The sequence below is a fragment of the Sabethes cyaneus genome, chromosome 1 (assembly GCF_943734655.1).
Source record: "Sabethes cyaneus chromosome 1, idSabCyanKW18_F2, whole genome shotgun sequence".
Taxonomy (NCBI): domain Eukaryota; kingdom Metazoa; phylum Arthropoda; class Insecta; order Diptera; family Culicidae; genus Sabethes; species Sabethes cyaneus.
Genome location: NC_071353.1, coordinates 46,781,641 through 47,025,433, shown reverse-complemented (window position 1 = coordinate 47,025,433; position 243,793 = coordinate 46,781,641). Strand labels below are relative to the sequence as shown.

The following is a 243,793-nucleotide window of genomic DNA, read 5'->3' as shown; positions in this document are numbered from 1 at the left end:
GCGGATTCGTTACTGCTAGAAGTCTTCCCCTTTACCCAATGTTAGCTACTAGAAGCGTGAATCAGCGGTTTAATTTGATGTGACTAGGACGTTAAATCTGTTGTAGCTTGCGTAAGTGGTATCAAACAACACTTTCCAGCCAGTGCTTCAGTTGTGTAATTTTTTCGCATTTTTACTTACCCTAGTGATTATATTTAAAACCTTTGCACTTGTAGTACGCATTCAATATGGATCATATAGATCTTTCCAATCCTCGTAATGACATTCAGTTTACTTTGGCTTTCGTTAAAACTCCGAGGCAAAAAACCACGGCAGAAGAGCTTTGAGCTAAGCTCTATCCACCCAGAGGGAAGGACTAAACCATGGGTTGTATTTTCTGGCTCAAAATGAAACCTTTGCTAAGCATTATACAGCCGTAACCGAAAGTCTGAAAGTCCGGTCTAACAAACTGATTGTTTCGATCTTGAACCTCGAACAAGCAAACGGGATTGCAGCTAGTAAGCTCTTAGCGAATGAGTAGCGCTAGTAGGGGAGTGTCGTCGTGGTTGGGCCACGTTTTGGAATTCGCCCATAACTTTCGTTTCAAAAGGAATTTTGGAACTCTAAATACTTCGTTGCAAAGGTCTAAAAATAAGGTATATTTCCGGAAAGTTTTGAGCTGCTTGCTTGAAAAACAAAAAAGATATAGGCATTTACGTGAAGACAAAAAATGTTGTTATAGTCGGGCCATGTTGTACAGCTTGGGCCACCGCAGAAAATCTAAGACATACGTATTGAAATTCTATATAGAGTCATGAAAAGAATGAATTCCGTGAACAACGGCTCATATATGCACAAATACCCTATTTTTAATTGAATTTTTGCGAAATTTTGGCGATCTTGTAAAATCAGTATTGCTACAATTGCCTTTTCCGAATTGTACAACTACAATGAAATAACAACCAAAATCTAAGTATTTATCGTATTAATTTTGCTTCATTTCATCACATTTTACGTGACTGACATTCTCTAGCGATTATTGCGCTTCTGTGCTTAAAATTATGGTGGCCCAACCATGACTACTCAAGTGACCCGACCTGTACAAATAGCGCTTTTCTAGTATTTCTCCTTAGCCTTCCCAAACACCTTACTGGAGGGGATTTTTCTATAGTCTACGTGTGCAGCACAATACACTTCATACATTTTCAAAATTTTTCTCGATAATTGCATTTTATGAGTCATTTCCTGAAGAAAAGTTCATTGCGCGTGGAAAACTTTTTTTTGGAAGATTTAGTCACTGAATTCAGTACGGGTGTTTTGAATACACGATTCAAACTCACAATATTGGGAAAAGTTAGCTATCACAGTAAGAAGTTTTACAATGATTGTATCATAGATATCATGAGTTACTAAAACTGTAAAATCGTGATGGCCCAACCATAACAGTGGCCCGACGATAACGACAATACCCTACATTTCTGCTCGCGCACAGAAGATTGAGATTATAGTCAACAGTCCCAGTCCAACCGTCAAGGATCTGCTGAACTTTGGAATTGTTCAATTCACAAAATGGCTAGAATGATATTTCTCCAGAGTATGATTACTTTTTTTTGTTTATTTTCTGTGGAGTAGGGAAAAGCCCTCGGGAGTGATACTCTATATCGTTGTATCTTCTCCCGTGGGCACAAAGCCTTTCATCTTTTAATTGTACAACAGATAACATGACATCCTACAGTACAACATTACTTATATAGTAGCCTATGCGCTAATTCACAAATAATACACCTAATTTATACACACTGTTTAAATACTTATGAGGCAGATATAACAAGACGAAATTTCTTCTTTAACGTAGCACGAGAGACATTTAAATCGAATTCTTCATTACAAAGGTTAAACACGCGACATACACTTACTAACGGTTGTGACCGCAGTTTGTGCGAGAGCCAGGAATGAACAGGAGATTATTACGACGTAAATTTCGAGGCCTCACATTGAAATTGAAACGGTTAAGCAAATCGGGGCAGTCAATATCCGAGCGAATTAGATCGGCAACAAAGGTAGCCTTAGCAACATCGCGACGAACGCTTAGTAGGTCAAATCCAGCTAGCTGACATCTACTTTCATAAGAAGGTAAATTATTAGGATCATTCCATCGAAGGAAGCGAAGGGCAACCGCAAGAACTTGTGTTGAATTGCTTCAATTTTCTGAATGCCATTTTGGTAATATGGTGCCCAGATAATAGATCCACTGTTGGATATCAACAGAACCCACCCCACGCTTCATCCCTGGCTACTATCCGAAAGTAAGCAGTCCACTAAATTTCTACTATCCGAAAGCAAGCAGTACACGGTTCCGGCAGCTGCAGCAGATAAACATATCCGATTAATATCATCGTCATCATCGTATTGGCATCGACCGAAGCCACTGTGGATAAGTGGTGGTGAGCCGTTATCAGCGCAGGTCTATCGGTGGCGTATCGATCAATCGATAACTACTGATCGCAGCCAAGAGAGCCGTGGAGATCCTCTCAGGATAAAAAATCATCGCATTCGTCATTTACCCGCCAGTGACCTACATTGGGATCAGTACCACTGGCAGTTTCATTTCGATTACCGATCAAAGCGGTCGCCAGGAGTCCGCAGGAAAATTTATACTTACAAGCTAATTTATACCTAAGGCTAATTAAAATCCTACAAGCTAATTAAAATACCTACGTTAATAAATAATAGTTAAAATTCCTTAATAATTAAAATACAATTCAAGTTCTTAAATAAACGGCGTTTTTACGTTAAAGGTGTTATTAGCTACAAGTGGCGTACATAATTTATTATTCACCGCGGCACAGCGGCCATCGATCCGAACAGAATTGGATCAGACACTACCGTCGGTCGTGGCGTCAACCATCCATTGGCAGGAACCGCCAATTTATCGATACAGTCCACTTTCCATCTTTCGGTCTCACTGCGTGTTGGTCAGGACCAGGGACCAACATAGTGGTCCTTCGAACCGGATCAAAAGGATTGATCCGGCCCATCAAAGGTGACGCCACCAACCGCCATTGCACGGGGTGCAATTCTATAGACGCATTATTTACGGGACGCCATTCTGTGGACTAATTATTCTATTGGGGAACAAAGGTTGTTCCGCCATCACTAAAGTTACCCACGCTTACCATCCACCATCGCAATCGAGCTGGACATTGGCGCCGAGGGATTTTTCTCAAGTAAGTTGATCCACTACTATATGTCCAGCCGAAGCGGGCAATTTATGCAATACTGACACGCCTTTTCGAACATCATTGCATCGACATCGTGTGACATCGAGCGACACTATTGGAACCAAACACCTAGGACATCGGTGAATGCTAAAGGGACCCTTGCCGTTGATCGGAACGAAACTCAGGATTACCAATTAAGGATTGCCGTTTACTACTGTGAACATATTTCTTCGATCCGTTCCTAATCAGGAACTACTATCTCAGATCACGTTACGAGAGGAGGAAGCGCCGTTAAAGGTTTTCCAGGTTAGTGACCAGTGACTGGTATATGTTAGCCGAAGCTAGGCTCAGATTCTTCACTATTTTAATAAATTATCCTCCTCGAACGTGCACCTGTATTTCATCATCAACGTCAATCACCCACTGAGGCTACTAGTGGGGTACAAATTTCTACGAGCGATATTTTCGCTGATTTTCAAATAATTTCTGTGGCATTAGTGCATCTGGTTGTTTCTCAAGGTGAGATTCAACAGTATACGGCCAGAAGTGGCCCGGATTACAAGTTAAACTACAGTCTTGCCTCCCGTACCTCGATTTCCCGCTTTCGTTCAAATACTGAGAGTACTTCGTGTCAGCATTATTATATGCTGTGGATTGCGAACAACCCGGCCAAATTTTCTATTGTTTGAAGTGCAGCTAATTTTTCTGTCAGGTAAAATACACATTAGTATATGCCTGGCGAAGCTAGGATTGGTCCGCGGAATACTACACAAATTACTCTCTTCGTCTATAATAAACGTTTACCATGGCGCCTGCTGCCGCATCATCTACTAAGAAGACACCGTCACTGAAGGTGTTGACAACACGCTTGAAGGGCATTCAAACATCCTTTGGTGATATCGTGGAATTTGTAGACCATTTCCCAGAGCGAAGTACAACGTCGGAAGTTGAAATACGTCTACAAAAACTCGACGAACTGTGGGAAAGGTTCGGAGAAACCCTCGTCGACGTCAAGGCACACGATGATTTACCAGCCGATAGCGAAGCTGCCTATGATAAGGAGAGACGAGAGTTTAGTAATTCCTACTATCGTGCCAAGGCGTTTCTTCTGGAATGGGTAAAGCAACAACAACCCTCTCCGACGTTGGAACAATCCATCCGCGGTGGTGATATTTCGATGCAAGGTTCGCTCGATCATGTTCGCCTTCCGCAAATAAAGCTGCAATCGTTTGACGGGAACATCGATGAGTGGCTAAGTTTTCGTGATCTTTTCACATCTCTCATCCATTTCAAGGCAGAACTCCCGGATGTTGAAAAGTTTCACTACCTCAAGGGCTGCCTTCAGGGTGAGCCAAAGAGTTTAATCGACCCGCTGCAAATAACGCGAGCAAACTACACAATCGCATGGAATACGTTGCTCAAAAGGTATGACAACAGCAAGCAATTGAAAAAGCGACAGGTTCAGTCGTTGTTCCAGTTGCCAACCGTTTTAAAGGAATCCACCAATGAACTTCATTCTCTACTGGAGAGCTTCGAGAGAGTCGTGCAGACTCTGGATCAGATAGTGCAGCCGGGTGATTATAAGGATCTTCTACTTACGAATTTCCTCACAATGCGATTGGATCCGTCAACTCGCAGAAGTTGGGAAGAGTTTTCGTCTACACAAGAAACTGATACGGTTAAGGAGTTATTGGAATTTCTCCATCGGCGAATTCAAGTTCTGGAATGCTTACCATCAAGGGCGATGGAAGCAAGGGTGCAATACCAACCACTACCGCAAAAGCAGAGGGCGGTAAAAACTAGCTATAACACGGTGCAATCGTCTGGGGGACGCTGCATGGCGTGTTCGGCAAATCATTTTCTATTTCAATGCGGAAAATTCCAACGGATGTCCTTAACGGAGCGTGATGCTTTCGTTCGTACTCACACTCTCTGTCGTAATTGCTTTAGACTGGGTCACCAGGCAAAGGATTGCCAGGCTAAATATTCTTGTCGAATATGCAAGGCACGTCACCACACGATGGTATGCTTTAAGCAGGAAAGGGATAGTAGACCTAGGCCGCCACCTGCTAGCGGTGAAACCTCTGGTGCGACCACAACTTATCATTTACCAACGTCATCAAATTCATCACAGGTGGACAACCTGGCGGCTACCAACATATCGGTCTCGAATTCCGCTATGCAGCTCACATCGCAAGTGTTATTGGCCACTGCTGTGGTTCTCGTCGAGGATGATGAGGGAAATCAAATACCAGCTCGCGCGCTTCTCGACTCGGGCTCTGAAAGCAATTTCATTTCGGAGCATTTGAGCCAACGATTAAAGGTGGATCGGCAAAAGGTACACATTTCAGTCCTTGGTATAGGACAGGCATCTGCAAAGGTTAAACAACGGATTCAAGCTACAATACGCTCTAGAGTATCAAGGTTTTCACGGGAATTGAACTTTCTGGTTTTACCCAAGGTAACAGTTCATTTACCAACAACCTCAATTAATACGAAAGGATGGACCATTCCAAACGACATCCAGTTGGCTGACCCTTCATTCTCGGTGTCTATGGGAGTAGACATAGTGCTTGGTATCGAAGCATTTTTTGATTTCTTCGTGTCTGGTCGAAAGCTCATTTTGGGAGAGCAGATGCCATCGCTTAACGAGTCGGTATTCGGATGGGTAGTCTGCGGCGGATTATCATCTCATAAGCAATCACCTCATATCAGCTGTCATATGACCGAGGACAGGTTGGATGAATTGGTTGCTAGATTTTGGGTATGCGAAGAGGTCGATATCAAAAAATCTTATTCACCGGAGGAAGAGCGGTGTGAGAAATTGTTTATGCAAACCGTACAACGGGGACCTGATGGACGATACACTGTTGCATTACCTATGGCCGAGGGGGCCATATCGCGGTTGGGCGAGTCGAAAAACATTGCACTACGACGTCTCCACGCAACGGAAAGAAGGTTGGCAAGGAACTCAGGCTTGCTTGACCAGTATAAGGCGTTCATGAGCGAATATCTAGATTTGGGGCATATGCGCTTGGTTGAGGAAGACCAACGAGCAGTAGTAGGCCGATGCTACTTACCGCATCATCCGGTTGTTAAGGAGGCCAGTACGACCACAAAGGTGCGCGTTGTCTTCGACGCGTCTTGTAAGACATCAACGGGAATTTCGCTGAACGACGTGTTGTTGACGGGACCGGTGATCCAGGAGGAGTTACGGTCAATTATATTACGCTGTAGGACCAAGCAAATTATGCTGGTAGCCGACGTTGAAAAAATGTTTCGGCAGATTGTGATCGATCCAAACGATAGGCCGCTACAGTGTATTCTTTGGCGCTCGTCGCCTACTGAGGAGGTGGCGACCTACGAACTAAATACAGTGACGTACGGTACTAAACCCGCTCCGTTTCTTGCGACACGCGTCTTGCAGCAGCTAGCATTAGATGAAGGGGAACATTTTGCTTTGGCAGCAAGGGCCATCACCGAAGACACATATATGGATGATGTCATCACAGGATCTAACGACAGTGCAGAAGCTCTACAACTGAGATTGCAACTGGATGAAATTATGAATAGTGGTGGATTTCGATTGCGCAAGTGGGCATCGAACTGCGCAGAGGTGTTACGAGGTATTCCGAGCGAGAATCTGGCGATTGATGTCGGTGGAATTAATTTAGATCCAGATCCAGCCATAAAAACGCTGGGATTAACCTGGATGCCAAACACAGACGTTTTTAAGTTTCAGTTCAACATTCCACCACTGGAAACGTACGAAACGCTTAGTAAACGTCGCATACTTTCTATCATAGCTACGCTCTTTGATCCATTGGGCCTCATCGGAGCTGTTATTACGACGGCTAAAATTTTTATGCAACTACTGTGGACACTGCAAACCGAGGATGGAAGCAGATTAGACTGGGACAAACCATTACCTCAAACGGTGGGTGAGAATTGGCGGAACTTTTACTCTCAATTACCTTTGCTGAATGGGATTCGCATCAAACGTTGCATTATTCTTCCGGAAGCTGTGACGGTGGAAATTCACTGCTTCTGCGATGCCTCGGAGAAGGCATATGGGGGCCTTGTATATATTCGGAGTCTGGACTTTAATGGCAACGTGTCTGTTCAATTACTAACATCAAGGTCTAAGGTTGCACCGTTAAAATGTCAAACAATACCGAGGTTAGAGCTCTGTGGGGCAGAGCTGGTCGCTAAGCTGTACACTAAAGTTAAGCAGTCAGTGAAAATGGAGGTACCAACATTCTTTTGGACCGATTCGACATGTGTGCTGCGCTGGATCCAAGCAATTCCCTCAACATGGAGTACGTTTATTGCAAACAGGGTGGCTAAAATTCAAACACTTACGACGGTCAACACATGGAGGCACGTTCCCGGATCTCAAAATCCAGCAGATTTGATCTCGAGAGGTGTAAACTCACAGGACTTTATTCATAATGATTTTTGGTGGCATGGACCATCATGGCTAACTGAAACCCGTGATCGTTGGCCAAAAACCGCGACCAATGGAGTTGGTTGCGAAGGGGAGGAGGAAAGACGACACAGAACAGCTGCCGCTACATCTTCTCAGGCGGCAGAATTTACTGATTGGTATCTCGGCAAATTTTCTTCATTTCCAAAACTAATAAGATCTACGGCAATCTTACTGCGAGTTATAAAATTGCTTCGCAAAAATGGAGAAAAACGATTATCTGATTTTCTTACTACAAAAGAACTGCAGGAGTCAGAGCAATTACTTATTAGGCGAGTTCAAAGGGAATCTTTTCCTAAGGAATGGGACGCGCTTTCGAAAAACGAAACAGTCTCAAGGCAGTCTCCACTGCGTTGGTTTAATCCCAAAATTTCTCAAGACGATCTCATGAGAGTTGGTGGTCGACTCCAGAATGCTCAGGAATCTTTGGATAGAAAACATCCTATGGTGTTACCAGCACGCCATCATCTAACGAAATTAATTTTTCTGCACTACCATGAACGAATGCTGCACGCAGGACCTCAATTGCTTCTAAGTGTAGTGAGACTACGCTTTTGGCCATTACGAGGCAGGGATGCAGCTAGGCGAACTGTTCATAAGTGTCAGCGGTGTTTTCGAGCAAGGCCAACCACAGTACAACAATTCATGGGCGATCTTCCAGCAGCACGAGTAAATGTGGCCCGCCCGTTTTCACAAACTGGTGTAGATTATTTTGGCCCAGTGTACTTACGTTTAATCCCGAGACGCCCAGCAGTGAAGGCTTACGTTTCTATTTTTGTGTGCTTCTGCACGAAGGCAGTTCACATGGAGCTGGTGTCGGATTTATCGACGGAGAGGTTTTTGCAAGCCCTACGCCGGTTTGTATCACGAAGGGGATTATGCTCGGATTTGTATTCCGATAACGGCACAAATTTTGTCGGGGCGAAAAATAAACTCCAAGAGCTGATGCAACTGTTGAGGAGCAGAGATCATCACGACAAGGTATCACACTATTGTGCGGAAGAGGGAATTCAATGGCATTTCAGCCCCCCAAGTGGGCCGCACTTCGGTGGGCTATGGGAGGCTGCGGTTCGTTCAGCCAAGCATCACATCCTGAGAGTCCTTGGTGAGAATCCAGCCACACTGGAGGATATGAGCACGTTGCTCGTTCAAGTTGAGGGATGTCTAAACTCCCGACCAATCACGTCTATCTCTGAAGATCCAGGTGATTTACAGCCGCTAACACCAGGACACTTTCTGGTTGGCTCCTCACTTCGAGCACTTCCGGATTACAATTACCAGGATATCCCGACAAACCGTCTGAAACAGTGGCAACTAGTACAGAAAAATCTCCAATGCTTTTGGACAAGATGGAGAACGGAATATTTATCCCAACTGCAGGCGAGAGTTAAACGTTGGCGTCCACCCGTTACTGTTGAAGTTGGTAGACTAGTAGTCGTCAAGGACGACAATTCACCCCCTCTACGTTGGAAGATGGGCAGGATTCAAGAGGTTCATCCAGGACAAGATGGGACTGTACGCGTAGTTACGTTGAGAACCGCAGCAGGCACTCTAACACGGCCTGTGGAAAAAATATGCATCTTGCCAACAGCAGAGTTCGCCGAAAACGACGAAGGGACTGATCGAGCGAACCGAGTCTCTTAACCATCCATCCCTTCCCAGTCGAGGAGGAGCTTTTCTTATTTATTTTCAGAAATCCAGTTATTTCTGGGTGGGTGAGGATGTTGGATATCAACAGAACCCACCCCACGCTTCATCCCTGGCTACTATCCGAAAGTAAGCAGTCCACTAAATTTCTACTATCCGAAAGCAAGCAGTACACGGTTCCGGCAGCTGCAGCAGATAAACATATCCGATTAATATCATCGTCATCATCGTATTGGCATCGACCGAAGCCACTGTGGATAAGTGGTGGTGAGCCGTTATCAGCGCAGGTCTATCGGTGGCGTATCGATCAATCGATAACTACTGATCGCAGCCAAGAGAGCCGTGGAGATCCTCTCAGGATAAAAAATCATCGCATTCGTCATTTACCCGCCAGTGACCTACATTGGGATCAGTACCACTGGCAGTTTCATTTCGATTACCGATCAAAGCGGTCGCCAGGAGTCCGCAGGAAAATTTATACTTACAAGCTAATTTATACCTAAGGCTAATTAAAATCCTACAAGCTAATTAAAATACCTACGTTAATAAATAATAGTTAAAATTCCTTAATAATTAAAATACAATTCAAGTTCTTAAATAAACGGCGTTTTTACGTTAAAGGTGTTATTAGCTACAAGTGGCGTACATAATTTATTATTCACCGCGGCACAGCGGCCATCGATCCGAACAGAATTGGATCAGACACTACCGTCGGTCGTGGCGTCAACCATCCATTGGCAGGAACCGCCAATTTATCGATACAGTCCACTTTCCATCTTTCGGTCTCACTGCGTGTTGGTCAGGACCAGGGACCAACATCCACATTCCAAAACTGAGCGAACCAAAGAACAGTAGACTGATTTCAGACAATGGACGTTTTTGAATAATTTAGTTATACGAAACATGAAATCAAGAGCGCGCCCAGCACCATGAGTAAAAGCTATCCAGTTGGTAGGTGGATGGTGGTAGGTGGATATCATTCAGGTATAGTAGGAATATTAAGGGACCTAAATGACTTCCTTGCGGAACTCCAGATGCTGCGGCAAAAAAATATCGATTGAGAGTCGCCGATTTTTATTACCATCTTGCGGTCATCCAAGTACGAACGTATCCAATTCAGTACGGAGCCGGAAAATCCAAAACGTTCACGCTTAGCAATTGCAATTTGGTGGTTTAGTTTATCAAATTCAGCAGAAAAATCTGTATATATAGCGTCAACTTGGAGACGTTGTTGCAGCGCACGGATGATTGCAGATGAATACACCATAAGATTAGTGTTTGTAGAGCGCTTAGAAATAAACCCATGTTGTTCCTCCGCTATAAAATTACGGCAATATTGAGTGAAAAAGTCTAGTGTAATCTTTTCGAACAATTGGGAAACGGAGCTCAGAGATGCAATTCCACGGTAGTTGCAACAGCTTGCCTTATTTCCTTTTTCGTGTACTGGAAAAACGAAGAATTGCTTCCAGCATTTAGGGAAGGTACCTGAGCCGAGTGATAAATTGAACTATTTGAGCATTTTTTGAGTACGATTGCAGGGATTCTATCTGGGCCAAAATTGGAGGAGCATTTCAGTTTGGTACAGGTACTACTGGTTGTTTTGTTTGAGATGTTGGGATACATGGTTACTGATATGTGACATGGGACATTTGCGGAAGCCAGTTCTACTTGATCACTAGTTAAAGTTTCGGAAACAAAAACACTACTAAACTGTTCGCGAAATAAGTCACAGATACCTTGAGTGGTGTCAGCTGTATTATCACCGAAAGACATGGAGGTGGGCAAACCGGATTGTTTTTTCTGCTCATTCACGAACTTCCAAAACATTTTTGAGTTGCTTTTCAGACTTAGTTGCACTCGGCACTTGATAAGCTCGAAAAAGTTTTAAGTTGAGGTTTTTATAGCGTTTGTTGGCAGAAATGTACTGTGATCTACTGTGAGCTGTACGATGCTTATAGAACTTTTTGAAGGCAGATCTTTTTAGTGATTTGAGATGCCTAAGTCGATCATTCATCCAAGGAAGCTGAGGTACGGGTCGAAGTGTTCTTTTGGGGACAAATTGATCAATGGCGTACAGGACGATATGCATGAAAACCTCAGCGGCTCTGTCAATATCTTTATCGTGAAAAATGTCATTCCAGTCTGTTTGTGCAATGAACTGATTAAAGGCACGGAAATCTGCAGCTGAGTAGTCGTGAATTAGAGGCTCAGATATATCTTGGTACACTAGTTGTGTGCATTTCGTAATTGTTATTTGCAAAGGAGGGTGGTGTTTGCAAATCTTGATAAGCGGAGCTGGCGCTGTCGTAATCGAGCAAGAATTTATGAAATCCGAGCTAACGAAGCATAAATCGAGCATTCGATTATTCGAGTTAAACACTTCATTAATTTGGCAAACTCCGGCTGTGTTATAGACATCAATCATATCCGATATACTGGGACGAAGTTTTCATGGATATATTTTTTAATAGTGCTTTCTGGCAACATTGCAGCACTGCAATGCTGCAACAATAAATACATCTTGCTAAGCAATGTTATAAAACCTAATAAAAACTATTGACGCTGTAAAACGTCGTCTTTAAACGTCCGTCAAATATCCCTTAAATCGACTTATAGGATGTAAGGGTTCAGTTTTATAGGTCATTAGCTGACCCGACAAGCTTCGTATTGCCACAAATTAAACTGTGTTGTACATAAATCGTGAATCTCCGATAGCCTGTGTCACAATCTCGAGTTTTGCAACTTTCTGGGGAGTTCATGGGTGTTTTAATATACAAATTTTCCTCACAGTAAAGTAGTAAACAACTCCCCCCATTGCTTAGCCTGATAAAATAAAGCGGATAGAACTTAAATATTCGCCATCATTACAAACCATTTCGCCGAAAACCATTTTGGATTTTGCGGAACACCAATTCTCGGCTGACCATAACGCGGAATATAGAATTTCGCAGAATACCATTTCGCGAAAAACCTACGCGGGATGTACCATTTCATGGAAAATCTTTTCGTAGAAAGTACCATTTCGCAGGGGTGAGCCAACTGAAGGAAAGTAAAAGAGACCAGTAGAACTAGGAAAATAAATAAACCTAGATAGAGGTGATCTCTACGGGGGGCTGTCCCCCGCAACGCAGTGGCAGGCGCTTCCGACGATAGATCGCCGGCAACACTCGCGGGCTGTGTCCGTCTCGCGCTGAATCATCTAATGTTACTATTGATAGTTTTTGGTGGTCTTGTTATTGACTAATGTTTTATGAAAGAGTCTAAAATTTCTCGAGTTCGATTGGTTTTTGAGTTACGCAAAAATTACTGTTTTATTTGTATGAAAGTCCTTATCCCCTTACCACAGGGATGAGGGGTCTCAAACCATCATAAAAATTCCTGCCTCCAAAACCCCCCACATGCAAAATTTAGTTCCATTTGCTTGATTAGTTCTCGAGTTATGACGATATTTGTATTTCATTTGAATAGGAGCCCCCCTTACCTTTGAAGGGGGATGGGTCATAATTCCCCTCCTAAAGAGGGGAGGGGTCTCAATTCACCATAGAAAAAAAATTGCCTATAAAAACACCCACATGCTAAATTTGGTTCCATTTACTTGATTAGTTCTGGAGTTATGACGAAATTTGTATTGCATTTGTATGGGAGCCCCCCTCCTAAAAAGGTAAGGGGTCCTTATTCATCATAGAAAAAATTCTTGCCTAGAAAAACACCCACACGCCAAATTTGGTTCCATTTGATTAATTAGTTCTCGAGTTATGAGGAAATTTGAATTTCATTTGTGTAGGACCCCTCCCTTCTAAAGTGGGGAGGGGTCCTAATTCACCATAGAAAAAATTCTTGCCTCCAAAAACCTTCACATGCCAAATTTGGTTCCATTTGCTTGATTAGTTCTCGAGTTATGAGGCAATTTGTATTTCATTTGTATGGAAGCCTCCCCCCTCTTAAAAGGGAGAGGGGTCATAATTCCCCTCCTTAAGAGGGGAGGGTTCTCAATTCACCATACAAAAAGAATTTGCCTACAAAAACAACCACATGCTAAATTTGGTTCTATTTGCTTGATTAGTTCTGGAGTTATGAGGAAACTTGTATTTCATTTGTATGGGAGCTCCCCCCTTCTCCTAAAAAGGCAAGGGGTCCTAATTTATCATAGAAAAAAGTCATGCCTCCAAATACACCCACATGCCAAATTTGGTTCCATTTGATTAATTAGTTCCCGAGTTATGCAGAAATTTGTGTTTTATTTGTATAGGAGCCATCAGAAGGTTCTGGTGGAGTTTATAATTATATCAGCGGTTTTATAAAATTGGCCATGAAAACCACTAGCAGAAAGTAATAAAACTTAAATTGCTGGTCGAGTGCAGCTCTATTAGGGCCGTAAATGCAACCAGGTTGAAACTGACTTGTGTATGTCTAGACGCTCAATGGATTGGCGATGAGTAGCTGAGAACCGAATATCCCGAGTCTATACTGTTAGTGGAGAAGAGGAGGAACCAATGAACTTGTTGAGCCATTTGTCTTCGTTGTAAGCATTCTGAATCGATCCGAATCGAAGATGGGTATTTTCTACGTACTAAAAGCTGCCATGCAGCCGTGAGTGAAGTAGTGATCGTCGTGACGTTGGGAACTATTGTGGAGGATAACCAGCTTTTCCGTCGCTTCGAGATTACCGATAATGACCGAATTCTACAAGTCGGGAAGTCTCATATTGGAGGTAATGGTACCAACATGGTTTGGAAACCAGTAGGTCCGTAACAAACAATAAATTTGTAAGACCATTCATTTGACGGTTATGAAAGGTAAGTTGGTTGATGTCATCCATACATATTTGATAGGAGCTTCGACAAAGTTGACAACAAAATACAATTCGGTAAACCGTCGCGAATGGTGTATCGGGCAGATTTTTTTCAGTAAGTTTCATACTATCCAACTGCATGTCAAACACAGTCAATGCGTTGCTTCTTCATTTTTGAACATATCTGACATTCTAGGCAGCATTTAGAGACCACTTTTGCTCATTATATTCTTTAACAATTGCTTATAGATTGCGATTGTTAATGTTTGCTTATAGATACAAGCTTATTTACAACGATAATATTAAAATGGCCTGTGACCGGCGCATCACCAGCAACGGAGCAACACTTACGGCCTGTAGCCTAACCCTGAATCTAAGAGTCATACTTACGTGATATCTAAACATTTGAATTAATTTTTTTTTTGTAAGTAAAGGAATTTTTGGTGCCAAGAATGATAAACTGGATGAAACTGGAAAAATTTCAATATGAAGCTAAACATTGGGTCATTCAACGGCAGGTGTAACTTCAACCCTCACTCTCTCAGTTGGTACCCAAATGTTTTTGCAATTAAACTACCGCCGCACCCTTACATTAGATAGCCTCATATCTTCTTTTGTACCTCCAGTTTTAACCATTCCATGCACGCAGACCTACGCTCGTCCGCCGACGGTAATTAATTTTGCATGATTACCTTTTGCTTCTATCACCGAGAAGATAGACGGTTATCAACTGTAGTGTGGCAGAAGCGTGCAATCGGTTGCCGACCATCGAAGTGGCACGTTCACAGTATACCATACCGGATGTGTTTTTTTCTGTTTTAGAGTCAGAGGCAAGGACTCTGAAAGTGGTCCAACATAAATCTTTTTGAAAAGTGAAAAAGTTTTTGTTGCGAAGAATGATAAACTGTATGAAACTGGGGAAATTTCGATATGAGGCCAACAATATATTGGGTAGTTCAATGGCAGGTGGGACTCCAAGCCACAATATCTCGGCTGGTACCCAAGTGTCAGACATCAGACATGAAATTGGACTTCAATTTGGACTTTGAAAATGGAAAATGAAAAGGGAATTACAAATGACTTGACATAGAAAATTGAAATTGAAACTGGATTTGAGATTGAACTTTAATTGCACTTGAAATTGAGCTTGAAATCTGAAGCAAAATTGAACTTGAAATTGGACTTAAAATGGGACATCAAATTGAACTTGAAATCAGACTTAAAATTGATTTTCAAATCAGAGTTGAAACTAAAACTAAATTTGAATTCAATTATATTTGTAAGCGGACTTAGGGCCTCCATTGGACTTGAAATTGCATTTGAAATTAAACCTGAGATCGGAAGTGAACCTAGAATCAGATGAGACTCGAAATTGGACTAAAAACGAAAAATTAATTTGGACATGAATTTGGACTTAACATTGAATTTAATTCGGATTTGAAATGGGACTTAAAATTGGAGTTGAATTTAGAATTAAACTAGATATGAAATTGAACTTAAAATGAGACACTAAATCAAGCTTTAAATTTAACACTAAATTGGACTGAAAATTAAAATTGTATTTGTGGTTTAATGAAATTGGAATGAATGGGTAAATGAAAGAAATGAGGGACTTGAAGCTGGATCAATTTTCGCGTAATAAATTTATTTATCGCAAAAATACCGTGCTATTCAAATGACAACTCCGGACTTCCTGATTACACCTTGAAGAATTACACCTAAGTCTCATTTTATGTCCACTCTTGGGGGGTGGAAAAGAATCGGTCATAAAAGATAGAATGGTAATTCAAATATTGGACGTAAAAAGAGTAGACGTTAATTCAAATTTCGTACGTAACACAGCGACATAAATGCATTCCAATGCAATTTCTCTCAATCGATTACTACTTAATAACGCCGGCAATCGTTTTATGCTAAATTAATCTCTTCAAGTGCATTTGCATTGCCGTGAGAACCAGCAGCATTAACAAGATCAAGACTACAACTTAAAATCTTTTATAAGTTCGATTGTGAACCCTAATAATAACAAAATAAACAGGTGTTCTCCACTGCTCTTAAATATCAAAATAGGTAATAATCAAATAGGTGAGGCAAATACGTTTTGAAGTTTAATTTAATTTTCAGTTGGGTCTGAATAGATTGCAAATTTTCCTGTACAGTGCACCAAGCATATCATCCTGCTGCTGTTGCTGCTGGTAAACGATATTGCAAAGACGAAATTATATTATTCGATTTCCTGTAAGATCCCGTCAAGTACATTCACAGCGAATTGGAATAGCACTTATTCAATCGCATTGATCCAACTGCTGCCATGACCACTGATTCTGGCCATTGGCTGCACACAAGTAGATCCTTCTCTCGTAAGCAGAAGGTTTTTGCCATTAGTAATTTTCCAATGATTGAATATTGAATATTTTCCCACCGCAAAATTCTTAAAAAAAAACTCTTTTATCCGCTTTAACATCTAGAGTGGATGAAGCAATATAGTTTTCTTTTGCTCTTATATATACAACTGGTAGCATAGGGTAAAACGAACCGTCTATCTTTGAAGAGCATCAATTCTGTATTCACTAGAGAATTGCCAATTAGAAGCATGCCGTGAAAATTGCGGTCGAAAACTATGGTTTTTCCCCATTCTGCCTTCGGTTCTGACGACTGGTTTTCCTTGGTATGCTTATATAGGTACTGCTGCACTGGACGAAGCAGAGACAGTCGTCCGCGTAATAAACGTTCGGTACCCGATGGTACAACAAATCGATATTAAATTTTTCGGTCTCTTTTTACCCGCAAACTGTCCGAAACCTGCTGCAGTGCTGTGGTTTGTACGATGAAGCAAGCAGAGCTAAGTTGAAGATGAAAGTAAACCGTTTCGAGCGGAAAATTCTGATCAACGTGGAGGGGAATGCCAAAGCGCACATTTTCCAAATTGCTTCGTTCAACTAGTGAACTATAAACTGTTAGCAATAAACTTTAATTAAGATATTGTTGCAGTAATCTCAAGTCAGGCAGGGCATAATGAAGCCAAAAACCTTTGAAGAACTTTGAACTACGCTCATACATAAATAGAGTGCACGTGTTTGATAATTTTAATCTAAATATTAACAGCCAGACCTTCCTGCTATCGGGTGTCGGACGTATTCGTTCGTCGGTATCTATCAATTAATCTGACAACAATCATGGCGGCTAATTAGTGCCATTTATTTATAATTCATTTCTCATTAGGCCGTTAACTTCTCTTTTCCATTACTCGACTGCGGGAAATGAATTTTTAAATGCTTCCGCTCATCCGATGGGATTTGTTGCTACGCTACTGCGATGACAGTTAGTTGTTTATGGCATGTGTGCCTATGGTTTGACGAGTACGAACATGGTACGTTGACATTTTTTTTTGCGCATGTGGCATTCCATTAATCTACCAACCGAGAACGCAAAATTGACTCATTGACGTGAATTGTTGACGTTGTTTTGAACAGAAATTAAATTTACCTTTTTACCCGTTGTAAATCTGATTAGTTTCACTCAAGTCGATTTTTACTTGAAAAATGCGTTCCGCGTCCGCATAAAAAAATTCTCGTGAAAAACTCCGCGTTAACTCCGAAATTCGCGTAAAAAACAAACCGCGTAACAAGCGACTTCAGTGTGTATTACATTACAGCAATTCCGTTAAAAAGTACTACCTATTTCATATATAAAAATATGCACTTATGATGTCTCTGCTACAAAAATTATTATTTTTGCACATTTGTAACTTAAGAACTTTGTCTAAAAAGTAGAAACTTTAGAACCACTGCGCTGAGCAATTATTTTAAATGAAAATGAAAAAAGTTATAACAAAAAATATTGGCTTGAAGCTTAATTTATTTTAAAATGACAATAACATGAAACATATTCATTTTTACTGTTGTTTCATAGTTTGTGAACCAAATACCCGTGCTTTTATAGCTTTTCAATGAAGATAAAAGTCAAATACCTAATATGTTTCTGAAACGTCATCCTAATTTTAACTGCAGCTAATAATTTTAACTCACCCAACATTTTAATTTTAATGCTTTTCAAGATTTGTAGGGCCATCGAACTTGCGGCTCTTGCTGGGACGGTAAATGACGTTGAAATGTACAGATATATCATGTTCACTCTTCAGTCTATTTTTTCAGTGCAGAAAATGGGTTAAATGGCACATTTTTCCATTAATTTTAAAGATTTAAACATTTTATTTCAAATCATTATATCCTTTACTCAAAAATTGCTACTTCTGTATAGCGGGATTTGACGACTAAAACGCTTCTGTCAAGTCCGTAATCGCATGTTATACGTTGCTCAGCGACGATCGGTCCAAAACCCTATTGTCTGCTTGGCACATTCCAGCGTTACGGGACACATTTAGCAACCATTTACCTATATGAATTAGCTCCTGATTTATCCAATTTTTGGCAAATAACGTTCAAAATAGGTGACAAAAGGGGACTAGTTTTATGCCAGGGATTTAGTGAATTGGGAATTTACTTTCGTAGTGGGAATCGGGTCTCGTAGCGCTGGAATGTGTCTCTTGTGAAATGGAGTGCCATAAAGTAGTAATTTAGGACCATTGCTTTTCGTGCTATACTCATTAATGTTGTATAATGTTGGTTTATAGTACCCATATAAATACTGACTGTAGCAGAGATGACAGTCGCAACGTCCTTCGTGGAACACGATCCAAGTTAGGTTGAGCAAATAACTGGAGGCCTTCCACTTCACCGTGCATGAGCTTCGAGACGATTGCGAGCCGCAGTATTTTTCTGCTGCTTTCCAGCGTGGCCAAGGCCAATAGCATGCATTCGCAAATGCAACAACGCACGATACAACAGGTTACGCAAAGCTCATCACACAAATCTTTCCTGGACACTCAATCCGATCATATGGATCATATGGAGATCAGCTATAGGAGAATTTTCGAGGCTATACCGGACTGACGAGCAATTCAACACTTTCAGATAGCACGGGTCTTTGAATTCCCGTGCTATTTCCCAGTTGACGATTTGCACTGGAAATGATCGAAGAGGAGCGAAGGTGACTTCGTGTGAGTTGAACACCAAGGTCTGTCGTAAGATCTAGTCTGCAAAACGTAACATTATGCAGCAGTGGAAAGTTATCTCTGCGCACTCTGGAATTCTGACAATGAGTTTATTACGATGACACTAGTCTACGCAAGTATTCAGCATATCGTGAAGACGATAGTTTGTTGTTCTCGAACTACGGTATACAGTTTAAGCTCATCTGCATTGACGAGCTTACAACTCCTAACAAAACAACCACCACATCATCGGAGAGCAACGTAAACAAAAGTGGGCTCAGGTTGCATCCTTGCGGTACTTCGGAAGTGTTTTTGGAGGTAAAAGAGACACACAAATCGAGTCGCAATGGAAAAATTCTATCAATTGAGTACGATGGTCAAATTTTTTCAAATCTTCAACCTTTCAATGGGATGAAAAATCGCTCTAAATGAAAAACGTCAGTCATGTTTCCTGTCTTCAAATGAAGCACAGAATGAGTTGGTTTAAAACTACCTTAGAATTGCGACGGCATAATTATCAACTGCTGTGGTTACATCTCTTTGCAGCAACATGCCTGATTGTTCAATGAATATTAATTTGATGGAGTTTACTACTCACTGCTGCCTAGCGATCGGTAAGGGTCATCAGATATATGCGTTTAAATCACTGCTGGGAGAGGCTGCTAGAGCCAATAAGATTAACTCTAGTAATTGTCCTGTACTCTAACAGCTGACTACGGATTCTGTCGTATAACAACAGAAGTGCAAGATACGAAGTCATTAATTCCACATCTGAAAACATCTTTTCCAAACTTTTTTTCCCTGAAGGATAGGCCCCCAGAATCAAAATCATTTTTATTAAATTCAAGATCATGTGTCGTATTTAACCTACCTTAACCGTGGAGAATTTTCCCCATCTACTCTAGGTCCCTAGCCAACTTCTACTAGTGGAGCTAGTTTTGTCCTGTTTTACCGAAAGGCATACTTTAACGCGTGCGCTGAGCCTCCTGCTCATGAGTTCATCGGGAGGTGAGAAAAATTCTGTCCACAAAGTTCCTTCAGTACTTTCTGTGCTCACTTAATACGTTCCGAGACCTCCGGCCTCACTGAGTGAGTGCAAACCCTTTCATGTTCATGCGATGATGCATCCCTACTAACACACACACACACTTAAAAAAAGTATCGAGTTCGGTAAATTGTACCGAACTCTGAGCAGCAGAACGTTTGGTAAATTTTTTTTATGATGCCAAACATTACCAATGATTCGTAAACGTCGATTGGCACCACCGACATTTTTACCGAACGTTCGGCTACTCAAAGCTCGGTAAAATTTTTCCGAACAACTTAAGTGTGCAGTTGTTACAAACCGGTTGCTCCTGCCGATTAATGACTAATTTCAGTGGTAAATAAGTTGCTGGTTGCTGCAACCAGAAGTGTGCAAAGTGTGGATCATGTTTTGTCAACTGGAGCAATCGACTGAATATGTTTAAATATTTTCTCAGCGCTGTTACAATTTCCGCAGAAGCGCGTGTTTATCCGGGTTAAATTCGTTCGTTCGTCAAACCATATCATGCGAACGAGGAGTTTTAAGGGGAAATCGAAAATGGCTAACGTTTTTGTGTTACTGTGTCAAACACTAAACAAGGTGTTCAATAAGCTCGAATACAACTTTTCATCGTTGTGTAAGTGCGCATCATGTGCATTATGTGTATTGGCATTGGTATCAGCTTTAGCCTTATATCTAACCGACGCGCAAGGTGTCGACTTAATGTCATTTGTTATTTGTTTACCGCGCGCGATTAAGGAGTACCGCTACGTCGTCGTAAAGTAGTTTGCGCGAGGTGAGCGCCCCGGCGACATATTTCGGCGGTTGAAATCCCACGGGGTGAAGCAGAATTTCATCTATAACACCATCCGTCTGTACCGGGAGACGGGCTCAGCCAAAGACTGTGCTAAATCCGGACGGCCGCGTTCGGCGAGGACGCCAGCAGCCATCAAGGTGGCGAGGGAGCGGGTTCGTCGAAAAATGAACCGCTCAATCCGGAAGACCACTGTTGACCTGAATGTGTCGATTGGGATTGCCCACACCATCATGGCGAAGAACCTGGGATGCAAGCCGTACAAGAAACGTAAGGTTTACGGGGTAACGGAGGCTACAACGAAGAAGAGGCTGGATAGAGCAAAACTGATGCTTTCGCAGCACGTTGGCCAGCATCCCCCCGTTCCACATAAACATCCCGCGGTTCCAGAGCGCCTCGTCAGTGATGGTCTGGGGGGCTGTATCCAAGTGTGGGAAGCTTCCACTGGTGTTTATCGAGAAAAGCGTGAAAATCAACGCCGCGTACTATAAGACCGAGGTTCTGGAGAAGGTTGTGGCCCCGGCACTTCGTGACTTCTACGGGAAAAATCATTACGTCTTTCAACAGGACGGCGCACCGGCCCACACGGCGAATATCGTCCAAGCGTGTGAGATCTACCTTGTGATCACAATACGTTTTGGTCACTGGGCCAGCTTGAATTAGGCCCTGTGAAACATTATCATTTTTTTGTTAATATTATTAGTAAATGTCTGAAGGCAGAATAAACGTCAGTCCTCCATGTTTAAGGGACGTTTATTCTGTGTTCAGTAGCCTGAAGTTGGTGTCCACGAATATTAGTGTTATTTATTTGAATTATTTAGTTTTTGTTGAATTATTTGTTTGTAACATGCAATAGTTTTTGAGTTGAGTTTTAGTTCAAATTGGGTTTTAGTATCAAGAAAATTAAATAAAAATATCAAAAAAATCTGCATGCAACATTTACTATAAAACTACCATTAAATTAGTTTTGCTAGGGACACCAACTTAATATTGTTGGCCCGCCGCAAGAACTGTCATCGAGTTGCTGAGTCATCGAGAGGAGGGATCACGAACACCAACGACCGCAACAGGGTATAAAAGGCGCACGATGGTGCAAACGAGGCCTTTTCTTAAAAAAAAAAAAAAACGGTCCGTGGAGTGAAGACAAGCGGCAGCGCCGTTCCGTCATTTTGAACCGCGTTTCAGCAATCGAACAGTTTAGTGGGATTTGCAGATCCGTAACACGATCCACCGCCGACTTGCTAGTGCCGTCAGTGCCCGTGCCTGCTCAATGCCAGTGCCAGTGCCCGTCGTTAGACCCGTTCCCATTGTTCCTTCCGTCGTGATTGCCAGTTCCCGTTCCAGTCGTCAGCTCCGGTCCCGTTCCTGGTTCCTACCTGCAAGTCGACCACCGTTCGTCCCGGCCGCAACGAAATCGAAGTGATGTTTAAATAAAAAAGTGCTACAAGTAAGCGTCTTTAATGCATGCAAAGTAATCCCCCCTCCCTCCAAAAGAAATAAAAAAATGTATGATCTGCCTAACCAAGCTGTTTTGTGTCATCAAAAATGGTTATAAAAGTCCGTTAGGTTCAGTTGTTCTCTACGCAATATTTAAAAGTTCGCTTGGCACACGCCCAGTGACCAGATGTACAAAAGGGTTGAAGGTTTGCTCAAGAAATATCTCCCGGAGACCCCGTGAAACGACCCTGTAAAAGCTGGTAAGTATAGTGTAGTCCCACCACCACTAAGTCCGTACGTAACACGTGGTGTCGGGTGAATTTGACTGATTTTCTCGATAAGATTTTGTGGCCTCTCAGCTCCCCGGATCGTAATCCCCTGGACTTTTATGTATGGTCGTACATGCTGGTCAAGCAGAGCGAACATAAAGTCAGCACTATGGACCAATTTAAGAAGCTCATTTCCAAGATCTGGGACGAGATGCCCATGGTGCGTGCCGCGTGTGATTCTTTTGAGAAACGTCTCAAACTCGTCATAAAGCACAAACCAAGGAGGGAAGGGGGTGTCGTAAAGGTTCTCAATAAACACTGCTTCAATAAAAAATGACTCAGAAAAGAATATCTTGTATTTTCATTTTTTAAACACATTTTTAAAGTGTATTCGAACTTATTGAACACCCTGTATTGTACATCTCATCTCATATGTTTGTTAAATAGCTAAACGTTTATTTAAATATTGCATTAACATTCCCAGCTAGCATTTTCATATGTATGAAAAAGGTAAAAATCAGCATTACGTATAGATATACATGCTAAATAAATCGTATTTCATGCGCAAAATTGGCATATCCGTACTATTTTGGAGGCGATATACGTGATTACGAATAATTTTGAGCGTTACGACTATATAAGTATTTATATACGATAATATCCGATTAAGCGCGAGTCGCTCCGCACTACTCTACGATTTTGTGCTGAAAATCGTATGTATGTCAGTCATTATCATTATGTACCATAAAAAATCAACTTGATCCCACTTTATCCATCTTTAGTTACGATTTCGAGTTTGTTAGGAGATATTTACGATAGTTTTCGTACATTGATATACGAGTTGGTGCTAGCTGGGTTGGTAACATATGTCAAATAGCGGAGCTTCTAAAGTTTTAGGAAATTATAACAGTACTGGAAGCACTGATTAGGTGGCGAAGGCGAGGCCAATACAGATGCGTATTTAAGGCGCAAAACAATACATCCATCAAACGGTAACGATTTATCCAGCCATTTTCGAGCCACTTTCGGTTTCCCCTTAATGTTTTATTTTAAACACCGCGATATGGGGCGCACATTCCCGAGTCCTCCGGGTTCTAGCTCAAATCGCATGATCATGTTCGCAAGGGATTGGGTCGCTATCAAAAGGTCAAGTTTCGAAAAGGGAGTGTAGCACCTAGGCTTTTCTTTGAACGCACTGACGATGAAATTGTCATTGAAAAGCTTCGACATTTTGGTTTCTCCTGGAAGATTTGTGCATGGTTGGAATCCTATCTTAAAAACAGAACCCTACAAGTCCCACATTCCAGGAATTTTCCAACTGCTACGGAGCTCCACAGGGCAACAATCTTGGACCTACCTTGTTTTCCTAGTTTTTCCACGATTCAGTTTATTTATACAGTGGTAACTGGAAAACTGGCTTACATCGATGATTTCAAAATTTACAACATCGTCGAAAATTCCACTTACGGCTACGTTCTTCAAGTTTGTCTTCATCGTTTTACTGAATGGTGTTACTGAAAGTTAACAGGATGATCTGTTGGCGTTGTTATATCTTTTCATTGCAAAATAAGACGGAAGGTCCTCAGCTTTAGCTATTCAATTCGAAATCAAATCTTAGAGCGGACAGAAGTTGTAAAAGTCTTTGAACTGTACCTTAGACACAAAGGTTACGTTCAAACAGTAACAGATATCAGTGGTCGACAAAACCTAATCGGCAACTCTGGTTAACGTTTATGTCGATAGCTCCCTCTGCCTTCGATCGCTGTACTATGCTTTAGATAATTTCCGCTTTGAATTTTTCGCTATTATTTGGTTTCCGTATCACAAGAATTGGATCCGTCGCATCGAAAATATTCAGCAGAGGTTTGTATGGTACGCCTCAAACAACCTACACTGACTGGTTCAACCCTGACCACTAGCCGCCTTATGAATCCAGCTGCCGATTGCTTGGTGTTACTTCACTCTAGAATAGGAGGAAAATCGTTAAAGTTGGTTTTGTTACTAAAATTATTTTATTTGAGATTGATTGTGCCAAGCTATTGGGACCACTGGGTGCGGAAGTCTAACCCAAGCATTTAGGAGTCCGTGATAGCTGCTTCAACCTTCCTTTCGCTACATCCGAGTTTTTACACAATTCTCCGTTTTATTCGATATGCTTAGTATTTGATGAATATGTTAACCGTTTTGAATTCGGAGTTAGTACACTAGAACTTAGTTACAGACTATTAGATGTATTTTCCTGACTCTTGCAAATTTTAAATTGTGTACTTTTAAGCTGTCTAACAACTATTTAAACTATTTTAAAAAATCAGTTGAAAGTTTTCATAGTTAAGTTCAATGCTACCGATAAAGAGCTCTTTATGCCTTCCCGTCCTTTTTCCTAAATTCATAAAGACACTAGTCATTTGAATATAATAAATAAACAAATTGCAGTATGTGTTTATTCGGGTCATCATAAACCATAATATTGATCATAGCGCCAGCTTCCAGTTTAATCATTTTACCAGACTATAAATAATGTATGAATAAAGTGGAATGGCTTATTTAATTATTAGTTACCATTTATCATGACTGTACACGTTAAAAATCTTTAATAGCTCGGTGCCCAGCACCGTAGATCAGCACTCTTAAGATTTTCAATACTAAACAAGGGCCCGCCATTCATTGCAACTAAAAAGAGGACGCGTGGTAGTTTTTAACTTATAGAGATTTACTTTTTTATCTTCAATTTTTGCATACTCGGTTTAAAAAAAGGCATGATTCAAGAGTTTGAAAACATATTTGGCAACAGGGAACAATAGAATTTATCAGTTTTTAGCCAAATCGAAGAAAGCCGATACGAAAATTTAGTCAAGTTATCCATTAGCTACAGTAGAACACAACTTTTGACAGGTGAAACTGATTCGGCCCTATATTAAATGGCATAACATTTTCCAGTCAGTCATTTCAACATAAAACGTTACTTAATTAAACTTACTTGGCCTATCGAGCTCGTTGATAAGATCCTCGGCATCAGCGTAGCTTCCATCGCAGGCTGGAAATGTCATCACCGTGGAAACTAAAACTAGCAACAATGCTGTTCGCAGGGCCGTTCCTATTCTTGCGGCGCAGGTATGCTTTGGTTTATTTAGAGCCTTATCACTATCACTATCTTTTCTATTTGCACTGCCCGTATCGGCCTGTAAGGGAAGTGTACCCTGTCGTCGTAAATCGGCCATCTTCAGTGGTATACTTTCCACAATCGATTTACCTGTCGATATCGCGGCCACCTGCAGTGGCCGCCCTTCGGTCGGTAGTTCCTGGCGAAGGCAGCGACGACGACGCCGACGACAATCTTCATGTCGGCAAAATGCCATCACGTGTCAAATTCTTCCAACTAAAAACTAAGGAAAAATTAGATCAATCACGATCCTAAACACATTGTTATACATTCTTCCGTTTTCTTTTTGCTTCTTTGAATTTTTTTCGCTCTAGCAATATTAAAATATCAAATTTATGGCTTCATTTTCCTTTATCCACTTCACCACGTCTGAGAAGAAGACAAATTACCATTGAATTCTTGCCTTCTCCTGTCTACTGCATCAAATTTCTGAAGCTCCGACAAACACTTTTCACTGAAGCTCGCAGGACGTAAACATTCGTCACATTGTTTATTACATCAGCCGAAGTGTCAACAGCAGACACATAATTTCCTCGCTGATGGTTGACGTTCAGAATTCTCTTTTGTTATTCCTGTAAAAATAGAAGAATGCAAAAAAATGATATCAGAATTTCCACTTCATAACAAACTTTAAAACGGAAATATAGGTACAATCATAGGGCACACTGTCTACGCTGTCTTGAAAACTACCCCGGAGATGATGGTGTAACAAGGTACGAGATATGTGCACTTGTTCCCGTTGAATGACGCTTCGCGTCTGAGATACTTAGACGTGATGCAGGAACAGACAGGGAAAATCATGTCACGTTTCCCACCCGCATCATTCACCATGGCAATCCACGAATGGGGTGGTTGATGGCGTCTACCGTTACGTGAAGGGTTGCTCAATAATGCAAGCAATTGTTGTTGGTCTGTACACTTCCCACTTGACGTTCGATATGAGCACGTACCGGGCGTACTTGCAGGTTGAGCCAACGAGCAGCCCGATCGCGCGTGTTTGCATCTAGGTAATTTACGTTTTATGTCGTTCAGATTAAAAAATAACTCAGCAACAAAATTCTTGGCGCGAGAAGTGGAGTCTTTTATTATGCGACTGCAGCTGCATTTGAGTTCGTTTTACTATTTAAAACATGTACGTTCAGAATCTGTTCCGTGAAATTTTGAAGTACCTAGCTTCATTTTGCCTTCAAAAATTGTTCTTTAAATGTAACGATTATTTGGTTTTCAAATACTGCTTAATCCAGTGCATTAAGACATTAGGACACTCCTCTCATTGCATCCCCTACAATAAAAATATTCGTTCATATCTGTATCCTTGCTGCTTTATCTTAACGGAAGCGTAACTAACAATCAACCAACACAAACATAAGAAAATTGCCAAATATCTTAATGGCAGTTTTTGTTTTTATACGGTATCTTGCTTTCAGCAGCGTTGAAAAATCTTCCTTCACCAAATTACATTTTCCTCTCCTAATGGATTTCACAAGTGAGGAAGACGTTGGTATCGTAGTAAAAAATGCTCCAGAAAAAAATAACGATTTAACATTGTCCAGTCGAGCCAACCATGGAGACACCATCGCATCGCAGAGACATTTCCATTCGTATCTGGTTGCCAAAATGAGAACAAAAATGTAATGGCAGCTCTACCGTCCGAGACTGTTTCGTATCGTTTTATTTCTTCACTGGATGCTGCCACTGCTATTCCATGGACAACTTGACCGAAAAAGGTCCCCACACAAACGAAACAGTAGAATTAAACACGATCCTTTCCAGACCATCTGTTCCCCGCCGTACCTTCGTAATCTAGCAGCTGCCTAGATGGGACCGCTCAGGAATTATATAACGAGATTTGGGGGGGGGGGGATGTTTAGTACCGCGACAAACTGCGTAGAGCGGAAGAACTGAAAATGGCTTAGTTCCGCGTTACGTAATATACGGATGATCCCTATCATCCGTTGCTACGATGCCATGAATAATCCATTACAGAAATTGTTTTACGGCGCTTGTCGCGCTACCATGGCAAACCTAATTACGAAGCAATCCTTGACGTTCGCGACAAGTAACAATAACCATGGCGACAAGCCATATCCAATGATGTAATCACCTCCGGGGGAGGTTGAGATACACCTGGTGGAAACTCCACCTGCTTCAGACTGCTTGTGAAACAGGCTCAGTCATCACATCGCGTCCCCACCGATCGGAGAATAAAGTTCAATTCACCACAAATCGAACTTTTCAGAAATAATTTTTCGAGTTTTCCCCTTATTGTCGCAGAGCGCCAGCCGCTTCTGTAGATTGGAATTCACGCTTGTTGAGCTTCTCTATAGAGTATGTTAGCTGCTATAAAAGAACCTGTCGTCAGCAACGAAACGCTGCTCCCCCTGTATTGTTGCGTGAGGAGCACACAGATAGGCAGCGCCAGCTAAGGACGAGTGCTTTTTTATGATTGTGATTTTTATTGAAACGTGTTCATTGAAAAGTTCCTGACTGCTACGCTGTCGCTGCACGTTATCCATTATTAATTTTAAATTCGATTTTCCCCATATTAACATTTTATACCCATCAATAAGTTCATTTCAATTGTTAGCATGTAGAGCCAGTGAAAAAGGATGCTCTCCTAAGAGGGCGCACATAATTAAACATTCGTAAGTCCTAGTCAACAAATGAAATTTTTCAACCCAGAACACAGAAATTTCTCAAAGCTCACTTTAATCAAAAGTCCGGGAAGCCCCACCTCCCCCTCTCCCCCACCCACAATGTACGGTACAAAGAATAATTACTACTCCGAACTCGGCAACCGAAACGTGAGGAGAGCAGGCCCGCCGCCCGTCCTACATCACACACCAGACGCGCCCACCCGGTTTCAATAATTCCGGGGAGGGAAAATTTTCGAACCGAATCAACGAGTGACAAGCTCGAAAATAAACCCGTGAACATGTGCGCCATAATTATCCATACCCGCGGAACATCATTCGTGTCGTTAATTTTTTCCAGCCGCTTCAAGAATGGTAAATCTCGTGTTTTTATTTTTCGTCCTGCCGCGGCCGCCGGCGCGCCGGGCCGGGCTGCCCGTGCCAGTGCGATGGCATGTGATTTTTTATTTTCTGAATTCCCTCAGGGTAACTCGGGGTCGTCAAATTCGGAAGTCCTGCAATGCAAAAGAGGAAAAGGAAGGCGAATCGGTACGAAGAAACAAAACTGGTAGATGTATTTTTTTTTGGTTCGATTTGGAAAATAATTTGCAGCTGCTTGTTCTGCGATGGGAAAACGTTGCTTTTTCGGCGGTAAACTCTGTACGTGATGTTCGGCAAAAAGTTCTTTCATTTTGTTTTATTTCAGTTTCTGATTTCGAGCAGAAAAAACAGCTGACAAGGATTTTTCGGCTCTGTGTTATGGATGCAGCGGACAGGGCAAATATTTAACAACGTAATTAAATTTCGCAGGGGCCGTGGGAAATTCAATTGATAGTGGATGATTCGGGTAAAATTTTTGAAGAATGGCCGATAACAGTACCGCAACGATAATCTGATGGAAAAAACATGCTGTTGTTACGGCGGGTTCTAACGTTCGATTGGCAACTGAAAAACGCTCTTGTGAAATGCAACGGCAGTGCTCTTATATGTATAGTGTAAAATATTTGAAATATGGACAGCTTTCTCCTATTTTATTATCATTTCCAACTTCTATTGGCTTTCATATTCAATTGAAGATGAGTTCAAAGCACATCTTATTGTGCACAGAATTTATATTAAATAGTACATTTTTCCCGAAAATCCTCACTTTATGAAAATTAAATTTATTTACATGTGCGAAAATATTGTGGATCATATTACGATTTCACCTTCCTACAGCTTACAGTCTACGTGTTGTGTAATTTTTTAATCACGCTTGAAGGAAAATTAAAATTTAAACATCGTTTTCGTATTACTCCACGTACAGCAAACAGAGATAAATAGCTGAAAACAAATTACAATAAATATTACAAAAAAAAGAACTGCTGCTGACTTTGCATTCGAGACTCTCGTAGTTTCCACTGTATCACTGTATTCAACGACCATGCATAATCGCCGAATTTCCTATACTAGGATTTCTCTTCACGTTCATTCATTTTACGTGATTTCTTTTGACGTCCATCTTTTTACGTGCAAAATTGGAATTAAGGTCTTCTCGATTTACGTCCAAAATTTGAATTAACGTTCTCACAATAGTGGACGTAAAACGAGACTTGAGTGTATTACACCGAAATACATCGCTGGAATGATTTTTTCGCATTTGCTGGTTCTCTAGAGTGCATCGAAGATGGCTCGATCGAAACTCCGAACATAAGCGTTGAACATACTATCAAAATGTACGAGGATTGCGAGCCAATGTAAGTTTATTCTTCTTGGACTATGACGTACGAGAAAGTAGCAATCTAGCTAAAATCTCAAAGATTTTGAATGTTTATTGCTCTTTTATTTTTTAACGGATCAACAAAAGTTTTACATCAATGCAACGAGTTGATTTGCATGACAAAAGGCCAAATTTTGAGCATTAAGGCGGAACCGAAAGTGGCTAACGTTATTGTGTTAGTGCGACAAACACTGTACTGTACATCTCATGTGTTCGTTAAAAACCTAAACGTTTATTTGAATATTGCATTAGTATTCGTAATATATGTCAAATAGCGGAGCTTGCAAACATAAACAGCTGATCCGCAGCCAACCGCACTGACTACAAACATCCCGAAAAAGGGTTTGTTTTCTTTATCAAGGCATTCCGATTCAATCAAAATTAACAGCAGCAACTGAATAATGCGTAGGATCACTAGGATGTTTAATTAATCCGCTTGAATCGGATTGCGTTTTTAATTCCTGCGTTTGCGTTTTGTTTGTTTATTTCCCTCTAAGCTCATCGATGAGGCGAAAGTTGAAAGCTCTTTAAAAGCTCATTGATGTGACGAAAGTTTAATACTGTGTTGCTGCTTTTTCCGAAATCGCTAGTTCAACGAAATATGTGGGTAACCAAATATCTATTAACTAATTCCAAATTATACATTAGTCGCTTTTATGAACACGTACTGATCGATATGTTCAGTTAAATTTATTTTCCATTTGCAATTATGTTTTGCTGAGCGTTTATTGATACACAGCAGATCGATAAATTGAATTACAAGTTTTAGGACATTATAACAGCGCTGGAAGCACTGATTACGTGGCGAAAGCGTGCTCTGCCAATACAGATGCATTTTTAAGGCGCAAAACAATACATGCTTCGAATGGTAGCCATTTATCCAGCCATCTTTGAGCCACTTTCGGTTTCCCCTTAAACAGTGCAAATTAATGGTAAGTAAGTAGGTGTAAATTCTGCATACATTTTCCGCACGATATCCCAACTTCAAGGCAAGTCTTCAATCATGATTGCATCAAATGTTGAGATGCGTAACAAAACATATAAACTTGAAATTTCGGTAAGAATGGAACATTCAGGATTGGGTAATCGCTGGGGGATCTATTTTATCGTCTCATCTCGTCGTTAGCTGTTTCTCTTCGACCTAAGTCAGACCCCACCAGTGGTAATCCAGCTTAGATATCATTGCTAGGTAGACTCTGGTACAGGCGATACAGGGTTAGTACCGAATGACCGAAACACAAATGGACGAATCACGAATGGCCGAAATCCAAATGGCCGAATTCCAACAACAAAATTTTTATTGCTCATTTTGTGAGACTTCACACATTTTGAATGAATTTTTTCATCTATTTCTCTCCGCGAATTTGAAACATCCCCCTGAAAAACCTTTAAAATTTTCTCCTCTATTGCCTTTTATTCCACTCGCAGCTCTGTGATGATCCGCGTCATTGACAGGTGAAGGAAAAAAGCTTTTCGTAATATTCTGTACCTTAGTTTCAGAAAAACAAGACATACACTGCGTCTTATTTTTTATTTTGGTACAGTACAGATGATTGATAGTTGTTTCTTCCCCTAAGCGCGAATGATTTACGTTTATTATAGGGTGCGAGGCCTAGTGATCGTGTCAGTAGTAGATATTTCCTAGATAATTCGCGAGACGGCCGCAGGCCGCGAGTGTGCGCCGGTGACCCGCCGTTGGAAGCGCTGGCCACTGCAAGTCCAAGTCCAAGTCCAAGTCCAAGTCCAAGTCCAAGTCAAATATTTCGCGTCATTGTAATGGTGGTTTTAATACTTTTAGATTATGAGAGGTATTCATATGTATTCATATGTATTCATATTTTGACTTATTTACTACACAGAAATGGTTAGAAAATTGCTAAGCTGGTGTTTCTGAAGCGGCGTTCACCAGAATTTCCGATAATTTACCACCATGAGTTTGGTGGTACGCAGCATTGAGTCGTTTCTATTGACGTAGGACTACGTCTTACGAGAACGTATCATTTCTAAAAATCGATAAATGAAAAGTGGTCCCGTTTTGATCGCAAATAGTTCAGCGATATCCTGGTTCATTTTTAATATATTTGTAGGGGAATGTTCCCGATTGTGAAACAGGTCATAGCTTTTGATCAGATTATTCAATTTGGAATCTTTTTAAAGCATTTGAAGGATTGAAGACTTACGTATCTTTTATAAAAACAGTAAATAATTTTCGTTTGAAACAAACAAGTTATAGTGAAATTGGAAGACAGAGTATTTTTTGACCAAAAAAAGTGTCCCCTGTTGTAAAACACTTCGGAAATTCCATAAAAGAAAATAAAAATAAAAAGAAAGAAAATAAAGAAATATAAAAAAAATTATAATGCATTCAATTATTAACGGAAATTTCCTTAAATGCAAAGTAATTAAGGCCATTGCAAATAATTTCAAAAGTTTTTGTCACCCCCCCCCTCCCCCCCTTCTACTTTGGAAATTGGCTTGAAAAATCGAGGGGCAAAAAAATATTTTGGAGGACACGAGTTAATTTTTTTTCATAAAATCAATTTTCTGTGGGTTCTACAGCCTAAAAAACTCGAAAAATGAGTAATAACACTTCCAACACGGAAGAGAAAATGAACAACAATTCGAACAACGGAATTTTCGAAAATCGGCAAAAAAATTTCATTCGATTTTGTTTTTCTTTTCGTACTTTTTTGGATGGAAAAAATAACGTATACATATATAAAATGCAAGAATAGATTCAGTTTTCACGTTTAAACTTTAAGTAAAATTGCTTAAAACTCAGTTTTTTTTGCTCGATTAAATTTTTTTTTTTGTTTTTTTTTTCGCCCTCCTCTTCAGTTGGCCAACACCGGAAGGACAAAAACTTTTTTAAATATTTGTAATGGGCTAATATATTTTGAGAAAATTATTTCGCTTAAAATTTATTTGTGTGATGAAATAGAGGTCCAAAACTAAGATTATATGCATTTTACTGCCTTTTTCTATTCTATTTGATACACAAAAAATTAATCCCAAAACATTCTAAAAACTTTTTTAGGCATTTTTTTGAACACATTTTCTACAAAACATTCTAAGGTACGGGATGGTATTTTCAGCCCATTAAGCGGTAGCTTAAACAATACCCAGATAACACAAAATCGTAATAGAAAGTTCACAATAAATCGTTTTGATGCCAATTTCAGATTGGAATTGTATAATAATTAGAGTATGTCAAACCGAAGTGAACAATAAGTTATTTTGCAGTCGTTCGTGTCTTCATATACAATTCATGACTGTGAATTATAAAGGAGTATAGACGATTGCAGTATTTGATTATATCTTAATCATATATTCAGGAGTAATTAATTGCGTGTTACAAAAACTACGCAAAATAGAATTTCAAATAGGGTAAAAGCACCAGTTTTGGCCATAGTTTGTCCAACATTCCCCGTTATCGATCATGTTCCATCAAAACCGACTAAAGTAAATATGTTTAATATCATCAATAGGTAATTTCCGCTATAATCTTCATACTGTATTAGTTGATGTGAGGAAAATATACTTTTTTGCTTTAATTTTTATCGAATGAAAAATCTCTGGTGGGTTCCTATTTTGGCCATATTGTTCTAGCATTCGCCACTCTGTGTTCCTATTTTGGCCACCCTACAGAAAAAGTGTCGCAAAACATGATAAATGTACCGGGTAATCTATTTTACTGAATTAGTTATCTTTTTAATACAAAATTGCATCGTACCAGTATTGCAACCGGATATTTAACCCTTTCTTTAACGCCCTCATTACTTTCGCAAGACTTACAAATTGGTTTTCTAGATAAAAGATCAAAACAACAGTTATTTTTCTCTTTTCAGTGAAGCTTAGTCGAAATTATATTTAGTTGTTTAACCCACAATTCTGTAAAACGTATGTAAAAATTTAACTTCCAGCCGCGTTCGCTTTGACCAAGTCCCCATGTAGAGGGAAAGGCTTGAGCAACTTCTTTCCTAATACGCTGTCCTGGGAGTATAATCAACGGGTCTACGACTTGGCCGGAAGCACTAAATAAAAACATAACGGTTATGTTCTGTTTACCACTCGCTTGCTCTACCTCGTAAACGTTACGGAAACCTTTTTACGCAATGACTTCGTGACTCTTTGGGTGAAGATAAAACGACGTTTCGTCGCCGTTAAATACACGCGTCTGACATTATATTTGTGGTACCTTCTAAATCCATCCACCTGGAAACTTCCTCGAACCATTTTCTTATGTCAGCTTCGCTAACTCGGGCACTAGCTGATGTCACAGCTTCAGGAGTCCGAATTGACAGTTGTGAATGACGGTTCATGAAACATGAGAACCATTTCCTGCCTAACGTATACGAATGTTAACAAAAAATGTGAATATTTTACACAATGTGGAATTTACCAGGACAATTGTTTTTGAATGAAGTATCACGGGGGTTTTCATTTAGAAAATCCTTCACTTTGTACAACAAAGTACGGCGCTGTACTGGAAAACCGCGTCGTTTCATTTCAATGAGCCAGCCATCAATATTTTCCTCTTCCGTTTGGGAAAGTACCGTTCCGGGACCCTGGGTTGTGTATTTCTGCCATTTTCCACTCATGCGGTATCGAATTGTAGACCTCGGAATACCGTATTTTTTGCATGCCGCGTATACAGAAGTTGTTGATGTATCCTGTATACAGGACTGAAGTGTACTTTCATTATATGCCTGACAGGCAATGTTTTTGGGTGACGCTATCGAATCGTATGATATCTTCAACAAAAATATCCAATGATCAGTCACCTTATTCATTAATCAATCAATATAGTACTTACTATCTTCCAGTGGTAAAAACGGAAAAATTGTTGATGAACCACAATCAAAATTTCAGAACTAAATAACGTATGGCGAAAACGAGCACGTGAAACTTGAAATCGGTTTGACATATGGCCAAAAGCGGAACAGTGGATGCTTTTGGCCTCCTATATGATTAAACATCTTTTTTTTAAGAAAAAAGACTATTTTACGTTTATTAAATGATCGATATGATTTGAGAAATAACCCATTATACCAGATGTGAAAACCAATGAAAAATAAATAATTTTGGATAAAAGTTATTATGTATCGAAAATTGCCTTTATACTATGCTGACAATAGCTTATGTGGGAATTTAGTAGAGGTCAATTTTTTCTGCTTTCCTAATAGGATATTAATTCTCATGCATTAGTTTTTAGGCAAATTATGTGGAGAAATATCAAAAATTTGATTTAGTTTAGTTTAAAATTGTGCTATTGACCATATAATTTCACAATTAACAGTTAAACTCAAGTATGGCCAAAACGGGTACTATGGCTAAAACCGGTGTTTCTGCCCTAGTTGTCAAAATTCTCGCGCGTATATCGCCTCCTGTTTGGTACATATATGTTCTTATATGGCGTGGAATATAACTTTTTCGTTCAGATATGATTTCGTATATCTCAGTTGCAATTGAGATATACAAACCAAATGGTTTACTGGGTATTCAGGAATTACGTTGAAACTATATTCATTCGAGACAACATTTTTATACCAGTTGATAGAATATTATTTACTGAATATCGGCGTGTATTTTGGTCTTAATGAAACGCTATTGAATTTGAGTTATAGTCGCGAGAAATGATGAAGTCGCTGCAGCTAAATTGAGCCCATTTTCTATAGAGGTGTCTGTGTTTTTTAAATCCAACCGGCCGAAATAGCCTGCTAGCTTTCAACATGCTAGAAGAGTTCCAGGCGTATCGCCCTCGCATATTAGTAGTAGTGTAAATGAATCATTTTTTTTATGGTGAAATTAAACACAAAATGCTGCAGATTTCTAGTGAATGGCAATTGTGTTATACTGTCATATCCGAAAGGAATTTTTGTGTTTCTCCGTGATGAAAAGAAGTAGAATTGTTCTGTGATACCGTATTAACAGCTGTTTAATTTCAACGTGAACGTAAAAGTGAATATATTTCTAGAGAAACATGTGAGAATTGTGTGTTTTCCAAACCATCATCGAGAGCGGATACAACGAAAGTGATTGCTTCTATTCTTTCGGCCTACTTACGTGCTAGTGGAGAAACAGTGGTTTTGATGTATTGATGCAAATTACTTACATAAAAATGGACATAGCTTTAACACATAGGTATAATATAGGTTTTAACTATGAGTGGTACATTCATTTCGGTATTGTTATAGAACGGCAAAGTTTTTAAAGCGCAGCGAAAGAAAGGAAATGTAGGCTGAATTTAGTAGCATGCTGAAAATACCCTCGGATACACTACAAGCAAGAAACAGTACTAGTCGAAGAAGATAATTTTTTCTTGTTTTTGGTTTATTCAACAGAGCCGCGTAAATTTAGCTAATAATATTTGTGAAATTTCCTTGTGATATTGGGCTTGTAGCATTGTACTTGTAGATTTGTCATACAACAGCAATATACAAATTACAAATAACAAGGCTAATATTGTTAGTAAAATAATCATTATGCAACAGGGCCCTGTTCTTCCAATAACTGTTCCCAAAAGCTTGTATTTAAATGTGATCAGTTCATTCTTTTTTGAAAAAGTGAAGCACGAACGTAACCAGCTGGTAGCTCTACCGTAAAAACCTAACTTTTCCAATATGGCCAAGACGATTTTGTGGTTGGTGCTATCGAAGGCTGCTCATCATCATCAGTTTGCTTAGCGTTATTACTAGGTACCATCCGTTATGTGATAAGTTACTTTCAGTTTAGAAAACAAATGACGGAGTCTAATTGCCCAATATTTTGAAGATAATAACTAATTCTGCAAATGTCTCATGGATAACTTCTTCAAATTTTACTCGGCTGAGACACTACTGCCGAATGAATTAAAAATTGAGTCGAAGCGTTCGAACCATCTCTGCCCCTAGCGTCATAAATACGAAAGGTAAAACTATACTTTCTTCGGCAATGATGCTGATGGTAATAAGCTCTACAGTTTCTCTATACATCACCTTTTAAAATTCGGTTTTTAAATTCGGTCTGGCTGAGGTACTGTAGTCACAAAAGCGAAGCAAAAAGCGCAAATCAAGCCTGCTTGGTAGTTAGCCGTATTGATATAAATATGTACCTAATAATGCCTTTCGAAAAATATCCAAAAAATCGGATGGCATCAGAATTTATTTGAAACTGTGTGAAAATGTACCTACGTGAACCAAACATTTAGTTGACCTTAATTAGAATATCACCGTAGTGCTGTATTATCTCACTATGGCGATACTATGGGATAACTCCATCCTACCTAAAGTGATAAACATTCGATTGGCTTCATTGCCCCCGCTAGTTTCTGGGAAATCAGATATTTACCGTAACATTTCCGTTCGCCAGCATATTATTTTTGAAGAGCCCCGTAAAATTTCTAAGAAATACACGAAGCTGTATCGCTTTAGGAAGCGTATTAATGGAAAAGCGGAGTTTTGTTTGGAAGAAAGGCAGAAATAGACCAACAGAGCAACTAAATCAAAAGCTAATTTTTGCAATATAAATACTACAAGCATTTTTAACTAATTTTGCAAAGTAGTTCGCTTTGATGTTAGTATGTATTGGGACAACTTTCCCAATTGGTAAGTTAAAAATCATGACTTCACCAAAGTTTTGAGTAGCACAGTTTGTAACAACTTGATTGGCAACACTAATGATAGTTCGTACAAGTGGCACTCACACCCCACAGATATGTAGCTATCAAGATTGACGTTGCTAGTCTCCATGTCAGCACATATCAACCGAACTTCGTAAGCCATTTCGATTCCAAGAATACACGAAACATATTGAACAAACTTCCAAAACTTCTCACTAATTGGCATTCCCGAAAAGCAAGGCAAAAATCGCGTCTAGCAGTAAGCATTCCGTCTGGGGTAGTTAACGTTCGTTTTGTCTTACATGCTTTTTTCGACGATCGACGGATAACGATCGGAAAGTTCACGGCAAATGTGAATTCTTGTGCACAAAAAAAGTATGCTTCATCCATTTGCGATGTTTATTAGTCCCATGCCGTATTCTCTTCCCACTGTACCGGAGACTCTGCGACAAGCAGCTTACGGGAAGGTAGAAAACTTTCCTTTCGGTAATCTCGTTTTCAATTTGGCGTAACATTGAGGGGAAGACGAGTCACTGGTAGTCATCATCATCATCATCTTCGTTGTAGTCGTTTTCGCTGCCTTCCATGAAAGATTGGAAAAACGTTTTCCTATTCCCTGACAGTTACGTTAGGTTGCTTTTCACGAACAGGAAATAAGAAGAAAGGGTTCTGAAATTAAAGCTACGTGCCATCGTCGTAACGGTAGTCGCGCTTTAAAATAGATCCGGACAGACGTTCCTGTTCGAATGCCACACCATCCATCCGTCGATATAGATAGGTACTTACGCTAGAGTAGATTTTTGTCTCCGCCTATGCCGACTTTGGGAAACATACCAGAACACACCAGCTTCAGCCATCCTACGTCAGGGGCCGTTAAATTGCGCACATAACATGGATTACCGGCCGTGAAAGCAATAAGCTTGACGGAGATATTTGCTGCTTGATTTATGAAACTTTCCCTGCTTTTATCTTGCTGACGTAAGGCAATTTAAGCTAGCGAAGGTTTGTAAAATGTGTCCCACTCTGAAGTTGTTAAAATGCTTTCTGGTAGCTTCGGATCGAACGAGTGGGGCGTTCGAAGACAAAATCTGTTATAAAAATTATACAAAAAGGATAAATTGTTCAAAAATATTGGCGTAAATTAATGTGTTAAACTCAATTATACTTATAATTATATTCAGTTATCCTAATCATAGTATTTTTACAAAGCACAGTTTTGTGCGAATTTGCAAACTACGGGACTTCAGCTGGTTACGTAATCCGTAGAAAGCCCGATTCGCGGCTGCAACTCGTCGTTTCACTTCGCGGTTTACTTCGTTGTCACATGTCACGAGTGTACCAAGGTATATAAATTCCTCCACTACTTCATATCGTTCCCCATCTAGCTCCACCTCGGCACCAACACCACTTGGGCTCCCACGTTCCCTACCAGCAACCATTTACTTCGTTTTGGTGGTGTTAATGGTTAGTCCCAATCTCGCCGCTTCCCTTTTAAAGAGCCTGAAGGCCTCTTCTACTGCTCTACGATTGATTCCGATGATATCGACGTCATCCGCAAAACCAAGAAGCATGTGAGATTTCGTTATGATATTTTCATTCTTTTCCACGTTTTTCCAAGGCAATGTTGAATAGCAGGTTAGAGAGTGCATCCCCATGCTTCAGTCCATCCAGCGTCACAAAAGCAGCTGAGGTCTCATCTACAATTCTAACGCATGATTTGGATCCGTCCAGCGTCGCACGAATCAGCGTAACTAGTTTCGTCGTAAAACCATGTTCTAGCATTATCTGCCACAGCTCATTTCGTTTAAGTGGATCGTACGCCACTTTAAAGTCCGCAAACAGATGGTGTGTCTGCAAGTTGTACTCCCGGAACTTGTCTAGCAACTGACGCAGGGTAAAAATCTGATCCGTCGTGGAGCGACCCTCACGAAAATCAGATTGGTACTCGCCGACGAAGGACTCCGCTAACGGTCTCAGTCTGCAGAACAGGATACGGGAAAGCACCTCGTAGGCAGAATTGAGCAAAGTAATTTCTCGATAGTTGTTACACTCCAGTCGATGACCCTTTTTGAAAATTGGGCAAATGAGGCCATCCAACCACTCCTCCGGCATTTGTTCTTCCTCCCAGATCCTGACAATGATCCGGTGGATTGCTTCGTACAGCCGCTCGCTCCCCGCTTTTAGAAGTTCAGGCGGGATACCGTCCTTCCCAGCAGCCTTACCGTTTTTCAGCTCACTGATTGCCTTTTTAACATCCTCTTGTGTTGGTGGCTCCACAGCTTGACCATCGCTTACAATTCCTATCCTGTCCCTGCTGATCTCCGCATTTACCTCTCCATTCAACTGTGTCTGAAAGTGCTCCTTCCACCTGGCTGCTACCGCCGTTTTATCGGTAAGCAGGTTGCCAGCACTATCATTGCACACCACAGGCATGGCAAAATTCCTGCATCTCATCGTTTTATAGAAACTCCGTGTGTCGTTGCTGGCTTTGCACTCCTCTGCACCGGCGAGCACGTGCTCCATGTACTCGCGTTTCTTTAGATGATGGATTCTTTTTTCCGCAGCTTTAGTCTCTCTGTACCGTTCTCTGTTTTGACGCGTTGCCGCAGTGAGCATGCGACTCCTGGCCTGTTTCTTTTCATCTGTCACTCTCTGGCATTCGGTATCAAATCAGTTGTTACGCTGTGTTCCACGCGTCGTGCCTACCACCTCTCTCGCAGCTGTTTCGATGGCACCGTGGATGTTCCTCCACAGCCCATTTATATCTTCTCCTTTTACCTGCTGTTCTGCGATTCGTTGGTCAAGCTTCCTGGCGTACTCCACTGCTACGCCGTCTGCCGTTAACCGCTGGATGTTGAAACGCAGCGTCCTCTCAGTGCGAACACGGCAAAAGTTCGACAGCCTTGCGTGAATCTTACTCACTACGAGATAGTGGTCAGAGTCGATATTTGGTCCGCGAAAAGACCGTACATCGATAACATCCGAAAAGTGTCGACTGTCAATCAAGACATGATCGATCTGAGACCTAGAGTTCCCATTTGGATGCCTCCAGGTGTGTTTCCGAATATTCAAACGTGGAAAGTAGGTGCTACAGATGGCCATTCCTCTGGCCGCGGAAAAATTTATGAGCCTCAGACCGTTATCATTGGTCGACAGATGCAGGCTATGTCTTCCAATAACTGGACGGAACAATTCCTCCCTCCCGATCTGCGCGTTTGCATCTCCGATGATGATTTTCACGTCGTGTTTGGGCCCCCTCTATAGGTCCTCTCAAGCCTGTCGTAAAACTCGTCCTTAGCATCATCGGATTTATCATTTGTCGGTGCGTATAAATTGATTAGGCTCTAGTTGAAGAATTTGCCCTTAATCCTCAACACGCATATACGGTCATCTACGGGCCTCCACCGGATAACTCGTTGCTTTTGTTTTCCCAACACTACGAAACCGACTTCATGTTCTGCTTTTTTACCGCCACTGTAGTAGATGTGGTACTTGAAAGAAGTGCCTGCAATAGGGTCTACTGCACGGAACTCCCTTTCTCCGGAACTTGGCCACCGAACTTCCTGAATAGCAGCGATCTCCAATTCGAGTTGGTGCAGCTCTCGAGCAAGCAAGCCAGCCCGTGCCGGTTCATGGAGAGTTCGGATATTCCAGGTACCAAATTTCCAATCGTTATCCCTTAATCGTTTCCTTGTCCCTTGCCGTATCCTATACCGATTGTTCCGTCCTGAACATCCCGTACATCCCATTGATGGGTCTGCCATCTTAGGTATAGCTTGCGGGATACAGCGTTTCATATTCAGCCGCCCGTTTCGAGACAGACGCTGTGTGAGCTGCTCCTCACCTGGAGAATAGGCACTCTAGTTCGTATCTCCTAGCTTAGCTGCTTCAGTAAGTACATGAAGCATTTCCGGGTAAGGCCATCGACCGTCATCATTTGACTTAGATCTACGTGGAGGTGCCAGGTGGGAGCTTGAGAGAGCCAGAGCTATGTATGACGCTCCTTTCAGGTAACTCTCTCCATTTCATACCAAACATCATTGCATTACGTCAAAAAACACAATCTAAAAAGCACTACCCGACAAATCTGCCTCAACATCGCGCAATCGAAGATTTCTTCGGGATTTTGAACTCCTTGGTAGGGTTCTGGATGGATTCGTCTACCGCGGGTCTTCGTCTACTTTCCAGACAAGAAACCGGCATTATAACCAATTTTGATGCGAATTACATTCAAACTAAACCTGATATTCATATTTATGGATTTTCTCTTCGCTATTGAGGAAAAGAATATGTTAGAAAATTATTCTTTTTCACTATCTGTTCGAAAAATAGAATTATTATTATCAATGAACTGCTTTTGAGATTTCCAAAAAAATATTGTACTCTTATGGCGATTTTCATGATCAATTTTGGTCTAAAAATGCCATCAAAAGAGTGTGATAAAACCCTAATTATTACTTGGGTAAGTTGTTGGCTTGGTTGCTCACTTCCGCTACCGTGTGAATGCGGTTTATTAAAAGCCAAACACTTGTAGTGCCATCTCATAATGTGATGGTTTCAGGAAACATGGCGGATTCTCGGGAGTTGGATACAATGAACAGACCTCATAGTCCCTAGACAAGTAGTGGCGCTGGTGAGCCCATTGTATTCAAGGTGAATCAACTTGCACAAAAGATACTGCGCAACTAGCTGTGAATTGTAGATACTTCTGATTAAATATCTATGCAGCTACCACGCTGATCATCATCTAGTGCTGTTATATCTTTTATCGAAACAGTGAAAATCTCGGAAGCGAACCAAAACCAGTTTGACGTGAGTAGTTCAACAAATGCAACCTATAAAAATCCAGTGATGCCAGCGCCAATACTAGTCTAGTAGTTATGAGGTCGATCGTGCAACTAGCGGACGTGCAATTAAAAGACGGTGCATCTAGAGGACGTGCATTTTGCGCACGAGTGCTGTATTGATAAAATGCGTATAACTATTCCTCATCACGTATATCGCCTCCAAAATTGTACGGATATACCAGTTTTGTAATGCTGATTTTTACTTTTAAATGCTAGCTGGGTTATCATAAACCAAAATTTTCCTATTTCGCAAATCTGTGGAGGTGAATAGTTTGAAGAATAGAATCGAATGGTGAATAAATTTTACCAAGGAAAAAGCTGCCCAAAGAGTAAGGAGGGATAAAAGTGTGATGGGGGTAAAAGTGCGATTCAATGATTTATTGGTCCAGATTCCGAGTAAATTGACTATATTGGCATGGATGGGTGCCCAGCCAGCACCAACTCGTATATCAAAGTACAAAAATTATCGTAAATATCTCTTAATAAACTCGGAATCGTAAGTAATGCTTAATAAAGTGCGCCCAAGCTGATTTTCTGTCGTAAATAATGACAGTAACTGACACACGTACGATATTCAGCACAAAGCAGCACGGACCGAGCCGGGCTTAATCGGATATTATCGTATATAGTTACTTATATAGCTGAAACGCGTATATTTGTTCCTCATCACGTATATCGCCTCCAAAATAGTACGAATATGCCAGTTTGCCGCATCAAATACGATTTATTTGCATGTACAGATATCGTTTTGCTGATTTTTATCTTTTTTATACATATAAAAATGCTTCTTCTTCTTCTTCAGCAGCATAGAGCCGGGGTGGCTCGTGCTGTTTCAAGCACTCGTCTCCATTCAACTCGGTCTTGGGCCACTCGTCGCCAATTTCCTAGTCGTCTCAGAAGTCGCAAATCGCTTTCGACCTGGTCGAGCCATCGTGCACGTTGGGCCCCCCTGTTCCTGGTGCCGGTGGGGTTGTTGAAGAGGACCGTTTTCGTCGCACTGTCGTCCGGCATCCTTACGACGTGTCCGGCCCACCGTAGCCTGCTAACTTTCGCTAGATGTACGATGGGAGTCTCCCCAAGCAGTGCCTGTAGCTCGTGATTCATACGCCTCCGCCACTCTCCGCTTTCAGTTTGTACTCCGCCAAATATCGTCCGCAGCACTTTCCGCTCAAACACGGCAAGGGCGCGTATGTCCTCCGTAAGCAGCGTCACGGCTTCAAGTCCATAAATAACTACCGGTCTAATAATGGTTTTGTACATTGTTAGCTTCGTGCGGCGGCGTATGCTTCCTGCTATAAAAATGCTAGCTGGGTGAATACTTTGACAGCTTAAATCTAACGTAAACTTTGGTTGCTTACGAAGCACTGAAGTTGCTGAGTTATGTGCAAATGTTATTTTAGGGCGGTTTTGATGTAATTTTTCGTAATACGACGAATACAATATCAACAGGAGGATATTACTTGATGAAAATTTGTAGCAGAGTTTTAAATTACTCACATATCTATTTTGAAAATACGGTGAAAAGAATTTACAAAATATATTTCGCTTTTCCATAATTTAATCAAACCCCCATCAAGCGCCTAGTGGGGTAAAAGTGCGATTCACGAACGGGCCAAAAGTGCGATTCATGGACGAGCCAAACATGTATAAATAATTATATACAGCTTTGGGCACTATATTACAGATACTAGAAATGGAAGATCTGCAGAAAACTGTGTGCTCTACAGATGTTGGCCTGATGGAAAACAATGTTTTTTCGGTGATGAAACAAAAAAACAAACGTTTGGAAAAGTTTCGATCTGACGGAGGTTGCAATACACTAGCGCAAAATAGGAAAGGTGCAAATTGAGAATATTTTTTTTACCGAAACATACCGCAGATTGAACATAATATGGGTTTGTAAGCTACTGCTGTGTTAATTTCATGGATTCGAGCTTCGTCCTTTTGCCCCGTGGTATTCGCACTTTTGCCCCGCTAGTGGGGTAAAAGTGCGAACCGACACTTGATCAGAAGAATGAAGAATTTATTTTGCATAACACTATTATTGCAGGTGATTTATAGTTGAATGTCAAGACATTGAGTTACTGCATCACTATAAAATATATTTTGTATCTCACGAAAATTGTTGACAACTTCAAACATCGCACTTATGCCCCGCTCTACTCTATTACTAACGTATTTAAGGATGTTATTCGGTCATCATGGCAAGCACTCCACATAATAAAAACATAAAAGTTATGTTACTCTCAAGGAGCTATAAACTTCAGATTTGTTTACTGTTGCACAGGAGTCCTATTTCCACTCAATCCGCAAAGTGACGTAGAATTTCAATTACAACAAAGTTTTAAGTAGAGATGCGGGAAATGATAGATAGTTTTGACCCTGCTGTATCATATAACCAAGTTTATTTTAACTATAAAAGTCGACACAGCAAAAATTTGTTGCTGGCATATGTAGTTTAAAATACTTTCCACATGTCATTGCCATCGTGTGACATTTTATTCAGTCTTAAGTTCGTTGATTATCGTGCCACACAGTAAGCTCACACACTTTGGTTAGTATACCGAAATATGACGAACAATTTAGCTAAATTTTACAGCAGTGTATATGATATTCCCCGCAAGAAAGAGGTACTCAGGAAAAAGGAAACGCTTTCAACTTTGCGCAGTTATAGTTTCACTTCCACTTCATATTCAATTTTAATTACAGTTGCAATCTCAACAAATTTCCTTATTTCTGCTAGAACAATTTCATAACTGAGGCAACCTCGCCGCTCTCGCAGTGCACATAACTGCCGGCACCGGTGACGATGCGATGTAAAGAGCAACGAGCGAGGCCAGGGAAACGTTCGCATTTCCCATCAGTTTCCGGAAGCAGGACGCTTCGCTCGGGAAACGAGAAATGGGAAAGTAAAGTTTCCGCTAGCTAGCTAGCTAGCTAGCTTTCTTATCAAAAATGAAAACCCTTGACGCAAATCTTCCTGATGTAGGGATTTAGTTTCTTATTGCTGTGTGTGACTTTCCACTTTACATTAGGGATTCTATTCCAGCCGGGGGAAAGTTTCAGCAATGATCTTAGTCGTGTCAGTCAATGTAACGTACTATCGGATACCATTAAAGCTAATGGATCTTTTCTTTTCATTCAACCGTCAGAAATTTGTTAACATGCATCAACGGTTCGTTCAGAGGTTCGGGAGTTATTAATTTCCGGTTTGCTATTGGATTCAAATTGTTATGCTATTTAGACGAGAAATTATTGCAGTGATTAACAGTGGCAATTAGCAACGCCCATTTTCAGTATGGTTAAGCAGAAGGTTTAGGCGATGGAAGCATGTACAGCAAGTGCGACCCAGCTTCTGTAAGTAGTTTCCCAAACAGCAATTCATTAGAATAATCAAGTCACTATGCAAATGGAACTCGTGAAGAGGCAACAATTACTGGCCGCATTCCGCACATAACGGGACTTTCGTTGCTTCCAAGCAGTTACAACTTCCATCTTTTCGCCGTCGGTTGGCTAGGATGACCGCGGCTAATCCTTGTTTAGTATTCCCCAATCTGGCGAACGAAAAATAAAGTTATTTCCGTAGTTTCCGGTTTGCTTTAATATTCAACGTGCATATCATTACATGCAAATGAGAAACGATTACTGCAATAAAAATACGCTGCAATCAGCTTACAAGCAGTGAATTGTTGCGGCAGTGTAGTGGCTCCTTGCAAGGGACTCCTAGTACGATGGTCTAGTTTCTAAATTTAGAACCAACATTGTCATGTTCGTTAGGTGAAAGAAACAAACCGCCGCAAAAGTGCTATAAAAAATGAGTCAGAGGCCAGTTGATGACAATTTATTTGCAGTGGTTAAGAAAAAAATGACTCTTGCAGCTGATCACACGGAGAGTTTTGTACCTACATTTTAAATTATGCTGCTAATAGTTAAGACCTAGTATAAATAACTATAAACACTACCTGCTTTCTTTGATTACTTTTTATAAACAAAGTTTCTTTATACTAAAATATTCCTCAATGACTTGGCATTGAGACATTTTTGGATACCTACTGTCCTTCGATTACATAAACTTTGCCAGTTAACTAATAAATATGTATTCTCTTCCCATTTAGCAAGGATATAATCTAATTAAATTAGCGCTTTCAGTACTAATAAATTTATTTATAGCTGAATTCGATGAATTCCAATTAGATCAAATTTTACCAATTGACTGGCCTTCGTTTGATTTCAAAGCAAGTTCGAATCAGAAAATGTCAATTACAGTTCTGGCACGTACACTTGAGGATGACATAGAATAGCCCACATACGCCTGACTAACAACTAAGCATATCCCAAAATATGTGTTCAAGTACTCAACATTTAACTGCCACTGTTATTCCTTACAATACAGCACAAATTTGATTGAATTCGATGCGATTTATTGCTGTTTGAGCATCCGATTTTACTATCTGTCCAAATGAATCAGGCGAATTGGAACACGTGCAACACACGAGAAAAAAATGTCTGCAGTTTCCTGCTGCAGCTGAGTTTGAAATTTCAGTGCGAAATTCGGCTGAACACACACACAAAAAAAACAACTCCTGCGATCAAAACATCAATTTTAAATGGGGCTGGGATTTGCAGAATTTAATTTCCTAGCCAACGAGTCGAAACACAACGAAAACGAATGAATAGCGGCGAAATCCTTTTCACTTCGCAGTCCACCCTCAAGCCTCAATCTATTTGCGACGCGATAGCGCGGTCACGTTAGGTTGGGCTCGAATCGTTTGTCTGTGCTTTTTGGCACGGCATAACAAAGCTTACCCGAACAAAGCTTTTTTTGTTCCTGTTGTTTTTGTTGTTGTTGTTGTTGTTGTTGTTGTTTTGCCTGTATGTTCGGTGGCACCGAACATGGTATGCAATACCATAAATTTAAATACACGCAGAATCTATTATGCCGGCGAGTTATGCTGCATGACGCTGCACTAAGTTAACTGTTGTGACCGAAAGTGCTCAGTGAAATAATGAGGTTAGACAGAGTAAAGTTGAAGCTAGTGGTTTAAGGTTGTAAAATGAATATATTTATAATAGGTCTATGATGGAAAGAACATCAATGTTAAAAATTCCAATCACCAACATTTTACAATCGATTCCTGTTGAATCTAATCTAAGACGTTCGAAAATTAAGTCGAAGAAATTCTGAAAAATGAATCGAAATATTATGAGAGCTTTAACATGCAAATTAGGGTACCGGTGGGTATTTTTGGCCCATTAGGCGGTAGCCTGAACAATATTCAGGAAATACGGTGAAACTATATTTATTCGAGATAAGACTTTTATACCAATTGGTAGAATAACATTTACTGAATATCTAAGTGCATTTTGGTCTTAATAAAACGCTTTTAAATTTGAGTTACAGTCGCCAGAAATGAAGCAGTTGCTGCGACTATTTTCGGCTTATTCTTTATTGTGGTGTCTGTGTTGTTTAAATATCCGGCAGGACGAGAATGCCTGCATGGTACAAACCATAATAGCTGTGTTGGGCACAATTTCGCTAATTCGCTAGTTAGCAACGCTAAATTCTGGTTAGCGAGTTAGCGTTTTCGCTAAATTTGGAGTACGTTAGCGAAATCATTAGCTTCGCTAAAAATAAACCCTTTAAATCGCTAACTGCTAAATCGCTAAAGCTGCATGACAATTGTAAAATCAATCAAACTTTACCTTGCCGTTTTATATTCCATTGGGCAGAAATAATTTCATTAATAAACAAGTTTGTATGCGGTTGAATCACCAAAATAATAGTATTATAGTCTGGTGAATGACAGAGGGAGTATCTTGATATACCGAGAGTGGATGAGAAGATGAGTGGAAATCTTTTCCGGACAAGTCGAATTCAAACGAGTTCTACTTGAATCGAAATTTTATTTTCGGCAATAACATAAGAAACAGACACTAATAAAGCATGCAATATGGTAATGAATCATGAATATTTCTGGATAATAAATAGGCAGCCACGTAGCCAGAAGGGGGGGCCCGGGGGCCCAATTTTGATTTTAACTGTTTTATATGCATATTTTTGCGTTTAGAACTACAATACATTAAATGTATTGTGATGTATTATATTTATAAGCAGTAAGATATGCATATAATGTATTAGGAGCCATGATAGGGCTCCTGGCCCCCACCTCTGGCTACGTGGCTGTAAATAGGTACTATGTTTCTAAGTTTCTTTTTTTAAGAAGAGCAATACAAGATGTGGTGATAACGTATGCATCACAAAAATAAACAAAATACGGACGGCGATGAAAAGAACTTTTGTAGTTTCCTATTAAGCCTTCTAAAACAAATACTTCGACGCCCTGCCGGTCGGTCTTACGGCAGTTCGCCGGAACCTTAGTCATGCCCAATGAAACGATGAAAAAGGTTCTATTGTTTGCAGCTGGGGGACGCTGGAAGGGTTGGTGGTATTCAGTACAATGATTATCTTTAGCCGGTACATCTCCTCCATTGTTTTTTTTTTTTTGGTGTATTGGGCCGAGGCCAGGGCGGTCAAAAGACCACGTTCTCCAGGCGATAACCTCCAGAAAGCCCTTCATACTGCATATATTCCCGTTCACCACAAGCCCCGAAGGAAAGAACAGCAGCTTGGACATTCACTTCTCGCTGATCGATAGTTACAGAAGGACCTTCTTTGGGAACTTTGTGTGGGAGATATATTTGACTCAATCACTTACATTCTTGGTGGGGCGTAATGTACACAGGACTTTGCCAGTCGTTGCCGTCTAACATAAAGTAGGTCTCGTCATCCTTCGCGGGAAAGATGTTTGCCACTAGCACCTTCAGTTTTCAGCCAGTCTTGACTGCACATAAAAATGTCCATTTTGGCTAGGTACTTCATTACTGTTTAGTTCCGACCTCCCCAAGGCGCGGAAGGCTGAGGGCATCTTGCTCTTGGTGTCCCTTTTCAGCTTCTACTGCACTTAAGCATTATCTAGAAGGGAGAGGATGTTGTATGTGCCGGATCGACTATATCTGGCGGACACGAAGTGCCTCACAGTCACGATGTCCAACTTCTTCACTACGGGCTGCATCTGGCAGTACGAACAAACCGTCGAATGTAGTTGCTTGTCAGTTTTCGTCACAACTGCTAAAAACCAATTGATAAGGCTGCCAAATTATTTACATACACAATCAATTCCTGCGATTGACGGTACATAAGCGGGTTCGTCAACAGTTGGTTGGGTAATCGCATAAAAAAAAAGATTTGCTTAGGAAATAAAAAAGTAAACAGTATTAAAAATGAACTATTGCAAGCGTACCGGTGCTCGTGGATAATGTGCTTCAGTATTTCGTATGCTCTCCATGATTCACCATAACTGCCATGGGCTGTTTAGGTATATTTGCGACGGATTTTTGCAGCACTTGTTGAGGAATCGCATCCCGCATTTTTTCTTATGTGAAATTCAACAAACCGAAAGACATTGTGCTAAATCTTGTTTTCAACTTGAATTATTCAGTAATTAATAAAAAAATTAAGAAAAAAGCTTACGTAAAAGGACGTTGTAATAGGCATGTTATCCAGTCTAATTTTTCTGTCCATAGTGGTCTTGTTCGGCTGGTAAACGGCTGAATAATGCATACCGTCGGTGCCTTGTGCACGTGTAGGCATAAAATAGACCCTACAGTGGTCCATAGCCTCTTATTCAGCAACTCCTATTCCTACCGCCTCGTGGTACCAGCCGGGATACGAGCAACTTTGGTGGAGAGGTATTGAAGAGCCGCAAGTTCGACGTCGTAGCGCTGCAGGAGGTGTGCTGGAAGAGCTCAACGGTACGTACGTTCAGAGATGGACATACCATCTACCAGAGCTGCGGCAACACACACGAGCTGGGTACAGCTTTCATAGTGATGGACGAGATGCGGAAACGGGTGATTGGGTGGTGGCCAATCAATCCTCGAATGTGTAGGTTGAGAATCAAGGGCCGATTCTTCAACATAAGCATTATCAACGTGCACAGCCCTCACCTCAGAAGTACCGATGACGACAAGGATGAATTCTACGCGCAGTTGGAGAGTAAATACGACCGCTGCCCAAAACATGATATCAAGATCGTCATCGGGGATTTCAATGCTCAGGTCGGCCAGGAGGAGGAATACAAACCGGTGATTGGAAGGTTCAGTGCACACCAGCGAACCAATGAAATGGGCCTAAGACTTATCGACTTTGCCGCCTCCAAGAATATGGCCGTACGTAGTACCTTTTTCCAGCACAGAATCCACCATAAGTACACCTGGAGGTCACCAAATCGGACAGAATCACAGATCGACCACGTTTTGATCGACAGTCGGCACTTCTCAGACATTATCGACGTCAGATCCTATCGAAGCGCTAACGTTGACTCGGACCACTACCTAGTTATGGTTAAGATGCGCCCAAGACTCTCCGTTGTGAACAACATTCGGTACCGACGCCAGCCTCGGTTAGATCTCGCGCGGCTGAAGCAGCCGGACGTCGCCGCAAACTACGCGCATTCACTCGAAGCTGCGCTGCCGGAAGAGGACGAGCTGGACGAAGCCCCTCTCGAGGACTGTTGGAACACTATCAAAACAGCCATCAGCAGTGTAGCGGAGAGCTCCATCGGGCATGTGGCCCGGAATCAGCGGAACGATTGGTTTGACGATGAATGTAGGAGGGTGATGGATGAGGAGAACGCTGCGCGGGCGGCCAAAATGCGCAGTGCCACACGGCAGAACGTGGAAAGACACAAACAGAAGAAGATGCAGCGAAACCAAATCTTTCGAGAGAAAAAGCGCACCCTGGAAGAGCAGGAATATGCAGAGTTGGAGCGGCTGCATCGTTCTCAGGAAACGCGGAAGTTCTACCAGAAACTGAACGGATCCCGCAAAGGCTTTGTGCCGCGAGCCGAAATGTGTCGGGATAAGACTGGCAGTATTCTGACGGACGATCGTGAGGTGACGGATAGGTGGAAGCAGCACTTCGACGAACACCTGAATGGCGCCCAGGCGGAAAACCATGGCGGCGGGGAAAGCGATTTCGACGGTGCAGCAAACGGGGAAGAGGTGCCAGCCCCAACGATAGGCGAAGTTAAGGAGGCCATCATGCAGCTAAAGAACAACAACTCAGCTGGAAAAGATGGCATCGGAGCGGAGCTTATTAAAATGGGACCAGAAAAGCTGGCCGTTTGTCTGCACCGACTAATTGTTAGAATTTGGGATACGGAACAGCTACCGGAGGAGTGGAAAGATGGGGTTATCTGCCCGATCTATAAAAAGGGCGACAAGTTGGACTGTGAGAACTATCGAGCGATCACCGTTCTCAATGCCGCTTATAAAGTGCTGTCCCAAATCATTTTCCGCCGTCTATCACCAATTGCGAATAGATTTGTGGGAACTTATCAAGCCGGCTTCGTCGAAGGTCGGTCTACAACGGATCAAATATTTACACTGCGGCAAATCCTCCAAAAGGGCCGTGAATACAGAGTTCCCACGCATCATTTATTCGTTGACTTCAAAGCCGCATATGATACCATCGACCGGAAAGAGCTATGGAAAACCATGGACGAAAACAGCCTCCCCAGGAAGCTCATCAAACTGATTAAATCTACGTTGGATGGTACGCAGTGCTGTGTTCGGATTTCGGGTGGATTGTCAAGTTCATTCGAATCACACAGAGGGCTTCGTTAAGGTGATGGTCTTTCATGCCTGCTGTTCAACATAGCGCTACAAGGTGTTATGAACCGAGCGGATATCAACACGCGGGGCACGATATTCAACAAATCTAGTCAATTCGTCTGCTTTGCCGATGACATGGATATTATCGGCAGAACATCTGTGGCGGTGGCTGAACAGTACACCAGACTAAAGCGCGAAGCAGAAAAGATTGGGTTCAAGGTAAATACGTCTAAAACAAAGTACATGCTGGCCAGCGGAACCGAGGCCGAACGACACCGCTTGGGCAGTAGTATATTGATCGACGGCGATGAGTTTGAGGTAGTCGATGAATTTGTCTACCTTGGCTCACTGGTAACGGCGGACAATGATACCAGCCGTGAGATTCGGAGGCGTATTATCAGCGGAAGTCGTGCTTACTATGGGCTCCACAAGCAATTGCGGTCGAGCAGACTAAGTCCCCGTACAAAGTGCACCCTGTACAAGACGCTTATTAGACCGGTTGTTCTCTACGGGCATGAAACATGGACAATGCTCGAGGAGGACCTGCGAGTGCTCGGAGCTTTCGAACGACGAGTGCTAAGAACGATCTTCGGCGGCGTACAGGAAAACGGAGTATAGAGGCGGAGGATGAACCATGAACTTGCACAGCTCTATGGCGAACGCAGTATCCAGAAGGTGGCTAAAGCTGGACGGATACGATGGGCAGGGCATGTTGCAAGAATGCCGGACAACTACCCTGCAAAGATGGTGTTCGCCTCAAATCCGGTAGGAACAAGACGACCAGGAGCGCAGCGAGCAAGATGGTTAGACCAGGTGGAGCGAGATCTGGCGGAGAGTACTCGGTGTCCGAGGAATTGGAGAGCGGTAGCCCTTAACCGAGTTACATGGAGAAATTTTGTTCAACAGGCTTTGTCTTAGGACGGCAAGCCACCTAAGTAAGTAAGTAAGTAAGTAAGTGGTCTTGTTTACTGCGAAATATTATCGACTACAAGAGCTCATTTCAACACGATTTTCGCTTGACGATTCATCTCCGTCGACAGTATCCCTGTCCAACCGGAGTGCCTCAGCTTGAATGTTGATTTTAACATAACACAAGATCTTTCCGACGTGGTTCGTAAAATTTTCTGGGGGCGAATTCTTTTGGGCCAAACATGTAGCACGTGGACAGCTCAGAGGGGGATGCGGGGTATGGAAATGTCCACACTTGTCCACTGAAGGTAGGGGGGGGGGGTATGGAAAATATCCACGTGTACAATTTTTTTTCATACAAAAAAATAGAAATTAGAAAGACAAATATTGACATATTAGCAACAACCATGATCAAGTTTTGTTTTTAAAATCAAAGACATCGTTATCTTCTGAGGGATATGTTCACGTAAGCACATGCACCGAGCATTACGAGAGCGCATATCTGGCGTAATTCTTGTTGGAAAGATATATCTTCCGTTACTCGCGCTGTTGTATTTTGTACAACACTTGTATATTTTTGGATGCCATTTTGTTTTAAAGTAACAGATCGATGTCAAACCAAAATGTATTCTTCAATAAACTTATTATGAACAAAATGACATAATTATTCAACACATTAATGCTTTAAACTGTTCAGCAAAATAGATGAGCATTAACCGAAATCGCAGAAACGATGCAAGCGACGTGTGAGGGGTACCGAATTTGGCCCCTACTGGAATTTTCTCTTATTTCTTCATCAGGGAAAATGGTTTCTGTATACAGCAAAGTTATTTAGCAGTTGATGGTCATTTCGCAGGTGTGCAAAAGTTCATAATTTCGTGATTTCACGGTGCTGGTGTATGGGCTAGTTTTCTGAAAGTGTTCTATCTACGGAAGCTGTTTATTGGTAAAATCCTGTTTACAGAAAATATTTTAGTGGACCAAAAATGCTAGGCTGATGAACGGAAGTATCCAATTTTCACACTATGTGTCATCACTGTTCAAAAAACTTTCTAAACATCCTACCCAAGTAAATCAAAACACAACATCACCCCTACTTTTTAACCACAGAATGCCATAGATGCCTACAGCAGAAATATTGTAATACTTTATGTGATGAGATGTTTTATGTGAAAAATATCTAAGAAAACATGATAACGGCTTGAAAAAAATTTAATCATAAAAATGTTGCATCATTTAAGAACGATAAAAGGATATTTCCGAATGCAGTAACTTGTATATGGCCGCAATTGTAAGATGTACAATTTACAGCGGGTTTTGGCGCCACCTGGTGACAAACTTATAAAATTTTATCCCACAAACGAAAGGCCTTAACCTACTGATTAACTTTGCTGAAGACAGTAACTTTCTATATAACCAGGATTCCGAGATATTCCGAGATAAAGAATGTTGTACAACATACAACGCGCGAGTATCCGTGTTACAAAAGTTGGCGCGAGTAACGGAAGGTTATGCTTTAGTACACAGGAATATTGATTGCCCAGCCTGAATGTTAAAATAATGCAAACTGGGTCATTCCATCTCAAGTGGACACAAAAATCGGAAAAATTGGATTCGACCATCAGCGATTTCAACCAAAGTTGGCACAATTGTTCATTCCGACCCCATGACCAATTTCCCAAAGTTTTACACCGATTGATCAATCCCCCTAGCAGTGGCGCTACTTCCTTTTTTACATATTTAAAATAAAAGTTATTTTTCGGGTATAAATATCTCTGCACCAGGTTGATGTGAAGACATGCCAATATACTTTTTCTATGGGTTTTTGGTCGCGCAATCGAATGATGTTATCAGTTTATTTAATTTGTTACACATCATAAATTTTTCTGTAATTTAAAACCGAAAAATGCGAATATCTCAAAACACCCTAAATTTTATTTATAAACTTTGGCCAAAACAAGTTTTAATACTGTACATGGATACTAGAATGAAAAATTAAATTAACTATTAGTAGCACTTATGGAACCTCAAAGGAGGCTTCTTTATTCCATACGAAGGACTACTGGTGAGATTGTTCTATTTTTACCATATATACCACATTTCATCTTAATATCATATTATTAACAGTATTATTATTGATATCATAAATGTGGGAGGCTTGATGATGGAGTGGATTGCCAAAGGTCTGAAGGCACTTCTCAATTCAAAACAAACAAATCATCACGTGTGTTAAAGTTGGTACAGCGAAATTGATTATTACATGGAAGGATCCTAATGCTGGAAAGCGACTCTTATAACCCCGGAATGCGCACAAGTGCCTCTGCTTGTGGGTCCGCCCAATCCCTTTTGGCCCTTCTGTAACAGCATTAGTGTGAAATTCATTTGATAATCAAATTTGGATCTACCCACATACATTGGTAAGTCCTTGAAATGATGGTGGCTTTCCCCCTACTGCTTAAAATATTTGCCAGAAAATTATACATAAGAATTACTTAACTAGAAAAAATAGTGTTCGTAGTTTGGAAGATATGGCGTTCTGAATATCTGGGGCATGCGTAATTCTATCTGAACTGCAAGTGAAAGTATGTTCAAAACAGTCTGCTTACAGCTTCTGGACATTTTCATGACTAAATACTAGCGCAAAATTAATAATAAAACTATAAAAATTTGTACGAATTTGATACTTTTATTTAAATATATACAAAAGTATCCAGAACATCAAAATATATTATGTTGATACCTACTATGTTGAAAATGCATCATTTTGATTAAAATACAATATTAAGTCATGAAAACATGGCGAACATTAAAATTAAAATAAAATTAAAAATAAAATGGGGGTGTTTTAAGATATTCACATTTTTCGTTTCAACCTTTACGTCCCCGACATAAAAATGATGGTACTTCCAGTTACACTTTTGGCTCTATCTCCACTTATTTTCATTCGATTTTTATGCAATTAGTCTTAAAAGAACCACATTAGATTGGTTTTTGATAAAAAAGTTAGTTGATAAATTATGGTTCCATTTTCCCGGAGATATTCCAGATCGTAGTGGGATTTTTTTGACGTCATAAGTATGTGGTGAAATAAAACTGCTTAACAGAGTGCGCAATAGTTATCCATTTCATTTGTGGTCAATAAGAATGAATCTTACACTATTCTGTAGGGCGCAAGTTTATATCCCACACTCCGGAACATTCGGTATCGGTTCTACCGGAACTCAAAATTGGTTATTTTAAATTTTCATCAGAAATATGGCAAGTGGGGTATCAAATCAAAGGATTTTTCAACGCGAGTTCGTGGGTGGTATTTTGACCCGATCTGGATATTCCAGGATATCCGTTGTCGGTTCTACCGGAACTCAAAATTGACCATTTTGAATTTTGATGTCGGAGACGCAAAGGTTAAATTGCAAAAAGTGTATGATGTTAACAATTTAAATAAAAACTGATATCATTCGATTTCGCGACCAAAAACCCAAAGAAAAAATATATTGGCATGTCTTTACATCAAACTGTTTCAGAGATATTTATACCCGAAAAATGACTTTTTTTGAAAATCTGTAAAAAAGGAAGTAGCGCCATTGCTAGGGGGATTGATCAATCGGCGTAAAACTTTCGGAAATTGGTTGTAGGGTAGGAATAAAAAATTATTCCAACTTTGGTTGAAATCGCTGATGCTCGAATCCAAACCTTGTGTACGTTTGAGATGGAATGATTTCACAACCCTTTGTATCGTTTAGTGCAGTGATGGCCAAACTGCGGCCCGCGGGCCGCATGTGGCCCTTCGAGATGATTTATGCGGCTCGCGGACTGATTTGAAAGATGGTAGACTTATGAGAAATTTTTTTGATGACATAGGAGTCCTTCAGTTTAGTCGTAATGCCTCGTGCATGTTGTAAATCTGAATGCTTTCAGGTTTAAATCTTGTATTGATTCCTAGAAAATGGTTTTTGCTGTCGCATATTTTACATTTTGTTATGCACAGGAATGGCTAAAGATTATTGCGGCCCGCGGCATTCGCGGGCGATCTGATTTGGCCAGCACCATGCCTATGCCTGGGCACCACTGCTTTAGTGTGTCATTTACTAGTTTTACGAAAGTATACGCAAAACCTTCGATCTCATTCTAAGAGGCGTCACAGAATTGAATAAACACGAATATTCGCCAATCGTCTGACTCGTTTATTATTTCGCGCTTGTGCCAATTGGAATTTTTATGTCCACGTGGTATCTGGATGGCCCCTTATTCCGATATGGCCTATTGACAGTACAAAAATGACTCTTATAGTAAAACGCACTGGTTTACCTGCGCCAGGGATGGCTATAATTGGGGACTGCGCGCTGTCATGTGGAATGAGGTGGGTAAAGTAGGGAAAAGCTTGAAGGAGGGTACCCAAATATACACAAGCACGCATAAAATTCAATAAACATATCGCTCAATCAATTGCGATTATGGCAAAAATAAATGCAGTGCGGTTTTTTGTGTTGGGGGATTTGACTACTTTGTCCATTAATATGAACTTTTGTAGTATATCCCTGTTTACTATACGTGCCGTGCAAGCCAATTGCCATTTTATAGACAACTAGTCATGTGTTCCTGCACGTGCAGTGCGAGTTAAACAGTAAACACCCGGGCGCTATCGCAATAGATCAACGATACTGGTCGCAGTGATGAGTCCATACAGGAAAAAAAGCAAACTGTCAGTGTGTATTTTATTTGTCATTTATTATGAGATTATAAATTTACTTTCGTATTTACGATTTTTTATCGTTTCCCCGATTGAAACGGATGCCGAGACGCAAATACGTTTGAAATTTGTTTCAGGTTTGAGCAAAAGCTTTTAGTCATGGTGTTAGAAACGATTAAATTGGTTTTATGTGTTAATATGAATAGTATCAGTTTTTTCTAACACTTAGTTTTGAACTATGTAGTAAGAGTAGAAACAGGCTCAAGCATGACTTGACCAATTGTTCTGCACAACGCCTGTTCAGAAAACAATCTACCTAATTTAATACTTCCTACCATCTCTGCCAATAGTGACTCCACCAGTGGGCGTGATTTTCGACGATTCTACTTCACAACACCTCTTCGCTCGTCAAGAAGGCAATAATAATATCCAAAATAAACATTGCTGCTCTGTCATCGTCGCGTCGTTCACTTCACAACTTGGCTATGTCATGAATAGGTACATTCCGTCCGTGTGAGACTTCAACACCTAAATCTTCCCCTAGTAGTGAGTCTTGTGAGTGCTCAATTTGACCCTCTATGAAGAACTCACATTGCACATAGGAAAGTTCGAATAGCTGTTGACATACATATTATTGACTTACTCTGATATATGGCACACGATCGTCCGAAAAAAATGAAGTGTCAACTTTAACATAGGGAAACTAAGATGCAAAAATGCAGGAATATGGAAATAATACTTTTTTTAACTCCTCAAACCTCCTCGCTTCGAGGAACTGAATACGGCCAAAATTAGCCAATTAGAAATATTCCACATTCTAATTCGTTGTGCTACCCCATTAGATTTGCTTCAGATTTGCCCGCATTGATTTAGATCTGACCGAAATATGTATGGTTAGATTATAATATGAGCATGTTTTTCGGGAAATTGTATAGAAGCCAGCATCGCAAAAAAAATAAATCCGCTGGATAGTATACACATATTATTAAACCATATTAGTGCTTTTGCATATTTATGTTTTCACGTGAAATCGGTAAACAATACCATCGCACTGTATTTACAGCGCGAATGAGGTTAAGAGCAAACATAAAGCAACGGTGCACCGATGCGAGCTGTTTCATCACTATCGAATTACCGAATTGCATAAAATATATTTATCCTTCCCGACTGTAAACTGTAATAGCTCCAGTTACATCGCCCGGAAAGCTTTGTTTCAGCCTGACACGATAATTACGCTTTAGCATCCATACAAAGCTTAACGGGTATGTACACATGCATTACAGATCTCATATCCCAGCAATCCGGTATCAATACGGAAAAAGCTCAGGCTCAGAATGTAGATTATTCTCAAATATATTTTTTATTGCATTATTACTATTAAATTCGCAGAAAATTTAAGAAACCATGTTTGACACTGTTGGGCTGAAACCATTCATCCAGTTTCGTAATACACTACCCAATGAGGTGGCCATTTTCCACGCAGTGGCAGGACGTCTATTGAGATATGTATGTAAATCGTGCTTTGACTTGTTTCGTATAGAGCAGCAAAATATATACAGGCACTTAAATTTGTCCGTCATTCTAGCCGAGCTTCACAACTCATTACATTGGAATCATGACAAAACCCCGTTGAAGTGTTTTTGTAGTGCGAATAAAAGCGTACCACCTTAGTAAACAAACTAATACGAAAAAACACTCTAACGAGATAAACACAAAAAATAATCGATAAAGGCGTAAAAGTTGAACATTTCGGTGCACAGAATTATGTAAGCACTAAGTTAATTAAAGAATCGTATCATATTCATGTATAAATCTATTCGGTTTGAAAACAACTCGAATTAAAATATGATATAACAACTTATGGCAAATGGCTACGCCATTCAAATGATAAAAATAGAGTTAAATTGTCATCATCGTTGTCATTGTCAGCATCATCATAATCGAAATGGAATTTCCACATGAAGACATATACGCAGACACACAGGCTGATGTGTCTTGTGCGAAGGAACACTTTTCTTCTAGATATGCAAACACGACCACTGCTGAAAACATACATATTTTGCATGAACAGTGGGTGGTTAATGCTTGGTCACATAGCCCAAACAATAATCAAGTGCAGATAAACTAGGATTCGTGAGCATCCGAGCTGAATGTTTATATTGATATGCATACCACTGCTGATTGTGTATGCATAAAAGGCAGGCATCCTTTTACCTTCCAGCTTTAATAACTGTTTGCTTGAGTAAATATATTATGAGAGACTGGTACTGTATAGCTAATTCAACTGTTCGTTAGTGAATAGATTTACTAGAAAACGATTTATCATTCATAGTTTAAAAGTTTGCTTTGGGGATATTAAGCATTGCGGAATGCGGTAAGATTTAAAATAGAAGAAACCTCTGATTTCGCATTTGAATTAAAGCAGGTAACTCCAAGAATAGTATGCAATGTATTCCAGTGAGTCGTTTTATAATAATATGTGTCGCTATGTGACATGTCGCTGAAACTGAATCCTTGGAAACGATTGCTGGTTCTACCATTTGATTGTGGACTGATTAAATATATCTGCAACAAATCTATAGGTACAGCTATATGCCATATAAAGCATAGACTATATCAATGTACATTTCAGTACCAAATCAAACTATTTACCGAAGTATATTATTATTTCAGATCAGAAACACGTGGTAATATAATTGCATAGCTGATAAAATAGTCGATTGATTGTTTATCCAGGTTAAAGTGTATTTACACTGTTTGATAATCATATTTAAATGGATTGGTGGGGAATGTCCTCCTTCTTCTCCACCTCTAGCATTATAGAGGCTGGGTGGCCCGTGCTGTATCAAGAACTAGTCTCCATTGTACTCGATCCTGCGTTACTGATTGCCAGTTCGTTAAGGTCTCGACAGCTGGTTCATAAGCCCGCTTTACGCTATACGTTGGTACTCCACCAAAAATAGTTCGCAACAATTTTTGTTAAAATTCGGCAGGTGCATATCTTCCGTAAGCAAAGTTACTGTACAAAGTCAAATCCGTGAAGAACTACCAGTCTGATTACAGTTTTGTACATCGTCAGCTGTGTGCGGCGAAGTACGCTTTTTGATCGAAATGTCTGGCGTCCGACTTCCAGACCGCATGCGTTGTTGATACTCGTTACTCGTATTATTATCGGCGGTTACCAAGGATCTCAAATATATAAAGTCATCAACCTCTTCGAGTTCATCGCCATCGATAATCAGTGTCTGTAAGAGGCGAACGTTGTTTTCGCTGGACCCCCTTCATACCATATATTTGGATTCAATAATTTGTTGAATTCCGTTTCCAGTCTGGTGTAGTTTGCATCCATCGGCCCAAGGTTTCTAGTAATGATGTGAACATAATTTCGTACTTTTTTAGAAAAAATATTTAATGTGAATGTGTGGTTTGTGCCATCTACAAAAAAGGGCGACCGACCGCGATTGCTGTAATTACCGCGGCATTACGGGGCTCAACGCCGCCTATACTGTGCTCTCCCAGATTTTGTTGCGTCGCTTATCCCCAATAGCAAGAGAATTCCTAAGGCAGCATCACGCTGGCTTAATGGGGACTCGTGCTACTACGGATCCAATTTTCACTCTCCGGCGAATCCTTCAGATATGTTGAGACTACAACGCAACGTGCCCACACATATCATGTTTTCATGGACGTCAGGGCAGCGTACGACGTACGATACAGTCGATCGAGACCAGCTATGGTAGTGATGTGTTACGTGCGCATCTCAGGAACACTCACGAGGCCCTTCGTAATGTGGCGAGGATAAGAACAAGGTGTCGGTATATCCTCATGATGTTCAATTTTGCTTTTGAAGGGGTGATCCGACGAGCGGACATCGAAACGAGAGGCACGATTTTCTCCGAAAGTAGCCAACTCCTAGGCTTTGCAAATGACTTTGATATCATAGCCAGACACTTTGTGACGGCAGAGGCAATCTACGCCAGACTGGAAGTGGAGTCTAGCAGGATTGGACTAAAAATAAATACCTAATACATGAAAGCAAAAGGCTCAAAGGAGACACGTCTCCCACGGATAGTAACCATTGACGGCGACGAAATAAAAGTGGTAAATGAGTCCGTGTATTTGGGATCGCTAGTGACCGCGGATAACAATACTAGTAAGAAGTTCCAGTTACGCTACGATCCAGAAGCATACGCTGCCGCACGAAGCTGACAATATACAAATTCCGGTAGTTCTTTACGGACTTGTACCCATGACGCTGTTCATGGAAGACATACGAGCCCAGGTCGAGTGCGAGTAGAAAGAGCTGCGGATGATATTTGACGGAGTACAAACTAAAAGCGGAGACTGGCGGAAGCGTTTAAATCACGAGCTACAGGCACTGCTCTGAGTGATTCCCATCGTATGTACATCTGGCGAAAGTCGATAGGCTACGGTGGGTCAGACACGTCGTCGAAAACGATGCTCCTCCCAATAACCCTACCGGCAGCAAGAACAGGGGGGCTCAACGTGCAAGGCAGCCTGACACGGTCAAAAGTGATTAGCGACTTCTCCGACGCCCGGGAAATTGGCGACGAGTGACCAAAGATCGATCCAAGTAACAATGAAGGTTTTATTTCACTCTTACTTACTTACTTAATCGGCCTAACGTCTTACGACAAGGCCTGCGCAATATGATTTCTCCCTCTGTTTTGGTCCACGGCAACTGGTCTCCAGTTCCGCGGGCACCCAGTGCTCGCCAGATCTCGCATCTACGTGGTCTTGCTACCTCGCTCGCTGTGCCCCCCTTCGTGTTGTTCCTACTGAATTCGAAGCGAAAACCATTTTTGCAGGATAGTTGTCCGGCATTCTAGCAACATGTCCTGTCCAACGTATCCGGTTAGCTTTAACCACTTTCTGAATACTTGGTTCGCCGTAGAGACGCGCGAGCTCGTGGTTCATTCTTCGCCTCCATACACCGTTTTCTTGCACTCCGTCAAAGATGGTTCTTAGCAACCGTCGCTCGAAAACTCCGAATGCTCGTATGTCCTCTTCTAGCTGTGTCCACGTTTCGTGCCCGTAGAGGACAACCGGTCTAATTAGGATTTTATACAGTATGCACTTTGTACGGGGGCTCAGATTGTTCAATCGCAAGTGTTTGTGGAGTCCGTAGTAGGCCCGACTTCCGCTGATAATACGCCTTTTAATCTCCCGGCTGATATTGTTGTCCTCTGTTGCCAGTGAGCCAAGGTATACGAACTCGTCGACTATCTCGAACTCACCCCCGTCGATTACCACGGTACTGCCTAAGCGGGCCCTGTCGCGCTCGGTCCCACCCGCCAGCATATACTTCGTTTTAGACGTATTTATCTTTAATCCAATCTTCTCTGCTTCGCGTTTTAGTCTGGTGTACTGATCTTCCACCGCCTCAAATGTTCTGCCGACAGCATCCACGTCGTCAGCAAAGCAGATAAATTGACTGGATTTATTGAACATCGTGCCCTGCATTCCGATCGCCGCTCGTCCTATAACACCTTCAAGCGCAATGTTGAATAGCAGGCAACAAAGACCATTTCCTTGTCGAAGTCCCCTGCGAGATTCGAATGGGTCCGACAATCCACCCGAGATTCTCACACAGCACTGGATCCCATACATCGTAGCCATGACAAGTCTAGTAAGCTTACCCGGAAAGCCGTTTTCGTCCAAAATTTTCCATAGCTCTTGTCAGTTTACGCTATGATATGCGGCTTTGAAATCGATGAACAGGTGGTGCGTGGGGACTCGGATATCGCGGCACTTCTGGAGGAACTGCTGAGGGTGAAGATTTGGTCCATTGTAGACCGACCCTCTACTCCTCCGGTAGTCGTTCCGTATCCCAAATCTTGACAATCAGTTGATACCGACAGCCGGCCAACTTGTCCGGGCCCATTTTAATAAGTTCCGCTCCAATGCCATCCTTTCCCGCTGCTGTGTTGTTCTTCAGCCGCTGGATGGCTTCTTTAACTTCCCTTATCGATGGGGGTGGCACAACTTCGTCGCTTGCTGCACCAATGTGGTCACTTTCTCCGCTATCATGGTCTTCCGCCTGCACGCCATTCAGGTGGTCATCGTAGTGCTGCTTCCACCTTTCGATCACCGCACGGTCGTCAGTCAAGATACCTCCATCTTTATCTCTGCCCATTTCGCGGTTACCCATTGCGGTACAGCCGTTCGAGTTCTTCGCACTCCTTCTCCTCCTTGGTGGCGCTTCTTCTCCTTGAAGAGTCGGGTTCGCTGCCTCCGCTCCTGTTTGTATCGCTCCACATTCTGACGGGTGGCTCTACGCAGCATTTGTACCCGCGCTGCGTTCTTCTCAGCCAATATCTGCTGGCATTCCTCGTCAAACCATTTGCTACGTCGTTTCGGTGCCACATGGCCTACGACGTTCTCTGCTACGCTGTTAATGGCTGTTTTCACGGCATTCCAACAGTCCTCAAGAGGGGCTTCATCCGGCTCGGCATAACACGTAGTTTTCGGCGACCTCCGGTTGCTTCAGTCGCGCTAGATTATACCGTGGCGGGCGGCGGTATCGTATGTTGTTCACAACAGGTAGTTTTTGGCGTATCCTTACCATCACTAAGTAGTGATCCGAATCAATGTTAGCGCCCGGATAGGTTCTGACGTCGATAATGTCTGAAAAGTGCCGACCATCTATCAGAACGTGGTCGATTTGTGATTCTGTCTGGTTGGGTGATCTCCAGGTAGAGGTTATGCTGGAAGAAGGTACTACGTATGGCCATGTTCTTGGAGGCGGCGAAGTCGACAAGTCTTAGACCGTTTTCGTTCGTTTGCGGGTGGGCGCTGAACCGTTCCATCACCGGCTTGAATTCCTCCTCCTGACCAACCTGAGCATTACAGTCCCCGATGATAATTTTGACATCATGTCTTGGGCAGCGGTCGTATTCACGCTCCAACTGCGCGTAGAATTCGTCTTTGTCATCATCGGTACTTCCGAGGTGAGGGCTGTGCACGTTAATTATGCTTATATTGAAGAATCGGCCCTTGATTCTTAATCTGCACATTCGGGGGTTGATCGGCCACCACCCGATCACCCGCTTCTGCATCTCGCCCATCACTATAAAAGCTGTGCCCAGTTCGTGTGTATTGCCGCAGCTCTGGTAGATGGTATGACCATCTCTATACTACGTACTATCGTTCCTTTCCAGCATACCTCCTGCAGCGCTATGATGTCGAACTTGCGGCTCTTCACTTCTTTAGAAAGCACGTGGGTACTTCCGAAGAAATTTAGAGACCGACACTCTTATAATGGTTTTAAGACCAAAAGTGGTCATAAATGCGATTATAAGAGCGTAATAAAACTCACATTGTTACCTGGGGAGCTAAATGGAGAAGTGTGCGTGAAACAGCATGAGCCATCCCAGCTCTATGCTGCTGATGACGACGACGACGTGGACGTTATAGAGAAAATATTGAGAAGCCGATGATTCTGCCAACAATAAATCGTTGGATTCAAATAAGTATATCAGTTTTTTACTCGTATAAACTCGTATACTTTTTGTTCAATTGACTAAATTTCAACTCCTGGATAATCGTATCCTGAATAGAGCAAAGTACCTAATCAATAATTTTTCGCAGGTTACCCAATTTTTGAAGCCTAGTAATGTGCGATATTCTAGAATTACAGAAAGAATTGTTGATACTGTGAGCCAATATCAACACGTTTCCACAATTATTGCAGCTGTGAACGTGCTTATTGAACGTGTTGTTGTAGATTTACGAAAACCAGGCAAAACGGACCGATTGTGAATTCATCACGGTACTAAATCGATGACATTCAACTCTCCTGATGTCATTTGAGTAAATTGGTACTATACAAGCTGACAGGGCCGGCGCTTCCCTTAAGCAAAACAAGCAGTTGCTTGGAGTGCCACTTTGAGGGGGGCGCCATTTCGGCTACATTAAAAAAACTACAGCATTGTTAATATAAAACTTTCCTCCTTCTCCTTTAACAACATATAGCCGGGAGGGCTCGAGCTGTATTTAGATGTACTCTCTGCAGTATTTAGTCCTGGGTAACTTGCTGGCCATTCGTAGAGCGGGTCGACACAAGCAAATTGGCTTCAACCCAGTAGAGCCGTCTAGCACGTTGGGTCCCCCTATTCCTAATTCCGACGGGGGTCTTGAAGAGAATAGATTTCACTGCACAGTCGTCCGGCATTATTGCGACGTGACCAGCCTAGCGTACTCTCCCGACTTTTTCCAGATGTACTATGTGAATCTCTCCAAGTTGTGCCTGCAGTTCATCGGTCATACGGCTACACCATTGTCCGTTTTCCGTTTGTACTCCGCCAAAAAAATCCGTGTTGCTTAACCGCTTATCCGTAACTTAACAATTGCAATACTCCTCAGGTAAACGTGAGGAGAAAGTATTGACGCTTTTAAATTATTTGGAAAAGAGATTTTCGAATCACTTCAAAATTACAATCATCTTTCGATGAAGCAGCAAGGTTTGAGGACGTAGCTTCTGAACCAACATGAATTCTGGACCGAACTTTTTTTGTTTTTGAAGGCTTCAAGAAACCAACAATTATGCAAGACACATGGCGGATAACCGTGACTTTGATACGTCGTATATTTCCGAGGATTGAATCCACTCCTGCCACAAAAAGAAACTTTTTTCATATAAAGCAGTTGACGAACCGATTCTACTCTGAGATTTAAAGTACCTAGATGGCTTTAAACCTGTTTTAGATATTGCCATCAATTTTATTGATTTAACATTTTTTTTAATTGTTAGATGTACTAGAAATTAACATTTACAGATTGTATACTTTAAATTTAGATTCGAACAGTTAAAGAAGCATCAGAAAATGCTTTCAGTTTTCTCTTGGATATTGGGAGCATGGAAAATAAACTTGTTCGTCAGAATCTTTAGAATACCTGCTGGAATCTTACATATCTTGACAAATGCTAAGCATTCGATGGATTGCGATACTTTTACTATTTGTTTTATGGTTAGTAGCGATGAACGTGGAAAAAAACAAAATTGATTGAATAGGACGTAAAAATTAATTACAAACGTGGATATACTACTACATAGAGTGCGTCAAATAATCTTGTAATTTTGAGGTCGTTACAAATGCAATATCTATCCCAATAAATCTCTCTTATTTTTACGATTAAATTCTAGGGGCGCCATTTTGAGGATTTGCGTGGAGCGACAAATTGGCTAGCGCCGGTCCTGCAAGCTGATTCCTCTGTGTTTGAATTAGTTATAATCGCTCTAAGTAGGTTTTACTGTATTTAGGGGTGAATTGGGCGAAATGTAGTATTGTTGCATTTCGCACAGTATGGAATGAATGGGATTTGTTTCTTCTGTTGTTTTGACAACATTTGGAAGTTATTTGAGTTCGTTTCTCGGGTGCCAAATAAGTTTTTATACTGTTTAATTAGCTTCTATTATGATTTTTGGGGAAAATAAGGCATAATGAACCACTTCCAGAAGTTTGCGCAGGATGAAACCATCACCAATCGATTCCCTGCATTTTTTTACATAGGAATAGGTAGGGTAGAGGATCCAAATTTTGCCAGGAGCCATATTTCGCCAGTTTGATGAATCCAAAGCCTTTTTGCATATTTTTGGCACACTTAAAAGAAATTATCTAACGAATTGGTAAAATGTAGGAACTGTTCTAGCAAAAATCATTCATACCTTTCACTTTTTACTAAATTATCAGATAGTACTCAGAATTTGAAAACACCATCTCATAAACGGGAAATATATTTTTTTACAAAATCAAAACGAGAGGCGAAAATATAATTGGGGAAAAATGTAATAAAACTGTTTCATTAATTAATTATTCTTGACTAACATGATTCTGTGTACAATATTTCAACTAATTTTATACCAATTTCACTTTGAACTTCAGATAATTTTGAAAAATTCACCAAAATTAAAGTGGTGAAATGTGCAAAATATTCATTTTTAGTCGTGGATCCATATTTCGCCACTTGATTTTTTAAACCTTTTTCGTTGGCTGGTCTCTAATTTCGTCATTTTTTCTATAAAATTGGAGAATTAAATGTTCATCATCTATATTGAATATTGAAGCAAAGCCTCGGGTTATAAACGTCTTTAAGACTTGACACTTCTTTATCGAAAGACTTCGCAGCTGGTTATTAGAGTACAAGACTATTACGGGGCTAGTGCATCCTGTTGACACTAGTAGCACCGCCCAGCGTTTATTGAATATTACAGTTTTCTTAACTGTAAAAAGTATTAACAGTGGATTAAGAGTTTTAGGACTTCATCAGTTGAATTTCAGCGCCATTCACTTCACGAAATATATTGCTATTTCAATCACCAAAGAGACAACAAGTGAAATATTGTGGAATTTTCGGCAAAACAAAGTACGTTTTCAAAATTAGACGAAACGCTTGGTAGCGCAAGTCAGGAGTAGTAGAATAGTGTGATTGACGTCGGCAACGTTTGTAACAAAAAATTTAATGATACTATACTTATCACTGAACACATTTTATACTAGAACTGGACTAGCACAACACACTATCCATGATGGCCACCTCTTCAAATTTGACGACACCCGAATAGTTGCAAGAATCGACGACCAGGAGACCAGACTCACAGAAGAGGTATTTCACATTAAAGTGTTCGGTGAAGATAGAACGGTCAACCTGCAGCGTGAGTGTGGAAATTTCAACACAGCATATGACGGGTTAATACCAAAACTCCGTCGCATACAAACGATAAACAACCCAACCCACGGAGGATCAACACAACAGAGAACCGATGATGCCACGGAATAGACATTGAACGCTTAAAGTAACTGGACGTGCCTGTTTTGTAAGTGCAAGATTCGTGTTAATTTAGATTTGTGTGTTATTGTAAATTGTTTCATAACTGTTCACTTTATATTGACAAGAAGCTCGCTAATTTTTGTAAAAATCATTGCGTATTTGTGAAATATTAAAATAAAAATAAATAAAATTCTACACTTCCGCAGGCATCCGAAGATGGCCGAAAGAATGCAGTAGGTTGAAACGCGTCACGCATAAAACAAACATAGTTATCATTTCACCGAAAAGAATCAAGCAATCTCAAATCACATTTTATACTTCTAGCAATATATAAAATGAAAGCATATTGATATTTTCATCATTAGCTAATATTTTTCGAAGGAAAATTAATACAATTTGACAGATAATATCAGAATATCAGAGTTATCAGAATTGTCTCAAAATGCAACGAAATTTCTTTCTTTAGCTTCAACCAAATATTTTTTAATTTATGAAAGGTGTTAACACAGAAGAAAACGTGTTGATTGCTTTTTAAATTAATGGATTGAATAAAATGCTATCGTTTTGCTCAGGCCAATATGATACAAATGCTATTTCACCGGAATTTCCCTTCGTATATATTGCTGATTGCAAGGAAAATTGTACCTTCCAAAGTACGCAATCGCTCATGAAAGTGCTAATTTACATCAAATCATTTCGGTATCTTCAGCGCACTTTTTCGTTATATTCCAAGCAATAAGTGAGCCGAAGAGACCGGAACGATTTAAGCTGAAATAGCACTTTTATGAGCGATTGCGCACTTACTGATTGGACAATTTTCCTTGCAATTAGTAATATATACCGGGAAATAAGATCAAGAAAATTTTACTATTTTATGGGTAAATCTTACTCAATCCAAGATCCTACTAACAAAGCAAATATCAAAATGTAAAAATATTTCTACAATTTTGGTGTTTTTCGCAGCATCGGTTATTGAATGACTATTTTTATCGTTTTTCAAAAACGTTTCATAAACAATTACTTATAAACGAAGCTAAATCTATTAACGAACTGGATTTATTAAGAATATAAAGAATTCAATTATCATTTTGTTAAATGTTTGTCTGCATAAATCAGGATTTTCTAAAGTGGCGAAATTTCGGTCTGCAGGCTGGCGAAATTTGGCCACCGGGTGGCGAAATTTGGGTTCAGCTAATACATCTAAATAATTAATAGAACGAGCAAAATACGCAGTTCAGTACGAATATGAGTACTGAATCAGTTAAAAAAATGTCCGATTAATATTGTTCACTTGTTGTCAAAAATATGAACCTTTAAAACCTTGATCTACTTCGTTTCAAGTAAATTTTTAGGATAAAAATGGCGAAATATGGATCCGTCACCCTATCTTGTAAGATTCCAAACCAGCGGCTTCTAATTTTTAGGATTACGAGCTCGTTTTTGCCCATTGTGCAACGTTTTAATATTCTAAATTTTATTTATTATAAATGAATGTCTTCTATATGCAAAAACTTTATAACTACCTAAAGTTTTCCTGTGTACAAAATGTCATAAGATACACCGGGGCAAGTGGAACCTAAAAAATGCATAGTTTGGGTTTATTCCACTGTGTTTTCTATACCTATGATTATTTCAAAATTCTTTCTTATCTTATCTTATCTTATCTCACACTAACGCAGCCAATACTTGAAGGCATCCTGGAAAATGCCGATTGCTTAAATCGGTCATTTTTCTTGTCAACGGCCAGGCCAACTGCGCAGCATGTACCGCAGAGAGAATTCCAAAGAATTAAGTGGAATTAAAAATGATACTTAATTCCATTCAACTCATTGAAATCAAGGGGAAAGAAGAAAGCGTGGACCTCCCGTACCAAACGCTTCCCTTGAAGATATTGATTAATTTACAGATTACAAATTGTAGTCGTTGGGAGTATCTTTGCTAATAAAGGTTAAGTGATACTCCGGACCCTCGGGGATGAACTTATGGCATTAACCATAGTCTGGCTGCAATAGGCCAAGGTTATAGCGCCTTTTTTTCGCTCTCTGAAAATTGAAAAATTCCGTCTACCTGGCATCATTTTAATTACTTAGTAAAAGAATAAAATTTAGAAATAATAAAATGCAGGAAAATCAAATAGATAAACGAGTGAAGTTATGAAACGACCTCACCGGCATTTGTTTCTTCGTCCATTCCATTAAATCCCGCCACTGAACAGCATTTTCGATTAAACTTGAAACAGTTTAAAGTCCTATTCGAAAGCTAGGTTTTGGGTGCCTCCGGGGCAGAACTTCATAAACCGCAAAAGTCACTACCGTATGCACAAGCGTAAATTCGGACCGCTTCCAGTAACAGTTGCCTCCAGTAATTCCGTCTGCATCCAAACATGTAACTTGTTTGTCACTATCTTCAAGGCACATGCTAATTCTATATCTGCTGCCGCTGGCCGAAAAACTAATCTGTTTGATTATTTTAACAACTAATCTGCTTGATTATTTCCAACTTCCCAATTCGTACGGAACCGATAATTCGTTTTATTAAATATTGTTTTTCATTATTTCAAAATTCTTTCAGCACAGAAACTCTTTAGTGGTATCACTTCGAAGGATTAATTACGAAAAAGGCCTATCAATTTACATGAAATGAATCTGAAGGAGAATTTTCAAAACTATGGCGATAGATCCCACTTGCCTCATTTACCGGGGCAAGTGGGACTTATATTCAAATTTGATGAAAAAGCATAAAATAATGGTAAATTGTGTAAGTTGATATAGAGCAATGTTAAAGCATTGCAAGAAGCAATCAAAAACAATATTTGTACAAAGGGTTTATTCAAAAATAGCGTAACAAACTCAGATCACAACGGGCGACTTTATAATTTATATAAAACACAGATCGTGAGCAATTACGCTGTAAAGCATTATTGTATTGAAATTTAGTTGAATATGTCGTTGTATCCAATTCTTGCGAGACGTAATTTAGGATTAACCATTGTTTAATAGCTCGAAAATACGATTATGATCTGTTTGTTCTACCATGCCCATTTCGGTAGAGCTACTCATAAGAGATAGTTACGCTATAATAACCACAACACTTTATTGTTTCAATTCCAGTTGCAGATTTGCTTAATTATATCAAATTTACCTTTCCAAATTCAATTAACATTGTTTAGGTATAAGCAAAATGTGACCAAACTGTTTGTTCCCTCGCAAGCTGTGCATATGGGCTCCTTTTTTGGGGCGCCTTGGTTTAGTCCTTTTCGGTTTTATTTTAAAAGCTTTATTGGTATAAATATTATGTAATTGAACTGAAAATGTTCGGTAGTTCATCTAAAAAATGTATTAAGACAGGAAGTTTTGTGCTGAAACACTTTATTTTTAATAGGTCCCACTTGCCCCGGGTGCTTTGAAGTACCGACCTTATTTCGACCCATTTTTTAAATGCCGTTTGTCAAATTAAACAACTAGTTTTCGGGTGTAATTTGTTAATACACTCATTATGTTTACCTACTGTCAGAAAAACATGTACTTTTACGTAAAACCAGTGGCCAAAATATCATTTATAGAAAGGTGCGTCAAACTTACAACGCAAATTGAAAATAACGCTCAAATTTAAAGTCCAATTTTGATGTTTAGAATACCTGTTATAAATAATCTATAGTTTTAATACATGCGTTTGAGTTGTATCTTTCATTTCTAGAAAGGTTCGGTTGAAGAAAATGAGGTTGAAGAGAGTTATAAGCTCCGTTCCCACTTACCCCGTATTCCCACTTGCCCCGGGGTACCTTATAATTCTGAGACGTGCGACCAGCCTAAACCTGAACGATAATTTTAAGAAATTCCTTAAACTGTAAACACAAGTAGGTACTCATCAAATTGAGCATTATTTTGCTTTTGTAGGAAAATGCCAAATAACACCGCTATTCCAGGTTTTTGAAAAAGTTTTTGAAAACTTGTCGATAAAAATAAAATTAAGATTCTGATCGTCGTCGCAGGTTTTCCCAACATTCTTTTTTACCAGCGTCACAAACGTACCGACACTGTCATCGAAAAATACATTATTCTCGTTTCAACCAGTTACCGAAAGCATGGTTTAACACCAATTTCCGAACCTCACCAAGCGCCTGTTCTGCTCGTTAATTCGCTTATGCAGAATCCAGTTAAAGAAAGATACAAGATGACACTGAAAAATTGAACTCCACGCACCGGTCGCCGCGGTGCGACGATGCACATTACTCAACTTCAAAATCTGTCCCACGTGACGTGCACAAGACCGCATTATAGGTGAAACGATAAACCACTTGGAGCAGAACACACGTGCCGCACCATTGGATACCTACTATCGTGAATTTATGTGGCTTATCATTTTTCACATTAATTATTTACAGTGCCGTTCGCTAGCTGCCCGTGGCAAGGGTAGCGCATACAATCGTTACTCAAAAGCAAGCAGCAAACACCGAGCTGAGCTGACAAAACAGGTGGAAAACCACCGCAGCCGCTGCTGTGGCAAGTGGTGTCTAAATAATACTTATAGGAGGATCGCGTTCCATCTCGCACCATATGTCTAGGGTCAGGAAATATTATCTTTCAACAGTCAGGTGAAAGACACCCTATCAGCGAGCGCAGAGAATTTTTCCATAGCGAAGATCAGCACGGCCAAGTCAGCCAAAAGGCAACCCCAAGGAGGGGCCATTGTGTGTGTCTAAAGGAATTAAATTTACGACATTGCTCGTTTCGACGGAAAAGGTAGCATAAAAGACGTTATCTCAGAATGCTCATCATCCGTCGTCATCGGCGCGGCGGCGTGGTGCGGTGCGAAACGAAACGGCGTCACGGCCGGCGCGGTGGCAACCAAACGACCACGGGGTTGACGGATGCGTATAACCTCTTGGCCATCAGCAATAGGTAACCATCGGCGGTAGATTTGCTTCGGCTTCGGCAACAACAGCAGTGCCGTTATTGGTGGGCGGATGTCGTGTAGATTGTGCGTTTAGCGAAACATGATTCTCCAATGAATTTATAGCTTTCGGGCACGCTTTCGCCTCGGAAAAGGGAGATTAGGCGCGGATTAAATAAAGTCATTTGATTTCAACTTTTAGGGAAGGTTAGGCAAGATTCATGACTGTATACAGCATGTTTTTGCGTGCTACCTAGTTACTTTACGATTCAGTCGATTTGATTGGGTCGTTAGAAAGTATTTGATTGAAATTTATTAACTCGCGACTGGTATCGCACTCGACCGGTACCGAACTGGGATAATGAGTGTTTAGCGTAGGAATTCTAGCAGCATTCTTTTAGGAAATGCGAATGGTTTCTATAATCAATACAACTATTTTTGGAAATATTAACAAAAAGCTGTAGCCGTGATGATTGTTGAGTTAATTATTTGTGAATCGGATGATGTACTGAGAAAACCATAAATCATGGATACAAATATCAAAGCAATTCAATGAATTTTCCCCTTAAAAATAAAATCTAAAGATCAGGGTCAATCTAAAGTCAGGGCTGGCATTGTCAAAGTTGGAAGTTAAGTTTACGGAAAGAAAAAAATCCCTTGTCGATGCATGCTAGTTTTCAATTTCCGGTCAGTCGCATTCACTGTCTGTTGAGAAAAGGGTACTACTGAATGACTGCAAAAAGTAGTCCCGGAGGAACTAATGTTTGGGTAGATAACTAGTCAAACAACTAAGCCCTTTGCGTTAGAGAAGATGGAAAAGAGCACCTAAATTATGCTGATCAACTTACGCCAGGCAAACAAAACTGCGCGAGGCCTTTGCGAAACCGAACGGATAAGCTGGCTTAAACGCCGACCCTGAAGCCTGTAATATTACTTTTCTGCTAACGAATATACAGTCGGGTGTGATTAATCATTAGCGGCGATTAATTAGAGCAATTAAATTTTCCAACCTTTCGAGAGCTGCCGCTTGCCGATGCGATGGTCTGGAACTGCTCTCAATCACGTTGGGCCCACACTAATTAAAATCTGATCATAGCTTAGTAATGACCGGAACGCGAGTCTGGTCCATCGCTGGGCTCTGGGTACAGCGAGTGAGGAGTACTCCCAGACAGGTGAGTGCTTCGCAAATGAGAGAAAAATCATTTCACTTAATTAGAACCTGGATTGCTTTCTACTTTAGTCACGTCAATATGGATCGCCGGAACGGGAGTACGGTGTTGCTGCTGTCGGTGCTGTTTACAAGCCCGTAGCCAGAAGCCCCCCGAGATATTTTGTTATGGGGTACCTGAACTGGATTGATGACTTTTAGCAACACGGCGTGAAAGCTTCGAAGCCAGTTCTGTCCTCACACCCCCTCATCAGGTAAAAATTCTGACTACGGCATTGACCATTTCCGACTCCCAAGAGGATAGCATGATGACGATGATGATGATGATGGTGATGATGATGATGGTGATGGGGATAAAATGAGGCAAACGAGTGTAAATTAAGTGCTGTGTGAAGTTTTTTATTGCTTTACACTTCGATCCCGCTTGACCTGTAAATATATACGAAAATCGATAATTTCCTAAGGGCGGAAGATTTACTGCTGTTGGAAAATTTTGTTACCGTATTGCGTCCTACTGAAAACCATCGGCTGTTAAAGTGTGAGTAATTTGATACTTTTATGAGTTAACAATTAGGTTCCAATGTCTAAACGTTGCAGCTTCCCACACTAAACAAGTCGTTATATTAATCACTTTAAATTGGAGGAAGAATCTTTTTACTGTTTTATCTTGCTCTTTTTTCTGCCGAATTACCGTATACCGATTATATAATCGTTAGAATCTCAAACGGCAGTGGAATTTCAATTTCTACCAGTAGGTACTTTCTGTCTACTGTGCGCCAGCAGCTGCGCTATCAATATTTCAAAAATGTGTAATTTTTAGTTCTTCGTTTAATGAAATCAAGTTGCGAGGAATTAATAGAGACGCATGGTGTTTTGTTTTTACCTTATTGTTGCTCTGTTTATTTCAAATACTTTGTTGATCTATTTAGTAAAATAATGATAAAAGAGATAATTCTTACAACGTTTAGAGATTTTCTGTCAAGTACATGATGCATAAACTAATCTCATGTTTTTAGTTCTGACCTTGAAATGCGGTCATTCATATATATTATTATTTTTTGATACGGTGGTTCAACAATTGATGAAGGGGCGGCAGGGGAAAGAAATGAAAATTTTTGGAGAAGGAGGGTTAAAGAGCGGAAAGGTGAGGAGGGGGCGGGGGTATTGATATCTAGCTGAGAATCGCGGCTAACACGCTGACAGACGAACAACGCCACGTGTAGTACCTTGCAAGTTGTAAGGGCATGCATAGTGTCGTCGTCCTGCCAGTAAAAACAAGTTAGATTCAAACTTCTTGGCCGATGGTAATCTACAATAGACGGAGGAAGAGGCATAATTTGTGTCTAAAAAACCCAACCCCGGTACTCTATGCCACGGGCAATTGAGTCAAAGTGATCGAACCATCCAAGTCCACGGGTATTCTATCCCCACGTCTCTGCTCTTCTAACAAAAAAATTTTTGCACAATTTGGCAATTTGACGTTGATCAAATACTTAGCAATTTCGAAATTCGCTTCAAATCGACACCATTAGGAACACAATTTGCTGGTAGGTGTACCTGGCGAAAAAAGGACGGTTATTTTAACGCATCGCTTCGCATATCATTAACATTTTTCTGAGACGAAACACAACTTCCCGGGTCTTTCGACATTGAAGATGATTCTTTCTCGTACGATGAACCTAAGAGGAACTTTGACTTCACGTAACTGTTGCTTTGGTAATTTCTGTAATGCGAAAAACTACCCTTCCTTCTTGTTTGTCCTAGTGAAACGCTTTATTATGTCTTTTCGGACCCGAAGAATTCTCTGCCTAGAGATTTCGCCGAGACGATACTATAGAATTTTCTTTTTTTCATTTCCATTAGACTCTTCTTCTGAGTCTCTCTTGTAAATATAACAGTCTTCATTGACATCATTGATGGTCAGTACAAATCTGTATCCTGGCATACTGAATGCGGTGTTATCAGATAAAAAATAAAACTTCGTGCTATGCATCATAAAAAGCACTTAAAAACATTGCAGTTTTTCAGAATGCTAAAATCTGTTAAAAATGGATCAGCTATTTTATCTACCAAAAATTCAAGTACTTCAATTGCTTAAACCTGTACAACTACTCTGGTATTACTTATTTATTTACTACCTATTTGATGGGGCTTTCAACCGTTGGTTGGTTTGCCCCAATACTCTGGTATTACTCTGGTGTACTCTGTACACAAAATCTGGTATTTGATTCTTACTAAATAGAGCCATCTTTCCAACAATGATTGGACAAAAAAAGCACTTATAATTGGTCGTACCAAACCATTTGATTCATTTACGGTTGTACCGTACCATATACATCATTCAAAAATGATCGTATCGAATCATTTTACTTATTGATGGTCATACCGAACCGTTTAAATAATCTATAGTCTTACTGGACCATACACTTCATTGAACAATGATTGTACCGAATCATATAAGTCATCAATGGCCGTATCGAAGTTATGAGTTATAATTCAGTTATGATCGCACCCAATTATATTACTTATAAGTTTTCATACCAAACCATTTAAATCGTCTATGGTCGTACCGAACCAGATACTATATTCAACAATAATTCTACCGAATCATTTAATTCATCTATGGTCTTCTTATTTATAAATGGTCGTACCAAGGAATTTAATCCGTCTATGATCGAACCGAATCTTATATTTCATTCAAAAATGCCCATACTGAATCATTTTATTTATAGATGGTTGTAGCGAACCGTTCACTTTATCTCATAATGAACGTACCGTATGAACTTTCACTCGTAATTGGTCGTATCAAAGTTTTATTTTTATTTTATTTTATTAACGTCAACAGGTAAAATATCACCCCAATGACAGAAATAACTAAGTAACGTATTTACAATACTCGACTGTTTAGATTATTAACATAAAACACGTCTAAAATTATACTGGTTTGTTTCTCGAGACACATTAAAGTCAAATACATGGTAACATTGATTGAATAGACGAGACATACTGCGCACTGGTTCATGTAGACCATAATTCGTCCTTCTTTCTCACACAAGCAGCGCAACGTATATATGGGTAAGATACTTCAAGTTGACTCATTTAAGCACAAGTTCGTTTCATTTCTGGCATAATAAATCATTACGCAACAAGCAAAATGAAAAAAAACTAAGCTTAGGCTAAGCTTGGGTAGACTGCCCAATTTGCACTCCGTGATAAGAAGAATTGAAGAATTGAAAAACTACAAAGTATACAGCCCTAAGGGTTGTACGAACGGGTGACGTAGGACTATATGTTTATAAGAATCTATGAGTGCCATTGTTTAAAAGAGAAGATTCGAAATATTCAGATTCAATTCTTCATTGAATGCAATGGTGGCTTTGAAAATACGTGGACGGGGGTTCATAAGTACAACGCCTGCAGCCATTGAGACATAGAAGATTTCTTTTAAAAATCACTTGAGTGTATCATAAAAGTTGAAATAGTAATGAATGACCAGCCCTCAGATTATTGTATTAAATATGATTATGCGTAGCTTGACATGTTTCAATAATCTTACTTTTACTCGCTTATGGCCTTTAAAAGGGCCATTGGTTACAAATAACATTAAAGCTAAAGCACGTTCATGGCAAATATGACGTGCCATTCGAATGTCCTTGTCTTTTGACATGAATGGCAAGAGGCATGAAAGTTAGCGGCTTCGATTCGCTGTCTTTTGCTCCGAGCAGGTTTTACTAGTTTACTTTCACAGCTTACCGCTTGTTACATAGCAGAAAATATGGAACATACGCAAAAATTTCTGTTTATTTTAATGAAAGTTTTGAGTCCTTATCCTCCTACCACAGGGATGAGGGGTCTCGAGCCATCATAAAATAAATTCATACCTCCTGAAACCCTTACATGCCAAATTTGTTTCCATTTGCTTGATTAGCTCTCGAGTTATGAGGAAATTTGTATTTCATTTGTATAGAAACCCTCCCTCTTAGAAGGGGAGAGGTCTCAGTACACCATAGAAAAAATTCTTGCCTGAAAAAACTCACACATTCCAAATTTGGTTCCTTTTAACTGATTAGTTCTCGAATTATGAGGTAATTTGTATGGGAGCCCCCCTTCCTAATAAGGGGAGGGGTCTCAATTCACAATAGAAAAAATTCTTGCCTTCTGAAACTCCCACATGCCAAATTTGGTTCCATTTATTTGCTTAGTTGTAGTTTTATGAAGAAATTTGCATTTCATTTGTATGGGAGCCCCCCCCCCTCTTAGAAGGGAAAGGGGTCTTAGTACACCATAGAAAAAAATCCTACCTTCTAAAACCCCTGCTTGCCTAATTTGGTTCCATTTGCTTGATTAGTTCTTGAGTTTTGAGAAAATTTGTGTTTCATTTGTATAGGAGCCCCCCTCTTACGCCGTCCATAAAATTGCTTTCTCGCCTCCTCCATAAAATTGCTGGCCATTTTATCTTTCCAACGACATACAAATTGTTCAGTATCGTTCAGTAGTTTAGTAGTTATTAGCATTTGAAATCTTTCATTCCAACGTTACACTTCTATTTTCGTTTTCACAAAGTGCTACCCAGTCCCAGATAGTAAACAAAAACGTAGTCCTACGTCAAAAAATCTGCAAAAAATAAAAAAAACAAGGTGTATCATCCAATATTATCCCCTAAATATTTACCTTTCACAACGTCTCACTTTTTAGTGTTAGCAGTCTATTTGACGTGGTTCGAAAACCTATAAGCCCCCATTGACGACGAAAAAAGGAATCAATTCTTTTTTCTCTTTCATATTCGTCAACGCAGAGTGTGACGCGAGAGAGAGAGGGCTCTGTAGCCGCAAGGTTACGGTGTCTGCTTTGACAAGCGAGTGGTCATGGGTTCGAATCTTAGTAGAATCAGGCCTTTCGATTTCAAAGTGGCTTTAGCATGGGTTTATGCTCTGGCCCCTCATCACCCTTCCTTCATACTGAATTCTATATTATCCCGATATGGCCTATTGACAGTGCAAAAATGACTCTTATGGTAAAATGCACTGGTTTTGCTGCGCCAGGTGGGTGAGGTGGGTATAGTAGAGAAATCATTGAAGGAAGCAGGCTTGTTATTTCCTCACTCATTGAGCAAAAAGTGCAACTTTTTTTGTTCAACGCAATGAGCAGAACTGCTTTCAGAAATGAGAAGTAAATCCACGCAATGAGAAACAGACTAAACATAATGAGAAAAACTGACGCGCAGAAAAACTTCTTAATGCGCACTTTAAATGAGCAACTTTCGGTTTTGCTCCCAGTCCTCTCGGTAGCAGCAGCACAGCACAGCACAGCAGTAAACGTGAAAACAAAACAACCGGTGCGCGTACAGCAACTATAGACTCAGAGGCGTCAAGACAATCAAAAGTCGTTAAATTTTGAATCTTAGCGGAGAATTACCTTTGTTTATAATGGGACTTTCCTGTTGGTGCGCGTCAAGAAGCAAATGCATGGGAATTCAAATGTTGTCATATCTAAATAACATTTTTCGCACTGTTGCCGTTGTGACATGCCTAACCATATGATGCAGTTGCGTTCACGGGCAGCCAAATTCAACTGAATATACTAAATGTAAGAATCATGATTCAACTGCATTAATGGGTTAATATTTTTCTGATGGCAATGACCGCTACTGACAATCGTCGTTTTTTCTCAACGCACTACCCATGTTAAAACTACCCGTAGTTGTCATACGTCAGCATATCGCATCAACGTATTCAAAGTGTATTAACATTCTCCTCAATGAGTAGCACAGTGTGCGGTTGTTCATACAACTGCGTTCAGCAAGAAAGAGAAAAGTTAAAATGAAACGGAGCAGAATAAATCGCGTCCAAATCTGAGCACAGTTTGAATTTTTCTCTTCTCTTTTTTTCTTCTGAGGAGGAACCATCCCTGGAAGGAAGGATACCCAATTACATACAAGCACGCATAAAATTCAATAAGAACATCGCTTTGTCAATAGCAATTATAGCAAAAATAAATGCAATGCGGGTTATACAGCAAACACCCGGGCGATATCACAATAGATCAACGATACTGTTTGCAGTGACGAGTCGGTACAGGAAAAAAGAATGACGCGAGAATGAGCGAGTATAAGAAGCATAGTAACCAGCGCTTACGCCACTCACGCAAGCATACGATTTACAAACGCAGGTGCTGTGTAAAGACATTCTGCTAGCTACACACTCGCGAACGCACAGATTCGTAGTATCTTTCTGCATAGCTCACTCACGAGACGAACAACTTGTGAGCAGTCAGCTGCCGATGAGGACTAGTGGCACACTGAGATAAATTTTACGTATAATTGAGCGTACCAAACCAGTTGATTCATCTATGGTTGTAGCGAACCATATACTTCATTCAAAAATGATCGTACCGAATCATTTAAGTCATCTATGGCCGTACCGAACCATATATTTCATTCACTAATGATCGCAACCAACCATTTTACTTATAAATAATTGTACCAAACCATTTAATTAATCTATGGTCGTATCGAACCTTATACTTCATACAACAATGACCGTATCGAATTTTCTTACTAATAAATGATCAACTACCGTGGTTGTTAGCTAAATACGCAAAAACTCGTTCCAGCCCGAAAGAGATGCTTATGCCGGCCTGCTCGTGTGTAAAAAAATTACACCACACGAGTGGACTGTAGCACACTGGACGTAACACACCTAATGCCATAGTGTACGATCGGCCATATCGGCCTCAGTTTAGTAAAGCTTTAGCAATAACATGATGATGCACTTAGTACCCGTCCAATAGAGTCGATCTGGCAATTACATCATCCTCCCCCGCGAGAATGGCGAAAGCGTTGAACGGAAACATGGTTTCGGCCATCCGATAATACTGTGCGACTTGCAGCAGAAGCTGAAGATGAAAACCGAGAGCAAGGTGGTCTCATCGTTCCATGCCTTGGGCATGGAGGTCGGAGCAACCGGCTAAACGGTGAAGTAGTGGGCCAAAATGGACAGTTTTATGAGGAAATGACAGTCGATGCTGGCTGTGTCTAAGTAGCATGCAATCGCCCAGAGAACTGCTAACAGTGCTAGTGTAAACACATTTCTGACGAAGCACGATGTCGCGGTCATAATGTCGGACGAAAATTACTTGACGCTGGACGGCAACGACTGGCAGAGGACCGGGTACGTCCCCAACCAAGAAGGTAAGCGAGGATCCTTCTGTGGCTGACGATGAGTGAGAAGAGCCGCTATTGTTTCGTTCGGGGTTTATGGTGAACGAAAAGATACGAAGATACAGTAAGAAATCCAGTTTGATACTTCATCAAGAAATATTGCGCAAAGGACACGCAAGTCTTTTCGCTGGCCTTGGTCTTGGCCCATCATGCCACGAGATCACTAGAGGAGATGAACCGGCTGAAGATAAACGTTGTACAGATGATCACCAACTCTTCCAACGTTCCCCAACCGCTACCAATAAAAAACAATTAGGTGAAGCTCAAACGAAGAAAGAGTTGATCGCCAAGACCACGAAAGAGTTCAATAATATGCCAACGTCTATCTTTTGATCAGCCATCGCGAAAGTTCTGGTAAACCGCTATAAAGCCGCCTGGCAGGACGGCAAAACATTTTTATAGAAGACTGAATAAACGTAGGATTTAAGGATGTTTGGTTTCATTGCATTATCTTTTGTATTTTTTTCATCGCCATATGAAATTAGTTCATTTATTCATTTTTAGTGTAGTATTGTAGTATTGGATAATAGGCGAATACGAAAAAATGATAAACCTAGAAGGAACACTGATTTAGGAAACAAAGTGGTGCCAAATTGGACTTCCGCCAAGAGTGCCACAATGTCTCGCTAAGGCTCTGAACACACTACACAATCCATATACGCTTAACAAAGCAAACTACTCTGTGCGATAGTTCACCGTATTTCACCGTAACGATATCTGGGGCTATACCTCATGTAATAATTTCTGTATTATGGCAGCCCCCGACTTACCCCACAGCAGTTGAACCAGAGAACCTAGAAGAAGCCTGGAAGAACCTAGAGAATAACAGTCCCGGTCCTACCTGTGGATGCAGGGAACAGGGCTCCAAAATTCCAGACCAGACACGTATGATAACTACTATAACCATTCTTCCGATGACACAGTTCTCGTTTCCAGCACTATGCCTAATCCGCAGCTGAGCTTCTCCAATCCGTTGCTGATTTACTATCAGAACATGCGTGGACTTTGATCCAAAACCTACGATTTTTTATTGCTATAACATAATCGAACTGTTTCCATCTTTAGATGTAATTGAAACCAACAGGTATTGACAAAATTTGGGTATATTTGGAGAACTTTTAAATGTCTTTAAATCAATCTCTTTTTGAATAACTATATATTCAATAGAGCTTAGAATTAAAATAGTGCTAGTTTATCCAAATCTTGTTTATGCATATCTTTTACTAATCAACATTCCAATGGCATAAACAATCTTCGTTCAATACATTGTTTTTTTCCAAATAAGTTATAATTTATACTTACAGTTTTGCACCACCCATCCGGGTGGTACCCGCCCCAAAACAAGTAATCGAATTATACGTTAGTCGCTAAGAGTAATAAAAACGAGTAAAGTGGAAAAGTATCAACCATCATTGTCATCATCATCAACAGCGCCAGCGTTGTTTTAGTATGCCGCAGTCCACCCGATCGGCTGCCAGTTGGGACACTGTCGGGAAAAAACGACGCAAAAAACATAGCACGTACCCTGCGGAAGAAAGGAAAAGAGAAACAAGATTGTATAAATTCAGAATCATAATAGAATTAAACTCATATATGGTTGGCAATCACAGTAAAGTCGTTTATTGTAGTTTGATTATCGTGGCTTTTGTGGGTGGTACACCACACGGAAAAACCGGATATGCCGGAACAAACGAGAGGAAATCGAATCTTTCTTCTATCTTTTGCTCCTGTGATGGCGACTTTTTGCTATCTGGCTCGGAAGAATTGCTCGGGTTCCAGATGTTCCATTCGACATACTGAGGAACCCGGATACATAGCGGCACGGAGTAAATGGTGCCGATATTTTCCCAGAGGAAGTCATGTGTGAATGCGAAGAAAAGCATGCATTATTTATACCTAGACCTGAGAAAGAGGGAACAGTTTGTACCAATGGATGTGATTTAAAAACACATTTATTGGTTCTAAAGTAAGAAAAGCATAATTTTATTGTCGAAAAACATATCGAAACATATATGTTATCCCTTTCAATAATTATTCCGCAGCAGATGATGAATAAAACGTAATTTTGGGCACCATTCACGTATTTCTGATTTGCCCAGTTTTTCAACAATTATCTGGTGGAAGTACAACAGTTTAACACACTGAAATCACTATTTATTCGACAAATTAGTTTTCAAATTGTTTTCGATACCACTAATTGAATGTTCCGTGAATGGTTTTGAGCGCAATTTAATTGATCTCTACTATAATACTGAGTATATCCCTCAAAAGTGCCGAATAAACAAATGCAAAATTAAACCTTCTATTCAAAAACGACATTTTGTCTCCGAAATGATAGTTTAACATAGATTTGAGCAATTGAACCTGGCTAATAATCATTTTCCGAAGCACAAAATTTCATCGTTTGGTGAAATTTTTTTTGTTGATTTAAGCTGCCAAATTTTACCCAATAGTACTCTCAGTTATACGTGAAAGTACACCGTCCCTATTACAGTAGTGTGATAGCCAGTAACCAAAAAGCAGAATAATTTCCACTTGCTCCAAAATTGTAATCCGATTACTAAATAATTTACGAACCAAATAATACTGTTCAGGCATAACAAATATTGCATCAACGATCAATGGGCAATCCAATATAATTCTGATATAGCAGTACCAATTATATAACTCTAAATAATCAATTAAATATATTAAATCTCCAAAACCTCAACACTCGGACATCACTAGTTGCTGTGCATTGCCAATACATATTTGTAATTACCTACATTATATAAGATATAATTCCTGCCTGCAAAATCTGCATGTTCATTGTTTTAATGCATTTAAAACGCGATCCATTCAATAGAAACGTATGGTTTTATAAATTTATAGCTCACTGTGCAAAGCTCATCCATCTAAACATATTCATAATAATTCATACTTATTCTGCACTACCAATAGTCTTTTTAATACTTTTAGGAACACTTAAGACATTGAACATTTAAAATTTTATCAATTAGGCTTATACCAATTTTATAAAAAGTTTATCCGCTTCCCCTTCAAAAAATTTCTAATTATGAAGGGGAAAAAATAAAGCGTTATTTCCACCACTACAGGTACTACCACAACTACTGGAGCATCTACCCTGTTATGTTGCATTCTTTAGTGATAAGCAGATTTTTTTACAGTTCAACGAGCTTACATCTCTAAATTATCTAATATATGCAAAGTTAAAGCAATTATCCCGTTAGTCTTGATCAACTTTCTTTCACCAACTAGGTAAGCTTTCTGGTTCCTGCTGCAAGTCATTGGCAACTACTTTGCTTAACCTTTAAGTTCCCGACATCGAAAACTGGGGTGCTTTCAATCGGACTTATGGCTCTCTTTTAATTCAATTTGTTTTAAAAGAACCGAATTAGGTTGTGGCAAAAATCAACCAAACAATATATGAGTGAAATTCGGTACCGCTTTTGACGGAGTTATTTCGAATTACAGAGGGATTTTTCCCCGTCATAGGTAGGACTAGATAAGATGAAAATAGAAATACAATAAATTATACACTGTGGAATATCAGCTATCGGTATTTTCGGGGTTCAAAATTGGTCGTTTTACTCCGTAGTGTCCAGGTAACTACTTTAATTTTGGATGTTGGGGACGTAAAACTCAAAGATACAGCTTTTTACCATGCATTAGATGCGTGCAGAAAGGATGTCAGTGAAATGTTCTAAATATGAAATTTTCGAAACGATTTGCATCCTTAATGTACAAAGGTAAACGCGTTATTGTTGGAGAACAAGCATCAGTTGAGAAATGGCCTGATATTCATGACTAAAAGGTTGATTAAGAAATAAGCGCCTGAGCGCTCATTTGGCTACCAACAGGGCAGCAACCGCATTGCGCCGTAAATACAAAAGATAGAACTATATTTTCTTCAACAATATTGTAGATAATAATAAAGTCTACCATTTCCCCTTGGACTACTTTTTCGAATTTTGTTTAGTTGAAGCGTTGCAGTCAAATGAGCATCTACTGAGCAAAAAACTGAAAATGAAGCCTGATCAAAACTGGTAACAGAGTCTTTTTTGTTTCTATTTTTCTTCGGGAAGGTTTTCGCATAAAAGCAAATAATAGCAATAAAAGCAGAATGCTCGCTGCCAATCGCATAGCAGCTTTTACATGCCCTCGTGTGCATTCGTCTGCGTTCGTGTATTTTCGTGGAAAAAAGTGACTCGCTACCGTCAGGTTCGCTAGTATCTGTAGAAAGTAGCATGTACGTGTTTGGATTTCTACTTCCACTTCTGTTCTGTGATAGATTAGATTTTGAGCAAGAAGCTCTATTAGGAACTATTCACCGATTTTCCATTAACTGCTTATTTACTACTTGCACGAATTAAAGAGTCACATAGGGTAGAAAGAGGCACTCCACTATTATCAAACTGGTTCATCTCTACGAGGCTGCTTACTTTATGTAGTTGGGCCGAAAAATATCGAAGTTTAGTTCGGTTTAAACTAAAATTTAAGTACTGTACAAAATTTTTGAAATAAATTTTTAATAATAACGCTGGTTTCTTCCGTTTTGTTTACCTAGTTATTGAAGGTTTGATGTTATTATTTTTTTCTTGCCCCCCCCCCCCCCCCTCCGCAATATTTTGAGACCAGGGCGTAAACTTTTTTTCAAATTTGTATAAGCCTTATAAGTACAAATAATTATTCGTTTGCCGTTCGTTACAAATCTTGGTAATATGAAGCCTCGAAATGTGGTTCATATTTAGCATAATACACTGATTAAAATCATTCAGCTATATACAAATCAGTTCTTTTGAAAGGTTAAATGGACGTCGCATAAATACCTATCGAAGGTAAAATATGAACATCCGCATAACATTTGCAGCAATTAATGAGCAGAAAATTGATTGGAATATTTTGCCTATGTGGCAGTGCATGCAAAAATCTAAAATAACCCAAACTTGATTGCGAAAATCGAACTAAGTTTCGCATAGGACAATAGTAGCTGGTAGGTATCATAGTAGTAATCCAATACCGAGCTAGTCAGTACTCTTTAGCATCAGAACTCCTTTCACTGGCGTTTTGATAGAAAACAACGACATCCTGCGTGCGGTTTGAGATCGAACGATCATTTGCTATCAAAAATTACGATTATGTCAGGCGGATGCTGTTCACTATCGAATTTGAGAGTGCCCTCGTCCAGCCTTAGATCATGGGTAATTAGATTTGAATTTGGCCAAATTTGTTTCAAATTAAACTGGAAATTGGGCATAAATTTGGATAAATTTAGATTGGAAGTTTCACTTGGAATTGGACATGGTAAAGCATAGCCAAACAAAGGCTAGGTGCTACATTCCGTTATCGAAACTTGACCTTCTGTTTTTATACGATAGACTTCGCAGCCAGCTGTTAGAATGCGGGACAATTGCAGGGCCAATTGCTACAATCCTATTGACTCTAACAGCCTCTCCCAGACGAGATTCGAACATAAGACGATTATTGGACATGGTAACGGACTTAAAGAGAATTTAAAATTTTTATTTCAAGGTGGACTTAAAATTTTACTTAAAATTGGAACCAATTTTACTTGGAGCTGGACTTGAAGTTGGATTTGAAATTAAGCTCGAAATTGAACTTAAAATTGGAATTGAAATTGGACGTATTAAAGTTGATTTCAATTGGACTTGAGATTAGACTTGGAATTACATTTTCAATTAGACTTGAAAATGGAAATCAAATTGTATATTTGAAATTGAGTTTAAATGAAATTATACTTCAAATTGGGTTTAATATGGGACATACACTTGGACTTCAAATTTAACGTGACATTGGATGTTATATTGCTTGAGCTTAGATATGGACACGAAATTAGACACGAATTTTTACTTGAAATCACAATAGACATTCTTCTTCTTACTCTCTCACATGTTTTACCTTTTTTCTATTTCTGGTTTTCTTTTCCGACTCCCGTTTTTCCACTTTTTCTTGGTTTTTGTTTTACTGTTTTTCTTTTTCCTTCTATTTTTCTTTTTTTCCGTTTTTCTGTCTTTCATTCCCGCGTTCTCAGTTTCACTGAGAAACAGTTCAATTTTTTTTTATTTGCAGTCCAGTTTTTTCTCCTCTTTTTCACTCATTTTGTGTTGAAATTTTTCCTCGCGTTTTTCGTCTTTTCTGTTTTTTGTCTTTTCCTTCTCTTCGTTTAGTCCCACTTTTTCTTTTCTTACTTACTTACTTACTCACTTAGTTACTTACTTACTTCAGCAGCCGACAGCCGGGGTGGCTCTTGCCGTATCAAGAATTCCTCTCCATTGTACTCGGTACTGGGCTACTCGTCGCCAATTCGTTGCACGTCTCGATACACGCAAGTCGCTGTCAACCTGGTCAAACCATTTAGTACGTTGGACCCCTCTATTCCTGGTGCCGGTGCGGTTATTAAAGAGAACGGGTTTCACTGCACAGTCGTCCGGCATGGACAGTCCACCGCAGGCTCTCAACTTTCGCCAGGTGTACAACAGTAATCTCTCCAAGTAGTACCTGCAACTCGTGATTCATACGTCTCCGCCACTCTCCGCTTTTCGTGTGTACTCCGCCAAAAATAGTCCGCAACACCTTTCGTTCAAACACGGCTAGTGCACGTATGTCTTCCGCAAGCAAAGTTACTGTCTCAAGTCCGTAGAGGACTACCGGTCTGATTAGCCTTTTGTACATCGTCAGCTTTGTGCGGCGGCGTATGCTCCCAGATCGAAGTGTCTTGCGAAAGGAAAAGTAGGCTGGAGCGAGTTTTTTTCTTTACAGTCATATTTATTCTGTTTTTGGCCCTCGTTTTTTCCTTTGTTCTCCAGTTCTTCTTTTTATCTCACGTTTTTCCGTTTTATTCTCTCCCATTTACCTTTTTGTTCATTTTCCTGCTATTCTTTTCTCTTTTTTGTCGTAATTTTGCCATGCCATTGGTCCCACCTCTTTTCCTTTTTTTTCATTCCCTTTTTCAATTTTCTCTCGAGCTAGTCTTCTTTTCCCTTTTTATTTGACTGAAGTTTTTGGAGCGTCTTAGTAGAATACAAAACCTAAAAATAAAAAATAAGAAAACTTATCCAATTTAATTCTACTATGTGTATTTTATTCACGACAGATACGTATTTCGCCTGCGACTTGCAGGCTTCCTCAGTGTCTGTTTTCGAACTTTTTATTTTCCTTTTTATTTCACTTGTTTTCTGTTCCGGTTCCCCCCTGTTTTTTCCCGTTTTCCCAACTTTTCTGTCTCGTCTTCCCTCTATTTGTCTCGTTTTCCCTCCTTTGCTGTTTGGTTTTCCTTATTTCTGCCTGTTGTTTCCTCTTTCTTCTTCTTTCCTGTCTCGATTTTCGCACTTTACCGTTGTGATTTTCCTCTTGGTTCCGTTTTTCGTGTATTTTGTCTTTCGTTTTTCCTCATTTTTCAGGCCGTTCTTCTTCTTTACCAGTCTCGCTTTTTGTTTTCTGTCCCTGTGGAGAGAGAATCTGTTCTTCTCCCAATGAGGTATGTGGTTGTTGGATGGCCAATCGTCCACGATCAACCTGCTTCCTGCTTTCCTGCTCCCGTATTTTCTATTTTTCTAACTCGTTTTCTGTTTTTTTGTTCCGTTTTCTCTTATTTACTGTCCAGTTTGTTATCGATTTTTACATTCTTTCCTCGTTTTCTTAATCGGTTTTTTCTTCTTCTCTCTCTCTATTCTTCTTTTTTTTCGTTCTCCCTCTTTTTTGGTTCGTTTTCCGTTTTATTCTCCCATTTTCTTGTTTTCCATTTTTCCGTCGCATTCTGTCAAATTTTTTTTTTTCGTTTTTCTTTTCTTCATGCCTGTGTTCTTGTTTTCCTCTGTCTCGTTTTCCTTCTTTTTATAGACCATTTGTCCAGTTTTTGTCACATTTTTTCTGCTGTACTCCTTGCCGTTTTTTTCTCCAGGACCACCAGGTGACGAATTACCTTCCATCAGGAAAACTGAGTTTTTCGGCCATATCTCAGGAACAGCAAAAAACGTTATCATTCAAAGGTTAGAAATTGACAGACAAGAAATAAAATCAGTCCTGAACGTTTCGTACATATAAACAAAGTTATATCCGTTCGAATTATTGTATTTTAAAAAATGCTTCGTGCATTATACGAACATACGGAAGCGCTTAGGATAAAAATAAAATAAACCGACACCTATCGGAAAATAGCGAAAACTCTTTTTTGACTGAAAATAGCTAATAGGTCGGGAATCGATGTTGAGCTCGTTTGCCATATTTACGTAGAAATAGTCGACTACACAGCTAACCACAGAACCAAAACAACGGCACATTAAGCAGGGCATAAATGCACAAGTATTTTTTGTCTTGCCCACAATTTTCGTAGACCGATCACGTCGATAACGAAACCGGACAACAACCGTACATCAACAGGACACTACAGGAACCGTTGCTTTTCAAGAGATGGCGCTTTTCTAGTGGTAGTAAAATCAAAATTTCTCACTTATCTATTTTTACCTAGCAGAAAAACAATCACTAATCACATTTTATTTGCAATTACTCTGTCATACTTAATTTTCATGACTTCTGTTTTTTGATAAAAAGCAAACTGTTCTTATACCTCTCCATGGCATCTTACTACCACTCGTCCGTGAGCCCGGAAAAGTGATTTGATATCGTACGAGAGTCGGGAGCTGAATATGTTTGCGACATTTCAATACGAAAAAATTAAATTTCGTAACATAAACGCAATAAATAAAAACAATGTTTACCAATTATTTATTGGTTCAGGTGTCAAGCGTTATATTGCGATAAACACAAAAGAAATTGAGATGCACGAGAGAGTAATGTTGCTGCGTAAATTTATTTTCAAGTAAATATATGCGTAAAGCACTCAAGTACTAATCGAGAAATTCTGGGTTAGAGTCCCAGTGCCACGAACTAAAGCCAATATATTTTTAGCCGCAAATCGAAAACTTGCCCAGTATTCAGTCTAACATTTTTCGCACCAAACGCTCCTCTGCTTCACTCAAAAAAGAGTTTACGTTTGACCGCGAAAAAGTCAGTACCAGTAAAAACAAAAAAAGTAAATTTATTGTCGCGCAAAATTGAGCTGTTTCCAATAACTACAATATGCGTTACAAAGTAACGACATCTGTTGTATTCAACAGGGAAACATTGATAGTATCAAGCATACTCTCACGCTTGGCGCATGATGAGACACTAGCGCCAACTTCTGTTCTCTATTATCAGAAACTAGAGGCGGTGTCCTATTGCGTTCTTATGCAAAATGTGCTACGAATATGTTCTCGTACCAAATACGAAACATGCGTAATAACAACTCAACCTGTGTGGTAGAAAATAAACCTACGAGTCTTTTTAAATGGTATGATTTTTTTATGAAATGCAAATATAGTTTTACGAATATTTTTACTAAAAAAATACTAAATTATGTTCTCAGTATCAAAAGTACAACGGATTTAAGGTTTAAAAATTAGAAACGAGCCTCCATGTTTAAATGCCTCTGCACACTAGTGTGATCAATTTTTGAATTAGTACTTAGTTGAGGATCTCTTCCGCAGAGTTACATTTGTTTGTCGGTGTCTCAGTCTAAAGTCTCAGTGCCGTACATTCTACTCACGATAGCATTATTTCATTGCTCGTTAACCATTATGACATCAACAATAAATTCGTACGAACAACTCAACGTACCATTTTAACGTAATGAATGTACCTACGTACAATGTACAGAAATATGTTCTTTCAAACATAACGGCAGTGCGTATAACAACTTTTCTTTAGCTATTCAAGCGTGCTACGCTTGTGCCGATAGAAGGGAAGCATTTATCGTACATCATTGGCCAGACGATAGCTTTGACCATTTAGGACCTTTCCCATGAGCATATGGATCCGATGAAATGGCCGCCCAGCATCGACTGACTGCAAAGTCCGTTGCGTATATCAAATCCAGGTCCTGCCGAAAGCTCCTTCTCGCCAGAATGATCACTTCAAAGCTACCCAAAAATAACTCACCATGCCGCAGGGTCAAGCCAATGAATTTTGTTTTATTCCTTTGTTCCATACCTACAGCTCTTGGCTCTGTGGTGAGCAAAGTACAAAAAAACCCTCCGGGAAAAATGCCAGCCAATAAATAAAACTGGCGAAGAACAGAGGGAAAAGAATTTTCTTCCGCAGCTGCTCAAGAGCAGTGAGATTTAGGAGGATCCGCGGAAAGCTTAGCTAACAGCAGATGAATTTTTCATTAAAATTTTTATATGCGATTGTTTGCCTTGCTTTGCCAGATGGAGTTGCGATGTTTCGTGCGGTCGATTTAAATTGTTGCTTGAGGAGCTGTCGCTTCCGCCCGGTACTTACCCGGTAGGCGTTCCTTCTGTGTGACGCTTCTGTTTTCGATTCTTCAGGACTTGTTCCTCTCAACAAACGGCATATACATACATATTTTTGATAATGGAGATTCGCCTTAACGCTTGAGTTATACGGATCAGTGGCACGTGATATCACTGGTGTTTTGGTGGCTAAAAATTGGCCCCCGGTCGTGAGAATCGACACAGCCTAAATAATACCGGTGATGAAAAATGGGGATTCTTCTTTTATTACCGTTGCACACTTGGAAAATTTTAGAATTTATAACAAACCGTAAATCACACCGGTACGCGCTTCAGTTTGCAAATTAAACACACAAAGATCTCGCAAAAGCATTGCTCCTTTTTTACGGCCAAATGCTTCGTATATCGATTATTTATTTTAGCAGACGACACCAGTAAATGTGAAAAACAAACACCACCGGAGTTGCGAATTTAATAAATGCGTCCCGTTTATCGCGTGCACCGATACCAAAAACATTGGATATTGACATATGTGCTTCGTAATGAATTTGTACTTTGGCAAGACCTACTTTCTCGTCCGCTTTGTGTTATTGTTTACTCGCTGGGCGAATTGAATAAACTCAAAGTGCTAATTAGTTTGCGAGTGGATGCGGTTTTTATCGCTTTCCAGTGTTTGAGCAACGTACTTTGGAGCTTGATGCTCATGGAAAAGCATCAAATACGTGTATGTACTTTACTGCACGTTGTTTCAGTGCGGGATTACATAATGAGCAAAATTATTCACAATATCATTTTGGAATTTCATAATGATAATAATAATAAGAAAACAACCGGTAACCATTGCAGCGCGACTACGAGATCCTTTTGTAACAGAGCACAGAGCCTACGTGTGCAATCAACTGTGCTGTACTTTTTTGACAAAAAAAAAGTAATTGAAAGGTTGAAAGCGCAAGTCTAATTTAATGTCCTATTCATCAAACGCACACATTGCTCAACAGATTGCCGACTTCCCTGGAGGCAACGAACAAAAGCTGCAGCGAAGCGCAGCCTTCGTCATGACTGCCACCAACGCGGAAAACCTCAACCAGCACACAATGCCGAAATTTTTCGCGTTATTTCAGCTACGAACTATCACGTCAAGCGTACCATTTGCTGCCTCCATTCGCTCATCCACTAGCTAACAATCCTCACTCATCGGGCTGGAAAATTGTCTAATTGTGGGTGATGACCGTAAAATGGATAATGAGTTTCACTGGGAGCCCTGAGAACTGTGTCATGGCCCATGTTCAAAATCACACCGCGATCATCCCCCAGCGAGTTTCAGAAGGTAAAAGAAAAAGACTGTCCTCGGCGAATGAAAAGATGTCGCGTGGAAAAATTGTCGTTCCAACTCGGAAGATACCTCTGTCTCTGAATAATTCATGCTCCCAGGGCGAAAGCGTAAAACGCATGGTGGGTGGCCCGCTTCCATTGATAAACTGAATCAAATTAAGTTCTTCTCGGACGCTTCCCTCAATGTGTATTTACAGAGAAAGAGGATTTTCATTAGGAGCTTACGCGCGGGTTTGTGCCATTAGGTTAATGCTAGGACGAAGACGAATCTGATTAGAACGGTTCCTGCAGAAGACCGAGATATTGTCCAAACGTTCGGCGTTCGAAATGAAAAGAGCAGTTTGGAAAACGAATCGTTCCTTTTCCGTCTTCGCCAGCATGAAGCTCGAGTCTTCTTTTTTCTTTCCAATTGATGGATTATTGAATCAGGATATCGCATTAGTGAAACTCGACGGAAACGGTCTAATCAATTAGTCAGTACGAATCTCGTCTTTTTCAGTTTGTTAAGATATAGGACCCAATAAGGCTAGGCAATGACAGGGGCATTTTTCTAACCCGTCAGTTTTCCAGCTGTTCAAGCTGACAAAGAGCTGGTGCCGCCGAAAAAGATATTGTCTCAGTTAAGAAGGTATGTGTTACTGTACTCCACCTGAAGAGTGAAACGTTCAACCGAAGCACGGCACCGGACGGATAGGACCGTGAGGATTAGCTTCTTCTTTTCACGGACCTTTCTTCATTTAGGCGAAAGGTGAATCACCTAGCTGTCATTTTATTCATTAATGATACTGTGTGATCTATGTTAATTGCGGATTATTTGTCTTTCTTAATAGGAAAAACGAAATCCTTTCAACACACTACACTTCGCATGCCGCATTGTGCAGTGGTTTTATTTTTAGGTTCATACGATAGTCAGTCACATCTCGCTTGGGAGATTGTGGCTTACATCTCAAGTCTGCTTAGCTTCCGGGTTTGTCTATCTTTTCCGCCAAGCTGTTAAATTCCCTACCGTCCAACTTTCACGCCGCAACAATGAACGGTTACTTCGCTGGCGCATACATAAATTCGGCTCGTTCCGAGATGGCAGCTGCATTTCAAGGCTCAAGTGATTTATTACATGCTTAACCAGAATTGAATTTTCGAAATGTAGACTAGTATGCAAATGCAGTTAGTTCGGAATTGAGCGTCGGTCACGTTCAAGTATTTAGACACTATGGAACACGAGCACTTTTTTTTCTAGGTTTAAAACTCACTGTCCCTGAGAGGTGATGTGGTGAAATAAATACTGCACGGAACTCTCGAAAAAATTATTTGAAATGGGATTGGGTTAACTTTTTCGAAATGTCAACTTTTCTGAGTAGTCCTAAAAGTCATTGAAAAACAATAGATATAATACAGTACAGTAAACAATAAATCTGAAATAGTCTGCTGTATTAGTTTGTTATTGTTCTTTCGGAATCTATGTTTTGATAATGTTCCCGCCCATTTTCTGTCGCTTCCTGTTGCTTTTTTTGCATTTAAATTCAATCTGAGTTTGCTCTTTTTCAGCATGCTATCAAAAATCCTGTATTACCCATTTGCTCGTATCAAACTGTCGTTGCAAGTGTCTGGTAGAATAGTTTAGTTTACTCTCTACTATGGTGCGACTCTGTATGAAACTGTGGAAAGGCGACTGTGAAGAAATAAAACATAGAAGAAACATAGGAGGAAAACGAACGTTTGTAAATGAAAGTTTTGACAACCAATTAAGTCAAAAGCTCATAAAAGTTTAGGAAAAAAAAAATTTTTTTATATCGTTGCATGAAAACTGGTATTTGTTTCAAAGTTATCGTACAGGTTTGGGCCGTACAGTCTTTTTCATAAAAAAAGATAAAAAAAGTTGTCCAATGCTGCCTCCTTGTGGGTCTGGCCTGGATTTTATATAAACTATAACAGGCTAATGGAAGCCTTGGAGGTTGACTAGCAAACTAGCAAAAGTCTTGCAAACAAGTAGTTACATGTCCAAATCGTGACTGAGGATAGCTATTAGATTCAATAAGATCGCATTACCAGCCTCCCAATGATGCTGTTCTAAAAATGGCAAAACAACTGAAAAGAATAGCAATTCTACCGAATATCGTGGAGTCCGTCGGATCAAACTGCGGGAATGGTCGAAGGAACAACTACCGGCAGACTGATTGGAAGAATTTAATCTACAGAAATGATCTTCGGCCCATTGCACCAATCATCAAGGTATTGCTCCACAACTCAACTTACAATATTTTCTTCTGTATCTCGTTCCATATACTGTAGGAATCCTTTATTGGTAAATACTAATATGGTTTTCGAGAGTAACGTAAGACAACTGACCAAATGTTCACCTTTCGAAGAATCCTTGACAAATTTTGATATTTCAGCTTGCAGACCCACCGTCAGTTTATAGACTTCAAGGCAGTGTACGGCAACACAAGTACCTTCAGTAGGAACGGTGCGGAGTCTATCATCGACGTGACTTTCGGCAGTCCTGGTCTGATAGGATACTGGAGGGTAGACAATGGCTACACTCACAGTGACCATCAGGCGGTCCGCTATGGTGTCGGTCAGATAACGAGGCGGCAGGCGGCGAGTAGAGCTGACACGCCAACCACCCGTGGATGGAAGACATCATACTTCGATTCTGAAGTATTTGTGGAAGCGATCCGAAGAGAGTGCGGTGATCGCGGTATGCCCGATCCGAACGCTGATCATTTGGTTGAGGTACTGTCGCGATCGTGTGACGCTACCATGCCTAGGAAAGGTCGACCTAGGTATGGCAGGTCACCGGCTTACTGGTGGACAGATGAAATTGCGGAACTCCGCGAAGCGTGCTTTCATGAGACGAGAATTATGCAAAGAGCTCGTTCGGACGAAGGTAGGGCTGAATGTCGAGTAGCACTTGTTGCTGCACGCGCAGCACTTAAGAGTGGGATAAAAGCTAGTAAACGAGCCTGCTTTGAAAGGTTATGTGCTAGTGCGAATGCGAACCCGTGGGGTGATGCCTACAGGGTCGTATTGGCAAAGATCAAGGGCGTGATGGCGCCCGCAGAGCGATTGCCAGAGATGCTGGAGCGAATCATCGAGGGCCTCTTTCCGCGCCACGAGCCAGGGCCCTGGCCTCAAGCCGCTGAGTCGTCCCACGGCCGACGTTCCAGTATCTCAAACCATAGCGTAGGATGGTCTACCTCCATGCCGAACATCCAAAGTAACGCGGGCGACGGCGGCTTAGAGGTTGGGGAGGAAGCGACGGTAACGAATGAGGAACTCATTGAGATCGCTAAGTCCCTAAAGGTGAGCAAGGCACCGAGACCAGACGGAATCCCAAATTCGGCCATTAAAGCGGCTATTTTGGAGACTCCCGAATTATTCGGAGCAGTAATGAGTAGATGCCTGGAAGATGGCCACTTCCCGGGCAGATGGAAGCGACAGAACCTGGTCCTATTGCCGAATCCGGAAAAACCTCCGGGTGTCCCCTCCTCATATTGACCGATCTGTCTGCTCGATACTGCCGGCAAGGTGCTGGAGAGGGTTGTCCTTAACAGACTCGTACAGTACACGGAGGTACAAACGGTCTGTCAAGGAACCAATTCGGCTTCCGTAAAGGCAAATCTACGGTGGATGCCATCTTGTCTGTCACCAAGACAGCCGAGGTGGCAATCCAGCGTAAGAGGACGGGTATCGGCTATTGCGCAGTTTTCACGCTCGACGTGAGAAATGCGTTTAATAGCTCTAGCTGGGACTCCATAGCTAACTCGCTTCGGAACGTCCAAGTGCCGGTGTCTCTGGAAAATTATTTCCAGAATCGGGTGCTATGCTACAACACGGAGGAGGGTCAGAAGTGCGTACCAATCACCGCAGGGGTTCCGCAAGGTTCCATACTGGGCCCGGTGTTGTGGAACGTCATGTATGACGAGGTGTTGTAGCTAAAGTTCCCGGTAGGGGTGGTGACTGTCGGCTTTGCGGACGATATCACCTTGGAAGTCTACGCTGAATCTATCAGAGAGCTTGAGTTGATGGCTGCCCACTCTATAAGCATTGTCGAAGATTGGATGCGCTCCAGGAAACTGGAGCTAGTGCATCATAAAACGGAGGTTATCGTGGTGAACAAACGCAAGTCGGTGCAGCAAGCAAATATCAGCGTCGGGGACTGCACAGGTGCATCAGAGGTGGAGTGACGTGCACGACGGAACAAACCAAGCTTGGGCAGAAACACTGCGAGGACGGCCGTGAGACGATGGTTATCATGTTGATCGCCATCTTTGGGTCGGTTTCCGTCTCGACAGGTCAAGTGGAGTGGCGAGCACGACGGAGCATTGCTGAGCTAAATTACAAAACCCTGCAAGGGTGGCCGTGAGGAGATGGAAGTCATGACGGTCGCTATCTCCGGATCGGTTCACGTCGCGTCAGGTGCAGCGAAAGTGGGCGTTCAAGGTACATGGAGTAGCACTAAGGATGGTAGAACCTTACGAGGGTGACTGTGAAGAAATGGCCGTTATGACGGTCGCCATCTCCGGATCGGTGCACGTCTCGACAGATGTACGGAGCAGTGTACAGACACAGCCTACCTCCGAAGTAATACTTAACGGTAGTTCCGGAGGGTTAAGATCAGACGCCCGTGAGGTAAACGCGATGTAAACATACATCGCTAGTGTACCTGGCGTTGAGGGTTTTCTCACGAAAAAAAAACACACACACATTTCCTTGCATTCGTAGAGTTTACTGTTTTATACGGTTGGGGTGTAAATAGATTACACCGATGCTCAGATAACGATCGGCCACTAGGACTTTTACCCATAGCTGCTCGAGTGTTTTGTAAATCAGGTCGGCGAAGCAACTATTAAAGATCATGATCCACACACCACCGTCATTGGTCGAAAGTCCAAAATCTACTAAAGACGAAAAAATTGGCAGCGTTATCAGTTGATTTGCAGCAACCAGAGCGAAAGCAGTCAGGCAACTACGGTCGATGCATTGTTCGTACTCGCAGCCGCACTCCTGAGCGAAGAAGTTAGACATCATGAGGCCGTTCATGTTCGCCGGATATAGCCGAACCGGCATTTACAACACCCTCTATCTTCTGCAGAAAGATAAGCACGTCGAACGGAAGCCAGATTTCGGTCGCCTGACGGTGCTGCGTGATCGTAAAAAACAACAGAAGCTGAAGAGGAAGACCGAGAGCAGTATGACCTCATCGTTGCGCACTTTAGGTCGGAATATCGGAGCAACTGGCTAAAATTGACACTTTTATGCGGAAGCGTCGATCGAGTTCGGCAGAGTCTGAGCAGTAAGCAATTGTTCTGCAAGGTGTTGCTGCAAAACATCACTCCGGCAAAGCGCGATGTGGGTCAATGACGAGACCTATTTGACGCTGGACCGGCACCGATTGGCAGGGGACCGGGTACTTTACGCCCCTCACCGAGGAGGTGGGAGCGATAACGTCAAATATATCTCCCACATTAAGTTCCCGAAGAAGGTTCTTCTGTGGCAGACAATCAGCTGGAAGGAAGTGTCCAAGTCTCTGGTCGTTTCTTCTATTTCAGTGTTTCTCTGTTTCTTTCTTCTTTTAATTTGCTTTGAAATTATTCGTAACGAAGTAGGTGCACATAATTCATTTTTGCATTTTTGCTCCGTTATCCGGAGATACTTGCAACGCTTTTGAACTTTGACTTACTGTAGGTATGTACAGTAACCCTAGGTAATAATTTTAGTTACACTCTTATGATGGCATTTAAGAGCAAAATTGGTCATGAAAACCGCCATAAGAGTATAATAAAACTCACATTGTTGCTTGGGATGTAATGTATTGGTCCAAGAATAACGACCCAGACACAATGCGTACTGATTTTACTACGTTGCGGTAGTTTGACAGTTTTTCCATGGGTTTTCTGTCAAATTTCCGCAACGTAGTAAAATCCGTATGCATTATGTCTGGACCTTAAGTATCCGAAACGTCTTCAGTGGTTAGTACTTTTGAATTATAATTACATTTGGTACTATTTATAAATCTGATTGTTTTTGTGTTTGATATATCCCTGGATGACGGTACTGAACTCATACTCTCAGACGTCATGAAATTTTTTGAAACTAAATGTCGGAGGTCGGTAAACACTATTGTTTTTGAATTGCGATTTAACATCCGTGTGCATTATAACTTATTTTCAATCCCTGGGTTTGTTACATACGTGCTGCTGGTCCAAAAAGAAACCAACTTTGGCTGAAGGCAATATTCTCCATCATCAACAGGTTTTCGATCCACGCTGTGGATTGAAAGCTGACGGGCAAAAAAGAGCCAAAATTGGCATCATTAAATTTTATCACCTAAGAAGATACCTTCCAAATATTCGACGTGACAAAAGTTAAGACACTAAAGCCGTATGTCCTTCGTTTCGGATACGTCGTTGATGTTAAAACTGAACCTGTTCTTCATTAGCCCATTAGGAAAATTAAATATGCAAAAATTAAGTTAAACTAGTTCTGTTGATGATTTTGCTACTCACGATGCAATAAAATTGTTTATATAAAGCAATTGGGTTGGATTGAGGGACAAAACAGCCAAATTTTTGTGGACGAAAATTTTAGCAATTATACGGAATTGTGGCAATTAAAGAAGAAATCGTAAAGCCCTCGTCCAACAGATGGTCACACAGTTTTTACTCGGTCTAATAATCAGGATCGAATGCTAAAGACGACGCGATATGATAACTGTACTGTACTGTAGGTGGCGAAGGGCAGGAATTTATTTTGTTGTTATTCAGAATACCACATATTTACAACTTTTCTAAAAGCTTTTGAATCATTAAGATAGACGCGAAGAAAGGGACTCTGGAGTTTTGTTCGCAGACAGAAGCAGTTCAAAATTATCATAATAACTGGAAATATGCATTTTAATGTTTTCTTACGTATATATCAAAGGACTGTAAAAAAAATGTTTGCTGAAGCATGAGATATTACGCTACCTCCGGGAAAATGGCTTTCCTGTAAACTATCTGTTATTTGATCGTCTTAGTAGAATACCTGAAAAGATAAGAAAAAAAACAGAAAAGTATTAGTCCGGAGGAAGATCTCACGTTGAATTCAAAATACGTATCTACATGAGATAATAAAATGGTAGTAAAAAGTAATATAAACTTTTTTTTTTGTTTTCTTTCTAATTTCAAGATTATTCAATGGGTTTTGCAAGAAAACTGGATGTGATGTACATTTGTTATTTATTTTTTCTGAATTCAGTAGACAAAAAGGTATAAGAATCAGTTGAAAAAACCTTGCAGTTTTTTGACGCAAACCTGTGATAATTTAAAATCGGGAATTCAACAAAAACATCTGAAAATAATATATAAATAGATAAACTACATGTATTCATTCGCATTCCCAAAACAGCTATACCTTTGTAGTTTATGAAGATTCCTTCGAAAGAGTAGCTTTGCTGCTATTTTTTAAACTGCTTCAAAAATATTGTCAAAACCTAGGATCCAGGTCAGATTGCTGGAAATTAGTTGTATAGCGATTATGAACTTGAGGTGATCCAACCTAGCAGTTGAAAGTGCCATTAAGAAGTAAATAAATAAGAATGAAATACGGCTGTGAAGTAGTTATGAGGAGTTCTCAAATTAAGAAACAGTTTTAGTTTCAAAATCAATCTCCACATTAGATGACAATAAGTTCTCTGGACTTAGCTATTATAAATAATTACTAATGTTTGTTACTGTACTACTGTTTGTAGTACAATGAGTAAATAATAATGATTAATTTCATCGTACCGACAAGTCGCACTATACAGAGATTTTCTGGAAGAACCAGATAGGGTTATCTACAATTTAATTATAGACAGCAGAATCTGTTCAAGGTTCCCCTTTATCTTACAGTCCGCTCACGATCAGTTCCCTAATTTTGTTAATTAGCGAAACGGATTTTGTCGAAATCCTTCGAATTAATGCATAATTTTGTTTTTTCGAGCCCATTCATCCAGATGGGATTTCTTTGGGACATATTTTCATTTCGTCGCTGAACGATAGGAACCCAGGCAATGGGGATGAATGATTTTTTTTTCTTCAGCGTAACGATGTTGTTCTTCTTGTTGGTGTAGCACAAAGCTCTGCCGCAGAGCAGTGAACCTTTCGAAGTAATTTAATTCCGTGTAAACAAATTATAACAAACATCATGTTAAATTATTAAAGGATTTGAAATTTCTGCCTGGCGCTTCACTAGCACCATGGGAGTCGAGTCCCCGGCTGCGGACTGATTGCAGGTGAAAAAGTGAAAAGGAAGATCTGTTCGCATTCATCTCATCTCGCATCCTTGGTCGAGTGTTTCCAGGCTCAGCTTGGGACTGGGGTTTGCGGTAGAATGATTATCTCTTTATGGCTCACGGTGGGAGAGATATCACGGCAAGATAGGTAACCCTCAACGCTAAAAGCTTAAATCCTGCCTTCATCCGTGGGTGCTGGTAGGATCCTAGCCAGTACGGCACCAACCGAGCGAACTGGAAATACAGCAATTTGTATGCCGGTGTGGTGTAATGTGAAATGATTTATATCTCCTCTATACACGAACACTGCGAACGGAAGTTTTAATCTGTTTGGTGAATTATGGTGAGCAGAACTTTCGCCGCTATTATTCATAAAAGCTTCCTGTGGTTGATGAAAAACTTGGAACACAGCTTCAACCTCGGGTGTTGCCCAAACCACTCGAGAAACTTACAGCAGCAAGTGATTATGAAATACCTGAAGCGTGGGATTCGGTTCCGGGTGGATTCGCTTGCAGAGATGTTCTGCAGGATTTCGTACAAAGATTCCACCAGCGCTGCGCACGGCATGCACGTTGGATGGATTGGAATAATGCAAACGGGGTCAACCTGTTTTATGTGATCCACAAGTTTGGGCGAATATTGGAAGTTGAGGATAGTTCATAGCTGTGATTTTGACAAGCTGTAATGTTGAAGAGCTCGAAAGGAAAATAGAGAGGCAGGTAAGAAAACCACTACTCCCTGCACAGTCTTTTAAACAAATGCGCTGTTCACTGAAAGCATCACGCAATCACGACTCACGAGAGCAATTTTAAAGTCATATACCGTAGCAAAAGAAACTGGAGACCGTGGACCGAGTTTGTTGGCGGAAAGGACATCGCACCAGGATGAGTAAGTAAGTAAAAGTACTTTAGCAAAATTTGTTGCCCTATCAGCATCACAATGTATCCAGAAATATTAAATGATGATGATGATGATTTTGATGATGAAAGTTAAATTAGATCTAATTCTAAGAATACAGCAAGGGGGGCTCCGTAGCCACAAGGTTACCGAGTCTACTTTGACAAGTGACTGGTCGTGGCTTCGAATCATAGTAGAATCAAGCCATTCGATATCAAGTGACTTTAGCATAGGTTTATTCTCAGTCCCCTCATTTACCCATCCTTCATGCTGAATTCTATATTTACCAACTAAAAAGCTCTTGACAGTGCAAAAGTCTCTCCTATAGTCAAGTGTACTGGTCAGAGGAACGAATGAGTCCTCGCCAGGGATGGCTATAATATGGGATAGTACTGGCAGCGAGGAATAAGTGGGTAAAGTAGCTCAGGCTTCGAAGGAAGGGTTATCCCCAACACACACAAGCACGCATAAAGTGTAATAAGCACATCACTCACTCAATAGCGATTATAGCAAAAAGAAATGCAGCACAGGTCATACAGCAAACACCCGGGCGATATCACAATAGATCAGCTTTATTGGTCGCAGTGATGAGTCCACACATGAAAAAAAGAATACAGCAAAGGTCCCAAAATGCTTGCTTGAGGTACTCCAAAATAGTTATAAAACCACCTTAATTGAAAAGAACCGAGTATAATAGCAATTTTGAAAATTGTCCCATTCAAGATTTCCGAGCCTCTTCAGAATCATTTCAACCCCATTTTTGAGTCACTCTAGGGTCTTTTCTAGACCATTTTCCAGCCCTTTCAGGACCGTTTCCAAGCCACTTCTTGACCACGTCCGAGCCACGTCAGGATAATCATATTAAGCTTATTTCTGAAGTAGTTCAGCACCATTTCCGAGTCGCTTCTAGCCCATATCCAGCCATTGTAGGATCATTTATGGGCCACGTCAGGGCCATTTTCGCGCTACTTCGAGGTCATTAATTCAAGATCAGTTTCGAGGTAGTTCAGGATTTTTTCCGAGCCACTTCAAAACCATTTCCATGTCATTTCAAGACCATTTTCGAGCCACTTTAGGACCATTTCAGAGTTTTTCACAGCTGGGTATAAAATGGGGAAGGCAAATGAGGAAGCGTCCAACATAGCTCCAGCCATCCCAAGCCCCTACCTAGCGCCTCCACGTGCCCTTATCTGGTAATGCTCTATTGAGTAGCAAAACTAGGAGGTGCGATGATGGGTTGTCCCTGGCTGTCTGATCTCAAAACTGCGGGTTTGGGTGACGGCTGAGTCACACGACCTTGTTAGAAGGTAAGCTTAATGTAAGTTATTTTAATTGTTTGTTTCGTTTTAGCTCGTGAAGCACCTCCTACAGTACAGTGAAAACTCTGGCCGCAAAAAGTTTAAATAATGCTCATGGATACCAGAAGAAAAAATTAAATTAAATAATGGAAGCACTTATGGAAACTCAAATGATGCAACTCTATTCCATTCGAAGGACTGCTGGTGAAATTGTTCTATTTTGCCCATATATCTTCATATGCTGTATATTCATATAATACATATTTTATTACATTGCCATATACCATCATTATAGTAAAGGGGAGGGAGTATCAGGGTATCGAATGAATCGAAAACTGGATGAGGGATGTGGTAATCAGCCCAAGTCATATAATGTCGGAGAGGATTTTGACGCGCCTTCCTAGCACACAAATCATCACGCAAGATAAATTTGCACGGCGAAGTTATGTATCTGGAAACCGGAGGTCTATGCTGGAAGGACTGTCTTATATTCCCGTGGAATCATGTAAGCAACATTGCTTATAGATCCACTCAACCCCTTTTGGAACTTCACGAACAGGATTGACATGAAAGTTTCTGGGTAAACAAATTCGATTCTGCATTCTACTTGCATACAATGGGAAACCCTTGAGGTGATGGTGGCTAACCATGCACATACACATACATACATTTCAGAGTTTTTTCACAGCTAGTTCAAAGCCACTTCTAGGCTATTTCAGCAGGGCCATTTCCGAACTACTTCAGGGCCATTTACGAGCCAGCCACTGTAGACCTATTTAACGAGCATTTGCGACCCACTTTGGGATCATTTCCAAGCTATTTCAGGATCATTTCCATGCTACTTCAGGACCATTTCCGAACCACTTTTGGACCATCTTCGAGCCACTTTAGGATCATTTCCGATCTACTTCTGGATCATTTACGGGCCACTTCAGGACCATTTCCGAGTCGTTTCTGGGCGGCTGTTTCAAAGGCACTTAAGGGCTACTTCAATGCAGCTTCGGGCTATTTCAGTGCCACTTCACGGTTACTTCAGAGTCACTCCAAGGCCATTTCAGGGCCGCTTCAGAGTTATTTCAGAGCTACTTCAGGGCTATTGCAGGGCTGTTTGGAGCCACTTCAGAACTTTTTCAAAACCACTTCAAGGCTATTTCAGAGCCACTTCAGGGCTATTTCAGAGACACTTCAGGTTATATCCGAACTATTCAAGGGCCACGCTAGGGCTTTTTCAGAGTCACTTCAGGGCTATTTTAGCGCCACTTCAGGTCTATTTCAATGCCATTCCATGGTAATTTCAGCACAATTACAGGGCCACTTGTTGACTATTTCAGAGCCACTTCAGGACTGTTTTAGAGCTGCTTTGGGGCTATTTTCGAAGCATTTCATGGTCACTTTAGGGATGTTTAAGAGTCACGTTAGGGTTATTTCAGCGCCACTTCAGGGCCACTCTAACGTCATTTCAGGGTGTCATTCTAGAGCCACTTCAAAGTTATTCCAGAACCACTTTAGGGCTGTTTCAGAGCCACTTCAAGGCCATTTCCGAGCCATTCCATGACCGCTTTAGGGCCATTTCAAAACAACCGCAAGGCTATGTTAGAGACACTTCGGGGCAATTTCGAAGCCACTTCAATGCTGTTTCAGAGCCACTTCAAGGTAACTTCCCAGATACTTCTTTATTTATTTATTTATTTATTTATTTATTTATTTATTTATTTATTTTTTTATTTACTGGACGATCTCCAAGCCACCAGTGCCACGTTAGGGCTATTTTAGAGCCACTTCACGGCCATTTTTCAGCCACTTCAGGAGCCATTTCAGAACCACCTCAGGGTTATTTTAGTGCCACTACAGGGCTAATTCAGTGCCATTTCAGGGTCACTTCGGAACAATTTCAGGGCCACTTCATGATTATGTCAGAGTCACTTCAGGGCTGTTTTAGAGCTGTTTCAAGATTATTTCCGAGCCATTCCAGAACCACTTTAGGGCTGTTTCAGAGTCACTTCAAGGCCAATCTCCGAGCCATTCTAGTGCCACGTTAGGGCTGTTTCAGATCCACTTCACGGCCATTTCTCAGCCACTTCAGGACCATTTTCGAACTCTTTCATTGCCACGTTAGGGCTGTCAGAGCCACTTCAGGGCCATTTCTCAGCCACTTAAGGACCATTTCCGAGCCATTCTAGGGCCATTTCCGAACCACGTCAGGGCTATTTTAGTGCCATTTCAGGATTATTTCGGTGCCACTTCAGAGCTGTTTCAGAACCACTTCAGGGTCATTTCTCAGCCACTTCAGGACCATTTTCGAGCCATTCTAGGGCCATTTCCGAACCACTTCAGGGCTATTCTAGATTTAGTGTCACTTCAGGAACACTGATTTGGGTTTATTAGTAGCCTGAGATAAGTATTTTTTGGTTGGTAAACGGCCGGATAATGCGGAATATAGACCCCATAGTGGTCGTTAGCCTCTTATCCAGCCACTCCGATCCCGACCTCCTCGTGGTACCAGCCGGAATACGAGCAACCTTAGCGGAGATCGGGTAACCAACCCCGGTGGAAACTAAGGTCGTATACTAACCGGGAAGGAGGTAGTGAGTCTCGGCACTATAAGATGGCAGCCCCATCACGAGACTCGGTAGTGTTGCCCCAGTACGGCTACACACCTAAACAACACAAACTAACAACATTCAAGCATATTCGGAGCGGAATATTCGGCATCGACCTAGGCGACGGAATAAGGACGACGAATGGAGACTCGGGACTTGGAACTGCAGATCGCTAAATTTCGCAGGTTGCGAGCGGGTGCTGATTGAACAGCTGGAACCCCGCAAACTCGGCATCGTAGCTCTGCAGGAAATCTGTCGCAAAGGAGAGAAGGTATGGAAGATACGTGGCGGAAAGGCCCAGTTTTACCAGAGCGGTGGCGCTACCAACGAACTGGGAACGGGCTTTGTAGTGCTGGGCGGAATGCAGGATCGCGTGATAGATTGGAAGGCGATCAACGAGAGAATGTGTGTATTGAGGATAAAGGGTCGTTTCTTCAATTATAGCATCATTAACGTGCACTGCCCGCACGAAGGTAGACCCGACGATGAGAAAGAAGCGTTCTACGCGAGGCTGGAGGCAACGTACGACAGCTGCTCGTCACGGGACATCAAGATCGTCATCGGGGATATGAACGCCCAGGTCGGTAGGGAAGAAATGTATAGACCGGTGGTAGGACCCCATAGCCTGCACACCGACACAAACGATAACGGCCAACGATGTATAAACTTCGCAGCTTCCCGAGGCCTGGTGATCCGAAGCACCTTTTTCCCGCGCAAGGATATCCACAAAGCCACCTGGAGATCACCTGACCAACGTACAATGAACCAAATTGACCACGTTCTCATAGAGGGCCGGTTCTTCTCTAACATCACGAACGTACGCTCCCGTCGGGGTGCGGATATCGATTCTGACCATTACCTAGTAGCAGTACATGTGCGCTCAAAGCTGTCCACCGTATACCGGACACGTCAAAGCCGCCCTCCTCGGCTGAACATCAGGCAGCTAGATAACCCACAAGCTGCCGAGAACTACGCGCGAGTACTGAATGAGGCACTGCCTTCTTCCGAGGAGTTAGGTGCTTCAAACCTCGAAGACGGTTGGGGCAGAATACGCTCGGCCATCGGAGAGGCCGCTACCGCGGCACTAGGTATTAAGCCTCGGAGTACACAAAATGATTGGTTTGATGGGGAATGCCAACAAGCGGTGGAGGAGAAAAAAAATGCTTGGAAAAATTATCTAAGTATTGCCACTAGAGAGAACCTGGCCAAGTACCGACGAGCTAGGAACAAGTTGACCACGATCCTGAGGAGAAAAAAGCGCCAAAAGGAGGACAGGGATCGTGAAGAATTGGAGCAACTATTCCGAACTAATGACACGCGCAAGTTTTATGAGAAGGTAAACCAAACTCGGAAGGGCTACACACCGAAACCTGACATGTGTAGGGACGAGGGAGGGAATCTAATTACAAACGAGCGCGAGGTGGTCGACAGGTGGAAGCAGTTCTTCGATGAACACCTCAATAGCGAAGTCGCAGAAGGAGGCGGAACGGAAGTTAACCTAGGAGCGCCCATGGAAGATAGTGATGTCCTGGCACCTGATCTCCAAGAAGTCAAACGAGAAATCAGATTGCTGAAGACCAATAAAGCCGCTGGGAAGGACCGCCTACCGGCAGAGCTTTATAAACATGGCGGAGAAACGCTAGCAAAGGCTCTACACTGGGTTATTTCGAGGATTTGGAAGGAGGAAAAGCTACCGGAGGAATGGATGGAAGGAGTGGTTTGTCCCATCTACAAAAAGGGTGATCGGCTAGACTGCTGCAACTATCGCGGTATTACGCTGGTAAATGCCGCCTACAAGGTACTCTCCCAGATCCTGTTACGCCGGCTGTCACCGATAGCACAAGGTTTCGTAGGGAATTATCAGGCGGGTTTCATGGGGGCTCGCGCAACTACGGACCAAATTTTTACTATCCGACAGATCTTGCAGAAATGTCGGGAGTACAACGTGCCCACGCATCACATCTTTATTGATTTCAAAGCAGCATACGATACAGTCGATCGAGACAAGCTATGGCAGATAATGCACGAATACGGTTTTCCGGACAAACTGACGCGACTGATCAGAGCTACATTGGATCGAGTGATGTGTTTTGTACGCATCGCTGGGACACTCTCGAGTCCCTTCGAGACGCGACGAGGGTTGAGACAAGGTGACGGTCTATCCTGCATGCTGTTCAACATCGCTCTTGAGGGGGTGATCCGACGAGCGGGCATCGAAACGAGAGGCACGATTTTTACCAAGAGTAGCCAACTTCTAGGCTTTGCAGATGACTTCGATATCATTGCCAGGAACTTTGCGACGGCGGAGGCAATCTACGCCAGACTGAAAGCGGAGTCTAGGAGAATTGGGCTAAAAATAAATGCGTCGAAGACCAAATACATGAAAGGAAGAGGCTCAAAGGAAACAAATGTGCGCCTCCCACGGACGGTAACCGTTGACGGCGACGAACTAGAAGTGGTAGAAGAGTTCGTGTATTTGGGATCGCTGGTGACCGCGGACAACAACACTAGTAAGGAGATCCAGCGGCGCATCCAAGCGGGAAATCGGGCCTACTTTGCCCTTCGTAAAACGCTACGATCAGGAAGCATACGCCGCCGCACGAAGCTAACAATGTACAAAACCATTATTAGACCGGTAGTTCTTTATGGACTTGAAGCCGTGACGCTGCTTACGGAGGACATACGCGCCCTTGCCGTGTTTGAGCGGAAAGTGCTGCGGACGATATTTGGCGGAGTACAAACTGAAAGCGGAGAGTGGCGGAGGCGTATGAATCACGAGCTACAGGCACTGCTTGGGGAGACTCCCATCGTACATCTAGCGAAAGTTAGCAGGCTACGGTGGGCCGGACACGTCGTAAGGATGCCGGACGACAGTGCGACGAAAATAGTCCTCTTCAACAACCCCACCGGCACCAGGAACAGGGGGGCCCAACGTGCACGATGGCTCGACCAGGTCGAGAGCGATTTGCGACTTCTGAGACGACTAGGAAATTGGCGACGAGTGGCCCAAGACCGAGTTGAATGGAGACGAGTGCTTGAAACAGCACGAGCCACCCCGGCTCTATGCTGCTGAAGAAGAAGAAGAGATAAGTATTTGATTGTTCATTTATGTATTATGTCATATTTATTAAAGTGTGTTGATATAATTTGTGGTAATTGCGTGCATAGTGTTTGCTTTTGTCACCATGCATTCGGTCCAGTGAGAGATGTCGAATTGTTTCGGGTGGGTTGGCCTTCGAATTCGTTCTCATTGAAGATGCATTAAACTAACGATTCACAGTCTCGCACGCCTAATTTAGCGATACAGTAGGATTTCGAATTTGGCATGGTTCGATTTTGGCATGGTTCGATTTTGGCACGGTTTCGATTTTGGCAACATAGGCAACACGCATTTGTTGCCAAATTCGAAATCCAACTGTACTAACTGTTCTCTAAACTAAACAATATATTGGGTTTATAAAAGAAGAGTCAGGTATTCCAACATGTCTCGATGACATTTTAAATAAGTAACTCATTTACCGGGACAGACAAAGAATTTTACGATAGCCTGCTATCGTATTGAAATAATCGCAAACTCGATTGAAATAATCGAATATCCGAGTTAGTCAGTGATAATAGACTCCGCGAGACTTCGCGGGCGCGTAGCTTTCGACAGATTACATTATCCATTAAAATAGATCTTTATCTAGCTCCCCCGTTCTACTAACAACAATCCCTTTCCCGAAATGCTTATGAAGATACAGAGGATTCCCTGGTCTTTAGTAGCAATAAGTACTAGACTAACATTCCTTTCCATCCCACCAGGACCCGCAGTCGGACGTGGCCGGCGTCGGTATTGGTCACCATGCAAGCACCTGATAAGGTTGCAAAATAAGGAATAGCAAGCTGTCTCAAGTAGGCTTTTTTCAACCATCATTTTGCATCAATTTTCATCTGTCCAGGTCAATAACGGAATACAGTATTGTTCCGATTACATCAGCTCCTCCGTGAATTTTGGGCTGATAGAATTGAACGGACTTCGCGGCCGGCTGTTAGAGTACAGGACTATTACGAGGCTAGTGCAACTATCCTATTGACTATATCTAGCAGCACCGCTTAGCTGAGATTCGAACATACGACGACTGGCTTGTTAGACAAGCATCGTACCTCGAAGCTAACCGGGCGGAACGGGGGGGGGGTTAAATGGTTTTAAATACTTACCAAAAATACGATGTCTTTACAAAAGTTGTAGAATATACTAAAATAAGTAACTTTATCAAATATAGTAACAGTAGCTCTTATGATTGACGAAATATAATGATTTGTTTGTAAAAAGAACTTGAAAGAACTTTTTAAAACAACTGTAATTTTTGAGGATACTATCAGATACATACAACTGATACTTGCTTTTACGGGATTTTTGTTGTACTTTTATGTGTGAATTGTTTTTTCTGTCACCAATCACCACCTTGAGAAATATTTAAGCTCAAAGAAGTACTATTTTGCACCGAAAAAGCTCAAGATCTTGGAAAATTTATAAAACAGTGTATAACGATGGTCCAACAAAACGTGGATTTTAGTAAGATGAATAACTTTATAGAACACTATGAATACGTAAAAATTGACCAGAATAAGTTAGGGTCAAAAAACTGTTTTTAAGGGGTTTTCCACAAATACCGCTTCAGAACTAATTAATTTCAATAAAGAGATACAGCTATGATGTCTTCGACAAAGTTGTTTCTATTGATATTTGCTACATCTATGCTGAACGCTAAACACTCATTTGGCTGGTTATATGGCCTTAAAGGAATCATTACATAACTGAAAAACAACAAACAAAAAACTTATTTTTGGGGCTGATATAATCGAGAAAAAGCTGTTTTAATCAGGGGTAGATTTAGTAGGGGGCTGATATAATCGGAACCATACTGTAGCAGCACACGGACGGCATCCTACACTTATGCTTAGTTTTGTACCAATTTTGTGTCGGTTTTGTATTGATGATTGACATTGGATTGTTTTTGTTCGTTTTTGGAGTTCTTTCCGTCTCTTTTTGTTCATTTTCTTTTTTCAGACATCCAAATAGCCGATTATATTTAATTTTTATGTCATTTTCCCATCATTCCCATCATATCACTTGCATGTTGAGCATCTGTATTACATGGTTAAGAATGCATAGCGCGGAATAAATACATTTTTGTTATTCTAGCTTTTACGCCAACTATGAAATCATGGGCAGCGACAGTGATGATTACTTTCTAGCATATAATAAATTACGAAATCATGTCGTACCCTGATATTCCTCCTGCATATTTCTCCTGCACTCAACGGTAGGTGCGAGGTAAGGCAAGCAAACCATTGAGATTCACCACGACAAAGCGGTGCATTCTGAGGTTCTGCTGTTTATTTTGCTGCATTCAATGTTCTACCCACCGAACGAAAGCGGCAATACGAAAACAGCTTTTCAATGCTACCTTCCTTTCCGAAAAGTGCCTTTCAAGAGTTGTGTCTTGGAATTAATGAAATTAGCTCCACTCGGTCGTCTCACACTTCTGCACCGTACCATCGCATCGCATCGCATCGTCGTGCATCATCACGATCTGGAACTATAAGCAAAACGGTGTCAGACTACAAAGTTGTGTAAATTCATTGGTAAATAATTAAACACCGCTAGGAGAAACAAATCCTACCACCAACACGGCATGACAGCATATTTATTCGGTGCCTCACGGATAGTGTGATACAATGCAAAATATTCGACCAAATCGAACGGGTCGCCACTGAGTGGGGCCAAAAATAGACGCAAATACTCTCCGACGAATTTCCAGATTCCATGCCAGCGTATGTACATATCATCATAATCATCACCGTCAGCACCACCATCACCAGCACACACACACACAGCCCGCGTGAACACTCGTTCGGATCGTCGTTCGAAATGAAAACGCATCAAACCAAAGCGGTTTGTTCCGAGACGGAGCTGTGTAAACATTTGATTGGTGAAGCTTCTGTCTTGTTCTGTTTACCTACCAGCGGTTCAACGAATGGCACGTGCTTTTCAGCTACAATCGCGAAGAAACAACCATCCGAGGTGGGTAGCTCCTCCCGCTCGCCAGTTCAGACCGTCTTCAGCTTCCCCTGTTGGTTTCCATTTTCGGCTGACGGAAATTGGTCGTTTATTTTTCTTTGCTATTTTGGCGGCCAATTCGATTTTCCAATTTGTCTACTAGTAAGATACCACAGGAAAAATATTTGCTTTCGTCGTGCTTTCTTCGCCAGTAACAGATGATGTCCTGCGATAACGAGAGCAAATTAATTGAATAAACGGTCGCTCGTTTTCACTGCTATTGTCAGCAAAAAAACGGGGGTGTTAACATTTACACACAGCTCTTCATTTGTGCCTATCAGGCATCACTGCAAGCTCTGACGGTATAGTCCGGGACTCCCCCCGGTCGGCTGCCATGGCAGCCTAGAGGCAACTTTTCGTATCATTCATCCGAACGGGCTGGGGGGAAAGGTTAACATTCGTGTCATTAATCATTTTGATGTATCCCACACTTCGCCGACTATATCATGACTGTCAATCGTGTTGAACATTGTGTAAATGTGATCATCTTTACGATGACGCGAGATGATGAAGTTCTCACATATAGTTTATTGCACAGCCGCTATCGATTATTGCCTGTTGCTAGTGTGGCTTAGGCTTCGCCACGGCCGACACGGCAGTTGTTGTTTGCGAATCGAATACCTACAACTCAATCGTATCCGGAAATCAGATACGGCAGATGGATGTGGCTTACCAGGAACAGATCAAACGGACACACATTGCTGGTTTCGGTCATCATGCGTTAAGAGATGAAGTCGATTATATTCGAGGTTTTCCCGTGACGGGTTTAGAAAGTGCAGTAGAATGAATAGACTAAAGCAAAATCTTGCAGGTAAAAATGTAGATATTACTACAAAAAGAAAATTTAAAGTAAACCAAATTGGAGGAGCATTACATAGAAAAATCGTGTTTTCACTGCTATAGGCTTCAAACATACTTAATCTTTTTATATTCTATACCGAAATATAAAATCGAGACGAGATCATACCTAAAAATTGTACTACCCCCGCACCAAAAAATGGCACCCAACTTGACTTTCAGCTCGCTGTTCACCCTTCCCTTTTGGATAGTTTACTGAGAGCATACCAGCTGCTCTAATTACAATAAGGCCATTGCAAATTATTTTTAAAGTTTTTGACACTCGAAAAATGAGTATTAACGCTTCTAACACGGAACAGAAATGGAAATTTCGATCAACGGAATTTCCGAAAATCGGCAAAAAAAATTTCATTCAATTTTGTCTTTCTTTTCGTATTTTTTTTGCACGGAAAATAATAACGGATATATAAAAAGCAAGAATAGATTTAGTTTTCACGTTTAAAGTTCAAGTAAATGATGTTGGCATCATAAGATCCCCCGAGTTCCTGCCAGCAGCTGAAAGTCGTGTTCCTTTTCCCGCTTCCAGCTCGGGATCTCCACATGACACGAGTACAATTTCGGATTTTGCTACACACACCAAAGACGCTATGCCTGTTCCGGTGAGTACTCTCAGCATCTACTACCAAAACACAAGAGGGCTCCGTACGAAAGTCGACAAATTTTATTTATTTATTTATTTATTATTAACTTTCTTCATCTGACCTTATATCTAAGTGAAGGTTTGAACGGGAAAAGCCGGTTTGAGTTGAGATTAATAACCTCATTCTCAAATCGGCACAAAAACCCATTATCTTTTCACGATTAATCAATTTAACGCTAACATTTAACTTATTACATAGAAATATAAACCAAATACAGAAAACATTAAATTCGTATCATATTAAACTTGTCTTAATCCTATTTTTAAAAGTATTCGTCGAAATCGTAAAATCAAATTGGTCATACACGTCATTAAAAACACTGCACATCGCCTGGATTGGTTCGTGTTGTCCGTATTGCGTACGATGATAAGTAGGCCGAAGAAATTCTCGGGATCTGAGCGGACGTGGCATAATGTTAACGTTAATGCAGGACAGAAGTTCAGGGGCATCGATTTCGCTCTTTAGGAGTTGAGCAACGAAGACTGCTCTTGATACAAATCTCCTGCTACTCAGCGTTTCGATATTAAGTAACCTACATCTGTCCTCATATGGTGGGAGATTCCTAGGGTCCGACCATGGAAGATGTCTCAGCGCGTATCTGACGAATCTACGTTGTACAGCCTCGATTCTGGCCGACCAAGTATATGTAAACGGACACCACACCACAGAAGCCATGTCAAGAATCTATCGCACCAACGAAAAGTATAAAGCTCGCAAACAATGTAGATCACGGAAATCGTCGGCTATGCGCATTATGAAGCCTAAATTGCGATTCGCTTTAGAAATGATGTTAGAGTAGTGGTTTTGAAAGGTCATTCTAGAATCCAGTTCAACCCCTAAATCTTTAACAACACAGACACGTTCAAGGCGGGACCCTTCAATCTCGTAAGCGTACACAATTGGAGTGTTGCTTCGACTAAAGGTGATGACTGAGCATTTTGACACACTGACGGTAAGATTATTCAGGTGACACCACTCTGTAAACAGATTAATATAATCTTGCAGTTGTTTGCAGTCTTCAGCAGATCGCACAGTGAGGAACATTTTTAAATCATCTGCATACAACAGCTTGCAGCTAGGAGGTATCGCAAAGCAAACATCGTTAAAGAATATAAGGAATAGTAACGGTCCTAAGTTACTTCCCTGTGGAACTCCTGATCGATTACAAAAACTGTACGATTCAGTAGAGCCTAACTTTACTGAGAGTTGTCGATTTGTTAAGTAACTCTTAAGCCAGCGGACAAAGCCTGGCTGTATTGGATGCGGACTACGATGTAATCGTTCTTACTGAGACTTTTCTAAATGAGGAATTTCTTTCACCGCAACTGTTTGGCCATTGTTATACTGTACACCGTAGGGATCGTGATGTAGATAGTACCGGGAAAAAGAGAGGCGGAGGCGTCCTTATTGCAGTGTCGAACCGTCTGGGTTCGAAAAAAATTCCAACTTTACCTGGCAATGACGACATTGAACATCTATGGGTTCGCATTTTCACTACCGATAGGAATGTATTCATTGGTTCATCGGTTCAGTGTATTGAACGTTGATAGCTGTGTTTTTACCACCCGCTAAGTTTTCGATATTATTTTACTTGTGTATCGTTTGTTTTATTGTTTTTTCTTTGTGAAGAGTGCTAACGAAGATTGCCTGTGGCGTTTTTCAATAGTAATTTTAACAATCGAACACAATCGAAGTGACTCTACGAGCTTTTAGGTGATCTTGTTCGACTGTTTTGTTTACATCTTGTACGAAGCCAGTGCCAGTGCTACACGGAAATAAATCTGCACGCTGCGTGTACCTGCTGTCAGAGTGATCCTAAGGGCATCCATATCGGCGGTCGCATACCGTACACTCTAACAAGAATCGATATTTTTCGAGTCAATATGACCAACTGTTCCGCTTGTGACCGCTGTGCTAAAACACTGAAAAAAGCAGATGATCATATTACATGTATGGGTTTTTGCGACCAAGCCTGCCATGTTCGGTGCGCTGGTTTCAACGGCCCGTTCTCGAAGATTCTCCACGAAAACCCCAACTTATTCTGGATGTGTGACGAGTGCGTAAAACTAATGAAGATTGCGCGCTTCAAAAGTGTGGTTTCGTCTCTCGGAAATGTCATCTCTACCGTCATCGAGGGGCAAATAAATGGAATCTCGGAACTCAAAGACGAAATTGTCAGGAATAACCATCAGGTTGCAAAACTTGCCGACAAGGTCAATGCTGCAACCCCGATGCGGATACCGGACCGCGATCGTCCTTCAAAACGTCGCCAAGGTGACTCGGTGACTCCGAATAAACCGGCCGCCGGAACGAGGCCCGTTGAGAACCGTGATAAGCTTGTGGTCAGTTCCCCACCCAATTTATTCTGGGTGTACTTGTCGCGTTTCCACCCCACCGTGACCACTGACGTTGTCGAAGGACTAGTTCGGGATGGCCTACAGATTCGGGATGCCATTCGAGTTGTTCCCTTAGTAAAAAAGGGTACTGACCTCCAGTCGCTAAATTTCGTGTCCTTCAAGGTTGGCATTCCCTTGAAATACAAAGCTGCGGCCTTGACCCCCGACTGTTGGCCACTAGGAATCGATTTTAGGGAATTCGACGACGCTCGTTCGAATCCATCGGTATGGCTTCCCCCTATTCCCACCGCTCCGCCTGCAACTCCAGCCGTTAAACCACCTGGTAACTCTGCTGTCGACACCTTATCCGTGACTCCGATGGCGCTGGACTCTCCAGCCCCTTTAGAGCCGTCGACTTCAGACGCCTAGTTGCTGAAATTCAGGCGATACCGGAATGCATCGAGTACAGCATCATGGAAGCTCCCAACCCCCCCGCCGCAGTCGAGACATTCCCGCCAGCGTACATCAGTCGTTCCGGTCCTGTGTGCGGGTGCGGGAGCCAGGGCTTCCAGACACTCACCCTCGGCAAGTATATCACGCTGAACCGCTATTTCTCTGCTGATGCAGTTTACGTTTCCAGTTCTTCAACTACCGGCTTACCGATCCTCGAAGTTCAGCCAACTGATTTCCGCCGGCTCGATGCTTCTGCCAGTTTCAGTCAACCAACTTACACCGGAACACCGGGATGCACTGTTGTTGGCACCATGGACGCCCCCGACCTCCCTGCCGCAGTCAAGTCATTCCAGCCAGCGACCAGCAGCCGTCCCGGTCCTGCGTGCGGGAGCAGCGGACGGGGCGTCCAAAACCCCCTGCCAGGCAAGTTCGTAATTATTGATTCCCGCCCCACTGGTGATCCGTACTCTGCTTCCAGTCCTTCGCTTCGCAACCAGGAACCGTACAACCGCACAGAACCCCAACATATTCACTGCTACTACCAAAATGTGGGTGGAATGAACACGAGTGCTGTTGACTATCTGCTCGCCTGCTCCGACAGTCCGTACGAGATAATCGTATTGACCGAAACCTGGCTTGACAATCGTACGTGCTCTCGGCAGATATTTGGGCCTAATTATGAGGTGTTCCGTTGCGACCGCAGCATACACAATAGTCGCAAAAGCACAGGAGGTGGCGTCTCGATAGCAGTCCATCACCAGTTCAAAGCGTCTATCGTCAAAAAGGACAACTGGCTGCCCGTCGAGCAAGTGTGGGTGACGGTAAAGCTTGCAGACCGGAGGCTGTTCTTGTGTGCACTGTATCTGCCTCCTGATCGCATCCGCGATCCCGTTATTTTGAATGCTCATATGAATTCAGTTACTGCAATAGCTTCAATGGCGTCTCCAGTAGACGAGATAATAGTTATGGGCGATTTCAACCTGCCTGGGTTAAAGTGGCGCGGACGAGGCAATGGTTTCATGTACGTTGACTCTAGCTCGTCGTCTCTATCCCCACTCACTAACGAGTTACTCGACTGCTACAGCACTGCCACCATGCAACAAGTTAACAACATTGCTAACGAAAACGGTCGCTTTCTCGATTTATGCTTTGCTAGTGTGCAAGTTCAGGCTCCCGAAATAGCGATGGCTCCTTCCCCTATAGTTAAGGACGTTCCACATCATCCACCCTTGCTGGTTACTATCCGTCAACAAATACGTCTTGACGTGACTAGTGCACCACCGATCGTCTACTATGATTTCGCCCGTGCGGACTTCAGGGAAATCCAAAGAACCCTGACTAGCATCAATTGGGATGCAGTTTTGGACAAGGATGATGTCAATTCTGCCGCAATGACTTTCTCCAACATCCTGAACTACGCTATCGATCGACATGTACCAAAAAGAACCATGCCCGCTCTGAAGCAGATACCCTGGGTAAACGCTATGTTACGACGTCTGAAATCCGAGAGAAAGACCGCTCTCAAGAAATTTTCAAAATATCGAACGTTGCCACTCCGTAACCACTACTTGTCGATCAACACGCGTTACAAACGATTGAGTCGCTCCTGTTTCCGGAATTACCTGAGCAACATCGAACGTAAACTGAAAAGGAATCCCAAATCCTTTTGGAAGCACGTCAACGAACAGCGGAAGGACAACGGGCTTCCTTCGGTAATGTTCCTGGGTAGTGAAACTGCCAGTAACACAGAACAGATTTCCCAACTATTCGCGCGGAAATTCTCCAGCGTATTTACTGACGAAAGATTGACAAGAGAAGAAATTTCCGCAGCCATCCAGTGCGTCCCCGTACTTAGCAATTGCTTAACTCACCTTTCCATCGACGACGCGATGGTCATATCAGCCGCCGCGAAGCTAAAATCCTCTCGTTCTTCTGGACCGGATGGTATTCCGTCTGTTCTGCTGAAACAGTGTATCAACGCCTTGGTTGCTCCGATGAGCCACCTGTTCAGTTTATCAATCAGTACAGGTGTCTTCCCAACAATATGGAAATCGGCATACATGTTTCCTGTTCATAAAAAGGGGAATAGGAGAAATGTGAATAACTATCGCGGCATCTCTGCACTAAACTCAATATCAAAACTGTTCGAGCTTGTTGTGTATGCACCTGTATTTGCATTCTTTAAGCAATATGTCGTCGTAGACGATCAACACGGCTTTATGCCCCAGCGGTCCACGACAACCAATCTTCTAACTCTTACGTCCGACGTGATAAAAAGTTTCGACGACCGGTCGCAGACGGACGTTATTTACACGGACCTTTCCGCTGCTTTCGACAAATTGAACCATCGAATCGCCATCGCCAAACTGGACAAACTCGGAATCGGAGGCTCGTTGCTACGATGGTTTAATTCCTACCTCTCCGATCGCCACCTAGAAGTTAGTATCAACGGGTTCACCTCCAGACCTTTCACTGCTAGTTCTGGAATTCCACAAGGTAGCCATCTCGGACCTTTGGTTTTCCTCATCTACTTCAACGATGTCAACTTCCTGCTTAAATGCCCGCGACTCTCTTTTGCCGACGATCTGAAGCTGTATGCTAAAGTCGATAGTCCGTCCGACGCCGCGTTCCTGCAAGAGCAGCTGCTGATTTTTGCAAAATGTTGCACAGACAACCGCATGCTGCTAAATTCCGACAAATGTGAAATAATTACATTCTCAAGGAAATTGAACCCTCTCGTTTTCGACTACATTCTATCAGACGTGCCTCTACGCCGCGAAAACTGTGTTAAGGACTTGGGAATACTGCTTGACTCTAAGCTCGACTTCAAACAGCACATCGCATATATTGTCGATAAGGCCTGCAGGAATCTGGGATTTATCATGCGGATCGCCAAGAACTTCAACGACATCTACTGCCTCAAAGCTCTCTACTGTGCTCTTGTCCGGTCCAACCTTGAGTACTGTGCTCCTGTGTGGAGTCCGTACTACCAAAATGGAGTTGACCGAATCGAGTCAGTGCAGCGCCGATTCATACGTTTTGCACTTCGAAGATTGCCCTGGAACGACCCCTTTCAGCTGCCCTGCTATGAACAACGCTGCAGACTCATCGATCTTGACCCGTTGACCACTCGTCGCGACGTGATCAGAGCAATGGCAGTCGCCGACATGCTGACCTCGAGAGTGGATTGCCCATGTCTACTCGCGAACCTCAACATATACGCCCAAAGTCGTGTTCTACGCAACGGTCCATTTCTGCGTGTACCGCATCGGCGAACCAACTATAGCACATTTAGAACAATCATCGGTCTGCAACGCCATTTCAATCGATTCACACATTGCTTCGACTTAAACGTCAACCGCGAGGTACTGAAAACTCGTTTCCTGGCACTAGCACGTAGATTCTAGTTTAAGTGTATCAGTAGGGCCAGTAGGCCTGTTGATATTTTTTATACAAATAAACAAATTGGTGCAGCATATGTTTCCCCTGTATGTGCAGTAGATTCTAGTTACCTTGCACGGCACATTGAATGTGTTGACGCTGTTGTCAATTCACTGGACACTCATGACGCCCATCTTCTGTATGGTGATTATAACCAGCCAGGTCTCGTCTGGAAAAAAGGCACTGAAAATTGGTTATTCCCAGATCCATCGACATCTCTATTTAGCGGTCCCAGCTCAGTTCTTATCGACGGTATGTCATTATTAGACATGAAGCAGATGAATTCGGTCGTGAACAACCGAAATCGTATACTCGATTTAGTTTTTGTAAATAAGTATGTCGTCCGTGAATGCGCTGTACTCCAGGCTGTTGAACCGCTTGTAGATCTTGATTCCTACCACCCAGCTATAACAACCACCGTGAATTGTTCCATGCCTGCCTCATTTTCCGAACCTGAGGAGGAATTTCAGTTCGACTTCCGAAGACCTAATTTTGTTGCGTTGAACCGTTCTTTAATGATGGTTGATTGGGCCCCATTGTATAATGCCAACAATGTCAATGAAGCGGTTGACTATCTGTTAAACCTTTTCGCCGCGGATCTTCCTAACCTTCTCTCCTTCGCGACAGATTTCCTGCAGAGCTGCGAAGCCCAGTTTACGGAGTTCATGCTATTCGGGCGCCACCTGCGAATTTTGGCGATGTAGTTTCAACTACCGAGTATTCGTCGTCCTTGTTTCGTCACCTTGGTCGATGCCGAATATTCCGATCCGTGTTTTCTTGAATCTTCATAGTATTTTGGTTTAAGTAGGCTGTCTTACTATAACTATGGGCAGCCACCTTATAGTGCCGAGACAGCACTGTGCCTTCTTCGCTGTCGTTATACGACATTAGTTCCTACCGGTGTTGGTTACCCGTTCACGGCTAAGGTTGGTCGTATTCCCCGGCTGACACCACGAGGAGTATTAGATAGGAGTTGTTGGATAAGAAGCTAAGGACCACTATGAGTTCTGTATTACGTATGTGGACAGCCGTTCACCAATCAATGCCTGCGGTGTGTAAAATGTATGCATCATTTCAGACCTGAAAATCTAGTTTATTCAATTTATGCTTATTCCATCCACATAACTGACCAGAAACATTAGGTATACCGCACCAAACTCTAAATTGCTGCGAAGAACATTTCACTTGAGTTACTGATGCTTGCCGTGGCCACTGCTGCCATAGGGTAGCGTAATATCATGCTGTTGTAAAACAAGAGATTGCCACTTGTTAACGACAAATACCACTCTAATAACGAAATGCGGTTTTCCGGCTCACCCGGAACCTCCGCGGGGGCCGGCCGGTGACCCACCGTCCCGGCACAGCAAATGTGTAATTCATTTTGACATAAAATAAATCTCTCGTCAAAGCATCGCTGCATCACTCGACAGAAGAGAAAGTTTTACTTCAATCGCAACTCCCTCGGGAAAGAAAGACACCTCCTCTTGAGTGCATCAGAAAACTAACCGATCCAAACTTCCCGCAAAACTGTCTTTTTATGTCACCAGCCCGGCTCGGCTGATACAACACAAACCGTGATAGTAAAGTCGGAAACTAGTTCTGTCAGCCGGATTTGCTTTTAAAACTGCGCTGCTGAAACGACGTCGGATTTACCAGCACACATTCGCTTCGGTCCACCCACCATGTTTGCCCCCATACCGTCAACAAAACGACATTTTAAAGTGTGACTGTTTCCATCTGATAAGACAAAAACTAAATTTATTGCTGCTTCCCTAAAATGTCCATACACGTACATTCACTAGCTAAGCTTAGGATGAACGCTCGTGGACGGGTCGGCAACAGTGCGGGCTATCGGGTCCGTTGCGAATGGGTGGACAGAGAACTTTACCGACGAAAATGGGTTGCTTTCCAGTACTGTTTGCTCTTTTCAATAAACTTTGTTCGACCATCATCGGACCGAGAGTGAAACTCCCGCTCGAACGTGTTGTATGGTTTAAATTTCCATTAGTTGCTATTTTTTCCTTTTCGGTTGATGTTTGTTTCTCGGTGTTTCCAGCCAGGGAATGGCCAGACAGCAATGAGAAATATTCTCCGAAAGACCAGTGTGAATATTCTTCGTTGCATGTGGCCTGAGTCGTCGGTAGGGATGCGACGGTCGACGGATTGTGTCGAGGAAACGGGGAAATAAAAATACAATTTTGTAGACGTTTAAAACACGTTCGTGCGAACAACGGAAACAAGCGGAAGGAGTTTTCCGCAGCAGTTCAAACATTTTGCCACCGTGAATGGCGATGCCACCCCGTTGACAGTCGGTGCGGTATTGGGTGACGGTGCGGTCGAGAGCTCGGTAATACCAGGGGGGCTAGGGACGGATGACGAGGGAACATTAGGTGTTGAGCGATAGAACAACCGGTTACAACGTGTGTATCCTAGAGTACTTTATCCTGAAGTGGTTCACATTTTCCGCGTACCAGCCGGCGGCAAGCTGGCTGGTTGCCGCCTTTGATGTACGTGAACTGCAGAAGCTAGTTTATTCTTTTATACGGAGGAGTTTACAGCTCGATAAAGCTGGCGCTAAAAATGAATTTCGTTCTGGGAGAAGCCTTTCTTATTCGCAAGTGCAAACGATAACATATATCAGTGTTCATAAATTTGCTATAAAATTCCTCTGCTATCGCGTTTATTATAGATTAACAAGGAAGGGTGAACTGTGCGCGTTATTTTCATTGAATATTTTTTAATATTATTCTGGAACTTAATGTTCCTGACGTTTGGTTCGCTGTTAGCATGCTTTATACACCTTCATTGGATGATTGTTTTTCGTCGAATTTTATGTTCCTACGGATATTTAGCCTGGAATCTATCACGGATTATTTATTTCAACATGTGACTTGAACGCTATAGCGCTAACGCCATTGCCATGAGATCGCTGTATAAACGACTAAGCAGCTTCTAAAGAAACTTTATCAAACATTTATAAAGTAGCATTTTAAGTTCTATTTTAATACTTTTCTATTTTCTACTTCCACCTCCTTCAAACTTTTGTAAAGTCGGTTCATGCGATTAAGATAGACTATAAAAAAACTCTAACTAAATCCTACCCGCGGCTGGATTTGAACCCTAGCTAACCGCGTTGCGAGCCTATCCTGATGCATTGCGCCATCTCTGACGCCGCCAGTGACATGAATTTCACCGATGAGTTGTTCTTGAGTGTAAGTTCATGCTAGAGCTGTGGTAAATGAGAAATTATCACATCGAGTAAAATCGATGCATATCACATATTCCAGCAACAGAATATGGCCGTACGTAGTACCTTTTTCCAGCGCAGAATCCATCATAAGTACACCTGGAGGTCACCAAATCAAACAGAATCACAGATCGAACACGTTTTGATCGACAGTCGGCACTTCTCAGGCATTATCGACGTCAGATCCTATCGAAACGCTAACGTTGACCCGGACCACTACCTAGTGATGGTTAAGATGCGCCCAAGACTCTCCGTTGTGAACAACATTCGGTACCGACGCCAGCCTCGGTTAGATCTCGCACGGCTGAAGCAGCCAGACGTCGCCGGAAACTACGCGCATTCACTCGAAGCTGCACTGCCGGAAAAGGACGAGCTGGACGAAGCCCCTCTCGAGGACTGCTGGAACACTATCAAAACAGCCATCCGCAGTGTAGTGGAGAGCTCCATCGGGCATGTGGCCCGGAATCAGCGGAACGATTGGTTTGACGATGAATGTAGGAGGGTGATGGATGAGGAGAACACTGCGCGGGCGGCCAAGATGCGCAGTGCCACGACAGAACGTGGAAAGACACAAACAGAATAAGATGCAGCGAAACGAAATCTTTCGGGAGAAGAAGCGCTACCTGGAAGAGCAGAAATATGCAGGGTTAGAGCGACTGCATCGTTCTCAGAAAACGCGAAAGTTCTACCAGAAACTGAACGGATCCCGCAAAGGCGTTGTGCCGCGAGCCGAAAAGTGTCGGGATAAGACTGGCAGTATTCTGACGGACGATCATGAGGTGACCGATAGGTGGAAGTAGCACATCGACGAACACCTGAATGGAACCCAGGCGGAGAACCATGGCAGCGGGGAAAGCGATTTCGACGGTGCAATAAACGGGGAAGAGGTGCCAGCCCCAACGAAAGGCGAAGTTAAGGAGGCCATCATGCAGCTAAAGAACAACAAGTCAGTTGGGAAAGATGGCTTCGGAGCGGAGCTTATTAAAATGGAAACATAAAAGCTGGGAACAACTACTGGAGGAGTAGAAAGATGAGGTTATCTGCCCGATCTATAAAAAGGGTGACAAGTTGGACTGTGAGAACTATCGAGCGATCACCGTTCTCAATGCCGCCTATAAAGTGCTGTCCCAAATAATTTTCCGCCGATTACCACCAATTGCGAACAGATTTGGGGGAACTTATCAAGCCGGCTTCGTCGAAGGTCGGTTCACAACGGATCAAATATTTACACTGGGTCGTACACAAGAGTTCCCACGCATCATTTGTTCGTTGACTTCAAAGCCGCATATGATACCATCGACCGGAAAGAGCTATGGAAAATCATGGACGAGAACAGCTTCCCCAGGACGCTCATCAAACCGATTAAATCTACGATGGATGGTACACAGTGCTGTCTTCGGAATTCGGGTGGATTGTCAAGTTCATTCGAAGCACACAGAGGGCTTCGTCAAGGTATGAACGCGGATATGAACACGCGGCGCACGATCTTCAACAAATCTAGTCAATTCGCCTTGCCTTTGACATGGATATTATCGGCAGAACATCTATGGTTACCACCAGCTGAACAGTACACCAGACTAAAGCGCGTAGCAGAAAAGGTTAAAAGCAAATACGTCTAAAACAAAGTACAGGCTGGCCAGCGGAAACGAGGCCGAACGACGCCGCTTGGGCAGTAGTATATTGATCGACGGTGATGAATTTGAGGTAGTCGACGAATTTGTTTACCTTGGCTCACTGGTAACGGCGGGCAGTAATACCAGCCGTGAGATTCGGAGGCGTATTATCAGCGGAAGTCGTGCTTACTATGGGCTTCACAAAGTGAACCCTGTACAAGACGCTTATTAGACCGGTTGTACTCTACAAGCATGATACAAGGACAATGCTCGAGGAGGACCTGCGAGTGCTCGGAGTTTTCGAACGACGAGTGCTAAGAACGATCTTTGGCAGCGTAAAGTACAGGAGAACAGAGCTTGGAGGAGAGGGATGAACCATGAACTCGCACAGCTCTGTGGCGAACCCAGTATCCAAAAGGTGACTAAAGCCGGACGGATACGATGGGTAAGACATGTTACAAGACTGCCGGACAACTACCCTGCAAAGATGGTGTTTGCCTCAGATCCGGTAGGAACAAGACTACCAGAAGCGCAGCGAGCAAGATGGTTAGACCAGGTGGAGCGAAATATGGCGGAGAGTACTCGGTGTCCGAGGAATAGGAGAGCGGTAGCCTTTAACCGAGTTATATGAAGAACCTTTGTTCAACAGGCTTTGTCTAAGGACGGCCAGCCACCTAAGAAGAAGAAGAAAAAGACGAAGAAGAAGAAGATTCTTTGTCGTAAACACAGTAAACTGTGTTTATGTGCATTACATCCATGGTTAAGTGATTCACGATGATGTTCTTATCAAAAGATTCTAAATATATGAACAATATACGGCATTTTAAGCTAATTTATGTTCCACTGATTAAAATAAACGACCCTTAATTAATCCGTTCTTTACCCTATATCATGCGATTATATAGCCAACTATGTGGTGTACAACCTCATATGTTAATGCTATTGGCAATCTAAGATTCAAGTTTCGTTTCACTTCTTTCTAGCTTAATGGCTGTATTTTAACAACCAGAACTCAAAATATTAACTTCCATAACATCTTATGTGCAGAGCTTGTCCGCATAGGCAACCTTCCTTTTTATTGCAATTGACAGCAACCCACATATCCAAATATGTAGCGCAGTATCGCAGTGTTTTGTTTTGACCCCGTGCAAATTCAATTCTTCTTTTTTGTATAAATGAAACAAACTAACCATTTGAAACTGATACTGACAGGAGCACCAGATTGGGAAGGCCAAAAGTGGCAGGAACGGTATTTGAAATAATGGTCCCCTGACCACCCCATGCCTCTAACTACAAACAAAAATAAACAAATGCCATATCACTAAATATGTTTCTTGATAGGAAGATCCCCCTGGGTCACTACACAGGTGGCCATTTGACGGGTTCAAAACGTAAAATAATATGACCAACGAGGATATAGGGTACGGGTGGGTATTTCCAGCCCAATAAGCGGTAGCCTGAACAATATTCAGGAATTACGTTGAAACTATATTTATTCGAGACAAGATTTTTATACCAGTGGATAGAATATTATTTACTGAATATCAGCGTGTATTTTGGTTTTAATGAAACGCTACTGAATTTGAGTTATAGTCGCGAGAAATGATGAAATCGCAGCGGCAAAATTGGGCGCATTTTCTATAGAGGTGTCTGTGTATTTTAAATCCGACGGGCCGAAATAGCCTGCACAGGGATTAGATGCTTTACAAAAACAGATCAAAAGAGACCGATGGATAACGTTTCGTTATTGCCTACATTCCGGGCTCATTGAAGATAATTAGTTTTGCAGTGACAACAGGTTGCTGCTGGCTATGTCAGCACGATAGAAGCTTTACAGGCGTTTCAGGCCTCACATAGTGGTAGTACTGTAAATAACACACCATATGCTGAAATTAAAAACGAAATGCTGCTAATGGCTAGTGAATGAAAATTGATTTATATTTTCATATCAGAGGGGAATTTTTGTGTTCTTCCGTGAAAAAAAGAAGTAGAATTGTTCTGTGATAGCATATTCACAGCTTAAACAGCTAGTTTCTAGAATAAGTAAACGTGATCATAATTGTGTGTTGTCCAAACCATCATCAAGAGCGGATACGCGTAAGCGATTGCTGCTGATTTTTTCAGCCTGATTACGTGCCAGTGGAAAAACACTGGTTTTGATGTTTATTGAACAAAATTTAGCAAATTACTATGAGTACTACATTCGTTTCAGTATTGTTATATACCCAAGTAACACAATTGGTTTTAAATAAGAATTGATAACAGATTTAAAACAAAGCTAATCGCTGACTTTTCGTTTTCGCATACTCATTTAAAACCAATTTCCGACTGAAAAAGCGTAAGAAACTAAAATGTAACTTGTTTGTGAAATATTTCAAAGTGACGCCTATGCGTTGCATGGCTTTTGTACTACCAACAGAAAAGCGCAAATAACTGTTGAAGGGATTTTTTTCTGACATTTCCAAGCATTTGACATTTGACAAGCAAAATAATGTCAGACATTTTTCGCAAGATAAAATGGCTAAAGTATATTTCAGTAATTCATCAATCACTCAACGCAACATTGTAGCCTTCACATAATTCAAACTAAAGTGCGATTTTAAATTTATCGTGAACTTTGCCATTCTACTTCAGAAAAATTGATGCGCTCAAGATTTACTTTTATAAGTAAAAGTTGAGGGGAATCGAAATAAATATCATTTTATGATAATCTCACAAAACATGCTCATCTCTTTGAAAACCTGTGGGATATTTCATATTAATTATGTTATATGTCCCTTTTATACATAAAATCATTCTACGACACAAAAATATTGATCTATTTCATTATATTTTGGGGCAGTCATCGGCCATGTTTATACAAAATTGGGTACAAATGAGCACACCGATAGCCGAAAAATTCGAAACCAATAAAATGTACTGTATGAATTTTGTTTTGCGTCAACTTACAACTGATTCACAGTTAATTTTTATTTGTGAAAGAACTTAAATTGCGCTCAAAAAATACTCGGAAAACTCATAAATAGGAGCATTTAAGCTCAATAAAATATTGCAATCTTGCGATAATGTGTCAAAGTTATTGATCTGCGCTGTACTCACCGTCATCACTTCGCCCGCTGTTCAATGCGGGCAATTCGCAACTACGAAGTTGCTGATATTTGTTTGTTTTTTGTGTGATACAAAAAGAGAAGGAAGTATTATTGCTTTTGCTTTCACGCAAGTTTTGACAATTCGGCATGGGTTTTTGTGTGAGTGCGAATAGGCTTAAAAATCTCTTTTACTTTCGTAGTCGTGAATACTCAGTTGTAAATGATCGATAAAAGCTCAGCTGTACAACCGAAATACAACTTTAGTCTGTCATTCTGGCTGAAAACATCGGCGTTTGAAATAAAACATTTTTATAACATTTTGTTTTTCATTAAAGTTCTTTATGATTTAAATGCAACTGTTTTCTGAATATTTTTCTAAAAAACATGTTGCAGGTGTTACTTGGGTAGCGGCAAAGTTTTTATTTGGGAAAGTGTAGCCAAAAAAGGTAATGTATGCCGAAATTAGTAGCGTGCTGGGAATACCCTCCCGTACCCTAGTCATTCGGACTCGAAGTCCGATGTTTATTGATTTGAATTATAAGCCGGTTCAAACAGCCGATCTTCTAGTTTAGCAAAAGGCAACAGGCTAGCAATACCCCCTACCACCACCACCTAATAACGTAGCAGACCCCCTTTGTCTTGTCTAAACATGATCCATATTTTATTTTCGAGTTTTCAAAGGAATTAAATCTCCAATTTTTGGCTCGAGAAGAATTTCATAATTTTGATCTGTACATGAAGAGCCATTTAGACAGATAAAATTTTTCGAAACTTACATTTTGTGAGTAAACCAATGTTCTAACGGCAGTTTGTTATACGGAAGCTTCACTTCGTCAGAAGCATTTCTCTCGTCTGTCATTTGCTGAACCGTGTGCATGAGCTATTCAACATACTCAAAATTGAAAATTTAAAAAAAAAGAATGGTAAAAAATGGCCAAAAAATTTTTTTGCTGATAATATGAGTCAATCCATACATATCGTTGCACAGTAATAATTTGAACGTAATTCGTTTCAAATTTAGGTTTTCCCTACATTTGAATAATTAAATCCTCCTTTCAAAATTTATTTGTTTGTTTGATAACAATAATAGTTATTTTGCGATTACTCATTTTTTTTATTTTTGACTGCATTCAGAATTTTATAAATGCACGTTTAAAGCACCAAGCCATTTTAAATAGAAAATAGTATTTTTTTTTTGTAAGATTATAGGCACATTTGTGAACTCTGCGGGGTTGGGATTTGAACCCGGGTCCTCGGCGTGAGAGGCGTGAATGCTAACCACCATCACCGGGACTGACCCCTCGAAAGATAATACATTTACTTCAAGCACAAAAGGTTGGAATTAGAAATTCGATTCAGATGACAAAAAGTGAACCGATGAAGATTTTAAATTCTGTCATACCAATGCATTGCATTGCTGAGAAAATTAGTAGAAGTGCTTTTCTGGTGAAGCAAAAATCAACACATTTATCAGCAAAAATTACTGATTTCGTTCACTGTATGTAACTGTGATCTGTGGACTTTAATTGAAACTATAACTTAGATTGGCATAGTTTATGTAATAAGCTGCTAATTTTGCTGATCTTCACGAAGATTCCGCTCTAGGATTAATACATATTAATACATTTCAACCGATTTTAGTGCCCTGTTCGGCATCTGAAAAATGAAACTGGATAGCTTGTCCGTTTCGTATCCAGCGCGACGCCCAAGGTTGGTCTCAATCGATAAAAAAATAGTGTTTTCCACTCGGTTCTTCCGCAAGATCTTAGCACGCAAGGTATTTTTAGCTGTTCAGCTATTAGACGACAGCAGCAAACGATTATGCTTCTTCGGTTGTTTGTGCTGTGCTGGCCAGCACGAAAGCCGGTTCGAGGATTTCGAAGAAATAGCTGATTGAGCTCATTTTTTTAATTTTGCTGCCAGATAAAAATACATTTGATTCGTTTTAGTTTCTCAACCCGGCAGACTATTGAATATTCATTCGGTTAGAAGCAGCTATCACGTGGAGCTCTGTTTACAGTGTTGACTTGCTCTAGCTAGAGGGTGGTTTAGTGATTCCAAGTGCCACGATGGTGCTAGCACACGCTTAGTATCAGTTGCGCTAATGTTCAATGTTCATACAGTGCGGATCGTATTATCCTCGGTTGATCAATGCTTTCCTTTCATTGCCGGAGCCGCACATACCGATTTGATTGATGGACTTATAATCCTTCCACTCTCAATTATACAGACACAAGACCCGGCAGGCTCGTATAATGTGGAGCTTCCAGTTTATCAATGAAAATCTCTCGCTGAAACATTGAATGACATGACCCGTATAAGTCGGGCCCAACATGAACAAGCGTCGATCCGAGTCGGGTTGCATCAACCTACTCCGGCGTAAATCCGGCAGCTCTTTATGGTCGGCCTCGGTGCTGCACGGGAGTTACTTCGCTTATAGGCAGACTCGTACAGTCTCTTCGTTTCGCAGTTGTGTGGCGTTTATGTAGCAGCAGAGAGCAAGATTGATGAATGGTTAGATGCCATGACGTGGAAATGAAAAGTAGAGATATGTGATTTATGTAAAGAAGCATGCCGCAGAGTCACACAGAGCTTAGTGAAGTGAAAGTCCTTCGTTTTTTTCCGTCAGTTCTAAGTTCTGCCTGTCGTTGACTTTGGCACTGAGGCGTGTGTGTATACGGTTTCTAGTTTGGGCTTATCGTTGGCAGTTGATCTTGATGAGGATTAACGCGCGAAATCATAATGGAAAGCTCGGACCGTTGCTTATTTCGACCGCACCGTTAGCAGCCCTACAGTGTGGATGTAATCTTCGGTGCCCCACAAATCAACGAAGTGGAAGAAACTGAGCACCAACCGAAAACTCGACACTAATTAGCATAGCAAATCAGTCGGCATCCAGAGCCCCAGTTGGGCCATGAAGCAGTTTGACCAAGGTAACGCCGGTTGACGAAAACGTCCAGTTAGGCTTGGGCTGCGGTTTGTCGTATGTGTTTATTATTTTGACGTTCGGAAACAACCATTCGAGCGGGGAATCAACGTGAATAGTGGTGGTTCAAGGAAGATATTAATTTTTCGGAAATGTTGACATTGAATGTCAATGACTAAGCTGTCCTAATAAGTAAAACAAGCTTCGGTGGCAGCTTGTGAATTCGTTAAATATTTAGCATTGCAGGTTCGCTATCTGAAAACAACTGATTAGCATTGATTGGGTCCATATTTACTGTCATCTCCGACGTAATATTTCGACTTTTACTGTCCGGCGTTGTCAGGTCCGATTCATTCAACTAGATATAACATTGTCTTGATGACCACTTTATCATCAATTAAATCGCTTGCAGCTTGGGGTTTGCTTTTCGGTACAAAGCACTCTTAAATTTAATTACACAATTCAGTTCTTTGAAGCAATCCGGAATTGGAAACCAACTGTAGGTTGCACAAACAAACCAAAAGCTCTTTTCATAGGAAAATTTCTTTTGAGCCCTCTACAACTAGCAGAACTCGCTCGAGCTAGTGCACTAATTATAAATAGTTTAATCACTCCCCAGGGTGAAAAGCATAATTGAACTAGAATAGCGGCTTGATAGTCGGACAACGTTCTGCAGGACCAATTTCGTACTCTGCTCTCTTTGACTGTCTGGTACTGCTCCGGACCATTCAACCGGTGTGATATTTGCTGCAAGCATGGATGGTGGATATTTCTCCCAGTGGTGATGTTCACAACAGTGACTCTATTCGATTGAAACACATTGTTGGACCATGGTATGCGACTTTTAAAACGATAAAGGCAATAATCAGTGGAAGAATTTTCCCACCGAGACACATTAGCTCGTGCCGTTGCCGTTCACACATGGAAGAAAGCAGCCCACAAAGTCGTCCTCTAACAACGAACGTTTGCACTCTAGATGAACTCGTGTTATTCGGCAGCGTGCGACACACGAATTGGCAATCAAAAGTTAGTTTAACATGTAAGCTCTAATTTGTTCTCGGCCGTTCCATACACAAAATAGATTCGACTAGGTAAATCCAACGATCCACATCGACTGCAAACTGTAACTGCCGAAGCTGGTGCTATTGAAGCATTTCCAATTTTAAACGGTATAATTATAGCTGAGGGCACAATTACTGCAATGATACAGGTTCGTCAGGAACCACAGTACAATAATGTACGTAATTGGATAAACCATTATTGAATTTACCTCTTTTAAACGTCAATTCGTTTTACCTCAACAGAATGAAGATTTTTCGCATTATTTAATGTTCTACAATCTATAAAGAATGGATTATAAAAATTGTTTCTGTTACACTATAAACCTAATGGTCCAAAACCACAATGGTCCAAAAAGGTGAAAAGTGGAACTTTTTTTCTACCGTTTTTTACTTTCATTTTAACAATATAGTGACCTTGGAACTTTTGTTCGTAAGAATATCACCCATAATCTGAAACTATCAAAAGTTACTCATGGCTTACTATGATAAAAATAAAAAAATAACTTTTTTGTGTTGGGAAACACAGACCCAATTTCTTCAATAAAGTTGCGTAAAATACAAAGGCAAACAAATTTGTTGAAGAAATGATATTTCTATCTCTTTCGGGTGTAGAGATACAGAGCATTTTATTAAAAAGTTCTTTAAAAATTAGTTTTTCATGCGAAACTTTTGTTGGTTGCCTTTTACAAGAACATATTGTTCTAGACAGTTATCGAAGCACCAAAACGCACGTTTTTGCAGAAGGTCGCAAAACTTTGTGATGTTTCCATATAAAGTTATCGCTTATTTAAGCTTTATATTTCCTTAACTTCACGAGCCTATTGGTTAAAATGGAACGAGTGGATATATTATATCAGTGCTCGGGGGCGTAGCCAGAAATGTTTGCTAAGGGGGTTTCACAAAACAAAACAAAACCGACAAAGCCTGACCTTAAGGTGTTTATTCAGGAAATGAGAAACTATTTTCAGTTAAAAGCTATTTTGGTTGCAATTGAATGCTCTTCATTCACCAAAAAAGTTTGATTACAATACAAGAAGACAAATATTAAAATTTTGCCTCCCAGTTGGCATCGAGGTAAGTTACTTGGTGTTAAGTCAAACCGAACCAAGTGACAAAACTCTGATTTCGAGAACAACGCGTTTAAAATTTCGTTTAATGCTATCAATCGTTCGAAATCATCTCGTAACTCTGGCTATTTGCAACATTTATGTGATCTGATTAGAGTAAAATGCAGCTTAGAAATTTCTTGATCATTTGCTGTCATTAACTCATTTTTATTTTCAATTTTGCAACTTGATTTGATCTGATTTAACACCGACCAGCTGTATGTTCGAATGTCGGATGGGAGAGACTGTTAGAGTCCATAGAATCGAGTCTCTTCGAGATGCGGCAAGGTCGAGACAAGCTGACAGCTTATCCTGCATGCTTTTCAACATAGCTTTTAAGAGGGTGATCCGACAAGCAGATATCGAAACGAGAGGTTTGCTTGCCAGTAAAGGTAGCAAACTTCTTGGCTACGCAGGTGACTTTGATATTAAAGCCAGATATTTTGCCACGGCGGGTTCCATTTGCGCTAGACTGACAGCGGAGGATAGGAATATTGGACTTAACATAAACGCGTCGAGGACCAAATACATGAAGGGGGGGTAAAGTGTCAAACCAGACGAACATGTTCCTTTTGCGAATGGTAATCGTTGACGACGACGAACCAGAAGTGGAAGACGAGTACGTGTATGTCGAATTGGTGGTGGACAAGCAGGACAACGAGCTTACTTTGCCCTTTGCTAAAAGCTACGACCAAGCAGCATACACCGCCGTACGAAGCTGACAATGTACAAGCTCCTATTAGAGTGACAGTTTTTAAGGATTTGACAATGCTCATACGTGGACGATATTTAGCAGAGTACAAGCTGAAAGCAGAGAGTGGCGGAGGTGTTTGAATTACCAACGTATATTTGGCGGAAGTTGGTTAGCTACACGTAGGTAAAACGGTTTTATTGAACAACCCCGCTGGTACCCAGAATAGAGGGGCTCAACGTGCGAGATGGCTCGACCAGGTCCGACGTCATAGAAGTCAGCGAATTGGGAGCCGAGTAGCCCAAGATCGAGTTGAATGGAGCTTAAAATAACATAAACCACCCCGGTTCTAAGCTGCTGACGATGACGACGAGGATCATCCAAGCCACCACGCAAATTTTCATGTGCTCTAAACAGCTGGCTTTGTAATTTCAAGCTTGAAAGTGCAGAACAAATTTTCTTCTGGCGAGACAACGAAAAGACGACGGTAATATGACGAAGAAGTGAAATAAGTGAATAGACGATGAAGAATAGACGAAAGACGTCAAAAATACGGTGAATAGCCGCCGAAGGAATACTAAAAAATCAACAAAAATGCCAAAAAAATAAAGAATACAAAACGACAAAAAAACTATAAATAGATATAGAAATGGTATTGAAGAGAAAATAAAACGAAAGTAAAAAAGCAAGAATTGACATGCCAAAAAACAAGTCGTTGAAAATAGACACAAAGAGGACGTAAAGATGCTAGAAATCTAGATTCTTCCAATGTGTTCAACCTGACTCCAGCTAGTTCGATAATAATGCCCTTCGTGGCGTCCCCATCAGAGGTGTGATAAACTTGAGTAGCTTCAGTTTTTCTGACGAAGATGTACAGTCAGTCCACAATCATGGGTCATACACAATTATAGGTCATTTTAGTTTTATCTGCCGATTAATGCGTGAATATTATACTAATTCATTCTTAAAATGTTACTCATAATTAGCACTAATATTAACGGAAATTAGCAGCGGAAGCTAGACTGATTCACAATCGTGTGTGACCCATGATTGTGGACTGACTGTACTAGAGACAATTAAAACGTTAAAACTCTCTACGTCAGCTTGTCTAGATAGGATTCTCCCCACTATCTTAAAAAGATGTGCGACAGCGCTGAGTATGATATTCAACCAATCTTTGTCGCAAGGAATATTTGCTGACTATTGAAAAAAATCAGTGTTTCCCGCGCTTAAAAAACGAAATAAACACGATACAGTTAACTATCGAGGAATAACCTCGCTCTCCTCTGCTAGATTAAAACTATCCAGGTGGATAGTTAATTATTTTTCATAGTTTGCATATCAGTTTTTCCAGTTCTTTCATTGTTCGTTCTTCACAAAAACACATTTACTCCCTAATAAGAAGTACAAATTAACTTGACCAGTATAAGTCAATATGAAAAATGACAAAAAGTCGCATAAAATGAACGTTTTTGTTTATGTGTGAAAGAGATTACGTAGCTCAATATAACGAAGTATCAGCTGATAATAGGAACATATCTCCCAGCTAGCATTTTTATATGTAAATCAAAGTAAAAATCAGCATTATGTATTGATATACATGCTAATAAATCGTATTTGATACTCAAAATTGGCTTATCCGTACGATAGGCGATACGATACGTGTTGAGGAGTAGTTATACGCATTTTATTTATATAAGTATGTATATACAATATAATCCGATTAAGCGCGACTCGCTCTATACTGCTTTACAATTCTGTGCCGAAAATCGAATGTGTGTTAGTTATTATTTTTAGGTCCTGTTTTTTAGGTTTCTGTTTTAAATACAGAGGTATTTAGCAGCTAAAACGATGTTTTGCTTCTATATCCGACGTTTCGGTGGTTTTCGATATAGAACGATATAGAACGGTATAGAACGTCGGCTATAGAAGCAAAACATCGTTTTAGCTGCTAAATACAGACTACATAGCCGAAAAACAGAACCTGTAAATTGCATATTACAGTCGGAAAGCATACATTAAAATTAGTTATTATCATTATATACGACTGAAAATCAACTTAAGCGCACTTTATTAAGTATTAGTTACGATATCCAAATTTGTTAAGCCATTTTTATGATAATTTTCGTACATTGATGTACGATTTGATGCTAGCTGGGCTATGCAGTGCAATCTACTGTTACGTTTGATTATGTTTATTATTAACTTTATTATTTATTAACTACATATCCATGGAACACAAGTACCCAGTCAGCATTGTCGTATGTATAATTAGGTCACAAATAAGAGTTACGTACTAAAATATATCAAACAAAATCGTATTCGACACGCAAACACCGCTTATCCGTACCATTTTGGAGGTGATATACGCACTAAGAAATAATTTGGAGCGATGCACTTATATAGGTATTTCAATACGATAAAGTCCGATTAAGCGCGACCAGCTTCATACAGCTATACCAGTTTGTGCTGAAAATCGCGTGTTTGTCAGCTACTAGCATTATAAACGATAGAATATCAACTTGTGCGCGCTTTATTAGGCTTTATTTACGATTCTGAATTCGTTAAGCGATATACCTGACTGAAAGTAATTGCCAGAACCATGATCCCGTTACCCAGTAAACAATTTGGTTTGTATACTTCGGTTGCAACTGAGAGATACGAAATCATATCCGCACGAATAAGTTATATTTCACACCACATAAGAACATATACGTACCAAAGTGGAGACAATATACGTGCAAAAATTTTGATAATTCTGTCTTGCATTCTATACAACAATTTTTGGAACACGCAACTTAATAATCCTCAATATACGATTAAGATATAGAAGATATAAATGTTACAATCATCTATACTGCTTTACAATTCACAGCCATAAGTTGTATATGACGACACGCACGACCGCAAAACAACTTATTGTACACTTGGCCTTGACATACTCTAATCGTTATGCAATTCCAATGTAAAATTGACATGTATACGATTTAATGTGCACTTTCTATTACGATCTTGTGTTATCTGGGTAGTTACGTTGACGGAAAGACAAGAAAAAGAGAAAACCGCCGTGGTTTATCAATGTAAATTGTGTGTCGTTGTTGAAATCTCACACGGTGTTAGCAGAAGGAATAGGAAAATCACATGTGACGAAAAGCATTCGGCGTTTCACACATTTTTCAGCTTGCTCGAAGATCCAGACAACAAGGTAAACTAATTGACATGAAGTATAACTTTTGCATTCCTCACTGCTATTCTCTAATCCGGCGTCACACATGGCGACTCACTAGGTGCAACTTAACCGCGACAGCAGTACGATCGGTAAATTCCTTATCACGTGAAAATAGAAGTCGTGATTGGTTCTAACCAATCAACAATACTATTCTCATTGTACAGATTAAACCATAATAGTAAAATACGAAAAAAGGCGGTCTTCGGAACCGTACGATCTGTAGCATCCTGGTATTTCTACGATGTTAGAGGATTTGCCTGTAGTGTATAATATGTGTTAATGACCCAAATAATGGGTAGTTGCCGATAGCGTGTAACCAGCATAGAGAGAAAGTTTCGGGGTCGGATAACAGCTTCCCGCGTAAATAAGATGATAGTCAGTCAGAGCTGAGATGGTAAACAATCAGGATAACACACGATCGAGACGACACTCGACAGACAAAGGGACTGGAAAGTAAGTATCACATAAGTAATCCGTGGCAAGTCATAACGGCAAGGTATTTCTTCAGGGTTCTTCTTTCTGCATGATAAACGAAGCGCTTCTTTCCCGGAATTTCGTCCCACTCATGGATGTCCGACATTGTCAGTAGTAGCAACACAACCGGATCTACAGCGCGCCACAAGAGCCTGACCGGCGCGTGCTGTTAAGACAAAATAATCGAGGACGGAGACGAATGTTTGGTATGTCGTGATATTCAAGGTCGTCGGTAACAGTGAGACGTTGCGCGCGAGTCGCATCAGTAGCCGAGCCGAGAGTAGGTATATATAGTAGGTATATGTTTTGTGGTATTATTGTTATGGGTTTGTACTAACCGGTTCTGGCACTGTGCTTCATAATCGTACGCGTACCCAAGAACAGCTGCAATACTACCATGGATCGTATCACAAAAAACAGTTTGAGGTCATCGGCATATAGTAACCTGCATCCTGGAGGAATGACAAAACAGACTTCGTTGAAACATATAGAGAATAAAAGTGGTTCGAGATTGCTTCCTTGAGGTACACCTCATGAACTGACGAAGCTATATGATTCATTATTTCCGAACTGCACAGCGGGAGAACAGTTACAGTATATATAATTTAGGGCCACTCATTTCCGGTATTGATGATTCCGGTCACTACATGTATATAGTCTGGCGGATACCTTAGGAACACCCATTCCCTGGTTCAGTAGTGAAATCTGAATATGATATCACCAGACAATAGCGAAATGTGTTATTACTTAAGGTGCCAAATAACTCATTTCTGATCACTAGCCGACTGTTTACGGAGGCTTCTATCAAGTGTGCACTAGGTTCTTTTGAATCAAAGAAGTCTTGAGGTCCAGACGCATTTTAGCCCATCGTCTAACAAAAACCTAACGAAACCATAACGGCATGAGCAATCCGGAGACTGCGTACAGCAAACGGCGCCTTTAATTTTATGGAATTACTAAAATTGAAAGAACGAATATTTAAAACAAAAAATCACTTTGATTTATGTACCATAAAAAATCATAAGCATTAATATTTCCAGAAATCGGTTCCTACAGGTACGGGGTTCCGTTCGCTCCTAGCATACTAAAACGATCGAAAAACACACAGGACTGTTCCGGTGAACAAACGCTAACTTCATAAATGAGCGCAAGATTCATTAAGTTGACGACAACTAAAAATCAATTTATTTCATACAAAGGACTCTCGTTATTTTCACAATGGTACTCACTGTAATATTCTTGTTCGGTTCCACACCATAATACGACAACTCGACGAACGCCCGCACCCGGTTTTTCCGCTATAACAATGGTTATTATCAGTTCCACCCTTACACACATGAAGAGGAGATTGCTCGATTTCCTCGTTCAAGTTAGCATGAGCACCGCACAAAACATCAACTTTGATTTTCATTTTTAATAAACACTCCGCCGAAGTTAACCAGGGAGACAAAATCACTCAACCGTTTTCTACATGATAAAATATTATAGGAAGGCAGCCCGTACACAGTCTTGCGTCGTTTGTGGTAATTTACTGTGTTACACGATACTGTTTCCCGCTGCACTAAACTCTATCAAAACGGAAACTTTTTCAACACTTCACCATAAAGCTGTACACCCGTAAACAACAGCAGAAACCACACGACCCGCACTAATTGAGCTTTTCTTTGTAATGAAGCAATTTTCTCGCTCCTCCGCCGTGGCGCTGTCTTTCCATTGGCGCAATGCTCATGTTCCTTTACGCATATTACCACCATCTCGCTGAACAACCCAACCGTTTCAACCCGCACTTAGACGTTCCCACACCCCGGAGCACTCAGTTACACCCCATCGAAAAGTCGAAACGTAGCAAACCACGTGTTCTACATCGTCCACATCCCTGCGCGCGGAAATTCTTCGCTTCACCCACCCACTTGATGCTGGTTGACGACACTTTTCGTACCTTCGGTTGCAGCCCCGGGGCAGCAGCGGTGGCAGAGTTTGCACGGGAAAGATGTGCTTCCCCCTTCTTCTTTTATGCGCCATTACGACAGGACGGTTTTCATGACTTATTTACTTTTATTGCGCCTGTGATTTTTTTTTTCTTTCTGTGTCTTTCATTCACTCCAGCACTCCGGTTGCCTTACGTTGAGCTTTAATCACTTCCATTTTTTATTGCCGTCATTTTTCTGGCAGCAGCGTCCCTTACCTGGGTCACGGATGGCCTGGCAGTCTGGCACTAGCAATTCTGATGCATACGTTGTGGATTTTTCCTCATGCAGAACAATCGAGAAAATGAACGGCAATTTTGTTCCGAAACACAGGAGTGTTGACTCGGCAGAAATGAGTACCGTAGCGTTTATACGAGAACAGGTTGTTATTTGGAATTTAATTTTCATGGAAAATGCCTGTTTTGTTTCCATAAATATTAATCAGCGTGAGTGAGGTGCGGAAAATGCCTCGACTTCAACTTTATAATAAATTCATATTCGATGGTTATGAATATTATAAAATTTTGAGAAGAAAAAATAAACCAAAAATAATTTTCCTCGAAAAAGGATCCGCCACCTGTCCGTTTCTCTATTCACTACTCCCACACAAACACAGCCACACATACACTGGTTGCTGATTAAAATGGTCAGCCAGCTGTTTGAAGGCACTGACTAATCCGACTGTTTGCTCTACGTTGTACGTCTTCACGATAGTGCCGGATTTCGGAAAAGTTATTTTCTTCCTCGCTGCGGTATTAGAGCAGAAAAGGTAATTTTGCGGAAATTAATTAAGGTTGTATGGATGGATCCCTTGAAAAGGGTCGCTAACTGGTCTGTGCAGGTAGGTATGTGGATTCTTAGCCACTGGCTTCCTGTAGCTCTCCAGAAAGTACTAGATTTATTACATTAGGCCAAACAATATTTCACTCGGCTCGTTAACATTGAAATTATTAGACAGCTTTCCATCGGGAGTTTTTGGCTTAAAGCTCGTGAATCGGTAACTATAGCAGGGCATTACTTCAATCGGTTCGATATGCAATGAACTGTATTTATTGGAAAGACGCTAATTTTTTTGAATGTCATGACATTATTAATGGTTGGGTTAACTGCAGCTGCACTTATTTTAAACTACTCAGGGGTTTCTTTGGAAAGGGAAGAACTGTCTGATGCAAATAAATATTAATTGTATCAACTGGAAAATCTCGATATAGACCAAAAAAAATATCGGGGCCAAGGCAATTGGAATGCGCTTTCGGTTAGTACCCGAATATTTTACTAACTAAACTATATTAGGTATATTAGGTAGTCTAATACCTAATTTTGTTATATTTTCCCAATACGCGTGTCACACTTCCCCATGCAACGATATTATTTTTATATGACTGCTCTTTGTTTCTTACTACCGAGAGATAGACTGTTATCTACTCGGTCAGTGTGATAGAAGCAGAGCAGTGCGTTGCCGTCATTCGCACGGCAAGTCTAGGGTTAAAACCACCACCAGGTGTGTTTTTTGTTCTTCATTTGCTTGCATATGACTCTATGCGGTAGTTATATAAACTATTTTATAAATGGAGAAAGTGTTTAATGCGAAGGAAAATTAGGATAAACTGTAAAATTTCAATACTTAGGTTTTGTGTTCTAATTTTGTTATTTTCTGCTAATTCACGGTAACAAGTAACCTTCTTTTGAATGCTCCTACTTCATATCCTCCTTTAACTCCTATCTCTTACTGATTTTTTTGACTCAAAATCTGAGTTGGCTGATCTGAGTTTGCAGCCTTTAAAAAGTTTTTGACCTGTTTTTGGGCGAAAATTATTAGAAACTTAGTACATACCAAGAGTTGGCTGGTAAACAGCTGGACAATGCGTACCATTGCCGTCGTACTGAGTATACTGGATTTACTGACTGGGCATAAAATATATCATACAGCAACTCCAATCCTTACCTTCTTGTTGTACTAACCGGGATACGAACAACCACAGTTGAGATCGGGTGGAACGCAAGGTCGTATGCTGACAGGGAAGCAGGGCTCTTTCGAGCTTCTTTAGGCCTCCGGTGATGCTGTGAGGCTGACATACACTTGAGCTGGGTACAGCTTTTTACTGATGGGCGAGATGCAGAAGCGGATTATCAGCTAGTTGCCGATCAACCCCCAAATGTGCAGGTTAAGAATTAAGGGTCGATTCTTTACTACTAGCATAATTAACGTACCGTGCGCTCACCTCGCAGTTCTTCCCAGTTGGCTTCGAGGTATGACACTGGCCTAATAAGCCAGTCGTCGTATATTCGAATCTCGACTGGAAGAGGCTGTTAGAGTCAATAGGATCGTAGCAACTGGCCCTGCAATTGTCCTGCACTCTAACAGCGGGCTGCGAAGACTGTCGTCTAAAAACAGAAGGTCAAGTTTCGATAACGGAATGTAGCACCTAGGCTTTGCTTTGCTTTTTGCGTTCACCTCGGAAGTACCAATGACGACAAAGACGAATTTTACGCGCAATTCGAGCGCCAACACGACCGTTGCCCAAAACATCATGTCAACATCATGCTCAGATTAGTCAGGAGGAGGAATTAAAACCAGTGACAGTTCAGCGCACATCCGTAAATAAACGAGAAATGCCTAAGACTTGGCGAGTTCGCCGCCTTCATGATCATGACCATACGTAGGATCTTTTTCTAGCATAACCTTAACCATCGGTATACCTGGAGGACCAGACGGAATCACAAATCGTCCATGTTCTGATAGATAGTTGTCATTTTTCAAACATTATCGACTTCAGAATCTATCGGAGCGCTAGCACTGATTCGGACCAGAATCAAGTGATGGTCAAGATACATCAAAAACTATCTGTTGTTAACAACATACGATACCGGCGCCCGCCACGGTATAATCTAACGTGACTGAAGTAACCGAATGTCGCTGAAAGCTAGGCGTTAGCTGTAGAAACCGCGCTGTCGGAAGAGGATGAGCTGGATGAAGCCTTTGTTAAGGACTGTTGGAGTGCCGAGAAAACAGCCATTAACAGTGTAGTGGAGAACGTCTTAGACCGCCTGGCACCGAATCGACGTAACGAATGGTTTGACGAAAAGTGCCAGCAGATATTGGATGAGAAGAACGAAGCGCGCGGGCACACATGCTGCGTAGAACCACCCGTCAGAATGTGGAGCGACACAAACATAAGCTGAGACAGCAAACCCGACTCTTCCAGGAGTACAAGCGCTGCCAGAAGGAAAAGGTTGCGGAGAAATCGGACAGCTGTACCGCTTTCACGAGATACGGAAGTTTTACTAAAGACTCAACGAGTCTCGCGAAGGCTTTGTTGCAAAGATGGCGGAATTTGAAAGCTTAATGGCGTGCAGGCCGAAGACCGTGATAGTGGAGAAAGTGATTTTATTGGTGCAGTAAGCAAAAGAGTTGTGCCACCTCCATCGATAAGCGAAGTGAAAGAAGCCATCCAGCGGCTGAAGAACAACAAAGCAGTAGAAAAGTAATTCTCGTTAAAACGGGGCCACACACGAGGTCTGTTGCACTTAATTGGTTGAAAATGACTGAAGTTTTTGGAGCGTCTTAGTACAATACGAAATCTGAAATTAAATTAACAAGAAAATTTCTGGTTGAAAATGGTTAAAAAATGAGAATTACACTTTTAATACCTCGAAATAGTGGACCCCTCGTTCGCTAAGGGGCTAGCAGTTTCAAAAAAAGTTAAATTTTCAGCGGACATATAGCAGACTACATCGGAAAGCTGAGAAAAAATGCTACAAGAAACTTGCATCAAATTTGTTCAGGAGTGAGCACGAACCGTACAAAGGGAGGCATCACTGTAGTACGTGCGTGAGTGACCAGCGGTTAAGCAGCGCCAGCTTAGCGCACTAACCTTCAATAGGGCTTTAGCTGGTATTGATTCCGAATAGGATGCCCTGAATTTGAATATGCTTTATGAAAGCGACAATGGGATATTGTCCGCTAAAGTTTATATAAGTCCGCTAAACGATAGGCCTAATCAGTCCGCGCAATTAATCTGCCAGCAGCCGTCGTGCTGTCTGTGCATGTATACAAATGTTCAGTGTGTAAATATAAGTATAGTCTGTAGTGTGAAATGCTGTGTGTTTTCGTAGGGGAACATCCGAACGTCCCTACAGCTGGCTGGCTGTGACTAGGAAGAAATATATTGGACCTTATTTGCCACGGATAGGCAAAGGCCCTTACAGGAAAATGGAAATAACTCAACGTTAATTTGCGCTGATAGGAAACCCCCAATACAGCCCACCCACTCCCAACCGTGCTATCGAACAAAATTAGATGCGCAATGGCGGTTCCACCGACCGATCACTACCTTGAATGCCGCCTACAAAGTACTTATCCAAGTCATCTTCCATGACTGTTAGCAATAGCCAAAAGACTCATGTGAAGTTATCAGGCTGGTTTCGTAGAGGGTCGGTCTACAACGGACCAAATCTTCACCCTACAGCAGATCTTCCAGAAGTACCGTGAATTCCGAGTCCCCACGCATCACCTGTTCATTGATTTCAAAGCCGCATATGATAGTGTGAACCGACAAGAGCTATGGAAAATTCATAGCTAATATGGATGTAATACAGTTGTGTAAGAATCTCGGGTAGATTGTCGGACCTATTCGAATCTCGCAGGGGACTGCTATTCAACATTGCGCTGGAAGGTGATATAGGAGTAGCGGTGTTTGAAATGCGGGGCACGATTTTCAATAAATTCAGTCATATGCTTTGCCGACGAGGACGGATGCTGCCGGCAGAACCGGTATTTCTCTACCGGCATGAAACGTGGGCACTGCTAGAAGAGGACTTAGGGAAGTGCACTCGGAGTTTTCGAACGGCGGGTGCTAAGAACCATCTGTGGTGGCGTGCAAGAAAAACGGTGTATGGAGGCGACAAATTTACCCCGAACTCGCGCGTCTCTGCGGCAAACCCAGTATTCAGAAAGTGGGTAAACCTTGGCGGATACGTTGAGTAGGACATGTTGCTAGAATGGCGGACAACTATGCAGCAAAAATGGTTTTCGCGTCGAATCCGGAAGGAACAAGAAATGAAGAGGGACAAAACAAGCGCCGTGGCAAGACCAGGTGGAGCGAGACCTGGCGAGCACTGGGTTCCCGCGGAAATGAATACTAGCTGCCATGCACTGAATTAGATGGAGGAATTATGTTACGCAGGCCTTGGTAGGCCAACTAAGCAACTAAATAAGTAAGTAAGTACATACCAAGAGAGAAAAGGTTTGGAGAAAATATTTTGAGTAAAAGTAAGTGTTTCACTCCTGATGTCCGATTATTATAGGTGTATTTGTTTTATCGCACGGGTTAACCCCAAAATATATAACATTGTACAAACTACCACTTTTATGAAGGAAAAACTCATCAACTCATCAACAAATTTAGTAGGCATCTACAACCGTTTGCAAAAATGCTAGAAAAATAGCTCGGATTAAACTGATTGATCAATGGCTATTTAGAGCATTAAATTTAGAGCTTACATTAATAACTAGCATCAAATCAGAAATTTCCGCTCCAATTTATCGTCGGTGGTCATTGTTTATGGATGCCATGTTGGTAATAATAATCCGCGCACATAATATGAGCTCAATTTATAATAGTAAATTATTAAGCTACTGCTGCCAATATAAACCGTGTTCCACTACAATAATATTACTCAATAGCAAGCGACAAAATAATTCCAGCCGAGTGTGAGTCAACCGTTCCAGTTACAGCACATCTTTATGGTTGAGTTGCTGCTGAACCCAGCTCACGGATTCCCTCACATGCATGGTGATGTCACATTCAACAGCAGACCCGACAAAGATTCCTGCAGCAATGATGACGCTCAAAATGTTCAATTCTGTCACCTCCACTCCAGATCCGTAATCAACGTTCGAAACAATAGCCCGGTAAAACGGTTCCCGAAACCATAGCACCTGTTCCAATCTGTGCTCCCACGGGTATTACTCAAAGAGCTCGGCATGGCTGACAGGTAGTTTCCGATAGACGTCGACAATTTCAAGTGATTAAACATTCATGTTTTGCTTGTTTTAAAATCAATCTCCCGATCCCACTTGGCTGCTCCCATAGTGCTCACAGCGGGCGAAATTGTACGCGAGCGAGGACACAATCATCCTGCAGCACGGTAAGCCTCGCTCGTTCGATTCCATTGTCGATCTACCCGGCAACTCCCATGCGTTCGATTTATTTCTGTGTACCGGTGCCGTAGCGTACCAGGCATTCTATAACACAATTCCGAGGTACATGCCAGCACGGCAAAATGTGTGGAGAGCAGATTTCCTGGCCAAAAGCAGCAATATGAGCCATAACCTTACGCTACATAACGTTTTCCGCTCCGGCTCCATTGCTTTAGCGGCTTTCCGAACGAATGAAAAAAAAACTACATTCTAGTGCCAATCGATTAAAATCCCCAGAGAGCCGGGCGCAAAAAATATTATGGCATCCTGGCCAAGTGGTGAGCATATTGACGCAGGCAAGCAAATTGAGCGACATATCGCTCGGCGGCGCTGCGGTGCGAAGGATGAAAATGGCCTGCCATCGCCGGCGCGCCGTACAGGTTATAAGAATGCGGCTAGCGTAATATGCGGCAGGCAAGGTCAATTTCCGGATAGTGATTTTTTTCTGCTTTTTTCGCTTTCGTCACACTATTATTTGCTAATGGAATTTTGATGGGAGAAAATGTATTTTGCTCCGACCGGCTAATAATTGAACGAGACAGCTTACACGTTTAAGGTTCGAGTTTATGATGGGAAAATTAACAATGGTTTCCTGTCATCTGCCTGTTAATTATGTTAGATTTTGCACGTTACGTGATACTAGATACTATTTTAAAACTTCCGCATTTCCATTTGACATTACAGGACAGGTAAAATTACAGCATAAAGTGACTCATATTGTATCAAAACCCGTTGACTACACGATCCCCCGAAAAAGCAAAACAAAAAATTTTATTGAAATTATGTGTATGAAATCAAAAACATATGGCAATTTCTCTCGGCATGCAAATTTATCTGCATGTCGTTAAAGAGAAAGTCTCAGTTTTCAATACCCTAGCTACATTTTTGTTGTATAATAGCTTATCAAGCATTCCTTCTACGAACATTAGCTGTACAATAGTTGAATAAGCTAGTTTTAAATAAAGATGTTTGTTGGATATTGAGCAACGCCAACTAGAAAACATTATTGATATATCAATTTGATGGAATTTAACATTTATTAGTTTTATATTAAAAATCCTTTTTGCATATTTGAGGACGTCGATTTTACCAATTCGTCAAATAATTTCTTTTAAATCTACCAAAAATATGCAAAAAGGCTGTGGATTCATCAAACTGGCGAAATATGGCTCCTGGCGAAATATGGATCCTCTACCCTATTCATACGCGTATAATTTTTATGTGTATTTCTGGGAGGATTGTGTTTATATGCGGCTCATGATAATCATATGGAATTTCATATGGAAATTTACTATTAGTTACGTGCAGAATATTTTCAGTGTAGACACGAAAAACCAGCATTATATCCAACTTTGAGGCGAATTACATTCAAAATAATACTTCGCTTGGTATCAATATTTAACTATTGTCTCTTCGTAATCGATAAATCATACTGTAAGAAAACCACTTTTTTCGCTACTTTTTCAAAAATAAAACTCCTCTTGGTTTTACAATCCGCTTTGAATATGATGAAGAACATCAGCAGCAGATTAGTAGATTACTCAGAGTAAAAAATCGAAATCTGAGCTCTGATTCAAACTATTTGCACTGTTTTTGTGACAGTTGAATAGCTCCTGCATACGACATAACGAATACATGCATAGATTTTTGTAAACAATTGTGTTTGTCTATGGTAGACGGAAGCAAAACTTCGTCAAGACGAAGTGCAGTTTCCATATGCCGAGCTGCAGCTGAACAAAAATTGTTTCTGTAAAAAATGTGAATTCCGAAATCTGTCTAAATGGGTGTACATGTAGGTACAGGCAAGAAGTGAGAGATTTATCTCGTACCAAAAACTAGAGTAGGAGAACTAGGGGCAAGACGACCACCCTGGGCAAAAGTGCCACTCTTCAGTTTTCCACGAAAACGACCAAAAATTTTTATGGTTTCTAAAGTGTCTTAAAATATACCATAAGAAAATTCGTCAATAAAAAATATAAACTCTGACATAAAAATGATTTTGAAATTTTACTTTTTGAAAATTGCACAAAATGATAATGGCTATGCCGGAAACAGGCATACTGAAATCTAATTTGTTTATATGTGATTATTTTTGGTATAACACATTAATTAGACCTCCTATAGATAGAATTTGATATACAACATTTCTCTACTTTTGGTCATTTTCCCCGCCATAGGGGCACTTTTGCCCCGTACCTATTAATATCGAGCGAAAAAACATCTGAAACGAAAACGTTATTTTTTTCTACATTTATATTATTTTGATATTGAACTCACTGAAACTGTTTAGACTATACCCTCATCTAAGTTCTGGTTCTTTTTACCCGTAATTAATTGAAAACAGTTAAGGTGTCCTTTATGCCCGGGTCCCGCTACTTGTGTATATAATTCCTTTAAAAACTCGAAATGAAGTGTGAATCGTGATTACGTATGGTGGCTCCGCAACCCTATTGATATTCTAGCATCTTTTCTTAATCATACACTGAGAAAACTTTTCGTATAGTTTCTATGTGTCCCACATACACTCAAGTCTTTTTTTACACGGGGGATACGTGCCGTGTAAAATAAAACCGTTTAAAAAAAAACCGCGTTAATTCAAAAATTGTTGTAAAAAAAATCCGTGTTAAATCGAAAATTGTTGTAAAAAAAACCGTGTTAATTCAAAAATTGTTGTAAAAAAACCGTGTTAATTCCAAAATCGTCGTAAAAATGTAAAATCTTGTGTCAGTACCATGAAGCATAAAATGTACGAATTCCTTTCGTTGTTTTCTACCACGAAACAGTTTCGTACAGTCTTAAATGAATTTACGTGTAATTAGATTCGAAGTTTTGTGTTCGTACTACCAAAAAAGTGGTAGTAGGAACACAAAACTGTGTTATTTGTCACAGTTGCATAATGCATTATTCAATTATTGGTAGCAAACAACCCGCTACTACCCCAAGTCGCTGGTCGAACCACTGGGGACTTCCGGGGTGGATACTCACGATCTCTTTTCTCTTGGCTAGCTCGATCTAGAGGGAGAGAGACTCCTTTTCGAGGTCGGCTTTCTGACACCGATTAGGGACACACGGCAGCTTAGAAAGAACTTTCAATTTAGATGATGATTTTTATTTAACCTAACTTACAATGTGTGAGTATATCGGGGCCGGCCGGCTGCTGCTACTGGATCTGTGGAGGGGAAATCACTCGATCTACGAGCGGCTGCTACTGGAGCTGGCTGATGCTTTCGGGGAAGGCTGCTGCTTGCGGGGAACGCTGGCTGCCTTCGGCGTTGGCTGCTTCGTTCGGCTTGAGCTACTGCTGGCGGGGAACGCTTCCGCTCTCGGGGGAGCGACTGGTACTAATCGAGCAGATATGCTATAGCTATGCGCGTCGAGCTTTTCGGATAGTAGGTTGCTTTTCCTTTCCGTAATCGACGAAAGAGTCCTGGATAGTTTTTTGTTGATTGAACACTATTTTTTATTATTAATAATGTGAGTGTGTTTTAGGGGGTTCGTAATATCCATTCCCTCTGACCTACGTTGTTCTGCGCTATTCTATTCTGGGAATGTACGTATTAGACGTAGCATGTCTTGGTACTTCATATACTGGCTTTTTTTAGAAAATTTCCGAACGATATACAAACATTATAATTTAAAAACCATCGAAAAAATACTGTGTAAATTCAGAAAACATAAATATCGCGCTGAAAAACCGTGTTAATTCAAAAAATCGTTTAAAAAAACCGTGTTAATTCAAAAAACCGTTTAAAAAAAAACCGCGTTAATTCAAAAAATATCATAAAAAAAACCGTGTTAATTCAAAAATCGTAAAAAAAACGTGTAAAAAGAGACTTGAGTGTATAGATTTTTGCAAAGTGCCCTGTAAATTATCTTTATGCGCCAAACAGTTGTCATTTATGTGCACGCGAAAAATTTGCACATTTTAATCATATGCGTATAATTTTTAAGTGTATAACTAGCTGGCTCGACAAACTTCGTATTGCCACGAATTTAACTGTGTTGTACATAAATCATAAATCTCGGATGATCTTTGTCAAAATCTCGAGTTTTGCAAGTTTCTGAGGAGTTCAACCTTAGATGATTCATTTTGCCAGTTAAGTAACTATGAAAGCATCCCAGGTAACATCACCAATGCTATTCAAATGCAGGCCAATAAGCATTTAAGTCGCCTTAAGGTGAAATTAGCAGTCATCGATTCTGCCAATTTCAAAAGCAGTTTTTTTTTTGTTTGAAACAAAAATTCTGTTTATAAAAATATATTCGCTGTGTTCAGATTGGCAAGAAGAATGCAGTACTTACATTTTTACAAACAGGACCCGCTTTTGGGCCCAAAAACTGCTTCCGAAACTGGGCTCTCCAACGAAAAATCAATGACTGCTATTTCCCCGTTAAATGCTATTTTGGCAAAATATACAGCTACTTCACTGCTAACCTTCTTATAGTGCTGATATTGCTAATTTCCAGCTAATTACCGACACGAAGAATAGAAATTTGGATGCCAATTTACAACACCTCTATGCAGTCAAAAAGCTAATAGTTTAATATACAAATTTGCAATTTTTCCCCACAGTAAAGTAGAAAACAACTCGCCTCAATGCTTAGCCAGAAAGCGTATAACAATATTTGCCGTGATTGTACAACATTCCGCCGAATACCATTTCGCGAAAAACCTTAAGCGGAATGTACCATTTCACGGAAAACTTTTTCGTGGAAAGTACCATTTCGTAGGGGTGATCCTCTCCTTACTCGCTATCGCTCGTTCGGACCCAACTGAAGAAAAATATTAGAGGTCAGTATATCTAGGAAAACGAATAAACCTAGACAGTGGTGATTTCTGCGGTGGGGTTGTCCCCCCCAGTAGCAGGCGCTTCCGACGACGGGTCGCTGGCAACACTCGCAGCGTCTCGCCCTGAATGATCTAGTGTTACTATGCATAGTTTCTGTGGTCTTGTTATTGACTAATGTTTTATGAAAGAGTCTTTAATTTCTCGAGTTAGATTAGTCTTTGAGTTACGCAAAAATTTCTGCTTTATTTGTATGAGAATCCTTATCCCCCTACCACAGGGGTGAGAGGTCTATAACCATCATAAAATAAATTCAAGACTCCAAAACCCCCACATGCCAAATTTGGTTCCATTTCACCATTTGGTCTCAATTCACCATAGAAAAAATGTTTGCCTCCAAAAACCCCCACATGCCAAATTTGGTTCCATTTGCTTGATTTGTTCTCGAGATAAGAGGAAATTTGTATGAGAGCCCCCCCTCATAAAGGGGGGAGGGGCTTAATTTCCCTCCTAAAGAGAGGATGGGTCTCAATTCACCATAGAAAAAATTCTTGCCTCCAAAAACACCCATTTGCCAAATTTGGTTCCATTTGTTTGATTATTTCTCGAGTTATGCAGAAATTTGTGTTTCATTTGTATGCGAGCCCCCCCCCCCACCTCTTAGTGGGAGGAGGGGTCTCTTACTATCATAGAAATTTTCCTCGGCTCCAAAAACACCTACATGCACATTTTCACGCCGATCGGCTTAGTAGTTTTCGTTTCTATAAGGAACATCCCGACAGACAGACAGAAATCCATTTTTATACATACTATTCATCTGCGTATATTTTTTATGTGTATCTCTGGAAGGATTGTGTTTATATGCGGCACATGATAATCATATGAAATTTCATATGGAAATTTACTATTAGTTATGTACAGAATATTTTAAGTGTAGAACAAACATTCCCCGCTCTTCCAACAAAATAAAGGACGCGTTGCAGAAACGAACGGCCGTACGTAGTACCTTTTTCCAGCACAAAATCCATCACAAGTACACCTGGAGGTCTCCAAATCAGACAGAATCACAGATCGACCACGTTTTGATCGACAGTCGGCACTTCTCAGACATTATCGACGTCAGATCCTATCGAAGCGCTAACGTTGACTCGGACCACTACCTAGTGATGGTTAAAATGCGCCCAAGACTCTCCGTTGTGAACAACATTCGGTACCGACGCCAGCCACGGTTAGATCTCGCGCGGCTGAAGCAGCCAGACGTCGCCGCAAACTACGCGCATTCACTCGAAGCTGCACTGCCGGAAGGGGACGAGCTGGACGAAGCCCCTCTCGTGGACTGTTGGAACACTATCAAAACAGCCATCAGCAGTGTAGCGGAGAGCTCCATCGGGCATGTGGCCCGGAATCAGCGGAGCGATTGGTTTGACGATGAATGTAGGAGGGTGATGGATGAGGAGAACGCTGCGCGGGCGGCCAAGATGCGCGGTGCCACACGTCAGAACGTGGAAAAACACAAACAGAAGAAGATGCAGCGAAACCAAATCTTTCGGGAGAAAAAGCGCTACCTGGAAGAGCAGGAATATGCAGAGTTGGAGCGGCTGCATCGTTCTCAGGAAACGCGGAAATTCTACCAGAAACTGAACGAATCCCGCAAAGGCTTTGTGCCGCGAGCCGAAATGTGTCGGGATAAGACTGGCAGTATTCTGACGGACAATCGTGAGGTGACGGATAGGTGGAAGCAGCACTTCGACGAACACCTGAATGGCGCCCAGGCGGAAAACCATGGCGGCGAGGAAAGCGATTTCGACGGTGCAGCAAACGGGGAAGAGATGCCAGCCCCAACGATAGGCGAAGTTAAGGAGGCCATCATGCAGCTAATGAACAACAAGTCAGCTGGAAAAGATGGCATCGGAGCGGAGCTTATTAAAATGGGACCAGAAAAGCTGGCCGTTTGTCTGCACCGACTAATTGTTAGAATTTGGCATACGGAACGGCTACCGGAGGAGTGGAAAGATGGGGTTATCTGCCCGATCTACAAAAAGGGCGATAAGTTGGACTGTGAGAACTATCGAGCGATCACCGTTCTCAATGCCGCCTATAAAGTGCTGTCTCAAATGATTTTCCGCCGTCTATCACCAATTGCGAATAGATTTGTGAGAACTTATCAAGCCGGCTTCGTCGAAGGTCGGTCTACAGCGGATCAAATATTTACACTGCGGCAAATCCTCCAAAAGGGCCGTGAATACAGAGTTCCCACGCATCATTTATTCGTTGACTTCAAAGCCGCATATGATACCATCGACCAGAAAGGGCTATGGAAAATCATGGACGAGAACAGTTTCCCCAGGAAGCTCATCAAACTGATTAAATCCACGATGGATGGTACACAGTGCTGTGTTCGGATTTCGGGTGGATTGTCAAGTTCATTCGAATCACACAGAGGGCTTCGTCAAGCGTGATGGTCTTTCATGCCTGCTGTTCAACATAGCGCTACAAGGTGTTATGAACCTAGCGGATATCAACACGCGGGGCACGATATTTAACAAATCTAGTCAATTCGTCTGCTTTGCCGATGACATGGATATTATCGGCAGAACATCTGTGACGGTGGCTGAACAGTACACCAGACTAAAGCGCGAAGCAGAAAAGATTGTGTTAAAGGTAAATACGTCTAAAACAAAGTACATGCTGGCAGCGGAACCGAGGCCGAACGACACCGTTTGGGCAGTAGTATATTGATCGACGGCGATGAGTTTGAGGTAGTAGATGAATTTGTCTACCTAGGCTCACTGGTAACGGCGGACAATGATACCAACCGTGAGATTCGGAGGCGTATTATCAGCGGAAGTCGTGCTTACTATGGGCCCCACAAGCAATTGCGGTCGAGCAGACTAAGTCCCCGTACAAAGTGCACCCTGTACAAGACACTTATTAGACCGGTTGTTCTCTACGGGCATGAAACATGGACAATGCTCGAGGAGGACCTGCGAGTGCTCGGAGTTTTCGAACGACGAGTGCTAAGAACGATCTTCGGCGGCGTACAGGAGAACGGAGTATGGAGGCGGAGGATGAACCATGAACTCGCACAGCTCTATGGCGAACCCAGTATCCAGAAAGTGGCTAAAGCTGGACCGATACGATGGGCAGGGCATGTTGCAAGAATGCCGGACAACTACCCTGCAAAGATGGTGTTCGCCTCAAATCCGGAAAGAACAAGACGACCAGGAGCGCAGCGAGCAAGATGGTTAGACCAGTGGAGCGAGATCTGGCGGAGAGTACTCGGTGTCCGAGGAATTGGAGAGCGGTAGCCCTCAACCGAGTTACATGGAGAAACTTTGTTCAACAGGCTTTGTCTTAGGACGGCAGGCCACCTAAGTAAGTAAGTAAGTGCAGAAACGAAATTATCATCGATGTGTTCTCATGTTACCGAATCCAGGTAGAGCAATGCTATGGGTAATAGATCTTAACCAAACGAATTTATTCATTTTTTTGAGCAACAGGTTTTCTAAATTTGCGCCATTCTGATGGCGATCTAAATACTCAACAAACATTTTTGTTGAATAGTAGCTTATTCAACCATTGTATAGCCAAAAACCGGTTATCAAGTGCTTAATAAGCTGTTTTTCAACCAAAATGTTTGTTGGGTATGCACGGTGAAATTTGCGCATATGTTATATAACTGTGAAAACAAATAAAGAATTTCAATATGTTATTTCACATATTTTACGAAGATCTCCATTAAATAAATTTGATTGCAAGATGTTCGGACACTAAAGCTTAAACTTTAATTCTTGCGCATAGTTTTAATTTTCAAATTAGCGAAGTTGTTAAATACAGTAGGATTTTGAATTTGGCAACAAATGCGTGTCGCCTGTGTTGCCAAAATCGAAACCGTGCCAAAATCAAGACTCTTTTTCGATATGAAAAAATTTAATGTAAATTCTTTAAAAATTGACTAAATATCATTAATCAACGATTGCAACCATTTTATGTTTAAAAAGTCCGCCAAGAGCTATCCGTCCAGTGCAAATAAGTTGTTGAAACCCTGCGGTAAGAGGTAGTCCTACGGCAATAAAAATATTATTATTCGAAACCACATAGCTTTTTTCTTGAACATACTGAGGGCATCAGTTTCAGCATGTATGCAGAAACTGATTGATATTTAAACATTTTTTTGGAAATGAAATATCTTGTGTTGCCAAAAACGAACACAAAAGCTAAAATCGAGGCATGCCAAAATCGAACCATGCCATTATCGAACCATGCCAAATTCGAAATCCAACTGTATAGCTTTTTAGTGCAGCAACCTTCACATGTAGCTTTGTAGAACAGAATAAAACGCTTTGTACGTCTCAGTCATATGTAGGTTTACCATAAAATTCGTATAAAAACGATACTTTAGAGATGGTCGGCATAGCAGGTTTCAATGGATGCATTTAGACTGGAACTAATAATTATACATGCTGCGGTCGTATAAAACCCCATGCCGTTTTTACACGTTTTGTTACGATTTTCGAATTAACGCAGTTTTCTCAACAATTTAAAAATTCGAGCGGTTTTTTCGACAACTTTTGAATTAACACAGTTTTTTTTAAACAGGTTTCTCTTACGCACCACGTATCCCCCGCGCTAGGCCCTGTGCAGATTAAGCAGCGAGGATTTTTTGTATACCAGAACCCAGAAGTGACAGTGATAGTTTTAATGATAATCTTTTGGGGTAGGCTTCGATTGATTTACACAGTTTATGGACTGCTCATACCCATTGATGGAGTTGAGCTAGATAGTTGTAATCCTGCACCCTAATTAGGTACGACATGATTAATATAATCAATGGCCTTTTGGGCTTTGGGCTCTAAGAAGGAAGCTTCCGAAGAAAGTATGCCTAGATAAAGTAAGGTACACCGTTTACGCAACATAGCAAGCGCTACGTGACTACCCCTAGTATGTTTTCTTCACCCAGCGAATGATATAACGACTGTTTTTGTGGGGTTTATATTGGGCCCGTTTTGTAGGCATCATTACACGGTGTTATTAAGAGCTCCTAATATACAACTTGACAGTACTGCGTCAAACTTTCCTTAGACGATAAGTTTTACCTCGACGGCCTGAGCAATAGTTCATAACCAAGCTGCGAATCTTGTGAAGAAGTGCATTGGCCACCAGTGTCCAAAGCAAGGGGAAGAGAACTCTTTGTGGATATTCTTTGGTCACCTAAATCGTCACCGTCGTACCTATCAATGATGCAGTGACTTCTCTGCTTGAAAGCATTGATCGAATATAGCTTATTGTGGTGTGGTTCATTCCGTTCTGAAAGAGAACCACAATGATTGAAACGAAAGACTTGTAATCGAAAGCTCTTTCAATATCAAGGAAAGCACAAAGTGCCGTTCCCTGATATTTGACTGATATCTCAATTAACGCCACTACACAGTTGCAGTGCAGTTTCCGTAGATTTGCCGTGTTGGTATGCATATTGATTTTCATGCAACTGCGGATATAGTTATCTGTGATTTTCTCAATTAACTTGAGAAGCGTTGATATTAAACTTATTAGTCTGCAAGCCTTATGCATAGTTTCTCTTTTTTTCTTGCTGGGGTATGGGATATGAATAACCTCTACTTTCCGCCAGTTCTCCGGCATATGTCTCAAAGTAAAACTGGCTAGAAAAAGGTTGATGAGCTCGGCCATTATAACAACATCGATTTTCTGAAAGAAAATGAGTAGAATATCATCCGGGCCTGGAGAACTCGTTGGTTCAGAAGAGCTAAGTGCCCATCCAATCGAAGCCTCTGTATTTAAATAATCGGCCTGCAAGCTGAGCCGAGTCACTTAGCACATTAAGCAACAACTCATTCCAAAGCAGCGAGGTCTGATTTCATCGATTTTTTCTTAACACTTCATGTGTAGTGTGTTGATGTGTTCATCATGTAGAAATAAGCCGTCAAAGTTTCCCTCTTGTCGCCGCAGTTTCTTAGAGTGTGTCTGAAAGCTGGAGGTATGTTGTGTCAAAACATGAATTAAAAGTTTACTATAATTTGACGTTTTCCGAAAAAAAAATTATATTAAAATTGTCATATATTTAGCAAGTCTTTAGAATTTTAAGTACTCTTTCAACAAATTTGATTATCTTTGTTACTTAATTTATTTAGTACCTGAAGAGAGTTTCAATGAGAAAATGGGAGAATCCCCTAGAAAATAAAAATTTTTTTTGTCAAGCAAATATTTATACCGGAAACATTTGGTCATTTTTCCCCAATTTACCCCAAATATGAGTTCTTATAAGTTTAAATCATTTCTTTTGCAACAAATATAAACTAGAAACAATTTGAAACTAAAAAATAATTTTGGTCAAAAAATCGCAATTTTCCGACTATTGTGCTAGTGGGTAATTAGACCGAAAAAATAGAAATGAAATTAAACAGCTTTTAACACGGTACCACAGAACAATTCTACTGCTTTTTATTATGGAGGAACACAAAAATTCTCCTCTGAAAATAAAAATCAATTTGCAGTTAAACACAAGCTGACGTCCGGCTTTCGATATCAAAGCGGCGTGGTTTGAGTGAAATGTGAGTTTAGAGTCGAGAACAATACCAAGATAAGTAACAGATTCGACCATCTTCAGCTTCCATCCGTTACGCCCGTCGACATGACATTCAAATAAAACTGGCTTTAAAATATAGTGAAGAGTTCTAACGAGTTAACGATACACCTGATAATGCTGATAACGAGCCAGTTCCTCTGATCATCAGCCGACGAAATCATCTAGCAACGCTTGCAGATAAAGGCAATCTTCCATGTTTCGAACTTCCAAATAGATCATTAGCACAAAACAGAAGAACTCAAAATCCAATTACGTACATGCCACCTTCTACAAATACTAGTGAACCTGGCGGAAGCGAGTGACTATTTCCACGAAAAAATACGAACGCATGCGAATGCATACAAAAGCCTATGAAAGCAGCGATATGCAGCGAGCGTTCTGCTTATATTCCTGTTATTCCTTTCTATGCGAAAACCCTTCTCAAAGAACAATAAAAGCACTCCGCTACCATTTTTGATCGCCGAATTCCTCGGACTTCCACTTCTGTTCTGGGTCATCAGCATATACTAATTTGCCGCCAGATAGTAATATCACAGCGACGTCGCGTCGTTGAGACACAGCATGAATAATAAGGGGCCCATGTTAATACCTTGTGGAATTCCTGAATGATTGATAAACTGGGAAAATATATAGGCACCGAGCTAAACGCATAAGATTCTACCGCGTAGGCAGGAACTTAAGCATTTAGCGAGGCGATAAGAAGCTTCAAGTCATGAAATTTTGCACAGAAGTATTTCGTGAACTATACGATCGAAGGCTGCTTTTAAATCATTGAAAATTACATCAACTTGTGCTTTCTGATCCATTTTTCAGACACAAAAAAAAGCAAAACCTTGGTTTAAACGTGTTTCTAAGACTTGACCCTTCTTTATCGACAGACTTCGCAGTCGGCTGTTAGAGTACAGGACAGTTACGGGGCCAGTGCAACAATCCTACTAACTCTATCTAGCAGACACACCATGAAGTAAACTCCAGTAAGAGTAGTAAACGGAGCAACCCGGTATGAATCCACTTTGAGATGTTAGGATGTAGGGTGAAGAACCGGTTTTAAGCAGTCTAAGCGGGTCACTGATTGTTTTACCTTATTACAAGCGATGGGTTGACTAAGTGGGGGATATCAGCATGCCAATCTTCTTGCTATCTTTAGTTCTTCAAGCTGTTACCATTGGAAGACACTATTGTTGAGCTAAACTTTTGATTTTTCGCTTTAAAAGTTGGAACGGTGGAACTAATTTTGATCAGACCGAACATATTTTCACCCTCAAGGTGCTTTTTTAAGCAATCCTGAAATCTGAATTTTTTTACGTCCCCATAAAAAATCCCTCGAACTTTTCACCCTATTCAGTAAGTTCGCGGTCCTATCCGCGACCTACTAATCGGCATCTGATGCGTAATCGGCATAGCGTATCGGCATAGATGCGTGAAATGCCATCTGTCTAAATTGTTTATCGGGACATACACTCACCGCACCGTTCGGCAAACGGTATTCGTCGTCTCTTTTATTCTCTAGTGTTCTTATGGGAAACTGCGAGTTTGACGTCTCAGTCGCTGTTCATAAGGATGGTGGGAGAACAAAAGAGGTAAACATAGCAGTACACACGGTCCGACTCAGGACAGTGTTGTCAAAGCAAATAACATTGAAACACATCGTTGTTTCATTAAATCACTGAGAAAATCTTCGAAAATTATTGAAAAAGCTGTCTTTTCTGTTGTTTTTAATAAAGAAACATTAATCATGAACATACATTACTCTTGAAAGTATTGAACCACGTTTTCACCATTGGAGGTTTCAGGTAATTTCAAACCAATAATTCTTATTTCCAGAACCGAAACAGTGTCTTGGCAACACGATAGTTCATCAGTTATGCTGCAGCTCTGCTACTTCAGAATTTGTTTTCAGTTTTGTTATAGAATAATAAAACTTTCGGCTAGTGACAAAGCCTTAGATAATAGAAAAAAAGATAGTGAATAATATGGTATGTGACAATTGAGTGCTTGACTTTTAGAGTGGTTGTAATCAGTGCTGAAAAATGTGATGGATTCGTTAGTAGCGAGGTGGCGAATGCCTTCAGCAGCTGAAAAATGTACGTTTTTGGACAACAATTTTTAATTCATCATATTTCTTGACGGAAACCCAGTAAATTGTGTTTGTGTGAATCAAATGTATGGTTAAGTGATTTGTGAAAATGATCCTATGAAAACATTTTGAAAATATGAATAAAAAAGTGCATTTTCGGCTCATTTATTTTCAACTGATTAAAATAGGTGACACTGCTAAACTCGTTCCTTACCCTATTTCTTCGTACGAAAAAGAATAAAGCTATAATCCCAAATAACTTGAAGCCAGTCGAAAGGCTAGTGATGTCACGATAATTTCTGACGATCCGACGGCCGCAGATTTTAACACTGGAAACATAAAAGACTGCTTCCATATCTCGGGAAATTTCCCTTATGCAAAAGACTTGTGGAAAAGCAGACATAGATATCCTGCTAGTACATTAACGCATGTATTAAAAACAAGAGTTTTTTGAATTTGGGCTGTAAGAGCCTGTTAAATTCAACAGGATCGTAGCGCTAACAACGCATTTCCAATTCCGTGGCTGCGAAGTGTGTCGAATAAGTCGAGTCCAAAAAAGGGAATGTAGCACAAACCGATAATTCGCACTGTAATGTCAATCATTTTAAGTGTATTTTTTCAATAACATTGGAGTATTCTAAAGCCCTTCATCGAGTTGTCTAATTGGAAACGTTTTAGGATCTTCATCGATCTTTTTCATTACTGTCATGATTACTGTCCGAAATCCATATGCCCGCTGGACTAATCTCAAGAGAATCAACCGCCATCATATCGACTAAAGTTATCCAAATATTTTCCAGTTCGTTGGAGGTCTTCATTTGTTTCAACCTACCAATTAAAAACTTTCCAGACAGCATAAAAGCAATCATTTGTTTGATCTCTGTTGCTGCAAGCATAATGGTTTTCTAAAACAAAAAAAAACAGCAAACTAATTTGAAAATTACGACCCCATAATTTGCCCCAAATTCTTCGAAACCGAAACGAGCGGGCACGCATCGTTTGTGTGTTTTAAATTCATCGATGTTCGAACAAGAGTCCAAAAGGAGCCGGAAAGAAATGACTTAATTAGTATGACTTTTAATAAAATTTGCTCTAAACATCAGGAATGCAATTTTTTTTGCGATGATGTGCATGTTGTTTTCTGTAAGTAGTTCTTATATTTCTCTTTTTGTCTTACATAGAGATCAAATTAGGATCCGAATTTAAGGTGCAACAAATGTTTTACGTAACTAGAAGCACTTGATTCAGCGATTCTTGTCGTTTTGTGTTTCGTCCCTGTTGTTGATCCACAAGCTCCCGCAAAACGCCTGTATATCGGATATAATTGCGATCGATACTGTAAAATTCCTCGATCAAGACTGTAGTATGTTTTATTGTTCTACTTGTTCCACAATATGTAAAATAAGCCAAATCAGGACTTCGAACTGTTTAATAACTGCTTATTACTTGACACCATGATAGACTGCTGACCTATTCATACAGTTCAACAATTTTTCACGTAACCTTTCTAGTTGCACAATTTAATTCAAGGGCTACTAATAAATTGCATCAATATATGAAAAATTCCAAAGTTTAGTAATTTAGCTACACTCACATTGACGAACATTTTTAACAGTTACGGATTTATTTTTAACGACGTTACTTGTAAATAGTTGTGCAACGGCACTACTTGTACACCAAATATATTACATGTTATTTATGTTATACCCTTGCTCATAAAACTTATGAATAATCAAAAAACTGTCAAACTTCGAACACAATACATCAAGTATTCTAAGTAGCGCCTGGCTTTAAAACTTAACAAAATTTATATGTGTTGCATAATCACTTCAGCTTTATTCTTCGTTCCTGCGTCATACCGGCAGAATTAATTTTCACAGATGAGATTCATCCCGTGATCAGTATTGTTTTTCTAGTAAATTTTCTCTAATGTAAAAAAAATCCGGAAAAGTAAACTACCTGCCATCAGTACCGGTTGGTAGTCGTTAGGCTGTCCTGTCCGGATGTCCCTCGGTGATCCTTTGAAGTTGCCGGCATTAGTAACGAACGTCGTTGTCGTTGGTGCCAATTCTGAACAACGTTAACCTTAGAGCGGTCGCGTTAAAAAAAGTTACATAAGCGGTCGCGTCGTGTACTGAGTACACGGCGAATAATACTGCCTATATCTCAGGACTGACATGAAATAGAAGGTTGCGGTTTTCGACAAAGTTGTTTATCAATTTAAGACGCATCTGGAAACGAACAATAAAGTTTGAAATCTGATCCGCTAGATGGCGCAAATGGCGACCAAAACAAATGATTCTAGAATCTCGATACTAGAATCTCTAATATCTCGGGACTGAGAAGAGATAGACGATTGCTGTCTTTGGCAAAGTTGTTTATCTGGACGAGATCAATCTGACTGCGGATAACAAAATTCGGAACTGATACGGTAGATGGCGCTTATAACGAGCATATTGAGTTTTTTTTGGAATATCTCAGAGTCGTGACGAGATAGACTGTTATTGTGTTCTACAAAGTTATTTGTTCGAACAAGACACATTTGGAAATTCATAACAAAGTTTGAAACTGTCTCAGTAGGTGGCGCGCGTGGTCAAATTATAATCTTATGATGATATCTCATGACCATGATACGATAGAAAGTGGCGGTTTTTGACAAAGTTGTGTGTCTAGACAAGACGAATTTGAAAATGATCGGTCAAATTCAGAACTGTCCCGCTAGATGTCGCAGTTGGTAAAATCATATTTCTTTTTGCGATATCTCAGCTTATGTCGAATAAACGGTAAAATGGCTTATCTGGTCTGGAAAAAAACACCAAAATGTTTGTAAATAGTATTCTTTTGACGATTTTCCCAAAACAGAGTTTGTGAATCATCGACAATGTTGACAAACTGAATAATGCACATATCACCTAGGGATACATGATACTTATTCAACTTACCCAAGTAGCACACTTACGATACTTTTATTTAAATCAATTTATTAATGACTCACATTAGTTGTATAACAATTAGTTGTACAGTTTTATAATGAGTATGTTATTAGGGAAGCTTGCTATGGTATGTTGAGGTAATGCTTTAAACATTAGAATGTTAGAATTATGTTGACACTTACCATGAAACAATACAAAACGAGCATTTGTTTGTTTTATTTCCTGCTATGATAATGAGAATGAAAAATGTACATTAGATTCCTAACAATTCTATAATATTCTTATTACGGTCACTTATATCATACAGGAAATAACACACACGTAATACAAGGAAAGAGTAAAGAATTCGAGCCCAATGAAAAAAGCAAGCTGTTTTGCAAATGAGTATCAAGAGAGTGCACCTCAGTTGTGTTGTCGCGTTAGCAAAACAAATAGCTTTGGTTTTATCATCACGCACACGTTAATAATTGCAAGCATCAACGTTGCCATTATGCCTGTCTGCCAAGTTAACTCCGGGATACGTTGCTGGCCCAACAAGCCACTCGTCGTATGTTCGAGTCTCGACTGGGCGGTGCCGCTTCAGAGTTAATAGGATCTTTGCACTAGCCCAGTGATTTTCCTGTACTCTAATAACCGGCAGCGATATCTATCGATAAAGAAGGGTCAAGTTCTGAAGGACGTTTATATCCATGCATGGTTTTGCTTTGCTGATAAATCTAGATTTTACCAGATTTTTTATTGCATGCCAGACAAAGTTCTAAATCTTCCAGATATTTGGTAATGTCCCAGACTTTTGCCAGATTTTTGTTTCTCCGTTCTGCAAAGGAGTCATCGCTCCTAATTTCAGACAACATTTTGTACCGGCGTTGATCAAAACTGGCAAGACGTTTCCCGAAAAAGTCCTCCCCATCGGTCAAATTGATCGCCAGATTTTGACATTTATTCGTGTTTGCCAGGTTTTCGAATAAACCTATTAGCGACCCTGGGAAGAATAGGGACTCAAACACTCTAAAATATTTTTTTAAGAATGTGATGGAAACGCAGCACGAGTTTCCAGGAATCTTGTTCTGGTGATATTTCTATATAGACGATGTAGACGACGAAATTGCTTCGTCAAAAGCATTTTGATCAGTCTGTGCTCTTCATCTTGTCTTTTGATAAAAGTTGAAGCAATACGTATCAATTGCTTCTTTCAGGAAACCATAAAAATAGCTGTTGATTAACTGGAATTGACAACGCAATCGATGATGAAAAGGACAACGATACGTTATCTAACGTGTTTTGACTACAGAAACCACTTTGTAGCGAACAGCAGTGTTCTATGCCATCATGGTTCCGCAATATTCCGAAAATAATTTGATTTTCTCATCATCTCCACCTACTACTACTTCATTCCGAATTTAATTTACCTTCATCGGAAGCATATTGACATGATAAACAACTTTGTCGAAAACATCAACCTTCTATCTCGTCATGGTTCGGAAATATCGCCAAATGAATTAAATTTCACCGTATACTCCATCTAGCGGACTAGTTCCAAACTTCAGAGTTCGTTACCAAATGCGTCTTGGCTTTACAAACAACTTTGTAGTAAATAGTAACCTTTTAGCTCATTACGGTTTTAAAATATTCTTAAATGAATAATAATGAAGCAATTAACATTATTAGCGCCATCTAGCGAATCAGTTCCGAATTTTGTTGTATATCACGGGATGTGTCTTAACTAGATAAGCAACTTTGTCGAAAGTCGCAACCTTCTATCTATTCACAAACTTGAGTTATTGCCCGCCGTGTACTCAGTACACGACGCGACCGCTTGCGTAACTTTTTTCATTTCAAAAAAGTTACGTTAGTGGTCGCGCTGGTGTACTGAGTACACGCGCGCGGACACACCATTTTTACAAGCATCTTTCGACCACTTTTTTTATTTCTTTTTTCTATATTTTGGCATCATTAGAAAGAGGAAGAGTAGATCTTCGAATACAACCAAAACCTGGTGTGATTTGATTAAAATTTCGATGATTTTTTCGCGTTTTTCGAAAACGCGTGTACTCAGTACACTAGCGCGACCGCTCTAGGGTTAATACCGACAGCAACGGCAGTGACGACGGCTGTGGCGAACGGCAATCAAGGGCGGTTTCCATAAAATCGGGAAATATCGTATAATTTATTCCATGAATTTTAAATGAACTCACTTGAGTACTCAATTAAAGGATAACACCCGCGAAGCTTCACTCTGGATTAAAACAAACGTGTTGATATCACTCTTTCATCACACTGTTGGACTCGGTACCCAAGCACAGTTACGCAAAAACATTCCACTCCATTCAAACCATCATCATCACTTCAAACCATGTTTGCCGCAACCGAAACCGTCCGCTAATATCACTTCAAAGGCGGCTGCCTCGCGGATTTCTGCCAATTTATTTCAACTTTAATTCAATATGATTTTTCCCACGATCATCACCATCAAAGAATTATCGAATTGCACTCAACAAGAAGCACACTCTCGTCACAATCGATTACATAAACTTGATTGAACATAGCAATTTCCATTTCTAATATCACCTCACTTTTCTGTGTCACTTCCGATTGTCGCTTCCGGATTCAACGTTGTCCTGGGTCTGGTCGCTTCACAAGCGACGCGATGTGCATGCATGAACGTATGTTCACGTACTCAGACAGCTATCATAATCATTATTATCATTGTAATCATCAACTTTTCTTTCATTCGCTCCATAGCACAATCATCGTTCGAGTCACCAAATAGTACATTCAGCACACATGATTCCGTCGAGCGGGCGGAGAAAAGGAAACACCGCTTGTTCCGTGGTGTCCTTAATCGCCCAAGCAGCTATAAATTACTGCTTTTTTGCTTCTTATTCTTTCGCCTTCACGTCGTTTTCCCGGCTTATCCTATTTCTGCTGGTTGCACGTGGGCAGATATACACAATCACAGCAGGCGTCTTAACCCCCACAAAGCCTCACCGAGAAGGGTGGAAGGGCAGAAAATTTGTCCGTTCAGCGGTATTTCAAACGCGCCACCATACACCGGGTGCAGGTTTTTCCTGCGACACGAAGAGAAAAATTACCCCGTTCCCAAAATCTAAATCCGAAACCCGACGGCACACGGTAGACGCGCGTCTTAGCGTTCCAAAGATCACGAGCGTACTAAAAATCCAATCGGTATCACGGCCGTATCGATTCCAGCCTCGCGGCATTCGTTGCCCACTCGCGGGATATCGCACCGGACTCGGATCTCTGCTGCTCCCGCAATCGGATCGGATATGCGCGCATGTTCATGCTGCTGGCCGAGCCGAGATAGAGACGAAAAGAGCGAATACCAAAACGTGAGCTGAGCACGGCAACATGGAATGAATGTATTTTCATGTTTTGTAACAAACATCGAAAACATATGCTGCACGGCAAGGATGTTCAACGTGTACAACATTCCGATACTGCGCGGCGGCCACCATGCAAGAGAAGGCCGGAGAAATAAACAAGAGAGATGATTGCGGCTTTGTGGATGAATCGGCCGCAAGCGGCGAGCTCATAAGAGAGCGTCATAATGTTCGACGAAAACAATGAATTTTTCGAGGTACTGCCATGTGGTGAATTTTCGGTCATCGTGTACAAATCATGCACTTATGGCGGTTAAATGCACAGACGGAGCTAAAGAAAGGCAGTATGAATGAATTTAAAATCATCCTCGTTCATTGATAGTATGAAGCGAAAGAAGTTTTATCATACTCATAATATCAGCCGATGCATAAATTCCCGGAACTGTTTTAATCGGACATGTCTGGAGTAGTAGTACCTACTGCAGGAAAAACATATTTAAATTACGCGACTACTGGTGGCTTTAAATCGGCTTAAAGTTTATAATAACGCGGTTTGGCACCAGAAACTGAGCGGTTTTATGTTTCCTCTTACAACGTATTGCTGTGAAGTAGTATAGCTTAGTGCTATTTTGTGAAATTAAGCTTTCGCCGAAGACGATAATTATTGATTATGTCGTGAACTGAGCGGTATCTTTCACCGTAGTTGTACTGTCTTCTCTCTAAAAACCAGAGCTATTTCGGTTTCCAAATAAATTATGCATAAAAATATATTGGGCCACTATTGAAATAACTTTAAATAACTGGCACTGTCAAAAATGAACAGAATCAACCAATCACATGTCAGCACAATTTTCCTTCCCAGACCCGGTGGGATAATATTATACACATACCTAATTTCGTTTACTTCGATTCTAGAAAAAGGCAACCGATTCTCGCCATCCCAACTGGTCAGGAATCATTCATTCCGATAAAACCTCGACCAAGTTGATGTCCCGATAGTAAGCAATCTTGTAAAGGTGCGAAACCACGTTTTCTCGTCGATCGATTTTAAAGTTTGAATATTGAACCTTGACAAACTTGATGTCCTGAAAGTAAACAATTTTGTAAAAGTGTTGCAACTGGATTTTTGTGACTGGAATAAAACAGCGTAATAGACCAGTAGCTTTGCTTTATTTAGGATTTTGTGAAAAGTCCGTCTTTTTTAGCAGCCGATGGACTCGGCAGAGCTAGGAGGTTAGGGCGGGTCTGCAACGAAACAAAAAAAATCAGAGGGGTTGTGTACAAGACACGACCGCATATATAGGTGACGCAGTTTCGTAAGTCTCTTTGTATAGTGATAGTAGCATGTATTCATGCTTGTAATCATTCGATTCTTCATGTATATATGCTATATGCAACATATATACATGCTACATGCGTTGTATGTAACATTTATCAAAGTAGTAACATTGCATACGTTCAATTCTCAAAAGATTGTGCATTTGAAAACAATTTAATAAAATCAAGAACACAAACTATTGCTTTCCTGCTACCTTACTGAAATTAAAGATTGTTTTTATTATCCATGGTTTCCCACGTTGAAGGGATTTTACAAATTCAATCCTATTTTTTCAACAACACATCTTTTCACTACACTTCTAATGAAACGGTAAGCATGCGTATTCATACAGAGTCATATTGTAACAAAACACTACAGCTGTAGCACATTTTTCCAACACAGATTTCAAAATCGCCTAGGTTTATTCGTCTCGCAGTAAAGAATTTGCGATCTATTGCGACAACGAACGACAGATATCAAATTGGTATAGGTTTAGATCATCGTATAGAATCTTCCAACCAATCACGAAGCGAGAATTCTGGTAAAACATAGGTTCATTATTTTCAATTTTTCAATAGTTCAGCATCAAGAATCCATACTTTTCTTCATTTGAGTTAATTCTTAGAAGATTTTCCGATCGATTGGTGTAAGAATTTTGAAAATCGATCGGAAAACCGCTGAGCTATTAGCGCTCAAAACCTTTCATTTTTCGTGACGCTCGCATTTTTCGATGGAATGACACCCTATCCCAAAACTTGCCGTAAGACGTAGTCCTACGTCAAAAGGGATCGGTGAAGCTATATTCACCTAATAAAACACCCCTTAATGGGTGTGTCCGGACACCTTTCACACCTTCCGCAAAGGCAGAGGCTCGGATCGCAGAACGGGGCAAACCTACCTTCTACATCAATCTCGTTGACTCAGGACGTCTCGCGATGGACACTGCTCCGGTTCCAGGTTAACGCGGCTCTTTGGTGGTTATCTGTGGCCTTTCTCCCACGGGTTCTTCTGGGAAGCTGGAGTAACAGATGCGGTGAACGACGACCAGTTTAGCGTCCCTCTGGCACTCACGGAACAGTCCACTTAAGAGTATAGATCTCGGCGATGGCGTCCCTCTAAATCTCCTTAGTATGACAGGAAATTTCATTAATCGTCAGCTAACGTATGCGTTTATGCTGTGGGGCGAAAAGCTCACAGAGAGCATTAAACATTTAAGAATTTTACGATACACCGGTAGGGGTGGCCACTAGGCTAATGACAGTTCAGTCGATTCCCTTCTCTTGGAATCGTTACAGTGTAAAACTATCACTTCACTTTTTCATTTGAATATTGAACTTTGACAAACTCTATTTTCTGAAATTAAATTGATAAAGAAAATAACGCAACGCAACAATATAGGTACTGTAAGAATATATTCGAAACTGAGGTCTTGTACATGATAGACGGTACATTATCACTTTTGTCATGATGCAGAAGTTTCAACTCTTTATGGAACTACAAAATTTAAGAAACTGATAATAATCCCAAGAAACAATTCCAAAGCCACTTTTTTTTTATTTGAACCTTTGGTTCTATTAGTGTATTACGCAACAACAAGAGGATACGAGTCAAAACACACTTACATTTGCCATTTTTCATGCTATAAACCCATTATAAAACTATGAATACAGCAAATTTATTGTGGTTGTTTGTATTACCACGATAAAACTAGTTGGCAGCACCACGCCCCTTACAAGGTTACAATTTGGGTTTTATTACACTCTTATTATGGCCTTTAAGACCAAAATTGGTCAAGAAAACCGCCATGAGAATACAATAAAACCTACATTGTTGCTTGGGGTGTAACAATACAATATAGCGCACAAATAAAAATTGATTTTATCACGGTTGCTTGTCAAACCACAATAAATCTGTTAGTTTTATGGAGCTATTAAAATGGTAACATCCTGACCAATCAGATTTAGGCCATTACAAAATATTTTCAAAGTTTTTGTCACCCCCCCACTTCAAAATTGGTTTGAAAAATCGGAAGGCAAAAATATTATTTGTGGGATATAAGTCAATCTTTTTTAAGAAATCAATTGTTTGTGGGCTTTATAGCCTAAACAACTCGAAACACGAGTGTACGAAGGATTAACGCTTCTAACACGAAACAAGAACGGAAATTCAGACAGTGAAATTTTCGAGCATCGGCAAAAAAAATTTCGTCCGATTTTGTCTTTCGTTCCGTAGGTTTTTGCATACAAAAACAATGAACAATTGAACAATAGCGTATATATAACAAACAAAGATAGATTTGGGTTGCACGTTTAAACTTCAAACAATTCTTAAAACGCATATTTTTTTCGCTCGATTAAAAAATCCTTTCCCCCTCCTCAGTTGCCCAACACCGGAAGGACAAAAACTTTATAAAATAGTTGTAATGGTCTTATTGCTGCTATTCTGAAGAATATTAGAGTTCAATACCGAAATCCTTTTTTTATGCAAACTCTTATTGCCACCATCCAGTATTTTGTTTTAGTTCGGAAACGAAAACTCATCAAATGCATAAATTTGTTTTGTTAAACCAGCCAGTTTCCGAAAATGGCGGAAATTCGATGGCGCGTTGATTTTATCCACTTAACATGTTAATATGAATGATAAAATTTAATACGCATATGCTGCAAACCAACTGAGACTGCTGAAAATTCAATAATTATTCTATAGAATATGTTATTATGGTCGCTATAAACCAAATCGATCAGGATGATCTGACAATAAAACTACAACTTTTCTGCTCAGGAGTATATTTTCAAGTTAACAAAGCTGGCAGACTTATTTAGCTTTTTACCAAAGCAAGCTGTGTGCTTTATAGCTTTGCAGCGAAAACCTTCCGTTATTTATGGCGTTAACTGTCAAGCAGCGAAAAGCGTTATCGGTTTTATTGCTGCTTTCTGCAGAGTGTGATAAGACTAGTTAACTGATGATGACCAATGCTGCAAATCGAGCGAGAAACCAGTGTGAGCGAGAAGTCGAGTGAGAAGCATAGCATTCACTGCTTACGCCATTCATGCAAGCGTAAGACAAACAGCCGCCGTTGCTGTGTGCAGACATTTTGTTACCTACACATTCGCGAACGCACATTCTCATATCAATTCGTGAACAATCACCTGAATGTGAGGGCTAATGGTGAACTGGGATACAGATTTTGCATTACTTCTTCTTTTCTTCTTCATTTTCGCCCTCGATTCTACACACGGGCGGGAGTGTGAGCCCTCGCGAGTGACCGCTATCAGCAGCTTGAGCTGCAATGACGAACAAGAGCGACAACCGTGGTTAAATACACACTCGCAAAAACTCGTCGCAGTGTAAATAAGAGCGAAGTGTATCAGGGATGCTTATGCCGGCGTGTTCGTTAGAACGAGTACGTTTGTGTAAGTAAATTAGACCACACGAGAGTGGGCTTCGTAACACTGATTATAACACGGATTCTATTGAAATCATGTATTAGATTTCATACGCTAGGACATAATGGGTTAATATTGTTGGGGTTTGTCACCGTAAAATTCTATATATTACTCTTGTTGACTTTTTCGGTGAGAAATATTTCTCACCGATAAGTATTTCTCACCGAAAAAGTCAACAAGAGTAATATACATAATGGGTTAAGCTTATAACCTTATAAAGCTTATATTTTTATAAGAAGTTATAAAAACCTTCTGAAGAGTGGGCTCCTTGGTCGAAGACAGTTCTATAGCGGTCATCAGAAAGTTCTAGTAGAGTTCATTCGCGGTCTTATAAAATTTGTCACGAAAACCACTAAAGGAACATCATTAAACTTAAAATTGGTCGGTGTTTAATCAGACTGAACCAAGTGGCAAAATTTAAAAAAATAAGTTAATGACAGATTACAGATTACATAAATGTTGCAAACAGCCTGAGATACGAAATGATTTCAAACGATTTATAGCTTTAAACTACATAGCAGTAGAAAACTTTGACTTCGTTTTTCTCGAAATCAGGTTTTTGTCACTTGGTTCGGTCTGACTTAACACCGACCAATTGTTACTTGTGACCGATACCAAAATAGGTACAGGTTTTTGTAAAATTTAATCTGGACCTCATTTAACAAACAGTATTAATTTGCGTAGCAAGTTGTAAAACATTTAAAAAATGTCTAGTATTATTGAATTGTACCTGCTTTCGTTGTTCTACGTCAGCTCAACGTTCGTGTCCCTAGGCACAGACCTTCATACTTTTTTTGGTCAGGGGAATGACCTTGAACGGCCCTGATCACACAGCCAAAAGGGATTCGCTTATAGCAGTTCAATCGTGCGCATTTCGAATGAGTGACCTGCTCGCAAAAGTCCATAAAGGTGTTTGCATCGCAATGATCATAAATACCCTCCATAGTGACCAACCCCTTGCCGCGATGAACCTCCTTAAATCAAGTTACATTGAAGACATCAATGAGCCACCTCAAATCAAGTTACTTTGAACACCTTAAGATGATACGGTACTGAATCCCAACATGGTCGGAAAAATGGCGTCTATGTGAGCATATTGATGCTATCGATTCGGCCATTTTGGCCTCCGTACCGTTTCACCTTAACACAATGCCCGCTTAGCTAGCTCCGAGGTACGATGCTGGCCCAACAAATCAGTCATCGTATGTTTGAATTCCGACTGGACGGTGCCGCTATAGAGTCAATAGGGTCTTTGCACTAGTCCCGTAATTTTCCTGTACTCTAATAACCGGCTGCGAAGTCTGTCGATAAAGAAGTTCTTAAGGACGTTTATATCCAAGGTTTAGCTGTTTTTACCTTAACATAATCTACGTTGGTCAATGTGATGGAATCAGCAAATGTAAACAATGAGCACGATTAAACAATATTCCACAGACAATAACCATAAACTATTAGCGCAGTTAAGCGATATTCCACAGACTCGGCACAAAACCGAACACAGCGAACAGCATATTAACTCTAAACCGAACTTAATATTCAATATCACTGCAAAAAGACGATTGACGTACTTTGTCGTGTTTAACGTAGCTTACATGCATACTAATAAATTTCCGTGAAAAGCAGTTTTAAATGAACTCTTTTCCAAGGAGCACTTTAAATTTTCTTCTTCAAGCCAATAACGTCGTCCCGATGACTTTTTAGAAATTCCTGGAATGATTCCTCAACCAAATCGCTCTCAACGTTCTAAGATGACTATTTTTTTTTCATGTTGGGTATTTTTATCACTGCGACCATTTGTTTGATCTATTGTGATATATTCCCCGTTTTATTATAGCTATGTTGTCAAGATGACGCACCACTAGCAGAAGTGATTGTCATTGTTTGACTAATAGCATTTGTCCAGCCCGGTGATGCACTTCGGATGAAGTGCACTACTGCGCTGGGAGTTGTTCTCCAAATATCAGAGGGTTCTAACAGCCCTCTTTCGAAGAACCTTAACCTTTTATTGAGAATTGCCGGACATCGGCATAACAGGTGTTCCGAGTCTTCTTTTTCTATGCCGCAGAAGCGACATATATCATCATGAAGTTTTCCCATTAGCTTCAGATGATAGCGGCTCGGACAATGTCCTGTTATAAGACCAGTATAAATGCTTAGATCTTTCTTCGAAAGCTCCAGTATTTTGCAAGTAATTGAAACGTTTGGAGAGATGAAACGTTTCGACTGCCTAGCATTGAAAGTGTTATTCCAATTTGATTCCACTTTCGTACATTCCCATGCTTTTAGCTCCATTTTTAAAGCAGAAGCAGATAAGCAACAGAAGGGCTCAGGTCCTACAAATTGATAAGATGATCCGAGTCTTGCTAGTGCATCAGCTCTCTCATTTCCATCAATTCCACAGTGACCGGGGACCCAGTACAAGTTGACTTGGTTACGACGAGACAATTTTTGGAGTGATTGAATACATTCCCAGACAAGTTTTGATGTGCATGTCGCCGACTTTAGAGCGTTTAGAGCTGCTTGGCTGTCGGACATGATGCATATATTTGAATGTTTATAGTTCCTGCGCAAGCACACAGTCGTACATTCTAGAATTGCTTGTATTTCAGCTTGGAATACAGTTGGCCATCTGCTCATAGAAATTGACATGTCTATTCCTGGGCCAGTGACTCCTGCTCCCACTTGATTGTCCATTTTTGAACCATCTGTATAGAAAACTGTCGAGCCTGGACGAATATCGGGACCACCATCTTCCCAGGAATCACGTCTACTAGGCTCAAATACACGAAATATTCGGTTGAAGTTGTATTTTTTCTCCATCCAATCTTCATTACTGGTTACAAGAGGATTTATACTAATAGTTTTTAGAATACTGAGATGACCTGTTAAGTCCCCTTCAAAAAGGTTCTTTGATCTTTTGATCCTCAGAGCACTTTTTTCAGCTTCTAATTGTATTAACTGATGCAATGGAAGTATATAGAGTAAAGCATCCAATGCCTTCGAAGGTGTACTTCTCATTGCACCTGTTATTGAGAGAGTGGCTAGCCTTTGAAGTTTTTCCAGCTTTGTTTGGGTAGTTTTCTCTTTCGTTTTTGGCCACCAGACCAACGAAGCATAGGTAATCCTGGGTCTGACAATGGCCGAATAGATCCAATGGATCATCTTCGGTTTCAGTCCCCATTGCTTACCAAACGTTCTTTTACATATCCATAGAGCATTTGTTGCTTTGTTTACTACTTGCTCTAGATGTGTGTTCCAATTGAGTTTTCTGTCAAGAAATACTCCAAGATATTTAACAGTGTCTGAAAGTTTTAAAAGTGTTCCTTTCAATCTGATGTTATTTAATGTAAATTTTTTCCTTTTCGTAAATGGCATGATAGTAGTTTTATTGGCATTTATGCTGAGACCTATCACACCATGATGAAATCAAATTTAAAGCCATTTGCATTCGGTCAGCGATAATAGAATCAAATTTTCCTCGAACAATTATGACTATATCATCTGCGAAGCCAATTATTTCAAAGCCTAGCGCCGTCAACTTTTGAAGAAGATCATCAACTATTAAAGACCACAGTAGAGGTGATATTACGCCTCCTTGTGGGCAACCTTTTACTGCTCTAATGCTTATAGATGAGCTTCCAAGGCTTGCTGATATCTCCCTTTTTGATAACATTTCGCTAATCCAGTCGATAATGGATATATCGAAACCACGTTTCGTCATAGCCGTAATCATTGAATTATGAGATGAATTATCAAATGCGCCTTCTATGTCAAGGAAGGCACCTAGTGAAATTTCTTTCGCTTCAAAAGACTTTTCTAGTTTTTTTACAACAGTTTGTACTGCTGTTATTGAAGATTTGCCTTCTTGATATGCGAATTGATATTCGCTCAAAGGATCTTTGGCTAAATATGATGATTTTATATGCTCATCAATTATTTTTTCCATTGTTTTTAACACAACGGACGATAAGCTTACCGGCCTGAAGGATTTTGGTGAAGTCTTATCCGTCTTATTAGCCTTCGGAATGAACGTGACCCGTACTTGTCGCCATACTGCTGGTATATGACCTAGTATCAGGCTTGATTGAAAAAGGTTTGTTAGAATAGGTGTTAAAAACGCCTTGTCCGTATGTAGTAGTACAGGAAAAATTCCATCCCTACCCGGGGATTTGAAGGGTTCAAAAGTGTCAATCGCCCATTCAACCTTGCTTCTTGTAAAAAATTTTTTGGCCAAAGTACAAGCATCATTCCTGTTTCTATCTAACCCAGTCATTTCACTCGCTATTTCGAGAATGTCTGTAAGATGACTAATAAGCTCGTGTGGTCTCCATGGTACGATACCATAATTTCTGACGCCTGACCCCTAGGATACGGCTAGTATGTGGTGCTAGTGCTTTCAACAGCTCATTTAGTAGACTTCCGAGTCGGATTTTTGGTTCCGTTGTATTCTTTGACCCGCGCTCTAGAAGCGCGCCATCGCCCTATAATTTTTCGCCATTCCCGCTTCAATGGACAAAAACTATTGCAATGCAAAAACTATGGAGCGACTATTCTTAGTTTTACGATAATTCCGCACCATTTTTCAACCTAGAAGAAGTGAACAAATATAACTTGCAATATGGCTGCTAACGAAATATTGAGCGCTTTGGGATTTTCTCAAAAAATTGATTTCGATTTGCAATTTACACAGCAATTTCCAGAATAAAATAAAAGAATAGTTTTTGAATATAAATTGGGATATTACCGTTATCTGGAATAGCGTGAACAATGTTTACACAGCAGAAGTTCCAGTAGCTGATGATTACCTCCGTGCGACTTTCAGAGTTCTTTTTGTTTTGACAAACAGCGGCGGCACATTTTTAAAACTTATTTTACACCTAGAGGTAGATTAAATGTTGTTTCATAAAATGACATGGATGTGATATGATATGTATCATGCTTTCTGTTGAAATTAATTAAAAATTTAAAGTGTCCAAAGTAGCCCCGGATTTCAAAAGAAGCTCCGCACTACGGCAATGATTAACTGAAAATCATTTAACATTTAACATTTTCACTTAAAAAGGTAAAACGTCGTTAAGAAAAAGCAACAACCACAACTTAAAAGGACGTGTGGATTATTTTGAGTGTAAATCATCAAAAAAACTTCTGTTCTAGTTAAAAGCCGTAGTAATCGACGTGCGACATTCGATTTCATTCTCGTTTTGTGTGTCGCAAATAGGTCAGAAAGTAATGTGCTTCATTATGGCACATCACTGTACGATTACAGGCGCACTATTTGCGCGATGTACTTGCGACACATGGAATGAAAATAATATCGAATGTCGCACGTCGATTGCAACGGTTTTCAACTGGAACAACAATATATTTTGTCGCCAACATTAAACTGGAGTTCGGCACACTCTTTCGGTTTTCTTCCTGTATGGACTCATCACTGCGACCAGTTTCGTGATCTATAGTGATATCACCCGGGCGTTTGCTATATAATCCGCACTGCATTTTATTTTTGCTATAATAGCTATTGATTGAGCGAAATGCTTAATGAATTTTATGCGTGCTTGTGTGTAATTGGGTACCCTTCCTTCAATACTTTCCTCTACTTTACCCACCTCGTACCACATGACAGCGCGCAGTCTCCAATTATAGCGATCTCTGGCGTGGCTAAGCCAGTGCATTTTACTATAAGAGTCATCTTTGCACTGTCAATAGGCCATATCGGGATAAAATAGTTGTTATCCGAATGTTTTACTCACTAAACTACTGCCTCCCGTCATTAATCTAATACCTAGTTTTGTTGCTCCCAATTCTATCATTCCCGTATAGCACCACACACTCCTATGCAGCGTGATCGCATGGTAATTGTAGAAACTCAGCTTGTGATCTATTATATAGATTCAGCTCGCAATTCCTCTCTCCAGTAAACGTCTCTCTTCCAAAATCTTATAGTACTCTGGTGAATGTTTTACTATCATGTTTAGTAGCTAGCTCGATAGCGGACTTGTTGATTTACAACCGTCCAATCTCCTTCTCAACTTCTTGAAAACCGGGGCCCGAGAAACGGTTGTCGCCAACCCGTACCCGTATCTAGTGCTGCTTAAAGCTTATGATGCATACAGGCTATCGCTGGTATGAACAAAATCATAATAAATTTGATTATTTTAAGAGAAAAAATATATATAAATGACATATACTCAACAAAAAATTTTGCTGCTTAATTAATTATTAAGCGCTAGTTTCTAGATTATTAGCTATTTAGCTGTTTAGCTTAGCTATTTAACAGTTGATTAAGCTACTTTTCAAATAAAATGTTTGTTGGGTAATTTATTTCTGTAAGAAAATGCCAAAGTGTTTACAAAATTTCAATACACAAACGTATTATCATTCCTTCTGAATATACCTCTTGCAAAATGAGTAAAATTTTCCCAAAAATAACAGGTTATGATTGTATTAACAATCGCTAATACTAGATATTATTGGTTGAGACAACAAAAACATCATATTCTATAATGAATACAATATTTTCTGGAAACGCTTATAATCTCTACTAACGCTAACCTTTTAAATCTAGATCACATTGAAAATATGTTTTTGTATGCCAATAAAATCATGACGAGCCACTTAACTGCACATCACCGCGCTGACGCTTCGAAATGGCAATAAATTCCGGGCCCATAAAAATATCTTATATAATTTGTCAGCGAAAATTCATTCTAGAGCTACGCTATGCAAATGTCAGACATGTCACCCATTCCTCATTTTCACACGTCTCAGCGAAATGATGTGTGATCCATTGATGGCGTAATTCCATATGCAAGAACCGAGGAAAATATTCCTCCCAGTAATTTCTTGTCCATCATGCGCTCCGAGACAACAGGACGGGCGATGATGTATTAAACGGGTTCGTTGAAAAGTGCACCGCTGCCCGTTTTTACGCCTGGAAAGGGTCCCGTTCATTAAACAGACATCGGCCACGATCGTCGTGCCGTCGCGTCGCCCGGCTTTCGCCGGAGGGGTGTGAAAATGATGTACGTTAACAGTACCGGCATGAACATTGCTCATTGCGCATTATCGTGGGCAATTTTTCACCTAACTATTCCGCACTCTTCGCCTGTCCTGGAGAAGGCACAGAGACGCGAAAGATATCGACCGATGGAGATCGGCGATGATCGACGAGATAATAAGGCGTAGTTGATGTTCTCGTACGAACAATACCGTCAAAGCAAAATAAGACACTGCGACTTCATAAAAATGGGCTTTTAACGGATAACTGCCACCATTAACAACGTTCATTTTACTAGTGCCTCAAGTTCAAAATTCTCTTCAAGAAATTTACTGTCCTATATTGTTCTTCAGCTTTACTATACACAACTATTCCGATACAATACTTCTCAATCCACCATAAATTTCGGTCGATCCGATACATATTGGAACAAGGCACAAACCCTGCAGGACTAACATTGTGCTGCAAAAAAAAACGTTACAAATCAATGGAAGTCCATTCCATTTAGCAGCTAATAAATCGTGTCGAGCAAGACTCCAACGCGCTTTGGCGTGAGAAGTTGAGTTGCCGTCTTCCACTATACCCTCACCATAAAACTGCTTTTTATTTATTGCGTTTTTCATTGGAATGTGCTAGATTGTAGATCGTCGCTTTCTCCGTGCTGGTTCAGAAGCAACATACCTTGCATACTAATTTCGTCGTCACTCTGCTTGCATTCCACGCTAGACGGTATCCAGGATTTCGAAGGTTCGAGACGAGGGAGTCCTGTTCGTGGCAGCAGTGTCAACACCACCGCATACCAGTCAGCAGAAACGGAGAGGAAGTTTTCCTCCGCTTGGTGCTAAGGTTTTTATCGGTACATCATTGTTACCAAAGCCGAACGCCAGCAGTGCCATCGGCACCGAATACGCTATGCGTCTACTGCTAGTGTGCGGAAAGTTTAAAGTGAGTAAATGATATGCAATTTGTGTAAATTATTCCTTTCCAGTTATCGTCGGGTTGAAACTTTTCCCTCTGTCCAACGGCGGGGAAAAGCGAGCAGGAAAAAGGAGACATTTTTCATAGCACTTATCCAACGAATCCGATCGGAGACGACCATCAGCCGGTTCGCCGATACGGTTTATATATACTGCAGAGACCTGATTCGCACTTTGGTACCGGGAAAGTAGAAACATGCTGCTAAATGGCCAATTATTCACATAATCCTGTTTTTCGGACAACCCAGTTAGTGCCAAAATCGTTTCATATATTTCTCACTTCAATTTGGCAAATCGCTCTGTTTTAGCTACAGTATTACAGCTAAGATTTTTAAATAGTTAGTAATCATATGGAAAGTTTCCGATTTGGTGGACCATCGTAGGCATCCAAGGCATGAAAAAATGTGTGATAGGGTTTATTTCTAATTCCCGTCGTAGTAAGGAAAGCCACTCTAATTTTCATCATTTCTTAGGTGGATTTAATGAATACTCCAAAAGTTCTGCTGCTGATTTGACTCAAACACACTTACCTTCCGATCCGTGCCCTTTGAATTCACTGAAAAGCGAATATTAAAGCATTTTATTCAAATTACGCAACTGACTTTATATCTTAAATTCGTCGTACCGTTTTAAAATTCGTCTTTCAAAATTTTTCATCGTTCGAACTAAAACTCACATTAATGTTTACGAAGCTAGCGCGCATGTATTTGTGTAGGCCGGCATGAGAAATTTATTCTGCAAAATTTCTGCAGGTCATGCATGTTTTCCCAGCTGTAGAATAACGACAATGCGTTGCGTGAGTTATTTTCATTTTATGAATGACAGAAATTGAAACGATTAGTCGACATTTTCTTCTTCGTCGCACGAAAAAACGTAGGAAATTTTGCTGCAAGGAATTCTTTAATGAAAAATGGCATATAAATAAATCTCAGCTCACTTTGATTGATCGCGTATGATAGTCAACAAACTAAAATATTAGCGAATAACTAATTTTCATAGTGTGTCATAAAAATCGCTTTTTAATAATTTGTGTTGGATAGGACGGGAATAGGCAATTACGACGAAGCAGCAACATACCCTATAAAAATTTCTCGTGTTTACACTGTCTTTAGGCAACTTAAGGCAATGGTCCCATGAAAAGAGACGCGTCACATGCTTGCATTAGTCCCGAAACTAGGTACCGCGGATGAAGCTGAAAATGATTTACTAAGAACAGGAACAGAAAGTCCATATAAATTGTAATAGTTTTGAAAATAATACCAAAAATAATAATCGGTACATGGAATACTAGGACGCAACTCAATCGAGGATGCATAGATATCCTTATAACCGTCCAGTTAGCTTCGAAGAACGATGCTGGTCTAACAAATCTGTGAGTACTCGATGACATAAAAGGTTTCATGTCAGACACCATTATGAATCTCACTGTAGAAATCACTCGACGCAGAGAAGCGCTGTGTGAACAAAGTACGTCTTACCTGTCCAAGAGTCTGCTGGAACTGGAAAAGAGGCAGATACACGAGCAATGTTGCCAATGATAATTGCACTCTGTGACAGCTTCACATGACAGCGTTGCCAACACTTCCGTCGTTAAGGGGGAAGTAGAGTGGCTATGTATAGAGTCCTGTATGCACCTCACATACATGTATCTCACAAAACCTTAAAGACGTTTATAACCCAAGGCTTTGCCTTTTTTGAATATTCTGTGTAGAGAGATATGTATGATAAATACGGCAATTACAATCATTCCGGGTAAAATGTATATTGTTATAGGGCTTCAATAAAGGCTGTTGCAAAGCAAAGCCTTGGTTTTAAACGTCTTTTTTAAGACTTGACCCTTCTTTATCAGACTGCAGACAAACAGACTTCACAGCCGGCTATTAGAGTACAGAACAGTTACCGTTCTACTGAACGATCCAACTGACTCTATCTAGCAGCACCGCCTGATCGAGCTTCGACCATACGACGACTGGCTTGTTAGACCAGCATCGTACCTCGAAACCAACTTAGCGGTGAAGGCTGTTGCAGTGGCACTGATAGATCAGAACAAATCGTCACTTTTGTCGTCCTGCAAAACATTTGAATCCTATGATACACATATATCATGGCGAGGACCCGACTTTCATTGACATTTTGCTCCCGCTAGCAAAAATACTTTTGTGACTAAGTTATTAAACATGTTTTAAATTATGTCTGTTAAATGTACTTTCTAACGTAGTATTTAATTTTTAATTTAGATTTTTATTTAGGTAGGTATAACAAGTTACATTTCGTAACGGGACACTATCGCAGAAATAGCGCTTTTTCCACCATATTTTAATATGTGTACACTTCCATGTGCTAATTATTAAACGTTCTGTATGTTGATTGTATTGAGAACTACGTTTTCTTTGTAGTTCAATAATCAGTGGTTCATATCCAGTATAATATGAGTTGAAATATGTAGTTTAAATACCGATTTCTTGGTGTACAAGTGCGTGGAATGTGTCATATAAAGAATCACTAGTGACAGTATATGGATATTGAGGAGCAGGCTTGTTTTTGCTCATTTAAATTATAAAGAAACAGGGAAATCTGCTTCTCACGGCGCCCAAGTGATTTCGTTTGCTCTGCCCTCGAATGATGCCAAATACTCTTACAGCAACCCATCTTGTAGAAAGATTCAAGCCTCTTTTCATATTCTTAATATTAGAGACTATTTGCTTCACATGCAAGAGAAAATATTGGACAAGCAATAGTGGCTCAGACCCCAAGCATTCTGTAGGTCTCCGGTAGGAAAAGAAAGATGAAACATGACGTGAACGAAGAGTTTTATGAGCTCCTCGTGAAGAGGAATTGAGAGTGCCCATGAAATGATAATGCAGAGAACTTCCATAAAACGATTAACGTTATAAGAAAACGAATTATGCCAACTCCCGTTAAGTATGATGAAAGACATAAACCTGATTTCCGGTAAATTGTACCAGTCGTTGTAAACTATATTTGATATGCTGTTAAACTGCGTATAAAATGGAATCGCCAAAAAGGAACATGATAGCCATTGAGGACAGTGTATTCTCCAACCTTTAAAGATGTGTTCAAGGGATGAATAATGACGGCATGGCGCAAACAGCTGTATCACGTAATCCATTGGATTATCCTAGAGGCTTATGAAGAATCTCCCGCGGATTGGTTAAGCTAGGATCGAGCAAAAAATCAGGTATACCGCAGAGTAGTAAACTTGACCCGCTCCTTTTCATCATTTTTTCTATTATGATAGTAAATACCATAGGTAGTACCATAGATAACTAGTTTACGCCGATGATTTTAAGATCTATTTAATGATTCGAAACATCGAGCATTGTTATCATCGTCTGCAGTCTTTACTATATAAATCAATGATATGGTGTAAACTAAATACTTCAATAATAAGTATAGCTAAGTCCAAAGAGTTTACATTCCATCGAATTCAAACACCAATTTTTTATGTATAGTATAGTATAATACAGTATAGTATGATGATCTTATTGTTATTCTGGACCGTAAGCTGACGTTTGACAGGCACCGCACGGGAATTGTATCTAAAACAAGTAGGCAACTTGGGTCTGTCTGTCTGTCTGCTTTTTCTCAAAGACCGTCGTCTTCCACTTCCGCACATAAGTTCTAGCTCTTTGTATCACCGCCGGATTCCGCCAGCTGATACTACACTTAATCGCCTGGTAATCGTATGGGTATACCTTCACAAAACGTCCAATTTATGTTCGGTATCAGCGATGGGTTATCAAGAGCGAAATCATTTATGAATTCGCGACCGTCTTTACGAAAAGTGCTAACGGTACCTTCGTTGTACACTGCAACTTCCAGCTTACAAGGAAACATCACTATCGGTCACAGGCTTAGAGCTTAACCATATACACCATAATGTAGTCCTGTCGATCTAGAACTTCACTGCACTGCTCGTATAGGTGTAGCCTATGGAACTTTTTTGAGAAAACTTAACTTGAAATTTGTATGGGCATTTGACTTAATGGAGGCGCATGGTACATTGTGAATATCCGGAACGTTTAAGTAACAGATTAATGGAGGCGCATGGTACATTGTGAATATCCGGAACGTTTAAGTAACAGATCAAAAAGAAAATGATATTGTATTGAAATGATATGATATTGATAAAGGGTAATTAGATTATGCAACAAGCCTTTCTAAAATCCCTTTTTCGTTGGCTATGAGTGCCAAGCAGTGTGCCGATTCAGCCAGGGTGTATGTTTGAACGATCCGCCAAAATTTCGTTCAGATACACTCGGTTAATGCTATTATTACGAGTAGATGTGACTAGTTTAAGCCTTCAGCAGAAGCCACCAGACAAATGACGATACGTGGTTCCAACCCCTTGAAAAAGATGTCAAATACATCGAAACGTCAGGCATAGAAAAAATAAAGTGTCGTTTTGCTTTGCCAAATGACTGTTCAGAGGAAAAAAACCAAATTCGTGAATCTTCAACAGTCGATAGCTCCAAGTTTATAAACTCATGTTATCACAAAATATCTCAAAACCTTAATAATAACGACACATGTTTTCAAAGTACGTTTATCGTACTCTTAAATGACTACTTTCAATGAAGATTATTTTCTAACTTGTTTTGTGTGTTACTTGGGTGGATCTTTGGAGCAGAATATCAATCTGTCTATATCTGTCTATATCTGTCTAGTGTCTATATCTGTCTATATCTGTCCATATCTGTCTATATCTGTCCATATCTGTCTATATCTGTCCATATGTTTCTGTTATCTGTTATCTGTCTATATCTATATATATCTGTCTATGTCTGTCTGTCTGTCTGTCTGTCTGTCTGTCTGTCTGTCTGTCTGTCTGTCTGTCTGTCTGTCTGTCTGTCTGTCTGTCTGTCTGTCTGTCTGTCTGTCTGTCTGTCTGTCTGTCTGTCTGTCTGTCTGTCTGTCTGTCTGTCTGTCTGTCTGTCTGTCTGTCTGTCTGTCTGTCTGTCTGTCTGTCTGTCTGTCTGTCTGTCTGTCTGTCTGTCTGTCTGTCTGTCTGTCTGTCTGTCTGTCTGTCTGTCTGTCTGTCTGTCTGTCTGTCTGTCTGTCTGTCTGTCTGTCTGTCTGTCTGTCTGTCTGTCTGTCTGTCTGTCTGTCTGTCTGTCTGTCTGTCTGTCTGTCTGTCTGTCTGTCTGTCTGTCTGTCTGTCTGTCTGTCTGTCTGTCTGTCTGTCTGTCTGTCTGTCTGTCTGTCTGTCTGTCTGTCTGTCTGTCTGTCTGTCTGTCTGTCTGTCTGTCTGTCTGTCTGTCTGTCTGTCTGTCTGTCTGTCTGTCTGTCTGTCTGTCTGTCTGTCTGTCTGTCTGTCTGTCTGTCTGTCTGTCTGTCTGTCTGTCTGTCTGTCTGTCTGTCTGTCTGTCTGTCTGTCTGTCTGTCTGTCTGTCTGTCTGTCTGTCTGTCTGTCTGTCTGTCTGTCTGTCTGTCTGTCTGTCTGTCTGTCTGTCTGTCTGTCTGTCTGTCTGTCTGTCTGTCTGTCTGTCTGTCTGTCTGTCTGTCTGTCTGTCTGTCTGTCTGTCTGTCTGTCTGTCTGTCTGTCTGTCTGTCTGTCTGTCTGTCTGTCTGTCTGTCTGTCTGTCTGTCTGTCTGTCTGTCTGTCTGTCTGTCTGTCTGTCTGTCTGTCTGTCTGTCTGTCTGTCTGTCTGTCTGTCTGTCTGTCTGTCTGTCTGTCTGTCTGTCTGTCTGTCTGTCTGTCTGTCTGTCTGTCTGTCTGTCTGTCTGTCTGTCTGTCTGTCTGTCTGTCTGTCTGTCTGTCTGTCTGTCTGTCTGTCTGTCTGTCTGTCTGTCTGTCTGTCTGTCTGTCTGTCTGTCTGTCTGTCTGTCTGTCTGTCTGTCTGTCTGTCTGTCTGTCTGTCTGTCTGTCTGTCTGTCTGTCTGTCTGTCTGTCTGTCTGTCTGTCTGTCTGTCTGTCTGTCTGTCTGTCTGTCTGTCTGTCTGTCTGTCTGTCTGTCTGTCTGTCTGTCTGTCTGTCTGTCTGTCTGTCTGTCTGTCTGTCTGTCTGTCTGTCTGTCTGTCTGTCTGTCTGTCTGTCTGTCTGTCTGTCTGTCTGTCTGTCTGTCTGTCTGTCTGTCTGTCTGTCTGTCTGTCTGTCTGTCTGTCTGTCTGTCTGTCTGTCTGTCTGTCTGTCTGTCTGTCTGTCTGTCTGTCTGTCTGTCTGTCTGTCTGTCTGTCTGTCTGTCTGTCTGTCTGTCTGTCTGTCTGTCTGTCTGTCTGTCTGTCTGTCTGTCTGTCTGTCTGTCTGTCTGTCTGTCTGTCTGTCTGTCTGTCTGTCTGTCTGTCTGTCTGTCTGTCTGTCTGTCTGTCTGTCTGTCTGTCTGTCTGTCTGTCTGTCTGTCTGTCTGTCTGTCTGTCTGTCTGTCTGTCTGTCTGTCTGTCTGTCTGTCTGTCTGTCTGTCTGTCTGTCTGTCTGTCTGTCTGTCTGTCTGTCTGTCTGTCTGTCTGTCTGTCTGTCTGTCTGTCTGTCTGTCTGTCTGTCTGTCTGTCTGTCTGTCTGTCTGTCTGTCTGTCTGTCTGTCTGTCTGTCTGTCTGTCTGTCTGTCTGTCTGTCTGTCTGTCTGTCTGTCTGTCTGTCTGTCTGTCTGTCTGTCTGTCTGTCTGTCTGTCTGTCTGTCTGTCTGTCTGTCTGTCTGTCTGTCTGTCTGTCTGTCTGTCTGTCTGTCTGTCTGTCTGTCTGTCTGTCTGTCTGTCTGTCTGTCTGTCTGTCTGTCTGTCTGTCTGTCTGTCTGTCTGTCTGTCTGTCTGTCTGTCTGTCTGTCTGTCTGTCTGTCTGTCTGTCTGTCTGTCTGTCTGTCTGTCTGTCTGTCTGTCTGTCTGTCTGTCTGTCTGTCTGTCTGTCTGTCTGTCTGTCTGTCTGTCTGTCTGTCTGTCTGTCTGTCTGTCTGTCTGTCTGTCTGTCTGTCTGTCTGTCTGTCTGTCTGTCTGTCTGTCTGTCTGTCTGTCTGTCTGTCTGTCTGTCTGTCTGTCTGTCTGTCTGTCTGTCTGTCTGTCTGTCTGTCTGTCTGTCTGTCTGTCTGTCTGTCTGTCTGTCTGTCTGTCTGTCTGTCTGTCTGTCTGTCTGTCTGTCTGTCTGTCTGTCTGTCTGTCTGTCTGTCTGTCTGTCTGTCTGTCTGTCTGTCTGTCTGTCTGTCGTTTAAACCTAATGTTTGTTATCTTGACCTTTACAATGTGGTAAAGGGTTGGTTTTCTAAAACAGTTTTTCCAATACAGTCAGTAAGTGGAACGAAGACGAGAATAATGAAATCAAAAATGTTGTTTATGGTACCCTAGAATGGAATAAGAGGCGAAGAGGAAAGAGCGGAAAACTGGATGAAGCAAAGCCATTCAAGCTACACTTACTAGGTTTGTAATTCATTTCCTTTTACCACGGTGAGGGATCCGCGCGCTACAGCAGTTTAGTGTGCCACGACATTTAATATCCACCATCGCTGGCGGAATTGCATTATTTTTAAACACAAATTGACTGACGCAAGCCTACAACAAACAACTACTGATGCTGCATGCATCTTTTCTGCTACCGACACACTCGCAAGTGTACACTCTCATAGCATCTTTCTGCACAGTCCGTCCACGAAGCCTCGTGAGCTTTCAACAGATCATGATCACGTGCGGCACACTAGGATGTATGGATGCAGATTTTGCTTTGTTTCTTTTCTTCTTCGTCTTACGCCCTCGCATACACACTGGTAAGAGTGCGAGCCTTTGCGAGCGATGATAGGTATCAACTGTTGGGTTGCAATGACGAGCGAGAGCGACGATCGTAGCTGATAACTAAACACACACTGGCAAAAACTTGTTGCAGTGCATGGAAAAATTAAAAAAGGAATTCGAAATAGGTACACGCAACCCCCGCTAATATGAAAAACACTTCGTTCAGATCAGGCGAATTCATTTTTAATCTGAATATTTGATAACTCTATTCACTTTCACATACGCGCAAGGCGCGCACCCTATGACCTTGTTGTTTTGATTTGACGAAAACAAACGTTTTGAAAACATGTCGAATATGCGCGAATTCTGAACATCCAGATTGTAGAAGAGGAAATTGGCTCGACAGTATCAACTAAAATGGTCTATTTTGAGTGCTGGACAGAAATAAGTTGCATATGAGCTATATTGCCAAAGCTGCTGAACAAGAGAAAACTTATTAAATTTTTTCTTGCTTTTTTCCAATTTTCCCGGTCAACTTAACCGTCAATTGTGTATGACGCTTGATCAGTTTTTAAATGTTAACGCATTCATACTAACGGGGTTCAGATTAAAAATGTTCAGATTAAGGAAGGTTATTCCAGCGCAGGTACACGGTACTCTTGCAGGTTCGTTAGAACGAAATCGCGTGTGGGGGAAATTTGGACCACGGGCTTCACACTGCGATAGCGGGCTTCACATCGCTACCTTTTAATTTTGAAATTCTCAGAATGCAAAAAACAAAGCTTTTTCCTGATTTGGACGTATCTACCCATCCCTCTGATTAGCTTTCCTCGGTTAGCACCTATTTTGTCCACAGCCACTTATTATTCCACTTATTCGTCTGATTTTTCTCCAAAGATCCTTATAATGAAAGAGAAACAAAGCCTTAGTTCCTTATTTTGTCATGCTTGCATCTTGCATCCAAGATCCAACGGCCTGTTTTTAACACAAAATTTGATCTAAATGCAGAAGTTAAGTAGATAGCCAGTTTCTTTTTTCACTAAAATTTGCGTCTTATTGAGACTCAAAAATCAGAAGTGTTTTACGAGAAACGCCAAATAAAAAATTTACAGAGAAAAATTGCAAAATAATACTGTCACCCTAACTTAATTCAGGAAAAACGCCCAAATATTGAAACAATTTGAGATAGAAGGATTCCATCTTTTGCAATATTACTTAAAATACTTCAAGCTATAAAGTTGCTGAGGTAAATGTCCCTCTATCATGTTTCGTTTTGCTGAACTAGCTCGTGCGAAAAAAGAGGCATCCTAAATTAGGATTTGGTTGCTGACACGTGAATAGTCTAAAATCTTCGACTGAGTAAACAATTTATTCCACTTAATTTGGCTTTCTGGGCCACAGTGCAATCTAATAACACTTAGTTCAAATCCGAAAAGGTCGATTATACATTGTAAGTTTTTCTCGATCACTTCGCCCTTGTGCCAAATATGGTTGAGTTATAATTCATTTCCATACAAGACTGCTAGCTAGCTTGTTACGAAATATTTATTTGCTATAGACAAACGAAGGGAGCGTAAAGAGTGTTCGTCATGATTAATTGGAACTGCACCGTTGAAGACCAGTTCCGAAGTGCACATCCGAGTTATCTCAGTTGAAAAATTCAATGTTTCATCATTTTGATTTTGTAGCATGACGTAGCGGCTTCGAGTCTGTTTCTCGATGAAGGGAAACCTATCTTTACAGTCAGAGAATGACGAACGATAAAATGTCTTTAGCAATTTTTAATAGTTTTTTTTTCATCCAATTCATGAGCATAGTAATACATATAAATACTAATAAAATTATTTCCGTAAACTTTTCGTAAACACTGTAGCAGTTTATTTTTGCAAAATCGTATGAATGCATTGAAGAAGTTATCATAAAGGTCTTTAGATCCAATTGCTAAATTAATCGACACACAACATATAATAAACAAAAAAGGTTTATTATGTTCATTCTGCATCCTTCCGTATTTTATCTGTTACTTGTACACAATTTCAGGGGGTAGGTACCAATTTCACGATACTATCTCAGTTACTTTTTACGCAAGAGTAGTTATTTTGTAATAATTTTGTCGTTCATGGCCTCGCACATACTCACACATACACACATACCCATTCATGTGCACATTCACCGCACCTCTCAAATCTTGTCGCTGTGATCATGCTCTCTTATTACAGACCCCCATCCATCACCGGATCAATTTCATTTATGTGCGGTAGTTTTGGTTTGGAACCACATCGTGCGTCTCAGTGTTCACACTTGTAGCAATAAATTTTATAATGCATAAAGATTAAGCGAAATTGATAGCGGCATGCTAAAATGACGCGATACGGTTCGCGACACCAGCTAGCCCGGGCGCGGCGAGTCGATGTCCGATGGCGCTAAAATGCTGGCGGTAATTACAGGCTTCGCTAAATAAGGAGAATTCCAGTTAGGTTGCAATTTACTGATGACGGACAACCGACGACGGTGACCGTGCCTTCGCTAAAGTGTGATAACAGCCCCTCGTTCGTGGCAGTTAAGTGCCTCGTTGGGGTACCTAGGTGATAAATGTGGGCAGAGATTAATTAGTTCTTGCAAAAGAAAAATGAGAAAAACTACTAGTATATGAAAGCTTGCCCTGATCCGACAGGATGCGCTCATTATGTCTTGAATTATTAGTTTCAAAGTGTATCTTGTACATGTGTACGTACATCCGTGTCGAAATGCCGCACGGCGAACCACTTGCCAGCACTCTTGTTAAGCATAGTCACACGCTTTACAGCAAAAAAAAAACTCGGAAGGCCAAACCGACAATGGTATGAAATAATTACAAGAGGTTTATCCACTTGTTTTTACTGTCCCAAAAACCAGTTTCCACACTGTTCGTTGATTATAAATATTGAATCGAAGCGCAGATTGTTTTCCAATTTGCAGGTATAACGTTAATGGTATTTAAAAATGATGACTGGAAATATCTGAGTGCCAAAAGTTCAATTATCATCTGTATTGTGAACGGCAATCAATTTGGATGCACATAATTTCATAGGAAAAGGGACGAACGTTGGCGTTCTCAACCTTTTTGACACGTTAATAAACAAATTCGCTGCTAATTGTATTTAACTCCAACGACATACATTAAGTTTATTTGGCCTGATGAAATTTTGTTGTTGTGCTGAGTTCCCCTTCAAGTTCATTTAGTAAAGAATAAAAAACGTAGACCATATGAAGAAGTGCCACGATTAACAAAGACTAATGGGACATAAAAGTCACTAATAATTAACATTGGTTTTGCGTCTTCTGTTCAATTTTATTTTCAATCATCTAATGAATGACGTGGTTTTTCTAATTGAGCGAACAGATGGGAGTCCATGTTTATGGTTCTGTCTGTTCCAATCAGTTCGCTTCACCATCGGGATGCACGGTCGTCATAATGTCAGAAGTTTAATCCTTTATCTTCGAATCCGTTCAAATGCCAGCTAATGATTTTTCGAGATTCTTTTTTTCTGCTTCAAAAACAGTCACAAGCTCGTCTTTTGTTGTTCATGGAATAATATTTCCAGACATGTCCATGATTGAATCACATCTATGTACATGCCAGCAACGGTCCCCCAAGGCTAGCAAGCGTACAATAGCACCTCAAACAAAACAAAACGCGCGTAGTAAATCGATTTTGAACTTCAATAAAGATGTTAATGCAGCTTGCTTATAGCTCAGGCTCAGACCAGCAACAGAGCAAGGCTTTGCTTTGCATCTCCAGTTGCCGCGTTAAGACACTAAACCCATTTACATCTCCCTGCCCTTCGTTCCTCCTTCGCAATGACAACCCGCACCCAGCACAGACATCAGGCAAACGATCACTCCGGTGGTTCATGTCAAAATCCTCGGCTCATCATTTGTCTATTTCGTTTGATGTGTTGTTTTTCTTCCCTCGGAAGTTGCCGTTTGTTCCCGTGGCCCCGAGAAACCTTGACTCTCCACACTCCCGGTGACCTTTGTGCAACTCTTTCCCATTGTGCCCGGGTATTGTCTGAAATAGGATTTGGGGATTACAGTCGAAAGACGCAACGACAGTTCACAGCCCGAGGGGAAACGAAAATGGGATCCCCGAAAGATAAACAAAAAAGCACAGAGAAAATATACAAACATAAATATCGAAAAGCAAAACGACTTCCAATCGTTCCTACACAGTAAGATGTATAGCCAGCAAGTCAACTGCATAAAGGAGGTAACAATTTTGCTGTCAGAAGAAGTTCGAATATAGCAGTGTGATGCCCCGAGCGATGTGTAGGAGGCATGTATATGGGACATTGCATTGCATTGGTAGCAGCTGAGCCGTGGTGTCATTTCATGTTTGTATCTTGGTTGTATTTTATGACTAGACATAATTCGTTTGATTATGTTTGATGATCGTTTCATATCAACATGCAAAATATGTAACTTATTGCCTTCTCTGCTTTACGTTTTCTGTAAACGATAGAAGCCAAATTTTAACAGAGGCAAGGAACAGGTTGTATTATTGTAGATCTGGTCTCTGACGTGTGTTTTAATAATTCTTTAGGGCTTAGGAAAACCCGAAGAAAACTTAGATGATACTTGTAATGATTCCAATTTGCAGGATTAATTTAATTACAAATTCTCAGTCTCTAAAACTGACTCAATCAAGAATGATTGTTTGTCTAAATCAGATAAAAGATTGAAAGCTTTGAAGAATATTTGCTTTTTACACAATATAGTGCATCAATTCGATTAACATTTCCGAAACATTAATTGTTGACTAATGAAACTGTGGAAAGGTGACAGTAAACCGAAAATATGAATAATAAACATAGTAAGAAATCGCACGTGTGTAACGGAACAGCTTTGCATGTCGACCATGAAAGTGTTCGAAGTTTAAATCAAAACCGAACTGCAGTTTTTTAGTGTTTTTCGGTGTAAATAACATTTTATCCTCATTTTTAAAATTTTCACACGAAAATAATTAAATTGTCATGCTATTCAACCATTTATGGGGGTAGAATAAAGTTGTTTTGGAACATTTTTCTTTGAAGAAAGTTTCAGCATAGCTTAAGTGTTCGATGTTTGAATACGAACGGTACGTAAATTGCACCATCGCATCGTTAGAATGACACCAACAGTTAGTGATAAATTGACCAAGAAGGGCAAAACAAATTAATAAGTCACGCCATAAGGAGAGCTAGAGCAGAGTTTTTCAATAGACATTCAGCAGCATAAACAATCAATGATGTCTTCAAATGCACTGCCGCTAGGTCCTCCCAATATGGCTCACTACCAAAAGTGCTATACGATTACCTCTCGCGGGCTTTAGATCTCTATTAGTTTGCTGTCATCTAATGAATTGGGTAAGCTGGTTGTCTCTGAAGCTACCAAGATTGTTGCCAAGTACACTTACCTTAAATTAATGTTTTAAAATAAGCTCAGCCTTTTCAAGGGCAATACGGGACTTCAAATTATTTCATTTCTTCGCTTAGCAAAATAGTTTTTTAACCAGGATTCCTCCTTATTAAATCAACCAGAAACCCTTTCCTGCAAATAAAGCAAAAGGTGATGCTATTTATCGGCTGCAATTTCTAAGGAGTCCAAAACCCAATGAGGTTAATTTTTTGTAATGCGCTAGTACTTATTATAAGCTAGACAATTATCAAAAATGTGCTAATTGGTCTGAAGATTATTGAGGAATCACAACGGGTGAATAGTACCGCAGGCTTTTCGTGATCTGCACCAGCATTTTATTGCATCAACTTTACGTAGTCCTACGTTAAACAGGCATCTTGAAAACAACCTTCCACTTTTTTTCGTCCCTGCCTGGAAAGCATAGCAATCAAGGAAAAGATGTATGGGACCCTGAAACTTTTCGTTAATTTTCGCCAACTAGTGATTAAAAAGAAAGTTATAATAGGAATCACGTAATTGCTTCATCTATTATGAGTCAATCGGTATCCACACCATGAAAATTCATTCGTAATTGGCAGAGCTATTGGCGTTCAAAATCTTTCATAAGTTCGTAACTCACACATTTCTTGATTTTTTGGAACGACACTCCATCTCAAACCTTGCCATAAGACGTAGTCCTCCGTCAAAAAAAGAAAACAAACCCCCTCTTTCTACATTACCTGTCTAGCAGATCGTACAAGCCTCGTTTAGAGCGATACTTGCGACAAGTTTTACAGTAGGCAGTAAAAGCATAAGTCACGATTTTCTGCTGAAAGCTGTCTCAACGAAAATGAAAATAAGTCAACCAAAAGTCATACCCTGGCAATGATTGCCAAACCCAAACACTGTACCTTGCTTGAATGCACACATTCCCGTTGACTGCCCTCTAATCCATAGATTAAATTAACCTGTATTTTGTTTGTTTGCATGGAATCATCACTGGACATTTCAAGCAGGGCTCAATGAGCGGTGAAACCGCAGCTGCACACACAGACAGACCTATCCTCTAACAAATAACACTCATAATCCAATCCATTTCGCAACCTAATCAAAATCCTGTTCAAACAATCTATTCACGGTTCAGCCAAGGAATGGCACTTCCCCGGGCCGGTCCACTGCCCTTGCAGTTCGTTACAATCGCAAAGAAAATCCCTCCCGCTTCGCAGCTGCAAATCGCGGACGAAAAGCAAACAAATTATAATAATGGAACGGGATTTTCCTCAGACCGCAGCTAATTCGATTGATTAATAGTATGCCCTTATCCGAGCATAAATCATCGCCTAATTATAATTCTCTTGAAATAAGTCTAAGCACAAGCATTTACTAGCAATAGGCTGACACTCCGGTACGGCGGGGTCTGTACTCGAAGAAAGTTTTAAGACCAAAAAATTGTTGTTAACTAAGCCACGCTAATTATGACGACCGATCTAATGAAGATTCCGGCAGATTTATTGCCCTCTTCCTTTGCCGGGGCAGGCACCTTCCCTGGCGCGGAATGTGGTTTCTTACAAGCGAATGTGAATCCAAGGTTTTACAACACGCCCACTAGCGGGAAACGCTCTTCAGGATGCGGTGAAAATTGCGCTTGCAGTAAGGAAAGGAATTCCAGGGGCAACCAATTTAAATTCCGGTATGCTTCAAAGATTAACCTTGGCAGCAGAAGGAAAAAAAATGTTTCCTGCACCAAACTGGTGTTTGGTTTGGGGATACATTGTTAGGAATTGTGATTGTTTCGGATCATTTGGTGGAATAATTATTTCGTACCCGTTAATTGAGAATGGTCCCGAAACGAAAGTTTGTTCGTAAATTAACTTGGTAGCCATCGTTTCCGTTACTTTTAAGAAGCTGTAAAGTTGAAACCATTACGGCGTAGTTCAAAAAGATTACATTGAATTACATAAATAATTTAGGAGATCAGAAAATTCGTCTGATTTTACGTTTGAAAAATTGTCGTCTGATTTTGAAATGATTTTATCGCACTATTGCGGCGTCACCCATACGTTTTACTTTAGGTTAGTAATTAACTGTAATATTTAATTCTATCATATCAATTGCCTGCCGTTACTGAATTTTAGTAACTCTCGATTTGTTGGATGGTTCAAAAGTGTCCGTTTGTTGATATTCGCGACTAACCGTAATTCCCAACAGGTTGGCGATTAATTTATCATTGTAATTTAGATTTCAGTATTTTAAACTTTTGAACAAAACTGGTTCGCGACTGATATGACTTTTCTAATATAATTTTTTTAAGTTCCCCTTAAAATATCATAATAAACTAAAAAAATATCTATAGGAAGAAGCAATCAAGCAGCAAAAAATATAACGCCTTAACCTCTGATCATATAGCTATTATATCAGTTTAGCAAATCATAACGTAACCAAGACTAATCTTGATAAACAACACGAACCCGAGGAAAACCTACACGTGTTTGGACTACAAAGCGAACAAGAATTATTTTCTAGATGACACACTCTTGCAAAAAACACGTACGGATTGTCTGGTAACAATACTATACAGTATGGTCAGCTGACACCTCGCGCAGTCATTATAGAGATATCTATTTTATGAACTATAAACGTCCTATGATACGTTCGTCTAGACAATCCAAGCAATACCGCAAATTGCACGCACTGCAAATTTACACCCTCTAAGCCTCACATCATCTATAAACGATCTATTTCACATGTGATTAGTGACGTGATTATGAAAGTTTTTTTCCTGTTGGGTACAGTTTGCACATTGTCAAAGTTAAACGAAAGTATGTTTATAAGACCATTGCAAATTATTTTTAAAGTTTTTGTCACCCCCCCCCCCCTTGAAAGTTGGCTTGACAAATAAAGGGACAAAAAAATAATTTATAGGATGTGAGTTATGAGCTTTTATAAAATCAATTGTCCGTGGGTTCTACGCCCTGAAAAACTCGAAAAATGAGTATACGAAGTGTTAACACTTCTGGCACGAAAAAGAAGTGGAAATTCAAACAATGCAATTTCCAAAAATCGGCAAAACAATTTTCTTTCGATTTTGTCTGTCTTTTGGTAGGCTTTTGCATGGAAAATAATAACGTATAAATGAAAAGCAAGAATAGATTTGGTTTTCGCCTTTATACTTTATGTAAAAATGCCTTAAACGCTTAATTTTTCTGCTCGTTTAGGAAAATTTCTTTGTTTTTTTTTTCGCCCTCCTTCAGTGGTCCAGTGGACAAAGCTTTATACAATACTTGTAATGGTCTAATTTGTTTCAGCCAATATTCTTTTGAAGTACAAATTTTAAATAAATTTTTCAATATATAAAGTGTATTTATCAATTGACGGCCAGATTCACTGAAACATTTTTTATAAAAATGCATTTGATAAAGAGGTGAAAGAATTAGCTTTAAGCTGGTAGGCTTTTTGATAAACTGATCCCACAACACATTTTACAACGTTTATTATTTTCTTGAAAGTCCATAAAATTGTTTATTAGCAAGAATAAAGATTTCGTTTGAATATATATTGCTTATCATTTTGACGGTCAATTGTAGCAGACAGAATTAGGCGTTATCTAAAGCTATCGAGTTTACTTTTACACAAAATAAATTGACAGTCAGCTTAACTGATGAGTGCTGACAATTGAAAAATCAACCTTTTCCGCAAGATTCCAATGAAATTTTGAAAATAAGTTTTGGGATTCCAAAAAGATTACCATTTCTAACTAGTGGTTTAGCACAGTTGTAACGAACAGATGTTCTGAGAAAATCCGGCGCAACCAACTATTCCATCAATGTTATAGGGATGGGAAAACTATCATTAACTACTGATAGTTATCAGTAAGCAATACTATCTCTAAGTATCAGTAAGGTTTCGCGGTTATCGATATTTACTGATACAGTTGCGTCGTCCCGTTACAAAAAATAGTTAGATTAAACTTATTGGTCGGTAGTTCCGTACGATAGACAAGGATGACACATTTTATCGTCGTCATCGTCAGCAGCCTAGAGCCGGGGCATCTCGTGCTGTTTCAAGCAGTCGTCTCCATTTAACTCGAACTTGGAACCATTCGTCGCCAATTTCCCAGGTGTCTCAAAAGTCGCAAATCACTTTCGACTTGGTCGAACCATTTTGCGCATCGAGCCCCCCTTTTTCTGGAGGGGTTGCTGAAGACGACTGTTTTCTTCGCACTCTCGTTCGGTATCCTTACGGCGTGTCCGGCACACCGTAGCCTATTGACTTTCGACAGATGTACGATGGTAAACAATCACCCTTATTATTGTTTTCGTTCGAATGATATTCGTTCGAAAGTTAAACCGATCCGTATTCTTGTTTTCGTTCGAATCAATTCGAACGTTCGAACTCACCTTCCTTTTGTTCATTCGAATATGAGAATAGTCACCCTTATTCTTGTTTTCGTTCGAATGATGTTCGTTCGAAAGTTAATCGGATTCGTATCCTTGTTTTCGTTTGAATCCATTCGAACGTTCGAACGCCCCTTCCTTTTGTTCATTCGAATATGAGAATAGTGCTTCCCGATTCGTACGAAATAAACTATTCGTACGAATGCAGGATACGGCCGTAAACAAGAATAAAGGTGGGTGCTTCCCGATTCGTTCGAAACAAACTATTCATACGAATGCAGGATACGGCCGTAAACAAGAATAAAGGTGAATACCTGTTACTGATTCATACATCTCTTCCCTTCTTCGCTTTCAGTTTGTGCTCCGCCAAATAGCGTCCGCAGTACCTGTCGCTCGAGCATAGTAAGACCACATATGTCCTCCGTGAGCAGCCTCACGATTTCAAGTCCATAAAAAACTACTGGTCTTAAAAAAAATAAATAAATATTTTGTACATTGTCAGCTTCGTACGGCGGTGTATACTTCTTGATCACAGCGCTTTGTGAAAGCCAAATAGGCCCAATTTCCCCTTTGAATGCGCTGTTGGATCTTCTTACTAGTGTTGCAGTCCGCGCTGACCAGCGATCCCAAATACACGAGCTCATCTACCACTTCTAGTTCGTCACCGTCAACGGCTACCGTCCGTGAAAGGCACGCGTTTGTTTCCTTGGAGACCTGCTCCTTTCCATTTGATCTACAACGCATTTATTTTTAACCTGATTTTCTTAACCTGCTGCTTTCGCAGCTTTGATATCAAAGCCATCTTCACCTTGCCTCAACCCTCGCCGCGTCTCGAAGAAACTCGAGAGAGTCCCTGAGATGCGCACGAAATACATCACTCGATCCATGTTAGCTCTAATCAGTCGCATCAGTTTATCTGGGAAACCGTGTTCTTGCATTAAACGTATAGCTGGTTTCGATCACCTGCATCGCATGCTGCTTTAAAATCTAGATGTGATACGTGGGTACGCTGTACTTCCAACGTTTCTGCCAGGTGGTAAAAATCTGGTCCGAAGTTGAGTGAGCCCCCTGAAGCATGCTTGGTAAATTAGAAAGCAAACTTACAATGAATAACGTCGTTATAATATTACAATTTCCTATTTTTTGCTTCAATGCCGTGACGGGTCAAATTACTGATTACTAGTTATCAGTAACGTACTGGAAATACTGATAGTTATCAGTAACGATTTTTAATGATAGTTCCCATCTCTAAAAGTTACCTTCAACAACGTGTTTGTTTACCCAGCAACGAGCTGCTTGATATTGGTGGTGTAGGCTGATTTGCACCGATAGTAATCGTAGCAATCTAAAACATTGTCTGTATGATAAATGGCGGAAAAAGTAAAATAACAGTTTTTTTGCTTTTTTCCAACGTTTCGCGTGAATTTTCATTGTTTTTTTTTACGTATAAATCTGACGCAAACTAAAACATAACAACTGAAAAAAGAATCATGAAATTCTGTCCAGCCGTTCTTGAGTTTATCCCTTACAAACAAACGCACCAACTTGGTTTTATAATATAGATTAACAAATATCAAAAGCTTGATAGTTATTTGAATTTTTAAAATTATATCTCCAAAAAATGTCGGTAAAATCGAACAAACAAAAAAAATCATTTTCTCTTCATACTCTGCTCATTATCTTTTTATACTTACCCCATTCTCTCCTCATTCTTTCTTCATTTTCTTCTGATTCTCTCCTGATTGCATAATTCTTTTCTCATTTTCTCGTCTTCCCTTACTCATTCTCTCGTTATTCTGTTCTCATTCTCTTCTCATAGTGTACTCATTATCTTTATATTTTCCCCTGATTATTCTCATGACCCCCTTATTCTTTCTGCGTTTCTACTCATTCACTCCTCACTCTCTCCTCATTCTGTCTTCATTCTCTTTTCATTATCTCCTTATTTACTTCTGATTATCTCCTTATTTACTTCTCGTATTCTTCTTATTCTATCCACATAACTCCCTCATTCTCTCGTCATTATTTCAGTTCAAAAAAAGTGTATATTTGCAATTGGGTAAAAAATGCGTAGTTGTTCAATTCAATTGGTCTTTGGAGAAGTTTGTTAAAATAAAGCGCATCTTTCTGCACTATTAGGGTGAAAATGAATTCACTTATAAAGGTGATACAAATTTATAATTTCAAAAAAAAAGCTTCTTACTCCAAAAAGTTGCAGAATATACTAAAATAAGCAACTTTCCTGAACATAGTAAAGCAAAGCCTAGGTGCTACATTCCGTTATCGAAACTTGACCTTCTGTTTTTGAACGACAGACTTCGCAGCCAGCTGTTAGAATACAGGACAATTGCAGGGCCAGCTGCTACGATCCTATTGATTCCAACAGCCTATCCCAGCCGAGATTCGAACATACGACGACTGGCTTATTAGGCCAGCATCATACCTCGAGGCCAACTGGGAGGCAATGAACATAGTAAGTGTCTATTTCTTACTGGTTGCTAAATATAGCTTGCCATATAAAGAATATAAAGTAATGGATTCCTCTCCATTGTACTCGGTCCTGGGCTACTCGTCGCCAATTCGTTGCGCGTCTCGACACACGCAAGTGGACTTCAACCGGCCGAGCCATCTAGCACGTTGGGCCCCTCTATTTTCCTGGTGCCGGTGAAACGGATTTCATAACACTGTCATCCTTGCAACATGGCCGGCCCATTGAGTCTTCCAACTTTCGCCAGGTGTACGATGGGGATCTCTCCAAACAGTGCCTGTAGCTCGTGATTCATACGCCACCGCCACTCTTCGGTTTCCGTTTATACACCGGCAAAAATAGTCTGCAACACCTTTTGTTCAAATACACTTAGTGCACGTATGTCTTCCGTAAGCAAAGTTACTGTCTCAAGTCCGTAGAGGACTACCGGTCTGATTAGCGTTTTGTACATCGTCGGCTTTGTGCAGCGGCGTATGGTCCTAGTTTGAAGCGTCTTGCGCAGGGAAAAGTAGGCCCGATTTCCAGTCTAAATGCGTCGATCTCCTTACTCGTATTATTGTCGGTGGTGACCAGAGATTCCAAATATACGAACTCATTAACCAATTCCAGTTCTTCGCCGTCAATAATCACCATCCATGGGAGGCAAACGTTGCTTTCCCTGGAGCATCTTCCTACCATATATTTGGTTTTCGACCCATAGATTTGCAACCCTATCCTCCTGGCCTCTGTTTTTAGTCTGAAGTAGATAACCTCCGCCATCCCAAGCTTTTTAGTAATGATGTCGAGGTCGTCTGCGAAGGCTATGAGTTGGCTACTCTCGTTTCAATGCCCGCTCGCCGGATCACACCTTTAATAGCGATATTGAGTGACATACAGGACAGTCCATCTCCTTGCCGCAACCCTCAGCACGATTCGAAAGGACTCGAGAGTGTCCCCGAAACGTGCACTCGCTCCAGGGTAGCTCTGATCAGTCGCGAAAGTTTGTCCAGAAAACCGTACTCGTACATTATCTCCCATAGTTTCCGTTCAACTGTATCGTATACTGCCCTGAAATCCACGAAAATATGATGCGTGGGCACGTTGTACTCTCGACATTTCTGGAGGATTTGTCGGAGAGTAAAAATTTGATCCATAGTAGCACGGGCCCCCATAATGCCCGCCTGATACTGTCCTACGAATTCTCTTGCTATTGGCGATAAACGACGCAACAAAATCTGGGAGAGCACCTTGTAGGCGGCGTTGATCAAGGTGATGCCGCGGTAATTACAGCAATCTAACCGGTCGCCCTTTTTGTAGATGGGACAGACTACACCTTCCATCCACTCCTCCGGTAGTTTCTCCTCCTCCCAAATCCATGAAATTATCCAATGATGTGCCGTTGCTAACGGTTCTTGGCTATTTTTGAAGAGCTCTGCAGGGAGTCAGTCCTTTCCGGAGGCTCTATTATTCTTCTGCCGAATTTCTCGACGGATCTCTTCGAGATCGGGAGTCGGTACGCTATTGTCGTTTGTAGGCACTCCGAGGTTAACTTCCATTGCGTCTCCTGCTGCTATGTCGCCGATGAGGTGCTCATCGAAATACTGCTTCCACCTGTCGACCATCTCGCGCTCGTTTGTAATTAGATCCCCTCCCTCGTCCCTACACATCAAGTTTAGGTGTGTACCCCTTACGAGTTTGGTTCACTTTCTCATAAATCATGCGCGTGGCATTAGCCCGGAATAGTTGTTCCAGCTCCTCACGATCTCTGTCCTTCTTCTGGCGCTTTTTCCTCCTTAGGATCGTGGTCAACTCATTCCGCGTTCATCGATACTTGGCCATATTCTCTCTCGAAGATATGCTTAGATAGTTTTTCCAAGCTCTTTTTTTCCTCTCTATCGCTTGTTGTCAAACCAATCATTCCAATTCCACTCCTAGCACCTCGATTGCGGCCTCGTTGATGGCCGAGCGTGTCATTCTCCATCCGTTTTCGAGGGTCAAAGCCTCTAGCTTCACAAGGAAGACAGAGCTTCATCCAGTAAGCGTGCGTAGTTTTCAGCAACTGGCGGGGGTTGTTTAGCTGCCGAATGTTTAACCGAGGAGGGCTAGGTATAAACCGTCGATAGTTTTGAGCGCACATGTACTGCTACTAGGTAATGGTCCGAGTCGATATCCGCACCCCGTAGGGAGCGTACGTTGCTGATGTTTGAAAAAAAACCGGCCCTTGATGAGAATATGGTCAATTTGGTTCGAAGCTAGTGGGTCAGGTGATCTCCAGGTGGCTTTGTGGATATCTCTGTGAGGAAAGAAAGTACTTCTGATTATCAAGCCTCGATAAGCTGAGCTAAAGTTGATGCATCGTTGGCCGTTATCGTTCGTGGCGGTGGTTATGGGTCCCGATCACCGTTCTATACATTGCTTCCCTGCCGACCTGGGCGTTCATATCCCCGATGACGATGTCGTACGTTGCCTCCAGCTACGCATGGAACGCTTTCTTCTCGTCGTCGGGTCTACCTTTGTATGGACAATGCGCGTTTATGATGGTGTAGTTGAATAAACGGCCTTTTATCTTCAGCACGCACATACTTTAGTTGATCGCTTTACAGTCTATTACGCAATCCTACATTTTGACCAACACTACGAACCCCGTTCCCAGCTCGTTGATCGCTCTGCCAAACTTTCGGGGTTGTAACTGATCGAGCAGCACCCTGTCGCCACCAACGAAATTTAGCGATCTGCAGTTCCAGGTATCAAGTTTCCATTCCATGTCCTTATTTCGTCGCCGTTGTCCATGCCAAATGTTCCGAGTAGAATATTCTCAACTCTTTTTAGCTTTTGGGATTTAGATAGGTAGCCGTACTGAGGCATACGCTATCGAGTCTCGTGATGGGGCTGCCATCTTAAAGTGTCGAGACACACTGTGCCTCCTTCCCTGTTAGTATAGGACCTTAGTTTCCACCGGGGTATCAGGTTACCTGATCTCTGCTAAAGTTGCTCGTATTCCGGCTGGTGCCACGTGGAGGTAGAGATATAGATTGCTGGATAAGAGGCTAAGGACCACCATGGAGACTGTTTTACGAATTATCCAACCATTTACCAACCTGCGGTTGCGAAATATAATGATGTGCTTCAAAAGAGCACCTAAAATTCAATTAATATAATTACACACAACTTTTTTGTTGCCTTCAAATGTTCTACAAAGTTATTCAGTATGTTAAAATACATTATATAAGATACTTTATTCAGCAAAATTACAGATAATAACTAGTTCTACAAATGTCCTTAATTACACTTTATCAAATTTTGCTCGGCTGAGACGGTACTGTCAAATTAATCAAAATTGAACCAAAGTTATCGAACCGTCCTTATGCTACTTCTCTCTTGTCAAACGTTGTTACAAAAACTCAACCTTCCTGCCTCATAAATTGTTAACTCATCATGAAATTTCCTAGATGAAATGTCTTAATTTATATTCTATACAAAGCAAATTTATGCCCAAGCCCATAAAACCAGTTATGTCAATAATTAAGCAATTAAACACTCAAAAATTTCATAGATTATATGCACGAACGTGATAGCGCGTTAGCCAACCAGCCTCCATACCCACCCGAAAACGGGACATTTTCAGGCGATAACAATCAGTCTAGACAGCAATGAGGAGATTCTTTATTTCTGCGCTTTACTTCCTTTACGCAGACGCCACGCTGCATGTTTGTCGTGACGGACATTAACCAGTTGCGTTTCTTGGTAAACGCGATCGCATATTTTAGTTTTCCGCTCCGACGCAGACGACTGCCACGGATCGGTGTCGAATGACGTTAAACAGTCTCATAAACATGCGATGTTCCTCTCGCTGCGCTTTCAGACGCGGGTGGGTATTTGTTTCTGCCATTCTATTCGCTTCGGAAAAGGTGACGAAAACTAGCAGTCGTCACACTGCTGCCATCGTAATCCGTCAGAACAGAACGGAACGATGTATTTAGTAAATTTACACCCTCCGCGGCTGGCTTTTGTTGTATATACAACGGCTTCAAAGAGAACGGCGATGAATCTGCGGAATTTATGTGCATAATATGTAGGGGAAGACGGGGTAAGACGGCCCACCTAAGCGAATAGATTGCTAGCATAAAATATGTACGAAAATTCACATTTTCTTGTTCCACACATGGAAAAGCATTCATTTATCTACCATTAAAAATTATATAAAGAATTAATTAGTTTATTTTTCCGTGATTTTTCATCAATTTTCGAAACGTCTAAAAATTACTCGTTCACAACCAGGCGGGGTAAGAAGGACCACCAAAGGGGTAAGACGGACCATGGCGGAGTAAGGCGGATTGTGGCAGATTTGAAGGTTTCTTTGAGTTGTAAACACAATTCCAATATTATTAACTAAGTAAGAACGAGTTCTTAAGGGGTTTTTAGGTACATGCTAAAAGAAGGTATAGTTTAATTTAGACACCTGCTAAAAGAAGGAACTTTACTACTAGTTCAATTTTGAAAAGAATAGCAGACGTTATTTTATTCCACTGGCTTTTATTTACTCTTTTCTTGGCGTTATTTTTGTTGATATGTCGTTTACTCTTCGAATACTATTAACTTTAGGTGAAGGTAAAGAAGGCAACGTTAAGTGAATTGGAATCATCGAATTTTGATTCCGTTAGATCCAAATTTACATTGCTTGTGTTATTCGAATGGCACTTGTAGGCTTCTTTTGACGTGGGAGGCTTTGTGTTAGACAGGATGATCTCAGATTCAGGGATAATTTTTATTACAGGTGTACTCTATTGCGAAAAAGACACTGATGAAGCCTGCAAGTCGTAAACGAAATGCGTATCTGTCAGAATAATAAAATAGTTAGTCAAATTTAACAGGAAAAAGGTTGGTTTTTTCATTCAATATTTTTAAAATCTATTAAGACACTAAACAGAAGAACTTTAGGCAATTATGAGCGCCATGACGTATGGCCCTTTTGCCCCGTGAAAAATGGCCCGTCTTACCCCTAGCTAACAATTTACATTATTTTGCTTTTATCTCTCAATCCGTACTATTTTATATACATTTTCCGCCAAACGCGGAACATGAATTGCCCAATTAAAGTCAGTGGTAAAAGAAACGTCAAAATACTTAGCTTTTTTTGCTGAAAACCCTTAAATTTGTTGCTGCTGAAATTATATCGCATGAAGACATTGCGAACGAAAAGTTTGTTTTGATTCTAGTTTTGACGTTGGATACGGCCGAGTGCCACAGGTTGTCTCGAAAGTGTTTAGATAGGCTAATAAACAAAACATACTGGGGCATTTGTAGAAAATTTAAGGATTTCTTGACGAAATCGATGTGGTCCCTCTTACCCCGCTGGGCCTTCTTACCCCTTGTTCCCCTATTATGATATGACAGCCGATGAGATGAATGCGAAATTATGTTATACTACACCTTCGCGATAGTCGTTTATAAAGATTTTATTATTAGATTATCTTTTGAATTTATACACTTATTAAATTTTACGAGCTCGACATTTCAGCGATAATAATATTAGAATGTTACAAACATACCAGCGCGTATCATGCATAGAACTAAAGTGTTAACAATGAATTTCTAATCCATCACATCAGAAAAAATGCTGGAATATCAGATTATATTTACGAATATTTACATATGATACATGGAATTTGCAAGTACCCCTGAATAAATAAATAATTGAACCACATTTTGATTACGATACTCATTAGAAGAATGTACTGATTGATGATATTAACAATGAAAAACTTTGAAGCGAGTTGCACATCATATTTTAAATCTAATGGGAAAATATCCCAGTTGTTGTAAATTTAATATTGTACAGAAGCAATTTCATTTCAATCACCAACCGCTAATAACAATTTAAGTCTGCCAACGTAATGATACAGTATTATTACTGTTTTTTTATTAAATTATCTCTCATATTCCAATAATTAATTTTCAGCTACTATGTGCCTATCAGTGGAAAAATGGCTTTTGACCATAAAGGAGTTTTTTGATGCTGAAACATGTATGGAAATGCAACTGTGAATAACCCATTATACTGTAACGTAAACCTCAACTAATATTGAATATATAAAAAAAGATTTACTATCTATTACTGCAAAATCAGACCATTCGTAGTATTTCCCTATTATTACTAATCGGTTTTGAACCAACACATGTATGGCTTTTACCACAGCAACACACCCTGCGTTCGAGAACACGTTGCATATCTGCTGGAAAGTGCGAGTGTCAATAAACGTAAACGTAATGAATTTATAAACATAGCAGCACATAAATAGTTTAGTTGTAACACAGCATCATGCAGCTGCGGCTGATCCTTCGAAGATGGCGAAGTAGCACGGCCGTTATGAAGCTGCAGTCTGCAGCTGCACAACACAACAACAACAACAACAACAACGGGATGCCTTTCAATAAAGATGAACGACTAGTTTCTCGAAGCACCGCAAATCACGCATAAATAACTTAGTATACTGCGTTGATGTTATCTGATTGAGTATGATGCTTCCTGGAGAATTAAGCGAAATGCGAAACAAAATAGTGAATTGTTTCACATTGAAGTTTGCACTAGACGAAACGAGTCAGTTATCAGTTATGTTATTTGCACTGCACATATGTTAAGCACGGATACGTGTTGAGCTGCCGAGAACATCCCGAGGGAAGCAAACATTGCATTGCTAACAATGGTCTGAATCCATGGAGAAACTTTTTAATACGGTATGCACGTATGAATTATGATAAAAGTTTCATAGGGTTACAATGGGTGTACAAATATTTTTGAACTGTAGAAACGAAATATGAATAGAATGCACATATGTTTTTATTTCACGTCAGAGAAAAAGCGCATCTACCACAAACAAGCGGATCCACTTTCGAACAGAAAAAAATCGCAATCGAACCATGCATAGAGAAGGTGAACTAAAGTTAAACTATGATAGTGGTGGCGCCTGAAGAGCAATAAATTACTAGCAAATATTCCAGCATTTGATTTTTTTTTTGTTCGCCACCATCACGCTAAAAAGGATGCAATAATGTTAAGCTTCATCTTCAGATCCTCGAACGGAACATAACATAACACGGAAACATAACAGTTATTTGGAGTTGGAAGGCGAAAACTGAAATAGTTTTGAAAATTTAAAGGTCAATATATCTACAGTCTTCGGTTGTAGAAGTTGGAAGGAAAATCGACGAAAACATGGCAGTATTTTTTTATTTGTATATTTGGTCAAATATTTAATTCAACTTGTCCAATGGGAATTCTTTTACCGTAGTTGATGACCCCGTCAAGATGGGAACAAAAGCGGTTAGTATAATCCCAGTAAACATTTTCATATGCATATCAGAGTAATAAATGAGTTATATGTACCTATATATACCTTGAAAAATCGTACCTGATGCACAAAACTAGCATATGCGTACTAATTTGGAGGCCATATACGTACTACAAAATATACGTTAACAGTTCAACTTTATAAATCTTTTGTCGATTTGTTTTATACTGCTATACAATTCTGTACTGGAAGTCGCAGATCAATCACTTGCTATCGTCAAATACAACTGAATATAATTTTGTGTGCATTTCATTAGGCTATATTTACGAACCTGAATTTATTAAAAGTCAATAACGATAATTTTCATACATTGATATACGAGTTGGTGTTTGCTGGGATAACTTCCATTAACCTCGATCCTCACTCCGAAGATGACTTAATGTGGATCTATTTATCTGCCTTCCGTCCAAACACGTCTGAGAGGCAAATTGCTTCATTTGTCTCGGAATGTCTGGTACTGGACGCTAATGTCGTCGTCGTCGTCGTCAGCAGCAGCATAGGGCCGGGGTTGCTCGTACTGTTTCAAGCAGTCCTCTCCATTCAACTCGATCTTGGGCCACTCGTCGCCAATTTCCCTGTCGTCTCAGAAGTCGCAAATCACTTTCGACATGGTCGAGCGCCAGGAATGGTTCGATCACTTTGATTCAATTTTGAATCATTCAGCCAGGCAAAATTTGATAAATTTATGTATGAGACCTTTGTTGAATTCGTTATTATCTACAATTTTGCTGAAGGAAGTGTTGCTGTAACTGTTGTAGTTACAGCGCAACAATGCTAGTACCTCTTTACTAACTCAATAAACGTTCATTTAGTTACTAATGAGGTACTAGCATTGTAGCACCGTAACTACAAAAGATACAGCAACACTTTATTCAGCAAAATTGTAGATAATAACTAGTTATACAAATATTTCATTCATAAATTTGTCAAATTTTTCTCGGGCCATCTTGCACGTTGAGCCCCTCTGTTCTTGGCGTCGGTTTTCATCGCACTGTCATCCGGCATTTTTACAACGTGTCCGGCCCACCGTAGCTTACCGACTTTCGCCACGTGTACGATGGCAATCTCTCCAAGCAGTGCCTGTAGCTCGTGATTCATACACCCCCGCTCCATCACTCTCCGCTTTCATTTTGTACTCCACCAAACATCGTCCTTAGCACCTTCCGCTCGAACACGGCAAGGGCGCGTATGTCCTCCGTGAGCAGCGTCACACAGCTTCAAACACACGAATTCATCTATCACTCCTTAGTTGTCGCCATCAACGGTTACCGTCTATGGGAGGCACGTGTTTGTTTCCTTTGAGCCTCTTCCTTTTATGTATTTGGTCTTTGGCGCATTTTTTTTACCCAATTCTCCAGAATTCAGCTTTCAGGCTGGCGTAAATTGCCTCCCTTGTCACTCCTGAAACGACACCAGCTTCGAATATGCTGAGCATGGCTGTATAAGAACTACTGGACGGCCAGGACGCACACAACGAGGCATAATGAGAGCTCCTTCTGACCCCGTAGTAACCGAGCCATGTTACTTCGTCAATTTCAACAGCAATGCCTGTCTATCTGTCCGCTGTCATCTTACTTGTAATCCTGGTCTCCTTTAGGATTTCACCTGCATTATATTGTTCCGCCAACAAACTCGGTCCATGGCTGTCTGTCTATAATATATCGACTGTTATACTTTCCAGATCTTGCTTCATATGGTCTAACCACCGAGCACGCTGCGCGCCTCTGCGTCTAATACCGACCGGCAACACTATGTTTGCAAGGTTGTTGTCCGGCATTCTCACAACACGTCCCGCCCATTGTACCCTTCCAGGGCCAGGGCCAGGGCCCGACAACGTCACCTTCAATTGCATAGCGTCACTCAACAATGAGGCAGTGAAGCTTCGGTTTCAACAGAAGCAGCACCGCTTCAGTGTCAAACTGGCTTCAGTCAGCGTCAGCGAAACGGGTTTCACTTCGTCATGACTATCGGATTCAATTTTTCATTTGTACTTTTCTATCAAATATTCAGAAGAAGGCCAGCAACTATTAATGCAAATGAATTGAATTTGAGTAACATTTCCTACAATACAACGCATATTAAAGTTGACCTTGTCAATGTCGACAAATCGTGCCTGACTTTCTGCCGTCGTCAATTGAAACAATCACCAACTTCAACTGAAGCTTGCTTGAAACGTTCTGTTTAACAAATGAAGGAAGTCACTTCATGTATGAAGCGAAGGTAAGAGAAAGTCAGTTTCATTTATTTGTTTCGACAATGCCGGGCCCTGCTTCCAGCTTTAGCAACTTATTGGATACTGGGTTCGCCAAAAACCTGCGCCAACTCGTGGTTCAGCCGTCTCCTCTATACACCGCCAAAGATGGTCCTGTCGAATGGCTTTCTCTACTGCAGTGGTTATCCGACGTCATTAACGACCCGAGGTAAACAAATTCGTCCACCACCTCGAACTCGTCTCCATCGACTACCACACTATCACTTATGTGAGATCGACCGCGCTTGGTTCCTCCTGCTAACAGATACTTAGTTTTAGACGTATTCACCACTAATCTAACCTTCACTGTTTGACGTTTCAGTTTGGTATACTGCTCGGCAACCGTCTGGAACGTCCTTCCAAAAATGTCCACGTCGTCCGTTTGAAAACGAATTTTCATAATCTGCGGAAATGTGGAAAAAGTCTATAAATAACATAAATTATTGAAAAACCCCGAACCGATTATTTACTTATGTGCCCATATCCGCTGGTCCTGCAGAACAAAGGGATGAAATCAGAGGTCTCTACTGTTGATGGTTACCCGCCATGGCTTTCTCGTCTATAGCCCTGATGTCGTTGGTTAAGCTGCGTCGCCATGAGCCTCTGGGTCTGCCTCTTCTACGCTGTCCTTGCGGATTCCAATCGAATGCTTCTCTGCAGGTCTTGTTCGCTCCTTTCCACAAGGTGTGACCGATCCACTTCCACCTACGTTCACGAATTTCTATTGCTATCGGCCGTTGATGACATCAACGACGGAGATTCTCAATGGATATCCAGTTGTCAGAACACCAGGCACGAATGATATATCACAGCTCACAGGCACTGGTCACTAAATACCTGCAGTTTTTGCGTTGGCTCCGCTGAGACGCACCACGTTTCGCAGGCATACAGCAGTATGGATTTACCATTTGAACTGAAAATTCGGGTTTTCGTATATAGAGTGATCTGGGTTGAGCGCCAAAGGTTTCGCAGGTCTGCAAAGGCACCCCTGGCCTTTCTGATCCGTGTGGTTATATCAGTCTTGGTACCACCATCGGGTGTTGTCTGGCTACCAAGATTGAAAGGCGTCCTGCGACCTGTTCAATTTGGTGTCCCACTACCCAAGCAACACAGCTTGTTATAGAATAGTATAACAATACATACATCAGAACTTCTCTATTACCAGAAAAGCGCAAAAAATTGAAGTCTAATGAAACAACAATTGAAATAAGTATGTTTTCGGCTATGTCATACCATTTTAAAACGTTATTATAGCATAAGCTACAACTTGTTCTTCCAGTAGTTTAAATTTAGTAATGGAGACATAATAAAAACTTCGTGTTGACATGCTGACAAAAACAAACATTATTCATTTGATATGAGCTGTCAAATAAATTCATGTTATCACGAAACATCTCAAAACCGAAATAATAACGACACATGTTTTCAAAGTACGTTTATAGTACTCTTAATCGACTACTTTCCATGAAGGTTATTTTCTAACTTGTTTTGTGTGTTACTTGGGTACTGTGAAGTTGGTGGGATTGTCAATGTTCACTACCATAGACTTAGTTTTTGCTACATTGACTGTGAAACCTTCTGCTTGGGAGCTCTCGGAGAGGTCATCTAACTTGCTTTGCATATCGTTTCGGCGTTGTGCGAACAAAACAATGTCGTCGGCTAGATCGAGGTCATTTAGCTGCTCCATCGTCAGAGGATTCCAAGGCAATCCAACTAATATCTCATCCATAATGATGAAAAACAGAAGCGGTGATAAAATGCAGCCCTGTCTCACGCTAGCAGTAACCCTGATAGGACCGGACAAGACGCCTCGCCGTTGTGCAAAATCTTGCACGAGAACACCTCCTACTGAGCGTCGATGAGATGGATTAGCTTAGCTTAGCTCTACGCCTAAGTGCGCCCCAGATGTTTTCGTGCTTGAGTCGGTCGAACACCTTTTCGAAGTCAACGAACTCCAACAGAAGAGAGTCCTGGAATTCGTTGATTCGAGCGTTGTGATATGGTCCACCGCCACCGGAGAGTAGCGTCGATCTTCTCCTGGATCCGGTTTAGGATTGCCTTACAGAGTACTTTGAGAGTAATACAGAACAACGTGATGCCACACCAGTTACCGCATTCAGTAAGGTCTCCTTTCTTAGGGACATTGACCTATATGCCCTGCATCCAGTCCACCGAAAAAGTTGCGGTTTGCCATATATTGCTGAAAAGCTGATGCATCATCTGGGCTGACAAAGATGGGATGCTTTGAGCATCTCGGCTGAAATACAGTCTATCCCTGGTGTTCTATACGATTACTGACTCTTGATGGCTGCTTCAATTTCGTTCAGCGATGCCACCTCCGAGTTGACGCGATTAATTCGACGAACTGTTGGCGTCATTAGCTGCTGGTTTTATTGGTCATTGTTGTTGGTTTTATTGGACATTTGAAACTCGGAAGAGTTGTTCAAAATGTTCAGTCCATCGTTGAAGCAGTTCTGTACGGTCAGTCAGTAGTTGTCATCTCTGTCCTTTAGCGGCATCTTTGTATGGCACCACTGAGGCGGCGAGAAATATCGTACAGCAAACGGGTATCACTATTGGCTGCGGCGATTTCCCTTGTTCGGCTAGGGAGTTAGAGTCAATAGGGTTGTAGCACAAGCGCCGCAACTGTCCTATCCTCTAACAGCTGTAGTACCTATTTTACTATTCATTCGGAACGAAAAGGAGGGGCTATTAAAATTTTGATAAAACTATAGTTAACCATAATTTTACCGTTGATGTATCAACTTTAACTGGTTTTATTAAGAAGTGTACAAATCCCAAAAAGGCAGGACTAATTTTGCTCAGATTAGGTAAGCTATATGCAACATTAACTAATATTTACAATGTCCTAGTTGTGTTACCAAAGCTTGTCTTGCCCACAGCATATGCTTGTTTTCTAGCAAGAATAACAAAATTAAACCCATTGAAAGAACAACTCGTTCAAAACATTCAACACACTGCAACATCAAGACGGAATAAGGGGAAGAATATACCCTTGTCTTGTTTACACGATATCGATAAATAAATAACAATGAATCGTAGTTTACCCCTGCTGCCAGCAATCTTCTTGCTTCTTAGATATATGATGCGCAAAGAAGAATTTTGATTAATTTACGAGCAAAAGATGCATCATGGACATCAGTAAAACTTACAGTAAGGCCTCGCTTGCTTGAGTCGCATTCCATATGCTCTAATATTAAACTTAGGGAGAAAGAAAATCAAAAGCATTCCAAACCAACTCCAATTTCAGACCATTTTAAGCATTTAGAAGCAAATTAGTCTTCTCCGCCTATGGTACTTAAGACCAACTAACTAGTGAAAAACGTCCAAATCAATAATGTTCAGGTCAACGGAATGCTACGGTATGATCACCGGTGGCGCATATTTTCATATATAGGCTACTCCGTACCAGAATGGGGAGACTAGTGCGAAGGTTGTCTGGATGGCTGACAGCTGTCAGCTGGCAAAGGAAAGCATCAAATGTAATAAATCATTCAAGCAAATGATTGCAGCCAGTGATGCTTAGCGCAGTATAGATGGCTAGATATCCGGATCGGAATCGAGCTTTGGGCCGACGATGGATTAAATCATTTGAATAAATAAATAATATGCCACAAGAACACAAGATCGGATGTAGGTTAACCACGGGGAAAATCTTCTCGATAGGAAACACACCACAGAGGAGATGCTGCTTCGCGCGTGGGATGGAAAGCAGTTGTTGGCAGTTGGCTGCATGTTGAGCTGGCCAAGTGTGGGATTGACGATTTAATCGTGCATCGCCGGCGGAACTGATGCGGTGGCTAATGCTCCGACATGAATTTGTCATTATGACACCGGGGTTGTAAGATATGTAAATGGGAATGTAGATGTTTTGATTGGTGTATTGACCTGTTCATATCGTATACTTACTCTGTCGCTACATGGTTATTTAATTGAACGATCGGGATACTTGCGAAAGCTTACAAGCGCTTTCTTCGACACTCATGGTTAGTGGACCTGATAGAACAATAACTAATAATCTTGTTTTTTTTTTCTTTTTTATGCAATCATGATCAAATACGCAGTTAACCTCCCAATTCTCGACCAACAATTCAAAAGGGCCCAAGTCCAAAATATAAACAGACCGAGTGAGAGTTATTTCTTGCATAGGATAGCATAGGATTAACATAGGAAAATGAACCCTCACTCGGTTTGTTTACATTTTCGACTTTGGCCCTTTTCAATTGATGGTGCCAACTATTGGCATCGAGGTACGATAAAACTTTAGTCTAGTAAGCCAATTGTCGCATTTTGGAATCTCGACTGGAACAGGCTGTTTGCAAAAACAATGCATCAAGAAGGCTGGCAGCCCTGCCAAACATCATGAGACAGTAATAATAATGTGATCTGTCGAGTGAAAGTTAAACTAAAGTATGTCAGTATGAGTATGTTAGAATATGTATAATATTTACATAGAGTTTCCACTTTTGTCGGTAGAGGTGCACTGTTGTTAATGATATTTTTCATTTGTCTGGGCACGAGAAAAAGATATCAGTCCATTAAGAAATGTTTCCTCAACTTAAGCCAAAAGGGTATGAAATGAGGAGAGTTACCTGTAAGGAGCGCCAAATTTAGCACTGCCTAGCGCCTCCACGAAAATCTAAGTCAATGATAAAGATCGATGGTCATACCTGGAAATGCTTCATGTACTTACTGAAGCAGCTAAGTTAGAAGGTGTGAACCTGAGAACCTGTTTCCCAGGTGACGAGCGGCTCAAACAGTGTCTATCTCGGAGCGAGCGGCTGAATTTAGAACGCTGTATTTCGCAAACTACACCTAAGATGGTAGCAATGTTGCAAATCGAGCGAGAAGTCAACCATGTCTACTCACACGCGTAAGAGTATGAGAAACATAGCATTCAACACTTATGCCGCACACAAAAGGCGTAAAAAAACAGCCGCTGGTTCTGTGTGCAGACATTCTGCTACCCACATACTCGCGCACGCGCATCCTCACGTCATCTTCCTGCTCAGCTTTTTTCCGAGTCAAAAAAATCACGAGGAATCAGCTTCCCGTGAGGCTGGTGGCTGGGATACAAATTTTCTGTTACTTTCTTCTTCTTCTTCTTCTTCTTCTTCATCATCTTCGCCCTCGATTTTACTCGCGGGCGGGAGTACGAGCCGTTGTGGGTAATCAGTATCAGCAGATCGGACTGCAACGACGAACGACGAGCGACGACTGTAGCTGTAGCTAAACACACACTCGCAAAAATTCGTTGCAGTGCATGAAGAAATAAGAGCGGCAGTTTTAAGGGGATGCTTATGCCGGCGTGTTCGTTAGAATGAGTACGCGTGTATGAGGGATATTGTCTTAGGCTCATAAATTTCGCCGCAGATACAGGAATGGCCATCTATAGCACCTACTTTCCACGTCTGAATATTCAGAAAGACACCTACCCTAAGCCTGGGTGCTGATTCCGTTATCGAAATTTAACCTTCTGTTTTTATACGACAGACTTCGCAACCAGCTGTTAGAATACATGACAGTGCGGGGTCAGTGCTACAATCCTATTGACTCTAACAGCCTCTCCCAGCCGATATTCGAACATACGACGACTGGCTTTTTGGACCAGCGTCTTACCTCGAGGCCAACTGGGAGAAAGACACCTGCAGGCATCCAAATGAGGGCTCAGATCACTCATGGCTTGGTTTATGGTGAACACTTTTGGGATTTCATCGATGTACGGTCTTTTCGGGGACCAGATATCGACTATGACCACTATCTCGTCGTGTGTAAGATTCGCGAAAGTAGTGATGTCCGTTAATCGTTCGATTAATTCAACTAATCGAATAACAATATTCGAATAATTTTCCAAGCAACATAGCAACGTATAGCAAATGTTCAGGTGGCAACAGAAGCAGCATTGAGTAAGAACTAGCAACATGTCACATATTACATGTTGCATTCCGCATGTTGCCAAAAAAATGCCCAGTTTAAACGCACCTTAACGACGAACGGAGTTTCTACAAAACACTAAAGCGCAGGAATTGTGCGATTGCTGCGATGTGCAATAATAGCGCTGGTAACCTGCTTACTGATGAGAATTGTGAGCGATGGCCAACAAGAAGAGGTTAAGAAGGCAATCAGTGAGCTGAAAAATGATAATACTGCTAGGAAGGACGGTATCCCGGCTGAACTTCTAAAAGCGGAGAGCAATCGGCTGTTCGAAATAATCCACCAGATCACTGTCAAGAGTGGTTGGATGGACTCGTTTGCAAAAAGGACATCGACTCGATTGTAAAAACTATCGAAGCATTACATTCTCAATTCTACCTATAACGTGCTTTTCCGTATTCTGTTCTGTAGACTAAGAGCGTTAGTAGGAGTCCTTAGTCCGCGAGTTCAAAGTTGGTTTTTGTGACGGTCGCTCGATGACGAATCAGATATTTACTCTGCGTTAGTTACTAGACAAGTTTCGGGAGTACAATTTGCAGAAACAACAGCTGTTTGTGAACTTTAAGGCGATGTACGATTCAGTCAAACGAGATGAACTGTAGCAGATAATGCTAAAACATGATTTCCCGACAAAACTAGGTACTGATTCGTGCGACGCTGGATGGTTTAAAGCCATGCGGCAGAATAGCGGGTGAGCCCACAGCCGCTATCGTGACGTTGTTCGATGTACTGAAGGAAAGCGAAACACTCTGCTAAGCTGCTATTCAACATTGCCTTGAAAAGCGCAATACTAAGAGCAAACGAAAAACGTTTTGCGGATGACATCTACAGTGTGACACTTATACATACGAACAAAAATTATTTTATGCTTGCGGCGGCATATACAAATAATACAATTGAACTCAAATCATGTGTGTCATGTGTGAACCATCATGGCTTAAGTCTTACTTGTCGTAGTTTCATTTCCGTATTGTGGCTCGTTCGGTGTGCACGTGCCAGAGTTTGAATTACGGTCGTTGATAATAAATTAATTCCGCTGCATGCGATACTATTTTTCATGACCTCACGAAATGAAAAGAGAATTTGTATAATATATACTAAAAAGATTTAACTAGACGGGATGTGTTAAAAACCGTAAAAAACCGGAAAAACAAGCGTTAAACTGCAAAGGTCAAGAAGGTTGTTCGAAAGCGAATTCGTCGCAGTTGCGACCGGTCCGCACAGAAAAGGGCAGTTCAACTGAATATCAAACGGAAATTTCTTCGTCGAATTTTGAAAATGCAACAAAACAAAAACGACAGGAAAGGTGCAAACTGTTGCTCCGTCGGCACGGTGATTCCGAAGTGATCTTTTCAGATGAGAAGTTGTTTGTTCTTCAAACCCGCACTATCCTCAAAATGATCGGTTGTGGTCGGTTTCGACAATGGATGTTTCAAAGCACAAACGGAATGTACCACGATACCAAAATTCATGAGCGATCATGGTATGGGGAGGCATTTCAAGGAAAGGGAAACTTCCTCTGGCAACTATTTATTGGCAAGGGCATGAAAGTTAATACTATAAATGGTCTTAGAACAAAATTTGATGCCTTACGCTCGGGGAACGTATGGTGAAAAATATTACTGCATTCAACAGGATGGAGTTTCAGCCCACACTGAAAATCTTGTGCAGACTTTGTGGTGTAAGGCCAATATGACGGATTTCATATCGAAAAAGAAACGGCCTTCAAGGCTTTCCTGATTTGAACTCACTAGATTTTTGTATATGGGGATACATGCAGCAGAAGCTCAAGGATTAGAAATACCATAATTTGGGTGAATTTAAGTTAGTTATCAATAAGATATTTGAGGATATTCCGATGGAAGTAGTGCGTGCCGCATGTCCGCATTCAAAAAGCATTTGAAGCGTGTTATCCAGGCGAAAGACAACTCAATAGAGTAATGATTGTTTGTTGCGTTCTGTATCTATGGGTAAACAATTTCTAAAACTAAAATTCGAAATAAAGCCAAAAATAGATGACTTTGATTTTGTTCGAATATATGTGTGTCACACTGTATATCATCAGCAGTGAAATAGACCTTTGGGCCTTTAAAACGGGTAGCAGGAAGATTGGGACGTACCATTAACACCTCCAAACGAAGTAGAAAGTTACTAGCAGAGGTTATGGGAATCCTAATGGTATTGGTACCGAGATGGAGCTGGATGAGGAATGATATGAAGTTGTGGAGGAATTCATATACTTTGGCACGCTCGTGACATATAACACCGATGTAAGCCGCGAAGTAACACGACAAATTGCTAGGGATGTGCGATATTTTATCGATACCGGAGGTATCGATATTTTCATTCGATATATCGAGTATCCGGCATCGATATTCCACCAAGCGATATTATCGGATATCGATACTTTTTCATCCGATATTATAGGTATCGAAAGCTGCAGAAAAGCCAGCTTTTCACGCATAACTTTTTGTCAAATTATCGAACTCGCGTTTTCCAGTTCTCAAGCATTCCAAACTTGGATAACTTAGTCCAAAGGATGTGTTCTAGCTCGGACGTCTGGGGTGCGGTCAATGCGGCTGCTACCCAGATCGTACTTGAGCTACAAAACCGCTGGAAAGCCGATCAAGGGCGAATAAGCAGCCTAACTACCATAGTCCAGTAGTTATCTAAGAGTGTGCGTTAAGCACAATAGCCCCTCCCTGAAGTAATACCGGTAAGGTGGTTCCAGGGGGGATTGAGGCTGGAGACTCGAGTAGGGTTTTAGTGGGTCTGGATCCTCACGTCCCAGTAGGGGGGTCGGGATACCAAACCCCACTCCCTGAGTTGTCTTCTCAGATGTCTGATAGCACATTTCCCTACTCGTTAAAAAAAAGCATTCCAAACAGGCATGTCTCAAAGCTGAACCATACTGCATGCCGCATTTAAAAAATGCTGAAAAGTTTATTTGAATTGGTACGCTGCTGCCGTACCTGATGAAATAAACTGCACGCTCAAAAAAGCAACCGCAACCCATTTCGGTGTTGTCTTTCAGACGCCGGTTTTTAACACTTCAGTAACACTTGGGATTGCGTGTGCTAGCTTCGTAACAGATCCTCGGATATATGCTGGACGTGTGTCTTTTTGCTAGCGTTTGGTTTTCGAATTTACGGCCAGCTGAAATAAATATCAAGCGCCTCCATGTGTGTTTTTGCTAACTTGAGAATACTCTTTTAAGGTGGATGTGCCGATATCAACGGACTGATTGTTTCCTGAAGCCACCACCGAACATCGCATCGCTGCAAGCGCAAGATTGATTTGCAAGAACCCTTCAAACTGCGAACTGTGAAGCGTGCTATGTATGACAGCTTGCTTCAAACCGATCCTACTCTTGATCAATTATTTATTTTCTGCCTAAAAATGCGTATCTCATAAACCAGCCATGCCAAGGCATTCAAAATATTTCAGAAAATCGAATTTTTTTTTTATTGCTTAACATTAGTTTAATAGGTGTTTCCGCATAAATAGGGCTTTAGCGAAACTAGCTGAAAGGAGAGCTGTCAACCTGGACCACTGAACCAAACAATGCGGCTTCACTCAAATTGTATGCAGATGACAGTCTTACCAGCGCGTTGGCCGATATCAGTTAACTCGAAAATGTGTTAACCGGGTGCATTGAAAACTGGTGCCAGAAATATTACAAATTCAACGCCACCGATAAATTGCTAGTCACCCTTCGTGTTGGTTTGCGTATATGAAAAAGAGATAAAAAGAGCTACGTTCAGTGTTTTACCCATGCCCGATTCCAATTTTGAATTTTATTTCTTGAGATGTGAATTATTTTTAAGATTTTCCCCCGTGAATAAATAATGTGAGAAGGTAAACTTCCTCCAAGTTGGCCTCGAGGTATGATGCTGGCCTAATAAGCTAGTCGTCGTATGTTCGAATCTCGGCTGGGAAAGGCTGTTGGAATCAATAGAATCGTAGCAACTGGCTCTGCAATTCTCCTTTATTCTAACAGCTGGCTGCGAAGTCTGTCGTACAAAAACAGAAGGTCAAGTTTCGATAATGGAATGTAGCACCTAGGCTTTGCTTTGCTTTTTGGTAAACTTATGTGAATTTGAATTACATCTAACACTTTTCTGATTATAGGGGTTAATGTAAGCAATTATGCTGCTTATGTTGAAATATGACAAACCTTGCAGCAAATCACTGGATTTTTCAAAACAAAGTCTTGACAGCATATGTTGTTGCCCTTTAGACCAATCTATTGAAAAATTGTTTGAAACTGATTAGTTTTAGTTTTGGTGCTTCTAGTTAAAAAGCGCCCGCCTGACAAATAAATCTGCTGCGAACATTGTCGAGTGGAACGTATACGATATCTTGAAGGAACGGAGATGCCGGCGACATAAACGAGGCAGGTGGCCGCATCGCAAGCGTGTGACGGATCGTATCTGAAAACTTTCTGAATATTTCACGTTCCGATATCGGTGAATATCGAAGTATCGATGTTTTGGTTGCGATATACTCATTACTCAGTATCGGATCGGTCCGATATATTGCGATACCAAATATCGATACTTTGGCTTTCGATTCCCATCCCTACAAATTGCACCCGCGAATCGGACCAGATAAAGTCACGTAGTTTGCCATTTTGCACAAAACTGGAGCTCTGAAGAATAGTAATCCCTTTAGGTTTTAGGTGGGCCCTTTAGGGACATGAACTATTGACGCTAAAGGAGATGATCGACGAATGCTTGGAGGTTTTGAGCGTAACATTCTGCGATCAATACTTGGTGGGAAAATGAAAAATAGAGTGTAGTTCAGACGCATGAACCATGAGCTATATCAAATATTCAAATATGCTAATATAGTGAAGGTAGTACAATGTGGCAGACTGCGATGGGCTGGCCAGAATGCCCTACGAAGCAGTAGTCAAAATTATTTTTTGCAGAGAAGCAGTAAGGGGCCGTAGATTTCGGGGCAGACCCCGCACCTGATGGATGTACGAGGACGACATACCCTAATAGCACAGTTGTTACAAATTAGTTGTAGCAACCGATATGTGACTAATTTTTATCATAAATAAGTTACTGCAACTAAAAGTGCCAAATGTGTGCTGCTTGGGTACGGTCAGCTGGTTTGAGGGAATTGGAGAACAGCAGCCCAGGGCCGTCCATACTGGAGGACCATAATTTGTTCGGCGCAGCATCGATGACGGTCCGTCGTCCATAGAGTAAGTAAGTAAGTCAACCCAAGTAACCAGAAGTTCGAGTTTTACTTGACTAGCGAACTCGTAAATCCACAATTAGTTCGAATTCAGTTTTGCTGTTGCTTGCTGAATAGTAGTGTACATATAGTACAGTATAGTATTTTCAAAATATGCCCATATGTGTTGTGTAGCATATCAATAACATGCTGTAACTCACTGCTACGTAATTACCGGACTCCGCGCTTAAGTAATCTGTGGTTGACTGTTACTTCTTACTTCTATTCCAGATATTCTTAATTCTAGCAGCATAGAGCCGGGGTGGCTCTTGCCGTATCAAGAATTCTTTTCCACTGAACTCGGTCCTTGACTACTCATTACTTCTCGACACACGCAAGTCGGCTTCAAAACCTAGTCGACCCATCCAGCACGTTGGGCCCCTCTATTCTTGGTGCCGATGGAGTTCTTGAAGAGAACGGATCTCACTGTATAGATGTTCGGCATCCTTGCGTCGTAGCCGGCTCACCGTAGCTTCCCGACTTTTATCAAATACGGCAAGTGAGCGTATGTCTTCCGCTACAGTTTTAAAGCAAAGTTTCAAATGCGTAAAGGACTACCGGTCTGATTAGCGTTTTGTACATCGTCAGCTTTGTACGGCGGCGTATGGACCTTGATCGAAGCGTCTTGCGGAGGAAAAAGTAGGCTCGACTTTCAGCTCGAATGAATCGTTGAATCTTCTTACTCGTATTATTGTCGGCGTTGACCAGAGATCCCAAATATACGAACTCATCAACCACTTCCCGTTCATCGCCGTCACTAATCACTCTCCGTGGGAGGCAAACGTTGTTTCCTTTGGAGCCTCTTCCTAGCCTCCGTTTTTAGTCTGGCGTAAATTGCCTCCGCCATCCCAAGGTTTAATGTAGTAGTAGTAGTGATGATGTCGAGGTTGTCTGCAAACGCTAGGAAATAGACTAATCTCAAGTTTTTAGTCTTGACCTTGAAATGCGGTCATACATATATGTTAATATTTTTTTGAAACGATGGTTCTACAATTGATGAAGGCGCTGGACAAAAAGAGACTGCAAAATCCACTTATCAAAATAGCGACGCGTTTGGTTGGGTTATCGACACATATTGTGCCTCTGAGGCACAATATTTTCATTTCTTTCCCCTACCGTCCCTTCATCAATTGTAGAACCATCGTTTCAAAAAAATATTAAACGCTAGGAGTTGGCTACTTTTACAGAAGATCACCGGATCATAACTTCAATAGCGATGTTGAATAACATACAGAACAGCCCATCCCCTTGCCACAACCCTCTGCGCGATTCGAAAGGACTCGAGAGTGCCCCAAAAACACGCACGTAACACGTCACTCGCTCCAAGGCAGCTTTGATCAGCTGCGTCAGTTTATCCGGAAAACCGTGCTCGTGCATTATCTGCCATAGCTGTTCGCGCCCAACAGTATCGAATGCTGCCCTGAAATCCACGAAAATATGATACATGGACTCCGTGATACTCCGGTCGTTTCTAGAATGCCATGATTAAAAGTAGAACTTTGATGTTAGCTTTTTCTTAGTTTTTTTCGTATCAGCTTAGCGTTTTATGCAGCGAACTTTAGAAAACTTTAAAGTTCAGTTAAAAGTAAAAATGGGGTTAAGGTGAAATTAGTCGTCATCAATTCTTCAAATTTCAAAAGCAGTTTTTTTGTTTGAAACAAAAATTTTATTTATGAAAATATATTCGCTGTATTCAGATTTACAAAAAGAATGCAATTGGGCCCGGTTTTTGCTTTGCCGAAATTGGGCTCTCCGACGGAAAGTTAATGACTGCTAGTTTCCTGTCAATTGTCGACAAGCCAAAATTCGGTGGGCTCGGCAATAGAGAAATATTCATCTTTCACACTATCTGTCATCCACATAATTATAGCTGTCCATAAAAAAACTCATCGATCTTCGATCATTTATCCAAATAAGTGAGTACTATTCACAACATTGGTAAAACAAACGCACCTAATTAGTTGACATTAACTTTGTAATTGGTCTTAAAACTTCAACGTTTTTCGCCAAGTCCTACTCTCTACAAAAAGAAAATTTATTGTTGTAATCCATTGAATGAGTCGCTTTGATTCTCTAATCACTATTTCCAATCAAGTAAAGCTGATGTTTTCAGCAACTTTAGATTTATTTGCTCATTCATGAAGCACGGTTACTCCACACTTTCAATCTCCTAAGGCAGAAGCACTAAAACATCCCGACGGAATCAAAAGTACAGAACTGCGCTCAGTAGTGTAGCTAGAGCTATCCACAAAAGCCATCGTTCTAAAATTTAGGTTAAATCCATTCATTTGTAACAGTGTTTTGAGGTATTAAATTCCACAGATGTTAAGGCAGCTGTTCAAGTGATTCTTATCCTGAATACGCTAATGCTGGTAAAGATGACACGTTGTAAGAGAGCAGTGAAAAGATCATCTTACGTGCCACACTGGGAGATTTGAGGGTATACCAGACAGAAGGGGCTAAAACAGACCATGTACTATTAATTTTTGGTTACATTTTTAACTTCCATCTACAGCATTAGATAAATTTGGAGTAACTTGAGCCTGGCGTAAAATGCTTCAATAATATGATATGAATAAATTTCTAACATACGGCGGATATCTAAAAATCATACAACTGGGTAAAGCTAAGATATATTTGTTGATGCTGATTGTTGACGTCAGCAAACGTCAAATAAACTATTAATTATCATAGAGTACCCGTCACACCCCACTTACCTCTAACTTTACTGATTATCGGAATTCGCTTTCATTCTTTGGAATGGTCAACAATTCTGCTGCATGGCGTTGTTGGCACCCAATGCGATATTTAGGCCGCTAACCGGTTGGATTAGGTGTCCAATTTTAAACTTGTTTTTATTGTTGTGTTTTCTTTTGACGAACACGTCGTAAATCTTATCGGCAGTGCAATGAATTAAGCTAATTATCACCAGCAACGGCTGGTAAGGTATTGCAATACAATCCGAACTTCATGGTCGTGAGGACAGGCCGGAGATGATTCAACGTCGAAACGGCTTTGTTTCCCGAAGCCGATTTATGGACTAATGGATTGCTCGATGGGAGTTGTTCGCAAGCTAACGAGCCGGGCTTATTCATGGCATAGCAGTGGAAGAAGGCTTACAAAACTCATTATATACAGCTTACAGTATAACTTCACTGTCGTCCTTTATTTAGAAATATTACCCGTAATCCTCTTAGTAAACTATTGATTTGCCGTGACATACTAATTAGTAAACAATCATTTGCTGTTTTTTATTTTTCAGTTCGCTTTTATCTACATCAAATATTTTATTAGCTGCACCGTGTTCGTTAATATGAACTTCTTACAGTGGTTGAAAATTGTTTCAGAGCATTCAATTCACGGTAATGTTCCAACTGCACGATGCCTCAAATATTTACAGATTGATTTGAATTTCGTGAAGAATGGACCTTAACAATGAGCGTTTCAAAAATTCAAGTATTGCAACTCTCAGCCAATATTGGAATGCATTCAAAAAATAATAATACTCCATAAACTGAATTTCAATTCACTGAGGTTTTGATAAACATTACGGCCACCCACGATATTTGATGACCTTTCAAAGGTTGAATCAAAGCGAACACGTCCGTAACCGCCGGTTATTCCGCTCAAGACTAATTTGCTTTCAATGAAAACAAATTACTGAAATTTAACATTCCCTTCTCCTAAGCCCAACCGGTCGTGCATCCAGAAGATTCCACAACGTATATTTACGCATATGCAATTGGTGCTCTCCATCGGTGGAACTGTTTTGTTTTCACCCGCCGCGTTTTACAAGGGCTAATGAGTGCACCATATGACGATAAGTTATGAGTAAAACCACAAAACCGAACCGCCCCGCCAACAAATCACACAACTGCTTTCGATTTTATTAACGAGTTCCACACTATGCACTGAATAAATTAAATCACGCACAGTATGAAAACAACGACGACTGCTATGCAGCTTGGAAGCATCTGGCCGAACCAGATACTGATCGATCCACGAGCCAGAAGACATCCGACGTTGAACCGAATCAGGAGAAAATGAATAGACTTCCAAAAAGGCATTAATTTGTTTGGCCTGGTCGCCGTCGGACGGTCAATCCTCGTCATCTCCTTCCGGGGGTGATGCACCAGACATCACCCGTTCCATGGATGGTCGAACCGTTTCCCTGCTCCATATATATTGAAGAGGTGAAAATGTTAATTTCATCTTTTACAACGTCAATTTCGATATGTACTACAGAGCTTGCATGCCAGGAGGCAGTCAGAAAGAACGATATTTAGAAGTTGCGGTTAGCTCCAATGTTGCCCTTTGCAATGAAATCTAGCTGAAACTGGAAGCGTTTAGTCCATCAGGAGACCCGATATCAGTCTCCAGCAATGCTGCTGTCTGGATCTGGTACGTTTCAGTTTCTGGTTTTGGCTTTCGGTGCTGCCACGCTTTCGGTTCCGGATGGCACCGAACCGAGTGCATGTGGTTTAGTGGCCACATTAGAGTATGCCTGCAGTCAAGACAATGTTGCGGTTATGTTTATATTAAGCACCGCCACGTGTTAGCCATCTGGTTGCATATTTCTCTACCTTAACTCTGCTGGTTCCACACGCTTGGTGATCCTGTGAACAGGCCCGACTGCTCACATTGGTTAAACTCATTTGCCTAATGGGTTCAATCAATCAGACCAGTAGCGGAGAAATGGATGAATCTGTCAGGGAATCCAGCGTAATTATATGTGTTAATCTAATGAAGCGGCACCTGATGACAATGATGTGCTTAAAGCGAGAGAGGCATTTTGAATATGCAAGAAATTCCTATTTCCAGTAACAATAGCCGGGCACGTATTATGATTAATACTGCTAATCGCTTCATTGAATTTGAATTGACATGATGTTATGTTGTGCTTTCCAATTAGGCGAAATCAATTTATTGTGTTGAATGGAAAAATATCTTTATTGGTCCGATTTGTTTGAGAATTCACCTAGTTGGCAAGAAATCAATTATGTTGGCAATTATGTTTTGTATTACTTATACCAAAAAATAAGAAAGGTTGCATTTCAGACACAACCACGTAGCTGGCATTGAACTACGTAAGGCAGGTTTTTGCGAAGAAACCTTGAATATTGTCAATTGTAAAAAAAATTGTACCATCCAAAGTGCGATATCGCTCATAAAAGTGCTATTTTGCATTAAATCGTTTCGGTATCTTCGACGCACTTGTTCGTTATCTTCCAAGCAATAAGTGCGCCGAAAAGACCGAAACGATTCAAGCTAAAATAGCACTTTTATGAGCGATTGCGCACTTATTGTTGGGACAATTTTTCTTGCAATTGATAATATTAAAGAAAACTTTTCACACCATATTGACCTATGTGTGGCGTAAAATAGCGTTAAGTAAATAATAGTTCTCAATAATTGTATCGTATTTTGGTATGCATTTTGTGATGCGAAAACAAATATTTTTACCAATGCCAAAATCAGAGTAAAGCCTGAACGCTTTAATTGGGTCACGACTGCACTCTAGCTGATTCGCTTATTGGGCCGACTAAACAGTGGCTAGAAATTTCTAAACTCAAAAGTTCAATAGAATTTTGACATTTAAGTTGGAGCATGACCTAACTTAGGAATATCCAAATAACTAACCCTCCAATTAACGAACCCTCAATTAACGAATCAGTACTGTATTTTAGAATAGAAATCTCCCTCACGCATCCAGTTATTAACAAAATTCTAGGAAAATATTAAATCTTCAAAATAGTACGTTATTGGCATTAATAAGATCCATTTCTTGATTTGACTTCACTTAAATACAAATAATACTATATTTAGCTTCCCGTGCTATTTAATTCTATTCTTTGACATCTGAATATATTCGCTCTTGTCTGCTCTCTCATGCCACAGTTGCAACCGTCAGGGCACGAAAATTGATTCACATTAGCCAGTCCATGACTGTAGCTGTCGCCTATTTGCAGCGTTATGTTTCTAGCAAAAAGTCAAACGATAATCGCTTTGTTCTTCTTTTTACTACGTCATTTCAATAGTCTTTACATGTGCAGAAGGCAGGGCTATGTATCTTTTATGAATCGAATGGTATGCGAACCATCAAAATCCGTTCTAAATTGAAAGGGCTAGTAACATTCAAAATCTTTCATTCTTTCGTAACGCTGGCTTGAATCCAAATATTGGATTGACACCTTGCGGGAAGACGTAGTTTTACGTCAAAATAAATCATTAAATGCATGTATTTAATTATTTATTCATTTCTTGTTTATTCATTTCAGATTTATTTATTTCTTCAACCTCATCTGACGTTACTCTCCTAATGAGAGAACATGACTTTTAACCCTCTAACGGGCAACATCGTAAAAACGACTGACTATTTTTTCATGAAAGTATACTCAGACTTATGATTGCCACCTTCATGATGGCATAAAAAATAGCGTAGAACTGACTTACTACGTGGCGCTAGTGTATATGTGATATGCTTGGACAGGCTGTATCTTGCGCTGCTGACTATCTAGAAGCAGTCATTTGAGTAACCTTCCCGATGACCACAACTTTCTAGATAGCCAGCAGCGCAAGATATAGCCTATATAAGAGTGTTACCTATACGCTAGCGCCACGTAGTGAGACAATTCCGCTAGACTATAATCCAATGAAAACCCGTTGATGTACTGAACAACTCTGTCGAAGACACCAACCTTCTATACGGTCAGGATCACGAGTTATTCCATGTTGGAACCAATTAAGTCAATTGCCACATGCTACGTAGACTCCAATAAGGACGTTCGACCACGTTAATGGAATCACTCGAGACAGTCCTTATTCGAAACCGCGTTATTCGGGGGACTACTGTATTCAAACGAAATTAGTAAATAAGGACCCGGCAACGTCACTTATACAATAGTAAATCGTCACTTAAAAATTAAGAAGTTGAGCTTTAGTTTCAACTGAAGCAGTGCTGCTTCGTTTCAAAACTAACTTCAATCAGCGTCAATGAAACGGCCCTTAATTCATCATGACAACCGGTTTTAAAATTTCATTTATGTTTTTGACGTAGGACTACGTCTTACGGCAAGTTTTGAGATAGGGTGTCATTCCAAAAAATCGAAAAATGCGAGCGTCACGAAAAATGAAAGGTTTTGAGCGCTAATAGCTCAGCGGTTTTCCGATCGATTTTCAATATTCTTACACCAATCGATCGAAAAATCTGCTAAGAATTGACCGAAATGAAGAAAAGTATGGATTCTTGATGTTGAACTATTGAAAAATTAAAAATAATGAATCTATGTTTTACCAGAATTCGCGCTTCGTGATTGGTTGGAAGATTCTTTACGATGTCTAAGCCTATACCAATTTGATATCTGTGCTTGGGAAGTAAGCCAAAACAAGTGACAAAGTTTCCTCATTTCAACAAGATTTCTTAACACAGCGATTAAACCTAGACCATTTTGATGTCCTTGCTTGGGAAGTACGCCAGAAAGAGTGATTAAGCTCCCTCGTGCCAACAGATTTCTTACGAACGCGATTAAACCTAGTCCAATTTGATGTCTGTGTTAGGGAAGTGTGCCAGAAAAAATGACAGAAGTACGTTGCCTCAACAGATCGCAAATTCTTTACTGCGAGACGAATAAACCTAGGCGAATTTGATATCTGTGTTGGAAAAATGTGCTGCAACTGTAGTGTTCGGTTACAATACGACTCTGTATTAATACGCATGCTTGCCGTTTCATTAGAAGTGTAGTGAAAAGCTGTGCTGTTAATAAAATAGGATTGAATTGGTGAAATCCCTTCAACGTGGGGAACCATGGGTAAAAAAAACAATCTTTAATTTCAGTAAGGTAGCAGGAAAGCAATAGTTTGTGTTATTGATTTTATTAAATTGTTTTCAAATGCAATCTTTTGAGAATTGAACGTATGCAATGTTACTACTTTGATAAATGTTACATACAATGCATGTAGCATATATATGTGTTGCATACAGCACGTATATATGAAGAATCGAATGATTACAAGCATGAATACATGCTACTATCACTACAAAGAGACTTATGTAGTCCTGCGTCACCTATATATGTGGTCGTGTCTTGTACACAACCCCTCTGATTTTCTATCAAATATTCAGTAGAAGGCCAGCAACATTGAATGCAATTGAATTAAATTTGGGTAACATTTCCCGCAATTCACAGCATAAAGTGATGCCAGATTTTGCTGAAGAAAAAGCCGTAATTTTACTATCTGTGTTTTAATTACAGAGGAATGAGTTGTAAATTATAAAATTGTTTTTGAGTTTCGCAAAAATTTCTGTTTTATTTGTATGAGAGTCCATATCCCTCTACCACAGGGGTGAGAGGTCTCTAACTATCATAAAATAAATTCAAGACTCCAAGATCTCCCACATGCCAAATTTGGTTCCATTTGCTTGATTAGTTCTCGAGATAAGAGGAAATTTGCATTTCATTTGTATGGAAGCACACCCTCTTAAAGATGGGTCATAACTCGCTTTCTAAAGAGGAGAGGGGTCTCAATTCACCGTAGAAAAAAATCTTGCCTCCAAAACCACTTACATGTCAAATTTGGTTCCATTTGATTGATTAATTATCGAGTTATGAGGAAATTGGTATTATCATTTTTATAGGAGCCCCTTTAGACTTTAGAAGGGGGGAGGGGTCCTAATTCACCATAGAAAATATTCTCGCCTACAAAAACACCCACATGCCAAATTTGGTTCCGTTTGCTTGATTAGTTCTAGAATTATGAGAAAATTTGTATTTCGTTTGTATGGGAGCCTCCCCTCCTAAAAAGGTAAGGGGTCCTAATTCATGATAGAAAAAATGATTTCAAATCATATTTTTGATTTCGCACAGGCTGTCTTTATTGCATTTGAAACAAATTAATACTTTTTTGAATCGAATCAGTTCATGATACATTTCAAATTTCCTCTATATTATTCAAGAACGCATAATATTGACTGTCGTCATTCGGCTTTGCCTTTATTTTCCTGAATTCTTTCATTTTTCGTCTTGGGTTATTTTGTATTTTGTCTTTAGTTTTTCGTTTTTTTTTGTTTTGCTAAGTGTACACCGTCAATTGTACCGTCGTTCCTGCCATCTTCTTGTCATTTTTTGTTTGTTTTAATGTGATTGTAGTCACTTTAACAGCTTGGGTCATTCGTGGTTTCTGTGGGACTTGAATTTGAACCCAAGTTCTCGGCGTAAGAGATGTGAATGCTAACCCACCGTGTTGACACCTCGTTTTATTTTGATGTCTTTTAACGTCTGTTGGTCGTTTTTCATTATTTTTAACAAATGGTATTCTATCATCGTCTTTTTGTCTCTTTTTAGTGATTTTTTATTGCTCTTTATGGTGTTTTTGGTTTGATGGCATCGTCATTATAGTGTCTTTTTTGGCATAGCTTCTCCCTGTTTTGCTGACTTTTAATTGTTTCTCCAATAGCTTTAACCAAAGACAACATCTATTTACAGTCCTTTCATCGTTTTGTATGGCTTTTTTGGCATTTTTGTCGCTGTTTGTTACGTTTTTTGGCGTCTGTTAACCATATTTTTGTCGTCTTTCGACTTTTCGCCTACTTGTCTTCACTTCTTCGTCATATCTTTTCGCAAGCATTTCACTGCCTATTCGTCAATTATTTGCTATTCGTCATCTTGCATTGTCTGTTCGTCATCGTATTTTTGTTTTATGACATTTTGTTCTTTTTCTTCGTTTTTATTGTCATCCTTTTGTCATCTTTCGTCCTGTTTGTTCCGGAATTTTCCGGATTCGTATGAGTTTTCGCAATCGGATCGAATTTTGAACCGTTTTACGTAGTTAAAAATAGCGAGACTGTGATTAACGTGTGGCAAAATTACTTGTGCTTTCAATAGCGGAGGTCTTGTTCGTCATATTGTAAGTATAATCGTTGTTTTTTGTTTTTGCTGAATATTTACCTCTCGTTGTTTACTTTTAGCAACATGTCGAAGTGCCATGTTCCAATGTGCCGTAGCAAAATAATTCCAAGGAATAAACGATCTGCAGAGGATTTCTTTTCATCGGTTTCCGACCAAAAAAGAAATGAAGATCAAATGGTTGAAGTTTTTGGGACAAAAAGTTACTACGGACACGCATAATTTTTTTATTTGTTACCGGCATTTTTCTCCGGATTGCTTTGTAGTTGTCGATCAGGGATCACATCGGCGTCTTCGAGCTGGAGGTATGCAAAATTATATACATATTTTAAAATACCTTAACAAAAACATCAATATTTTAGGCTATACCGAGCATTCGATATCTGGAACGTGTGAAGAGAAGGAGAGATTTGGTGACCGGCGATAATGAAAGTTCGTACCAGATTTTTCTTCAGGGAATGAAGCCTGGAAGTAGCTCTGAATCCACTCGGTGTGACCGTCGAATTTCTGATGAAAGCGAGATCTTTGATTATGACATCGTTGCATCGTTGATTGAGCCATGTGATGAAGCAAAAACGTTCGATACACTTAGTTCGTTATGGCACATCAAAGTTCGAGAGATGCAGATTGAAGTGGATCAATATAAGGAGGAATCGATGAACAAAGAGGTACTTTGCCAAAATCAAGCGTAGACATCCTGATATCCCCGAAGATCTAATTAAATATTTCATCAAATTGCACACGTACATAAGGATAAGCGCACTGAACCGAAATTTGAAATGCAAGAAGCTTCAGAAACAATCAGTCAAACGTCTACAAAAGCCATCTAACAAACCAATGGAACGCGACCAGAAGAAAATCATTATGTAATTTACTTATCAATCCTTCAAACTTACCAACGAGCCTATCAGATATTAGCAAATATGCAATATTCCCAAATCAATAAAATATATGAGTGAACAAATCGATTTTACCGCGCTATAGTTGAAATATGCCAAATCCGAAGCAAATTCTTTATCTAAAACTGCAAATAATTGACGTTTGTATGGAACCCATCATAAACTTCATAACTATTTTTTCGATTTTTTCTTTTCTCACCAATACACGAAAATAACCGCGAATACATTACCTTGCTTTTAACGTACTTTGATAAAGAACAACCTTATTCGCTTGATTTTGAAGTTCTATCGTGGTTCTATCGCACTACAAAGATCATATTACAGAACTGCCAAAATGTGGGAAAAATAGAAATGTAAATAACAGTAAAGCATATCTTCCATTTTTAATACACTTCTCATTGAAAAAAAGTGTTCTATTCGCTGCTTTCTCTCAGAAATAATAAAGTTATGCTTTTCGGGCTATTATTCATTGCATGTAGTGTAGTCGTACTTTTTGTCACTTTTTGTCAAAGATGAAACTTTCAATCTTTTCCGCAAAGTTTATGAAAATCCGTAGATTTGAGCACTTGATCCGTAGGTCCGTAGAAAATTCCTAAATCTGTAGAACTACGGGTAAATCCGAAGAACTGGCATCCCTGCGTAGTCACCTCACTGGTCGACTGCTGGACTGCTCAATTGCTCACCTGGTCGACTAGACTGCTCGACTAGACTGCTCGATTTGATTGCTCAACTAGACTGCTCAACTGAACTGTTCGACTGAACTGTTCGACCCAACTGCTCGATTGGACGATCGACTTGACTGCTTGACTGAATAGTTCGATTTAACTGCTCAACTGGGCCAGCCGCCTCTACTGCTCGACTTAGCTACTGAATCCGACTGGACTGTTCGGTTCGACTGCTCGACTTGACAGCTCGACTCAACTACTCTATTAAACTGCTCGGCTGCACTACTCGACTTAACTACTCAATTGAACTACTCGACTAAACTGCTTGATTCAACGTGTCGCTCATTTGAACCGGTTCGCGGAAGAAAATGGATGGTTCAGAGCCACTCACATGAAACAGCCATTTTGCCCACCTATAGAATCAGCACAGTGGGGATAATGTTTTATTCAGTTAAATAAAACTCAATGCGAGCATAAAAATTCTTTGTTTCAGTTTCAGGCTATGACTCTTTTATGTACACCATCTTAAAGCTCTATTGTTGTAATCGTAAGATCTTCGCATGCCATCATGCAAATAAATTTATATAAAGCTCAAATAACTAATACAAAGATTAAACATCTTCGCATACACTGGCAAATGAAATGCATCCGCAGTTTTCTATTTTCCGTGTCGTTAGATTCGGGCTCAACTAGTTATATATAAACAGTTTTATTGTTATTTGAAGAATTTCTAGCATCGCTAAGAATACTGAATCGATATAAAATTAAATCATGTTGACTGAATTAAAATTAAATCAAATAAAATATGTGAAAATGGTGAAATCAAAACAAATCAAGCAACTGCATGCAACTGGTGAAAATTGCAGTACAACTAAATAGAAATATATATCATAGAGATGATTTTCGACATATGCGGATTGTGTTTTTAAAATAGTACTAAAGTTGTTATCTCTTCCTCCCTAATAAAAATACTGAAGTAGCTGTTTTCACCAAATACAAGTACAGCTTTCTGCTGTGCAGTCTTCTGCATCATGGAACTGAAAGCAAAGCAAGCGCAACTCGACACCAAAAGAGCATTCCCTTAATTAAGACAGAAAAAAGGCTCAAATTTCAAATTCCAAACATCTTTATTTTGCTCGACGGTGATCATCAAAAGATCTAATGTATTACAAATCTAACCACCATTAACGCTGCGCCGTTTGCTGCCACACTTTCAAAGAAATAATATCTCTGGAGGGCTAAAGGGTCTTTCCGGCAGCCGGCACACTCGGTATCACCGACGAATGCGCGCTTTTCAATTTGGTTACCGGCTTCTGAAAAGTCATGTTATGGCTAGAAATACAAGACCGACATGCGCTCACCCAATCGGCTGTACTAATTAGCGTTTAATTAACAGATGTCGTTTGCTTTTTAATTAGTTTCCAAAAAAATCCTACCTCGTATTGGTTTTTGTTTCACGCTGTCATCATCGCCGCGAGGTGAATCTCGTTCGGTGTTCGCTACTCGTCACTACGCTCGGGAAAAACTCCAAACGATAGATTTACATGTCGGCTCAGATGGTTCACACAAATGTCTAGCCAGCTGTCGTGTCGTTAACATCGGATGAATTTAACTACCTTCAAACGATAAAGATTATACGCTGGACCGATGGTCACCGCAGGGTGCTCAAATAACGTGTCACTGGGTTCCAGTGAAAACTATGGAACGTTACCAATTATGATACTCATATGGTTTTACTTTTTAACGAGCTGCCTTTTTCGGATGTGGACCACTTCCGAATGCCAGAACACATTTGGATTTGAAATTACATCAACATCATACATTTTCTAACGAGCTTGGGGAAGGTTTTGCGCAATCCGCATTACTATCATCCCGATAAAATATTATGTTTTCAAAGATGTACATGATTTTATGCAAGCTCATCAAGCTAAACAAAACATCAGCATTGTTAGCATACAACAGAAATCATGGTCGATAGAATTGCAATCAGACTTGGTACACAATACGAAATACGCAGATCTCATTTCTATTCACAGAAAAGCAAACCTTACTCGCACACACTGGTCAATCAACCTCATTCTCTATGATCTCTTGAACGAATACTTCATTCATGAGCCATGCAAACCTACTCTCTCCTGTTTTAATCCGTGCATCACCTTGCCAACAGCCGTGCACGAGGATATGCGGCTCCAGCTCTATATCAGACATCATTCTGTTGCAAAAGTGGATACCCTATCGGACACACAAGCATTCAGCTGATCAGATAAAAATCTCATTTAATCTTATCTTTTTTTCTACTTTCCTCCTTTTGATCATTTCAATCAAACTACTGTTCCAATAGAAAATACTTCCACATGAGCACGTACTAGGCAGTAGCTAGTCGGGTACGGTTCTCAGTGACCAACGACAAATACTATCAAGCAGAAACAGGGAGGTTATCCTTTTAAAATTAATGAAAGAAAATGAAAGATTAACAGATAGCAACAAAATACTGCACTTTTGCGTGAGGCATTTCATTGCAGGTTTTTATTTTCCGATAGCTGGCCCAATGACAAGGACAACCAGCAGCTGATTCAGTTTCATATTTGGTGCAGTTCTACTTTCCTACTATCCTATAATCGCGTTACACTGGATCGCTAACATGTGGATTCTGTAAACACAATAAAATAAGTTTAGAATATTATATGTCAATTGAGTCATAAACTCAGAATGCCCTAAACGAGTAAAACAAATTTGTTGACAATTTATTTTCAATTGATCGTGTGGCAATCCTGGATAAATTCCGCCATTTCTGTGGACTTAGCTCTACGTCTGACGGAAGGGCAGTAGAGATGGTCGGGTATGAAAATTTTAATACCCGGACCCGACCCGTACCCGATCAAGAAAAAAATTAAAAACCCGTACCCGACCCCAACCCGTAAATTCATTATCTTTGATACCCGAACCCGACCGCAACCCGTCGGGTACGGGACGAGCCCTGGTACCCGACCATCTTTAGTGTTAAATGTGGTTAATAGAGATACCCGACCCGACCCGTACCCGGTTTCAAAAACAAAAATTAAGAACCCGTACCCGACCCGAACCCGCAAATTATTTTTTTTTTCAATACCCGAACCCGACCCGAATCCGGCGGGTACGGGTACGGGTGCGGGTTTCGGGCAAATTTTCCGCTATCCGACCATCTCTAAAGGGCAGCGGGTTATATGCATGTGGTATATGGTTTTATAAGCTTATTGGGCAGTAATTTCTTGGCGGACTCGAACGGATTGTTTACATCAATCGAACAGAAATTCTTCTTTGAGTTTCTGAAAAGACAGTTTTTTTATGTGTGAAATTGACCTGTCAATCCATCCAGCCGGACCATCGAAACAAATTCAAATGTCATTATGTGTTTTAGCATGCACCAAAGACGTACCATAACGTACCTCTGAGGATTTTTAACGTACTTCGTTATTTATATGATTTTCATGGACCGGCCCATCTCTTCTACGTAGTAAGTTAAGCTCTGAAATATGGATCGGCTGATAACGGCATTCCCCGAAAATGTTGAAAATACATTCATTTTGAGATTCTGGTGTTGGTACGATGACGTGCCAAAATAGTTTCCGAGATTTCGCAAATTTAATGAACTTTCCCCTTATGTAGCGGAATTTAGAAAAATACGTAGTTTCTATAATCAAATATATGTTCAAGTGATGATTTTCTCTGAATCAATTGCTTGTTTTTTCCGATACATGTTTTCCGGAAAATCAGTGTCGCCTTACAAAGTTTTTTTTAAATGTTATAAATTTTTCTCTGAAGAACACCCAAATTATGCTGTATTTTAATATAACTGGTTTATTTTCACTTAAGTATTAGGTTTTATATATGAAATCAGACTAGAACTTGACGTGAACTCAAATCTGTGGTTTAATTCAACATACAAAGTTTTTTGAAAAAGTTATCGAACTTTATATGAAATTTTTTTAAGTACGTCCTATTCAAAGTTCAGATTCTTTAGGTACGTCGTTGGTACATCAATTTTTTGCTATTTTGGACTTAGTAAAGTTAAGATTTCCCAAAATCGACCGTCTATTGGGACGGTCCATGAAAATCATGTAAATAACGAAGTACCGTCATCCGGGGCGAGATTGTGCCAAAAAGCATATTTTTTTGTTCTTTAGCTCAGTATACACACAATTTAGGAACTAAGTTGATTTCAAACCTGTCAATATATACTAAATTGTTCAATTAACAACTACCGTAGAGATGATTTAGTTACAATGAAACCTAATTTTACTGGAAGTGCATGAATTTTGGCACAATCTCACCCCTTCTAGGGGGTGACATTGTGCCAAAAACATAAAGTTAAGCTAAAAACCTAAACAGTGAACATTTGCATGTTTATAAACAATACACACAAATATCAGTATAAAGTAGTTCACATGGGGCCGTCCATGAACTAAGTGGACTATTAGGGGCAGGGGGTCACCAAAAAACAACGCATCATACAAAAAGTATGAACGAAAATAACCCGGAGAGGTCTGAAATAACTAAAAATGAGTTCGTAGTCAATGGACAGCCTTTATATAGCCAGTAGCGTTTCTAGGGTTAACAAGGGGGAGATATATGAAGGGGTGTATCATAAGGGGGCATACCAATTTGATCATTCAACAAAACCCGCGGTCGAGAACCCGCGGCCGCAGAACACACGGCCTATCCCACCCCCCTCCTCCTCCTCAAAACTGACAGTTTATACACGGTATAATATATTCGTCTTATATTGCAGTGTTTATTCAAAGTTTCTGAAATTTCCAGAAAAAAGTAAAAATTAGTTTAAATTATTTAGCAGACCTATGATGCTGTTTGCTCCAAAATGGATGATGCAATCTAATCTGTCAAAATATTGTGCTCAATAGTAAAGAATGATCGATCGATCATTCGATCGATCATTATGGCTTGGCACAATCTCACCCCCGCGAAGCACGAAAAGTACAAAGTTTCGAAAAATATTATTTTCGTAAACAAAACTTATCCAACGAATAATAACCTTTCAATACATTGTAAATGATTAATTTATATACCTTCGAGATAGCAATTTGATGCGATTTCTTGTTTGAGTTGGTTTATGTGAGACATTTTTTACAAGCATTATTTCCGCGTATTTTTGATCGCGAACTTTGAAACCCTGTTTAGGCTAAATAGTTTGCTAATATTATCCGTGTTCCATTCTAAGTTATGAATAAATATGTTATGTTCATCATCATTTTGAATTTAGGTCATTAGTTTCTATAGACATAATAAATATTCACAAATAAACATTTTTAGTTTTTGGCACAATCTCACCCCCGTGGCACAATCTCACCCCGGATGGCGGTATCTGAAATTTCCAGATAAAAAGTAAAAATTTGTTTAAATTATTTGGCAGACCTGCTGTTTGCTCTAAAATGGATGATGCAATCTAATCTGTCAAAATATTGTGCTCAATAGTAAAGAATGTGAGTGTACTGACGTATTTTTGTTGTGTATGTGAAATCCACAAAATGGATCAATCATTATGGCTTGGCACAATCTCGCCCCGTAAAGCTCGAAAAGTACAAAGCTTCGAAAAATATTGTTTTCGTAATCAAAACTTATCCAACGCATAATAACTTTTCAATACATTGTAAATGATTAGTTTATATACCTTCAAAATAGCAAGTTGATGCGATTTCTTGTTCGGGTTGGTTTATGCGGGACATTTTTACAAGCGTTATTTCCGAGTATTTTTGATCGCGAACTTTGAAACCCTGTTTAGGCTAAATAGTTTGCTAATATTATCTATGTTCCATTCTAAGTTATGAATAAATATGTTATGTTCATCATCATTTTGAATTTGGGTCACCAGTTTCTATAGATATAAAAAAAAATTTCACAAATAAACATTTTTCGTTTTTGGCACAATCTCACCCCCTTGGCACAATCTCACCCCAGATGGCGGTACGTTAAAAATCCTCAGAGGTACGTTATGGTATGTCTTTGGTACATGCTAAAAAATATAATGACATTTGAATTCGTTTCGATGGCCCGGCTGGATGGATTGACATCCGGCTTCCTTGGAACAAATCGCCTCTGTTGTTAGAAACACTCCTAATTAACTCATCAGCCCCAGCGTTTTTCGTAGAACTGAGGAGATTGTCGAAACTGCCATCGGAAAATTAAAATACTCATTAGAGGCCGGACCAGACGGGATTCTATTCTGCATCCAAATAACTGTTCTACCGTTCTCACTCGGTTCACGTTCAGACCTCTTTCACTTTTGTTTGATGCTTCAATCCAGCAGTGTAAGTTCCCTACTTCATGGAAACATTCAGTTATGCTCCCTTTTGCACTAGCTCTAAAGTGCTCGAGATATTCATTGTGCAGAAACTACGAATTGGTAATCTGTTATAAGTAATTGTATTCATGTAGACTAGTGTCAGACGAATTAATAAAAGTAAATAAATAAATAAATGAGCGACGCTTTGTTCGCTAGCTGTCAACACTACCCTTCAGTCTCTACGAATCTCGTTCTTTTCGTTTCATTCTGCCTGCGTAACATGAATGTTATGGACAGGTAACGGCTGGGTTATTTCCAAGATTTGGGCAGATGGAGGCTACGGGAGGAATGGATGCTGCAACTATCACCACATTTTACCATGCGATAGATCTTGCAGAAATGTCGGGAGTACGACGTGCTTACGCATTACATCGTTATTGACTTCAAAGCAGCATACGATACAGTCGATCGAAACCAGCTATGGCAGATAATGCACGATCACAGGTTTCCCGACAAACTGACGCACCTGACCAGAGCTATTGGATCGTTTTCATGAGCATCTCACGGATACTCTCGAATCCCTTCGAAACGCGGCTATGGTTAAGACATGGTGACGGCTTACCCTGCATGCTGTTCCACATCGCTCTGGAAGGTGTGATCCGACTAACGGGTATTGAAACCAGAGGCCCAATTTTCACCAACTTTTAGCCTTTACAGATAATTTTGATATCATAATTGGAAACTTTGCGATGACGGCGACAATTTACGCCAGACTGGGTCCAGGAGGATTGCGCTAAAAATAAATGCGCCAAAGATCTAATACATGACAGAAAGATGCTCAATGGAAACATATTCGTGCCTGCCACGGAAGGCAGTCATTGACGGCGACGAACGTAAAATGGTAGATGTGTCCGTGTATTTGGAAACTCTGGTGACCGCGAACTACAACGCTAGTCAGGAGATCCAGCGGTGCATTCAAGTGGGAAATTGGGCCAACTTTGTCTTTCGCAAAACGCTACGATCCAGAAGCATAGGCCTCCGTACTAAGCTGACAGTATACAAAACCCCTAATATTTTTTGAAACCCTGTGATCCACCCTTATTCTGCGAGTCACATGACTCAATACGACAATTGTCACTCGCCGTGACTCGCCACGGCGAGTCGAGTCACCTAAGTGTCACGTGTCATCTAGGTAAGAAACCCTTGTCACCTAAGTGACAAGGTGAGTCACCTAGGTGACAATTGTCACCTGATTCGCAGCGACTGCAACATAGTCACGTCACTCGCCTCGCAGAATAAGGGTGCATCACCTACATCTACAATTGATGAAGGGACGGTAAGGGAAAGTAATGAAGAAGGATATTTTGGGAATGGAGGGGAAAGGAGAGGGGGGGGGGGTAATAGGTAGCTACGCTTAACAAGTTGTCGTTGTGACTCCTATCTTTTATCCAATGCTGCAAGGTTCATGGGTCAAGAAATACTTTGGTATATATAATGACAATGCCCAGATTAGGGCACACTGAGGCTCGTACCCTACCTTCCATAACAAATTTAATGTATTACAAAATAATAACTGTTAATATTTGGCAGGGCAGTCTTCGGAGAAATTTATCAAGTCTGAAGTTTGATATTTTCCCGACGTTTCGACACTTCGTTAGTGTCTTTTTCAAGGGGTAATAGATTCCGCAGTACAGCTACAAAGCAGGAAAAACTTTTTTAAATCTTTTAAATATTCAAACTCATGTACCAACTACAACCCTCCATGTCCGTAATATGTACACTCCTAAAAACAGAACAAAAGACTACATATTATTATCCCTTGAAAAAGACACCAACAAAGTGTCGAAACGTCGGGAAAATACCAAACTGCAGTCTTGATAAATTTATCCGAAGACTGCCCTGCCAAATATGAACAGTTTCAAATAAAATAGATTCTGCTTCAAGTCCAATTTTAACTTTAATTTTGAGTCCAATTTAAGTCGATTTTCTAGTACGATTTGGTATTCAAATTCAATTTTCATGCCTAACCAAAAATTCAATTTCAAGTCCAATTTGGATGTCCCATTTTAAAGCCAATTTATAGTCTAATTCAAGTCCAATTTTTAGCCAAATTTCTTGTCCAATTTCCAGACTCATTTCAAATTAAATTTCAATAGAACTTCAAAGTCTAATTTTGGTCTGATTTCATGTCTAATTTAATGTCTCATCTTAATTCCAATTCCTAGTATAATTTAGTTCCAATTTCATCTCCGATTTCCAATTTCAACTGCAATTTAATGTTAAGGACAAATACATTTCAAATTTTAAGTTGAATTTGAATCTCAATTGAGGTCTAATTTCAACGTCCCATTTGAAAGCCAATTTCTAGTCTAGAAGTTAGACGTTGAAGTCTGCTAGCGCAAGTGAATAAAACGAATTCAAAACTAACGCGAAATACGAAAATATACGAAAATATCCACACAGGAATAAAACATTTTTTGCATAATTCCATATTCAACGCAATTTTTAAATTTAGAGCATCGAATGTTTACACATCCCTTTCATGTGAGTTTTGAGAGCGAAAGGTTTCCGATCGAGTAGAGCTCAATGTAACTCGTATTCACCCACTTGACACTATAGTGTGACATCTGTCTTGAATAATGGCAAACTGAGGACAAACATGTGTATCACGCCTGGAAAACATCTTTGCACCAAAGATCAAAACCGCCCACGTAAGGCTGCTCGTGAATATCTGTTGGGAGAAAAAGCTGCGGCTGAGTTTATTAAATGGTACATCAGCAAGGAAAAGCTAACTGTATACAGAAGGTATAAAACGCGGTCTGCAGGCTCCGTTCCAATCTCAATGCTCATTATGAAGGTATTTTCCTTATTCATCACTCTTATGTATGGTTCACTATGAAAAAAAGTAAATAGGTATAGATGTTTGATACTTTCATCAAAACATGTTTTCAAAATATTACTTTGTAACTGTAGAAAGTTTTTCGTAGTCCGATGTTCGCGTGACTCGAACTGAAATAGTTTTATTTGCAATTTACATCAATAAAATAATTAATTTTACTCACAATAAGTTTCTTCTGTCTCTGCGAATATAACCTCACTCCGCGAATGACTTAAGGAAACTATGCCCTGCTAATTGTTGAATATATAAATAGATATATTAATGCATCACTAAAGAAGTGAATAGTTACCGCTTGTAATTGATCCGTAATTAATAACTATCTCCTTAATGACGATTTAACTGCTCGATGTGTTAGAGCTATAGAAATATAAATTTAAGCTTTTAACAATGTCTGCCAGCAATAGTATATTTATTCTAATCTTTTTCACCTAAACCCTACACTCACTCACTCACTGGCGTTATTAAATGAGATCATGTAGTCACCTGTGGTGTAACGTATCTGTAATCGTGTATAACAGGGGGCTGGCATGGTACGTGCGTTAACACCCCGACCCGTAAACCTTTCCTTAATTGGTTTTACTCAACTTTAGCACGTCAAGGACAGCCACGTATGTCACCAGTCGTTGCAGAACTCCTCGTCTGTATGTCCACTTCGCGCACTTGGTTATCTGAATCCTTATATGCCTTGATCACATTTCCTCGTAGCCACTTCTTTTGCGCAGATTCGTCCGCCACTACGTCGAGGTCGTCTTCATTATTCAGGATTTCAGAAACCCACTTACGTCTCTTGGCGCAAGTTGGTAAAGATAGAATACAACGTTTCGAAGATCTCGGTAGCTGCGACTTTCGCAGTTCACTAACAGTTACTTTATGAACGTATCCCGGTTTCTGGTACTCGATAGTTGGTTCATCTTTTATAAGATGCCTAGGCCCATGATCGCGAGAGTAATTACATATGTGGACCGTGCATCGCTCTGGTCCTATTGATTTACGCTGGCCTCCGAAAATTGTCCATCCCAGGCGTGTTTTAATGGCTACTGGTTCAGTCTCCCTTCCGTCGCGTTTCTTTAATGGCAGCTTCAACCACGCATTATCCACCCCTATCAAGATACCTGGTATTGCTTCTGAGTAGCTCTTTACAGGTATACCACGAAGAAACGGGAATTGATTTGCAAGGTTCTCGTAATTAAGATTTTGTTTAGGCAGACTTAAGTTTTCAACCGTTCTAACATTCTTAAGGCAATAGTCTGCTTTTCCATCTGATCCGCCAATCATAAGTTGCACTCGCTTAGAACATGGTTCATTTCGAGTTATATTACTCGTCCACTGAAGACAAAGTGGGCTTTCGATACCAACGAGGCCAAGCTCGTCAGCGAGTCCATTGTCCAACAACGTTAAGTCTGACCCATCGTCAAAGAATGCAAAGGTGTCGACTGACTTATCCTTGTTTCGCAGCGTTACTGGAACAATCTTGAACAGAGATGAAGTTTGTTGCTGGCTGTGTGTAGATATTATTGCTCCTCTCGGGTTTTCGGGTTTCAGGTGAAGCAACCTATGATGCATTTCTTTGCACTCGTCTACTCCACAAGGTTGTTTTGTTCTGCATGGCCATTTTCCGTGACCGGTCAGGCACCGCCCGCACAAATTATGCTCTTTTACATATTTGACGCGTTCGTATATGCTTAAATCTAGAAAATTTTTGCAATCCCGAATCTTGTGATCCTTGCGTTGGCACACGTGGCATGGCTTTGGAGCCGAGTTCTGCTTCGTATGAAGTACTGTGTTTGGATCGTCATTCAAAATGCCGTTGGTCCGCTCCGGGCTTTGCGATGTTTTACATTGGTCTTCCACGAAATGAGCGTTGACGAAACCGCCTTTCTCCTTTCTTGGGGCGTGTCGAGAGCTATGCTCGGGTAGATTATAATCTGTCGGAATATTTACTTGGCATGCTGCCGTCTTAATAATCATGGCGAAATCGCTAAATGCTTTGAGTGTAATTTCAGGAATTCGCTGACTATATAGTCCCCAATCTAACCGTAGATTTGTAGGAAGCCTATTTATCAATTCAGCCAAAAGCAATGGATTCGACAGGTGTGCATGAAGATTAGATGCCTCGATATAGGTTACGAGATTTTTCACCTCTCTTCCGAATGCCACTAGTGTTTCCAGCTTTCGAACGTCCGGAAGTGGTGTATTTCGAACTTTTGCTAGTAAGCAATGTACCAGTTGTTCGGGACGGCCACACTCGTCACGAAGTGTATTTATGATTTCTGGTATCGCAGATGGTAACGTGAGAAGGCTTTGTACCTTTTCCCTAGCACTCCCTACCAGACATTTTTGTAACCTGGCTAAATTTTCATCTGGCTGCATCCCGCACATTACAGTTGTCGATTCAAAAGAACTAAGGAACATGGGCCATTCTAAAGGATCTCCAGAAAATTTTGGTAAGTCCCTTGATACCACATGACGAGCTGCGAGTTGTTGCGGTGTAATGATTCCCTCTACCGGCCATACACTATTAGATGCCCCTAGTGGATTCATTATCGTTGGTTGCTGACCCCATGGATAATAGTACGATACATTTGGCGGAACTGTTGAAGGCTGCTGCTGTATTGTTGGAAAATGTGTAACTCCGGAGGCGCTAGGTTGAGAAATATGACCTATAAGCGATGACTGCGAAGTAACTTGAGCATCAGATGGATCTGGATAGTGTCTAGTGAACGATTGCAATCCACCGTGCATACCACTAGTAACTGCAGGTTGTTGCATTACCACGTGTGTGGTGAATAAATTTTGATGCGATGTACTGGATAATAAACCAGGTTGCATTGTGTTTGTGACGTTAATGTTGGTAGCAGTCACTGGGCTCGACTTCACTAACATTTGTTTATCAATGGACCTGGCTGGTTGCAAAGCTCCCTTCAATGGCAATGCATGCGATTGCATGGTGGCGTGAATGCCATACGTCAAACTAGATGGCGGAACAATATGCCTACCCGATTGTAATGCAACAGCACGCGCTTCGTTCATTAGTCCTGGCTGCTCAATGACATTCTCTCTAGACAGTGGACCAGACGGAGGATTGCGCCTTGCAAGCATCAATTGTGTTGAAGAGTGTAAATCTCTTGATATATCTCCCCATGAGAAACTTTCGGTTAGTGGCTGAGTCTGCACGGACGGATGCTGAATAGAGTTCTTCAGACAACTAGCTGTTGTTGTAAGCAATTCTAGACGCGTGGACTCACTGACAGCAGCAGCGGCGATTGTAGTTACCGGTGGCATGACGGGTGGACAACCATCTGATAGTCCTAGATTTGCATAAAGCGATGGATGCATTGTGCCCATTGGTTTTGATGGGATTTGCATTGGCTTTGATAAATCTAGAGGTATATTTTGCGAAAGTTGCGGCCCTAGCTGACCATGAACTAAAGAAATCGGCAGCTGTGGGTTCTGACTGGTTTGAGTCTGTGCTATTTGTCTAGAAGAATGCTGGCTGGTTTGAGCCTGTGCTGTCTTTCCAGAAGAATGCTGGCTATTCTGAGCCTGTTCCATCTGTGTGGAGCGATGCTGACTAACGACTGCTTTCGTCACCAATGACGGCACTGGATTTGCAGCGAATGAGTAGATTGGTCGGGTAGGGGAAGTAGAACTGTAAACCGACTGCACTTTGGAAGCACTATTACTAGTTTCTGGGAGAGAACTGGCAACGGGAGTAG

General features: G+C 40.7%; 2 protein-coding genes across 2 annotated transcripts; both read left to right on the top strand.

Annotated features, from left to right (window-relative positions):
• The first annotated feature begins 4,005 nt into the window (after positions 1-4,005).
• Positions 4,006-98,956, top strand: LOC128745647 (uncharacterized). The gene is made up of 2 exons (XM_053842723.1): positions 4,006-7,281; positions 98,807-98,956. The coding sequence occupies exons 1-2, from the start codon at positions 4,006-4,008 to the stop codon at positions 98,954-98,956; spliced, it is 3,426 nt and encodes a 1,141-aa protein (XP_053698698.1).
• Positions 98,957-116,251: 17,295 nt separating this feature from the next.
• LOC128745646 (uncharacterized) lies at positions 116,252-117,133 on the top strand. The gene has a single exon (XM_053842722.1). The coding sequence runs from the start codon at positions 116,252-116,254 to the stop codon at positions 117,131-117,133; it is 882 nt and encodes a 293-aa protein (XP_053698697.1).
• The last annotated feature ends 126,660 nt before the right edge of the window (positions 117,134-243,793 follow it).

Bases quoted from the DNA above. Each gene is read 5' to 3' on its own strand.
- LOC128745646 (XM_053842722.1), top strand. From the start codon at position 116,252: ATGACCAACTGTTCCGCTTGTGACCGCTGTGCTAAAACACTGAAAAAA.
- LOC128745647 (XM_053842723.1), top strand. From the start codon at position 4,006: ATGGCGCCTGCTGCCGCATCATCTACTAAGAAGACACCGTCACTGAAG. The intron at 7,282-98,806 runs GTATATATTCGG...TATCTTCTGCAG, and splicing joins AGAAGGCATATGGGGGCCTT to AAAGATAAGCACGTCGAACG.